The 232,512-nt window shown below is 37.3% G+C and overlaps 1 protein-coding gene across 3 annotated transcripts; it reads left to right on the top strand.

Annotated features, from left to right (window-relative positions):
- Positions 1 to 44,540: 44,540 nt before the first annotated feature.
- On the top strand, positions 44,541 to 220,934 carry fbl (pantothenate kinase 3 fbl). 3 transcript variants are annotated; one of them, XM_090371941.1, is made up of 9 exons: positions 44,541 to 44,611; positions 83,793 to 83,896; positions 106,683 to 106,861; positions 152,377 to 152,550; positions 157,182 to 157,426; positions 167,603 to 167,779; positions 178,417 to 178,540; positions 200,764 to 200,889; positions 220,506 to 220,934. In XM_090371941.1, the coding sequence occupies exons 2-9, from the start codon at positions 83,845 to 83,847 to the stop codon at positions 220,557 to 220,559; spliced, it is 1,131 nt and encodes a 376-aa protein (XP_090228067.1). In that variant the 5' UTR covers positions 44,541 to 44,611; positions 83,793 to 83,844; the 3' UTR covers positions 220,560 to 220,934. The 3 variants fall into 3 exon arrangements, with proteins under 3 accessions (XP_090228067.1, XP_090228066.1, XP_090228068.1); XM_090371940.1 differs by lacking the exon at positions 44,541 to 44,611 and adding an exon at positions 45,043 to 45,208; XM_090371942.1 differs by lacking the exon at positions 44,541 to 44,611 and adding an exon at positions 45,223 to 45,297.
- The last annotated feature ends 11,578 nt before the right edge of the window (positions 220,935 to 232,512 follow it).

Genomic DNA, 232,512 nt, shown 5'->3' with positions numbered 1-232,512 from the left:
AGGCGTCAGCAATCTTTGCACCCACCTTAAACATCTGCAGATGGCCATGTAAAATGCTGTGGGCAGACCCATAACTAATTCCCACTGCATTTGCGATTGAATGAATTGTCACCCATCTATCAATCAGCACCAGCTGCTCAACCTTTGCAACCGTCTCACTGTCTGTGGAGGTTGATGACCTTCCTTTTCTTGGCTCGTCAAAGACACTTGCACTGGAACTCCCGTTTCCACTTTTTTACAGTGTCATAGGATGGACAATTCTGACCCCACACGGCTTTAATTTCTTCGTCAATTTCCTGAGCTTTCTTTTCCTGCAAATACAGGAAATTTATCACTGCTTGATACTCCACTTTATCAACCGTAGCGTCCTTCCTCAGATTCCAGACTCCACCTCTGGTATACGATCACCTACGAAAATGAAATTTCACATGTTAGTTATTGAATGTGTAGACAACTTATATTAAAAACGACATCTTCTTACTGATGTTTTATCTAGGTCAGGGTACGAACTTTTTTATACACCCTCATACAATATTTTCGTGGATTCAGCCTCAATACTTTTTGATTAGCCCTCGTATTTTATACGTTACAGAATATTTCATAACATTACAGTTTTATTCTTGTTTTATTGTCGCCTTGCATTGATTTTCTACGTGATGACTTCGTAAAATTCTGTTTGTTTAGGTTTCCCACTAAGCAATCTGTATATTGAGTCTGTAAATTCTGAGGTATTCTATGATTAGTTTTGCTATATTGAAGGATGAAAAATTGATCAACCCTTGTCCAAAACCAACTAACTCTGTCAAATTGGGGAAAAGCTCATAAAAATTATTTCTATGGAATACATTTTATTCGAATCCAAGCCACACGATATGGAAGAATAGCGATCATAACCGCTGTACTACATGAGGGGACATAAACTCTTATGAAAGCATTATGTTGGGTTTTGCTTTAAATATTGGTATGAAGAAAGCAAAATGATAGTAATATGTTTACTATCAGAGGAAGAAAATAGAAAATTTTTTCTACTAATGTGAATATCAAGCGTATTCCAATTATTATTTGGTCACTTAAATTAAATAAAAAATTTAATTAAAGTTATTCTATTGTATCTACAGTTGTGAAGTGTATCCTATTGGATTAGCCATTCCATTGCAAAAACGTCTCGGGAAAGTAAACATGCTGCCTATCGGAGACCGGAGGAATTCTTAAAGACCTCTTCAATGGCGGTGTAGTTAACCGATCTTAAATTTAGAAAATACAGTTTCCTGGGTTTTATTTTGGATTTTTCAATCCAGATTTTTACGAATGCGTGCTTCTACAAACATAATGCACAAAATACCGTATTAATTATATTACTACTGGGACGACCACAGCAGGTGATCCATCGAAAATTCCCAAGCAAAAAAAAAAAAAAACTATTCTTGATAATACTGATGATACCAATGGAAAGCTGAAGAGAAGTATTAGTGGTACTAATCTGTCACAGAGCATAGTAGAGAAAAAAATTCTGACATTGAAACACAAAATTTTTATATAAAAAAATAATACATAATTAAAAACTGTTAGAAAATGTGTGAACAGCATTATGGATTTACTGTCTTTGGCGTGTTTTATGTTCTTCGTAAATTACGAAGAACATATTCAGCAATAGTACAAATGCAGTTTTCCATATTGCTGAGTGTCTCTTGGCATTACAAAAAAAGTATTTAAGTAAAAGGTAATGTTCCAAAACAAACGCATTCTTCTTGAGGAAAAAAAAGAAAGATCTATTTTACATTGACTAATAAATATCGTACAGCTCCATATGTACCATTTCTGTCACACAAAAACTGTACCTGTCGAAATATTATCTTACCCCATATCCGATTGTGTTGACTTAGCATAGTTACCTCGATTATGCACCGTTGATCAGTGGGTTGAGCAATAAATTAATAAAGATGATGCATTGAATTATCTAAATTTGTGACAAAAAATAGCAGCAATTCCGTTACACTCGATGCCGACATTTCCCTTCCTTCTATCTAACACCAAAACAGTTTAAAATTAGCTGAGAAGTCATTTTCAAAATATTATTATTATTATTATTATTATCTATATGGTGCAAGGAAGCCTGAGGCTTATGCTGCACCATCCAAAAAAGAAAAAAATTTCTGATTTACCTAGAGAGAGAGAGAGAGAGAGAGAGAGAAGTAGAAGGGAATCACCAAGAAAAAGAAGAATGATGATATCCAACTCAGGACCCTGAGTGTGCCAAGCCCATACTCACCAGATAAGTAAAAGGTCTCATTCTGGCTTAGGTATTTACAGCAGATTTAAAATGCCTAGTTATGATGTTAATGCTCACAGAATAAACGTTGCCTTAACCACGAGTTGCTCGGTATTGCACGGTTTTCAAAAAAATGGCATCAACAAAAGGTTAATCCGCCATCTATTTAAAAGTTTTAAATCTGTTAAATAAATAAAAAGCTTAAATAAAATAAGTAATAAATAATAATTAACCGTTAAGGTTTGCCATCGTTAAGAGTTAAATAAATAACAAATTAACCTTTCGGTGATGACTTTGTTCAGAAGTAGTAAAATACTATGGAAACTCCAATTTAAGCCACAACGTTTAAGTACGTTGTCATAAAATCCACTGCCTTGTAACCTTGATGTTACAAGGCAGTGACAATTCCTTTTTTCCATCCTTATAAGAATACAAAGTGGGGGAGGGGCATAATATACATTACAACATTGCCAACAAAATCCATTCAATGTCAAATAATTTTCGTTTATTCTCTAGACGGCCGAGTTCAGAAGATTTACATAATTCATTATGACTACAGACATATTGATGATTTTCAGATTTTCAGCACCACAGTCACGATAGGTCATCCATTTCTTTTTTATTCTTTTTGTGATAACGAAATGAAATGAAATGTATACTAGCCTTTCACAAACTCTTTAGTGATATAAGGACTCCCTTTTAGCTTGAAAAACTTTTTGGCGAATCCCCTTAAGCTTGAAAAACTTTTCGCGAATCCCTTTTTAGCTCGAAAATGTTTTCGTGAACCATGATTAACAGTTATGTCTACGTTATAAAAATTTTTCAGTTTTTAAATACTGATAACAAATTTCCGATATTTCGCAGACATCCTGAAGCATCTCTTCGGACCCCCAAGGGTCCGAAGAGATATGCAGACCACAGCTTGAGAAAAGCTGTTGTCCACTGCTACTTGGACTTACAAATGTAGGCGTTTTTGTGAAACCAAAAATCAACTCTATATTACCTTTGAAAACATTATTAAAGTGTTTCTGAAGTTTTATATACATGTCACATATTTTTAACCTCTGAATAAACAAAACATAACTGAGTTCCTTCCTATCGATGCCCGCTCTAGGCTTGTCTATTATGTATGACGGAAATGAAGGAAACGGTAACTTTGTCTTTTCTCCCTGAAGCTCCATACCATGATGCATAAACCATAGTTGCCTGTCACACTCTTGTTGTTTCGCCGTTGGCCTGTGCAAACAGCTAATACATTCTTCTAGAGGAAGTTTGCTTTTATTTGGATAGGATATTCGGAGACGAAATATAGGTGAAGGATAATGCCCAGAGACAAAGTGAGTACATTACATGCAATACGTAAACGCATCAAAGTAAATATATGTCAGTCTTCTCCATTAAACTGTCACTTTTCTAGAAAACGTCGATAAAATGACGCTGACTAGAGAATATCATCGGAATCAACGAAACACAAACTAAAGTAGATAAACATGTCATAGTGGTACATGGGAGATGAAATTTCATTACATTCACTTCCCCTTCCACCCACACTGAATGTTTCTTCAGTATCGTGTTACTTTATATAGCATATTACTATTATTTAAAAATATTAAAATATCGTAGATTCCATGTTTGGTCCAAGGGGATTTACGTTCCAAAAGCTAACAAAAATACAGTGATTTGTTTTTAAACAATAATATAGTCTAAAAATTTAGATATTTAGCCAGAAAAAAATAAATATGCTTCATATTTTGCCCCTTATTATACATGTCAGAGTTAGAAATTGAAAAGGTAGAATAATATGAACAAATGTGAACAATGAATGACGCGAGGTAGCTTAGGTACTTCAATAAGATCTAGATAAATTATTCAGATGGTCCTCAATTCAGGTCATGAGGTTTCAGTATGGGTTCGCAACATATTTATTGTGATTTCCAAATGAACTAATTTGTTTTACGCGATACCTGCTTCGAGTTACTCTCTCCTGGTTAGCACAGGTAGTAGAATCGCCGTCCCCCCCCCCACTAGAGGAAAACAGTTGAGTCGCGTCTCGTCGATGACATGCGGAAATTTTATGGGCCTTTTTTCACAACGTGTCAAAGTAATAGAATTTTTTTTTCTCCTGGGAATTTGGATTTTTCATCAAGTAAACAGAAAATCGACCACAGAACACAATTTGCAGACAATATATACGGCGCAATATGGTCTTACTTTCTTATGCTCCTAAAAACCGTACAACAAGCTTCGAGTTAGTTTGTGTGTGTGTGTGTGTAACTTTATTTATAGCCTTTCCAAACTCTCTCTACTTGGGATCCAGGATGATCCAACTTGCACTTGCGGGGAGCTGGAGAGCTGGCAGCACCTCATGTGTGACTGTCGGCTCTATGAAACCTACGTGGTGTTTTATTCACCAGGATCCACTACTTACCACAGGGACAAGAACATCACCTCCTAGACACGAAGGAGGAGTATCAAGCCTTCTCGGATTACGCGCAGACACTGTTCGCGAGGAGGAGAAACCAAATCGCCGCAGCTCACAACCCACTACCACTATAACCAGAGAACATCTGTTCTTCAGCTCGCTTGGACTGGGACACCAGAAATGACCCACACCCAAGAATTTGAAAACTCAGGAAACAAACTTTACCAAAGTAGACTAACATGGTCGGGACCCATGTCCCATGAATGGCAAATGGAGATGACTGCCAAACTTGGACATCCTACCAGCTGGGTCTCTGTGAACAAGACACATTCATGAAAACTGGAAGACTTAGGAAATAAACCACACTAAGGTAAAGGACTAACATGGACGGAACCCCAGTCCCACGGATGACTACTCGGACATGACACCAGATTGGACACCACCAGCAGGGTCTATGTATAGTTTTCCTGCAGACGACTGTTGGCGATCGCACTGGGCTCCCTTGCCTGGTGCCTTCTCCCTGCGCCGATGGGGGCCGGCCCCTACTTTCTCCTGGTGAGGCATAGGCGTGCCTCACTGACTTCTGGGGTTGCCTACACTATCATCCCCATATTTCTACCTTAACCCTCCCAGCCTGCAGTCTCCCACCCACTCTATCTTTACGCCAGCGAATGCCCCACACACAAAAACTTAATTATGTCCAAATTACCTTTCGCCCATATTTTCGGCCTTTATTATGCAAGCGGTATCCCCCTCACATAACGATCATCAAAACCGACAATGATGGATAAATGTATCGCATATATATGGATCTGTCTGTACTTACGTGCATATAAAAGAGCGCGCGCGTTTTTTTTTTTTTTTTTTAAGGTCTTAGCCACTGAAATCTCTGGAAATTAGGTGGCAGGGCCTGCCAGAGTAAAACTAAAACTAGTGGGTTCCTGGTCTTCCTCCACGGGACGAAAGTGGGGCAACGTTGGGCCTCAGCATGGGTACAACGGCTAAATGGCCAGAAGAATAACGGTATATAACACTACGTGTAGTGTTATGTACACTTTTAAATTTCTGGCCTTCCCAGCGAACTGGTACACCCACAATGAAAGCAACGCGGAGGTGGGGAAACTCCCTGGTGCCGTTTGACACTAAACACACTTTGCACCTTATTTATAGCTTCAGGTGAAGTAAGTTAGTCAAATAAGGAAAGGTAACATAACTAATAAATATTCAAATATTATCAGAAACTTCAAGTTTATATGAAGGGGTGATATATATGAATGACAAAAATGCCTAGCATACTAAACACATTTCTCTGTCCATAAGGAAAATATGACTCTACAACTAATTTTTTTGTACTTTGATTTTTTTTCAGATATAGAAAAATATATATTTATTCAAAAGTGTAAATAAAAAACGTAGTTTTGAAATGAAATAAAACTACATAATACCACCACAAGCCTATTGAAACCTTCCAAAAATTTTTACTAAAGAGTTACTTATGTAATCATTTTCTATGGTCATTTTTTATAGAAATAATTTTTTGTGTGAATTCCGTAATTTTCAGTGTATTCCATTTAGGAAAATTCTCCGATGAAACACTTCCCAAATGTTCGAGGATGTTTCTCTGCCCTCACAATGGTGACTTCTCTTCCCATGTGTTTCTTTAAACGATTAACAGGAATTAACATTATTTCCAATGAGAGTGGTCACTCTGTGCCACCATTGCTTTTCTCTTCGTTATTGTACTTGCCTACTCCCCACTCTCTGTCTAAGGATTGTATTAGTTTAAATGAAGTTAAAACAATCAACTGGTGTTTGTGATTAAAAAATTTAAATGGGGGCACACATATGTAGTTAAGAACATCAATATTTGAATAATAAAATTATAATCATAGGGCATTTATAGCATTTTCGATGAAAGTAGAAGGTGATGTCTATAGCGCACTACAAAGGCATCTAGTAATTCAAGTCGTAAATGGTTACACCATTTCCAGAGCAACGAAATGGAAGGAATGTGGAAACATTTCTTTCCGTGACGTTAGGTAATATATGGGGTACAGCGAGAGTTGAAACTTCCTAAAAGTAATGTAGAGATGGGAAGCAGAAACCGTAAAAACAGAACGATCATTAAGCAGTGTTCAACAGAGCTTTGTGGTGAGTGAGGGCGTTAATCATTGTGGTGAGTGTTTAATCTGTTTATTGTTTTTATCATTTTACCTGTCTCCTTTTGTTACAGTTATCATAAGTTTATTTATTCGTGCTAATAACTAGGATTACATTACTCCATAAATATTCGTGAATGAACTATTTGGAATAAAAATAGTTGCCAGGTTAAATAAAAAAAAAATCATTGGGGCCATATATTACCCCACGTTACGGGATACGTTCTAGTTGACGTTTGGTTATTCTTTCAGTTTATTCATGCTACCCATTTCTGCTACCTATTTTGCCTTTTTGGATGGGCCATCCCTGACGATCTATCCATTTAAGGCAAATCCCTCTATATTCGTATCTCTACATTCATATATTTCCATGCTTTCGCAATTTGACCTTTAGATATTTTCATTATTTTTTGAAACCTTTTAATGTTTTTTTAATGTTTAATATAGTTGTAAATTTTTATTTTCTGTACTCACAAAACTCTAACAATATTAAGTGTTCAGCAGAACAGCTATTATTTATTTAATTATTTTTTTTAAATTTTATTTATTTATTTTGTGGCTGGAGCAGCAAAAGCCTGTGACTTCCTTACACTGTCAAATCTTTCATTTACTGAATAAACAAATACTATTTCAGAGAAATTCGTTTTTGATTTGGGACGTGGGGTCAATACGACCCACTCTGCAATTTTGATAACCAATAACTAAGTCATAATGATTCAGTCACTTCGCAGTACGTTTCCTAGTTTATCAAAGCCTCAGAATTCCTCTGTCCCGGGTTTAGGGGAAGGGAGCACCGAATGCATGGTGTGCTTATGGAGCCGGTTGCTGATAGCTAGTCTAGGGCAGTTCCTGCTTTTGCTTATTATACAAATTGCGCTGACTAAATTATCCATTATTCACCTTTATCTAAGCACGCTCAGTGGCTTAGTCTGTCTCAGGAGAGGATGGCAAGATTGTTTCGCCGTAAACTCAAGTTTTTCGTCCAGCAAAGCAGGAAAACCGGCCAGAGAACACACGCAATTTACAGACAAAGTACACACGAGTAGATGAAGTAATTCTATGATAGGTCTTTTTTTTTTTCACACACTCTCCCGATTGTGAGCAGTTTCACCAAAATGACATCTATTGAGAGAATATATGATGTCCGATAGGTTGGATGGATTCATCCAATTCTACCTAACGGAAGCGCCACTGGATGTAATCAATCTAATGTGGATTGATTCAGAAACAATATTACAAAATGTAAACAAACAACGCCTATAACGGATTCCATATTTCTTTTAGTTATCCGACTTGCGGTGCAGTAGAAACTCCAATTAATCCTGACTCCGATAATCGAGAGTCTACGGTACTGTACATTATATTGCGTACTTTATTGACCTTCAAAAATTTCTTAAACTAGTAGTGTTGGCTAACTATCACAAATTCAACACCATTCCGATCCAATGTTAATGGGATCATTTTGACAAGGGCACTAGTCAATCAACAATTTCAGATATTAAAAAATGAGGAATCAGTTTTTCAAAACGGCTCCACATTTTTAGTCGAATACCTTATTAATACCTTAACATACCTCGAATACCTTAACAAATGCCTTTAATTCAAAATTAAGAATGACTTATTTTTTCGAGTTCTCAAAAAACAAACGTTTGAGATTGTAGTTTCCTATGGCAAACTTTCTAACATATTGAGACGTTGTTTACAGAAAAAACAATTTGCAGTACTTAAGGGGTAAAGATATGACACGGTTACATAATAAAAGCCTTCCAAGTGCAGATCTAGATCTACTCATATAGCATTAATAAGTATGAATTTTCGAGTCAAAAATAGAAGTCGAATTATAGTCCGGAATATAAGTAAATTGATTATCCGACAACTGACTGTTTAAGCAAGCAAGTTCGAAGCGCAGTTTTAAAAAGCGATTTGCTCTCTCCTGCTTTACATCAGGAAAAACTGGCCACTTTCAAGAAATTCTTAATCTCCCTTACAATTGTGTTGCTAGGTAACGTGTATTTGATCGTCAGAACGCGTAAATTGAGAAATAATCATGCACTCAATAACAACGAAGAGATTAAACAGCGTGGCAACCGCGCAACTGGAGAAAAAATATGACCTCATCTCTCATTTTCCAGTCCAATTACCCGATTCTGCAGTTCCCTGTCATGGAATCAATTACCAAACCAAGAAACCATCAATGGCTTGCGGACTGTTCTGGAAATAACAACAAAAACGTTGAGCAGTAGAGCAGCCCATAATAAAATTGCTCGGTGTCGTCAATCAGCTGCCCTTTAATAAAAATTCTTGCTTTGATTAACCTGCCCAACAGAGACACCTTTTTCCAAAAATATACTCATTTAATTAAGTATTGTCCTATTTAATTACGTTTACGTTTAAATAAAAGTTAGTACTTTGAGGATGAACCTAATGAAGTTATGTATTCTGTCAAATATTTTTTCGACATGAATAGCTAAGCAAACATACTCTGAGGAAGCTGAAAATAAGGGTACCGTAATTCGTTTAAGTTTGCATAGAAATAATACCACGTGGGAGTTAAAATTAAAATTTATATTGATTTTTAGCTTCTGTAAATGTGCTAGATCCATAATCCATTTTTAGAAGATGGAACTTGGCATTCAAGTGAAAACAACTGAGTTATATTAAACGCAAGAAAATCATTTTAGAGAAGTGGCAAACGTAAAACTCCAGTAACGTCTGAAATGGAACGCAATACATTACGTTTCAGACGTCTTTGATTTTTTTCTTTTAATCTTAATAGAAATTTTCCATTTTCTGTGATTAACAGAAATGAAAAGTAACTAACTCTTCACGAATTCATTAATTAATAATTACTTAATAGATGAAAAGTAATTGTTATCACTTCACTGCATGTATTTTACGTCGGGGGCAATACCAGACTTTTTCTTGATTAATTAATTAATAAATTAAGCTCGAATTTATTTTAATTTATCTGGAATTTTTAACCAGCTTTTATACAGTATAATATAACGCGAATAATTACCATCTAGAAAAAACAATTCGCGTATTTGTTCCAATTTACTTAGGCTGTGGGAGTAGAGAGTTAAGCCTGGAATTTTTAAATGGATCGGCTTTGCTATAGCACATTTATAGCAATTTTTATGTAGTGGGATATTGGGAGTGGGGACAGGTCTATGGAAACGCAATTAGGCCTAAAACCTTGTATTTGTACGAGCGTGTGCATACTATATGATGAAGAGAATTCGGAAATCACTGTAAGAATATTGCACACCGTACCAGAAGTCCCGCGTATCAGCTCAAACATACCAATATAAATCTCGTGAGTCTACCTATGCAGTTATCAGTACGTTAGAAATCAGTTTGGATCGTGGATCGGAACCTACTGACTTTCAACGTGGGAAGATGGTTAGATTACACATCACTAACATTTCTGTGAGCACAAACGCGACTTGTCTAACCTCCCAAAATCCACCGTGGCAGATGTTATTCAAAGGTGGAAGGAAGCAGGTAACATAGGTCTGTATGGCCTCATGGATCGATGAACCATAAAGAGAGTAGTTCGTGCCTGACGCACGCATGAACTAGTCTAAAATCAATCCTTGAGAGTATTAGTGCTTCGGACATTTATCACTTATTTGGAGAACTCTAGATGACAATCCCGTCATAGACTGGGAAATTTCTAAAGGTCTATTCAATCGGGCTGTAGTTAGCCGATTTTATACGAAATTAGTAATTTAAAATAACAAATAATTAAAGTAACAATATGCAAATCTGCCTGTGAACACGCACTTGTACAGACATACATATGCGAAATATGGCGCTAATTCTGCATAAAAATCATCGCCACCACCAAAAACAACAACAATCACAAGGAACAGTTCCAAGAGACCAGAGGAACGGCGGTCAGTACGTCAACAATCCGTAAAAAGCTGCCGTTGTCTTGGAATATGAGCAGCTGTACAAATCCCAAAATTACTGTCACCAATAAGAAACAGCGTTTAGAGTTAAATGAGAAAGTATAAATTACGAGCCTCCCACGAGAGTTCCCAACGGCTCGAGTGATCTTAAATGACCACATCAAACCAGCCGTCTGCCCACCGCATCTCCTTCGCTGTAGTGGACCTAGCAGTATGGTGGTTTCTTCACTATTTGGAGTGTCGCTTCCACCGTTCATCGACTATATAACAGTGGCAGAAGATGCTATGGAGTAAGGAATACTATGGAGTAAGGAATATTCCGATGGACTTATTTGGATGTTTCGTTCCGATGGACTTATTTGGGTGCGAGGACTACCCGGCGAATGCTTCCTGTTAGAATGTACCGTCTTGAAGTTTGGTGGAGGCAGTACGATGGTACAGGACTGTTCAAGCTGGTTCGAATTTGGTGCATTGGTGGTACCTGAAACAATGAAGTTCGTGATTTATTTGGAAGTTTCGATAATAATACACTACCTACACTGTGGCAGTACTTCAAAAAGGAACATGTTGGTATTAGCACGAAAACATTCCATACTCAGTGTGAGTCATATAGGATTGGTTTATGAAGACTGACATCGAAAAGAAAGAACACAAGATTGAACTGGAGTCAGTTTTACTGTGGCACAACTCAATGATCCTTCGGCCGGTAGAAGGGCTCCAAAGCGTCGCCATGCACATGTGTGGGTTATAAAATATATAAAAGCAATGACAGCCAATTTTAGAATGACATCGCTTCATTCCTTTGGCTTACTAATACATGATATTTATGCATTCAAAGTATCAGTTATACATATAAGATTAATTCAAATCAGTAATATGCAAAATAAAATAAATAAGTAATACTTGTAAATACAAAAAGGTGTTTACTTTTTATTTTTTCAGTATTAGTGTGGCAGTGCACTGGCACTTCACAGCAGCTGCCATTAAATTTTATATTAACTCGGTATTTATGAGCTGGAATAAAAAAAAAAAGAAGCTAAGGTGGAGTGGCCAGATTTTAAATGAAAACCGGACACGCCTACTGAACCGGCAACGAGACGTGAGATTGCATAGTGTGCATGCGAATCTCGAACACGTGATTTTCACGTAGGTTATTTTAGATACGTATAGTTTATAACATAGACATTGAGCTGTATGTATGTATATATTACTAGACAGCTGTGAATGCACAAGGGAAGTCTATGTTTAAAAGGAAACTGAACACCCTCTGGAGTTTAATTTCATGTAGTAAGGCTGGCGAAAGTCGGTGTTTTGGATTTAATTAATGATGTTTTCAATTCAGCAGTTTTTGTCAATAAAACCATCAGTCATTCTAACCTGTTTGTAATTCTTTTGGCTCCATAAATCTTATATGATAGTACCCATTCTAATATTAAGACTTTTAAAGTACTTACTATCTTATTTCACCTTGAAGAGCTGTACTAATATTAGTAAATAACTTTGGGAATAGTTATGTGTATTAACTATTAATGATGACCTTAAGAATAAACTGTTTTACCATTAAAATTCCTGTTTATTTCAATAATATTATTAAGAGGCGAAATTATAAATTTTGCGCCTCCCTCTCCCGCGATTTCCAAACGGTTACCACTGATCTTTAATGACCACACCAAATTACCCGTTGGACGTGGAGGTATGATAGTTTCGCCACTGAGGAAAATTCATGGTGATTAATAATGCATTATATTTAGATAAATGAGTTGTCTTTGAGAAAATGTGATTTAAAAAAGATATAAATCACGGCTAAAATAATAAAGAAATTTTATTTTCAGTTTAAAAACAACAAAAATTGAATAGTAGTAGAAAATTGAAATGTGATAATAGAATGTTAAAAAACAACGAGTGGCCTATTTAACTTACATAAAATAACTTACATTAAAATTGTTAGCTAACTGTTATTCTTGTCGAATGGGGAAAAATATAGGTATATTTAAAATAAAGTAACTGTCAGCGCTGAACAAAAATGAACCAAATATTCTACAAAATGTCAGAACTAAGCAGACGTAAAAGGAAAATGCGCCGTTTATCCATTTTCGATTCCAGAGTTTGACTATTAACTGCACAATTTTGTAAATTTAACTAAATTATCATCATTCTTCTCTTTCTTGCTTTCTTCTACTTCTGACCCCCCCCCCCTCTCTCTCTCTCTCTCTCTCTCTCTCTCTCTCTTTCAGGGTAACGCAGGATTTTTTTTTTTTTTTTTTTTGGCTGGTGCAGCATAAGCCTCAGGCTTCCTTGCACCATATAGCTAATAATAACAATAATAAGCTAACGTAATGAAACTGCTACATATTGTGGAATCTGACAAAAGTTAATAAACAAAACAATGCCTTGATATATTTTGCTTGGTTGAATTATCAAACTATTCTTCATTAAGTTTGATTGATATTTAAATTTTATGAAGAATCTGCATAATTCAATTTGGATGGGTGTTCACCTCTCTGTTAATAATGATATCTGCCTGCCAATTGAAAAGTTCATCATTGAATTTCATTAATTACTAGTAGGAGAACAAATTCTGAAGGGTTCCCTCCCCCTCAATGGATATTGTGATAGGTAGTGTGGTTACTATCGAAGTTTACTGCCTGCTCAAGTTACCAGGCGTCTGAGTTTACCTCTGCTTGTATTTTGCTTCTTGCATTAATACTGAATTATTTTTAAACTACTAGACGCAGAGTATCCTATACTGTCAAAATTTGGACACTTCGAACTTCTGAATATTTGAATTCAATTGTCAGAGAACGAATACCACAGCCTGGTGTCAAAAGCGCGATGAGAGATATTAGAAAGCTGTCGCAGTAAGAAATTTATAAGCTGCACTCAAGACCAGTGCTGCTACGTAAAGCTGAATGTTTAATTTCTGCTCTGATTTTCCTTCATTAATTATATCGTTGACAGTAATTTTCAATCATAAAAATAAATAAATAAATCCTAATGAGGTTCTATGAAGAACCTAATTACAGCGTAATATTTAAACTCGTTATTGACTGACTGTAAATAAAACTCCTTATTTTAGTAGCGGAATTTAATAACTGACGGCTACGGAAACTCCGAACTGATTTACCCTTCACGGATTCTAACTAGGAAGCAGAACACTGCGTTCATTTAATTTTGTGGGGATTCAGCTGGAACCGATAAACAACGAACGAGTTTAGTGGTTGCAGTGAATTGTATAACAACATCGGTCTGTTTCTTCACTTGCTGCAGTATATTAAGAAATCTCTTTTTCTCTCTCTCACACATTTTGTGTTAGACGGCTTCTTAGTTGCGGTTAAATTAGCGCCTCTTCCCTTTCATGACCAGAGGTTACATAGGCTGTGACGTAAATGGAATGAAGAGAACTCAGAAAGAGTCGGAAAAGTGGAAACCAACAAAACAAAAAAAAAAAAAAAAAAAAAAAGAAAGAAAGAAAGAAATGCCGACAAAACTTTTACTTCAGATATAAATATTTATGTTAGCTACCTTTCAATAACGGTGGTGCTCAAACCTAAGGCACAAAAATTTTCATTTTTAAATGAAAATAAAAATACAAGTTTAAAGAAAATATTCATCATTTATGAAATAAAAACAATCATTCTTGGGAAGAGGCGCTTAAATGAAGTCGCGAATAACCTGTAATAACAGGGAATTAAAATAAACGGACAAAATGGAGAGAAATAATTCCTCATTGATGTGTGGAGGTACAATCTTCAGACGGATTTTCGAAGCAGTTACCAGTAGGAAAAGGCGCCTACGTACCCAGGTGGGCAGGAGCAGCAGTGCGTAGCACACGCTTCTTGATTAGACCGGGATTCGAGCCCGTGACTACCAAATACAGAGGATGCGGAAAAGTCAGGGAATGACCACCGCATATCCCCGGAGCAATATGGCCTTAGCTAATGCTCCTAAAAACCAAATAACAACAACTAGTAGGAAATGGGGCCCCTCGTGGGTAGCATGGTTATGATCACTCTTCTTCCGCACCATATGGAAAAGGCCTGAGTTCGAATCAACGACACAAAAAACTTGTTTCCCACGTTGTTCACCCAGCGCCCCGAGGAGGCAGGGCAGGGCTTAGTCTCTCTGTAGGGAAAACGATTAAGCAACATTTTAAGCGTCAACAAAATAAATAGCTCAAATATCATGATCCTCATTTTTCATGTACTGCATATTTTTTTAGTGGACTAGTTTCTGCTATAAAATACAGCATTTTTACGATTATTTTTACTAATGGCTAATTATTATTTTTATTAATTATTACTAATTATTTTTACTACTGGAGTAGTTTCATGTTTCTAGAGTAGTTTCATGGACGTATACTTATGGTTAGAGAGAGAGAGTGTGTGCTGCTCAGTTAGTTCAACCTAGCTGACCAAACGACTCGACTCAGAACTCGCCTGCTTTTGATTGTTTCTTTGTATAACAGTCTAATAAATGTATTCTCTGTCACTTCACTTAGTTTGATCATACCCCAGGGGCTCACATCTGGTGATACTATGGGCTTGGCACACCCAGAGTCCTGAGCTCGATATCATCATTCTTCTCTTTATTGGTGATTTCCTTCTATTTCTCTCTCTCTCTCTCTCTCTCTCTCTCTCTCTCTCTCTCTCTCTCTCTCTCTCTCTCTCGCTCTATCTCAGGGTAACTCAAATTTTTTTTTGGGCATAAGGCTCAGGCTTCCTTGCACCATTAATAATAATAATAATAATAAGGGGGTTGTCCCAGTGGTTAACCCTATCTGGGTCAAACTATCTCTCTAATCCCGGAAGGCAGTTTTTTTACCATCGTGGTGGGTGAACAACGGCAAAAGACTCGAGCCCCGCTCGCTCCTTCCGGCTCTGGTAAAGATACCTCTGAATTTCGAAAGGGTGTGTCGGGTGCTTCCCTATCGGAAACGGCATGTCTTGTCTTTAATTGTCCTAAATAATAAATAATCTTTAATTGTCCTACCATACTAAATACAGAGAGCTCACGGCTCTCTGTATTTAGTTTAGTATTAAAGCTCTCTGTATTTTAATTATCCTCTCTGTGCATGGTGCCGTGAAGGGTATTGTATGGTCGTGGTACCTGCGTGTACCGGTGAACTGTACAATAAAGATCTTATTTATATTAAAGATTATTTACAGATCTGTGGTGAGATTTACACACTATGGTGAGTGGCAGCAATCCCGCACCGATCTAGGTGCGGGATTGCTGCCACTCACCACATTTCTGCAGTCTTAGCTCGCTTAAGTGCAAATAAATTTTCTGTTTATACATGTACTGTTTATCTTGTAAACATTTCTGTTTATACATTTCTGTTTATCTTGTAAACTCATCTTGTCACTGTTACAAGATACATAGTTAGGAATTTAAGATGAATGGTGAAAGTTGAAAGGTGAGTCTGGCAGCTAAAATATACCAGACTCACATGTCCATTTACGTATGCGCACCCGCAGGTCCGTTTTCGTATGCGCATGCGCAGGTCCATTTTCGCATGCGCACGCGCAGGTCCGTTTTCGTATGCGCACGCGCAGGTCCGTTTTCGTATGCGCATGCGCAGGTCCATTTTCGTATGCGCACGCGCAGGTCCGTTTCCGTATGCGCACGCGCAGGTCCGTTTTCGTATGCGCATGCGCAGGTCTATTTTCGTATGCGCACGCGCAGGTCCGTTTTCGTATGCGCATGCGCAGGTCCATTTTGGTATGCGCACGCGCAGGTTCGTTTTCGTATGCGCATGCGCAGATCCATTTTCGTATGCGCATGCGCATGCGCATTTCCCTTTTCGCATGCGCACGCGCAGGTCCGTTTTCGTATGCGCATGCGCAGGTCCGTTTTCGTATAAACGGATACATTTCATATGCGCACTTACTAAATGTGCATATTCGTAATGTCCATTTTCGTAATGTCCATTTACGTATATACATTTTCGCATGCGTCTGCGCATGTCCGTTTTCGTATGCGCATGCGCAGGTCCGTTTTCGTATGCGCACGCGCAGGTCCGTTTTCGTATGCGCATGCGCAGATCCATTTTCGTATGCGCATGCGCATGTCCGTTTTCATATGCGCACGCGCATGTCCGTTTTCGTATGCGCACGCGCAGGTCCGTTTTCGTATGCGCATGCGCAAGTCTATTTTCGTATGCGCACGCGCAGGTCCGTTTTCGTATGCGCATGCGCAGATCCATTTTGGTATGCTCCTGCGCAGGTCCGTTTTCGTATGCGCATGCGCAAGTCTATTTTCGTATGCGCATGCGCATGTCCGTTTTCGTATGCGCATGCGCAGGTCCGTTTTCATATAAACGGATACATTTCGTATGCGCAAAGCACTTACTAAATGTGCATGTCCATTTTCGTAATGTCCATTTACGTATATACATTTTCGCATGCGCCTGTGCATGTCCGTTTTCGTATGCTCCTGCGCATGTCCGTTTTCGTATGCGCACGCGCACGCGCAGGTCCATTTTCGTATGCGCATGCGCAGGTCCGTTTTCGTATGCGCATGCGCAGATCCATTTTCGTATGCGCATGCGCATGTCCGTTTTCGTATGCGCACGCGCAGGTCCGTTTTCGTATGCGCATGCGCAGATCCATTTTCCTATGCGCATGCGCAGGTCCATTTTGGTATGCGCACGCGCAGGTCCGTTTTCGTATAAACGGATACATTTCGTATGCGCAAAGCACTTACTAAATGTGCATGTCCATTTACGTATATACATTTTCGTATGCTCCTGCGCATGTCCGTTTTCGTATGCGCATGCGCAGGTTCATTTTCGTATGCGCATGCGCAGGTCCGTTTTCGTATGCGCACGCGCAGGTCCTTTTTCGTATGCGCATGCGCAGATCCATTTTCGTATGCGCACGCGCAGGTCCGTTTTCGTATGCGCATGCGCAGATCCATTTTCGTATGCGCACGCGCAGGTCCGTTTTCGTATGCGCATGCGCAGGTCCATTTTCGTATGCGCACGCGCAGATCCGTTTTCGTATGCGCATGCGCAGGTCCGTTTTCGTATAAACGGAGACCGCCGTAGTCATGTGCCTAGTGGTCATGTGCGCGGGTGCATATGTACAGAAAACGTGCCTTGAGTGACCGCGGTTCAAGCCCGTGAGTGCTGAATACGGTGCTGTTTCTTGTATATCTATCCTATAAACAGGAAATCTATCCTATCCTATAAACAGAAAATTTATTTATTTTTATTTTATTTCGTATGCACTTACTAAATGCGCATGTCCATTTTCGTAATGTCCATTTGCTCACACGCAGGTACATTTTCGCATGCGCCAGCGCATGTCCGTTTCCGTATGCGCATGTATTCGTATCCGTATTCGTATGCGCATGTTGATTTTGTAGTTCGCATGTCCGTTTTCGTATGCGCACTCGCATGTCCGTTTATGCGCACTCGCATGTCCGAACGACGGACGTATGCGCAATGCACTTACGAAATGCGCATGTCCGTTTTCGTATGCGCACGCGCATGTCCGTTTATACGAAAACGGACGTATGCGCAATGCACTTACGAAATGCGCATGTCCATTTTCGTATGCATGTCCTGCGCATGCGCAGCATCATTTTGGTATGCGCATGCGGAGATCCGTTTATGTGTGCGCATGTCCATTTTCGTATGCGCCTGTGCATGTCCATTTACGTATGCGCACGGGTGGGTCCATTTTCGTATGCGCATGTTGATTTTGTAGTTCGTTTTTGTATGCACATTTTGGTTGCGTGATCACAGAATGGTAAACTTCATATAGATTAAAAAAAAAGATAAAAAACTGACTCGAGTAAATAATACGAAGGTTGGATAGCAGTATGTACTGTAACTTAAGAACAAGTTTGAGCTTCTGCAGACTGTTCAGTACCAAGATGGTACTGGGTACCAAGATCGCGGCACATTTTGAAGAAAAAAAGTAGATCGCATCACAAATTAAGTTGGCCACCCCTGAATATAATTTTAAAATATCACAATTAAAAAATATAAAAAACAAAATTAAATTGAAGTTCAAGCACGAAATGATATGAAATCATTAATGTAACAAGTGCAATAAATGTAATGTAATACTATTGTTTTATTTATTACATGGGATTCATTATATCTACAATCACATATATAAAATCACAATCTAATTCGATGCAAAAATACAAAACGAAATTAAAACTAAAGTACAAAGTGGTATAAATCAAATCAACAGCATTTTTTAGTGGGAACAATGTGCTTGAATATTTTTCATTATTGCTTCTTGGTTTCATGTTTTGGGACAACAAGCTACCCGAAGACCTGGTTCCAATTTCTAAACTTGGTTTTAATAATAGTCATTGCAGAGAAAATCGCCTCACGTTGATCCAAATGGAAGGATTGCATCGCTCGCTCTGCTTACCAAATCACCCGCACCCCACTTTGGAGACCACTGGTCTAAATAATAATATCAGCCGCGTCTTTTCAGCATTTCTATCAACGAGCCTACCGCCATGTTAATGTTTAATTACCCGCATTACCTAAACAATATTTGTGTGCAATAATTGCTTTGAATAATATATAAATGTGTGTGATTATTGGTTCCTATTATTACTTATTCATGTTCCTATTTTTATAAGTTGATTGCAATTGTTAAACAATATTGTTCATTAATGAATTAAATATTATTCGTATTTAAAATTATTTAATTAATTCTTAGTTACTGTAAAATTTGAAAAAAAAATAAAAATTAAAAAAATTTCTATTACAAAAACTCCTCAATTAAGTTTTGCACAGGACCCTCAAGTAATTCTTGAATTACTTGAATTATTCCACAAATTTTGGGCCGGCCCTGGGTGGTGCAGTAGATCTGATACAAAATTCAGGTACTCCCTAGATGACGTTTGACTTTCCACCGGTATTAATGGAGTCAGTCCATGCTAACAAAACAAACCCCATACCACGATACCAACTCCAGATGCTTGAGTTGACTTAACAAGGCAAGAAGAGCCCCGGTCCTGGCGGTACGCAAGAGTGCACTTGCCACAGGCGCCGCCTAAAATAGGCGCTGATAGATGTGCTACTGCATATATATGTGTGTTAAGATACGATATGAATAAGGCGCCGTTACAAGGTTTTGCCTCAGGCACCACAAACCCTAGCGCCAACCCTGCAGGGTCCATCACGTCGTTAGATTTTCTTCAACTGGAAATATGTTGTACAAGAAGGATAGATAGAGCAGATATCAACTTTTATGGGCACTAAAGGTGACACTGTCGTTAACAGTAGGTGATCTGAGGATTTAACAGGTATAAAGCGATGTTGGGAAAAATTCGCGAGTTAGGATTGAATTTTAAAGTGTCTGAAATTCTACCGACACGATAGGTGGAAGTACACGTTGAGAGCCTCATCAATCAATTCGGCCCTGGAGAGAATGATCAAGGCTCGTGGAGTAGAATTTTTCTCAGCCTGGTCTGTGCTTGTTAACAAAAGAGGCTGCTTTTACAGGGATTAAACGCACTTAAATAGAAGGGGTGCAAAAATATTTGCTGATGCTTTGGAGGCAATGATAGGTGGGTCGAAAAATTGCTGGCTTGTGGAGGAGGGAATACACAGACTAATAGATTAACTAGAGCCGAAGGCAAATGTGAAGGTGATTCTTGCACTGCTTCTATTGGAAAATGCCTTGAAGTCCTTGTCCCAATAACTGTTGGGGGGTCATCATGAAAAAAGTAAATACACGGGCTATGTTAGTGTAACTAAGAGTAAGAACAGGTGCATGTATATTTGCATGTAAACCAATGCTAGCAGCATTGTAAATAAATTTGATCAATTTTAAGTATTGATTAAATCAGCAAATGCGGACATTGTAGGGACAGCGGAGACGCTCAGACATAAGTGATAATGAATTTGAATATGGGGGAGTACAATGTGTACAGGAAAGACAGACAGGACAGGAGCGGTGGAGCGGTTATGCTCTAAGTTAAAAAGCACATAAGGTTAGGTAAGGCAGTGTATCCAGTCGACATGGGTGACCAATGCAATGTTGAGTCAGTTTGGTATGATATAAGCACTGGGAGAGTAGAAGTGTGTTTATGGGCGTAATGATTCTGATGAGTATACCAAACAGCTAGACAGAGAAATAGAGTGGGCCAGTAAATCAGAATGTCTTATAATGGGGGATTTTTACTTTCCAGACTTTGACTTAAATTTATGGGTTGGTCATTCAGACACTAGCAATTTCTTGTAGATTTCTTGGATGATTTGTTTCTCACAGAAGCACGTTAGAAAGGCAGGGCCGGCCACAAGCATGTTCAACCGATTCTGTCGAACAGGTCCCCGCGCTCAAATGGTCTAAATAATAACCAACGAGCCTATCGTCTTAATGTCTAGTTACCCACATTATCGTCACTCCAAGAGTGCTTGCGTGAGTTGAAAATTGCTAGAAGTAGAGCGTACACTTCATTCTCAATGTGTACGTTTCGTTTGATATCGAACACAGGATGTTATTTAAAAAATGTAATTTTTATGTTATACTCACTTTCATTAATATCTGTGTTGTTTTTAACTTCTGGCGGTCAGGAAATAAAAAACAGGGGCCCGCAAGTAATTCCTGAACAGGAATTACTTGCGGGTAATTCCTGTTTTTTAGTTATTGTTATTGACCCCATAGAAAGGCAACAAGAGGAAGCAAAAGTCTTGATCCGGTTATCAACTGTAATTCTACATGCATTAAGAGGCTGTAGCGATCACCGTATATTAATGTGGTATTTAATTAAAGACATAACTACTGTCAAATGTAAAGTGAAATCCTTTTGATTTCGTAAGGGTGACTACAGTGGTCTCACACAGTTTTTAAATTTTGTGCAGTGGGACCAACTGATGATGTGTTACCAACAGCAAATTCTGAATGGGGGAAGCATTAAGGGAAATAATCATAGAAGAATCATAGAATAATCATACTAGGCTTTTCATACCAACGAAGAAATGCTGTTCAAGGCCTAAATGGGTCATATAGGAACTATTTAGACGTGTGGCAGAGAAGAAAAGTGCATGGGATGCATATAAATTAGGCTGAAGGCTAATACTGAAGCCTATGGTAGAAGTATGTCAATAAATACAGAAAATAAATATAATAACGCAGCAGTTCATGGTTAGAATGCAGATGGCGCCACCTTACGAGGCTAAGGAAGTTGTCTGCGAATCTGTATAACACCCGTGAAGCAACTAACGTCGCAAGTAAACTGCATTATTCTCGAATTAACAAACCGCTGGACGTCTCCAGACAACATGATTTAGTATTGCAAATTATTGATAACGCCGTTAAAATGGATTATGCTGTGAAATGAGAAATTAACTACAATACGATCTAAGCCAAAAGGCCGAGAAGTGATATATTATTATTATTATTATTATTATTAGCTATATGGTGCATGGAAGCCTGAGGTACATGCTGCACCAGCCAAAAAAGAAATTTGAGTACCCTGAGAGAGAGAGAGAGAGAGAGAGAGAGAGAGAGAGAGAGAGAGAGAGAGTCATCAAAAAAGAGAAGAATTATAATATCCAGCTTAGGATCCTGAGTGTGCCAAGCCCATGTTCACGCCCCTGGGGTAGTACTGACTGGTTGTACATAGGTAGAAGAAAAAAATAAATAAAAATAGCTGGTTGCAAATTTTGCTGATCCCTTTACGTGAAAAATATAAAGTAAGCGTCCAGGATACGGAAAGAGCAATAGTTTTGCAATACAGCTTTGTTTATTTAATTTTTTCAAAGTAATTTCCTCTACATTCAATACACCTCTCCATCCTCCGAAACCAATCTTTAAACCAGTTCTGCCAAGTTTCACCAGGGAGTAAAGCACACTCGTTGTCCCAAGCCCGTAGAAGGTCCTCATCACTGGAAAACCGCCTCCCTTTTAGCTTCATTTTCACATGCGGGAACAGTGCAAAGTCGCAGGGAGCAAGGTCTGGACTGTAGGGAGGGTGCTCGAGAAGTTTCAGTCCCAGTTCTGCCAAGTTTCACTAGGGAGTAAAGCACACTCGTTGTCCCAAGCCCGTAGAAGGTCCTCATCACTGGAAAACCGCCTCCCTTTTAGCTTCATTTTCACATGCGGGAACAGTGCAAAGTCGCAGGGAGCAAGGTCTGGACTGAAGGGAGGGTGCTCGAGAAGTTTCAGTCCTGTCGTGGTCAAATATTCGGTGCAGGCTTTGGCGCGGTGAGCTGCAGCATTTTCGTGATGGAGGTACCAGGTGTCCATTCTTGACTTTGGCCGCAGGTTCTTCATAGATCCAATGACTTTAGGCAGGCATTGTTCAGTATACCACTTAGCTGTGACTGTCTTCTGCGTGTCCAAAACGACACGTTCCACAATTCCACTCGATTTGAAAAATACAGCTATCATTTTCTTCTTTACAGATCGGGATTTTCTGACAATTACGGGTGTGTCGTCATCATCAAAGACCCAAACTTTGTTTTGAGCCTTGGTCGGCAGATCGTAATAGTACAGCCAAGTCTCGTCACCTGTCACGATGTTGTTCACATACCGAGATTGTCCCTTATCAAACTTTTTTAACATCTCCCGGCACCAAGTCACATGTCGTGTCATCTGCTCTTCAGTCAGTTGATGCAGCACCCAGAGAGAGAACAAAGTTTCTTCACGCGCAAATGATCTTGCAGAATCGAACGAATTGCTGGTGCATTTAGGCCCAAAGTATCCTCTATCTGTTGGTAGGTTACTCGCCTGTTTTCGTCAAGCATTTTCCTCACAGCAGTAACGTTTTCCTCCGTAACTGACGTTCGTGGCCTTCCCGGCCTCTCAGAATCCTCCAGAGTGAAATTTCCCCTTTGGAATTCTCTATACCACCTGAATATCGTTGTACGATGTGGACAATCATCATCTAGTGCAAGAGTCATTTCTTCTAAGCACTGGTCTGTGGTTAAACCACGCACGAAATTATACCGCAAAACTGTCCTTATCTCATTTCGTGACCACGATGCCATCGCAAGCACTTTACACTCTCACTACTAATGAATAACTGAGCCTATCGACTTGGCGCGGCGGCTACTATGCACGTATGAACATGTTTCAACATGCAGCAACAAGCAGCTTCCTGTGATTCATTGTTGCGTCATATTGCAAAACTTTCCTAGTACCCTTTGTACAAAAACATTGAATGATTTTCGTTGTTTTATTTCACATTCCAGGGATGGTTTAACCTTTTTTCTTTCTTTAACAAGTGAATTGTTCTAGATAATGTTAGAACATGGTTCTTTCCTGATTGTGCCAATGATATTATGTAAAAATAAAAATTACTTTTATAGTACAATACAGTAGATTGTCGAAATAATGGCACATTCGCAATAACGGCACATTGAGATCGTATGTATACATACAGCACAGATTAGCATTAGCATTAGTAGAGGTATATGATGCAAGAAAGCAAGCTTAAGCAGCATCAGCCAAAATGAAAAAAAAAACAACCTTCCCATTTCACTGATCCATTCATTCCAAATGTGTGTCTAGTTCTGCCTTGAATTGGTTTAAACTATCAACTTCCATAACAACAGATGGAAGTTTCTTCCAGCAATCAACTACCCGCTGGCTAAAGGCAAACTTCCGTACATCTGTTGTACAAGTGTCTTTCCTCAGTTTGAAGCTATGCCCCTCAGGTTCGTAATCTGAGAAAGAGGAAGAATCCCATCAGCACTGATCCTGCTCAACCCATTCAAAGGCCTTATACACCTTAGTCAAATCACCTCGCAGGCGCCTAGTCTCTAGAAGCTGCAATTTGCAGAACTTAAGCCTTTCTTCATAAGAGCACCCCTTTTGTTCCCTTCACCAGTCTTGTTGCCCTTCTCTGTACTCGTTCTAGAAACCCTACATCCTTCCTAAAATGAGGCTTCCAGACCTGTACGCAGTACTCAAGGTGTGACCTGACCATTACCTTATAGAGGGGAGGGCTAATCACCTACTTATTCCTGCTCGCAAAATTCCTGTATATCATTGACAAGACCCCATCATTCTGCTCAGAAAACTTAATATCTGAATGCACAATTACCCCCGAGTCTCTTACATTCTCCACTACCCTGAATGTAACACCACATAGTTGGTACATTTCTCTGGGGTTACTGCTATCTATATGCAGTACTTTGCATTTGTCAATGTTAAACTTCAGTTAAACTATCTACCCAACTTTTCCAGATCCTGTTGCAGCAGCATACTGTCATTATTGTTATTAACAACCCTGCGAACCTTTGTATCATCTGCAAACTTTGACATTAAGCTTGATATACCTTCATTAATGTCATTGTTAAATATACAAAACAATAATCGACCCAACACCGAACCCTGAGGGACACCACTAATAACATCAGTCCACGTAAAGCAGCACCCATTGATTACCACTCTCTGTCATCTCCCACTCAACCATCTTTTTATCCATTGTAGCAATTTGCCCTTAATGCCATACTGCTCTAATTTGTACAATAGTCTTTCATGTGCAACAGTATCAAAAGCTTTCCTGAAATCCAAGTTTATGATATCAAAATTATTTTTTGCATCAAGTTCCTTTGTAACCACATCATAGTATCTAATCAAATTGGTCAGACAAGACTTTCCCTTAACAAACCCATGCTGTATCTGAATTATTACTGCTGTTGTCTTGTCTAGATGATCCTGCACTGCTTCTTTAATCAGTGACTCCATTATTTTCCTGGAACAGAAGTCCTGGAACAGGTCTATAATTACTTATGACACCCTTTGATCCCCCTTTGTGAATTTGAGATACATTTCCAGTTCGTAGGACTTCCCCCGAGTCCAAGGATGCTCTCATAATTATGGCTAAGGGTTTGCTTACATCCTTTGCCACTTCCTTTAATATAACTGGATAGATCCCATCGACCCGAGGTGCCTTCCTTATGTTTAACTTCAATAATTTCTTTGCTCTCCACTTTGCTCTCAGTTATTACAAAATCATTTATCTCCCTGTTAGAGTTTGATAACCATTTGGCCCTCTCCTCCTTGAATAACTCCTCATGTGTGTATGTAGATGCAAAATACTCATTTAGTTTGGCAGCTATCTGAGAATGATTATCTACAGTCAAACCACTGATATCAAGGGGACCAATCTGATTCATCCCCTTCCTTTTAGAGTTTATATAAGTAAAGAAGTCTTTGCTGTTTTTTTTTTGCATCCTTTGTCAAAGATTTTTCATAATCTTCCTTCGCTTGCCTAACTTCCTTTGTGAATTGATTACAGACTAGCTTGTAACTACCATAGGCTTCTATGACAATTTATGTGCATCCCATGCATTTTTCTTCTATGCCCCCCGGTCTCATTCGTTCACCTGACATCCGTTCGGGCCTAAACCTAGAGCAGTATTTTTTGTTCCTAGAGCAGGAACAAAAAGCCTAGTAGCTTCCAAAATTACTTCCTTGAATGCTTCCCATTTAGAATTTGCTGTTTATAACATCATCCATTGGTCCCACTGTATAGAACCTAAAAAAATCTCTGAGACCACTGTTGTCGCCTTTACGAAACCAAAACCCCTTCCCTTTACCACTGATGGTACGATGGGTTTCCGAAAAGTAAGGTAACACATTTTTTCTCTCGACGATGTTTAATAATACGAAGTTGGAAATTACGCACCTAGAAATAAGTGAACATGCAGTACTTCTCTACAAAGTCTCCACTTTTATTGATGCACTTGTCCCAACGATGACCAGTTTATCAATACCAGTACTGAAGAAGTCCGTGCCCACACGCAGTATTCAACATCGCACAGCCTGATGAACTTCCTCATCCGGGGTGAAATGCTTTCCTGAAAGGTGTTTCTCAGCGGGCCAAACAATGGAAGTCTGAAGGCGCTAAGCTAAGTCTGGACTGTAGGGAGATGTGACCGAGTTTCCCAACGATTACGACGCAACGACTCACGAGTGGGGTGGGCAGTGTGTGGAATTGCGTTGTCGTGCAACAAAATCACGCCGCTTTGAACAATCAAAGCTGTGCATTGATTGTTTCTCCCTTCGGCAAGAAATCCACCAACAGAACGCCCTGGCGATCCCAGAACACTGTAGCCATGACTTTTCGGACACTGCCGGGACATTTTGCAATTTTTTGCGCACAGAAGATTGTGGTTGTTTCCAGGTCATCGAGTCTTGTTTGTTCTGGGGGTAAAGTGATGAACCCATGTTTCGTCTGCTGTGCCTATGCGAGCGAGAAAATCCTCTCCTTCGTCGCTGTATCGCAACAGATTCTCCAGACGCAGTATTCAACATCCCCATGCGTTTTGCTTTGTCCTCCTCTGACAATTGTCGGGGCACCCAGCGGCAGCACACCCTTCGAAAGCCAAGGACATCGTGAACAATTTCGTGAAAAGTCGACTTACTCATCGACTATTTGTGCATTTTCACTCGTCTGTTTTCAAAACGATGCCCTTAATGCGCGAAATGTTGTCTTTTGTCTTGCTCGATGAAGGCCTGCCCGCCCGATGTCGATCTTCGATGTCAACACGGCCCGCTTTAAATTCATTGCATCAAAAACACATCACCTTTTCGCCCTATACAGCAACCAGTTCACGGTAAATGTCACTTAATGAAGACCCTTTTGCTTGCAAAAAGCGAATAACTTCGCGAACACCTGTTTTGCAGCACACTCGCATGGTAGCCGCCATTTTGCAACTGGAATCTGCTGTGTTGTTGTTATTTGGTTTTTAGGAGCATTAGCAACTAAGGCCATATTGCTCCGGGAATATGTGGTGGTCATTTCCTGACCTTTCCACATCCTCCGTATTTGGTGGTGACGGGCTCGAACCCCGGTCTAATCAAGAAGCGTGTGCACACGCAGCAGTGCGTATGCTACGCACTGCTGCTCCTTCCCACCTGGCTACGGAATCTGCTGTGAGGCGTATTTGTATAGCTTCGCCATTTTCAAAGGAATTCTGTACTGGTATACAGCTGTTTTACATTTATTTTAAATTAAAATAAATTTAAAATAAATTTATTTTTAAAGTTGATAAACCTCATACAGAGAAGATCAATATTAAAAATTAGTGACAAACTTGACTATTACATTAGGGTCACCCGGAATGTTAATTCATAATACCCATGTGTAGTGTGTGTCTGTAAATTGCATGTGTTCTCTGCTCGATTTGCCTTCTTTACTGGACGACAGCCCCCAGTTTCTGGGGAAAAATCTTGCTATCTCTGCCCGAGACCCACTAACTGACCCACGGAGTGGAAAAAGCCTATAACAGTTCCTCGCGTCATTGACAGGATTCGAACCCGGGCCTTTTCCACCCGGTGTGGGAAGGACGGTAACGATACCGCAGACTAAATTTGATAAAGAAAATAGAACGGGGCTTAAGCAGAAGTGTGTTAATGGCAGAATATAACATTGGATCGTAAACATGTTTATGTTTTTTTTTTATGTGCAGTTAATAAAATTGCATTCTTAATCTCTCTATTTCTTATTTCGCCTCATTATTTCTGCAGCAAATCACATTTTGCAAAATACATTAAAAATAAAACTTTTTTAAGACCCTAAATTACGTCCAGACAAAAACCTCCAAATTGCATATCAAATGCAGTTTATTCTGAGGAAGAAGTCAAAAATAACTACCGTTTAACGGAGTTGATGAATTTATGCAGTGGCAATATTAATCACTTGATTTCTTGGTTGGCGAAAAATCACATTTTGCAAAATACAGCTTTTGGTGAAGTTTGCACACTTGAAATGCGGCTAACAAAAAGTAAATGTAAAACTGATATGTTTAGATGGGGTTGTAAGAAACCTTGCCGTAAAACAAAGAGTATTAGACATAAATCATTTTTTGATTATAGTACATTAGCGTTATCTCAAAATTTATTATTTCTATACTTCTGGTCTTAAGATTGGTCTCAAGATCGCATTGCTCTGATTTAAATATCAATAAAAAAAACACTGTTATTGGAAAACGCAAAAATCTGAGGGAGATCTGCATGATATCAATAATTGATTAAGATAGTTAACTAGGGGGATTTCAGAATATGGAATACCTATCGAAGTTGAAATTGATGAATCAGCATTTTTCAAAAGAAAATATATAATAACCCCAGGGACTCACATCTGGTGAGTATGGGCTTGGGATACCCAGGGTCCTGAGCTAGATATCATCATCGTTCTTCTCTTTCTTGGTGATTCCCTTCTACTTCTCTCTCTCTCTCTCTCTCTCTCTCTCTCTCTCTCTCTCTCTCTCTCTCTCTCTCTCTCTCTCTCAATAATTCAGATTTTTTTTTTTTTCGGCTGGTGCAGCATAAGCTTCAGGCTTCCTTGCACCGTATAGCTAATAATAAAACAATACAGGACGACTAATAGGAACACAATAGGTTTTTGGTGCATTCGAAAGAATTACCAAACGATGTTTTTTTAGTTCCGGTAGAAAATAGAGATAAAACAACTATTATCAATTATAGGAAAGAGAATATTGTCAGGTACACGAATCATCAGTGATGGATGGCCCGCATATAAAAATCTCTACCGAGACATTAATTATACCCATGATGAGGTTATTCATCGCTTTAATTTTGTTTCTCCAGATGATTCAATTACGAAGAAGAAAAATAATCCAATGGCGTTTCTTCGCGGTTTCAAAAAAAAGGTGGGGCTAATTCATTAGAATTTTTTCCACATTTTTTGATTTGATTCAACAATTTAAAGCTATGAACCAACGCTCATATCGTTTGACAGCGAGTGTAACTACGTATTGAAATTGTTGTGGTTCCCCTCAGGGGATCCCTGAATAATATAAAACCGATTCTTCGCTTTATAAAAAAAACAAACTATTAAATAAGATATCCCTACTATGTTTACGATGTATATCAATAAAACATTTCAATTATGAAATATTTATATTGTTAAATAAATATTTCTTAATTTCAATGTTACATTTCCAAAATAGATAAAAAAAATGCTAAACATATTTCAAATTTTTACATTTAAACTCATTCCGCTAAAAAAACCGCTGTCCGCTATTACATATTTAAATCCGCCAAAATTCCGCTAAATCTAGCGGGAAAACCGCTAAATTGGCAACACTGCCACTCTGACCGAAACTACTTTTACATCAGAAGTAGCAAGTGTTCCCCCCTCGATAACCACAATTCGTGTTTATGATTTGGAAAGGGGGCGCGACAATCCTTGGACATGGTGACAGTCCCTGAAGGTTGCACTACACGCTCAAACCAATACAATAATTGAAACTTGAGATTAACACTTTCGTGCCAGTTAGGGTGCACGTACCCTGAAGCAGTTAAGTGACCCTAATCGATTATTTTTGTTATGTCGAGAGATAGAGAGAAAACCGGAACTATTTGGTGTCCTGCTTTGTCTTTGTCGGGACAATGGTAAATTCATTCAAAACCGACGCTTGGTCACCCCATTGTGGTCGAACCATGATTGTGACAGCATACTGGTTCTATTTGTCGCTCGTTGGGAGACTTCTGGGTTTGAATTCTCTCGAAGACATGAAAATCGTTAAAAGCTTCCTCGGTCAGGGGCTGTAGTTAGCCGTTCTCGTGTGAAGCGGAGCAGGTTTTCATTCGGCAAAGCGTGCAAATCAACCCGTAAACGAACACACACACATGCATTTACAGACATAATACACATCAATGCCTATGGCTCAAGCAGAAGCGGCCCCAGGTCTATCAGTGCCCTGTGCGAGATTGTTTGGTGCGCCTTCTCCGACTTGAAATTTAAAGTAAATCAGTGAATTTTCGGGGAATTTTGAGCCCCCTAAATTTTGGCGTCCTATTTGGGGAAACCGCTGCCTTAAGCCGGCCCTGGGCCGCTCAAGTAACCGATGCGACAAAAATTTCCAAAACAAGACCAGTGATTCACCAAACGGAGAATACAGAGTACTGTAATTATAAGTTTAACATTCTCATAAAAAAATTAAAAAGAAAGATTCATATGCAAGACAAAATTTTGAATCTTACTCGGCGGTATGCCACTTATTGGGTTATCTTCTAAATGATAAAGTTTATCATATCTCTTTTAAAAATAAAAATAGCCTCGTACGATCTTGTTCATGCGATTACCGTAAAAAAGCGCGATATCACCCTTATCAGCACGAATTTCCGGAGACTTGAAACTTTCCTTCAGTTTTTTTTTAGATTCGATTACGCAACAGATGACTGTTCTGCACTATAAAAGACTTCTCCCTGGAAATAACTTTACTCGCTAAATATATTTTCATGTGTAAATTTGTGATTTTTGTGCTCCAGGCTTTAATTATGTTGTATAATTGGTCATATTTTTATTTATTATTTTTTTATTATATAATTTGCTTATAATTAATCTTTACAATTCCTTTATTATCTCTGCCGTTTGTTAACCCCAGGCATGGTGCCGTGAAGGGTATTGTATGGTCGTGGTACCAGCGTGTATCAGTGAACTGTACAATAAAGATCTTATTTATTTATTTATTTATAATGCTGTTTTGTTTTGTTTTTACTTATTCTTCTCATCTTTGTTTATTTTGTTATGTTATTCTTCTTATGTAAACCCCCTGCTTGTAGCTGTGAAGAGTGTTGTGTACAGCAATATGCCTTCTGCGTACAATAAAGAGTTCCTCTTCCGCTTCTTCTGTTTTTAGGTGGTAGATGACTTTCATCAACCGGTGAAATACCACCACTTTGCTTATTGGAGGCTTGAAGTGGTGAAACCCATGTTTAGTCTCTAGAGCAAAGTTTCCGGCATCCCCCACCCCCCATACTTCTCCTTTAACCCATGCACGGTACTAAGTACTATAGGTTTTGATACCTTTCGTGTTTGGGGTTTTCATAAAAAAAAAAAAAAAATATCAGGAAGCATGTACGCTACCACCACCCCATTTTCAGGATTTTGGGTATATATATATATATATATATATATATATATATATATATATATATATATATATATATATATATAAGCTTGATGTGCACAGTTTACTCTCTGCTTTTCGTAACGTTCATAGAGTATACCTTCTGCTAATTTTGCGACCAAAGCACTGTATGACACCCCAGTTCACATGATCTTTTTTGTTTTCAGTTATGTACAAATATTTTTTTTGTAAGCGATTTTCATGCTATACAGGCTAAAAATTCTAGTTTTCCTACTTTTCTGCTTGAGTCAGCTAACTGTATTTTCAGTACAAGAGACCTTTAGTCTATTATCTGACGGAATTGGAACCCAGCGCCCTCCAAGTAAGAGACACATGACGACTCTATCGTCGTGTCATGGACGCATATAAATAATACTTTAGAAACTAATTTCAATGGATTCCATTTCCAGATACTGTATCTAGGATTTGCCACTTTTTAGGAATAACATGCCAAGTTCACTTTAGTGCTTGATCTCTGATACTAGTGGCATACGTATGCATCCCATATTTGCAGAAATGTGGTTTGCACAAGACGAGTAGGAATTTTTAAAATGAGTTTAGGGAACTTCACTCTGAAATTAAATTATATCTTGGTTATCCATTTTTGCGGTTACTTTCATAGCAATCTCTTTTTGGGAAGATTAAATGTATCCTTTATTCGGCATAGTTTCTTGTGTTCCTTTTGTCACGAGGCAAGTTTTGATGAACGGTAGTTGCAAATAATTGCAAATCATATGTATAAATCTAATCACCAACAATAAAATCGAAAATAAAAAAGTGATGGTGCGCTCTTCCTATTTTATTAGCCCATCCCCTTACTAGTTCCCAACCCAACAGCGCATTTCTGGGATGAGGTATAAAATGTTTATCAGGAGTATAGATCTGCATCCCTCCATTCATCCATGCCCATAAAATGAAAGGCTTTAATCCAGTCTGCATGGATACCCTACACACCAGGGGTGGCCGACAAGTCGATTGCGGATTTAATTTCGGTCGATCACGACGAATTTTAAATATACAGTCATCCCTCGATTTGTGCACCTTGTGCAATGAAATTTTTGAGATGGCAGATCGCGGCACATTTTGAAGGAAAAAAGTAGATCGCATCACAAATTAATTTGGCCACTCTTGCCCTATACTGATGGACTATTCAACCAACCATGGCGATTGAAAAGTGTCCATCATTCAATCGTCCCCGGCATCGATTCCATAGAACATCATTGTTATCTTGTGGAGTCGATGTCAATGTAAACGAACGGAGGTATATGGAGAAAATTTAAGCTGGCGTACATAATAAATTGACCACCAAGTGTATAATATTGCTTATGACACATTCCATTGTATTATTAAAATAATTTAAGAGTAAAGCATGTTACGTTCTCCCCCGACTTCATTTCAAAGAGCAGATCTTGGAAGGGTGTAGCAACTGAAGCATCTGTCTCAGGCCTGGAAAGGATACAAGAATTAAAATTATTTAATTATGTTTTTGATATATTGGGTGGGGCTGCATTTCTAGATAACGGTCAAGGGTGGTGCACTTAAGAACAGTTGTTTGGAGTGCAGAAATGCCTCATCCTTGCTTTGCTTATGAGATACTTTGAAGCAGATAGTCGTCTTTCTGAGAAAAAAATAATAATAATAAAATTATATAAACTTTTATATTTATATAAAACAATGAAATAATTCTAAAAACAATGAGGTCATTGTTCTAAAGAATTCTATAAAATAAATAAAACTTTAATGAATAAAAAACAGACAGAATAGCAAGTTTTCTTTTAAGTCCTGCGTAAACTATAAGTAATAGAGAACATTTGTAACAGATACAGCAATTATAGTGATCACATTAAATCGTTTTTAAATAATTATATAATATCACATTTGCTATTGTTTTATTTATTAGTTTTTCAATTATTTATATAATATCAATTATTCAATTTTAAAATATAATATAATTTCAGTTTTACGTATAATTTCTTAAATTTGTTAATAATAGTAGTATAAACTCTGTTAATAAACTGTAAAAAAAATAACTCAACAGCACGATATTGTGTACGTAGCAGCTTAAAAGAGTCAAACAGATTATGCAACGTGTTAAGCCAGCACCTGTGACATTGAAACCAATGTCACAAAGAAGCAGAACAGGTGTTCCAATTTTGTTGTCTGACACGTGCTGTCTGTTATTCTCCAATCTTTGCAATGCGTTTAGTCCGATTTGGTGCTAGGAAAAGCTTAAGACGTTTATAAAATGGGTGCGTAAAAATCTCATGATGAGATCAATCGCATAAAAGTTTTAAAGTGTACCACGGTTTCCTCTATATGATTTGACTTTCAAAAAACTGGTAAGTACATTTTAGAGTGTTGAGTATAATAATAATAATTATTATTATATATCAGTTGATCAAAGTGTTCCGTATTACAAGTACAAACCCCACGTAGTACTAGAGACCTTTATACGCAAACTATACTGGGACCGCGCTATAAGAACGGACAAGAAGATCCCGTACAACAGACCAAACATAACCCTCATGGACAAGAAGGAAATGGCTACCTACCTGATCAACATAACGGCCCGGTACCAGCAAAATCCAGAAACATGCGAAGAAAAGATCAGAAAGCATTCAGACCCAAGATAGGAAGTCAAAGTTATGTGACATACGGAACAAGTAATGACCGTCCCGATCACCGTGTCAACAACCCGCATGGTGCCAAACTCCCTCCATAAGAACCTAGCAGCAATAGGCTTCCAAGAGAACCCTTACGTGGAACTGAAGAAAGCGGCGATTCTGAACACCTGTAGGACAGTAAGAGAATTCCTTGACCAAAAGTAATAACAATATCAATAGTAACCAGACACAACCAACCACCCCATGAACTTGGTCCGAGTATCCGTCACAGAGCATGAAAAAAAAAACCCATAAAAGGAGAAAAGTTCTTTTTATATGTATGATAATAATAGTGGACATTGAATTATACAAATTTTTTATATAATAACGCGGTAACGTGGTTCCCCACAAAACTTCATAAAAGTGCCACTGTGAAGTAGCAAAATCTGCCAAGGCCAGATGAGGATGTGAGTATTTTGAGTATCTTGAATATAGTGTTGCGTTGTTTATTGTTTGTGTTGTTCATCCGTTCACCAGTTGTTTATTGTTTGTGTTGTTCACTAGAAAGGGCATTCCGACATCAGTCCATGGAACGAGGAGCCAGGCCAGGTCAATAGAGAGGCGTCTGCCAAGGAAGGAAGAAGAAGACCCAAGAAATAAAATAAGAATAGAGAGAAGAGGGATAAAAAAAAAAAGTGTTAAGAAATGGTGGGGCACGCGGACGTGTGCCATCTGACGAAAATCGATATGAACAGTGGATTTCAGACAGAATGCAGTTTCAAAGAAGAGTCAAGCAGCTTCAGTTCTTGCTTGGAATATCGGACGGTGACTTTCATAACACGAGACAGGTTGCATCTAGAGGCTAGAGCACATTCTTTAGAATGGCAGCCTAACTTCCCCCCCCCCTAACGGGTGTAAACTTGCCCGACTGTTTCTCATATATCATTCTACTAGAAACAAGAAAGCAGAGTTCAGACATTTCAGAATCGCTTCTTTTGGAAATATTAGCAGATGCAGTATGTCCTCATTTCCAGAGACACACAAGCAGATGAATTAGCTGTGATGTAAGCGAAACAATTATTCATTTAGCCATTGCCTTATCGAGAGTGGATTTGACCGAAGTTCTTTCGCTGTGTAAGAGTTGGTCACTGTTTAAGAGTAAAGATCTTTTGTCACTACAACTTGTAGAAAGTTGGTTGACAGACTGTGGAAACTTATGCGGATTAGAAAGAGCGATAGTCCCAAATTAATTTTGTTATGGAATACACAATTCTGCCTAGTTCTGCCAGCATGGACGTTTTTCCAAAAAATACACAGTTGCATTATATTGTGAGACTACCACATCCTGTCAATCTAGGACCTGGAGAGTGGACTGTGGGCCTTCAGAAGCTATTTTGCCATTGGAATTCAACAACATTGACGAAGAGTTTAATAAGATTATTGTCGAGGAATTTTTTGATGCCCAGCATGAAGATTTTGAATGTACCGTGAAAACGCGCCTGAATTCGCCTGCAACGCAAGAAGCATTAATAGAGCATCTTTCGAATGCAATTCCAGATGCACTGAGGTCGCACATTATTTTAGGTGCATAGCTGAGGGGTGCGAATAAGTATTTTGTTATTTTTGTAAAAGGTGAATATTCTATTTATATTCCACCAGACCTGCATTCTCTCTTGGAACATTCTCATTCAGGAGACGGTTTGCTTCCTATCGACGAGGAAGATTATCTCCTTGATAGAAATACATGCAATGAAAAGAGAAAGATTGAGATTTCTGACAACGGATGGCAAACTGCAGCTACACGTCTATCATTACATCCGATGCCACCTGGAAAAACTGAATTTGGTAAAAAAATGTATATATTCGTAAACAGCTGAAAGCAGAGTATCACGAAAAAAAATTAGTCAGTACTCCACGTGGATATTACCGAACTGTGAAATAATTGCTTAGCATTCTCGAAAAAGCCACCTGATGTTTATTTGCACAGGGTGCAGATGGAAAAGTTAAGATCGGTGTATCCGACGATGTGCGTCTGTATTTTTCCAAAAGCCTATCCCGGTCTCGGGCAGCTCCTAGGCTTTGAAGAAGATAGAATCGGACCCGAGCTTAAAGGAACTGTTAAAGGCAAATATCCGATTGATATTATAAAAGGTGTCTACGGATTGTACATATATTCTAACATCATTTCTCCTCACGTAGTCGGCGACATTTATTCGCCTTTGCTTAGACTTATTCCTGCCACATATGATAATTCTGATAACTATCACGAAAATATACACCTCGATCGATTATTGTCCCCTTGCAGTCTGCGCGTGTAGCACAGTGGTATCGTCACCGTCCTCCTCACACCGGGTGGAAAAGGCCTCGGTTCGAATCCCGTCGATGACGCGAGGAACGGTAATGGGCTTTTTTCACTCCGTGGCTGAGTTAGTTGGTCTCAGGCGTAGATAGCAAGGTTTTTCTCCACAGTAACTGGGGTTTTTTCGTCCAGGAAAACAGGCAAATCTTCAGACACAAATACGGGTTAATGTATTTAATTACGGGCAACCCTAAAATAATAATAATAATAATAATAATAATTATTATTATCCCCTTGCAGTCTGCGCGGTAGCCCAGTGGTATCGTTACCGTCCTCCCCACACCGAGTGGAAAAGGCCCGGGTTCGAATCCCGTCGATGACGCGAGGAATTTCAATGGACTTTTTCACTTCATGGCTGAGTTAGTTGGTCTCAGGCGTAGATAGCAAGGTTTTTCCCCCAGAAAGTGGGGGTTTTCATCCAGCAAAAAAGACAAATCGACCATAACCTCTCTCAAGCTTCTTGATTCCATTCAGAAGAGGGCGGTTAGGTTAATTAATGATACATCTCTAACAGAGACTCTCCACTCGCTTTCTCATAGATGTACTGTTTCTGCTGCATGCCTCTTCTACAGATACTTCTATGGGCACTGTTCTTCTGAATTGGCTTCTATAATTCCTGCTCTCTCTTTCAAAACAGTCCGAACACGTGCCGCCACCAGCCAACATCCATTTACTGTCCAACTTCAAACCCACAGAACCAACTTTTCATCTTCCTCATTTATTCATTCAACTGCCGTTTTCTGGAACAACCTTCCTTCATAGGTATTTCCTGAAAATTACAATCTACAGAAGTTCAAGTCCAATGTCAACAAATATCTTCTTTCGTCTTCTCAACCTCCAACCCAAGCACGGTACTAAGTACTATAGGTTCTAATACCTCTCGTGTTTGGGATTCACATAAAAAAAAAAAATAAATAAATAAAATAAAACACACGCAATTAACAAACATAAGATACAGCACGGCAGATGAATTTCATTATTCGGGTGGCCTAAAAATAATAGTTTTTTTTAGTTATTAGCCCCTTGAAGTAGATATAAGAACCGACACCGGGGAGAGGTTGACATTTCATTCCGGGGAAACAGTGTTGAAGTTTCACTTCAGTCGAAAAGATGGCACTGTCTCCTTACAGTGAATACTACAGCCAGCAAGCTGGTTTGGAATTTAAACTGTATTTCGGGGTCCTGCCTTTCAGAGGAGATACGAACTGGGCGGACTATTAGATCGATATTTAAATTCGTTACACCTTTTGTAAACCTGGTAGCAAAGATGGTCGGAAGAGAAGTTTTAAAAGCCGGGGCAGGGATGCTTGGGGATGTTATTAGTGGTCAAGACATTCGCGAATCCGGCAAGATGCGGTTTAAAGAAGCCAAAAGTAATTTGATGCATAAGACTAAAGATTTCATCGATCGATAGACAGGGAGCGGTATAAAATGGAGATCTCATCAGAGAAGAAAGGCCATTGTTACCAAGAGGCGCAGCATGAGAGATATCTTTGGTGATGACTGAGTGTCTTTCTTCCGAACTGCATTTATTTTGTGTCCCCCCAGTCAGCTTGTCGCACGAAAAGAGCACGTATGCCAGCTGTCAAACTCGATCGAGCTTGGACACAGGACCGCTCGATTTTTACGTTGCTGGCAGCGAGCATTACTTGGATCTCTCAAGAACGTTTCTTTATTTGAAAGTGAAAATTTTAAACGAAGACAGAACAGAGCTCAAGGAAAACGTTGGCTGCATTTACTTTTCAGTCAGGTTGGTCTGTATTTACAAGATACATTAGTAAGTCAATCACTAACTTGTATCCCTATCGCAGTTATTTGGAGACCCTATTGAATTATGGAAGTGACGCAAAAAAGACACATTTAACCATACAGAGGTATTACCATGACAGCGATCCTTCCGCTTTAACATTCAAAAACATGACCGCTAAAATGGGGCTTCTGCAGCGAATGAAAGCTGTTGCTGGATCGAAAGTAGTCGAATTATGGGTAGACTGCATCTAGATCTCTTTCATCAAGATAAGTATTTGCTGAATCAAGTTAATATGAAATTGAGATTAATTCGTGCTAAAAGCGAATTTTCTTTAATTTCGGCAGTGCCCTCGCAAAAGTTAAAAATAATTTTTGAAGACGTGATTCCCTTTTGTAAGAAAGATCAAGGTGTCCCCCCACCATTCAGTTAGCACATATATATGTGCTTCTGAAAGCTAATGCGAAGTACCCGATCACAAGCGTCGAATTAAAAACATTTACAGTTAATAAGACTGCGAAATATAACATGCGATAACCTAATTATAGGTCAAATTCATTATGAACAGCAAAGAAATAAGACAGTTACTTAGTCGCGACCCTATAACATCAGGTATACCAGTACTGGCCTCTGATGAGCTACCATCTCGGATAGTTGCTTCCTATATGCAGCGATCTGTAATATTTCCCCACACTGGGTGATCATGATTGTCGCCAGTAGTCGAAGAGGTGTATATTTTTGTTTGTATGGGACCAGCCCGACACTTCCATTTAGGTGTGAGACCACAAAGGGAAGTGGTCTCATTGTGGTTGCTGCTCGCAGTGACAGGATATATTCGAAGGGCAAGACAAATTGTCAACAGTTAAATTGACAAACTGTCAAGATGAATTCAGTGCAAAAGCACCTTATGTTATGTTTTGGTGTTGGTTTTTACGTACTTATTATTTATTTATTTTCTTTTTTTGTCTCAAATATGCTGAGAATATTTTGATTTTTAACTAAAGTTAACTATAATTAACTTAACAGTCTTAACTTAACTATACTGTTTTCTCAGAAGTAATGAGCTTTTGTACAGTGATTTTACCACTAGCTGGTTATTTATTCATTTTTTTATCATTATTTTTTAAAATTATTTATTATTATTATTTGTTTATTTTATTTTGTTTTTTGTTATTATTATTTTTTAAATTATTTTTATTTTATTTTTATTTTATTTTATTATTATTATTTATTATTATTTTTTTTTGCTGGTACCAGGTATAGCCAACCTGGGAGCGGGATTGCTGGCACCCACCGGTATTGCACTACATCCGGCGGGTGCGGGATTTTAGTGCGCTGAGTTGAGCACTGACAGTGAATAATGGACCCGGACCTGGCTCCTCGAGCCTGGGACGGGCATTAGGCGGCAGCTGCCCAGGTGTCGGCTGCTCGCTAGTTCGAAGAGGCCTGACACACTTTTTTCAAGCCGTTTCACAGAGGTTTTGTGCTGTCGCTGTTGTTCAAGGTGGAGATGGGCATTTGCCTAAGTGTCACCCTGACTCAAGAACATAAAAAAAAAAAAAAAAAAACAGCCTAAACATCATTGCTGCCAGGTACACCATTTCGTGGCAACGGTCTTCCCCTCATATATATATATATATATATATACAGGGTGTTTCAGTTAAACGTTTCAGAACTTCTAAGAGGGGTAGGGTACATCCTGACAACTCGAAATCATATAGCAATGTGGGGTCGGAAATGCTTTCCTGAAGCGGTGTTGTACACAGAAGCACCATAAAGAAAAGAGACCGTAAGTGAGAAATCGTTTTAATAATACATGAAAAGAAGCAAAAGGTACATGGATTAAAGTAAGTGTTCGAAGTTTCTTCCACGGGCTACAATGCACGCCTCACATCTCCGACGCATGGACATCCGAACATTCTGGAATACTCCAGGCGAATTTCGAATTTCTTCGGCAGCTACTGCGATTCTTGCACCCAGCTCCTCAGCATTGTCAACAGGGGTGTCATAAACTAGCGATTTCATATGACCCCAGAAATAAAAATCAAGACATGATAGGTCGGGTGACCGAGCAGGCCAACGCACGGGACCACCACGTCCGATCCACTGTTGACCAAATGTGACATCCAGGTAGTTACGAACATCTCCGCTATAATGGGCAGGGGCTCCATCGTGTTGGAACCACATCGATGCAGAAATCTGTTCATCTCTCAAAAGTTGTGGCAATACTTGCTGCAGAAAGATCAAGTAGATAGGTCCGGTTAGACGACACGGTAACAGGTAAGGTCCGATGAGGTGATCTCCCATAATACCGGCCCATACACTGACCGAAAATCGAATCTTTGCTGCACGACGTCGTATTGCATGCGGGTTCTCGACCGCCCAGATATGGTCGTTATGCGTGTTGAAAATTCCTTCCCTTGTGAAGGATGCCTCATCGGAAAACAACACTTCAGCAGGAAAAAGGGGATTTGTAGCACATTTTCCAAGGTACCACTGTGCGAAAGCAATACGAGGTTGAAGAAACTTCGAACACTTACTTTAATCCATGTACCTTTTGCTTCTTTTCATGTATTATTAAAACGATTTCTCACTTACGGTCTCTTTTCTTTTTATGGTGCTTCTGTGTACAACACCGCTTCAGGAAAGCATTTCCGACCCCACATTGCTATATGATTTCGAGTTGTCAGGATGTACCCTACCCCTCTTAGAAGTTCTGAAACGTTTAACTGAAACACCCTGTATATATAGTGTTGACCTGTAAAGTGTAAATACAATGTAATAAATTGAGAATGCTGCAAAGTAAAAGCATATTTCCTGAAATTAAATAAAATTAAGATTAACATAAAAATAATAAAATATCACTTAATGCTGTAGGTCCTAAGATTTTAACTACGTCTTTAAGAGGTCGGCAGCCAAAACCGAAGGAACCACAGCAATAAGCAAGGTCTCTGTATGATGTGTACATACGAAACGTATACATCATAGCCGACCCGACAAAGACCAAAAAGGAAGGAATAAAAAGAATATAATTCAAAAATAAATAAATAAAAGTCAAATGGAGAATTAAACTAAAATAATACCGATTAAATAATACTGATTTTTAGCATAATTCTGTATTTTACGTTTATTTATTTATTTTTGAATTGCATTCTTCTTTTTATTCCTTCGTCTCTGCCGGGTCGGCTATGATGTATACGTTTCGTACGTGTACATCATAACAGAAACAGAGACTTTGCTTATTGCTGTGGTTACTTCGGTTTTGGCTGCCAACCCCTTGAAGACGTAGTTAAAATCTACAGCATTAAGTACTATTTTATTACATTTTATTATTTTTATGTTAATCTGAATTTTATTTAATTTCAGGTAATCTGCTTTTACTTTGCAGGCATTCTCAATTTATTCCATTGTATTTACACTTGACTGGTCAACACCCCTACCATATACATATTATACCGTATACACTGTTCATATACATTTATGGGTATTTCTGCTATAACTAGTAGTGCCCCGGATCCATAATCCAGTTTAATAAATTAATAATTTTTCGTTCTTTTTTAGAAGTTCAGTTTTGTCACTGAACGAATATGTCACTGAATATAAGGCAAGTATGCGTCGTATATCCTTTCGAATTCGATTAACGTGCAAGCATGCTCTCTGCTTTTCGTAACATTCATAGAAGAGTATATCATCTGATAATTTTACGACTGCAGCACTGTGGGAAAGCATGCCTATTGACTCACTTCTTCACACATTTGTTGCATTAGCATTAGCATTAGTAGAGGCATTTGATGCAAGAAAGCAAGCTTATGCAGCATCAGCCAAAAAAAAAAAAAAAAACCCCACTTCCACTGTGGGTATGTTGATCTCTACTTTAAAGTAGAGATCAACATACCCAAGTTTGTTGATCCCTACTTTAAAGTTGAGATCAACAAACCTGCCTCCCCTACCCCATCTCGATGTTTTTAAATACGCTGATGGACAAAATTAAGAGAATAAAATGTTTTCATGAATATTGTGAATAGTGTGGCCGAAGGTGATTATTTTATGTAATAGGCATCCTGGTAGGCATATTACATAAAATAATCACCTATTACATAAAATAAAGAGTATTCAATAGAAATCGATCTGGTTAAGCAAATTATTCATGCCGAAAAAAAAAAAAAAAAAACAGGTTGCAACCACATCACTTCATTCCAAAAAACCAAATTATGATATTAGGGTCCCCTATAAATGATTACATCTACCCATATTTATTTTGTCTGTAAATTGCGTGCTGTGTCCTCTGGTAGATTTGCCTGTTTGCTGGACGAAAAAAAACCCAGTTTATGGGGGGGGGGGGATCTTGCTATCTACGCATGAGACCGACTACTTCAGCCACGGAGTAAAAAAAGGCCATTAAAGTTCCTCGCGTCATCGACGGGATTCGAACCCGGGCCTTTTCCACCTGGTGTGGGGAGGACGGTGACGATACTACTGTGCTACACGCGCAGACCATCACTTCATTCCAGTGTTTTTGGCTTGCTCAGTGGGATTGCCATATCTCCAGTACTCAGGATGGTAAATCACCGTCGTTTCGATGATTCTTTGAAATCGCCGGCAGTCGCAGGTGGAGGTGGCACGTTGGCTTAATGTGTTACGCAGTGTCGTCTTGGCACTATGGAAGCAGTGTCTGCGAATAGCACAGTGGTATCGTGATCGTCCTTCCCACACTAGGTGGAAAAGGCCCGAGTTCGAATCCCGTTGATGATGCGAGGAATTTTAATGGGCTTTTTTCACTCTGTGGCTGAGTTAGTCGGTCTCAGGCGTAGATAGCAAGATTCCCTGATCCCAGAAACTGAAGTTTTTTCGTCCAGCAAGACATACAAATCGGCCATAGAACACGCGCAATTTACAGACACAAAATATGTGTTTATGTAATGAATTATGAGTGACCCTAATATAATAATTTGATTTTAAATTTTATGGAAGTAATTTCAGAAGACAATAATCATTAAAGAAGAGCTGGTCAAGGTCACCCGAGAGCTATTTCAATCAGAACAGACTGCTATCTGCTTCTAACATCAAGACGGAACCCTATGGTGTCCTGTCATCAACTCTCTCCTAAGGGTTGATGCGGCCACAGGTGAAACACTTCCAACCTTCTGTGTTAAGAAGGCTCATTTCAAGAGGACTTTATGCAATGAAGCAAGTGGTCTGCATCCCAATAGCCTCAAACCACAGTAGAGCTCGTTGAAACTGGTGCCATGAACATGTGACTTGGAGCCCTGACAAATGGGGTACAGTTCTGTTTGCCGATTAGTCCCGTTTTATCCTAAAACAGATTCTAGACGTTATTTCACCTGGAGACAACGAGAAATTCGGACCGTCCCTCTAACATCAGAGACACTCACGGTGGAGGCGGTGTTCTCGTGTAGGGCGGAATAATGATCAATTGCCGCACCCTTTTTCATGTAATTGATAGGCACCTGAACTGCGCAGAGGCACCAGAACAAATACTCGAACCATATGTGCGACTTTTAGTGGTGCTGTTGGCCCAGGTTTTCATGCACGACAATACCACTGCACAGAGAGCTAAGTTGTGGAGGAATACCGTGAAACTGAAGGTTTCCAACGACTGCCGTGGCCGGCACGGTCATCAGACTTAATTTCGATGAAACATGTGTGGGACGCCTCGGGTGTCCAGTTGCACGCTGTCGTTAAAGTCCTCGATCACTTGGTAAGCTAAGGTCTGATGGAAGAATGGGATTTGTTGCCCCCAGAATCCTATAGACACTCATATATCGAGCATCGTTCACCGCTCTCAGGCCTGTTTAGACGTTGGAGGGGATCATACTCTGTGCTGATGTCATGTGACAATATTTTCGACCATCTTGTATTGATTTCTGTAATGTTATCTTTTTGGGAATTCTTATACAACTCCTTTAAATGTCCCTTATACCTGTACGAAGTTTCTTGCTGTCTCCTCATTTCATCGTTATTCTGTGGTATAACACCATACCAAAACCAAATTTTGTCCTGTTTCATAGCAAGCTGCATGAGCTACACCATGTTTTCTGTTAATATTTTCGAGCAATGTACAGACTGTACACTGCTCGAAATACACTGTGTACATACAATATACTGACTCCTGCCGACATCAGTGTTATCATGTATGTATTTAGGGGAATCGAGATGGGGGAAAGGCAAATCAGCCTTCTGGTGCCTGGACAATATGATGGGGGAAGAGTTCTGTAATTGGAATCGGGCTCCTGTGGGAAAAGCGGGTAAGTCCGTTGAGTGTTTGCCGGCGGTACTTGCTCGATCTCGGTGTCTTGTCTGTATTTGTATGTAATGTATTTTTCAGTTTGTGTGCGCAGTTGCTGTACGAAAAAAGGTTGTAAACCTTTTGTGCTTACTCGAGACGACTAACTTCGGTGCGGTATGAAGAAATCACATGAATTTCTATTTGCACAACGGAATTCTAACCCAGATTTTCCCACATGATGTGGAAGAAGTAGTGTAAACACTTTGTTAGCCATGAAGACTTTTTAACTGTTATAAATCCCAATATGTTTTTACAGTTAAAAATTATTACAAATAAAATTTCGTGTCAGCTTATATATTATGTTTGTCAATTTTCCCTCATAATGGAGAGGTCGCTATGAAACCATCTTTTTGTGTTAGGGGTGCAAGTTTAATAATGAAGTGCATTAGGATTTGTTTTGAATTCATTTTATGATGTGATTAATATTTGTAATGGCGATATTTTGTTGTTTAAATACGTTTGTGTATTCGGATGTAATTTTATTTCAATTTGTTATATTTTAATAATTAGGTTATATTGGGCTTTCTGTCATAGCGTGTTTCTCACACGACAGCCGGTGAGTTTGCTGATAAAATTCTGTAAACAAGTGCATGCCGCTTTAGTGAAAATATATATGAGATGTGTACATCCATACTACATACACGTGTATGTTTTTGGTATTCAGTAGTTTATGTGGAAGGGCGATTATTTTTGTGCTGTGATGATTAGTAGTATAATAAAGTCACATTTGTTATGTATAGTCCAACATGCCTTAAAATTGGTGTGCATGTGTTAGTGAGAGTATAATGGCAATGAAAAAGTTTGTTATTTTAATATTAAAACGGAACGCCATTTTCAAAAATTAAATACTTAGGAGGAATAAAAGAATCCCTTCATGTCCATTGGTTAAGGTTTTACCCCCCCCCCCTTTTTTTTTTTTTAACTGGCGATACCTTGTACTAAGGCCAACAGATGAAAAGTAACAGTGAGATACTTTCGGCAGGTACAAAGCCCCTTTTTATTGAAATTACATCATATCTTTATGTTGGTCCTGTGTTTACATTTTTCGGCTTTTTTTTTTTTTTTGTTTTTGTTTTCAGTGTAAGGTTGAATGCTATAAAAGTAGGCATGGTGGGTGTTTTTAGGTCTTCATTTTTCAAAAAAATTCCGCCCCCCCCATTTTCTAAGAAACGTTCTCTTTTGTAGTGTGCTCTCTTTCAGTTCTCTTTTTGTACAGTCTGCACATTAAGGCTGGGCTTTGTCAGTTGACTGTTCTAAGTTGTATTTTCATCTAGTCCATTGCCCACTGAATGTCCTACTCAGTTTCCTCATAATAATGAGGATTTTTCTTGCAGTACAAATAAACTTTGCTTCAATAAATAAACTGCACCTTCATTCAAGAAAAAACATTTTGTCCTGATTGATGAGTATAAAAATGTAGTAGGGTTACCATGTAAGAAACTTTATGTTCACTGAAGTTCCTATCATTATTAATTTACCCAGACTTAGATGGTGTTAAGCTGTCAAATTCTGAAGATTGTTTTCAGATTCCAATTTGAATGTTCTTAAACAGGATGCTTTCACTATGCCCATGTGATTGTGATGTGATTCTGGATAAGAATATTTTGAATCAAGCATGCTTTCTTTTGAGAAAGTATTTTTGTACCATGCTTGTATTGTTTTGCATAATGGAACAGGCTTGGGGAACAAGACCGCATTATGGTGACTGAGGTTCGGTTCCTGAAGGAGCATTCTAATGAGATGTTCATTCTCCAATCAGTATTCTAGATGACGTAGGGATGTGATCTAGGATACTGATTGGAGAATGACTTGTAATGGAGCATAGTCTGATGGAAAATCACCTTAAAGTTGTGTGAAGAGATGTATGTAATGTTATTAGAAAAAACATTAATCTTGTCAGGTGTGTAGTCTTTGAGGCGGGGGTTGGGGAGGAACGAAATGAATTTTTTACCACTGAAAAATTAGACTTCATAAAGAAGCACATGTCCTCCCATTTTCGTATTGACAAACTGAAATATTTTTAATTAAAGTAATGAGCAAATGGCGCAGGGTAATTTTTCTATATTAGCCAGGTCTCAGCAGTAGCAATAATAAGGTTATAATCCAACAAGGTTGGTTGGTTGATATATGGCCACGGTTAGTAATGCAACAAAAATAATTGAAGTACTTTCAGGATTGTATTCCTCAAGCTTCTAATATCTGGTGGGGGGGGGGTGATTGACTAAATTCACTTGCCCCATACCCCAGTGGATCTTCAAAAAAATATTTTGCCCAATTTTTTCCATAGCAGTTTGCAAATTGAACATTTACCATGCTACATTTTTTCTGAAGTAGTCATAGATACTTTAATTTGCAGTATACCTTTGGGGATATAAATGGTGGATACTGATGGATATACCTTCGGGGATATAAATGCTGGATACAACATAACTCTCGAATAAGTGCCTGATCAACAGCCAAATGTTAAAATTATTGTTTTTGCATGTTGTATGCACTACACATAAAATTAACTGGTAAATAAAGAATAGTATATACAAGTAACCATGTTTTTATGGCATGCTGCCTCATGTCAAAGTATAGTAGTGTATATCTTAGTATTATTATACCATAGTAGTATATAATTTTGTATTATTTTAACATAATATTGTATATCTTAGTCTTATTATGCCATAGTATCGAAACCTTAGCTTTCCACATAGTGAGAAGTGCTCCTTCAAAAATAAGATAGTTCTACCAAAGATTTAAAGTAAGGTGGCCCAACTTCTTCAGTGTTATGGGCCACACGTGATAATTTTATCTTGTAACACTGTGTGAGGCTAATGGTATGTAAAGGTTCTAACTTTATGAAGCCTAAAGCTTTGTCACTCATTCTAGATAACACAGGTCAGCATGCATTTTTCATGGATAAAAGAAGTGTGTAGATAGATCTCTGGCTGCTGACTCAGAATCTGTTTCTGGTTTTTCTTTAGCAGGTCTAATTTTTGTGATGAGACCAATTACATGAACATGATGAGACTGATCGTGCTACTTGCAAAGCTATTCTGCCAACCTAAATGAATTTATTTATTATTTATTTATTATTATTGTTTGTATATTCATATTTATGTAATTGTTTGAATGTATCTACACCTATTATTTCATAACTAATTATTTGATTATAAATTGTTTCAGGTAAGTTTCAGTGAATTATGGAAATGCAGTCATTGTAATGCTTTGAAAGTGTTTAAAAATCATCCCAATAAATTCTGCTGTGTGCACAGCTCTTTCTACAATCACAATGAATATCCTGAAAATTTACCACTTAACACATTCACTGCTTCCTGAATGCAAATATGTCACTTCGAATTTTAATCCACTTCGGAGGGTAAATCATCCTACCTTTAGAACTTTTTCTTCCAATATGGCAGAATAAAAACCAGATATGTTTGCCAAGCGACTTTCGCCAGAGGCTGATTAATTCAGTCATAGTGAGAAGAAAGCCCAAAAATGTTTCTGCCCTTTCCAGTCCACACTGACTCAGTCCCATGGTTTTCAATCTGTGATTAAAACCATCATTTGGAAAAGCCAGCAGCAAAGGTGTAAAACTTTGACTCCTCTCTAGGTCAGTGTTTTCAAACTTTTTTTTCTGATATGGACGAACTTTTAAATTTGAGGTGTAAACCAGACTACTCTTATATTTGAGGTACAGGCCATGGACCACAAAAAATATTAATTTATGAGTGCAAACATGTCAATAACTATTTTTTAAATACATTGATTTATACAGTAAGTCCCTGACTTATGTAAGCCCGAGTTATGTAATATCAGACTGACTTAAATTTTTTTTCAATATATTTTTTTTTTTTTTAGAATTGTAAAATTAAAACAGTAAAAAAAAATAAGCAATCAATAACGACGAACACGGCACACGCAAAATTGCACAAGTCAGATATGGAGTAACAAGTTTACGAAGCTTAAAAAATAGGAATGAAGAGAAGATTCTGAAAATTTGTTTTTTATATGACTGAAGATTTTAGTGAAGGGGATACACATTTCACCATAATAATGTAAAACCCACAGAATTCCAGCTATCGGTATTATTGCAAATGCAATAAGATCAAATTCACTACCTGTTTATAACAGATTGCACTAACAGAAAAGCCCAACAAACTGGTTTGTTATTTGGTTTTTAGGAACATTAGCAACTAAGGCCATATTGCTCCGGGATATGCGGTGGTCATTCCCTGACCTTTCTGCATCCTCCATATTTGGTGGTGACGGGCTCGAACCCCAGTTTAATCAAGAAGCGTGTGCTATGCACTCCTGCTCCTTCCCACCTGGCTACGGAGGTACCCAACAAACTGGAAACTGCAAATTCTTTTTATTGTTTTATGGTAGTGACCTCCATAAATGTGTTTTAGTAAAATACGAGCTTGTATGAGATGATAATAGTGTGTTTTTGTCTTAACCCTGTGAAGTTCTTTACAGAAAATTTCATTTTGACTGTTATCATGGTGCCGACTAAGAGTGACAGCGGTATTACAGGTTCTGGACCATTTATCCGGCAAGCTTGGGACCGGAGGTGAACCAGATTTCTGGATTTTCCGGTTTTCTGGACCAAGGCTTAATATATATTTAAAACATAAAATAAACAGTGAAAAGTAAAGAAACAAACTGTATTTAACAGATACAAATTAATACACTTCTAAAGCAGGGTCTGTTTAATCAATATTAATCCACTAATCTTCATCTGAAGACAATTCTACATCTGGGATGACAGGTACAGAAGAGAAGCAGCACAGGTATTGCAGATTGAAGGTTGAGGCTCAGACTAAACTTCACTTGAAAGTTTCTGGTTGATCTTTGGAAATATGTCCCGCAGAGTCTATTGTTTCATATACTTTGGTTTTTCTTTAATGAAAACCTCTTGTATTTTATACATCCACATTATATGCTGCTCACTGATAAAGCTCTTTTGCTCCGTTCACCGAATCAGTTCCTCAGTCAGGTCGATGCACCTATCTATGGACACTTTCTCTTCTTCTTTCAGTGCACTATCATCACTCTCATCTGATTTTTCTTATCAGCATTCATTACCATATCTACAATTTCACTATCAGTGAGTTGGAGCACAACTGGAGCATCACCATCAATGTTTATTCACTTTTGTATAGCCCCTTCGTCAATGGCTACTTCACATGACAAACCTTTTGCATATTCCAGTAAGTTCTTCACTATTTCTTCCTCACTAGACATACGAAAACCACAGAAGTCAGGTTCATCATCATCATCACTGCCAAGAAATAAGTTAGATGGCCATAGTTTATGCCAGCCGTTTAACAAAGTATTCTTGGGTACATTGTCCCAGGCTTTGCTGCACTCGAAAGTGCATTTTTAATAACATTAAATGCTTTCTGAAATTCTTTTATTCCTGTACCTTTACTGCAAGTGTCTAGCATTTTCTGTAGAAATACATCCCTGTACCTGCACTTGAATGCACAAAGAATGACTTGGTTTAAAGGCTGAATTAGCAAAGTACAATTGGGATGCAAGTAAACAGCGCATACATTGTCCTTGACTAGAACTTCAGCAGGAGGGTGTGCAGAGCAGTTATCAAGCATTAAATAATTTTGCAGTCATCAGGTAGTCCCACAGATTTACAGTGAGCCCTGGCATCAGGCACAAAGTTCTTTAGATACCAATCGGTGAAAATCTGTGTTGTAATCCAAGCTTGCTTATTTGTCTTATAAATCACAGGAAACACCCTGACTCCCTTAATTTCCCTAGGATTCTGACTTTTCCCAACAGTGAGTAATTTGCACTTGTGGGTGCCGGCTGCATTGGAACATGCAAGAATCATAAGTAGTTCCCTGGAATCTTTATACCCAGTTGGTGCTGACTCATCTGGCGTTACATACGATTTTCTTGGTACGTAATGCCAGAAAAGAAGTTTCATTTGCATTGTAACCTGTTCAGCTGACAGGCCCTCATCAGAAACCAACTTGGAAAATTCATCTAAATGCGCCTCTGCAGCATTGTGGTGTGCAGAAGCCTTTTCTCCACAAACTTTCAGCTTGCGAATGCCGTGCCTTTGTTTAAATCTGTTGAACCACCCAGATGAATATTCACATGGAGTTGTCAAATTTAATTCCTCGTGAAAACGTTTAGCTTGGGCCATTATAATGGAACGATCAGGTGGAAACTTCACTCCAATGCTGCCTGATCTATTCAAACAACATTCTGTCCACGTCTACACTCTTCGACTGGTGTAAAGTTTTTTGCTTGTCTATTAATTTAGGCACATCACTGTCACCATAGAATTTAAGTATCTGTTCCTTCTGTTTCTTTGATATCATAGATAGTAGATGTATCAAAACCATACTCCTCACTCAAATGCTGCACTGAAGCATCTTTATCAAGTCTCATAACTAACTACTTTCTTCGATATACTGAGCGCAAAATGTTTCCTTTTAGACATGGAAAATTAAATGAAAATTATAATAAATTTGGACAAATAATCACATAAACAGCAGCTGTCATACTGAAACTGATGTGTGATTGATTGCTATGATTCACGCTTGCTATATTCTGTACCTGCATTTTTGCAAAGAAAAGCCCACCAGATTCGAAACTAGCAAGTTTCAAAAATAGCCGGTTTTCTGGAAGTCAGATAAATGGTCCGGTACCTGTAGTAAATCTACCAAGAAAAGGAAAGCGATCGATTTGGATCAGAAAATTAAAATAATAAGGATGTATGAAAATGGTCAAACATTAACCAGTAATTGTGAGGAATTTAGATTTGTCAGTATCAACAGTGAACACAATAATAAAGGACAAAGACAATAAGAGAAGCGGTGACAGGATTGGCACCAATGAAGTCAACTATAATAATCAAGGCTTCTTTTTTTTTTGTCCTCGCCTTTTCCCATTATTATATGGGGTCAGCGTTTTTATTGTTTTGGCATGCAATTTTTATGGCCGGATGCCCTTCCTGATGCCAACCCTCACCCTTTATTCGGGCTGAGGATATGCGATGGTCATTCCCTGACCTTCCGCATCCTCCGTATTTGGTGGTCACAGGCTCGAACCCCGGTCTAATCAAGAAGCGTGTGCTATGCACTACTGCTCCTGCCCACATGGCTACGGAGGCGCCAACTATAATAACCAAGGCTATGAAATACACATCAGTTTTTACAGTACAATGACATGCGTTCTTTCTTCCTTTTAAGTTTTTTCCTCTTATGTGCCACTCCGGTTACTTCAGCACTGTCCCCAGATAAAGGTTTTAATTGAACTAATTAAAAATATAACTAATTAATTGAAAAATATTTAACTATTTTTCTTCATTCTTCTGAGAATATTGTGGTTTTTTTTTTAATTTTGGCAGATCATACAGTTTGGGATATACATTGAAATCTCGTTAATACAAACTCGTTTTATACAAAGTACTCGTTTATATGAAGCAGCACATACCATTCCCCTGCAAAAGGATAGGCTTTTCTATGTAATATATTATTTTATTACAAAATTCGGTTAATGTGTATTACAAAGTTCTTTTTCACCCCGTGAGAAATAAATATTGTCATTTTGTATGTTTAATACAAATCTTGGCAGAGCTGTCCAATTATTGCCTCTGGCCACCTGGCTCCCTACTTCCCAAAGGATGGCACTGACTTGTTAGAAATTAGTTTTGTGTAAACAAAAGCAGTTTAGAGTGCACTCGGAAAAACATCTTTCTGAAGGATGAGTTGTGTTAAATTAACAGAAGAATAAAAAAAGTTTTTCTAAGTTGTTTACACTCACTCCCTCTCTCTCCATGGGAATAAGGTCAGTTGCAATTGTTACCCCAGTTCAAAGAGTCTTTTGCTACCCTATACAGCAATCTATTTTTTGTGCCATTTTATCTGAGCTGATGTCTTTTTTGGAACTTGTGCCTTTAAATTAATTTAAAATTTGTTTATATTAAATCTTATCTAGCAGTGTTATGGCGACAAAACGTAAATGGATGGAATTAAGCCATTAATTCCATCCATTTAAAACAAAAATTTTACAAGAGGCTGATAGAATGGAAAGAAGCAAAATGGACATTACAAAGGAAAACAACATCCCTTTACTTACTTTATCTACAATATTGTAAAACCGAAAAAGGCTTGATGAAAAACAGGAAACAAATTCGTGGTACAAAACACGAGGTGCTTGAAACAAAACTTTTCAAGTGGTACCAACAAATGCATGCATCTAATTTGCCAATAATTAGGTCCGATTTTGCAAGAAAAGGCAAATTATCTAGCTCAGCAACATGGAATTAGCGACATCAAATGCAGCAGTGGATGGCTGCAAAGATTTAAAGACAGGAATAATTTGGGGCAAGTCTGGATTATTGGACAAAGAAAAGGCTTAAGACTGGTTGTGTTCTGTATGGTCCATTCTTGAAAAATATGAGGCAAAGGATACTTTTAATCTTGACAAGACAGGTTAATTTTATAATTTGCTGTTTGAGGAGAGCCTTGTCATAGTAGAAAATTAAGTAAACAAAGACTCACTGTTTTGTTATGCTGCAATTCAGATGGCATTACAAAACTACACCCACTTGTGATTGGTAAGTTTTCCAAGCCAAGATGTTTTAAAGAAGTTACCAACTTTCCTGTTATGTGGCCAATAGAAGTGCTTGGCTTACAGTCAAAAATTTTCAGTCTTGGTTATCAAAAGTGGACAGAAGAATGGCTTCAGAAAAAAAGAAACATTTTGACGATTCTAGATCGCTGTACAGCATATTCTGCCAAGACACTTAAGCTGAAAAATATATACAGCTGTTGTTTTTACCTCACAATACCACCAGTTTTATGCATCCACTGAATCAAGGCATTATTTATAAACTCAAGAGCATATGGAGCCTGCCTGATAAGGTACTTGATCTGCAACATAGAAGGAGGGAACAATTTGCAGCCAAATTGGAATGTCTTGGATGCTATCTGTAATCTTGTTATTGCTTGGGACAGTATTGCATCAAGTGTTATAATCAACTGCTTTAGAAAGAGTGGCTTTGGAGAGAATATCATCGAAAAACATGGCCCAGCAGACGAATGTGATAGCAACATTGAGGAATGGAGGAATTTGAAGGAGCACATGGATTTTGTTTGGCGAATTTGAAGAGTTTGCGAAGGTGGATGATGAAGTTGCTACCACTGCAACGCCAACAGCAGAAGAGCTGCTGAGCACCAAGCAAAACGATGATGTTTTTGTTATCAGTGACAGCGAAAGTGAAGAAGTGCACACACACACTGCCATCTAAAAAAGATGCCCAAAATGCATTGAACATAATAGAGAATGTGTTGGCCTGCAGTAACGTTGATAAAGTAACAACTATTGCATTTGATAATGTCTGTACTGTAGTTAAAAATGCATATAGGATAGAAACTGTGCAAACAACATTGGATTGTTTCTTTAGATTAATATACTAAAAAGTGAATGGTTTTGTCTCCTTGTATATTAAGATTGTAATTATTTTTACTGTGATACTAAAATATTGTATATATCAAAATATAACCCCAGGGGTTCACATCTGGTGAGTATGGGCTTGACACACCCAAGCTCCTGAGCTGGATATCATCATTCTTCTTTTTCTTGGTGATTCCCATCTACTTTGTCTCTCTCTCTCTCTCAGGGTAAATCGGGAATTTTTTTTTTTTTTGGCTGGGGCAGCATAAACCTCAGGCTTCCTTGCACCATATAGTTAATAATAATAAATAAACTGTACAATATTTTCATTTCTGTTAATTGCTTTTTTCTTAGTTTATCTTACAAATAAAATAAAATCTTTAAAAAATATGTTATTCCTATTACTGTATTGTTAGACAAGGCTTTTGTTTTTAATTTATTTTTGATATTATTGTTATTTTTTTATTATTCTTAGGTATACAGTATGTACCAAAAGAAAAAAAAAAAAAAACGGTAAAATTTTGACACTTTTGGGGAACCCGTTTCTACAAACCTTGTTATTACAAACTTGAAAATTAAAAACTTGAAAATTGAAGTCACTTGAACTTTGTATTAACGAGATTCGCCTGTAGTAACAATATTTTATTAGTCATTCCCAAGTTACGTAAAATCTTACTTACACAAAGAGTCCTGGAACTTACTGTTAGTAAGTTCCAGGTACAGTAAGTCCCCATCGGGGACTTACTGTACTTAATATATGTAGGATATATTAGGTTGTTATAGGCATATCTGTATCTCCCATCACTGAGATTCCTAAAAAAAAAGCTAGCTGTGTGTTTTTTTTACGTCCTGTGGACCATGGGTTGGGAAACAATGCTCTAGATGGCCAGAATAAGGCGTTGGTACGTATGGATTATATGAATGGTTGAGCAAGAAGAAAAAGTTGATGCCATTTGCCATATACCCATGAATACGTAGAGAGCTAAAAGACCACAACGGTGATTGTTACTCTTATAATGTGAATGCAACTGGATTCTCAGCAAAGAATAAGCACAAGCTTGTTTATCCAAGCCTGGATTTAGTGATGTTGTCCTCATGGTGATGGTATGCCAATTCCAATATCTTCACAGCATGGACTAGATTTTTTAGAAGATGAATGGGAATGCATTGAAGGTGCAATTGGCAGATACCTGATAACTTTAGCCAATCCTGAGTGAAAAGACATTGTAGTTGGAGCTGTTGTCACAAGGTAAGTTGAATGACCTCATTAGAGGTCTAGCCCTTTCCAGAAATAAAGCTGAAATTCTTGCCATGATACTAAAGCAGAAACACTTATTTGAAAAGAACATCAAAGTGTCTCACTTTTGAAAAAAAGAAACCAAGTTTTGGTGACATTCTTTGCAGTAAATAGTATACTCTCAACTGTCATATGATATTATTCGAATTTGTAGAGAATTTTCATGAGTACATATTATTATTATTATTATAAGCTATATGGTGCAAGGAAGCCTGAGGCTTATGATACACCAGCCAAAAAAAAAAAAAAAAATTCCCCAGTTACCCTAAAAGAGAGAGAGAGAGAAGTAAAAGGGAATCACCAAGAAAAAGAAGAATGATGACATCCAGCTCAGGACCCTGGGTGTACCAAACCCATACTCACAAGATGTGAGCCCCTGGGGTTTAATTATATTTGAATGGTGCATCTTCATTGACTCTGCACAATGAAATTTGAAAGCTGTTCTCTTGCATAACAGGATCCCCATAGGGGATGTATTAAAGGAGATGTATTATAACATGAAGGCGCTGGAATATATTATAACATGAAGGCATACCATCACCACGAGAACAGCATCAGTGGAATATTTGTGGACACCTCAAAATAATGGGCATGCAAAAATGGTTCACAAAATATTGTTTCCTAGATGAGTAGTGTGTAGTATGTTCCATTAGTGAATCCAATGAAGATTTTCCTTTCACCTCTCCACATTAAACTTAATGTAATGAAGGGTTTGTGAAAACAATGGGTAGAGTGAAGTCGAGAGAATGTAATTACTTAGTGAGAAATTTCCAAAAATCAGTACAACAAAAGCGAAGGAGGGTGTATTTATGGGGGCCTCAAACCAGAGAGCTTCGATGGGATGAAATCTTTGAAAAATGCAGCAGTATGTTAGAACTAAGGCATGGCAGGCTTTCACATGGCTTTGCAGAAACATTTTGGGTAACCACAGGTCTCCTGCATACAAAGATGGATACTGTATGTTGCCCGAAATTTCATTTGTTGCATTCGCATTTAGACTTCTTTCCTGGAAACTTTGGCACAGTAGGTGACGAGCAGGTGGAACAATTCCATCAAGACATTAAGTCAATGAAAAATTGCTAACATGGTTTCTAGAATGAACATAAGGGCACAAAAGGTGATATAGTTGTACACGTTGGCACTAATGATATTAAGAGTAGGAGACCGCCGGAATTACTTAACAAGTACAGGTCACTGTTGAAAAAAAGCCGTGAATTAGGGTTGAATTTGAAAGTGTCTGCAATTCTGCCCAGACACGATAGGAGGGAGTATATGATGAGGGCCCTGTCGATCAATTCGGCCCTGGAAAGATTGTGCAAGGCTCAAGGGGTAGAATTTTTTTCAGCCTGGTCTGTACTTGTTAACAGGAGAGACTGCTTCTACAGGGATGGGATACACTTAAATAGAAAGGGTGCAAGAATGTTTGCTGATGCTATCGAGCCAGTGTTAGGTGGGTCGGAAAACTGCTAGATTGGGGGGATACAAGGACTAATAGATTAACAGTAGCCACTGGCAGAGGTGAAAGTGATTCTTGCACTGCTTCTATTGGAATGAGCCGCAGCCTGGAAAATAAGAAGCAGGATATTTCAGAGATTGCTGCTGGGAATCATTGGGGTACAAGTAAACACATGGGTTGTGTTAGGGTAGAGAAGAAAAAGAACAGGTGCATGTATACTTGCGTGTACACCAATGCTAGGAGTTTAGTAAATAAATTTGATGAATTTGAGGTATTGCTCAAAACATCAAAGGCAGATATTGTGGGGATTTCAGAGACGTGTAACACAGATATAAGGAATGCAGAACTGGAATTTGGGGAGTACAATGTCTACAGAAAGGATAGACAGGATAGGAAGGGAGGAGGAGTTATGCTATTAGTTAAGAAATACATAAAATCCAAGGAAGTGAAGCCAGTCGATATTGCTGGACAGTGCAGTGTCGAGTCAGTTTGGTGTGACATAACCATTGGGAGATCAAAATTGAGAGTAGGAGTGTGCTATAGGCCTAATGACTCTGATGAATATAATAAGAAACTGTACAGGGAAATAGAGTGGGCCAGTAAATCAGAGAGTCTTATAATGGGGGATTTTAATTTCCCAGATATTGACTGGAATTTGGGGGCTGGTCACTCACACACTAGCAAGGCTTTTGTGGATTTATTGGATGATTGTTTTCTACATCAGCATGTTCGTGAGGCAATTAGATGGAGTAATACTCCTGATTTGATTATCAGTAGTGATTCTTCATGCATTAGGAATCTGCAGATAAAGGAACCACTAGGTGGCAGTGATCACAGTGTGCTGAAGTGGGATTTACTCAAAGAGGTAACTACCATTAGGGGTAATGGGAAGGGTTATTGCTTTCATAAAGGCGACTACGATGGACTGAGACAGTATTTAAATTCTATACAGTGGGACCAACTGATGTTACCAACAGCAAATTCAAAATGGGAAGCATTCAAAGAACTTATCTTGGAAGCTACTAGGCTTTACATACCAACTATGAAATATTGTTCAAGGTTTACGCCTAAGTGGATGTCAGATGAACTAATGAGACATATGGCAGAGAAGAAAAATGCATGGGATACATATAAATTAACACGTGACACAGAAGCCTATGATAGATACAAGTTGATCTGTAACCAAGTTACAAAGGAGGTTAGGCAGGCGAAGGCAGATTACGAGAAATCTTTGGCAAGGGATGCAAAGAAAAACAGCAAAGAGTTCTTTACTTATGTAAACTCTAGAAGGAAGGGGATGAATCAGATTGGTCCACTTGATATCGATGGGTCAACTGTTGATGATCCTGCTCAGGTAGCTAACAAACTAAATGAATATTTTGCATCGACATTCACACATGAGGAGTTATTCAGAGAGGGGAATGCCAGAGGTGTATTCAACTCTGGCAGTAAGCTAGAGAATCTTGTAATAACTGAGAGTAAAGTGGAGGAGAAATTGTTGAAGATAAATACAAGAAAGGCACCTGGGGTGGATGGGATCTATCCAGTTATATTAAAGGAGGCAGCACAGCAAAGGAAGTAAGCAAACCCTTAGCCATAATTATGAGAGCTTCCTTGGACTCAGGGGAAGTACCCATGGACTGGAGATGTGCAAATGTGACCCCAATTCACAAAGGAGGATCAAAGGGCAACACAAGTAATTATTGACCTGTTAGTTTAACTTCTGTTCCCGGAAAATTAATGGAGGCACTGGTTAAAGAAGCACTGCAGGATCATCTAGACAAGACTTCAGTTATAGCTCAGACACAGCATGGTTTTGTTAAGGGGAAGTCTTGCCTGACCAATTTGATTGGATACTATGACGCAGTCACAAAAGAACTGGATGCAGGGAATAACTTTGATATTATATACTTGGATCTTAGAAAGGCTTTTGATACTGTTGCACATGGAAGACTGCTGCACAAATTGGAGCAGTGTGGCATTGGAGGCAAATTGCTGCTATGGATAAAGGGGTGGTTGAGAGGGAGAAGACAGACAGTGGTAATCAATGGACACTGCTCATCGTGGACTAATGTAATTAGTGGAGTCCCTCAGGGTTCAGTATTGGGTCCATTATTGTTTTCTGTATTTATAAATGATATTGATGATGGTATATCAAGCTTAATGTCCAAGTTTGCAGACGATACGAAGGTTGGCAGGGTTGTCAAGGACACTACTAACACTATGCTACTGCAACAGGATCTGGAAAGGTTGAGCAGATGGGCTGAGAGGTGGAAAATGAAGTTTAACATTGACAAATGTAAAGTACTACATATGGGAAACAGCAACCCCAGAGCAACGTATGAACTCTGTGGTACTACACTGACAATGGTAGAGAGTGAAAGGGACTTGGGGTGGTTGTGCAGGCAGATATGAAGTTTTTTGAGTAGTGCAGTTGGGCTGCAAGAGTAGCTCATGGTGTATTGTCGATGATATATAGGAATTTTTCTAGCAGGGATAAGGAGGTGATTATTCCCTTGTATAAGGCAATAGTCAAGCCACACCTAGAGTACTGTATACAGGTCTGAAGGCCTGATTTCAAGAAGGATGTAGAGATGCTGGAACGAGTACAGAGAAGGGCAACAAGATTAGTGAATGGAACAAAGGGGTGCCCTTAAGAAGAAAGGCTTAAGTTTTGCAAATTACAGTGTCTGGAGACTAGGCACCAGCGAGGTGATCTGATAGAGGTGTATAAAGCCTTGAATGGTTTGAGCATGCTCAATGCTGATGGGATTTTTCCTCTTGCTCAGAATAATCACTTGAGAGGGCATAAATTCAAATTGAGGAAAGACAGATGTAGGATAGACGTGAGGAAATTTGCCTTTAGCCAGCAGGTGGTTGGTTGGTGGAACAGACTTCCATCCCTTGTGGTGGAGGTTGATAGCCTAAATAAGTTTAAGGCTCAGCTGGACATGTATTTCGAACGAACAGAGGGGTGAAGTGGATATTTTTTATTTATTTATTATTTATTTATTTTTTTGGCCGATGCTGCATAAGCTTGCTTTCTTGCATCAAATGCCTCTACTAATGCTCTAATGCTAATATATTGACAGACTACTTTTGGACGTTGTGCCATGCCATTCCAGACATTGTCCAAAGGAAATCATGAGCACAACAATTTTTAAATTATACATATATTTTTTATAATTGTGTGCAATATTATTTTAATTTCATGTTTAAAGTGTATTGGGTTTAAACTGTAAAAGTGATAAAAATGTAATTGTATTCAGTCTTCTGCATTTTGTAATGAAATTAACTTGTACTGATATTGTCAGTAGCCTTATTTTGAAAACTAAAGAATATATACGTATAATCACTAAGGAATATATGTGCAAAACTAGTTCAGAAAAGTGTTTACATTTTTGATAAAAAAGTTTCATTTTGTTTGTTGGCTAGTGTAATAGGGCTGTAACAAGGTAGCTGTTTTATACAATGAGGAATTATATCCATGCACATAACCTGCATAAAATACTTTTATTAAAGAATTGGGTATCATCTGGTTTTTATGAGTGTCTGTAGGCCACACAAAAAAAAAAAAAAAAATATATATATATATATATATATACACACACACACACACACACACACACACACAATGCACCGGCCTGTAGCTGGCCCCTCCTGACTTTGAAATGATTTGTGTAAGTCAAAAAACATTATTAATCTCTTCTTTAATCCGGGGACGGCACTGTTTCTCTGGCATGGTGCCAACTTTATAATTATCTGGCAGTTGCAAACTTATCTCCTGTGAGAAAGTTTGCAGTTGCTCTTTAGCACTCATGTTTAATTGAATGCATCTCACCAAACAGCATATCTGATTTTGCCACTTTCAACACTGGATTGGATGTAGCTGTTGCCAATCAAACTATATATCTATTATTGTTAGTAGGACTCTTCTGTATAGTAAACCAAACGATATGCATAAATTAGATTTCATTATTTGAAAAAAAATTAATCTCACCTATAAAAGGTATCAAAATACTTTTTTTACAGATGAGATGATATAATCTCTGTTATTTAACAAGTTACCCACTACATTGTTAAAGAAAAATATTTGATAGGTGGGATTTTGATATTTTAGTGCCTAACCTATATTTTTAATCACTCATGATGAAAATGGATATGATGAAAACCTCAGCCTCCATGCATTCAGGAATTATGCAATCATTCACCAAACTTTTTGGTCAAACTCTGAATGCTGAAGAGTTCAAATGTTATTTAATTTGATTGATAATAGCTGTCACTTAGTGCTGAAAGCACTAAACATACACCGTGGAAGGAGTTTTATTGATATTAAGAGCATCTATTTAAAGATAGTGCTAAATGGCTATAGCAGATACAGGGGGGAGGTTAACTTTCCAGAGATTGAGTGGAACTCATGGATTGGCAACACATTCAATAACAGAACATGACTGGATTTGATAGATGGCCATTTTCTGTACCAATGTATTAATGAGGCTACAAGAGAAAGGAGTGGATGGCAGTGTATTGATGTGGGATTTATTCAAAGAAATAACTAATGTCAAGAGTAAAGGGAAGGGATTTTATTTTTATAAATGCGATTATAATATAATGGCCTTAGATATTTTTTAAACTCTTTTCAGTGTGGCCAACTCATGTTTAAAAAAATGTAAATGCCAAATAGGTGGTGTTTAGAGAGGTAATCATTGTGGCTACTAAGCATTTTATACCAATTAAGAGATAGTCAAGATTTAGACTAAAGTGGATGTCAGATGAGACTGATGAGTTAGTAGGTGATGAGACTGATGAGAAGAAAATATGGGATGATTATGAATTGTCACAGGACACAAAAGTTCTAATAAGAACAAACTAGTCTGTAATCAAGTTATTGAGAGGATTAGATATTCTAAGACAGATTTGGAAAAGTTCTCTGGTTAATAGTGCAAAGAAAACTAGCAAATAATTCCTTGCTTTATACATTACAAGGAAAGTGGTGAATCATATTGGTCCATTGGATGTGAATGACATTATTCTTTCTGATCCTATATACATTGCTGATAAACTGAATAAATATTTTGCATCTACATTAGCATTAGTTGAGGCATACGATGCAAGAAACCAAGCCTATGCAGCCAGCTAAAAAAAAAAACCCTCCCATTTCACCCATCCATTAACTCTAAATGCCTATCTAGCTCAGCCTTAAGCAATAAACTATACCCACATTCACACATAAGGCATTTAGCAGAAATCTATCTAATACTGATTGGGAGTTACATGATTGTATATTAAACAGAAAGGAAGATTGAAGAGAAATTGCTGTAGCCAAAAGTGAATGAAACACCTAGGGCTCATGCAATCAACTGAATTATATTAAAAGACACTAATGACATTAAGAGTAGGAGACCGGCGGAATTACTTGACAAGTACAGGTCACTGATGAAAAAAAGCCGTGAATTAGGGTTGAAATTGAAAGTGTCTGCAATTCTGCCCAGACACGATAGGAGGGAGTATATGATGAGAGCCCTGTCAATCAATTCGGCCCCGGAAAGATTGTGCAGGGCTCAAGGGGTAGAATTTTTTTCAGCCTGGTCTGTACTTGTTAACAGGAGAGATTGCTTCTACAGGGATGGGATACACTTAAATAGAAAGGGTGCAAGAATGTTTGCTGATGCTATCGAGGCAATGTTAGGTGGGTCGGAAAACTGCTAGATTGGGGGGATACAAGGACTAATAGATTAACAGTAGCCACTGGCAGAGGTGAAAGTGATTCTTGCACTGCTTCTATTGGAATGAGCCGCAGCCTGGAAAATAAGATGCAGGATATTTCAGAGACTGCTGGGAATCATTGGGGTACAAGTAAACACATGGGTTGTGTTAGGGTAGCTAAGAAAAAGAACAGGTGCATGTATACTTGTGTGTACACCAATGCTAGGAGTTTAGTAAATAAATTTGATGAATTTGAGGTATTGCTCAAAACATCAAAGGCAGATATTGTGGGGATTTCAGAGACGTGGTGTCACACAGATATAAGAAATGCAGAACTGGAATTTGGGGAGTACAATGTCTACAGAAAGGATAGACAGGATAGGAAGGGAGGAGGGGTTATGCTATTAGTTAAAAAACACATAAAATCCAAGGAAGTGAAGCCAGTGGACATCGCTGGACAGTGCAGTGTCGAGTCAGTTTGGTGTGACATAAGCATTGGGAGATCAAAATTGAGAGTAGGAGTGTGCTATAGGCCTAATGACTCTGATGAGTATAATAAGAAACTGTTCGGAGAAATAGAGTGGGCCAGTAAATCAGAGAGTCTTATAATGGGGGATTTTAATTTCCCAGATATTGACTGGAATTTGGGGGCTGGTCACTCACACAGTAGCAAGGCTTTTGTGGATTTATTGGATGATTGTTTTCTACATCAGCATGTTCGGGAGGCAACTAGAGGGAGTAATACTCTTGATTTGATTATCAGTAGTGATTCTTCATGCATTAAGAATTTGCAGATAAATGAACCACTTGGTGGCAGTGATCACAGTGTGCTGAAGTGGGAGTTACTCAAAGAGGTAACTACCATTAGGGGTAAAGGGAAGGGGTATTGCTTTCGTAAAGGCGACTACAATGGACTGAGACAGTATTTAAATTCTATACAGTGGGATCAACTGATGATATTGCCAACAGCAAATTCAAAATGGGAAGCATTCAAAGAACTTATCGTGGAAGCTACTAGGCTTTACATACCAACTAAGAAATATTGTTCAAGGTTTAGGCCTAAATGGTTGTCAGATGAACTAATGAGGCATATGGCAGAGAAGAAAAATGCATGGGATACATACAAATTAACACGTGACACGGACGCCTATGATAGATACAAGTTGATCTGTAACCAAGTTACAAAGCAGGTTAGGCAGGCGAAGGCAGATTACGAGAGATCCTTGGCAAGGGATGCGAAGAAAAACAGCAAAGAGTTCTTTACTTATGTAAACTCTAGAAGGAAGGGGATGAATCAGATTGGTCCACTTGAGATCGATGGGTCAACTGTTGATGACCCTGCTCGGGTAGCTAACAAACTAAATGAATATTTTGCATCGACATTCACACATGAGGAGTTATTCAGCGAGGGGAATGCCAGAGGTGTATTCAACTCTAGCAGTAAGCTAGAGAATCTTGTAATAACTGAGAGCAAAGTGGAGGAGAAATTGTTGAAGATAAACACAAGAAAGGCACCTGGGGTGGATGGGATCTATCCAGTTATATTAAAGGAGGCAGCAAAGGAGGTAAGCAAACCCTTAGCCATAATTATGAGAGCTTCCTTGGACTCAGGGGAGGTACCCATTGACTGGAGATGTGCAAATGTGACCCCAATTCACAAAGGGGGATCAAAGGCTGACACAAGTAATTATAGACCTGTGAGTTTAACTTCTGTTCCCGGAAAATTAATGGAGGCACTGGTGAAAGAAGCACTGCAGGATCATCTAGACAAGACTTCAGTTATAGCTAGGACACAGCATGGTTTTGTTAAGGGGAAGTCTTGCCTGACCAATTTGATTGGATACTATGATGCAGTCACAAAAGAACTGGATGCAGGGAATAACTTTGATATTATATACTTGGATCTTAGAAAGGCTTTTGATACTGTTGCACATGGAAGACTGCTGCACAAATTGGAGCAGTGTGGCATTGGAGGCAAGTTGCTGCTATGGATAAAGGGGTGGTTGAGGGGGAGAAGACAGAGAGTGGTAATCAATGGACACTGCTCATCGTGGACTAATGTTATTAGTGGAGTCCCTCAGGGTTCAGTATTGGGGCCTTTATTGTTTTCTGTATTTATAAATGATATTGATGATGGTATATCAGGCTTAATGTCCAAGTTTGCAGACGATACGAAGGTTGGCAGGGTTGTCAAGGACACTACTGACACTATGCTGCTGCAACAGGATTTGGAAAGGTTGAGCAGATGGGCTTCGAGGTGGCAAATGAAGTTTAACATTGACAAATGTAAAGTACTACATATGGGAAACAGCAACCCCAGAGCAACGTATCAACTCTGTGGTACTACACTGACAGTGGTAGAGAATGAAAGGGACCTGGGGGTGGTGGTGCAGGCAGATATGAAGTTCTCTGAGCAGTGCAGACGAGCTGCAAGAGTAGCTCGTGGTGTATTGTCAATGATATATAGGAATTTTTCTAGCAGGGATAAGGAGGTGATTATTCCCTTGTATAAGGCAATGGTCAGGCCACACCTAGAGTACTGTATACAGGCCTGGAGGCCTCATTTCAGGAAGGATGTAGAGCTGCTGGAACGAGTACAGAGAAGGGCAACTAGATTGGTGAATGGGACAAAGGGGTTCTCTTACGAAGAAAGGCTTAAGTTTTGCAAATTACAGTGTCTGGAAACTAGGCACCAGCGGGGTGATCTGATAGAGGTGTACAAAGCCTTGAATGGTTTGAGCATGCTCAATGCTGATGGGATTCTTCCTCTAGCTCAGAAAAATCACCTGAGAGGGCATAAATTCAAATTGAGGAAAGACAGATGTAGGATAGATGTGCGGAAATTTGCCTTTAGCCAGCGGGTGGTTGGTGGATGGAACAGACTTCCATCCCTTGTCGTGGAAGTTGATAGCCTAAATAAGTTTAAGGCTCAGCTGGACAGGTATTTCGAACGAACAGAGGGGTGAAGTGGAAGTGGTTATTTTGATTTATTTATGTTACTTTTTTTTTTTTTTTTTTTTTTTTGGCTGATGCTGCATAAGCTTGCTTTCTTGCATCAAATGCCTCTACTAATGCTAATGCTAATGCTAAAAGAAGCTGCAAAAGAGGTAGCTCTCATCATTAGAACTAAACGTTCAGTTCTAATGATAAGAGCATTCTTAGATTGAGGAGGAAGGCCATACAGATTGGAGCTGTGCTAATTGTATCTCCTATCCACAAGAGTGGTTCAAAGGTGAGGTGGATAACTTCACAGACCTGTGAATTTGACCTCTGTGCCAGGAAAAATAGCCAATAGCATTAGCCTGATGCAAGAAAGCAAGCTTATACAGCATCATCCAAAAAAAACAAAAAAACCCCCTTCCCATTTCTCTCCATTCGCCCCAAATGTTTATTTAGTTCTGCCTTGAATTTATTTAAGCTGTCAACTTCTACACCAGATGGAAGTTTGTTCCAGCAATCAACCACCCACTGACTAAAGGGAAATTTCTACACATCTATTCTACAACTGTCTATCCTCAATTTTAATTTATGTCCCCTCAGGCAATTAATCTGGGTAAGAGGAAGAATCCCATCAGCATCGAGCTTGCTCAAACTATTCAAGGCCTTTACGTCTCAGTCAGATCACCTCGTAGGTGCCCTATCTCCACACACTGTAATAGTTACAGAAGTAATCAAAGGTCATCTTAATAGGAATAAATGGAGATCATGACTGACCCATCTGATTAGCTACTACGAGGCCATTATAAAGGAACTGATTGCACAAAATAAATTTTACATCGTATGCAATAAATTCTTGTTATAATTCTCCTGCTTTTAATGCTCTTTTCTCTTTGTCCCATTGTTATTCCTGTATTGCAGTTAAATGCTAATGCCATTTTTTAATGAATGGGCCGCAGCAAGGGAATGAGACTACACCCTATTTTGGAGGCAACTGTTTTGAGACTAGATAAGCTCTGGAAGCATAACCACACACGTCCATGCAGCAACAATGAACACCAATCTAGTGGTTGAATGGTCAACATTGTGTGCACAACTGTATCCTTTAAAATTTTGTCTCTAATGTCTCCATTTTGTTAGTATTTGCTGACGACGAGGCCCGTTTAGCCTCGAAAACTACAAACCATTTGTAATTAAATGTGTATTAAAATTTTTTCACTGGACGTGTATTTATTTAGGCATTAGCATTGTTATTTCAAACACTCTCCTGCTTATATCCCTTTTTTGAAGGTTCCAAAGAAAGAATAAACCTGTGTGTAGCCCTCCTTCCACATGATTTTTGTTAAAGGGTTTATAGAGACTAAATTCCAAGATTTCTTAGGTATTAGTATTAGCAGAAGCCACATGGTGCAAGGAAGCCTATGGCCAAAAAAATAGTAATAATAAAATAAAATAAAAAAATAATAATAGAAAATATAATAAAATAACAAAAAATAAAATAATAATAAGAAGAAAATTTTAAAAATAATAAATAATAAGAGAAAAGGAAATGGACAACCTATGCATTTCCCACCTCCCATAGGTAATTATCCAGCTGACCTTTGAATTTCCCCGAACTGTCAGCCTCTACCACCCATGTAGGTAACTTATTCCAGTAATTTATAACCCGTTAGCTAAAATAAAACTTCCTGCAATCCAGTCTAAACATCTCCCCCCATAATTTGAAATTATGGCCTCTTGTGTCCTAGAATCATTTATAACCGTGAAAATTTCGTCTTCATTCATTTTGATCATTAACTACTCTACCAATCTTTACATCATCCGCAAATTTAGACATCATGCCCTCTATCCCTTCATCAATGTCATTTATGAAATCAAAAAACCAACAGTGGTCCTAATACTGATCCTTGGGGAACCCCACTTCTTGCATCAACCCATTCTGAGGAATAATCATTTATCACAACTCTCTGCCTCCTGCCCTGAAGCCATCCAGCTATCCATCTAAGGAATTTCTCTGTGATTCCAACCTGTTTCAGCTTATAAAGTAACCACTCATGTGGGACTGAGTCAAATGCTTTGCTGAAATCCAAATAAACAGTGTCAAAATTATTATTAAGTTCAGCTCTTGAGTGACCCTGTCAAAATAGCTAACTAGATTAGTTAAACAAAACCATGCTGAGTATCCTTCAGAATTCCGTTTCTCTCTAAATGATTATCATTAGCAGAGGCATATGATGCAAGAAAACAAGCTTATGCAGCATCAGCCAAAAAAAAAAAAAAAAAACCCCTCCATTCGTTCCAAATGCCTGTCCAGCTCAGCCTTAAATTTATTTAGGCTATCAACTTCCACAATAAAAGATGGAAGTCTGTTCCACCAATCAACTATCTGCTGGGTAATGGCAAATTTCTGCACATCTATTCTACAACTGTCTTTTCCCAATCTGAATCTGTGCCCCCCTCGGGTTCTTAATTTGAGAAAGTTATACACCTCAATCAGATCATCTCGCAGGTGCCTACTCTCCAGGAGCTGCAATTTGCAGAACTTAAGTCTTTCTGAATCTGAATTGATCCTGAATGAATGAACCTGAATTACATCCTTGATTATTGTCTCCATGATTTTCCCTACTTCTGAAGCTAGACTAACCGGTCGGTAATTTCCACTTCACTCTTAGGACTGCCCTTTTAGTGCATTGAACCATTAGCCTCAGTGGTTCGATGTACTCACTTGCCACCTCCCTTAAGGTTATAGGCTATACGCCATCAACCCCAAGATTTTATCCTTTTAGTGTATATCAATGTCACTAATAAATAGTAAAAACAGTAAGGAGGGCCCAACATTGATCTCTGTGGTACCTCACTCATCACGTTAGTCTATGAAGAGCAGCGGCCATAGCCACTCTATCTCCTACTACTTAACCATCCCTTTATCCATAGTAGCAACTTGCCCCTAATGTGCAGTTTATCAAGCTGGACTTGATAAACTAAAACACATATGATAAACTTGATAAACTGTGCTAAAACGTACAGTAATCTAGCAAGCTTACTATGAAAAATCTGAAACTGAACCAGACACAATTTTATGTACTTCATATAAATAATGCAATTAAGAGATTATTTAATGCCACTATTACCTATGATTATAACTCTTTTAATAACTTTAAAAACATGCAAAATTGTGATTCCCTAATGTGTAATAGCTTAAACAAAAACTTTAGATATGGGAACAATAAACTAAATATCTTATTTATTCATACAGGTACCAAAGTAATATTTAATCAAAATTAACAAACTTGCCTTCAGAATCACTGTGCATTTCAACCTTTATATCAATTTCAGGCAGTTCTTCTTCATCTTGTATAATATTGATATGGAGATCCTTTATTTCTTCCATGAACTACTGTCTTATAAACCTACATCCTCAATATGAGTGTCACATTATGTCACTGATAAGGTTTAGTTTGTTTAGTTCATAGAAATTGTTGCCAGTGCAGGTGAGATAAATATTTCCTTAATTCTAATTTAACTTGGATCTTTAAAGGTAGATGGGCTATCCTCTATAACTCATTGTCTAGCCATTTATCATTGCATTTGCAGGCTCTCCTTGCTTTTTTAATTTTTTTTTTATTCAATATTGTTCATTCATATTCCTCACTGATACAAAAATCAGTGAGGAATATGTTCAGTATAGCATCATTAAATTTTGTTAATTTCAGCATTATTATTATGTTAATACTATATACAGTTGGTTCTGCCATAATGCGGTATGTACGTTCCTAAAAATCTCCGTGTTATGGTATTTCGCGCATCAAAAACAACAGGGCTTATGGGGAAAATTGAGATAGGAGCAGAACACTAAAGAAAATGTCTGCTAAGTAAAACACTAAAAAAAGTTAGAAACCCAATAAAATTGCTAACACTGGTTTAAACATCTTAAATTATAAATATTACAGCGAATATAGCACTTTACCTTGACAGGATAAGAAGATTGTATTGAGTGATATTTCTGTTCACTGACATTTTTTTTTTTTTTTTTTTTGGGATTGTAAAATTTAAAACAGTTAAAAAGATAAGCAATCAGTAATGATGAACAAGGCACACAAATTGCACAAGTGAGATACAGAGTAACAAGTTTATGAAGCTTAAAAAATAGCATTGAGGAGAACATTCTGAAAATTTATTTGTTTTTTATATGATTGAAGATTTTGTGGAAGGGGAAACATTTCACCATAACAATGTAAAAGCCTACACAATTCCAGCTATCGGTATTATCGCAAATGCACTAAGATTGAATTACTACCCGTTTATAATTAGATTGCACTAACTGAAAAGCCCAATAAACCGGGAACTGCAAATTATTTTTATTATTTTATGGTAGTGACCTCCAGAATTGTGCACCTCTGCTTATGATCTCACGAAAACTCTATTCGAACAGAAAAATGTGAGCTCCTGAAAACATAATCTCCCAAAAACATGAGCCGGCCTACAATATCTTGTTATCTTGTGAATATAGCGAATGACAACACTGTGTCTCCGACCAATACAATTACAGTAAATGGGAAATATAGCTGTCATACATTGAACGTTTGACATTTTTTAAGCTTTGTAAACTTTACAAAGCTTAAAATATGTACTATACTGCTGCGTAGGTCACTATGTTCAGCTTGGTACCAGGTTTTGCTTTCACCTAGTATTACTCGCAGACAAAATCATGCATGAGCCAATGTGAAAATCGTGTTATACTCACATTGTTCCCTAATATATCAGTCACGTTGGAGCAAATTCGCATTGCGAAACTGCACGTTATAGCAGAATTGATTGGATCATGTTTATAATACACAAAATATGTTTAGTATTAGTAGTGGAAAATGATGCAAGAAAGAAAGCATATACAGTCTCAACAGGAAAAAAAAAACCCTTCCACATCACTTGTCCATTCCCCCCAGCAGTTTTTGTAGTTCTGTGAATTTTTATTATTATTATTAGCCATATGGTGCAAGGAAGCCCGAGGCTTATGCTGCACCAGCCAAAAAAAAAAAAAATTCACGTGCTACCCTGAGAGAGAGCGAGAGCGAAGTAGAAGGGAATCACCAAGAAAACAAAACAGAGGAGAATGATGATATCCATCTCAGGACCCTGGGTTTGCCAAGCCCATACTCACCAGATGTGAGCCCCTGGGGTTTATTCAAACTATCCACTTCACAACAACAAATAGAAGTTTAACCCAGTAATCAACTACCCAATGGCTGGAGCCAAACTTCCACACATCTATTCTACAACCACTTGAATTTATGCCCCATCATGGGCATAGTCTGTTCAAGAGGAAGAATGCCATCAGTATTGAGTTTGCTCAATCCATTCAAAACCTGAAAGAACTGAAACAGATTTCCTTTCAGGTGTCTAGTTTCCAGATGCTGCAGTTTGAAGCCATTCTTCATAAGATCACCCATTTGTTCCCTCAGCCAGTCTCATTGCCCTTCTCTGCAACTATTTGGCAGCCCTACATACTTCCTGAAATGCAACCTCCAGTTAGGAGAATTCCTGTATATCATTGATAAAACTCCATGAACTGTGCTGGCAGTCTGTTTGCACTGTCAGAGACCTTCATATCTGACTACAATTACTCTTGAGTCTATTTCATTTTCAACTGCCTTGAGTATGGTACTACATGGTTGGTATGTTAATCTGGGATCACTACTACCCATATGCAGTAGTAAGTACCTTGCATTTTTCAATGTTCAACTTCAACTGCCAAATCTCAGCTCATCTGCTTAATTTTGCTACTTGAGGTTGTCACAGACATTCTCTCAGATATGCCAGACAAGCTGTACTTGCTACCTGGGAGTCTAAAACGCTGATAGAACTGATATTTGGGTGACATCAAGTCAAGTGGACCCAATTTTGGCAAAGTCCTGACAGTCTGTGACAACCAAATCCTCTGCTTGCACCTTCACGATGGTGGGACTGTTAGTAATCCTGGGTATAACCTCCATGCCCAAGCACACTGTGGGTGACCACCCAGGTGTGAACCTACGTAAGCAGGGGTCGAGGTGACACCCACACCACATGGAGGAATGCCACCCCTCTGTGTTACCAGGCAATACTAGGTGGTAGATGACTCTCATCAATTGGTGCAATACCACCACTTTGCTTATTGGAGGCTTGAATTAGTGAAACCCACGTTTAGTCTCCAGAGCTAAGTTTTGGTCAACCCTTCCCCATCTCTTCCATCATGTAGTATGACTGATGACTTTTGAGGTTATGACGAACATCACGGCGAGATCCAATTTTCCTTACATTTCGAGGGTACAGCTCTAAAACGGTGTTTGCAGGCCAGCCGCTAGTTAGTACACCGGACTGAACCTATTGGTAACTCTTTAGGAGGCTTCCGGATCAACTAGTGTATAATCTTGCTAACTCTACACTGCCAGATAGTGACTGGAGAGAGTCTGAGTAGCGTGTATGCGGGGGCATTGTAGAGGCCACGTTATGTCAAGGATCTGGATATATTCTTACCATGTGTACGCCATATATCCAAAAATGTCATTACTTCATACAGCATGCCCCCCCCCCTAATTTTTATTACTATTGAATACACCATGAATTATCAAACTAATAGAGTAAGCTTATCTGCGAAAAGATATAAACCTCCCAAACACTTCCTAGTTCATTTCACAAATAAACGTGGTCTCAATTCTAATCTCGACGACGTCCCTTTCCACTTGCAGTCTGCAAAACCCCATGTACTTAGGCACCTCTGTAGCCATGTGGGAAGGAGCAGCAGTGCATAGCACATGCTTCTTGATTAGTCCCGGGTTCGAGCCCGTCACCACCAAATATGGAGGATGCGGAAAGGTCAGGGAATGACCACCGCATATCCCGGAGCAATATGGCCTTAGTTGCTAATGCTCCTAAAAACCAAATAACAAACAAACAAACTCATGTACCTTTTCTGACAGAATCTGTTATCGGTTGATTCAACTGCTGCTTATCTCAGTTGCCCAAATTATTCGCTGTATGGTTTCTTTTGCCTCAAAAAAGGTGGTACTTGTGCATACGGCGCCTCCGTAGCCAGGTGGGAAGGAGCAGCAGTGCGTAGCACATGCTTCTTGATTAGACCGGGGTTCGAGCCCGTCACCACCAAATACGGAGTATGCGGAAAGGTCAAGGAATGACCACCGCATATCCCGGAGCAATATGGCCTTAGTTGCTAATGCTCCTAAAAACCAAATAACAAACAAACAAACTTGTGCATATGTCTGTTCCGGTATTTGGTAATTTGGAATCCCCTCTTTTCAATCTTCTCTGGCTTGAAATCTCTCTACCTCATTGTGTCAAATTCATCTGTTGTCTCTACCGTTCTCCCAACTCGACTAAAAACTTAGAGCTCTTTGACTCCCTCTCTTTGCAATTCTAGGATTTCTAGTTTTATTATTAAGTGGATTTCTCTTTCACAGGATGGGACAACTTGACAATGATGATATAAAGGTTAGTGAATTAAGACACTGGGATAAGAACAATTTATTCACTCTTTTTAAAACATACACAAAAAGTTAACGGCCACGTTGTAACTGACAGACTGGGGTAAAGTAAAATACTATCAATACAAAAATGCAGGGGGGAAGGGAGTTGACATTACTAGAACCCTCCGTAAGAGAATTATGGATTTCAAAAAAAAACTAAGCAGATGTAGGAAGGATGATTTATAACAGAAGTGAGCTAGTATTTTCTAAGAAGTGTCACTCTTCAACTGACTTCAAACTATCACACTTCCCTTTTATTTTATAAAATTACAGAGAGCAGATATTTTAAAATTATTTTAATAACATCTGATTCTCTGTTTCATTTTAAGAAGTGATAATTTAAAAATGCATATATTCTCTTTATTTGTAGGATCATCATCATCAGCCATTTTCAATCCACTGCAGGATGAAGGCCTCTCCAGCAACTTTCCAGTTCGTTCTGTTTTGAGCACTGGCCATCCATTTACTACCTACAAACTCACGAATTTCATCTATCCATCTCCGCCTTTGTCTTCCAGGTTTTCTTCTAGCTCCTCTTGGGTATCATTCTGTTATTTTCTTAGTCCATCTGTCATCATGTCTTCGAGCTATGTGTCCTGCCCAAGACCATTTTAGTTCTTTAGTTTTGATAAGAATGTTCTTTACTTGAGTTTGCTGCCTAATCCATGTGTTTCTCTTCTTATCTAACAGTCTGATCTCCAATATAATTCGTTCCATTCTTCGCTGTGTAGTTCTAAGCTTCTCTTCCATTCTTTTGGTGAGTGCCCAAGTTTCACTTCCATAAGTCATGGTGGGGAGTATACATTGGTTCATTATTTTACGTTTCAGACAAACTGGGATATTGCTCTTCAGTATGTGACTATATTTCCTGAATGCTATCCATCCAAGATTTATTCTTCTCTTGACTTCCAGCCATTTATTATTATTACAGCTAATAACTTGTCCCAGATAAGTATATGACTCCATCTTTTCAATTACTGCTCCATCAGTCATTATTGAAGGAGCAGTAATTGAAAAGATTCTGTGGCATACTTGTTCATCATTACTTTTGTTTTAGCCATATTCATCTTTAGTCCAAAATCCTTACTAGCTGTGCATAACTGATTAAGATTTTCTTCTAATTCTTTGGGATCGTGGCTTATGACCACAATGTCATCTGCAAATCGTAAATGGTTTAGGTACTCTCCGTTCACATTGACTCCTTTCTGTGACCAGTCTAATCTTCTGAAAGCTTCCTCAAGGGCAGCAGTAAACAGCTTCGGAGATATTGTCTCCTTGTCGAACTCCTTTCTCCATTTTAATAAATTTGCTACTGTCTTTGTCTAGTCTAATAAAGGAGGTAGCACCCTCATATATTTCCTTCAAAATCATAATATATGGGGTATCTATGCCTTGTCTTTCCAGTGCCCGAAACATTGCCTTATGCTGTATGGAGTCAAATGCCTTTTCATAATCCACAAATGCCGGGCATAATGGTGTTTTATATTCATTTGCTTTCTCCATTCGCTGTGATATTACGTGAAGGTGATCCATAGTTGAGAATCCTGTCCTAAAGCCAGCTTGCTCTTTCGGTTGATTCTCATCAAGTATTCTTTCTAATCTGTTAGTAATGACCCTTGTGAACAACTTGTAGATGTGGGATAACAAGCTAATTGGTCTATAATTTCCAATTTATCTCCTTTCTTATGCAGCAAAACTATGATTGCATTATTCCACTGCTTAGGCGGCAGACCTTTTCTAATGCACTTTGTGAATAGCCTTGCCAGTTTTTGTGTTATGTCTCTTCCTCCCAATTTTAACAACTCTACAGTAACTTCATCTTCCCCCGGGGCTTTCTGATTCTTCATTTTCTTCAATGCATGTTCTACCTCATCAGGAAGAATATCGGGTATGTCATATGTGTTGCTACTTTGCAATCCATCTTCCCCACTGCTGGCATCATTCCCCTGCTCCTTGTATAATTCTCTATAGTAGTCTTCTGCTATTTGAATTCCTTATGCCTTCTCTGCTGTTTATAAGTACACCATCGCTATTCTTCAGTTTCAGTATCATTTGTCTTTCTGTATTACTGCTCATGGCTGCTTATTTAAGTCCTTTGTTTTCCCTTAATGCTTGTTCTGCTTTTCTTGTGTTTTCTTTTGTAGGATATCTGTGTGTAATTACAAGATATGGAGAAAGTATGCTTGTTGGTAAGACAATCCCACACAAATCAAGACACCTGACAACCTTGTATTTTGTAACTGTAAATCTTAGTTGCCATTTTTAAGACCATATTTATAACCAGTCAAAACAATTTAGAAATGACACAACCAGGTTTTCAGTAGTTAACTTCCACCCAATCTTCAGATCATCAGCAAACTTTGGCAGCTTACCCTGTACTCCCTAATCAATGTCATGAAGATTAGAAATTTAGGGGGGTGTAGTTCTTTCTATTTTTTTCTTTTTAAAAAATTTCTTTATAAAAATTGTTCTAGTTCTTATTGAGAATATTGTGTGTGTACCAGCAACTAAGGTTATTCTGTACTACTTAATAAAGAAAGATAAGAGAGAGCTTCCTTGGACTCAGGGGAGGTCCCATGGACTGGAGGTGTGCAAAGATATCCCCAATTCACAAAGGAGGTTCAAAAGGTAACATAAATAACTATAGACCTGTTTAACTTGTGTTCCGGGGAAAATAATGGAGTCACTGGTTAAAGAAGCATTGCAGGATCATCTAGACAAGATTGCAGTAATAGTTAAGACAGCATAGGTTTGTTAAAGGGAGGTCTTGTCTGACCAATTTGATTGGATACTCTGATGTGGTCACAAAGGAACTGAATGCAAAAAAATAATTTTGATATCAAATACTTGGATTTCAAGTAAGCTTTTGATACTGTTGCACGTGGAACATTGCTGTACAAATTGGAGCCGTATGGCATTAAGGGCAAGTTGCTAAAATGGATAAAGGGATGGTTGAGTGGGAGATGATAGAGTGTGGTAATCAATGGACACTGCTCTTTGTGGACTAATGTTATTAGTGGAGTTCCCCATTCAGTGCTGGGCCCCTTGTTATTCTGTGTATTCATCAATGATATTAATGAAAGTATATCAGGCTTAATGTCCAAGTTTGCAGGTGATACAAAAGTTAACAGAGTTGTTAACGACAGTAAAGACATTATGCTACTCCAACTGGATCTAGATAAGTTGGGCAAATGGGCTGAGAAGTGGCAGCTGAAGTTTAACATTGATGAATGAAAAGTACTGCATACGGGTAGCAGTAACCCAAGAGAAATGTACCAACTGTGTGGTACTACACTCAGGGAAGTGGAGAGTGAAAAAGACCCTGGGGTAATTGTGCAGTCAAATATGAACTTCGTTGATTTGTGCAGACAGGCTGCTAGAGCAGATCATGGAATCTTATCAATGATATATAGGAATTTTGCTAGCAGGAACAAGGAAGTGATTATCCCATTGTACAAGGCAATGGTCGGGCAACACCTTGAGTACTGTGTGGAGGCCTGTGTGAGTAAAATGAGGCCTCCAGACCTGTACACAGGTCTGGAGGCCTCATTTTAGGAAGGATATAGAGTTGCTAGAATGAGGACAAAGAAGGGGTGCTCTTACCAGGATAGGCTTAAGTTCTGCAAATTGCAGCACCTATAGACTAGGCATGTGCAAGGTGATCTGTTTGAGGTGTATAAGACCATGAACAGGTTGCACAAGCTCAGTGCTGATGGGAATGCTTCCTTTTGCTCAGATTCAGAACCTGAGGTGGCATAGATTCAAATTGAGGAAAGACAGTTATAGAACAGATGTGCAGAAATTTGCCTTTAGTCAGCGGGTAGTTAAATTTTAGGCTGAGCTGGACAGTCATTTGGAGTGAATAGATGGGGGATGTGGGAGATTTTTTTTTTTTTTTTTTGGTGGATGCTGCATAAACTTGCTTTCTTGCATCGTATGCCTCAGCTAAAGCTAATAATTTATTTAAAAAGCTCTCTCTCCATTCAATAGGATTTTGAGTATAAATGCAGGATGTGAGAAAACGTTCTTTTGTGCTAGCCAGTCTTGCATCAAAGTGGAACACCCTTGTTATGCTCACTGTCTTTTCAAGGTGCAAAAAAACTCCAGGGGCTCACATCTGGTGAGTATGGGCTTGGCAAACCCAGGGTCCTGAGCTGGATATCATCATTCTCTTTCTTGGTGATTCCCTTCTACTTCTTGCTCGCTCGCTCTCTCTCTCTCAAGGTAACTCGGAAATTTTTTTTGGCTGGTGCAGCATAAGCCTCAGGCTTCCTTGCACTTTATGGCTAGTAGTAATAATAATAATAACTAACCAGTGTTAATAATGATATGAGGGTTGACAATTAAGTAACTTTCTGTGCAATAATGTTCACCAGTAATAAGTAAAAGGTCAGTACACTCAAATTAGACCATTGTAATGCTTGCCCATATCACAACATACCACAAATTGGACAATCCTTGGACTGGGAAATTACGAACTATCCTCCTTGCATCCCGAACTTGGTTCCCCGTGATTTTCACTTTTCTCAGATTAAGGCCTGTATTCCTTATCTTTACAAAAAAATTGTAGTTTGAACATGAAGGTGGACAGATTGTAATGTCGTTTGTTCAGTCAAAACAGTAGTAGAAATAAAATATGTTAAAATGCAGTAAAACAGAAATTAATTTTGCAATAAAAGTAAGACTAATACACAGTTCTGAAATAGCCTACATTTGAGCCCTATAGTCCATATAATGAGAGTACCACAAACAAAAATGATTAATTGTCAAGTAAAAAATGTATTGGTTGAATAATTAGTTGTCTGAAATCCAGTTAATGACTTCACTATAATTAACATTATTTATTATTATATAATGTTAATTCACATAATAAAAGTTAGTAATGGTTGCTAAAATAATTCTCTAGAGTTTCTTTTTCAACATTTAATAGGACCGGATCACTAAGTCAATGTTGTCCCACCAATGCTAGGAAAGAATTAACTTTAACTCCTACACCCTACAGGGGTGTCAGGAAAATGCTCCCTGTCCTTTCCCCCCCATCCTATTGTTATGTCACTGGCGCCGCCATCCTTTTTTAGTTTAAATTTATGTTGCTTGATGTGTGTATGTGTGTCCCACTTAAGAAAAAGTAAATATGCCGTGAGATTTAGCTTACCTGACCATTCTTAAATGTCTTTCACTTCTGTAGTGTTCTATAGTGGCATAGCACCAGTATTTATGCAGGACAGTATGCATGCTTAATTTGGAGCACAGAGCAGTGGCAGAATATGCTATATCTATAAGGTGTGAACAAGCAAATACAAAACAAGGATGTGCTTAATCATTTAGGAAGACTTTTGGATGCTATCCAGATCATTGCACAAGCATTTGTGATCTGTTATGTACATTTATCCACATTTTCTTGTGCTAGATGATATGCCATAGAATTGGTATCAATGCTGATGTTCAGATGAACATCATGATCTACTATTGAAAGATGAGGAATCCAGAAGGTGGATGTATATTTCTCCGAGCAGAATAGCAATGGAGGGTGAACCTAGCATGTTTCAAAGTGCTTGTATAGCAGTAATGTCGGTAGCACCATTTTTGAGATGATAAGCTTAGAGTTAAAAGAAATTGGTACAACTTGGAGGCCTTTAAATCTTACTATAAATGGTTCATTATGTAGAGGAATGGAGATACTGTTATAAAAACTGTATTTCAGTTTTTCAGACTATGGCTGAACCTTATTCATATCATGCCTGTTTTTGATACATTATATAATGATGTGTCTGCGCACATTTTGCCTTAATTGCACACTGTATCACTGTCTGTAGACTCCAGATGGCATCTATTGCAAAGGTATTTTCTAACTTCAATACAGTGGTCAGTTCACCTTTTGATTGTAGGCAGGTTGGTGCAGTCCAAAGGTATTCAGTAGGGTTAAGGTTAGGCCTTTGGGCTGCCCAATGAAGCTTTTGTATGTTTGACTTCAGACCAAGATTGTTCAGTATGGTGCAGTGCATTGTCATGCTGAAACAGAAAAGCCCCCCCCCCCATGCTGTTCCCATCACAGTCTAGGAAGAGCAGGATTGTCTAAAATGTCAATGAATACTGGCCCAAACCACGAGAACCAACCCCAGAATAGTGACTGCATTTCTTTCAGATTTCATAGTTAGGACAATACACTCTGGTTTATAACATACTTTAGGCATCTGCCAAATCCAAACATAACCATCAGATTGGACTACACTGTATCGTGATTCATAACTCTATAACAAAGCTTTTCAATGTTCTAGGAACAAATTACTTGCCTTGTGCACCAGGCAAGTTGATGCTGTGCATTGTGTGCTACAACTTTTTGTACAATATGCTGTTCAGCTTATGTATCATCTTCCTACTAATAGTTTCAGTGGCCTCCCCGAACTTTTCATTGAGTTATTATTATTATTATTAATAATAGCCATATGGTGCAAGGAAGCCTGAGGCTTATGCTGCACCAGCCAAAAAAAAAAAAAAAAAATTCCCTATTACCCTGAGCGTGAGTTGATGGAGGCCACGGATAGGATTGATGGGATTCTGCATGCCTATTTTGAAAGCATCCTCTAGTCTTTTGCCATCAATTCCTGCAGTCTACCAGAATTTCCTGGCTAAGCAGCACCATGATGTTTCCACTCAGTGGTTGTGTTAGTCACTGTCGACTTAAGGTGTTGCGGTTTTGAACCGACTGATTTGCTATTCCATCGATAATTGCTAAACTTAATGCCGTGACCTATTGTGTTTCTTTGATCTGCTTACTTCTGGTGTTAATGTTATTGCTTTTATACATGTACCCGACATGTGAATGGTAGGTATGATCCATTTTATCCACATCTCAGAGGTGTTCAGATACATTTGACAAATATAGTGTGCACATACACACACAGATGCATACATATGTATTTGTTGTATATGCATAAATATTTGTATAGTTGTAAGCTATTTACAATAATACAATACTAATTTTTATACACAATGGCAGACTGGTTACAGGGTGATTTCCTGATGGGCCATTTTTCAATTTCCAAAATGGGGCTGGTTTAGTTTTTATATCTACTGAGTGAGCTGTTAGCCCCCAAGTTCTAGTCAATATCTGAAAGTTAAAATTCCCCATGATAAGATATTCTGATTTGCTGGCTCATTTCATTTGTCTATGTAGTTCTTTATATTTATCACAATCAATGGTATATAACCTAATCCTATTCTTATTTATTTCTTTTCTCAGCACTTATATCACACTAGACCAGTGGTCTTCAAACTTTAGATACCTGAAGAACCCTTCCCAATGTGAAAAATCAGTGCGGAACCCATTAATAAATATGTTTCATGTAATACATTTTATTTGAACAAAATGTTACAATTAAAGTTGCAATGATACATTTCATACAATGTAAACAGGAACTATTTATAAATGCATTTATAAATGCATTAACCCATTTATTATTTAGTAACTAAATAATACTAAATTTATTGAATACATACTAAATTTTAGTATAACATCACTAACAAATAATATAAAAAATTATACTTCATTTTATTGACTTGGATATGCTTGTATTTTTCCACAAAGAAAATCAAATTTTGCTATTATTGATGACAGTTGCAAGCTCATTTCCTTTTCTGCATCCATTTCATTCCTCTATTTTGTTCTTGTCGCTGTATACATGGAAAAAGCCTTTTTGCATAAATAAGTTGACAAAAGACATAAGAATCTTTATTGCATGATCAGACATTTCAGGATATTCACTGTAAATTTGCAACCAAAAGTACTTAATTTTGGTACTTGATGGGGTTTTTAATACAGTTGTATGATTCTGTTTGCAAAATATAAGAGGCTTGCACAAAAGAATATCCTCTTGGACAGTTAAATTAAAAATATAGGGTAGGTACCAGAACAATTAAAATAGCCAAACTAGCAATGTCTGAAAATTCATCTAATTGCATTGTGAAACCATGGAGAGAAGATTTTAATTGAGATATTAATTCATCCTCACAAAAAAGTGCCATATCTCTGATGTGCCTAACAACCGTGGTATCAGAGAGAGAGAGAGGTACACTATCAAGTTCTTTGGCATATTTCTCACCAACTTTACAGGTAATTAGATCTTTGGTGCAAGATTTTATTAATTTTTCACCAAGTGTATATGCCTTCCCTTCTTTAGCAATATGATAACTAACAAGGTAGTTATCATATAAGCCTTGGATGATTTTTCATTATCGCTATACATAAATTTTGGAAAATATTTTTTCTTGCTTTTGAGCTCTTCATATTTATGCATAAAATATTCTATGTTTTTTCCTATCAAATGTGGGTGTTTACTTTCCATATGTCTTCTTAATTTCGCAGGATTTAGCCTACTATTGCTTACAACTTTTTCACATTCGACACATTCCATTCAGCTCGTCTTCATTTCTGGTCCAAGTAAATCCAAAACTTAAGTAGCTTTTATCATATTTGATTTTTTTAGAACCACCTTCATATAATTTCTGTTTTTTAATAGATGTTTCTGAAATGGCTGTTTCACATGTTGAGTTTCCGGAAGTAGATGGTGAAACGATTGCAGATGCTGCTGAAGAATTTTCATGTTTTTCTTCTGTTTGTTCAGTTTTTTGTTTGTTTTCTGGTTTTTAACCGAATGTCCATAGTGAAGGGAAAATCTAATAATTTAAAATTCTTTAATTAGTTTTTCAGCTATCGTCGATCACAGAATCTATTCCATTGCATAAATGGAATTAAAATGAATGAAGACCTTACCTTGTCACAGACCTCTCTCTTTTAAACGAAACAAAAGAATGAATATTTTACAAATTCACTGTAATCATAAGAGTAAACTGTCATGTTGAGCTGACCAGCAACAACTGCTTTTAAAAAAGGTAAATATGTAGAGAGATGTGAGAGAGCGAGACTAAATCGACCTTCAAAGTCAATTACGGTTGGAAATACCTACCTGTTTCGAAAAGGGCGCAAATTCAAAATTGATATTTTTAAAATTATTTGATGCAACCAAAATGATCAGTTTTTATTAGTGAATTCAAACTGTGTTCCACGTAACCCCAGGATGATTCTCATGGAACCCCTGGGTTCAGCGGAACACAATTTGAATACCATTGCACTAGACTGACCCAATTACACTGGCAACCTAAGTCTACTCACAAACTCTAAAACAGTACTGGCTGTATTGTTTCAGAGTCTGTGATTCTTAACTAAAAATAATTGTGCTCCCCTTTCTGTATAATGTAGAGAAAGGAGATGTTTGGCCTTTCTGTAAACATTATACTCTCCATATTCAAATTGTGCATCCCCATTATCCCAATGATACCATGTTTCTGATATTCCTGCAATGTCAGCATTTGATAACTTAACCAGCAGTTAGTTCCATCAAATTTATTTATTATACTACTAGCATGAGAAGTGCCCCCTTCATGCCCCCCCTACTCCTGTGTCACATACAGTGACCCAGGAGGAGGGGCAATAAAGGAGGGTTCTTATCAGGCTCTTATCATGAACTCTCTTCTATGAAAACATAGTGCAAGAATCAATTCCATCAATTTTTATATCTGTTTTTACAGTTCTCAGTAAACTATGAGTCTGTCTCCCTAAAACTAGCAGTTTTACGAAAGACCTGGACTTCACTCATCATGGCCTTGGTCGTCCTTGCACCATAAAAACCCAAATCAAAAAAATATGAAAGATTCTTGATTCATTTTCTTGATAGTATCGGCAAATATTTTTGCTTCCCTTTGGTTCAAGTGAATGCCTTCACTATACAAAACAGTCTGTTCTGTTAATAAGCATAAGGCCATGAGCTTCGCACATTCTCTCCAGGGCCAAATTGATTGCGAAGGCTCTTATCATGAACTCTCTTCTATAATGCATTGGCAAAGTTCAAGACACTTTCAAATTCAACCCTAGTTTGGGCCTGATGTAACTGAATAGTCAAGTATGGAGTGCATTAATAAATAAAGCCTGAAATCACCTATGCTAGCATGTAGAACAGTGTCATCATTTTTGCCCTTAAAAGATAATTATTCTACGATATCATAACCATTTGACCGTGGTAGACATACCCTGCTCCCATCCCCCCCACCATTCTTATTACAAAAAATGTTTCTCATATCCTTGACAGCAGAATCACTAAGAATAACTACCTCCTATGGGAGCGGTACCTTCTGCTTTTGGTGATCTTGCCATGCCTGCAGATGAATGGTGGCAGGTTTTAGCATAGAGTCGAGAAGTAGCTTTGCGAAGTTGATTATTAGAGTTTTAGGTGGTTTATTAATGTGCAAAATATTATCACTTCTTCAGTGCAGTCAAGTGATTTACACTATAAAAAAAAAAAAAAGAAGAAAAAAGAAAAATTACACATACAGGGTGTCATTTTATGCAGGCTGTAATCTTATTTATTATTTTTATTATTAGGTATTTAACTCTATAGCCATTTTTTTAAAATTCACACAGCTATAGTGCTAACTCTGAAACCATTCAGAACTGAACACATGTTTCAGTGAAAAAAAATAAAGAAAAATTACACATACAGGGTGTCATTTTATGCAGGCTGTAATCTTATTTATTATTTTTCTATAGCCATTTTTTAAAATTCAGGCAGCTATAGTGCTAACTCTGAAACCATTCAGAACTGAACACATGTTTATATAAACTTTTTCATTTGTTTAGGTCTTGAATCCATCCTGAAAGTGTGATCCACATGTTTTGAAACCCTATATAATATGTAGTTATCTCATTATTAACAGAATGTTTCTCATTGTTTTCTTTTTCATCTCATTACAGTTATTCCAGATGATTGACTTTTTTCTATATTCGTGCAAACCAGATAACTAAAATGGCCTATGCCCAAAAAGTAATGGACTGTGTAAATGGCTACTCAGCTCCACGTAAGTAATTTTTCCCTATTAATAATTTTATTCTGCAGGTATATTTGCAGATTTTTAAATTTACAGCCAAGTTTCCTGTTTTATATTTTTAATTGATCAAAACTTTTTTTAACATCTTATTCAACCAAATCTTTAGTCTCTTTCATAATTTATTTCTGTGCATCTTGTATTATGGGAATAACTACAGTTAACTAATGAGATATGATTGAGTTTTACATTATTTTATCTACTTTATATATATAACCTTTATTTTTTAAATATAATACCAACTGGATAAATTGGAGAATTTAGAATATAAGTATTAGTGGGTGAACACTATACCCAAAAATAGGTCAGAGGGCTGAGTTTTTTAGGTAACCTAAGATTTTCTTTTTCTTTTCCTCATATTCTTCTACATAACTTCATATATATATATATATATATATATATATATATATATATATATATATATATATATATATATATATTTTTTTTTTTTTTTTTAATTTATTTTTTTTTTTTTTGCTTTAAAATTTATATGGACATTTAGATTTTAGGTGGTTTATTAATGTATATAAATTTATTCATTTATTTAGTTTGCATGGAAATAATTTATTTTGGGATTTATTTTTATTTAATTTATATAAATTATTTTTTTTTATTTAATTTTAAGCAATGCTAATTTTAGAATTAATTTCTTTAAAATTAAGTTTTTCATTAATAACTGACTGACATATTAGTGTTCATAAAATTACTTATTACACTGGTCAATACATAAAATTTACAAAAATGAAAATACCCAATCTTGACTAATTTCATGACTAAATTTGTTTATTGTCCTTGTTTTCAAATTACAGTTGCGGTCTCATATTAGCGAGTTACTCTACGTGTGGACATGTGTTTTTGTAATGGGCGGCTCCTAGAACGTTAGTTCAACTCCGCCTCGTATCTCTGTGAAGATCAGTATCTCTACAAATGGGCCAGATATGTGTGTGACGTCGGTTTGTGTGTATTATGTGTGTGTTCTGTTGTTCTGTTCTGGCCACTTGGCTATCCAGAAGCATCAGTCACCTGGACAGATGATTCTGGGTACTCGTCCACACCACGGGAAGGTGGGCCAGTCTCAGCTAATCACGTACTGTCTCAATACGAGACTCTGATCCACCTGATGTTGCCAAAAGGTGGGCCAGATTCCTCTAGGGGCCCACTCCAGAGGAGAGAAAAAAAAAAAAAATAATATATATATATATATATTTATTTAGATTTTTCCGTGGTGCAAAAGAAAAAAAAAGAAATAATAATAAAATAATAATATCACTGTAGAACGCAAAAAAAAAAAAAAAAAAAAAGTGACAGCAACCCTGAAAACGCAAAAAAAAAAAAAAAAAAAAAAACCAACCATGTGACTGATTGTAGAACGCGAAGAGAAAGGGAAAAAAAATAAATAAAATAATTAAAGAAATAAAATAAATTAATTAAATAAAAAATAATAATAATAATTAAAAAAACAAAAAAAAAAAACAGCCATGGACTGATTGTAGAATGCGAGAAAAAAAAAAAAAAAAACATATATATACATATATATTTATAAAAAAAGGGGGGGGGGAGGAAGAGAAAGAGAGAGAGAGAGAGATGTTTTCCTTCCTGAACACAGGCCGCAGAAACAAGCTCCACAGCCCATGCAGCAGGATGGGGGGAGGGGAGAAATACATGGTCGGTTTCAGTCCACTGCTGGGTCATCGATGTTTGCCACTGGTGGTCTGTTAATCCTTCTTCTGCGCCTAAAGACTTCAGCTGAGTAGGTTTGCAGTGCAGGGAGGTTGTTAGGGTTCTGTAGGAAGAGCTCTAGATGCTCGCCAGAGATCTGTGTACAGCTGACAAGGTTGTGTCTCAGATCAGCATACGCAATGCACTCGAATAGTACATGCCACCAGTTCTCTTTGGCTCCACAATGGCAGAGATCTGTTGGGTGGAGACCCAGATGGTGTAATTTTTCATTCATGGATCCGTGTCCGGTAATTAGGTATGATGTTTCTAGTGAAGGGGTGAACCAAGACTGTACAGATTTAGTAGCAGTGTAGGTTACATCAGGTAGGAATCTTTTTGTGACAATGCCCTTTGTTGAATTATGCCATCGAGTTTGCCAAATGATGAAGAGCTCGTTGTAGCAACGTGTCATCTCAGCCTTGGGGTCAGCATCCAGATTAACCTCAGTGTCAAGGATCCTTGTTGGGATATTTTTCTTAATTCGGAAGCACAACCCTCGGAAGGTGACATGTAGATCGAGCGGAAGTGCTCCCGCAATGACCTGAATGGCAGGAGTGGAGACCGTTCTACACACTCGGCAGATTGCCATTAACATTGACCTCTGGATGGTTCCAAGCTTGTCTCGCATCTTTACAAGAGTTACCCGATGGAACCAGGCTCTAGCTGCATAGGTCACAATTGGTAAAAATACTGCGTTGTAATACAACCGCAGGGACCTTTTGGAGAGTCCCCAATCATTCTTAGAGATGCGTATGATGGTTCCTGAGAATCTCTTAACTTTGTTTCTTAAATTAACAAGATGTGGAAGAAAGCTGAGTTTGTGGTCAATAATCACTCCAAGTACTTTGGTTTCGGTGACGATTGGCAGTTGAGCATTACATATCTTTACCTGCGGTGGGTGCCTGAGATCCAGTCTATTCTTGAATAGCATCATTTTGGTTTTTGTTGGGTTGATATGCAACTTATTAAGTGCGGCCCAAGTTGAGAGATCATCGAGGACCTGGTTTGCATTTTCTTCAATGGCCTTCCGTGAATGCCCTGACACCACAACTGTGAGATCATCGGCAAAGGCCACAATTTTTGTATTCCTGAAGGTGCGGGAGAGCCAGTCTTGGAGGACTATGTTCCAAATGAGGGGTCCCAGGACTGACCCTTGGGGACAACCTCGATTTACTGATCTTGTGACTTGCTGGAATTTTGACTTGAGAATAACTGCTCGGTCGGAAAAATAGTTTTGGAAGAGGCTGTATAATTGCTGGGGGCAAGCGGCAGTTCGAAGGCGTGCCAAGGCACTATCCCACCAGACGGTATCGAAGGCTCCCTCGAAGTCTATGAAGATGGCCAATTCGAATTTTTCTTCAGAACTTTCAATATGTAAAACCAAATCGAACAGAGCTTCTTCACACGACCTTCCACGGGTGAAGCCATACTGGCATGGCTAGACCAAATCGTGCATTTGTAGCATGGAGACAACCCTGAGAGCCATGAGTCGCTCAAGGACCTTACCAAGGTTAGCCAGCAGGGCAATAGGCCGGAAGCTGCGGGGGTCTGTTGGTGGTTTGTGAGGCTTCTTGATGAGGCGAATGAGGGCAAACTTCCATTCTTTTGGGAAGCATCCTTCTTCCAAGCATTTATTGAAGAGAAGGAGTAGATGGTGCGGCCGCAGTGTGTGAAAGCGGATGATGAAGATGTATTCTATTAGGTCAAGGCCTGGACACTTTTTGGCATTAATGTTTTTAAGGACTGCTCCCAGTTCTTCTAGTGTGAATGGGTTGGCTTGCTCTTTTGCTATGTAATTGCTGTTGGCAGCTCTAATTGCTGAGTGTTCTGGATGTTCCTCAGAGATGTCATCAGGTGGATACAGTTTGTCTAGAATAAGGGTGGCAGAATCTTGCCAACACTTAGTTTCCTGAGCGTCTACTGAAACAGTGTTGAATATTTCTGGGGAGAAGGTTTTCTCTCTCAAAATCTTATATGCCAGGCCCCATGGATTTGTACGGTTGGTTTCTTTTACGAAATTTGCCCAAGTTTCTCTCTTTCTGGCTGCAATTGCCTTGGTATACTCATTCTTTTTGGCGATATAATCCCTATAAAGGCGTTCGACATCAGGAGCTGGCCAATCACGGTGTCGCTGGTAGTTCCTGCGCGCAGAGTGGACTGCCTTACGAAGGATGGTAAGTTCCCAGGTCCACCATGGGCAGATTGCTGGGCGGAACACCTTCTTCGAGGACCTGTATGAGGCTCTGAGTATGGAGTGCTGGATAAAGGTGGTCAAGTCCTGTGCATTTAGCGAGTCCATCTGTGATGGGTCTGGATTACTCTACATTATCAACTATGGCTATTGGCAAAACATATGCCAACACTGCAGTTTCAGTACCACCACGCTCTTATCACAAGGTCAGCAACTGTCACCTCGCTCTGCATCACATGATAAGTTGCTTCAAATGCATCTTCAACTATGTTGCAGTAATCCTCAAATATGGCTGGGCACTGGGTAATTTGTTCTCAGTTAATGGTTGTTCTCTGTGAGATTCTTACTTTTTGTGTAGTATTTGTGTCTTGTAAGATTAATATGCCCTGTAATTGTGTGAATGGTCCAGATAACTTCTGTTACATATGTGGAGAAGTCATGTTAGCTTCAAGGAAGTGTCTCTTAACTTGAGCCATAAAAAAGGCCTACTTCTTGTACTTTTGGTGTAAAGTAGGCAACTAGGACAAGAACTGCGCTCTACACATATGCTGCACTACCTGTTCATCAAAATTCAACATATGGGTGAATTGAAAGGGACATTTTATTCCTTTTGCAGTGCATCTGATATGGAGGGAGCCAACAAATCATGTCACAGACTGTTACTTCTATATGGTGCCTTTTATTATAAAAGGGATGACAATGAAGAAAAAGTTGACAGTGATATACTCAAATATATCATCTGCAATTTGTCCTGTGCTTCACTTATTCCTGAACCACCCGACCATTTTTCTGTACGCTGATGAACATTAACTTGATATACACAAAGAAGTACGGCAGTCGTCTACGTCAAGGGTTCGACCATTTTGTCCAAACCTTTATCATTCTGAACCACATAAGATCACAGAACTTGAGCTTAAATCAGGGATCTTGAACTGCCGAAGAATAAGGCAGAGCCTTTGGCCTCAAGGCTACAACAGTGGAATTTTCTAGATCAGTGGTGTCCAACCTTTTCCCTTACAGGGGCCATATTCAAAGTTAGATTTGTTTCACAGGCCTCACTGAGTGATTTGAAAAAAATTTGTTTTATATTTTCCATATCTTTATCTTGTTACATATAAAATCAAGTTTCTGTTTTCGTGTTACCATTTTTTTATTTTCAGGCTATATATAAAAAATGCAAAATTCCCAACACTTATGTGCAACAAATCTATGTCAGTGGTTTATTTTTTAGATTTTATTAAATTTATAAAAATATGACTGACTTTTGTTTTTTTAAAAAAATACCTTTTGTTTTTAAAAAAAAAATTAGCTTACTTATGTTTTTTAAAAAATTACCTTACTTTTGCTTTTGAATGCTCACTTTAGAAAATTTACAACCTGAAAAAAGGTTCACTGCTTTTCAATATTAAGGTTAATAAATAAATATAATGATACACCTAAAATTAAAAATGTTTGAAAATTTTAAGTATAATACACAATTACATTTAGTGAATAAAACATTTAATGTGAAAATTTTTTTGATAATTAACAAAATTTTAAATTCTATTTAAGTTCACTTTATGGGCAGGCCGTATAAAAATAATTTATGGGCCATATCCGGGCTGTAGGTTGGACACCACTGTTCTAGATCATTCTGATATAGTGACAACATTTCGTACTCAAAATAAAGACTATGATAAATTCTATCAAACAGAAGGTGAACTCACTGTTTGTAAGGATGTTGATGGTCTAATGGCAGCAATGAACATGAGGTATGTTGTTTCCAAAGAATAGTGACTATTTATAGACACTTCTAGGGTTAGCCTTAAGGCTGGGTTATTACACAGTGGAAATATGCTGCCTTCAATACCTCTTGTGTATGCTGTTCACAAAAAAGGAACATATGCAAACATACAGAACATCCTCTTAGGTGCACTATCAGAAGTATGAGTGGTAGATATGTGGTGATTTAAAGGTAATCTCCATTTTATTAGGACTACAAAAGGGTTACAATAAGTATTGTTGCTTTCTCTGCGAGTGGGATAGTCGTGCCAATGATATGCACTATGAGAAGAGGAGTTAGCCTCAACAAAAATCATTAACACCTGGAAAGAAGAACGTAGCATTTGAACCTCTGGTAGATCCAAATAAAGTTTTGCTTCCACCACTCCACACCAAACTGGGACTCATGAAAAATTTCATGAAGGCTTTGGAAATAAACTGTACTGCATTCACATACGTGCAAGTGAAATTTCCAAGACTTAGTACAGAGAAGATTAAGCTGCCTTCAATACCTCTTGTGTATGCTGTTCACAAAAAAGGAACATATGCAAACATACAGAACATCCTCTTAGGTGCACTATCAGAAGTATGAGTGGTAGATATGTGGTGATTTAAAGGTAATCTCCATTTTATTAGGACTACAAAAGGGTTACAATAAGTATTGTTGCTTTCTCTGCGAGTGGGATAGTCGTGCCAATGATATGCACTATGAGAAGAGGAGTTAGCCTCAACAAAAATCATTAACACCTGGAAAGAAGAACGTAGCATTTGAACCTCTGGTAGATCCAAATAAAGTTTTGCTTCCACCACTCCACACCAAACTGGGACTCATGAAAAATTTCATGAAGGCTTTGGAAATAAACTGTACTGCATTCACATACGTGCAAGTGAAATTTCCAAGACTTAGTACAGAGAAGATTAAGGCAGGCATTTTGATTGGTACACAAATAAGGCAACATTTTTAAAGAAAAACAGCTCGAATGTATCCTTAGTGATGATAGTGAGAAATCAGCATGGAAAGCCTTTCGAAATGTTTTGACTGGTTTTCTAGGAAATGTTAAAGCCGGTAACTGCAGGTGAAAGAATGCATTACTTACAAAAAAATTGGGGTGCAACGTGTCATTGAAGATGCATTTCTTGCACACACACTCCTGGATTTCTTCCCACTAAACTGTGGTGCCCTCAGCAACGAACATGGTGAGCACAATCAAAACATCGCAGAAATGGAACAAAGATACAAAAACAAATGGAGTGTCGCCTTGTTAGCCGATTATTGCTGGATGGTGGAAAGGGATGCTCCCAAAGCTGAATACAAGTGAAAGGCGAAAAGGTCCCGTGTTTGATACAGGTATATTCGTAGCTATATCTTACTGCTGTATAAATGAAAAATACCTTGTATAAATATAAAAAACTATTTTTTTTGAAAACAAGAGCCAATCTGCCATTTTAAGCACTATTTTCGTGTTTAGTACCCCAAAATATATAAAGTAAACTTACTTTCATGCCCGTAACAAGATATAACCCAAAATTTGTTGTTCAGTATTATCAGTGCTATTCTATTTCATTTCATTGCATTTGTGTTTAACTGTTTGATTTCAATATTTCTAAATGATATAAATCTGGGAGAGCAAAATGCATGCACCCACACTTCGGCATATGGGTATTTGATGTTAACACTTGAATTACTAAATCAATTCAAGTAACATGTGTAATGTATTTCTGTGTTACTGTGTTAATGTATTTCTGTGTTACTGTATTCATTCAAATAGCTACTCACCTGTAGCTTAGTTTTGTATCACACCACATAAAAAATAAAAAATCGCATTTTTCTATTTATTTGTATTGTTGGACAATAGTGAGTAACCCAAAAACCTCTTAAACATGCCACTGTAATGAAATAATTTATCCCATCTCTTCCGTCATGTAGTATGAGTGACATTTCTTGAGGTTATGACAGGCATCATGATGAGATCCAGTATTCCAATTACAGTTCTAAAAGTGGTTGCTAGATAGTTCACCAAACCAAATTTGTTGGTAACTCTGTAGGTGGTATCTAGATCTTGGTAAAACTCTAGGTGGTATTTGGATCAGCTAGTATATCATCTTTTTACCTTTACTCTGCCAGTTAGTGGCTGGAGGGAGTCTGAGCAGTGTGCATGCAATAAGCATTGTTGGTCAATAGTAAGTAACCTAAAGGTTGAGATGGTTGGTATACTCAAGGAGTTGTGTATGCCATGTCCAAAAATTTCATTGTCATGCAACATGCTCTGCCTCTCTACTGTTATTTTTTTTTACTGAATGCATTACCAGTATTCAAACTAATAAACTTATCTGCAAATAGATCTATACATATCAAAAACATCTTTCCTTTCATAAATATATGTTGTGCCAGTTCCAAACGCAATGATATCCATTTCCAACTACGGTCTTCCAAGCCCCACCTACTTTTTATGACAGAATTCCAATATCGAATGCTTAAACCTCTTATCAACCTCAACCACATCTCAGTTCCCCCAAATGATTGCTTTACGGCAGTGGTGAGCTGTAGTGGGCTCTTGAGAGCCCATTGTTATTTTTTTGAAAATTTGCAAGCCCATTGTTTAAATCAGCGTTTCTCAAAGTCTGTTCTGCGGAACACTAGTGTTCCATGAGATGTGAACAAGTGTTCCGCGAAAAATCATAATTAATAGTTAAAAAAAATAAAATAAATAAAATTTGCATATTTGTAGCATACACCACTTTGTATCATTATAATATTTAACATAATTTGTTTTTGGTTATTAATATACTGGCATAGACTAATAATCAAATAAACCACGGTACACTTTATTTTGGTGGGCTTTGCATAGAGAAGTATGCATAGTGGTAATGACCTACTAAAAAGTAGCAATGTGGCAATCTGGTATGCTGTTCATATGCGATTTAGCCTGGAGTACACTGGTTGAAGAGAGGAGGAAGTGAACCGATATCATAACTAAATTCACTTCCTTGTATAAATTTTTTTTGATAATTATTATTATTTCGAAATATTATTATTAAAATATGTGACCGTGGATTTGTGGTTGAAAAAAGGAACTTTAAAACGAGAAACAAAGTACTTCTAGTAGTGCAACTGAGGTCGATGAAAACGAACACAATATAGTCACATTTCAAAGTGAGGATGAACAATCACAGCCTTTTGTTCCCCAAAAATCTGAAGTGAAAAAACAGGAACCAGCTAATAAAAGACCAAAATGAAAGTATAATGACAGTTATTTGAATTTCAGCTTTACATGTGTTGGAAATAAAGATGCTCCTGATGCACAGTGCATCATATGTAATAAAATATTAGCAAACAGTTCTTTGACTCCCACTAAACTTGCGTTTCTTAAGTGTTCCGTGAATATGTTGTGAGATGAAAAGTTTTCCATGACTAAAAAAGTTTGGGAAATGCTGGTTTAAGTGATCATTTATTGATCATTTATATAAGTGATCATTTATACAAATGAAATCCTGAATTCAATTATTGAGTATCCAGAGCCGGAACTATGGTGGGGCAAGTGGGGCTCCACCCCCAGTATTTTAATGCCACACTCGACCAGTTGTGTTTTAAAATTGTTTCATTTTTGATTTAATTACAGTTGGACCTCTGTTTAACAAACTTCTATACAGCGAATTTTTTAAAATTCCCCTTGGTAATTATATTTAAAATAGTTTTCGTAGAATGAAGAAAATTTTCATATAACGAATGGATTACGAGAAACTTCCCTTTGTATGCATTGTTCCCATCTCTGGCCTTTAGGCAATTTAGGCAGTTAGAAAGCACAAATTAAAGGTTAAAGGGATTACCATTTCGTAATGTTAGTAATGCCCGTAAAGCCTATGCAGCCACCTATCACACCTACTAAGGTGTCACACTAGTCAATATGCTTTCCATAGCCAGTCAGAAGATTAAGGCGTATTCCTAACACGGATAATTGCCTCTGGTCAATCTGTGTTGTGGTTCACCTTTAATCTGAAAAGCAGTCATCTGTTTTTCGGAGAAGTGAGTGATCCACACCTTTCAGTAAATTTCTCCTGTCTAAGTTTACATGTTTACAGTAGCTAAATATTTGAGTATTCCAACTGTTTGGACAGTATTCAAAGAACTAGTGATAGTAGTGATGTTGAAGGGGAAGAATCATGGCAACTAAGATATTAAATAAACTTTGCGAAGATGAAATGTTGACAGATTTTGAAACTGTGCCGACACCTTCACTGTGAAGAAAATGTTCCAATATATAATGGCATACAAGCAATAATAAAAAAAAAAAAAAAAAACTGTATGCATTATATCACCAATCTCCAAAAAACCAGTGCCATTTAAGGATGATTGCTAAAGAACTTGATGTGGAAACTATAAAGATCGGTCGTCCGTTCAGGCCACGATGGGCAGCTTGTAGCTTGTGGAAGGAAATTGCAGTTTGGAGGAATTATCCCTCTTTGTGCCAACATTTTGAATCAGAAGTTAAATATTAAGAATGATTAAGCAGACTTTTAAATCTGAAATTTCTTAACGATTTAGCACTAATGATTGACATCCTGCAGGAGCTCATTTACTTTTAAGGAAGCTTTACAAAGTTGCAGCATCATTGTAGTAAAAGCATATAAATTATGAAGCTAAAATTGAGAGCATGTTGAAATGGAAAGAATTTGAAGAAATCAAAAGTAAGAACACATTTAAAAAATCACCTTGTGACAACTTATTAAACTGCATTGTTTTATCCTTAAAAGATGGTTATTAATGCAACAGAGTAATTTTAAATTAAATAAAGAAAATCATGATATCATTGACGATGAGGAATTGAAAGAAATTTTATACATCTGCTACCTGGAATCGTGGAATATGGAAGAACTTTCATCTCCATGGCAAGAGGCACGAGAGCCATGGCATGAAAAATGAATAAGAAATTTTAAGTTTTCTAATGAAATATGGAATAAAAATTAATGATTTTAGAGATTTTGTCAAAGATAATTTATCTTTAAAATTGAGTGAAATTCCCTTTCCAGAAATATCCTTGTAATCATTGCAATTAGCAGTCCTGAAGCTGAGCAAGCTATCAGCATAATGAAGAATATTATAACAATAAAAAGAATATCTTTGACAATTAAACATGTTGCAAATATGATGACCAGACATCTAAATAGTAGTAGTAGTAGAGGCATGTCATGTGATGCAAGAAAGCAAGCTTATGTAGCATCAGCCAAAAAAGAGAAAAAAAAAAAAAATTTGCACATCCATTTCCTCTAAGAGTTTGTCCAGTTCCTCCTTGAATTTATTTAAGCTATCAACTTCGACAATGACAGATGGAAGTTTGTTCCAGCTTGTTTGTTAGTTATTTGGTTTTTAGGAGCATTAGCAACTAAGGCCATATTGCTCCGGGATATGCGGTGGTCATTCCCTGACCTTTCCGCATCCTCCGTATTTGGTGGTGACGGGCTCGAACCCCGGTCTAATCAAGAAGCGTGTGCTACGCACTGCTGCTCCTTCCCACCTGGCTACAGAGGCGCCATTTGTTCCAGCAATCAACTACCTGGTGGGCAAAGGCAAATTTCTGCACATCTATTCAACAACTGTCTTTCCTCAATTTAAATTTATGCCCCCTCATAATCTAAGCAAGAGGAAGAATCCCATCAGAATCGAGCCTGCTCAAGCTATTCATAGCCTTTACACCTCAAACAGATCACCTCGCAGGTTCCTAGTCTCCAAACGCTGTAATTTGCAGAACTTAAGCCTTTCTTGGTAAGAGGACCCTTTCGTTCCCTTCCAATCTTGTAGCCCTTCTCTGTACTTGCTCAAGCAACTCTACATTCTTCTCATCCTTCCTAAAAGGAGGCCTCCAGACCTGTATGCAGTACTCAAGGCATGGCCTGACCATTGCCTTATACAAAGGGATAATCATCTCCTTTTCATTACTAGCAAAATTCCTGTATATCATTGACAACACCCTATGACCAACACTGGCAGGCTGTCTGCACTGCTCAGAAAACTTCATATCTGACTGCATAATTACTCCCAGGTCTTTTTCATTTTCTACCACCATAAGTTTAGTTACCACACTGTTGGAAAGTTTTTCTGGGTTACTACTACGGATATGCAGTACTTTGCATTTGTCAACGTTAAACTTCAGTTGCCACTTCTCATCCCATCTGCTCAACTTTTCTAGATCCTGTTGCAGTAGCACACTATCATTACTGTCATTAACAACCCTGCCAGCCTTTGTATCATCTGCAAACTTAAACATTAACCCTGATATACCCTCATCATTATAATTGATAAATACTGAAAACAACAATGGGCCTAACACCAAACCCTGAGGGACTCCACTAATTACATTAATCCAAGAAGAGCAGTGTCCATTGATAACCACTCTGTCTTCTCCCACTCAACCATCGTTTTATCCATTGTAGCAACTTGCCCTTAATACCATACTGCTGCAATTTGTACAGTAGTCTTCTATGTGCAACAGTATCAAAAGCTTTCCTGAGATCCAAGTATATGATATCAAAATTATTTTTTCATTCAGTTCCTTTGTAACCACATCATAGTATCCAGTCAAATTTGTCAGACAAAACTTTCCCTTAACAAACACATGCTGTGTCTGAATTATTACTGCAGTCTTGTCTAGATGATTCTGGAATGCTTCTTTAACCAGAGACTATTATTTTACCCAGAACAGAAGTTAAACTAACAGGTCTGTAATTACTTGTCACCCTTTGATCTTCCTTGATGAATTCTCCGTAGCCAGGTGGGCAGGAGCAACAGTGGGTAGCACACGCTTCTTGATTAGACCGGGGTTCGAGCCCGTGACCACCAAATACGGAGGATGTGGAAAGGTCAGGGAATGACCACCACATATCCCCGGAGCAATATGGCCTTAGTTGCTAATGATCCTAAAAACCAAACAACAACAACCTTGATGAATTGGAGATACATTTGCACATCTCCAGTCCTTGGGGACTTCCCCAAGGAGGCTCTCATAATTATGGCTAAGGGTTTGCTTACTTCCTTTGTCACCTCCTTTAATATTATTGGATAGAACCCATCCAACCCAGGTTCAGGTGCCTCCGTAGCCAGGTGGGCAGAAGCAGCAGTGTGTAGCACATGCTTCTTGATTGAGATGGGGTTCGAGCCCGTGACCACCAAATTCGGAGGATGCGGAAAGGTCAGGGAATGACAACTGCATATCCCCAGAGCAATATGGTCTTAGTTGCTAATGCTCTTAAAAAAACCAAATAACAAATAACAATAACCAACCCAGGTGCCTTTCTTATATTTAACTTCAACAATTTCTCCTCCACTTTGCTCTCAGTTGTACACCATGGCGGGATACAAACTTCCTTACATTCTGAGGGTACAGCTCTAAAACTCTGTTCGTAGGCCATCCGCTAGTTAGTACACCCAACTGAACCTATTGGTAATTCTCTAGGAGGCTTCCATATCAGCTAATGCATAATCTTGCTGCCTCTACTCTGCCAGATAGTGACTGGAGGGAGTCCGTGTAGTGTGTATGCAGGGGCATTGTCGAGGCCATGTTATGTCAATTGTCTGGATATTTTCTTACCAGGCGTATGCCATATCCAAAAATTTTATTATTTCATACAGATTGCCCCCCTCATTTTCCTTATTGAATACACCATAAATTGTTGAAATAACAGAGCAAACTTATCTGCAAAAAGATCTAAACCTTCCAAACACTTCCTAGTTCATTTCACAAATATATGTGGTCTCAGTTATAATCTCAGTGATGTCCATTTCCACTAACACTCTGCCAAACCCCTTGTACTTTTTCTGACAGAATTTCAGTTATCGGTTGATTCAACCACTGCTCATCTCAATTGCCCAAATTATTTGCTGTATGATTCCTTTCACCTGAAAGGAATGTGGTACTTTGCATATGTCTGTTCCAATATTCCCTGCCAGAGACTTGGTAATTTGGAATCTCCTCTTTTCAATCTTCTCTGACTTAAAATCTCTCTCTACCTCATTGTGTTAACTGCTCTCCCAATTCCACCAATCACTTGGAACTCGTTGACTTTCTCCAGTCCAACTTTTCTAACAGTAAGGTAATTTTCCTTGGTGATTTTAATGTTCACAACTCCAGCTGGCTTCTGTTTTCTAGTCACACAGAAAACCTCAGCATCTCAACCAGCTGGTTGAGATGCTGAGGCTTTTGCAATTACTAATGACCTTGCACAGATTGTTCATTTACCTACCAGAATACCGGACAATCTTAGCTCCCAAAAATTGTAAAGCAGTTATGAATCAGTCCAAACTAGATTTTGACAATGTACGAGTAGAAAACTTGCTTCTTGCCCTAATGGTAGCCAAGCATTCTGGTCCCTTGCCAAAGCTATTGGACCCAACTTTTGCCCATCTCTGCTCCCACCTCTTTCAAAACCAGTTCCCTGAAAAAAGCTGACACAAAAATTCCGCACAGAAAAACCTCATTGTCGTAAATGTTCACAAGAAAAATTTCTCACACAGATAAATGCTCACGTAGAAAAATGCTCACACTGAAGAATGCTCACATTATTTTGAGTTAACAAAAACAAATTATTTCATATTTCAAAACACAACAAAATGTTGAATTTATGTATTTTATTTCTACTTCTATACGATGTATTTTGATATAACTTTTTATATAAAATTTTTGATTTTAATATGAAATATAATATTTGGATGTAAATATTTGTAAGGGAAATTACAGGAAATAAAATGCTCTGATTTTATTGCAACTAAAGCCTTTTATTTTATTTATAAAAATAAATTATTTTTTCTGTCTTACAAAGTGAACAGTCAACACTTTTTGGTTTTTTATCAACAAACAACTAATTCAGGCATATTTCATTTATTTATTAATTTGTAAAGAATTTGAATAGAATTTTTCTTACTGTAACTTAGCCAATCTCTGCAAGTATTTCAATTTGTCTTCTACCTACTTATATTCCTGCACAAAAGTGGCAACCTAGTAATGCAGTGCATCATATCTTCTCTTTTTCACCTCTAGACGGACCTGCCTGTGCATTAGTCAGTGTTAATCTGTGGCAAGCCAGGTCCCTCTTCAGTCCATCAAACAAAAACCACACACTGGGATGACTGCAGTGGAATAGGGAATTAAGTGCATTGTGAAATCCTTCACAGCAGTTTATAGTTTTAGGCGACCGTTCAAGAGCTGCATCATGATGATTCCATATTCTTATTGGAAACTGGGGATCTCTACCTGCTGCACTCTCAGTTGCCATTCAGTTATGAAGACAAAAGATGGCAACATAGTATAACAACCAACTGAACATTGTCCTGATTCCTGTCGTCAAGGCGGCACCTCCATAGCCAGGTGGGCAGGAGCAGCAGTGCATAGCACGTGCTTCTTGATTAGACCGTGGTTCGAGTTCGTGATCACCAAATACGGAGGATGCAGAAAGGTCTGGGAATGACCACCTCATATTCCCGGAGCAATGTGGCCTTATTTGCTAATGCCCCTAAAAACCAAATAACAAACAAACAAACCTGTCGTCAAAAAGCAGAAGCCAGCGTTGCCAGAAACAAAAAGAGGCAATACATGAGAGTGGTTAATTCTTCTCCTTGCATTGTGATGGGGAATGTGTTGTCAGAGTTGAGTAACGTACTGGCCCATATGCCCAAACAATCCTATCATCTATTGCAAGAAATCTCAATCACAGAAAAGATGGTCATTTGCCTAATCCAACAACAATAAATTTTGACATTCCTGAGAAGTACCATCAACTGATACTTAATATATTCAGGTGTAGATGATCCAGACAGAATTCTGGTTTTAGATGATAAAGAACTCTTGGTTGAATTGAACAGAAGATACAATCTATGGAGATGGCACCTTTGATAAAGTTCCAAACGTGTTTTACCAACTGTATACGTGGCATGCCAAGGTGGGTAACTCATATCCGCCATGTATTTACATTTTGTTACAAAAAAATAACTTGGATACATTATATTAGAATGTTTGAAATCATGAAGCTGTTGGTTCCAAATCTGGTGCCTCAAAAGGTGTTAGTGGATTTTGAGAAGGCTTGTATGAATGCAGTGAGGATTGCCTTTCCACATGCTGAGGTAAAAGGCTCCTATTTCCATCTGTATCAGAGTCTCATCAGGAAACTCAGCAATGTTGGCTTGAAGACTAAATTTGAAACTGATATAAATATAAAACTCAAGCTGAAGTTTCTTGTTGCATTAACCTTTGTCCCAGTCCATGATGTGAGAAGAGTCTTTAATGAACTTGTTGCCACATTTCCAGACGAAGATAGCTCTAATGAGGTGTTCATGTATTTCTTTTCCACATACATTGAGGATGCAACAGGTAGAGATCCCCAGTTTCCAATAAGAATATGGTATCATCATGATGCAGCTCTTGAATGGTCACCTACAAACTGCTGTGAGGAATTTCACAATGCACTTAATTCCCTATTCCACTGCAGTCATCCCAGCGTGTGGTTTTTGTTTGATGGACTGAAGAGGAACCTGGCTTGCCACAGATTAACACTGACTAATGCACAGGCAGGTCCGTCTAGAGGTGAAAGAGAGAAGATATGATGCACTGCATTACTTGGTTGCCACTTTTGTGCAGGAATATAAGCAGGTAGAAGACAAATTGAAATACTTGCAGAGATTGGCTAAGTTACAGTAATAAAAATTCTATTCAAATCCTTGACAAATTAATAAATAAATGAAATATGACTGAATTAATTGTTTGTTAATAAAAAACCAAAAAGTGTCGACTGTTCACTTTGTAAGACAGAGAAAAAATAATTTATTTTTATAAATAAAATAAGACTTTAGTTGCAGTAAAACCAGAGCATTTTATTTCTTGTAATTTCCCTTACAAACATTTACATCCAAATATTATATTGATTATATTAAAATCAAAAGTTTTATATCAAAAGTTATATTAAAATACATAGTATAGCAGTAGATATGAAATAGTTTGTTTTTTGTAAACTCAAAATAATGTGAGCATTCTTCTGTGTGAGCATTTATTGACAGTGGGGTTTTTTTTTCTATGCACAATTTGTGTGGGCTTTTTTCATGCACGCATTTAACTGGTCACCATCAAAGCCAGCTGGTTCTATTGTCACTTCAGCCAAGGATAAAGCTGACCTGCTAGCATCCCACATTTCTTCCAACTCGTGTATTAATGATCTTGGTAAAACACCTCCTAGCATGATCCATTCGGTGCTTCCTGTGGTCTTCCATCAAAAGGATGTCAGAAGGATTTTGACAAATCTTGATGCTAAGAAAGCTCCTGATGCTATTTTTCCACTTGTTCTCAAAATCTGCACTTCTGAACTTACTTCTGTTCTTTGCTGCCTTTTTTTCGCTTTCTTATTCCAAAGGTGTTTTTCCTTCTGCTTGGAAATTTGCTCATATCCAGCCAGTTCCTCCCATCCAATTATCATCCCATTGCAATTACTTCTACTCTTTCTAAAGTAATGGAGAAATCAATTAACTGCCAATTCTTAAACTATCTAGAAAACTTCCATCTGATCAACAATTGCCGGTATGGATTCTGTCAGTGTCGATCTACTGGTGGCTTATGTTACCCATTTATGGACAAATTCAATGGAAAAGTTCAGTGAAACACAAGCAGTTGTTGCTCTTGACATCTCAAAGGCTTTTGATCCCACATCTGGGGGCAGTGCCCAAAAACCTCTCTCAGGCTTCTAGATTGCATTCAGAAGAGGCCAGTTAGGTTAATTAATGACTCATGTCTAACAGAGTCTCTCCACTCTCTGTCTCATAGAAATATTGTTTCTGCTGCATGCCTTTTCTACAGATACTTCCATTGGCACTGTTCTTCTGAATTGGCTTCTATAATTCCCCCCCCTCTCTCTTTCAAAACAGTCTGAACACGTGCCGCTACCAGCCAACATCCATTTACTGTTCAACTTCAAACTCACAGAACCAACTTTTCATCTTCCTCGTTTACTCATTCAACTGCCATTTTCTGGAACAACCTTCCTTCATACTTATTTCCTGAAATTTACAGTGTACAGAAGTTCAAGTCTAATGTCAACAATATCTTCTTTTGTCTTCTCTATCTCCAACCCACGGTATTGAGTACTATAGGTTCTAATACCTCTTGTGTCTGGGGTTTTCATAAAAAAAAAAAAAAAGTTATTACAAAATTATTAAGCTCCCTGTTAAATTAAATTAAGCTCCCTGTTAGAGTTTAAGAAGCTTCTGTCTCCACTTCCCTACAGAATTCCTCATGTGTGAATATAGATCTGGAATACTCATTCAGTTTGTCAGCTATCTGAGCAGGTCATCAACAGTCGAACCATCAATATCAAGTGGACCAATCTGATTCATCCCCTTCATTCTAGAGTGTACATAAGTGAAGAAGTCCTTGCTATTTTTCTTAGCATCCTTTGCCAAAGATTTCTCATAATCTGCCTTCGCTTGCCTAACCTCCTTTGTTAATTGATTACAGACTAGCTTGTATCTACTGTAGGCTTCTGTGTTGCCTGATATTTTATATGTATCCCATGAATTTTTCTTCTCTGTCACGAATCTCATTAGTTCATCTGACGTCCATTTAGACCTAAACCTTGAACAGTATTTCTTAGTTGGCACAAAAAAACATAGTAGCTTCCAAGGTTACTTCCTTGAATGCTTCCTATTTGCTGTTGGTAACATCATCAGTTGATCCCACTGTATAGAATTTAAAAACTGTCTGAAACCACTGTAGTCACCTTTACTAAAGCAAAAACCCTTCCCTTTACCCCTAATTGTAGTAATATCTTGAAATCCTATATCAGTACACTGTGATTGGTGCCCCCTATTGGTTCCTTTATCTGTAAATTCTTAATGCATGAATTCTCGAACATGCTGCTGCAGAAAACAATTATCCAATAAATCCACAAAAAGTCTTGCTAGTGTACGAGTGACAAACTCACAAGTTGCAGTCAATATCTGAGAAGTTAAAATTCCCCATTATTAGACATTCTGATTTACTGGCCCACTCTGTTTCTCTGTATATTGTTCGCTGTACTCCAATAACACACTCCTACTCCATTGTTGCTTTCCCAGTGTTTACGTCACACCAAATTGATTTAACATTGTACTGTCCATCTATGTCAAATGGATGCACTTCCTTAGATTTTGTGTTTCTTAACTAACAGCATAACCCCTCCTTCCTTTAAATGGAAAACCATTGTTTCAATTTGATCCAGATTGTTATGTCAAATCTTTCCTCAGTAATCATCGCTCAGCTGTTGATCAAAGCAGAAGTTCAACAACAAATATTAATAAAGAAGTAAATTCTATATGGCAATTTTTAGAATAAATTTTTCTTTAATATTTATCTAATAATTTTTTTCATGTAATCAATCTGTGATTTTTGTGTACCTTTTCTAGAATAGTTTGTTTTTATATTGTAGAATGTTCTGTAATAGTTTTTGTGTTATTTGTGATATGGGAAATATTTAATTTTATTTTTTATTCACAATATTAAAATTTTATCATGAAAAAAATTGTATCAATTACCGTATTTCCCCGTGTATAAGACACACCTTTTTTCGAAAAATTTGGGGTCTAAAAACTGGGTGCGTCTTATACAGTGGTTGTAGATTTTTTACTTGCATTTCCCGCTTTTTCGCGCTTGTTGTCTTTGTGCTCATTGTTTCACACTTGTTACCAGTATATTAGGTTACGTTTTGCCACGTTCTGCCCAGAAATGGCTCAGAAAAGATTTTCATACAGTGCTGAATTCAAGTTATGAGGAGTTGTATGAATTTTATGATGAATAAAACTTGAGTTCAATAACTTTATGTAATACATTTTTTTTCAAATTTCAGGCCCCAAAATTAAGGTGCATCTTATACATGGGGAAATACGGTATATTTCCATAGTTAAAAAAAAATAATAAGAATCAAGAAGTGGCACGTGTGCTTGCCACACGTGGTAGATGGTTTTATGTGAAACATCCTTTGTGTTTCTTTTAGGTATTTTGATTTGTATATATTGATTACAAAATAAAAGAGCTTTTATATTGTAAATATTTTATTGATCATTCACAAATTTCCATAATTTCTGGAAGACAAGATACAATGTATTTATGATAACTAAAGTAAGAGACTTATACTTGCGACTGCAATGTATCTAAATGTTTCTGGAAAACACCGTTGATTGAGGTACCCAGTCTTGTATTTGAAATGATATATGCAGCTGTTGGGGGAACCTAACAATGGAATGTACTGAAAATGCGAGTCGAAAAAAAAAATTGTTAAGAAATATTTGTATTGTTGCAGTCATATGACAAATACTTGTAATTTTGCAATCATACTTACTGCAGTAAGTATGATTGCAACATCATACTATTCAAAAATTCTAAAAAGTTAGAACTCGAGATATTGTACTGGTCACAAAAAATGCGTCACGTGCTCTAATCACACTACTGGTGAGTGCTCGACACAGACTAGGGGTGTGAGCATGGAAGCGCCTCTGGCGGACACCACAGATGATGTCGCTTCCATGACTGATCAGATTTACTCGGTAGATACTCCAAGGATGTTTCACATCAAAAAGTCAGCAAAACTGTGAACCCATTGTTAAAATATTTACAGCTCATCACTGCTCTATGGTTCCCTTCACTTCAAAGGTAGTACCTGTACATATATCCATTCTAATATTCCTTGTTAGAAACTTCCTCTTTTGAGTCTTCTCTGGCTTAAAATCTCGCTACTCCATTCGGTCAAATTCATATGTTGCTTCTATTAATCTTAACTTTACTAATCACTTGGAATTCTTTGAAACTCGGCTTTTTTAGTTCAACTATCCTAATAGTGAGATAATTTTCCTTGGTGATTTTAATATTCACAATCCCAGCTGGATTCAGTTTTCTAGTTACACAGAACCAGCTGATCAAGTCATAGAGGCATTTGGAATTTACTAATGACCTTACTCAGCTAGTTCATTTACTTATCAGAATATTAGACAATCCTAACCTCACAACTTTTGCTCACCAACAGCCCTTCAAAATATATAGTCAATGTTAGTAGTCCTCTAGGCACCTCATCATGACTTTGTGATGGTCTCTTCTTTAACGAGCCTCATTCTTGTTGCCATTCTTAGCCTTGTGCCATCTGGCATTACAAGAATGCATATTGGATGATCTGCAGGATTTCTGTTCTTTTTTCCTTGGTTGGGTTACTGTTTTAAATCTTCTGAACCCAATATTTGCTCAGATTCATGAGAGTGAAATTATTTTTGTAGGAATGAAATCCTTTATTCTGCACTCCACCTTAAAATTTCATCCTTTATCTAAACCTTGGTTTTCCAATAAATGTGCTTAAAACTGTTCAAGATAAGAATGTAGCATAGGGCAATTGGCTTGTATCCTTACCTCCAGCTTCATTTTCTGCCTACACTAAAGCTCACAACAATTGTAAAACTGTTAATAATAATCCAAAGTTGATTTTGACTAGGCTAAAAGTAGAAAACTTGCTTCTTGTCCAAATGGTAATTGAGAATTCTGATCTCGTGCCAAAGCTACTGGTAACTCAACTTGTAACTGCAACTTCTGTCCATCCATACTCCTACCCTTTTTTAAAACCTAATAGGTCTGTTGCATCCTCAGCTAAAGATAAAGCCAAGTTACTAGAATCCTATGTTTTTTCTAACTCTTATATAGACCATTTGGGTAAATCACCTCCTACTATACTCAGTACATTCCACTCGATGCCTCCTTTAGTCTTACGGAAGAAACTTTTGAAGAAATCTAAACAGTCGTTATGCCAAGGAAGTTCCAGTTTTCTCTCTGATTGTTTATTGCAGGCCATAATAGATGGCTCAATCTGATAACTGTTCCACTAATGCTGGTGTTCATTTAAGATTCAGTTCTCTCTCCCACACTTTTCCTCTTCTATGTTAATTTTAATGAATCTTCTTTCACTGACTAAATCCTAATTATATTTTTACTGATGATAGAAAACTACATGCCACCTTCCAGTTTGAGAAAACTTTCCCTTCACAAACAGCTTAAACTTCTGATATATTCACCAGCAATATCTTAAATGCCAACTTCTGGGTAATTCTACAATGGAGCAAAGTTGACTTGGTTAATTTCAGTTCTGAAACTCACTTCTGTCTTATTTCTTGCAAAAAAGAGTCTACTACTACTACTGTGCTCATCTTGAATGACACTTTGATTTTTAAACAAGATCCCCTATTTCTATTAAGGATTACCTTGACTTTCTCTCTTTCTCTCTCTGCATATGCACATCACAAATATTGCTTCCTCTGTATTGAAAATGACTGGTTTTCTTTTTTGTAAACAGCTACTCATGCTGTACAAATCTCATATCCACCCTGCCACGGAATATTTTTCCCACGTCTAGGGTGTGGTGCTGCCCCCAAAACCTGCCTCAAGCTTCTAGACCATTCAACAGTGAGTAGTTATGTTAATCAATATCCTGTATCTTACAAAGTCTCTCCCCTATCTGTCCCACGGATGTTCAGTTTTTGCTACATGCCTTTTCTATAGATACTTCCAGTGGTACTGTTCTTTTGAATTGGCATCTATAATTTCTCCACTCTCTTCCAAACCTGAACACGAGCCTCAACCAATCAGTATTCATTGATTGTCCAGTTCCAAACTTACAGAACCAAGTTTTCTCCTTCCTCATTTATCCCTTCTACTTCTGTTTTCTGGAATGGCCCAACCTTTCGCATGTATTTGCATAACTGAAATTTCTCTTGAAATTATGATCTATAAAAATTCAAGTCTGATGTCAACGGGTATCTTCTGTCTTCTCATCCTTCAACCCATGCACAGTACTAAGTAATGTAGATTCTAATACCTTTTTTGTGTGGGGTTTTCATAAAAAAAAAAAAATAAATAAAATCCAGTTTACATTAAATGAATCAAATTTTTGTAGTTTTTTTGCCTTGTTACAGATAGTATTTAAGAATAATTAAAGCATATTTAACAAAATTGGTGTCTTGAATTGAGGAACTTAGCTAAGACTTTAATTAACTAAACTTAACTGGAAGTTCCTCTGATTAACGAAGCTTGATAAATCATGTTTGTGTAGCTATGCCGTGGTTTGGGATGGATGTTGGAGGAACACTGGCCAAATTGGTGTACTTTGAGCCAACAGATATTACACCAGATGAAGAAGATGGTGAAGTAGAGACACTAAAGAAAATCCGCCACTATCTTAAAAGTAATGCAGCTTATGGCCAGACAGGCAGGAGGGATGTTCACTTGCAAGTGAGATGTTTTTCTTTTACTTCTCTGAGCCAGGATTTTAAATTGATATATTTAATATTTTATTAATATTATTAAACTATAACAAGGAAAAAACATCAAGTTTAACATTGTTCTTTGTCATAATTTAATTATGATTTTCAGTTCTGCAAATTACAGTTTTGCATCACCAGTTAATAAAAATAAAACTTTCAAGTCTACTTATTAAAGTTGTATAAATAATTGTGCTTGAAGTTGCTAAATTCCTAATGAGCTATTCAAGTCTTTTCATGCCTCAAGCATGCAAATTGGCCATGATCACACAGTTGTACAGATTTTTAATAAATGCAGTGTTATACACAAAAGGTGTTAGAATCCATAATGTGAATCATCTGGAAAGACAGATGACAATTTCTTGAACTTCTACAGCTTCTAATTTTCAGGAAATACATATGGGGGGGGGGGTATTCCAAAGAACAGAAGTATAAGGAATAGGTGGAAATGAGGTACAAAATTAATTATGCAAGGTTGTGTTAAGGCTGAAAAGTATAATTTATCAAATAGATTTGATTAGATTAATTACTATGGAATTTTATAATTATAGGTAATGATTATATGGCAATGGAAATGGATTCATGAGCCTTTATATATCTGTAAAGAGTGCTTAGCAAGGAAAAGAAGAAAAGTTAGTTCAGTAAGGTGTACAATTAAACAATGAATGGACTTCAAATGGAAGAAAGAGGTGGAATTGCAAACTCTAATTGAGAAGAGTATTAGCATTAGTAGAGGCATATAATGCAAAAAAGCAAGCTTAAGCAGCATCAGCCAAAAAAAAAAAAAAAAAAAAAACTCTTCCCATCCATTCACTCCAAATGTTTGTCTAGTTCTGGGTAAAGGCAAATTTCCACACATCTATTATACAATTGTTTTTCCTCAATTTGAATTTATGTCCCCTCAGGCGAGTAATCTGGGCAAGAGGAAGAATCCCATCAGCATTGAGCTTACTCAAACCATTCAAGGTCTTATTTGCCTCAATCAGATCACCTCATCTGATCTTCTGTAGGTGCCTAGTCTACAAACACTACAATTTGCAGAACTTAAGCCTTTCTCCATTTGTTCCACTCACCAATCTCGTTGTCCCTCTCTGCTCTCTGTACTCATTCCATCTCTGTATCCTTCCTAAAATGAGGCCTCCAGACCTGTATACAGTACTCAAGGTGTGACCTGACCATTGCCTCATACAAGGGGATAATCACTTCCTTACCGCTCCTAGAAAAATTCCTATATATCATTGACAGGACACTATGAGCTACTCTTCCAGCCTGCCTACACTGCTCAGAAAACTTCATATCACTGTCACCCAGTTCTCCACTACCCTGAGTGTAGTATCACACAGTTCATACATTACTTTGGAGTTGCTGCTACCCATATGCAGTACTTTACATTTGTCAATGTTAAACTTCAGTTGTCACCTCTCAGCCCATATGCTCAACTTTTCTAGATCCTGTTGCAGTTGGCACACTGTGGCCTCAGATGCTGATGCGCCTAATAAATCCCCAAACAAATAACGAACAATCCTGTTGCAGTAGAGTACTGCCATTTCTGTCATTAACAACCCTGGCAACCTTTGTATCGTATGCAAACTTGGACATTAATGATATACATTCATCAATATCATTCATAAATGCAGAAAACAACAATGGGCCAATCCAACGCCGAACCTTGGGGGACTCCATTAATCACATTAGTCCATGAATAGCAGTGTTTGTGCATAGCACACGCTTCTTGATTAGACTGGGGTTCGAGCCCGTGATCACCAAATACGGAGGATGCGGAAAGGTCAGGGAATGACCACCGCATATTCCTGGAGCAATATGGCCTTAGTTGCTAATGCTCCTAAAAACCAAACAACAGAATAGCAGTGTTCATTGATTATCTCACTGTCTTCTCCCACTCAACCATCCCTTTAGTCATAGCAGCAATTTGCCTTTAATGCCATAGTGCTCCAATTTGTACAGTAGTCTTCCGCCGACCGGGCTAGCCAGGTAGGTAAAGTGCCTGCCTGCCAACTCAAAGGTCGTAGGTTCGATTCCTGCCTCAGGCTTGGATCACAGTAAAATGCAAAAACTTTGGGAGGTCCAATATGGCCATAGAAGCTGATGTGTCAACAACTAACAAAAAAAAGAAAAGAAAAAAAAAGTAATCTTCCATGTCCAACAGTATCAAAAGCTTTCCTAAAATACAAGGATATTATATCAAAATTATATTTTGCATCCCGTTCCTTTGTCACCACAGCATATTATCCAGTCAAAGTTGTCAGACAAGACTTCCCTTAACAAACCCATGCTGTGTCTGAATTGTAACTCCAGTCTTGTCTATATGATCCTGCAGTGGTTCTTTAACCAGTAACTCCATAATTTTCCCAGAACAGAAGTTAAACTAACAGGTCTGTAATTACTTGTGTCACCTTTGTTCACCTTTTGTGAATTGGAGACACATTTGCACATCTCCATTCCATGGGGACCTCCCCTAAGTCCAAGGAAGCTCTCATAATTATGGCTAAGGGTTTGCGTACTTTCTTTGCTGCCTGTAATATAACTGGATAGATCTTATCCACCCTAGGTGACTTTCTTGACTTTCAACAATTTCTCCTCCACTTTGCTCTCAGTTATTACAAAATCATTTAGTTCCCTGCTTTTTGATAAACGTCTGGCATTCCCCTCCCTGAATAACTCCTCATGTGTGAATGTAGACGCAAAATACTCATTCAGTTTATTAGCTACCAGAGCAGGATCATCATAGTCGAACCATCGATATAAAGTTGACCAATCTGATTCATTCTCTTCTTTCTAGAGTTCAGAACTCTTATAAGTAAAGAACTCTTTGCTTTTTTTTTTTTTTCATCCTTTGTGAAAGATTTCTCGTAATCTGCCTTCGCATGCCTAACCCCTTTTGTGACTTGTTTACAGACTAGCTTATATCTACAATAGGCTTCTGCATTACCTGATAATTTATATGCATTCCATGTGGGTTCCTCCGTAGCCAGGTGGGAAGGAGGAGCAGCAGTGCGTAGCACACGCTTCTTGATTAGACCGGGGTTCGAGCCCGTGACCACCAAATACGGAGGATGCGGAAAGGTCAGGGAATGACCACTGCATATCTCGGAGCAATATGGCCTTAGTTGCTAATGCTCCTAAAAACCAAATAACTAACTAACTAGCATTCCATGTGTTTTTCCTCTCTGCCGCAATTCTCATTAGTTCATATGACATTCATTTAGGCCTAAACCTTAAACAGTATTCCTTAGTTGGTACGATAAGCTTATTAGCTTCCAAGATTAATTTTTTGAATGCTTTCAATTTAGAATTTGCTGTTGGTAACATCATCAGCTGGTCCCACTGTATAGAATTTAAAAACTGTCTCAGACCACCATAGTCACTTTTATGAAACCAAAAACCCTTCCATTTACCCCTCATGGTAGTTAAATCCTTGAGTAAATCCCATATAAGCACACTGTGATCACTGCCACCCAATGATTCTTAATGCTTGAAGAATCACTGCTGATAATCAGATTAAGAGAGTATTACTCCCACTGGTTGCTTGTCGAACATGTTGCTGTAGAAATCAGTCATCTAATAAATCCACAAAAGCCTCTAGTGTGTGAGTGACCAATGCCACAGTTCCACTCAGTATACATGAAGTTAAAATCCTGCATTATAAGACAATCTGATTTACTGTTTTACTCTATTTCACTATGCAGTTGTTCGTTGTACTCATCAGTCATTAGGTCTATAACACTCCTACTCTCAATTTTGCTTTCCCAGTGCTTATGTCACACCAAACTGACTTAACATTGCACTGTCCCTGCCATGTCAACTGAATGCACTTCCTTAGATTTTATGTGTTTCTTAACTAACAGCATAACCCTGCTCCCTTTCCTATCCTTTCTGTACACATTGTACTCCCAAGTTCCAGTTCTGTATTCCTTATATATATATGTGACACCATGTCTGATATCCCAACAGTATCGGCCATTGATGTTTTGACCAGCACCTCAAATTTAAATTTATTTACAAAACTCCTAGCATTGGTGTACATGCAAATATAGATGGACCTGTTCTTATTCTTAGTTACCCTAACACAGCCTATGTATTTACTTGTTCAGTGATGACTCCCAACAGGCCTAGAAATTCCCAGCACCTTGTTTTCCAGGCTGCTGCTCATTCTATTCGAAGCAGTACAAGAATCATTTTCAGTTCTGTCTGCAGCTAACATTAATCTATTAGACTGTGTATCTAATAGCTAGTAGTTTTCCAACCAACCTAACACTGCCTTGATAGAATCAGCAAATATTCTTGCACTCTTTCTGTTTAAGTGTATCCCATCCCTGTAGCAGCAGTCTCTCCTGTTAACAACAGGCCACGCTGAGAAAAATTCTACACCATGATTCTTGAACGATTTCTCCAGGGCCGAATTGATTCACAAGGCTTTCATCATATACTCCTTTCTATCGTGTTTGGGCAGAATTGCAGCCACTTTCAAATTCAACCCTAAATTGCGACTTTTTTCCAACATTGACCTGTACTTTTTAAGTTAATTTTAATTCTGCAGTTCTCTTACTCTTAATGTCGTTAGTGCCAATGTGTAAAACAATATCACATTTTGTGCCCTTAAAGGCGATATCTGCTCTACAACATCATCAACTTTTGCCCCTGGCAGACATACCCCGGTCCCGTTCCACCTGCCTTTTTTGCACAATACATTCCCCTGACAATAGGGTCACCGACAACAACTAGTTTCTGTGGAGATAGTGCATTCTGCCTTGGGGATTGCCACTGTTTTGTTCCTGATGATCAAGTTCAAGCTCTGGCATTGATGTGGGCAGCTGAGAGTTTGATTAGTCCCCAATTTAAATCCTTTGAGAGTATCTACCCTGTTCTTCAAGCTCTTGTAAAGGCCGATAACAACACTGAGTTGCCACCTAACTTCCTCACACTCCTTACATTGAGCACACACAGAGATATATCCCCCCCTTTGCAATATCATGTCCCATTCCTGATAGCTCCACAAACATCAAACAAGCAGTAAATTTCAAAAGGCTGTGATTCAGAGGATGACGACCCCTTCAGTTCTCCCCCAAGCTTCAGCATTCCCACTACCTTGAGCCTTTTGCCCTGCTTCTCTGGTCTGAGGCATGATTTCGATGCAATTTTAATACAATCAAATATATTACACTAAATTTATATCCCAATGCAGTAATAACACTATATATATATATATATATATATATATATATATATATATATATATATATATATATATATACAGAGTGTCTCAAAATATTGGTACAAACGTTTATGGGAGGTAGATAACATCTAAAGGAATGTGAATCGCATAGGAACCCATAACCAGAAATGTCACCGTAAGTCGGTACACGGTGCTGTTCATCAGTTCGCGAGAGGGAAAATTTCTGGTTTACTCATTCAAGCAGTAGTTGCCGCACGAAGAGCATGGATCGATATACGAACTGTGAGCTGGCAGACATGCACCTAGAGTATGGATTAGCAGAGGGCCCACACGGTGTGCGCCCCCATGTGGCACAACTTCGCTTCGCAATAAATGTATGGGCAGGTATGGTTGGTGACTGCTTAGTCGGTCCATACCTGTTACCATCCTGCATGAACTCCGCTAAATATCGGATCTTTCTTGAACAAGTTCTACCAGGGTTACTTGACGATGTTCCAGCAAATGTGGGATGCAACATTTGGTTTCAACATGACGGCGCGCCTGCCCATTTTGAAAGGTGTGTTCGTGACCATTTGAACAGGCGTTTTGGGCGTCGATGAATTGGCCGTGGTGACCCGTCGTCTGATCCCCATGCTCACCTGATTTATCAAGCCTTGATTTCTTTCTGTGGGGGGTCCTCAAATCTATCGTGTATGAATCACCTGTGGAGACGGAAATGGATCTCGTGGCAAGACTCGTCAGCACTGCTGCTACTGTCAAAGAAACTCTAGGTGTGTTCGACCATGTCTGCCAATCCATGCTGCATCGGTGTCACGCATGCATCGCATCTCATGGTGGAACCTTAATGCATCTGTCATAACATCATGAAATGCATCCATCTTGTACTCCATTGTTAATCCCCTCGACGTGGGCACCTGTACGTGGTGAGGGGACCTCCCAGTGATGCTGCTGGACTTCCAGACTAGTATCACTGGGATCCAACGCCCACAGCCCAGGTTCCAGGCTTACATCAATGGAATCCGGCGTGTTTGCTGTGCACTGCGACCCGTGGAAATTCGGAAAGGGGGATCCTGGTGGTTGAGGGGCCCAGCTTCAATACACCACTTTGGCCCCTGCTTCGACAAGACGGGAGGTCCTGGAAGGCCCGGCTAGGAACATTCGGCTAGTAGGCTCGCCTGCGAGGGTCAACCGTGTCAATGCCACGCCCCTACCCTCACGGTCCGAGGGACAGGATTCAGGCTGGCGGCGGTGCGGGTATGGTGTATGGGTAGCCCTGGCGTTCCACTCCCGAGCACATTTATTGCATGCCGGGTAGTGGGCGTCCCTTTGGGCTCCGTGGTGGGTGGGGAGCCCGGGCACTGAACCACTTCAAAACTTCATGAATCCTGATAAACATATTCCTTCAGGGGCCCCAACCCGGTCCCTATCTGAAAATAATGACAGAGAGGCAGATAGCATTATTGCTACAAAGAGGCAGCGAACCGAATTACCATCAGGGCCAGTCCCAAGGTTCTTAATCATGCATTCTACCAATGAAACACCGATTGGTAAAATGTCGCCCTTTTTTATTCAAAAAGGTTAGATAGGTTAGCAGGTTCACCCAAATCGGTTAAGAGGCTTCATTCTGGAGACCTTTTAATTGAAACAAAAAATGACAGGCAATCGGAACATCTACTCCGAGTAACATCAATCGGAGGAGTACCCGTAACAGTGACACCACACAGAACACTCAATTCATCGAGAGGTGTGTCATTTTGGAGTGGGACCTTCTCGACGTAACCGAGGAGGAAATCTGCTCCGAATTAAAACCACAGGGAGTCATTGCCGTCAAGAGAATCACTGCGCGAAGGGATGGAAAAATTGTTAAAATTGTTAACTCTCCTAAACCTCCTGACGAGATTAAAGCTGGATACATCAACTGTTCGGTGCGTCCATATGTTCCGAACCCTTTACGGTGTTTTAAATGCCAGAAGTATGGACATTCTCAAATGGCCTGCCATGGAGTCCTTGCATGCGTTCATGCGGTGCAAAGGACCACGAAACAACAGCATGTTCAGCCGCAAAACCCACCTGTATTAACTGTGAGGGAGAACACCCGGCCTACTCACGAGCATGCCAGAGGTGGAAAGAAGAAAAAGAGATTCAACGGCTGAAGGCAGAGCTAAACATATCATATCAGGAGGCAAGGAAATCGGTGAAACCCCTGAATATCAACAGACCTACCTATGCCCAGAAGGTAGCAGGGAGATGTTCCATCGGAACTCAGACGGACATGACCATTCCTCCAAAGGAGTCTTTCACTCCCATCGCGCATTATCTCTTAAGTTCTCAAAAACCTGCACAGAAGGACCAATCAGCTGCCACTCCTATATCGGTACCTCGTAATGCTCCACAAGTAACAAAGGTAATTATGAAAGAAAAGAATAAGAAAGGGGAAGTCCCCCCTAGTACCCAAGAAAAGATGGATGTCGAGCAGAAGGAGGTACCCGAAGATTCAGTCTTGGAACTCTTTGCGGAGGAAGAAATGGACACGGGACAGCGTCCATTCTTCCCCAAAAAAGATAAATCCAAGACTGATAAAAGTAAGCCCTCAGCACCTCGGAAGCCGCCTGATGGACCCACCAAGCCAAAATAATGGCTAAATTCCTACAATGGAATTGTCGTGGATTCTGGCGAAATATTGATGACATCAAGGCCCTCCTGCAAAAGCACGAGCCAGTTTGCTTTTGCTTGCAGGAGACATATCTAAAGGCAAATGATGATCCCACCATGCACAACATCACATTTTTTCGAAAGGATAGAATTGCGGATGGCCCTGTACATGGGGGAGTGTCTATCCTTGTGGGTAACCAACCCCAGTGCAGCCCTTGCTAATTACAACTAGCATAGAAACTGTTGCAATTCACCTTATGGTGGGATTTTTATTAACCGTCTGCTCTATCTATTTGCCACCTGGGACTGACATCTCCCAGAAAGACCTTGATGATCTTCTAACGCAGTTGCCTCCCCCTTTCTTACTTCTTGGGGATTTTAATGGAGATAACACCCTGTGGGGTAGTGCTAACATCAATGGAAGGGGACGAGTCATAGAGCATATGCTAAATGACAATGACCTTTCCCTTCTAAATACTGGAACAAATACCTTCTCCCACATGCTTACACGTACTTTTTCTGCCATTGATCTCTCTATCTGCTCCCCTACTCTAATCCCTTCATTCACTTGGGAAGTGGAGGAGAATCCATACGGAAGTGATCACTTCCCTGTGATAACTTCGTTACACAGTGGGAGACCATGTCTTCCCTTCAGGTTACCACGGTGGAAGATTGATCAGGCTGACTGGACTGCCTTCCAACATCAGGCAAATTTTGATCTTAGCACAGTCAGTCAAGAGCCTATCAATGATGCAGTTAAGTACATCACAAAAAATATTGTCCAAGCAGCTGCGAATGCTGTTCCAAAAACATCTGCCCGGTTTCCACCATTTCCCAAACCTTGGTGGAATTCACAATGCACAGCAGCAAAAAAGGCTCAAAACAAAGCGTGGGGGGGGTATTCCGCCGATATCCTACCACAACCAACCTTATAGCCTTTAAACGTGCACGAGCCAAAGCACGATATATCCGCCGTCAGAGTCAAAAGGAATCGTGGATCCGTCTTACATCATCTATTAACCAGTCTACCAACTCTAAGGTAGTCTGGGATAAAATCCGGAAAATGAAGGGAAAATATACATCCCACCCTTCTTCAATCCTAGATTATAATGGATGCGCTATTGCAGATCCAACTGCAATAGCCAATTCTCTTGGGGAAACATTCTCTAACATCTCTGCAACAGCTTCGTATTCCCCAGAGTTCCTGGTCCTGAAATATAAAATCGAAAAACAGGCACTTAACTTTAAATCTAAGAGCATTTATCCCTACAACGGGGATTTCACTATTCAGGAACTGAAAAGAGCCCTCGCTCTTTCCAAAGCAAGTGCCGTTGGACCAGATGGCATCCATTATGAAATGATTAAACATCTTTCACCAAAATCTATGGATTGTCTGCTCCTTCTGTATAACACAATCTTTACTGAAGGGCAGTTTCCGAACTCCTGGCGAAAGGCAATCGTTCTTGCCTTTCCTAAGCCAGGAAAGGATCCAAAAGTCACCACCAACTATCGTCCTATTGCTCTGACTAGCTGTCAGTGCAAAATCCTGGAGAGAATGGTTAACTCTCGTTTAATATGGTACTTAGAATCAAATGACCTTCTCTCCAACATCCAGTGCGGCTTCCGAAGGAACTGGTCCACTTTGGACCATCTTATTAGACTGGAAACATCCATCCGGGATGCTTTCCTAAAACGCGAACACTTGGTGTCGGTGTTCTTTGACATGGAGAAAGCATATGACACAACTTGGAGATTTGGCATCTTAAAAGATCTGCATAGCCTTGGCCTTAGGGGGCAACACCCCATTTTTATTAAAAACTTTTTAGCCAATCGATCTTTCCAAATTCGTGTGGGATCCTCACTCTCTCGTTCCTTCAGCCAAGAGGAGGGAGTACCACAAGGATCAGTATTAAGTGTCACGTTTTTTGCCATCAAAGTAAATTCCATCACAGAACAACTTCCCCCAACTGTAAACAGTGCCCTCTAAGTTAATGACTTTAGCATATTTTGTCAGTCATGCAACATGAGGGTTATTGAAAGACAACTGCAGAAAGCTATTGATTGCCTCAGCTCCTGGGCTCTTGCTAATGGCTTCAGGTTCTCGCCGGAGAAGACGAGAAGACGAGAAGACCGTTTGTGTACACTTTTGTCGTAAGCGTAATCTTCATCCTGAACCTGAATTAAAGCTCGGACAAAATGCAATTCCAATAGCAGCGACACATGGGACTCATATTCGATAAAAGGCTGACCTTTCTGCATCACATCCGTCAACTCCGCACAAAGTGCACAAGAGGGCTGAATATTCTGCACTCTCTTTCCTCAACATCTTGGGGTGCGGATCGATGCACCCTACTACGCATCTATCGTGCACTTGCACGATCCAGACTAGATTACGGGTCCCTGGTATACAATTCGGCCAGAGACAGTGTACTTCGATGGCTGGATCCTGTCCATCATCAGGCTCTCCGTATCGCTATTGGAGCATTTCGAACATCTCCTGTCCAGAGCTTATACGTCGAAGCAAATGAACCACCGTTATCACTTCGACGTAAGCAGTTGTCTCTAAAGTACGCCTTAAAACTGAAATCCCTGCCAGACCATCCTACGTGGCCATTCGTTTTTGAGCCACGATGGGAAAATTTGTACAACACCCGTCAGACTGCCAGTCGCCCTTTTGGTATTCGTCTCCAAGAGCTACTCAAAGAACTTAATATTAAGGTAGACAAGGTTGCCCAAACACCAAAGCAACCCCTTCCACCCTGGCATGCTCATGTTCCAACATGTGACTTGTCCCTTAGAAATTGGGGAAAGTCGGATTTATTCAGCACACCGAGCTGAACATTCTGACTTTGCGCCAGTTTACACAGACGGTTCGAAGTCGGAATCATATGTGGGATCTGCTGCAGTCTTTACAGACAGCTCTACATCGGAGCAGATTCCCTCGGAATGCAGTATATTTACTGCAGAGCTGCACGCTATTGAGTTAGCCTTGGATCACATTAATGAATGCCAATGCAAACGGTTCATTTTATATTCCGACTCTCTCAGCATGTTATAGGCTTTAATATCTGTGAGATATAATCCTCATCCAGTTCTGTCTAATATTCAGCAGAAGATTCACTTCCTCCATGGACGTGAATATGATATCCGCTTCTGCTGGATTCCCAGCCACATTGGGATTAGGGGAAATGATTTGGCTGACGCCGCAGCCAAATCAGCAATTCCCAATAATAATCGCTGCCTGTCAGTCCCCTATACAGACTACAGGGAAATAATACACCAAAACATACACTCCCAATGGCAGGACTCGTGGAATAGACAGACTGGGAATAAACTATATCGTATAAAGCCTGTAATTGAACCGTGGCAGTCTAGTCTGCGCAGGAATCGTAAGGAGGAAGTTGTTCTTGCCAGGACTCGCATAGGACACAGTCATTTAACTCATTCATTTTTGCTGAGGGCTGATGACCCTCCTATGTGTGAGTCCTGTGGCACAATTTTAACGATCAGACACCTTTTAATTGACTGTCCAGATTTTAGCAGCATCCGTTTTACCGCTTTTAATCATCTGACTGAGCCTTATACACTCAGTCAGATTTTATCCGACAATGACAACGTGTCTGCTATTTTTAGCTTTTTGAAAGCAATAAAGGTTTTTAATCGTATTTAAAATTTATATGTTATTGTTATTTATTTGTTTTTTGTTTTTAGATCTGGACATGGTGGCCTAATTAATTAGGTCACTGAGATGTTAAATTTTTAGAAATTACCTGGTCTTGGCGCATTATAGCCTTAGTTGCTAATGCGCCAATAAAATCCAAACCAAACCAAACCATCCATTGTTAATATTATGTTAAATAAATGTTTGCCACTAATTACTGTCTTGTGTCATTTCTGCTTCTTGTGCCTCTGCTACTACTACTTTCCCATGATGTTTCCAGTTATAAGTTCCTATGCGATTCACATTCCTTTAGATGTTACCTACCTCACCTAAACATTTGTTCCAATATTTTTGATACACCTCAAATATACGTCTCAAAAATACACGGCATAACTTCAGATATGAGTTCCTCATATGTAGACAATAAAAATATTTTATATCAACATGGTTCCGGAAATGCTTTGTTTCCGAGTTTTGATGGTCTGTCTATGACACTTAACTGTTCACATCACCTTTTAGTAATTGTTCAAAATGCCCACCTTCTGCCTGAATACCACTGGCAGAATATTACTAGCGCAGGGTAATCTGCTTGTGACAAGGTCTGTACCCATTGCAGATGGCAAGGATACAGTTGGTGTTCTCGCAACGCTCCCCAAATAGTCGAACGTTGAACAGCCAGTTGCATTGCTATTCTGTGTGTGCTGATTCCAGGCGTGGCATGCACAACATCCAAAATCTCCACCTCTACTTCAGGAGTCGTAGATCTTGGTTGTCCTCTGTTGGCAGCACGAGGTGTAAAGGTCCCATGATCACAAAGGCAGCGATGGATACCTTCAAACGTTTTCCTGTTTGTACACCTTCGTTCTGGGAATCTTTTGTGTTACAAATGACGAGCTTCCAGAGGATTGCAGTCTGCCAAACCGTACATAAAGTGCATATCCGCTTGCTCCTGATATGAGTACATGGTTGGAATGGAAAACTACCGGATTCTGTCAGTACCTTGTGATGAAGAAAATCACCTGCGGGAGATAAGACATTCCTGTTAATAACTCGGGAACCAAGCATTTCCAGAACTATGTTGATATAAAATATTTTTATTGTCTACATATGAGGAACTCATTCCTGAAGTGCCGACCGGGCTAGCCAGGTAGGTAAAGTACCTGCCTGGCAACCTAAAGGTCGCGGGTTCGATTCCCGCCTTGGGCTGAAAATCACGATGGTGCCGAGCCAACCAGTTGGTTGGATATCCCGGCCACGATACACGAAGGAAGCAAGAAAAAATTGGTTCCTTCGTGTATTGATCACATCATACGAAATAAATAAAATTCCTGAAGTTATGCCGTGTATTTTTGAGACACCCTGTATATATATATTTATATATTTTTATATATATGTATATATATATATAATATAGAGTTTTATCTCCTACCAAGTTTATGTTACATGTATTAAGTTATAGTGTTATGTTTGTAAAATCTAAGTGTTTATAATAGATAATAAATTTAACTATCTATTACCACCTATGTGGTTTGAACTATGCGAGCTATTTGCAATATTATATCTATGCTAAATCACTGATTTTAAAAGCTCTATGATTATTACTGTCATATGTTATGGACTATGTGCTCATTGAAATATCTATAGAAGAGGCATGCAGCAGAAACTAAATGTCTAATAGTGCCAAAAGGAAGCATGCCTATTCAGCATCAACCAAAAAATAATAATAAAATAAAAAACTCACATTATATCTCTATGTCCTTAAATTTATTCAAACTATCCATTTGCAGCACCAGATGGAAGTTTGTTCCATCAATTCAGTTAGAAAATTTTCTTTCGGCCAGTTTTAAGCAAATTTTTTCACATATGTTCTGTAGTCATTCTTTTTCAATATAAATTTTTTCCCTTTTGTGTATAGTCTGAGCAAGAGTAAGGATGACATCAACATTTGGATTTTTCGATCTATTTAAAGCCTTAAACAGTTCAATAAAGTCTCACAGGTGCTTAGTTTCCAGAAGCTACAATTTGTATAACTGAAGTCTTTTTGGTACAAGTACTGTTTTGTGCCCCTAACTAATCCTGTTGCTCTCAACTGAACTCTTTCCATTAGTTCCACAACATTTCTAAAATTAAGCTTCCATACCAGTATGCAGTACTTCAGATGCTGCCTAATTATTTCCTTATATAATGGGATATATCACTTCCTTGTCCCTGCTTGTGGATTTCTTGCATACCACTAACAGAATTACATGAGCTGTCCTCGTAGCCCCTTCAGACTGTTCAGAGAACTTTGTTAGATTATAAAATTGCCCCCCAAATCTTTTTTTTTTTTTTTTTTATTTCTCCACTACCGTGAGTATGGTACCACCCTATCAGTGTGTTATTTGTGATTACTGGTACCCATATATAGTACTTTGCATTTATCAATGTTAAACCTCAGTTGCTCCTTTTCATCTGGTCTGTCTAATTTTTAATTATGTTCACATATATACATGATAAATGCCTGTTGTCTTCACCATGTCCACCCAACTCGACTTCCAGTGGATCAATTTTCATGAAATTTTATATTGAATTCTTCTAGGAAAATTTGTCAAGCCATCCCAAACTTCATTAAAATTGGACAAACAAAAATGTGACAATCATTATTTCTTTTTTCCATACAATCTGTATGGTAAAAATAAACACATAATTTGAATGTGGTTTTAATGCAGTATTTATTAGCTTTAGACAGCCCATGTGCACTTAGAAATGTGCATTGTATTTTATGTAGTCTTGTGAATATGGTGTCACTTGTGAAGAAATACAGAGAGAGGAGAGACCTAAAAAGTATGTGGGAGAAGAGTGATAAATGCTATGCAGTTATAATTAATCTGAATGGCCAAGTTTAGAGGACATAAAACTATAGAATTTTATTAAGTGTTCTATAAAGTTGTAATTGTAGTAGTTAATTGATATGAAGATAACTGTATTTGTTTTTCACTTCTGTTAGTCACAGAAAAATTTTAAAAATTTCAGTGAATTTATGAAAAAAAAATCAAACACACCAGAAATGCAATGCACCACATACATTATCTAACTTTTTCTAGGTCTTGTTTCAGTAGCATAACCTCCTTCATATCAGGTAATTACTAATTAAATTTCAGTGCTGGGCAATTCCACTAATAAGATTAGTCCAAGAAGAGCAGTGCCCATTAATAACCATTCTCTGTCTTCCACTAGCAGTAATTTGTCCCCAATGTCACTAATAAACTAAATGCCAATGGCAATTAGTTTACTCAATCCATTCAAAGCTTTAAACACTTCACTCAGGTCTTCTCATAGGTAGCTAGTTTCCAGATGCCATGATTAAAACAACTTCCCTTATTTGAATAGAGTCTAGTAGTTCGTAGAGGTTGAGGGGGGCCACTTCACGTGTGGGAACATTATTTAATAGAAAAGATTAAGGAAAAGTAAGATTTTAATAAGCTTTATTTTTATAGATGATAATTATGGTGGGAAAGCTTTAAGATATGTATAGAGTTAGTAGTTGTTTAGAGGAATAGTAATTCTGAGAATGGAAGATAAAACCTAGTTGTTTTTTAATTCAAACAAGCAATATTTGTGACATGCTTATGCCCTAGGACATTAAAATTGGGAGTATATAAGTTAAGGTTTTTAAAAGGATAATATAAGTTAAGTAACTTTTTTTACTCCCAAGGGAGAACCGCCTGGAAATCTGCATTTAGATGGTGGACATTTGAGAAGTTGTAGCTGTTTGTGTGGAGCATGGAAAGTGAATTATAGTGTGCAGCAAACAATGGACAGAATTTCCAGTCAGTGGGAGAACGTTAATATAGAGAAGGAAATGAGTGGGAGAAAGAACAAAGCCTTAGGGAACTTGCATTATTTGAGAAGAAGCAGCTCATGTAAAAGACAGAGAACCATTTACAGTCACATGCAGTGAGCTATTGAAAGAAATTCCACTTGCCCAATTGAAAAAGCTGAAAGCGAATCTCAAGATGGAAGCTTTTTTAGATAGCCTTTATGCCAAACACAAGCAAAACCCTTAGAAATGTGAAGAGCAACTGCTTGGACCCTAAACTTTTCCATCAAATTTGTCCAAAGACTTGGAACATAAGCCAGGATTCTCAACTGTGGATCACCTTCACTTAAGTAATGGAGAAAGCAAATGAATATAAAACACCATTATGCCTGAAATTTGTGGATTATGAAAAGGCATTTGACTCCATACAGCATAAGCAATGTTTCGAGCACTGGAAAGACAAAGCATAGATACTCCATATATTATGATTTTGAAGAAAATATATCAGAACACTACCTCCTTTATTAGATTAGACAAAGACAGTAGCAAATTTAAAATTGAGAAAGGAGTTCGACAAGGAGACAATATCTCTGAAGTTGTTACTGCTGCCCTTCAGGAAGCTTTCAGAGGATTAGACTTGTTGCAGAAAGGAGTCAATGTGAATGGAGAGTAACTAAACCATTTACGATTTGCAGATGACATTGTGATCATAAGCCATGATCTCAAAGAATTAGAGGAAAATCTTAATCAGTTATGCGGAGTTCGTAAATATTTCGGACTAAAGATGAATATGGCTAAAATAAAAGTAAAGATGAACAAGTATGCCACAGAAAGGGATATAATTATTGAAGGAGCAGTAATTGAAAAGGCGAATTATATATACTTATCTGGGATAAGCCATTAGCTGTAATAATGATAAATGGCTGGAAGTCAAGCGAAGATTAGATTTTGGATGGATAGCATTCAGGAAATACAGTCACATACTGAGGAGCAATATCTCAATTTGTTTGAAACGTAAAATAATGAACCAATGTATACTCACCACCATGACTTATGGAAGTGAAACTTGGGCACTTACCAAAAGAATGGAAGAGAAGCTGAGATCTACACAGTGAAGAATGGAATGAATTATATTAGGAATCAGACTAAGATAAGAAGAGAAACACATGGATTCAGCAGCAAACTCAAGTAAAGGACTTTCTTATGAGGAGTAGGAACATATTTTACAGCAAATATATATACAGGGTGTCTCAAAAATACACAGCATAACTTCAGGAATGAGTTCCTCATATGCAGACAATAAAAATATTTTATATCAACATAGTTCTGGAAATGCTTGGTTCCCGAATTTTGAAGGTCTGTTTATGACACTTAACTGTTCACATCACTTTATAGTAATTGTTCAAAATGTCCACCTTCTGCCTGAATACAGGCCTCACATCGACGTCTCATGGGCTCGCGAAGACGATTACAAATTTCTGGAATGTTTTGTATTGGCTCACAACCTGCCACAATTCAGTTGCAGAGAGTTTCCACGTCAGCTACCAGAGTCAAATACACCAATGACTTTAAATGGCCCCACAAGAAGAAATCTAGTGGGTTTAAATCAGGTGAGCGTGGAGGCCAGACGTTGGTCCACCTCTACCTATCCACCGACCAGGAAACCTTACATTCAATTACATTCAGGTAATTGCGGGCTAAGTGGCTGAAATGTGCGGGAATGGCATCGTGCATGAAGTGTGCTTGTTGACGAATGATCAGTGGCATGTTGTCCAAGAAATCAGGCATGTTGTTTTCCAGAAAGTTCCTGTATGCCTGCCCTGTGAGTTTGTTTGGAAGTACACGGGGCCCCTGATTTGAGTGCATGGTCGAAATGGGAAACCACCAGATTCTGTCAGTACCTTGTGATGAAGGAAATCGCCTGCGGGAGATCAGACGTTCCGGTTAATAACTCGGGAACCAAGCATTTCCGGAACTATGTTGATATAAAATATTTTTATTGTCTATATATGAGGAACTCATTCCTGAAGTCATGCCTTGTATTTTTGAGATACCCTGTATATATATATATATACAGTAGACTCTCGATTTTCCAGTTAATCCAAAAATACAGAAGTCCCCGACGTACATAAGAGATACGTTCCAGGACTTCTTACTTCGTTGAGTTTTACATAACTCGGGAATGACTAATAACATATTGCTACTATATTATTATTGACAAATCTGAATTCAGCTCGATACTTGTTGATGTTTGACCATTTTGATACATCCTTATTAGTTTCATTTTCTGATCCAAATCGATCACTTTCCTTTTCTTGGTAGATTTACTAGTACCGCTGTCACTTATTCTCTTAGTCGGCACCATGATAACGGTGAAATTTTCTGTAAAGAACTTCACAGGGTTAAGGCGAAAACTCACTATTATCACCCTGTGCGAGCTCACATTTTACTGTAGGTCACTACCATAAATCAATAGAAACAATTTGTACTTTCCGTGTTATTGGGCTCTTCTGTTCGTGCATCTAATTATAAACGGGTAGTAAACTAGATCTTATTGCATTTGTGAAAATACCGATAGCTGGAATTCTGTGGGTTACGTTATTATTGTGAAATGTGTGTCCCCTTCACTGAAATCTTCAGTCATATTAAAAAAAAAAAAAAAAAAAACATAAATAAATTGTAAGAATCTTCTCTTTTTTCCTATTTTTTTGCTTGTTACTCCATATCTCACTTGTGCAATTTGTGCATGCTGCGATCGTCGTTATTGATTGCTTATTTTATTATTTATTTATTTTTATTTTTTTTTTGTTGTTTTAAATTTTACAATCCAAAAAAAAATTTGTAAATCCGTAGTTGCGTAAGTCGCAACTTGAGGTCAATCCGTCCTTCCTCAAATTGAGGAAGGACGGATGTCGGATAGATGTGCGGAAATTTGCCTTTGGCCAGCGGGTGGTTGGTTGGTGGAACCGACTTCCATCACTTGTTGTTGAAGTTGATAGCTTAAACAAATTTAAAGCTCAACTGGACAGGTATTTCGAACGAACTGATGCTGAATAAGCTTGCTTTCTTGCATCATATGCCTCTACTAATGCTAATGCTAAAAGTCGGGGACTTACCGTATCAAAAAATGTTCGGTAACCTATGTAAAAAATATGGCGGTAGATAAACAGCGAAAAAACTTACCATGCACTACTCATGTTTTCAATACGATGCTTTCCTTTATTTTTTGGTCACCAACATTATAATGATTATTTAAAGATTTAACAGATGCACCGTTTTCAAACTTTTGAATAATTCAAACTTTTGAATAATTCAAACTTTTGAATAATTCAAACTTTTGTTTAACTGAAAGTGTAATTCTTTTGCATTTACCTATAATTTTTGCGATTTCTAAACAAAAAAAAATATTTAGTATAAAAAAATTTCGACATCCCTGACATAAATAACAAAACAAAATTTGCCTTTTTGCAGTGCAACGGAACACACCAATCGACGCAACGTACTAAAACAAACTAAACATTTGGTCTCTCTTTTTTTTTTTTTTTTTTTGACTGACAACTTATAATACAGCTTCTTGTTGCTTATTTACGACTTGCAAAACATCTTTTTATACCTATTCTAGTTATTATTTGAATTTTATGATTTTTGGTTGATTTCTTTTTTAATTTGGAGTCTTGAAGTGTCCCAGTTAATCCGATCCCGGTAAATCGAGAGTCTGCTGTATATATAAAAATTTTCTTATAAATCAACAGGGATTACCTTTATTTTAGATATAGGAAGCTTCTTTTCCAACTCTCCTAGTCCAACTCACTAATAATTCTTGAGGATGGCGATATTTATTTTGTAAAGTAGGTGGGACATCTTCCCCCACTGTCAGAACCGTAGTGTTCAGACCGTGCGGTCTCAACAATGAGCGCTCATGGCTGCTGTCTACAAACACCATACCTCTGGCAGCATGGAAACCATTGTTCCATGCAAAGTTTCGAATTAATTGTGAGTTGCTCCGTTCCTGTGAACACGACGCCCGAAAAGTTCTAGTCCGACTTAAGGAATGTAGAGAATAATCCCCCCCCCCCCATATCCAATTTTATTAGAACCCTAAATCAAACTCTAAAGTCCGGTTATAGGACCGAAAGAAATAATCGGTCTATATTTATTAAACAGTTTAGACCTCAAAATCTAATTTTATGCCAATCCAAGTAATGGTTTCCATGCTGCCAGAAGTATGGTGTTTGTAGACAGCAGCCATGAGCGCTCATTGTTGAGACCACACGGTCTGAACACTACGGTTCTGACAGTGGGGAAGATGTCCCACCTATTTTACAAAATAAATATCGCCATCCTCAAGAATTATTAGTGAGTTGGACTAGGAGAGTTGGAAAAGAAGCTTCCTATATCTAAAATAAAGGTGTAATCCCTGTTGATTTATAATATAATAGAATAGGAATTATTGAGCATTTAGCTCTCAATTATCAAATTTATAAAAATTTTCATAAAAAATATGGTTCAGAAGTCTTTTCTTTTTTTTTCCCCCAAAGATATTAAATGTTAATCATAAATTAAAAAACCATGTAATGAAATGGCAGAACGTTTTTTTATTCAAAATTATGGCATATAAAAATGTAACTGCATAAAATGGTCTTTAAACATTAAAAACATACACCAACACCACAAGTATGAGTAACCAAAGCCAGTGTCTGTTACTTGAGTTGGGTTCCATGTCAGCTGTCACATTGTTTGGAGAATGACATTTGTTAAACTGATATTATGCAAGGTATCACAGCTCTGTTTACTTTTGCCAAATAACTGATAGGATTTTAATTTATGATCAGATTCATAAAAATTCTGTAGCTGCTGTTCACAGATATGGCAAAAAATTTCAAGCTCAACATGTACCAAATTATAAAATATTTTTTTGCTGTGGAGAGATACAGAAACAGGTAATGCTGACTCTTTCATCTGTAAAAGCCGGTACGAGAGATTTTGATCAACTGCAAACATTGAAGAGCTAATACCTTGTGCATTCCAATTATTTCCTACCACAAGTACCAGGTGGTTGTACAAAAAAGTTTCGAATTAATTGTGTTAAGTCTCATAAATTGCAAGCGTATGGAGGACATTACATGAACAGCAATTATACCCATTTAACAATATGCCTGTACAAGAATTTTTGCCACAAGATATGAATAAATGCAGAAACTTGTTACGACTCTGAATGTGTAGAGGGGGGGGGAGAATGTTACATGTTACACTTATGAGTGGAGGGAGCATAGGTGTTCCTAATATTTTTCACCATCAGTGTAATTATGGCATACAAGGTTCTCATTGTTTCTGGCTCCTCTTCTTCTTAGTGTTCATCTAGTGGTGAAGTAGGACAACAATCTCATATATCCACAATATTAAAGGGGAAATTCACCCCTAAAACATTGCGATTTGGATTGGCCTTGTGAATTTCATCGAAGATATTTGATAGTTTAATCTTTGATGCTGCAAAAACCTTCTTTGAGTATCTTGTTCCTAAATCTGATACTCTCTGGTGTGAATGGGAATTTAGCATCATTTCATTTCAAAACAAACATATTTATTACAAATAGATCAGCAAACAATCATACATCACACTTACACCATATTTGGTTTAAAAGAGTTAAAACATGATATCTGTAAGTATAAGACAGCAAAGCAATTCATAATAATGGTCACCGCTTGTGCCTTCATTATAAAAATCCCATCTTGATAGCTGTCGTTATTACTTTGACTTAGTGCATAGAAATGCATTATTGAAAACATTAATTCATTAACAATATTTATCAAGTCACAAGGTACTAAGAAACAAAGAATATGGTAGCAAGAAACATAAAATATTAGGAAGAAACCATTTTATCATTATCGTTCCTTATGGGTAAGAATTAACATGAATAGTTTCTATTCAGTTATCATCATTCCAAACAAACTCCTTTCACACTTGAAAAGGATTTTAAACTTACCCTGTTCTTCTCTTTTGGCTGTGTCGAACTCTTCATGGCACCTTGGATTTCCAAAGGGCTCCTTCAGCAGCACAAGCACAAAACCATTATGAAATACATTTTTGTTCACTTTGGTCCAACTGCTCCCAACCACTCCCCTTTTTAAAGCAAGAAGTTTCTCCAAAGTTTAGACAAACTTGGCATCTAATTGGACTCTGAAGTACTCATGTCCCATGCACTCGAACAACATATGATGGAAAAAAGAGAGAAATGATGATCACATTATCCCCTCATCTCTCAACATGTGTCTGGGCGCCCATCTGGCGACTAACCCAAAAGTATGAGCCCTTTGAGTCAAGACATCAAAGGCAGATATTGTTGGGATATTAGAGACATGGTGTCACACAGACATAAGCAATGCAGAACTGGAATTTGGGGAATACAATGTGTACAGAAAAGATAGACAGGACAGGAAGGGAGGAGGGGTTATGCTTTTAGTTAAGAAACACATAAAATCTAACGAAGTGCATCCAATTGATGTGGGTGGACAATTCAATGTTGAGTCAGTTTGGTGTGACATAAGCACAGGGAAAGGAAAAATGAGAGTAGGTGTATGTTATAGGCCTAATGAATCTGATGAGTATAATGAGCAATTGTGCAGAGAAATAGAGTGGGCCAGTAAATTAGAGTGTCTTATAATGGGGGATTTTAATTTCCCGGACATTGACTGGAATTTGTGGGTTGGTCACTCACACACTAGCAAGGCTTTTGGGGATTTATTGGATGATTGTTTTCTACAGCAGCATGTTGGGAGGCAACTAGAGGGAGTAATACTCTTGATCTGATTATCAGTAGTGATTCTTCATGGATCAAGAATCTGCAGATAAAGGAACCACTAGGCGGCAGTGATCACAGTGTGCTGAAGTGGGACTTACTCAAAGAGATAACTATCATTAAGGGCAAAGCGAAAGGTGACTACGGTGGTCTGAGACAGTTTTAAATTCTATACAGTGGAACCAACTGATGATGTTACCAACAGCAAATTCAAAATGGGAAGCATTCAAAGAATTAATCTTGGAAGCTACTAGGCTTTTCATACCAACAAAGAAATATTGTTCAAGATTTAGGCCTAAACGGATGTCAGAAGAACTAATTAGACATGTGACAGAGAAGAAAAATGTATGGGATACATATAAATTAACATGTGACACAGAAGCCTATGATAGATATAAGCTGGTCTGTAACCAAGTTACGAAGGAGGTTAGGCAGGTGAAGGCAGATTACGAGAAATCTTTGGCAAAGGATGCGAAGAAAAACAGCAGAGTTCTTTATTTATGTAAATTCTAGAAGGAAGGGAATGAATCATATTGGTCCACTTGATATCGATGGTTCAACTGTTGATGGTCATGCTCAGGTAGGTAACAAACTAAATAAATATTTTGCATCGACATTCACACATGAGGAGTTATTCAGGGAGGGGAATGCCAGAGGTGTATTCAACTCTGGCAGAAAGCTAGATAATCTTGTAATAACCGAGAGTAAAGTGGAGGAGAAATTGTTGAAGATAAACATAAGAAAGGCACCTGGCTTGGATGGAATCTATTCAGTTATATTAAAGGAGGCAGCAAATGAAATAAGCAAACCCTTAGCCATAATTATGAGAGCTTCCCTGGACTCAGGGGAGGTACCCATGGACTGGAGATGGGCAAATGTGACCCCAATCCACAAAGGAGGATCAAAGGAAGACACGGGTAATTACAGGAAATTAAAGAAGCATTGCAGGATCATCTAGACAAGACTTCAGTTATAGCTCGGATGCAGCATGGGTTTGTTAATAGGAAGCCTTGTCTAATTTTATTGGATACTATGATGTAGTCACAAAGAAACTGGATACAAAGAATAACTTTGATATCATATATTTGGATCTTAGAAAAGCCTTTGATACTGTTGCACATGGAAGATTGCTGCATAAATTGGAGCAGTGTGGCATTGGAGCCAAATTGCTGCTATGTATAAAGGGATGGTTGAGTGGGAGAAGACAGAGTGGTAATCAATGGACACTGCTTTTCGTGGACTAATGTTATTAGTGAAGTCCCTCAGGGTTCAGTGTTGGGTCCATTGTTGTTTTGTGTATTTATAAATGATATTGATGATGGTATATCAGGAATGTCCAAATTTGCAGATGATACGAAGGTTGGCAGGGTTGTTAATGACACTAATGACAGTACACTGCTGCAACAGGATCTAGAAAAGTTGAGCAGATGGGCTGAGAGGTGGCAAATGAAGTTTAACATTGACAAATGTAAAGTACTACATATGGGAAGCAGTAATCCCAGAGTAATGTATCAGCTCTGTGGTACCACACTGACAGTGGTAGAGAATGAAAAGGACCTGGAGGTAATTGTGCAGGCAGGTAAGAAGTTTTCTGAGCAGTGCAGGCGGTCTGCAAGAGTAGCTCATGGTATCTTGTCAATCATGTACAGGAATTTTTCTAGCAGGGATAAGGAGGTGATTATCCCCTTGTATAAGGCAAAGATCAGGCCACACCTTGAGTACTGTATACAGGTCTGCAGGCCTCATTTTAAGAAGGATGTAGAGCTGATGGAACGAGTACAGAGAAGGGAACAAGATTAGTGAATGGAACAAAGGATTGCTCTTATGAAGAAAGGCTTAAGTTTTGCAAATTACAGTGTCTGGAGACTAGGCACCTTCGAGGTGATCTGATTGAGGTGTATAAAGCTTTGAATGGTTTGAGCATGCTCAGTGCGGATCAGTATAATCGCCTGAGAGGGCATAAATTCAAATTGAGGAAAGTCGGTTGTAGGATAGATGTATGGAAGTTTGCCTTTAGCCAGCGGGTGGTTGATTGCTGGAACAAACTTCCATCTGTCATTGTAGAAGTTGATAGCTTAAATAGATTCAAGGCAGAACTTGACAAACATTTGGAGCGAGTGGATGGGTAAAATAAGGGTGGGTTTTTTTTTTTTTTTTGGCTGATGCTATATAAGCTTGCTTTCTTGCATCATGTGCCTTTGCTAATGCTAATTAGTTATATTTTGCAGTTTGCAATAATATATCTATGTAAATCTAAGCAGACACCATTACAGAATTTTTTAGTGCAAACCCCCAGTCGTTCGTGAACCATCGGTTGGGAACCGCTGTAATTGAGATTTGTGATCTTGTCTAGAAATTTGAGCATTGTCTAAGATAAGCATAGGAGCAGAAGAATCCTTTTGTGATATATAAGACAGGAATGAGTTTTAGAAGGATTGCTAAGTTCTCTTTGCTTCACTGGAGAATTACCTGCAGATCATAATTTAAGGAATTGCTACTGGATATTCAAGAAGTTGAGACTGTTTGTGCAGGGAAAAATGTTTCAAACTGGAAGGTGGAGTGCAGTGTGCTATCTTCAGCAGAACTATGGATAGGATTTCCAGTCAATGGAAGAAGGTCATTAATATACAAGAGGAAAAGAGTGAGAGAAAGAACTGAACCTTGGGGAACACCAGAATTAGTGGAGACATCAGAAGACATAGAGCCATCTACCCTGACCCACAGTAATGATCATAGAGAAAACTAAATACTCAATTATAAAAAACAGTTGGAAAATCATAAGCTGGAAACTTATTTAGAAGAGCTCTATGCCAAATATGACCAAATGCCTTTGAAATGTCAAGTGTAACTGCTTGAGTTTCATCAAAATTTTCCATTGAATTTGTCTAGATGAATAATATGTCAGTATATCACCAGTGAATCGACACTGACGGAATCCATATTGGCAGTCATTGATCAGGTGGAAGGTTTCTAGATAGTTAGGAGTTTGAAGTTAATGGAATTCTCCATTACGTTAGAGAAAGAGTAGAAAAAAGGGCAGTGGGACAATAATTGGATGGGAGGAATTTGTCATGTTTTTTAGGAACTGACTGAATATCAGAAAATTTCCAAGCAGAAGGAAAAACACCAGTGGAATAAGAAATTGTAAAAAGGCAACACAGAACAGGAGTCAGCTCAGGAACACAGGTTGTGAAAACAGTGGTGCTTTCTTGGAATCAAAAGACTATTCAAAATCCTTCTGACATCCTTTTGACAAAAGACCACAAGAGGCATTTGAATGAAGTGTACTGGGAATGGTAGGAGGTGGTTTACCAAGATCATTAATACACGACTTGGAAGAAAAATAGGATGCTAGCGGGTCAGCTTTATCTTTAGCTGATGTAGCAATAGAACCATCAGGTTTTAACAGAGGTTGAGAGTAAAGATGGCAAAAGTTGCAACCCCAATAGCTTTGGCTAGAGACCAGAATGCTTGACAACCATTTAAACAAGAAGAAAGTTTTCTATTCTCACTCTTCAAAATCTAGTTTGGACTGATTAATAACTGTTTTAAATTGCTTCAATTTAAAACAGTTATTAATTTTTGGTGTAGGCAGAAAACGAACTCGGAGATTTGGATACAAGCCAGTTGCGATGTGCAACATTCTGATCATGAACAGCTTTAGAACATTTATTAGTAAACCAAGGTTTAGATAAAGGATAAGATTTTAAGTTGAAGTGTGGAATAAAGAATTTCATCCTTACAACAATAATTTCACTGAAACAATCTGAGCAAACATCGACATCAGAAGATTTAAAACAGTAATCCAACTGTTTTAATTAAAGGAGGCAGCAAAGGAAGTAAGCAAACCCCTAGCCATAATTATGAGAGCTTCTTTGGACTCAGGGGAGGTACCCATGGACTGGAGATGTGCAAATGTAACCCCAATTCACAAAGGAGGATCAAAGGCTGACACAAGTAATTATAGACCTGTTAGTTTAACTTCGGTTCCAGGAAAATTAATGGAGGCACTGGTTAAAGAAGCACTGCAGGATCATCTGGACAAGAATTCAGTTATAGCTCAGACACAGCATGGGTTTGTTAAGGGCAGGTCTTGTCTGACCAATTTGATTGGATACTATGATGTAGTCACAAAAGAACTGGATGCAGGGAATAACTTTGATATTATATATTTGGATCTTAGAAAGGCTTTTGATACTGTTGCACATGGAAGACTGCTGCACAAATTGGAGAAGTGTGGCATTCGAGGCAAATTGCTGCTATGGATAAAGGGATGGTTGAGTGGCAGAAGACAGAGAGTGGTAATCAATGGACACTGCTCAACGTGGACTAATGTTATTAGTGGAGTTCCTCAGGGTTCAGTGTTGGGTCCATTGTTGTTTTCTGTATTTATAAATGATATTGATGATGGTGTATCAGGCTTAATGTCCAAGTTTGCAGACGATACAAAGGTTGGCAGGGTTGTTAAGGACACTACTGATACTATGCTGCTGCAACAGGATCTGGAAAGGTTGAGCAGATGGGCTGAGAGGTGGCAAATGAAGTTTAACATTGACAAATGTAAAGTACTACATATGGGAAACAGTAACCCCAGATCAACGTATCAACTCTGTGGTACTACGCTGACAGTGGTAGAGAATGAAAAGGACCTGGGGGTAATTGTGCAGGCAGATATGAAGTTCTCTGAGCAGTGCAGACGAGCTGCAAGAGTAGCTTATGGTGTCTTGTCAATGATATACAGGAATTTTTCTAGCAGGGACAGGGATGTGATTATTCCCTTGTATAAGGCATTGGTCAGGCCACACCTTGAGTACTGTATACAGGTCTGGAGGCCTCATTTCAAGAAGGATGTAGAGCTGCTGGAACGAGTACAGAGAAGGGCAACAAGATTAGTGAATGGAACAAAGGGTTGCTCTTACGAAGAAAGGCTTAAGTTTTGCAAATTACAGAGCCTGGAGACTAGGCATCGCCGAGGTGATCTGATAGAGGTGTACAAGGCTTTGAATGGCTTGAGCATGCTCAATGCCGATGGAATTCTTCCTCTTGCTCAGAATAATCACCTGAGAGGGCATAAATTCAAATTGAGGAAGGACGGATGTCGGATAGATGTGCGGAAATTCGCCTTTAGCCAGCGGGCAGTTGGTTTGTGGAATAGACTTCCATCGCTTGTTGTTGAAGTTGATAGCCTAAACAAATTTAAGGCTCAGCTGGACAGGTATTTCGAACGAATTGAGGGGTGAAATGGGAGTAGTGGTTGTTTTTTTTTTTTTTTTTTTTTTTTTCTTTTTTTTTGGCTGATACTGAATAAGCTTGCTTTCTTGCATCATATGCCTCTACTAATGCTAATGCTAAGGAAAAGAAGAATAGAATTGCTGCAGATCATCCCATTTTACTTTCTTGTAATGCCAAATAACATGAGGTTGAAAATGGTCACAAGAGAAAGGCTCCATGGGAGAAGACACCATCACCAAATTGTGAGCTGGGTGCCTAGAAGACCACTCACCTTGAACATATAGTTGGATGAGCTGTTTGTGAGAAAAAGATTGAGTGTTGGCTGTGTGGTTAAGGTTGTCTGGTATTCTTGTAGGTAAATGAACAATCTGTGCAAGATCATTAGTAATTATAAAAGCCTCAGCATTTTGAGTCCATGTGATTAGAAAACTTGAGTCAGCTGGAGTTGTGAACATTAAAATCACCAAGGAAAATTAGATTGGAGAAAGTCAGGTTTCAGAGAGAGGAAGTGAAAGTTCCAAGTGATTAGTGGAGTTGGGAGAATAACAGAGGCAACATATGAATTTGATAGAATGGACTAGAGAGATTTTAAGCCAGAGAAATCAAAAAGAGGAGATTTTAAATCTCTTACAGAGAATAACTGAATAGACATATACCCAGGTGCCACCTTTGAGGTGAAAGGAATCGTACAGTTAATAATTCAGAAAACTGAGATGAGTTGTGGTTAAATCAGTGGATAATTTGGATTCTGTCAGAAAAGTAAATGCGGCTTGGCAAACTGTAAGTGGAAATTGACATCATTGAGATTAGCACTGAGACTATATATATTTGTGAAATGAACAAGGAAGTGTTTGGGAGGATTAGATCTTTTTGCAGATAAGTTTGTTCTATTCATTTTACTATTTCTGAAGTATTCAGTAGTAAGAAAAGGTGGAGAGGATATATTGTACTTCACAATTTGCAGAGGCGCCTCCGTAGCCAGGTGGGAAGGAGCAGCAGTGCGTAGCACACGCTTGATGAGACTGGGGTTCGAGCCAGTCACCACCAAATATGGAGGATGCGGAAAGGTCAGGGAATGACCACAGCATATCCTGGAGCAATATGGCCTTAGTTGCTAATGCTCTTAAAAACCAAATAACAAACAAACAAACAATTTGCAGATAAAGCAACCACTAGGTGACAGTGATCATAGTGTACTTATGTGGGCAGTAGTAGTAGTGGCATGTGATGCAAGAAAGCACCTGTATGAGCTTATGCAGCATCAGCCAAAAAATAAAATAATAAAATAATAAAAAAAATAAAATAAAAAAATCACACCATTCCCTCCAAATGCCTGTCCAGTTCCTCCTTAAATTTATTTAACCTGTCAACTTCTACAACGACAGATGGAAGTTTGTTCCAGCAATTAACCACCCGCTGGCTAAAGGCAAATTTCCGCACATCTATACTACATCTGTCTTTTCTTAATTTGAATTTATGCCCCCTTAGGTTCGTAATCTGAACAAGTGGAAGGATCGCATCAGAATTCAGCATGCTCAACCCATTCAAGGCCTTATATACCTCAATCAGATCACAGCGCAGGTGCCTAGTCTCCAGCCACTGCAATTTGCAGAACTTAAGCCTCTCTTGGTAAGAGGATCCCTTCATTACCCTCACCAATCTTGTTGCCCTTCTCTGTACACGCTCAAGTAAATCTACATCCTTCCAAAAATGAGGCCTCCAGACCTGTACGCAGTACTCAAGGTGTGGCCTCACCATTGCTTTATACAGAGGGACAATCACCTCCTTCTCCCTGCTAGCAAAATTCCTATATACCATTGACAAAACCCCATGACCTGCTCTGGCAGCCTGTCTGCATTGCTCAGAAAACTTCATATCTCACTGCACAATTACTCCCAGGTCTTTTTCATTTTCTACCATCTTAAGTGTAGTACCACACATTTGGTACATTTCTCTGGAGTTACTTCTACCCATATGCAGTACTTTGCATTTGTCAAGGTTAAACTTCAGTTGCCACTTCTTAGCCCATCTGGCCAAATTATCTAGATCCTGTTGCAGTAGCACACTGCCATTACTGTCATTAACAACCCTGCCAACCTTTGTATCATCTGCAAATTTCGACATTAAGCCTGATATACCTTCATCAATATCATTGATAAATTTACAAAACAACAGTGGACCTAACACCGAACCCTGTGGGACTCCACTAATAACATTAGTCCACGAAGAGCAGCACCCATTGATTACCACCCTCTGTCTTCTCCCACTTAACCATCCTTTTATCCATTGTAGCAACTTACCCTTAATACCATTCTGCTCCAATTTGTAATAGTCTTCCATGTGCAACAGTGTCAAAAGCTTTCCTGAAATCCAAATATATGATATCAAAATTATTTTTTGCATCCAGTTCTTTTGTAACCACATCATAATATCCTATCAAATTTGTCAGACAAGACTTTCCCTTAACAAACCCATGCTGTGTTTGAATTATTGCTGCAGTCTTGTCTAGATGATCCTGCAATGCATCTTTAACCAGTGACTCCATTATTTTACCCGGAACAGAAGTTAAATAACTGGTCTGTAATTACTCGTGTCACCCTTCGATCCCCTCTTTGTGAATTGGGGATACATTTGCACATCTCCAGTCCGCGGGGACCTCCCCTGAATCCAAGGATGCTCTCATAATTATGGCTAAGGATTTGCTTAGTTGCTTTGCTGCCTCCTTTAATATAACTGGATAGATCCCATCCACCCCATGTTCTTTTCTTATGTTTAACTTCAACAATTTCTCCTCCACTTTGCTTTCAGTTATTACAAAATCATTAAGTATCCTGCTACAATTCGATAACCTTCTGCCATTTTCAAACCTTAATAATTCCTCATGTGTGAATGTAGATGCAAAATACTCATTCAGTTTGTTTGCTATCTGAGCAGGATCATCAACAGTCGAACCATCGATGTCAAGTGGACCAATCAGATCCATCCCCTTCCTTTCAGAGTTTATATAAGTAAAGAAATCCTTGCTGTTTTTCTTAGCATCTTTTTCCAAGGATTTCTCGTAATCTGCCTTCACCTGCCTAACCTCCTTTGTGACCTGATTACTGGAAACGGGGAACATGCTTTGTAAAAAAGATAGGTGGAACAGGACCAGGGTATGTCTGCCAGGGGCAAAGGTTGATGACGTTGTAGAGCGAATATCATCTTTTAAGGGCACAAAAGGTGATATAGTTGTACACGTTGGCACTAATAATATTAAGAGTAGGAGACCGGCAGAATTACTTAACAAGTACAGGTCACTGTTGAACAAAAGCCGAGAATTAGGGTTGAATTTGAAAGTGTCTGCAATTCTGCCCAGACACGATAGGAGGGAGTATATGATGAGAGCCTTGTCGATCAATTCGGCCCTGGAAAGATTGTGCAAGGCTCAAGGGGTAGAATTTTTTTCAGCCTGGACTGTACTTGTTAACAGGAGAGATTGCTTCTACAGGGATGGGATACACTTAAATAGAAAGGGTGCAAGAATATTTGCTGATGCTATCGAGGCAGTGTTAGGTGGGTCGGAAAACTGCTAGCTTGGGGGGAGACAAAGACCAATAGATTGACAGTAGCCACTGGCAGAGGTGAAAGAGATTCTTGCACTGCTTCTATTAGAATGAGCAGAAGCCTGAAAAACAAGATGCATGGTATTTCAGAGACTGCTGGGAGCCATTGCGGTACAAGTAAACACATGGGTTGTGTTAGGGTAGCTAAGAATAGAAACAGGTGCAGGTATACTTGCGTGTTCACCAATGCTAGGGGTTTAGTAAATAAATTTGATGAATTTGAGGTATTGCTCAAAACATCGAAGGCAGATATTGTTGGGAAATCAGAGACGTGGTGTCACACAGATATAAGGGATGCAGAACTGCAATTTGGGGAGCACAACGTCTACAGAAAGGATAGACAGGATAGGAAGGGGGGAGGGGTTATGCTATTAGTTAAGAAACACATAAAAACCAAGGAAGTGAAGCAAGTCGACATCGCTGGACAGTGCAGTGTCGAGTCAGTTTGGTGTGACATAAACATTGGGAGATCAAAATTGAGAGTAGGAGTGTGCTATAGGCCTAATGACTCTGATGAGTATAATAAGGAACTGTACAGGGAAATAGAGTGGGCCAGTAAATCAGAGTGTCTTATAATGGGAGATGTTAATTTCCCAGATATTGACTGGAATTTGGGGGCTGGTTACTCACACACTAGCAGGGCTTTTGTGGATTTATTGGATGATTGTTTTCTACATCAGCATGTTCGGGAGGCAACTAGAGGGAGTAATACTCTTGATTTGATTATCAGCAGTGATTCTTCATGCATTAAGAATCTGCAGATAAATGAACCACTAGGTGGCAGTGATCACAGTGTGCTGAAATGGGATTTACTCAAAGAGGTAACTACCATTAGGGGTAAAGGGAAGGGTTATTGCTTCCGTAAAGGCGACTACGATGGACTGAGACAGTATTTAAATTCTATACAGTGGGACCAACTGATGATGTTACCAACAGCAAATTCAAAATGGGAAGCATTCAAAGAACTTATCTTGGAAGCTACTAGGCTTTACATACCAACTAAGAAATATTGTTCAAGGTTTAGGCCAAAATGGATGTCAGATGAACTAATGAGGCATATGGCAGAGAAGAAAAATGCATGGGATACATACAAATTAACACATGACACAGAAGCCTATGATAGATACAAGTTGATATGCAACCAAGTTACCAAGGAGGTTAGGCAGGCGAAGGCAGATTATGAGAAATCTTTGGCAAGGGATGCAAAGAAAAACAGCAAAGAGTTCTTTACTTATGTAAACTCTAGAAGGAAGGGGATGAATCAGATTGGTCCACTTGATATTGATGGGTCAAGTGTTGATGATCCTGCTCAGGTAGCTAACAAACTAAATGAATATTTTGCATCGACATTCACACATGAGGAGTTATTCAGCGAGGGGAATGCCAGAGGTGTATTCAACTCTAGCAGTAAGCTACAGAATCTTGAAATAACTGGGAGTAAAGTGGAGGAGAAACTGTTGAAGATAAACACAAGAAAGGCACCCGGGGTTGATGGGATCTATCCAGTTATATTAAAGGAGGCAGCAAAGGAAGTAAGCAAACCCTTAGCCATAATTATGAGAGCTTCCTTGGACTCAGGGGAGGTACCCATAGACTGTAAATGTGCAAATGTGACCCCAATTCACAAAGGAGGATCAAAGGCTGACACAAGTAATTATAGACCCGTGAGCTTAACTTCTGTTCCAGGAAAATTAATGGAGGCACTGGTTAAAGAAGCACTGCAGGATCATTTAGACAAGACTTCAGTTATAGCTCAGACACAGCATGGTTTTGTTAAGGGGAAGTCTTGCCTGACCAACTTGATTGGATACTATGATGCAGTCACAAAAGAACTGGATGCAGGGAATAACTTTGATATTATATACTTGGATCTTAGAAAGGCTTTTGATACTGTTGCACATGGAAGACTGCTACACAAATTGGAGCAGTGTGACATTGGAGGCAAATTGCTGCTATGGATTAAGGGGTGGTTGAGGGGGAGAAGACAGAGAGTGGTAATCAATGGACACTGCTCATCGTGGACTGATGTTATTAGTGGAGTCCCTCAGGGCTGGGTCCATTATTGTTTTCTGTATTTATAAATGATATTGATGATGGTATATCAGGCTTAATGTCCAAGTTTGCAGACGATACAAAGGTTGGCAGGGTTGTCAAGGACACTACTGACACTATGCTACTGCAACAGGATCTGGAAAGGTTGAGCAGATGGGCTGAGAGGTGGCAAATGAAGTTTAACATTGACAAATGTAAAGTACTACACATGGGAAACAGCAACCCCAGAGCAACGTATCAACTCTGTGGTACTACACTGACAGTGGTAGAGAATGAAAGGGACTTGGGGGTGGTTGTGCAGGCAGATATGAAGTTCTCTGAGCAGTGCAGACGGGCTGCAAGAGTAGCTCATGGAGTATTGTCAATGATATACAGGAATTTTTCCAGCAGGGATAAGGAGGTGATTATTCCATTGTATAAGGCGATGGTCAGGCCACACCTAGAGTACTGTATACAGGTCTGGAGGCCTCATTTCAAGAAGGATGTAGAGCTGCTGGAACGAGTACAGAGAAGGGCAACAAGATTAGTGAATGGAACAAAGGGGTGCTCTTACGAAGAAAGGCTTAAGTTTTGCAAATTACAGTGTCTGGAGACTAGGCACCAGCGAGGTGATCTGATAGAGGTGTATAAAGCCTTGAATGGTTTAAGCATGCTCAATGCTGATGGGATTCTTCCTCTAGCTCAGAAAAATTACCTGATAGGGCATAAATTCAAATTGAGGGAAGACAGATGTAGGATAGACGTGCGGAAATTTGCCTTTAGCCAGCGGGTGGTTGGTTGGTGGAACAGACTTCCATCCCTTGTGGTGGAGGTTGATAGCCTAAATAAGTTTAAGGCTCAGCTGGACAGGTATTTTGAACGAACAGAGGGGTGAAGTGGAAGTGGTTTTTTTTTTTTTTTTTTTTTTTTTGGCTGATGCTGCATAAGCTTGCTTTCTTGCATCAAATGCCTCTACTAATGCTAAAAATGCTAAAATACAGACTAGCTTATATCTGCCATAGGCTTCTGAGTCGCTTGATAATTTATATGCATCCCATGCATTTTTCTTCTCTGTTACGAGTCTCATTAGTTCATTTGATAACCATTTAGGCCTAAACCTTGAACAATATTTCTTAATAGGTATGAAACTTTTAGTAGCATCCACGATTAATTCCTTGAATGCTTCCCACTTAGAATTTATTGTTGGTAACATCGTCAGTTGATCCCACTGTACAGAATTTAAAAACTGTCAGAGACCACTGTGATATGTTGTACACACAGTGTCTGTACAACATATCACACTGCACAGACACTGCCCACACACTTTCAAGTAAGGCGCCTCCGTAGCCAGTTGGGAAGGAGCAGCAGTGCGTAGCACACGCTTCTTGATTAGACTGGGGTTCGAGCCCGTCGCTACCAAATACGGAATATGCGGAAAGGTCAGGGAATGACCACCACATATTCCCCGAGCAATATGGCCTTAGTTGCTAATGCTCCTAAAAACCCAATAACAATAACACTTTCAAGTCTCTGGCTTGACAGTGTACTGTCCTCGATACAGCAAAACACACGCGGAGTTGGGAGAAATCACAGGTGCCGTTTGACACAAACATACCTTATACCTTGTACTCATGTGGGATTTACTTAAAGATGTAACTACCATCAAGGGTAAAGGGAAGGGTTTTTGCTTTCGTAAAGGTGACTACTATGGTCTCAGTGGTCTAAATTCTATACAGTTGGATCAATTGATGTTAACAACAGCGAATTCTAAATCGGAAGCCTTCAAGGAATTAATCTTGGAAGCTCATACCAACTAAGAAATCTGTTCAAGATTTAGATGTAAATGGATGTCGAACTAACGAGGCTCGTGGCAGAGAAGAAAAATGCATGGGAACCATATAAATTATCAGGTAACACAGAAGCCTGTGGTAGATATAAGCTAGTCTGTGATAAAGGCAAGAGAAGGATGATTACGAGAAATCTGTGTGCAAACGATGCAAACAAAAACAGACTTCTTTACTTATGTAAACTCTAGAAGGAAGGGGATGAATCAGATTGGTCCACTAGATATTGATGGTTTGACTGTTGATGATCCTGCTTAGATAGCTGACAAACTGAATGAGTATTTTGCATCTACATTCACATATGAGGAATTCACACGCAGAGATGACTACATGATTTTGGGTACGAGGTTACTACAATGTTGGTCAAGATTTTTGCAGCTCCAGCGAACGCTAAGTTTTCATTTATATTTAGTCATTTTATTGACTTAATTGTTATACTAAATTATTTTCTAAGTAGCTTTATAGTTCTAGCCAAGTTCAGTGTTTTATTTTGAATTTAGAGCGATTTTGGAAGTTATTTAGTGTCCGTAGATTTTACGTTTGTAACTTGCCGCCATTATTATACGATACAGAATACCGTAAGCGAAATACGTAGCAGTGTGTTAGAAATCTGTTAGATTAGTATAGCATTATCAATAAATTTATTAATCTTATTAAATTATACCTAACGGAATCATACCCAGACTAGAGCAGCAAAACAGCATTCACAGAATAGCCAGAGTGCTGTGGGTCACGGGAGAGCCGAAGGGGGCAATTCTCCCACGCATCAGTCTAAAACAATGCACGAAATACGAACTGTTTGCAGACCTGTCTAGAACAGGACATGATCTAGCCAAGGAGGATGTCTTTGTGTGTGCAGAGACCGTGAAGAAATTAGACACCAACTCAGCATTCTGATGGGCATCTATGAGAGTTTGAGGTGTAGGGTAAATGCCCTCGAAGAAATTAATATGAGGGGCCCATCAGGCTCTCATCTGCCCAACTCAACACCAGAGCTCACTTCTGTGCATCAAGCAACACAGGGCAATCTCCAAGGCAGAATGCTAGTTATTGTCAGGAAGATGGGGAATATAGTATGCAAAAAGGATAGGTGGAACAGGACCACAGGACCGGGTTATGTCTGCCAGGAGCAAATGTTGATGATATTGTAGAGCAGATATCTCTTAAGTGCATAAAAGGTGATATTGTTGTATAAGTTGGCACTAATGACCTTAAGAGTAAGAGATCTGCAGATTTACTTAACAAGTACAGGTCAATGTGGAAAAAAAAGTCGAGTTGGGGTTAAATTTGAAAGTGTCTGCAATTCTGCCCAGACACGATAGGAGGGAGTATATGATGAGAGCCTTGTCAATCAATTTGGCCCTGGAGAGATTGTGCAAGGCTCACAGGGTAGAATTTTTTTCAGCATGATCTATGCTTGCTAACAGGAGAGACTGCTTCTACAAGGATGGCATACACTTGAATAGAAAGGGTGCAAGAATATTTGCTGATGCTATGGACGCAGCGATAGGTGGGTTGGAGTTTGTGAATCCCCCACTGCTAGCTTGGGGGATTCACAAACTAAAAGATTAAGAGTAGCCGCAGGCAGAGGCGAAAGTGGTTCTTGCACTGCTTCTATTGTAATGAGCAGCAGCCTACAGACCAAGTTGCTGGGGAATTTCAAGTGCTGCTGGGAGCTCTTGAAATTCCCCAAGTAAAGATATGGGCTGTGTTAGTGTAATTAGGAGTAAGATGAGGTGCATGTATACTTTCATGTACACAAATGTTAGAAGTATAGTAAATAAAATTATGAATTTGAAGTGCCGATCAAGACATCAAAGGCAGATATTGTTGGGATATCAGAGACACGTTGCGATATCAGGTGTCACGCAGATATAAGCAGTGCAGAATTGGAATTTGGGGAATACAAAAAGGACAGACAAGGTAGGAAGGGAGGAGGCTTATGCTGTTAGTTAAGAAACACTTAAATCTAAGGAAGTGTATCCAGTTGACACGGGTGGACAGTACAATGTTGAGTCTGTTTGGTGTGACATAAACACTGGGAATGGGAAAATGAGAGTAGAAGTAAGTTAGAGGCCTAATGATGCTGATGAGTGCAAAGAACAATTTTGCAGAGAAATAGAATGAGCCAGTAAATCAGAGGAGGATTTTAACTTTCCAGATATTGACTGGGTTGGTCATTCGCATGCTAGCAAGACCTTTGTGGATTGTTTTCTATAGCAACATGTTCGAGGGACAAATAATACCCTTGATCCTACAGCAACAAGTTCGAGGCCCAGATGGAATAATACCCTTGATCTGATTATCAGCAATGATGATGCATGCATTAGGAATTTGAAGATAAAGGAACCACTAGGTGTAGTGATCACACTATACTGATGTGGGATTTACTTAAAGATGTAACTACAATCGAGGGTAAGGGAAGGATTTTTGTTTCGTAAAGGTGACTACAGAGGTCTCAGACAGTTTTTAAATTCTATACAGTGGGATCAACTGATGATATTACCAACGGTGAATTCTAAATGGGAAGTCTTCAGGGAATGGGAATTATCTTGGAGGCTACTAGGCTTTTCATACCACCAAAGAAATACTGTTCAAGGTTCAGGCCTAAATGGATGTCGGATGAATTAATGAGGCTCGTGGCAGAGAAGAAAAATGTATGGGATGCAAGTAAATTATCAGGCAACACAGAAGCCTCTGGCAGATAAAAGCTTGTCTGTAATCAAGTCACAAAGAAGGTTAGGCAGGCGAAGGCAGGTTACTTGAAATCTTTGGCCAAGGATGCAAAGAAAAACAGCAAAGAGTTCTTTACTTATGTAAATTCTAGAAGGAAGGGGATGACACAAATTGGTCCACTTAACATAGCTGGTTTGACTATTGATGATCCTGCTCAAGTAGCTGATAAACTGAATGAATATTTTTCATCTACATTCACATATGAGGAGTTATTCAAGGAGGGTATGCCAGAAGTTTATCAAACTCTAACAGGGAGCCAAGTGATTTTGTGATAGCTGAGAGCAAAGTGGAGGAGAAATAGTTGAAGTTAAATGTAAAAAGGGCACCTGGGGCAGATGGAATCTATCCAGTTATAATGAAGGAGGCAGCAAGGGAAGTAAGCAAACTGTTAGCCATAATTATGAGAGCATCCTTAGAGTCGGGGGGACGTCCCATTATTTCCCCTTCTGTTCTGGGGAAATAATGTAGTCACTGGTTAAAGAGATAATACAGGATCACCTAGACAAGACAGCAGCAATGGTTCAGACACAGCATGGGTTTATTAAGTGGAAGTCTTGTCTGACCAATTTGATTGGATACTACGATGTGGTCACAAAGGAACTTAAAATGCTAAAATTAATTTTGATATCATATACTTGGATTTCAGGAAAGCCTTTGATACTGTTGCACATGGAAGACTGCTGTACAAATTGTAGTGGTATAGCATTAAGGGCAAGTTACTGCAATGGATAAAGGGATGGTTGAGTGGGAGATGGCAGAGAGTGGTAATAAATGGACACTGCTCTGGATTGTGGACTAATGTTATTAGCGGAGTCCCCATGGGTTCGGTGCTAGGCCCATTGTTGTTTTGTGTATTTATCAATGAAGTTATATCAGGCTTAATGTCCAAGTTTGTAGATGATACAAAGGTTGACAGGGATGTTAATGACAGTAAAAAAAGTTAGGCAGATGGGCTGAGAAGTGGTAACTGAAGTTTATCATTGACAAATGCAAAGTACAGTCAGTTCTGCTATAATGCAGTACATGTGTTCCTAAAAATCTCTGTGTTATGGCAGAACTGATACAGAGATGCGCAATAAAAACAACAGGGCTTATGGGAAAAATAGAATAGGGGCAGAGCAATCAAAAAATGTTCAGTCTGGTAAGTAAACTTGCACCTTCATGATGGTGGGACTGTTAGTAATCCTGGGCATAAACTCCATGCACAAGCACATGGTGGGTGACCACCCAGGTGTGAACCAATGTAAGCAGGGTTCGAGGTGTGGCGCCCACACCACATGGAGGAATGCCGCCCCTCTGTGTTACCAGGCAGTACTAGGTGGTAGATGACTCTCATCCACCGGTGTAATACCACCACTTTGCTTATTGGAGGCTTGAAGTAGTGGAACCCATGTTTAGTCTCCAGAGCTAAGTTCTGGTCAACCCTTCCCCATCTCTTCCATCATGCAGTATGATTGATGATGACTTTTGAGGTTATGGTGAACATCGTTGTGAGATCCAATCTTCCTTACATTTCGAGGGTACAGCTCTAAAATTCACAGGCCAGCCACTAGTTAGTACACCGGACCGAACCTATTGGTAACTCTCTAGGCAGCTTCCAGATCAGCTAATGTATAATCTTGCTATCTCTACTCTGACAGATAGTGACAGAGGGAGTCTGAGTAGTGTGTATGTGGGGGGGGGGCATTGTCGAGGCTACGTTATGTCAAGGATCTGGGTATATTCTCACCATGTGTATGCCATATCCAAAAATTTCATTACTTCATACAGCATGTCCCACCCTCATTTTCTTACTAGTGATTTGTCAAACTAATAGAGTAAGCTTAACTACGAAAAGATCTAAACCTCTCAAACACTTTTTAATTCATTTCACAAATATACGTGGTCTCAATTCTAATCTCAGTGATGTCCATTTCCACTTGCAATCTGCCAAACCCCATGTACTTTTTCTGACAGAATCTCAGTTATCGATTGATTCAACTACTGCTCATCTCAGTTGCCCAAATTATTCGCTGTATGATTCCTTTCACCTCAAAGGTGGTACTTGTGCATATGTCCGTTCCGATATTCCCTGTCAGAGACTTGGTAATTTTGGAATCTCTTCTTTTCGATCTTCTATGGCTTAAAATCTCTTTATCTCATTGTGTCAAATTCATCTGTTGTCTCTACCGTTCTCCCAACTTGACTAAAAACTTAGAGCTCTTTGACTCCCTCTCTTTGCAACTTGTCTTTCTCCAGACCAACTTTCCTGACAGTGAGGTAATTTTCATTGTAGATTTTAATGTTTACAACTCCAGCTGGCTCCCGTTTTCTAGTCCCACCAACCCAGCTGGTCGAGATGCTGAGGCTTTTGCAATTACTAATGACCTTGCTCAGATTATTCATTTACCTACAAGAATACCAGACAATCCTAACCAAACAACCAACACGCTTGATCTTTTTCACACAAACAACCCTTCTAAGTACACGGTCAAAGTGAGAGGTCCTTTAGGCACCTCAGATCACAATTTGGTGACTGTCTCTTCTCCAATGCAGCCTTTATCTCATGGCTATTCCCAACCTCGTATTGTTTGGTATTACAAGAATGCAAAATGGGATGACCTGCGACATTTCATTTCCTTAGTCAGATTACTGTTTCAAAACTTCTGATGTTAACGTTTGCTCAGATCATGTCAGTGAAATTATTCTTGCAAGAATGGAATCCTTTATCCCACACTCCACTTTAAAATCTCGTCCTTTATCAAGAGAAGAACATTGCATATCGTAATTGTTCAAGAGAAGAACATTGCATATTGTAATTGGCTTGTTTCTAATTCTTCAGTTTCATTTTCTGCCTACACCAAAGCTCGCAACAATTGTAAAGCAGTTATTAATCAGTCCAAACTAGAGTTTGAACAGGCTAAGAGTAGAAAACCTGCTTCTTGCCTTAATGGTAGCCGAGCATTCTGGTCTCTTGCCAAAACTATTGGCCGCAACTTTTGCCCATCTCTGCTCCCACCTCTGTCCAAACCAGATGGTTCTATTGTCACTTCAGCCAAGGATAAAGCTGACCTGTTAGCATCCCATTTTTCTTCCAACTCATGTATTAATGAACTTGGTAAGACACCTCCCACCATTCCCAACATGCTCCATTCAATGCCTCCTGTGGCCCTCCCTCAAAAGGATGTCAGAAGGATTTTGACGAATCTTGATGCTAAGAAAGCTTCACGTCCCGATGGTATTTCTCCACTTGTTTTCAAAACCTGTGCTCCTGAACTTACTCCTGTTCTTTGCTGCCTTTTTTCACTTTCTTATTCCAAAGGTGTTTTTCCTTCTGCTTGGAAATTTGCTCATATCCAGCCAGTTCCTAAAAAGGGTGACAAATCCCTCCCATCCAATTATCGTCCCATTGCAATTACTTCTACTCTTTCTAAAGTAATGGAGAAATCAATCAACCACCAACTCTTAAACTACCTAGAAACCTTCCATCGGATCAACAATCACAAATATGGATTACATCAGTGTCGATCCACTGGTGATATTCTGGCTTATGTTACCCATTTATGGACTAATTCAATGGAAAAGTTTGGTGAAACACAAGCAGTTGCTCTTGACATCTCAAAGGCTTTCGATCGCGTTTGGCATAAAGGTCTTCTAAACAAGCTTCCTTCTTATGGTTTGCCAACTGTTTTTTGTAATTAGTTATCCAGTTTTCTCTCTGATCGCTCACTGAGGGTAATGGTAGATGGCTCTCTGTCTTCTAACTTCTCCACTAATGCTGGTATCCCCCAAAGTTCAGTTCTTTCCCCACTGTTTTCCTCTTGTATATTAATGACCTTCTTCCACTGACTGGAAATCCTATCCATAGTTTTACCAATGATAGCAACGATGATGCCCATCTACGGGTAATTCTCCAGTGGGGCAAAGACAGCTTAGTTGATTTAAATCCTGCCACAACTCAGTCTTGTCTTATATCTTGCAAAAATGATTCTTCTGCTCCTATGCTTATCTTTGGTGACACTCCGATTTCTAGGCAAAATGATATATCTCTTTTGGGGATTACCCTGACTTCTAATCTCTCTTGGCACAAGCGCATTACAAATATTGCTTCCTCTGCATCTAAAAAACTTGGTTTTCTCTTTTGCTCTCAACGTTACTTTTCTTCCAAACAGCTGCTCACTCTGTATAAATCGCAAATCCGCCTAGCCATGGAATATTGTTCCCACATCTGGGGTGGTGCCCCCAAAACTTCTCTCAGGCTTCTTGATTCCATTCAGAAGAGGGCAGTTAGGCTAATTAATGATTCGTCTCTAACAGAGTCTCTCCACTCGCCGTCTCATAGACGTACTGATTCTACTGCATGCCTCTTCTACAGATATTTCCATGGGCACTGTTCTTCTGAATTGGCTTCTATAATTCCCGCTATCTCTTTCTAAACAGTCTGAACACATGCCGCTACCAGCCAACATCCATTTACTGTCCAACTTCAAACTCACAGAACCCACTTTTCATCTTCCTTGTGTATTCATTGAACTGCCGTTTTCTGGAACAACCTTCCTTCATACGTATTTCCTGAAAATTACAGTCTACAGAAGTTCAAGTCCAATGTCAACAAATATCTTCTTTCGTCTTCTCAACCTCCAACCCAAGCACGGTACTAAGTACTATAGGTTATAATACCTCTCGTGTTTGGAGTTTACATAAAAAAACTCTAAAAAAAATTAGAAACCAAATAAAATTGTTAACACAGATTTAAACATCTTAAATTTCTAATAAATAAATAAATGCTATATTAAATATAGCTTAAAAAATAGGAATGAAAAGAACTTTTGAAAATTTACTTATTTTTTTATATGATTGAAGATTTCATGGAAAGTGAAACACATTTCACCATAATGTAAAAACCCACAGAATTCCAGCTATTGTTATCATCATAAGTGCAGTAAATTGCGTTCAATACCTGTTTATTGATTATAATTAGATTGCACTAACAGAAAAGCCTAATAAACTGGGAACTGCAAATTGTTTTTGTTTTATGGTAGTGACCTCCAGAAATGTGCTTCTCTGATCACACTACCATGCCTCATGAAATTTCTGTTCAAACAGAAAAATGTAAGCTCCTGAAAACATGAGTCGTCCTAAAATATTGTGTGTTATCTTGTGAATACAGCGAATAACAACAGTGTGTCTCCAACAATTGCAGCTACAGTAAATGGTAAATATAGCTCTAACAAATTTGAGGTTTGCCATTTTTTAAGCTTTTTAAACTTGTATGTATTGGTGCCAAGTCCGGCTTGGTGCCGGGTTTTGCATACACCTGGTGTTACTTGCAGATGAAATTGCGCATGAACCAATGCAAAAATTGCGTTATACTCACATTGTTCCCTAATATATCAGTTGTTGGACCAGATTCGTCTAGCGAAAATATGCATTATAGCAGAAATGACTGTACTGCATATGAGTAGCAGTATCCCAAGAGAAACATACCAACTGTGTGGTACTACACTCAGGGAAGTGGAGGATGAAAAAGACCTGGGGGTAATTGTGCAGTCAGATATGAAGTTCTCTGAGCAGTGCAGATTGGCTGCCAGAGCAGGTCATGGAGTCTTGTCAATGATATATATGAATTTTGCTAGCAAAGACAAGAAGGGGATTATTATCTCTATGTATATGGCAGCATTCAGGTCTGGACGGTTCATTTTAGATAGGATGTAGAGTTGCTAGAACGGGTACAAAGAAGAGCAACAAAATTGGCGAGACGAACAAAAGGGTGCTCTTACCAAGAAAGGCTTAATTTCTGCAAGTTGCAGCATCTTGAGACTAGGCACCTGCAAGATGGTCTGATTTAGGTGCCTTGAATGGCTTGAGCAGGCTCAGTGCTGATGGGATTCTTCTGTTTGCTCAGATTATGAACCCGAGGGGCATAGATGCAAATTGAGGAAAGACAGTTGTAGATTAGATGTCTGGGGGTTTGCCTTTAGCCAGCAGGTAGTTGATTGCTGGAACAGACTTCCATCTGTTGATGGAAGACTTCCATTGCTGGAACAGACTTCCATGGGAAGGTTTTTCTTTTCTGGCTGATGCTGTATAAGCTTGCTTTCTTGCATCATATGCCTCAACTAATGCTAATGCCAACTTGGATTCCCTCCCATCACTATCTGGCAGAGTAGATATAGCGAGATTATACACTAGCTGATTCAGATGCCTCCTAGAGAGTTACCAATAGGTTCAGTCTGGTAGACTGTCCGGTGGCTGGCCTGCGAATACCATTTTAGAGCTGTACCCTCAAAATGTAAGTAAGATTGGACATTGCCATGATAGCCTCAAAAGAAATCAATTATATTGCATGATGGAAGAGATGGGAGGGTTGCCGGAGCTTTGTTGTTTAGACTAAACATGAGGTTCACCACTTCAGACCTCCAATAAGCAAAGTAGTAGTAGCATTGCACCAGTTGATGAGAGTTATCTGGTATTGCCTGGTAACACACAGGGGGTGGCATTCCTCTATGTAGTGTGGACTCCATGCCTCAAACCCTGCTTACATTGTATCACACCTGGGTAGTCACCTACAGTATACTAGGTGCTTGCCAGTTTTCAACTTGCACACAGAGGGTTATACCCAGGTTTACTAACAATTCTGTTGTGAAGTTGCAAGCAGAGGATTTGATTTTCACAGAAAGACTATAGTTTGCCAAAATTCAGTCCACTTTGTTCAATTGTCACTGAATATCAGCATCATCATTGGTTTAGACTCCCAGGTAGCAAGTCCAGCCTGTAGTACCTGAGAAAATGTCCATGACAGTCTCAAGGTCCATCATTAGAAATATAGTAATCTGTAAAATAACACTAGAAGTAACAAAATTGTTCTTTAGAAGCAGTAACAATGAAAAGATTAAGAACAGAATAAAACACAGTAGTGATAAAAAAAAACAAAAAAAACCTCACATCTGAGCCACAAATATGCAAAGTAAGAATCTGTCATTTGAGGTGATTTTGTAATGGATTGAATAAGGCTTGATAGGAAAAACTTAAGAAGAAAAAGTAGGAGAGAGGGGGGGAGGGGGAAGAGAAAGAGAGAGCGACTTGAATAATTTAAAGAGGAGAATGCATAGAAATTGGCCTAAAATCTGCATTTGTACTTAGAGAAATTTGTAACTGGAATAACACAGTACTGTTTTTTAAGTTGTCAGAAAATAACCTTGATCTAATAACGATACATATAAAAGAGATTAATTCAAAAAAATAAAACTTGTGGTTTTTTTACTGCAAAATAGAGAATATCATCAGGGGCTGACTTTAAAGAATTAATAACTGATTATAATAACAAGTGTGATGGAGTTTTGCATAACAACTTCAGATTTTGATAACTTTTCATAACAACTTTAGATTTTGAATTGAATTATCCTTCATCATATAGCACAAGAGATAACGGTACAGTGAAGAACTGTCCACTGTGCTTCAAACCCACGCGAATGCTAAATATGGTTAATGATTGTATTGTTTATCTAAATGATTAATTGTAAACTCTTCTAATCTTTTTTTTTTTTTCTTGTTAGGAAAGAACTTCATTACTTTGAATATTTCAATATTATATTAACTGTGCTTTCTTGTATTCATCTATAGTTGCTCATATTTGCTTGACTCATTTTTGTTATAAAATGATATTGTTTTAACCATCATTAATTTTTCTCTGCAATCTGTCTGATATCCATTTTAAAATTTCAGTAATTAATGTGTCTGATTTTGAATTCATACTCTTCACTATTGTGGGATTCAGTGAGGAGTTACTTTAATAACTAAAAATTTTCATTAACAAGATGGTTACATTAACAGTTACTTTATTTTATTACATATTTTTTATTAATGAGATAATAAATTAAACCTAAGTATTTATGCACTAATTTAAGAAAATTTAGTGCTAGAATGCAAAATAATTAACTAAAAAATCATTCTTTCCAGATGAATAATGTGAAAATCGATAGCCGTATAGGAACTCTTCACTTTATTAGATTTCCCACAAGCGAAATGGGAGTGTTTCTGGAATTGGCCAAGTCAAAGGGAATGGCAACTCTGGCTAGTACAGTTTGTGCAACAGGTGGAGGCGCTTACAAATTTCAGAATGATTTTAGGCGTGTAAGTTAAATTTGAACTGTATTATCATTGAACTTACCAAAATTCAAACATTCTGTAATTGATTATTATAAAATTAATTGAAATATTTCAAGTACACTGTATATTCTTCCCGTGGATTATTAATTCTGAAATAGCACTAATTTCATTTGAAATATGATAAAAGTTTACCATTGTTAATTAATACAGAATATCCATTGGTTGTGGCAGTGCTTCATAACTCCTTATTGCTCACAGAATGTTTTTGCATTAAAGCAGTTTCAGAAAGAGTCATTATTGATTTAAATAAATCTACAATGACTCTTTTATTCCCTTTTTAATGAAACTTATGGGCTCTCCTTAGATTTAACACTGATTATTAGCAGTCTTGGATTTTCAATAAACATGGCAGTAATTACTTGATGACAAAACCAGCATTTTGAATGATTTGTCAGTATGTTACTGCAATGTTGCATATAGATATGAAACAAATATTTTAAAGAGCTAATATTTTGAATGATATACAGGCTGGCCTCGATTAACGTGATTAATTCGTACCACGAGTGCATTGCGCTAAACGGAAACGCGTTAATAATCAATAGAAAAAATTATAATTGGTCCTTGATCTTCTGGAATGTCCGTAAAGAATTTTAAAAATACCTTTTAAATAACTTTTTAACTGTATACAATGTAAAAGATAATGAAAATAATTATGGAATTAAATGTTTATTGCATAAAACAGCAGTTCCCAAACTGTGCGCTGTGGAATATTTAAAATTTTCGAGGGAAACACGACGATACTCGATATCTGTCGGATACCGCGCAAACTACTACGAGGTAGTTCACAGTTTCAACATTTCTTATTAAGTTGTTTGGACCTAACTACTAAACGGTACTGTTAGGTATTTCTTTTGGTCTGGGTGTGCCGTAAAAAAATTACTGAGACACTAAGTGTGAACCAAGAAAGTTTGGGAAACTGACATAAAATACACAATGAAGAAATGAGTGTAGACTTTCTCTTTTCATCAATCAATTTCCGATAGCTGACAAGAATCTTCTCTGGGCCCTGGTGAAATAAATATCTCAGAGAACCTCAAACCTTTTGTTTGAGGTTCTCTGTGATACAAAAGATTTCATCTAGTTCTTTTACCGTTATCTCCGTCGCAGTAACATTTTTATCCGGCTCATTTAAAAATTTGAATTTTTAAATGCAAGTCTGCATTGACTTTATTAGCGGGAGACAAACAAGTCTTTCTTCTGCTGACTGGGCTAGCCGGGTGGGTAAAGTGCTGGCCTGGCAACTGAAAGGTCACGGGTTTGAATCCCGCCTCAGGCTTGGATCAGAGTAAATGCAAAAACTTTGGGAGGAACATTATGGCCACAGAAGCCGATGCGCTAACAACTAACAAAAAAAAAAAAAAACCAAGTCTTCTTCCGATGGTTGATGGAACACACCGAGGCGGGCAGCAGGCAAACGTTTGTTTATTGCCTGTCCGACACGCGGTAAGCTTAATGCGCAATTAAAATCTTTTTCAACTATCACATAAAAAAAAAGAGACCATGTTAACTGGAAATTTGCATCGTGTAAAGTGAAAGGTGGTATAATTTTTTCAAATAGCATAACTGAAAAACGCGTTAATCGAACTCAGGTTATGCAATAGAGCAACACTATACAGGGTGTCTCAAAAATATTGGTACAAACGTTTAAGGGAGGTAGGTAACATCTAAAGGAATGTGAATCGCATAGGAACCCATAACCGGAAACGTCACCGTAAGTCGGCACACGGCACTGTTCATCAGTTCGCGAGAGGGAAAATTTCTGATTTACTCATTCAAGCAGTAGTCGCCGCACGAAGAGTATGCATCGATATACGCACTGTGAGCTGGCAGACATGCACCTAGAGTATGGATTAGCAGAGGGCACACATGGTGTGCGCCCCCATGCGGCACAACATCGTTTCGCAATAAATGTGTGGGCAGGTATGTTCGGTGACTGCTTAGTCGGCCATTACCTGTTACCATCCCGCATGAACTCCGCTAAATATCGGATCTTTCTTGAACAAGTTCTACCAGGGTTACTTGATGTTCCAGCAAATGTGAGATGCAACATTTGGTTTCAACATGACGGGGTGCCTGCCCATTATGGAAGGTGTGTTCGTGACCATTTGAACAGGCGTTTAGGGCGTTGATGGATTGGCCGTGGTGGACCCATTGCCTAGCCCCCACGCTCACCTGATTTATCGAGCCTTGATTTCTTTCTGTGGGGAGTCCTCAAATCTATCATGTATGAATCGCCTGTGGAGACGGAAATGGATCTCGTGGCGAGATTCGTCTACGCTGCTGCTACTGTCAAAAAAACTCCAGGTGTGTTCGACTGTATCCGCCAATCCATGCTGTGTCGGTGTCACGCATGCATCGCGTCTCATGGTGGAACCTTTGAGCATTTATTGTAAACATCATGAAATGCATCCATCTCGTACTCCATTGTTAATATTTTGTCAAATAAATGTTTGCCACTAATTACTGTGTTGTGTCATTTCTGCTTCTTGTGCCTCTGCTACTACTTTCCCGTGCCATTTCCGGTTATGGGTTCCTATGCGATTCACATTCCTTTAGATGTTACCTACCTCTCCTAAATGTTTGTACCAATATTTTTGAGACACCCTGTATATGTGAGATTTATTATATTTCTTTTCTTTTTCAATAAATTAATAATAATTATTTACGCTTTATTTTATTTTTTAATTGAAATATTTTGGGGCGGCAAATTTGATTTTGCTTATTGGCGACACATAGGGTCGCACCGACCAATATTTTTGAGACACCCTGTATAGCTTTTAATTTTTAAAAATATTTTTGTTGCCTTACCTTTACAATTCGTTATTGAAATGCTGAAGTGCATGAAGGAAGCATTACACATAATTGAAAACACTGATAATTATGTAAATACTAGAATAGGCGCCTATCAAAATATGATTATCACTGTCATCAGTTTTTAATTTTTTTACTTTTTTTTTTAATCTTTTATTTTACCACCACAACCCCTTAATATGTTGAAATGCATTCTAGAACATTATATATATAATTACAAACATGGATAATTTTATAAATATGAACTTTTTCCCCTGTGTATAGAGGCAGTACCAAACAACTCATTGTGATGGTGAGGAATGCTCTTTATGATGGATCTATACCATTTGAGTGGCCATGTGGTTGAGTGGTTAAGCATGAGAGTAGAGAAGTGCACTCCCTGTGAGTGACTATGGTTCAAGCTCACATGACTGCTAAATATATATTGAATGGAATATATGAATTAATGATGAATTGAAATTCCAAAGAAAAATGATAGTATTCTGATAAGTGACTGACATGTTTTTTCTTGAATTTAGTCTTCTTTTAGTTAAGTTGAACATTACTTTTGATGTGTATACCTCTGAGTATTAGAATTTTATACGTTATTCTGTAGTTCATTTAACATAATCTCTGCTATCTATATTTAAGAGAGTGCATTCAATGTGCCATAATTTTCGGAATTGTGAGAAATAATATTCTAATATTCTGAAATTCTCAATTCGGAAATTTATAAATAACAGTTGAAAAGTAAAAGTCTAGAATTCATAGCTAAAAGTGAACACATGCTTTTGAGCTGAACTGTAAATCAGAACCAAACTGAAAATTTTATCTACAGTTTATTCCATGTACATAAACTAACCAAAACATAACTAAAAATGTGAACTAAGCTTTAAACATAAACAAAGCATTGCTGCTAATAGCCCAGAGTTCAATCAGTGTGCCAACAGAATCGAGCAGTTAATTTTATGTGCCTTTACTTTTACATTGCTTGTATACTGACCACTTATATTCATTATGGCACAGCATTTGTAGTACCTTTTTGATGCTCATACACATGTTAAGAAAGAGTAAAGCTTTAAGAATGCCAGAGGGAATATATGCAGTAATTTTTTATTTTATTTTTTTGTATTCTGCTAAGGGTTAGTGGTAAATTTACTTGCAAACTAGATTATTTCTTTTGTGCATTCTAGGACTGGATACCCTTTTCTTAAGAGGTCACTTCATAGACTAATAATATTTTAAGGCAGAATGCCTGAAACTATGTAAACTCCAAACTATGACATTAGTTAGTGCATTTTCATCTGGAGCAATATGGCCTTAGTTGCTAATGCTCCTAAAAACCAAATAACAACAATAGCATTTTCATCATTACTACATAGTTTAATTTTTTTTTAGACAAACTTAAGTTTGACATTGGCATCATTATTGTAACATCTCATATTGCAAATATTTCATGAGTTGCCCTCTTATACTTCAAATAAGTAGTGCTTCCCTATTAGAGAAGACTGCTGTTACTTATTTTCAGTTGAGTACCACTACTCGAACAGCATTGTTTTGAAGCTATTTGGCTTCTGAATGCACTAACTAATGTCACAGTTTGAATTTTACATAGCTTGAAGCTTTCTGCCATAAAATATTAGTCTAAGAAGCACACCTTTTCGCATCTCTCATATTGTGTAAATTATTAGTAATGATGCAAATGTGCTAACTAATGTCATAGAAGACACTTCATTTACAGTAGTTTTTCATGCTTATACATAGAGAAAATTTAAATGGTTGAAATTTATATATTCATTTTATAGGAGGTTAACTTAGAACTTCATAGATTTGATGAACTTGATTCTCTCATTCGTGGCATTCGATATATTGAAGCATGTAATCGTCATGAATGTTATTATTGGAGTAATCCTGTTAATGAAGAATTGTGCCATAAAGAACCTTTTGATTTCAGCAATCCTTATCCTTTTCTGGTGGTAAATATAGGATCAGGAGTTAGCATTTTGTCTGTCACTTCTCCTGTACATTACAAAAGGGTTACTGGCTCCAGGTAAAGTTTACTTTTACTTTTCAAAATTCATATTTTGATTTATGTACTAATATGTGTATTTTCTGCATAGTAGGAGTGCCCCACAGTAGCCAAGAAGAAATCCTACAGATTGGTTAAAAATATTTTTATATATATTTTAAAGGATTAAAGATATATTTTTAACATAAAGGGTGTTTCTAAACTAAACTGACAAAATTATAGTGGTAGTGCTACATCCAGGACAAATAAAGAACTTCATATACTAGGGGGTATCAAAAGGTTTTGTACCCTTACCTAGAAACAATAGCCCTAGACAGGTGAAACTTCACAGAAACTTTAATCTTTTCTATGTACTCTCCGTGTATAGTACATAGAATACACATCTCCCATCTATGGATCAGTTGTTTTAATGTCTTGATCATAGAAGTCCGTACTTTTTGCCTGAAACCATGATTCTGCTTCATTGATGACTTCCTGAGGTGAATCAAAGCATCATCCATGCACTGCTTTGACATGTCTTTAGTCTTTGGATCATACTGGTACATCCAGCAGTCGTCATTTGTCACCAACCGATTAAAAAAGTTCTCAACATCCGCATTACACGAATCCAACAGTCGGCGAGAACATTGCATTTGATATCGTTTCTGCAAAAGCGTCAGCAATCTTGGAACCCATCGTGTGGGGACCTTAGACGTGCAGATGGTCATGTAAAATGCTGTGGGCAGACCCCTAATTCCCACTGCACTTGCGATGAAATGAATTGTCTCGCTGTCTGTGGATGTTGATGGCCTTCCTTCTCTTGTCTCGTCAAAGACACTTGTACAACTGCACTGGAACTCCCATTTCTACTTTTTTACAGTGTCATAGGATGGACAGTTCTGCCCATACACAGCTTTCATTTCTTTGTCAATTTCCTGAGCTTTCAAGCTTTCTTGCCCTGCAATTGCAGGAACTTGATCACTGCTCGATACTCCACTTTGTCAACCGTAGTGTCTTTCCTCAGATTCTGGGCTCCACCTCTGGTGTACGGGAATGAAATTTCACATGTTAGTTATTGAATATGTAGACAACTTATATTAAAAATGGAATCTTCCTACTGATGTTTTATCTAGGTCAGGGTTTCGAACTTTTTTATACCCCTCGTACCTGTGTCTGATTCTAAATCAGCCACACATGTACATAAAAACTTCAGTCTAAATGACTGTGAAGTTTTTAATGGTAAAAAATAATAAAATAGACATATGTCCATTATGAATAATATTTTATTAGGTATGTGATGCTTAATCTTATTAAGTGTTCACATATATATATGCAAAGCCCTTATTGTCTTCACTGTGTCTGTCTGTATGTAACAGAGGGACTCCTAGTGAATGGATTTTCATGAAATTTTGTATTTGGACTTAATAAAAAATATTTGTCAAGCCACACCAAATTTAATTAAAATTGTGCAGAAAAATCTGGAAATTATTTATTTTTTCCATACAGTTTGGATGGAAAAAATAAATGCATAAATTTTATGTTTTAAATGTAGTTTTTAATGTTTTTTTAATTTAGTTTTAATGCAGTATTGTTAGCTTAGACATACGTTTTGTGTGTTGTCACTTGCAAATGTAGTGTTTCTTGTTAAGAGTTACATACATACAGAGAGAAAGGGGACTTAAAAAAAAATAATAATAAATATTTTATAGTTGTAATTAAACTGAATGGCTAATTTTAGAGAATGCAAACCTATAGATTTTTATTACATGCTCTATAAAGTTATAATCTTAGTAATTAATTGATAAGGAGTAACTATATTTACTTTTCATCTTTTAATTTAAGAAAAAGAAATTGAGCACACCTGAAGTGTAATGCACCGCATATAGGGCTTACAATACCGGGATCCCGGTAATTTTTTTCCGGTATTGAAATACCGGTATTGATACAAAAAATACCAGTTTTTCGGTACTAATTTAAAAAAAAAAAATAATTGTTTATAATTTAATCACATAAAGGAAATAAAATCACTTTTATATGATTATGACATCCTTATCTCTACTAGCAAATGTTCAATAAATCATTGATAGGACACCATGCAACATTGCAACCTGTCCACAATTCTCGGACAACTTCATGTTTGACTGTATCATAACTCCCAAGTCCCGTTCCTCCACTACTGACTTTAGTTCAACTCCACCAAGTGTTTAAGTTATTTTGGGGTTGCTGTTCCCCAAGTGTAAGATCTTGCATTTTGCTGAATTAAAACATAGCTGCCACTTTTCTGGTCATCCTGGAAGTCTATCTAGGTCACTCTGCTTGGCGCCAATCATTAACTACTTTACTGATCTTTACATCATCTGCAAGTTTAGACCCTTCCCTTCATAGATGTCATTTAAGATAATCAAAAACAACAGTGGTCCCAATACTGATCCTTGGGGAACCCCACTTCTTACATTAACCCAATCTGAGGAATAACCATTTATCACAACCCTCTGCCTAGTGCCCTCAAGCCATCGTGCTATCCATCTAAGGATTTTCCCTGTGATTCCAGCCTGCTCCAACTTATAAAGTAGCTGCTCACGTGGGACTGAGTCAAATGCTTTTCTGAAATCCAAATAAACAATGTCGAAATTATTCCCTAAATCCAGCTCATGAGTGACCTGTCAAAATGGCTAACCAGATTTGTTAAACATTATTTTCCCTTTACAAAACCATGCTGTGTATGCTACAGAATTCCATTTCCATCTAAATGATCTTGAATTTCACCCTTGATCATTACCTCCATGATTTTCCCCACTACTGATGTTAGACTGGCTGGTCGGTAATTTCCCGTTACATTCCTAGAACCGCGTTTATGTTCCAATTTACACCAATCCAATGGAATCTCTCCTGAGTCCAGTGATGCTCTCATAACTAGCCTTAATGGGTCAATGCACTCACTTGCTGCCTCCTTTAAGATTATAGGGTATATGCCATCAACGACAGGAGCCTTACTCACATGTAGGCACGAAAGTTCTCATTAAATAATCATTTGAAATTTCAACATCATTAATTACATTTTTTTCAACTTCACTCCCATAATTTCTCATTGACGTGAAGGGTTTTTCTTCTGTAAATATCGATGCAAAGTAACTGTTGAGTTCATCTGCAACATCAGTTGGGGTATCTGATTTGTCCTTCTCTTCTTTGCATTTATATATGTGAAGAATTTCTTATCTGCACTCTTTGCTCTCTTTATTCCTTATCCCCACTCTTTGCTCTCTCCCAGACTCAGTAAAGATACTATGGTGAAAATTATACTTCGCTGAATAAAACGCCTTTCTCCTTCTGAAAATGATGAACATAATTCAACCATGGAAGACAACATGGAACAGAACATCAGTGTTCCGCAAATTCTTTCCAAAATAAGAAATTGCCTGACTCCAATGAGATTTTAAGAGATGAACTTGAGTTGGAAATTAATGAAATATTTTTAACTATTTTTGCTAAAAAAGTTCAAAGCCTAGAAAATATGGACTGAGATCGTTTACGATTATCTCGGTACCAGAGTAGAATCCGAAAGGGCATTTTCTGCCGCTAATCAAATACTGTATGTACCAAAATTAGATCCATTTTAAACGATCATACTATTGATTGCTTATGTTTCTCAAGAGCTCACTTTATTCGGACAGGTAGAGTGGATTCTTAAACATAACTAAACTTTGCAGTAACAATATGTATTTTTTTGTTTTTAGAATTAACTGTATTTTAATGATTTTTTTCAGAATATTTATTATTGCGATAAAAGTTTATTTAAAACATGAATTCAAGTAATTATAGTGCTTGTTTTTTTTTCTTACTTTATTGCACCTAATTGTCATCAAAATTTATTAGAAAAATGTTTGTTTTTGGAATACTGGTATTAATACCGGTATCCCAGTTTCATAAATTAAAAATACCGAAATACCGGTATTAAGATTTTGACTGGTATTGTAAGTCCTAACTGCATATAGTAACTAACTTGTTTATTTATTTATTTTTTTTTTTTTTTTAGTTCTAGGTTAATTATTGCAAAATAGCTCATTTGCCTCAAAAACAATCAACTAGAGTCCATGGGGGGGGGGTGTCTGCCAGTTGCATGAATTTGATGGTTGCACGATTGTTACTTGTATAGGTGCCTACATAATTAGGTAGGCCTATGACAGCTTCTAGCATAGATACTGTTACAGTTACGTTATTTGAAATTAGGTTTAATTATATAATTACAAATTTCAAATAATGTAATTACAGTTACATTATTTGAAATTAGATGTACACAGGTGGTTGCTAATTAGAACACAGTATATGCTGCTGCCATTATGCTGTTTTTTAAATAAACAACTTAGGTGACGTGTGCATTTTCTTACATTCAGGTGCATTCAGTTATTAAGTAACATACCTTTACTTTATTCGAATTGATATTACTTTATTCGAAGTGTTTGAATGTGGCATGTTCATGTAAAGGATAGCTATGAGGTGGGTTTTGGTAGCAGTTTATGGGGTTGGGGAAACAGATGGACATGGGTTAACTTGTCGACATGAAATCTGATAAAAAGGTTCAAATATTCTAAGTAAGGCTTGAAATTTTGAAAATGATTACAGCTCTGTTTGAAAAATTTAAGCAATGCTTCTGCATGGTAAAGTGTGGAGAAGGGGGCTATGAATTGGAATTATACTTAAAACCTCCTCAGGGAAAAACAGTGAATTTTGCTTCTTAAGTTCTTAACATCCAGATCTTATATATATACAGTGAAACTTCCCTTTACCGGACAGCCATGGGGAACGAAAATGTGTCCGTTAGAGAGAAGTGTCCGCTAACAAGAAGTCTGAGGGAGAGAGAAAAAAAAAAAAAAAAAAAAAAAAAGAAAGAAAGAAAAATCGTTAAACGTTTAATGTAAAATTAAATTAAATTAAAATATATACAGATTTTGAACAATATTTTGTAAATAATATACAATTACATACACAAGAGAAAAAGAAAAATCGTTAAACGTTTAATGTAAAATTAAATTAAATTATATACAGATTTTGCACAATACTGTATTTTTGTAAATAATATACATACAATTGTGCTATGCATATTATGACTTTATCTTAAGAAAAATACATACAGTAATCACTTATTTTCTTCTGCACCTTCTTCCGGCTGATAATTTTTTTTCAACATTTGTTTGGAGTGAAGAAACCATCGAAAGTCCTTCAGTATCTTCTTCTTCTTCTTCAGAAAACATTTCTAAACGATTGATTTGTATGAGCGCTTCTTCCATTTTCATCGGTGGTTCGTCGTTAATATGTTCTTTGACAGAATGACCTCCATCCATTTCTTCATCCTCATGAGAACTTCTTGAAAAATATCGATGATAATGTCGTTAATATCTATAGCACCATCTTCTGTAGTGAGGTTCGAGTCTATATCTTTGTAGCCAGGGTCACTTGTAGCTGAAGTATCGTACATTATCAATAGATGTTGAAGTTCTTGTTCTTTTTGGTGCTCCACATTGCTGTTCACAACTTCAATTTTTGCGTTTGAGAAGCCAGACTTTACAAAACAGTTCACGACAGTTTCTTTTCTAATTGCATTTACTGAAGAGGAAATCCATTGAATCGCATCTAGGATGCTGAGTTTATTTGCGAAGTCACTTGCACATGTTACATCGTTCATGTTTGCAATGAGATGTCTTAAAACACGTTTTCTGTAGTGAAGTTTAAAATTTTTTATTATCCCTTGATCCAAGGGCTGACACTCTGGAGATGTGTTTGGTGGCAGAAAAACAATTTGAATGTTGGACAATTCAATGTGCGGGTGAGATGCAGCATTATCCATGAAAAGAATAACTTTTCTGTTTTGACGAATCATGTTTAGGTTAAAGTGACTTATCCATTCGCTCATGATATCTCGTGTCATCCACGCTTTTTTATTAGACTTCCAGTCAACATTCAAAAGTAGGATTCAACTTTATGCCCTTGAAACAACGAGGATTTTGTGGTTTTCCTATAACAAGAGGTTGTTCAAAGTCTCCCAGCATATTTGTACACAATAGTACAGTCAAGCGTTCCTTAGAAATTTTTCTGCACTGGCACTTTTCGTTTTTTAGACTCATTGTTTTTTCAGGAAGAGCTTTAAAAAACAACCCTGTTTCATCACAGTTGTAAATATCCTTAGCTTCAAAATCACGACATGAATCTTCCAATTTGATGATCCACTCTGTTACAATCCCAGTATCAACAGATCTACCTTCACCACTTACGGTTTTCCAAGAAATTTTATGCCGAGTTTTGAACTTGTCTAGCCATCCCACAGAAGCTTTGAACTCATTTACTCCCATTGATTTCGCAACCTCCAAAGCCTTTTCCCTAATAATAGGCCCATTAATGGGAATTTTTTTAGCACATGCGCGACAAAACCACTTGTACGTAGCATTGTCAATTTGAAGTCCAACAGTTTTCAGGAATGATTTTTGAACCTGATCATTTCCGTGTTGCCAAAATTGTTTGAGCAGTTCATTTTTTTTTCCTTTAAGATGTCGCTTACCTGCGTCTTCCCGATTTTGAATTTTGCAGCGAGATTGCGAACACTTTTTTTGCCAATCATACGCATTAATGAGTTCGACTTTATCTTTTAAAGTTAAATGTTTACGAGAAGACATTGTGCACTTCACACGACACTGAACAAAACTGAAACTGAAAAGACGAAAGGCCGACCAAATCCCCCCCCCTGCACACACCGAATTCATCAGAAGTTTTACATGTGCCTTAAAATTCTTGAAAAAGGGTTTAGAACCACGACGTAAACCTTCATAAAATTCAGAGAATCGGAAATAGAAAATAAACACACGATTGAGGCAATACGTGGAAGAAAAGTTCCTAGAAAAGGGCCGTGAGCTCGCCCGCTGTCCGTTATGGGGAGATCAAATTAAGTGCTAATCTAAACGAAACAGTGCAGATTGCCTGTCCGCGTCCGTTACAGAGAATGTCCGCTAGACAGAAGCTGCAAACACGTTAAAACCAATGGAGGTGAGTTGGGGAATTTTAAAATGTCCATTGTAGAGGGATGTCCGTTAACGAGAGCTGTCCGTTAGGAGAAGTTTCACTGTATATATATATATATATATATATATATATATATAAATTATTGTGGGAGTGGAGACGGGGGGGGGGACTATACAGTAGGAATCAATTCCAGAACTTTCCTAGGTGCTAACAGAACATAAACTGAAAATTTGGTGCTGATCTGTATTTTACTTATTGGTAACATCAGAACATCTCTGAACATACCTACATATGCATCTGTTTGACAATAGAGAGCTATTATTACATGCTCAATTTTTCCTATATTCTATTATCTTATGAGATACAACAGGGCTTACCTTTATTTATTTATTTATTTTTTTTTGCTATAGGATGGCTTCTTTCAACTAACTCTCCTAATCCAACGCATTAACAATTAATTTATTGCAACGATATAATATTTGTAAAATTATTAAATGTCTTCCTCACTGTCAAAACAGCAGTAGGCCAACCCCATGCTATCACTATTGGGTGCCCAACTCAACTGAGGGCTCCAACCACAACCCCCCCATCAGTAACGAAAATATCACGTCCAACATCATTAAACTAAATTTAAAGTTTAAAATTAAATATTAGTGTAAAAAAGCTTAACTTTTTAAAGTTTAAAAGAATATTGTAGAGCAATATTCTTTTAAACTTTAAATTTTAAATTTAGTTTTAATGATGTTGGACTTGATGTTTTCCTTTACTGATGGGGGAGCAGTGGTTGGAGCCCTGAGTTGAGTTGGGCACCCAATAGTGATACCATGGGGTTGGCCTGTTGCTGTTCTGACAGTGGGGAAGACGTTTAATAATATTTATAAATATTATATTGTTGTTATAAATTAATTGTTAATGCATTGGACTAGGAGAGTTGGTCGAAAGAAGCCATCCTATAGCAAAAAAAAAAAATAAAATAAAATAAAAGTAAGCCCTGTTGTATCTCATAAGAATCTATATATACTTTCATATATGTAGATTCCTATAGGAGGGGACTGTATGGGGGTCATAATCAGAATTTGCCTTTAAACCTCCCAAGGGACCATCAAAATGTGCATGAAAAATTTACTGTTGATCTGACATTTCCTTTTTGAGTGGTGCCTGAAACCTTTACTTTTCCTATGTATGTATATAGTTCTTTGAGAGGAAAAGGAACAGGGGCCGTGGAATTGCAATTGGGTTTGAGCTTCTCTGGGACCATAGAAACATAAGCTGCAAATTTAGTGTTGATTTGGCTTTTCCTTTTCGAGTAATTAATACCCACTTGTGTGTATGAATTTCTATTGGGGTGGGGGCCTTTTGTATCAGAATTGATCCCAAAACCTTTCCAAGGACTAACTGGACATATAATTAAAATTTTATATTGATTAGCTTTTTCAGTATCAAGTAATGCCGAGCATCCAGAACTACTTCCAGTTATGTGAGTGGACATTGAGAAAGTTCATAGTCTCATAATAATGAAAGTATTTTATTCAATAAAATTATGAATATAATCTTGTTTAGTTATTTGGTCCTTTGTATAAACGATGCATAAATATAGTTTTAAAATTATGAACTATATAAATATAGTTCATAATTTTATTGTTTTATTTGAGAACCTTTTAACATAGTTCTTTTTTTTTTTTTTTAAGGTAATACAAATTTGAATATTGTGCCATCATAAGATACTTGCAGAAGAAGGGTTTAATGGCATCCTATACACTGTATGAAAAATGGGCAATAGAATTTGAAAAAAAAAAAAAAAAAGAGAGAGAGAGAGGCAGCCTTGTAGTGACATACAGTGGGTGATCAAGAGGGCTGTGTATTTCTTGATTTTATTGACTTTATACTTGAGGTAGGGTGAAATGTAAGTTTCATATCTAGAATCAGGCCTAGGTACTTGATCTATGCATAAAGTTTGATCGGCATGTTTGCAATTTTAATAGTTGTTGGTCTTCGTGGAGGACCTTTAAGTAAGATTGATTTTGTCTTTATTCTTGAGATGGTGAGTCTGTCTTTCTGCCCAAATCTGTAGTTTGGTCAGTGCTCTACTTGCATATACTTCTAACTTGGCTCTGGATTCAGCATAGACAACCAAGAAGACAACTGGGTTGTCTGCAAAAACTGAAGATTCAGGACACTCGAGATCCATCTCATGGACTGATCCTTGGGTGCAACCCTTTTTGACTTGTGTGTGCACATGTGTGTGTTAGATTCACAATCCCCCACCTTTTAGTCACTGTTTAGTGTATGTGCCAAAAGGTTGTTTCTTGCACTGCCTCAAAATTATTATACATATAGTTTTATCATTAAAGTTGATAGTGAGGATAGGCAAAGCTTTCGGACTAGTGGAAAAATTTAATAATGAGGCAATCTGTAGCATCACTTAGGCCTGAAATGAGGTCTCGCTCTACAAAGGGTATTTGACAGTGGCACTACCCAGAAGCTGTACAGGATTCCCTTGATTGAAGATGAGCTGTTTCAGTGCATGTGGCAGTTATAGCAAGGAAATCAATGTAGATTAGAGGAGTTGCTAACCTCCATGGTGAATTCCTTACTAACTGCAGGAGTTAGAGCTATGGGGCATAAGTACATGCTTTGACAAAATATATATAAAATGTATAAATCTTTTTGTCATTTTATTCTTTCTTTAATAGTAAGTAAAAATAAAATACAGCAATAATGTATTTTTATTTTAAATTAAGCTCTGTCTAACAGGCCACACTTGAACTAGATAACGCCCCTCTTTTGCTCGGCTATCCCCACTCTCACGAAAACTATAAATATTTCATGTGGTCTAGGTGTATCCCAAAAAGTTCTGTCTTTTTCAAGTTGCCGTAAATATTTATTTTGGCTGAACTTTTTAAAAACTGCATATTTTCATGGGAATAGCATGCATGATAGGGATAGATGGGTAATTTTAATTCCCCCTAATCAAAAATACACTTTTCCCAAAAAATGGTGATTGTGGAACATTTTTGGTAATATTTTTCTAATCAGGTTATCAGAATATGTTAAAATAACACCAAGAAGAAAATTGGTGTTGTATAGTGTTATTTATATATGCTGCTTTCCATTTGTTATATCTTTTTTAATATTTTATAAAGGCCTCATTAAGGTTTTTTTTTTTTTTCCTCTCCCCTCCTTGCTTGTCTGTTTTTCATTCAAATGCAGTTTAGGTGGTGGTACTTTCTTAGGACTATGCTGTTTGCTCACTGGCTGCAACACTTTTGAAGAAGCAATTGCTTTAGCTGAAAGGGGAGATAGTACTAAAGTAGATAAATTAGTGAGAGACATTTATGGTGGAGATTATCCAAAATTTAATCTTCAAGGTGATACTGTAGCTAGCAGGTTAGTATTTATTATGTCAAAATTGATATCTTTTAAGATTAACTGAATTCAGGTAAACATAATAATAAAATTTTGAGGTATTCATGAGTATTGATTTTCACATTTAAAAGTTTCTGAATTATCTAAATCAAAAAAGGATTTTTAATTAAAAAGTTCTTGTTCATGCTGACTTTCATACCAAAAATAATTTTAACTTCATTAAATTTTTTGTGGTATTTTTTTTCTATATATTCCTCAAACGTATATTATTGAACAGTAATTCAGGGTATAAAAACTGAAAATTTTAAAAAATATATATGAATTATATAGAGATTCAAAAGTAGCTTCACGAATTTGCAAAACTATAATTTTCTCTATTTTGAACTTAGTAAAACATACTGAGGACTCAATAAAAACTGTGGTCTCATAGATTTCATTGGCAGTAACCAATTTTTTTGAGATGATTACTACCACAGTCATATGGCATATGTGTTCTTCATGATGGTGTACTAGATTTCCCAATTGTGCTTGTTTAAAGTGGTCTTGTTGCTGGGTTCATATTAAGGGGTTGGAGGAATTCTTAACAGCATCTTCAATTAGGACTGTAATCAGCCAATCTCTTTTGGAGATAGTAGGATACCCTCATGAGCATTGTCCATTTAAGCACTCTTGGAGAACAGGCCATGCACAATTTTGGGAACCTCTATCATAGCTGGAATTTGGGCTGCAGCCTGCCTAGACTCAACCTCTTAAATGTGCCCTGCTCATAAGTTATTCCATGATTTTTCAGCCTGCATAATACAAATTGGCTCATGGATTCACTTATATGGAAGTAATGCACAATAAAAGAGATTGTATCTGCTACTGTATGAACTGGTAGATTATGACCAAGGACTATGACCTTAGACACTGAAGAACCCCATCCCCACCAAAGCAGCATACATTCCAACAAAAGCCAACATTCTGGTTCACCTGCTCTAACATGTCAGATACTAAATGATAGTTGCAACTCTTATTTTGTTCTTTGATTCTTATAAATTTGTTAGTATTGGTACATTGCTAAACCTAATCTTAACAAAGTCTCAGAGATGTGTGGTCAGAGATGGCACTGGTTGTCATGGAATCAAATTATCTTAATTCTGTGGATTGGAACGTTCATACTGAGTAATTAAAAACACTAAAAGGGAAATGGGAGGGATACACTACCTTGTTTGTATATGGACTGATGAACAGCAGTAAAAGAAAGTTTTTTCATGTCAAGATACATAATTCCCACTAATGGCTTTTTCCAGTAATAAAAATGGATCATAAATTTTCACATGACTGAGAGATGGAACACATCAATCTTGGAACTATTGGATATAAGTACCACACAAGCATGTGGTTTTTCACTTTCTCCAGGTTCTAGCATTTTGTTCATTAACTGTTTCATTCAATGAAAAGTGTCCTCATCTTGCTGAATATGAAATGATTGATGAAACCATGATATTTCTTTCTTTTGGATTTATTCAAAGTAACTACTGTCAAGGGAAAAGAGAAGGGATTTTGTTTTTGCAAAGGTGATTGCAGTAGGCATAGGTAACATTTAAATTCTGTTTACTTGGACCATCTAATGTTGACAAATGCAAATGCCAAATGGGAAGTGTTCTGAGAAATAATCATAGAAGCTGCTAAACTTTTTATACCAACTAAGAGATATTGTTACACATTTAGACCAAAATGGATGTGATGCTGCAAGGAACAAATTGCCTAAAATGATTAGAAAGTGTTAAGGGCACAGAGCCCTACTGTAAGTATAAAGTATTCTGTAATCAAGTCACTCAGGTGGTTAGGCATTCTAAGGCAGATCTTGAAAAATCTTTTACTAAGAGCACAAAGAAAGTAGCAAAGAATTCTTTGCTTATGTTAATGCTAGAAGAAAACAGATGAACCACATGATGATCTTGTTCAGTTACTGACAAATTGACTCATTATGGCCTTAGTTGCCAATGCATCATAAAACATCAACTAACCAACCAACTAACTGACAAATTAAAAAAATATTTTACATCTGCATTCACATATGAAGAAACTTGTAGGGATTATGATGCCAGAAGCATAATACTGTTTGGGAGTTAAATGATTTTATGATAACTGAGAGGAAGTTTGGAAAAAAAAAAAAATAGTTGCACTTAAAAGTGAACAGCACACCTTGGGGTGATTGAATCTTTCCAATTATGTTAAAAGAAGGAAGGGGAAAAAAAAAAAAAAAGAAGTATTGAAGCCTTTAGCTATAATAATGAGAGCCATCTTGGATTCAGGAAAAGCCCCTATAGATTGGAGATTTGCAATTGTCTGTCCTGTATAGAAGGATGGTTAAGAGTGTTAAAGTGGGTAATTACAGAGATATAAATTTAACTTCTGTGTCAGGGAAAATAATGGACTCAATAGTTAGAGTAGCAATGAAAGATCATCTTGATAGGAACGGAGCTATAAAATAGCCACGGCATGGATTTGTTAAGGGGAGATCATGCTTGACAAATCTAATTAGTTGCTATGAAGTTGTCACAAAGTAACTGGATGCAGGAATAATTTTGATATGATTTACTGAGATTTCAATAAAGCTTTTGATACTGTTTCATCTGAATGATTGGTGTGTAACAGGGGCTGGAAAATGATTGATCACAAAGCATATTTTGGCCAATCATAGTATATAGTAATAAAAATATAATTTTCTGGAGAACACAATGTCAGAAATCTCATTAATTTCTTGCCTCGCTTAATTTTTAAGTTTAATACTTAAAGGATTGCAGGAAGATATTTCAACATAATAGTTGAAATCAAATAAAATTGGTATGCTTTGTTGCATGGAAGTCACTCTACTCCCACTGAAGACAGAGGCCAAGTGTTCAGCATGAAGCTTTGGACTAATGGTCAACTTGAAGTCAAATGCCGTACACCAGTTGGTGTGTGTTATTTGTTTAATGGTTATAATAATTCTACAACCAACATACTTCATTTAGTACAGGGATACATTTGTTAAAAAATTATAATAAATTGATCGTGAGAATTTCTTTATTTTTAAATTGGCGCAGTGGCAGTGTGGAAGAGTTACTACTCTGAATAAAGGGATGTTTAAATGGTAGAAAACAAAGAGTAGTTATAAAGGGCCACTGTCCATCATGAACTAATGTTATATGAGTGGGTTACCATGTGGTTCATTGTTGGATTTGGTACCCCTTACTGATTTTAATATTTAAGCAGATATTTCAAGTTTAATGTCTGAGTTTAGAGATGATATATGGTGATTAGTGACATTAATTAGAATATGCTACTTCAAGAAGATTTAGATAAACCAGGACAAATGGGCTGAAAAATGACAATTGAGGTTTAACGTTGTTAAATGCAAGGTACTACATTTGGGTATCAGAATCCCAGAATAATATACCACTTTGGTAATACTAGGGCTTAACAAGCAGGATCCCATGATGAAATCAAAAACTCATTAACCAGAGAAAATGTCAAAAATCCCAGGGTAATTTTTTTTTTTTTTTTTATGCATAAGGTTAAATTACAATTTAATTTTTGTTTAAATTATTAATAATTTAATCAATCAAATTGAAAATAAATAAATTGAGAATAAATGAATTTATTTAATAAATTATACAGGATAGAGAATTTTAGAGGATAAGTGAGGAGTAGTATTAGATCAAATGAATACAGCTCAAACAAATACAGCTACTTAACTTAAAAATAAAATAAGAACAAATCTTTACAAGAAAAGCATGTGCAGTTTAGCTGTTACAATGCTCAATTGAACTCTATACTTCTTTATACCTGCCCTTTTTTAGGCAGCAGGTTTATGTTCTCACATACAAAACAAAAGACAAATTGTGTGAATGCAGCTAGACAAGTTTAAAGGTTAGACAATCACCCTTTGCCCTTTTAAGCACAGTAACTATACATTGTAACATGTTTTTATAATTACAAAATATTAAGTTTAACCCATCGTATGAGTGAAGTGTAATAAAATGGAGTGAATCCAAAGCATGGAAATATTTTGTATGCTGAAAAGGGAAAACGAATGGTATATAACTGCAACATGCAAAAAAGTGCAATGCCATAATACAATGTAAAGGATTTTCTATGAATGGACTTCCTCATAATTTAAAAAGTGCTCTTAAGGAATGGATAATGAATTAATAAATACAAAAAGACTTGTTTCCAATGCAAAATGAAGATTTTGCATTGGAAACAAGGTATGTGCAACCAAAAATAACATGCTTTATTAAAAAATAATGTATAAAAAAAATTGTTGCAAAATTAGCCTCTGTCCATAGATTTTCTATTAATGTGATTATGAACACTTGCATCATCGTCAGTTACAACAGCAATAATGTTCTTTTTCATATAAATAGATTAAATTCTGTCAATTTATTTTCTAAAATATTTATAGTTTTCTCTGCTGGAAAGCAACCCATAAGGAAATCACTGCCTGAAAAAGATTTGATTTTGTCCAGAAACCCATATGATGTGAATATGGTACACAAGCAATAGGCAATTGTGAAATAAATTGTAATTGACAAAATAGCTAAGGTGAAAAAAAAAAAAGGTAACCTGCAGCCATTATCAATCCACTGCAGGATGGAAGCCTTCTAAACAATTCATGTTGACGAAAATGTACCATAATTTGCCACGCTGGTCCAGTGAGGGTTGGCAGATCAACCGTATTTAGTAGTTAGTAGCTTGAAGCCCGGTCTACTCAAAGAGTGCGGAGCCAGGTGGGCGGGAGCAGCACACGCTTCTTGATTAGACCGGGGTTCGAGCCCGTAACCACCAAATACAGAGGTTGAGGAAAGGTCAGGGAATGACCACCACATATCCCCGAAGCAATATGGCCTTAGTTGCTAATGCTCCTAAAAACCAAATAACAAACAAACAAACAAACTCAAAGAGTGTGCTACTGCACTCCCGCCCCTGACCACTCGGCTACGGAGGCATGTGCAACCAAAACTAACATGCTTTATTAAAAGAAGAATGTATAGAAAAAATTGTTGCGAAATTAACCTCTGTCCATGGATTTTATGTTATTGTGATTACGAACAGTGAGTTCATATGAAAATCACTGCCTGAAAAAGATTTGCTTTTGCCCAGAAACCCATATGACGTGAATATGGTACACAAACAATATGCAATTGCAAAATAAATTGTAATTGATGAAATAGCTAAGAAAATTCAAGGGTTTAGTGTCAAACATTAACTAGAAAATAATTTTGTAGTTAATGTTTTTGTAATTAACCAAGAAAAAGTCATTTGACATTTTCTTGGTTTACTGGAAATGTACTTACAGCCCAAGATAGCTTGTAATGTACTAGAGAGAGATACAGCTCTGTGACATAATATGCATTATTATTTGTATAAAGTAAAACTAAAGTTATCTCAAAAAAAAAAATGCAGTTTTGTAGTTAACGTTGTTTGACACTGAATCCTCGAATTTCAGATGGTGAAAGATTTTCTATTTCATTAGATGAATATACATCTCCAAGAAATTGTCACTACTTAAATATTAGGACACATTTGAATACCAAATTCCGAAATTTGGGTATGGGGCAAATATTTGGGTTGCTTCCAGCAGAGAAAACTATAAATATTTTAGAAAATAAATTGACAGAATTTAATCTATTTATATGAAAAAGAACATTATTGCTGTTGTAACTGACGATGATGCAAGTGTTATATTAAAATTTGGTAGCATAAGTGGCATGCCGACCGGGCTAGCCGAGTGGGTAAAGTACCTACCCGGCAACCCAAAGGTCGCGGGTTCGATTCCCGCCTCGGGCTTGGATCAAAGTACTGCAAAAACCTTGGGAGGTGCAATATGGCCACAGAAGCCGATGCGCCAACAACTACCAAATCAAAAAAAAAAAAAAAAATAAATAAATAAAATAAGTGGCATTCATCACCAGCTGTGTTATGCACACAGGTTTCATTTTGGCTGTATGTATGTGATTTAACAAGTTCTTAATATGATGTTGAAGATGAAATTAATGTCGTATTACCAGGAAATGAAATTAATAAAGAAGAAAGTACAAATGAAGTAAAAGAAGACAGTGAATTTGCAACTGTTACAGAAATAAGCAACAATGATTTATATGATGTTAATAAAAATATTGAATTTGCTGATCAGATTGAAAACAATGTTAGTGTAGCTAATGTAATTTTCAAAGTACGAAAAATTGTCAAATTATTTTGCAAATTGCCATTAAAAAAATGAAATTTTACAAAAATATGTGAAACTTGAGCATAATAAGGAGCTGCAACTTATACATGATTCAAAAATGAGGTGGAATAGCTTACTTGATACATTAGAGAGATTTATAACTCTGAGAATATGCATTTTAAAAGCAGTGGTTGATATTAAACAGTTTCTAGATATTTACGAACATGAGTTTGATGTTTTTATCACCATGATATCATTATTGTGACCAGTTACAATAGGAATTGAAAGGCTTGCTAGAAGAGATGCTACATTGCTTTCACCTGAAGGTGTACTAACATTTATGTTGGAAAGTTTGGGTATACTATAGAAAAACTATAGAAGAATAACAAAATAAAAATTTAGTTGGTTTGTTTAAATATTTAAATAATGTTTCAAGCTACGAAACTAATTTTGACTCCAGTTTGTTACTACCTTCAAAATTATCACTGCAAGCCATTGCTAAAAAATTGTTTTCAAGACTTTTTGTTGGTGATTTACAAATGGGAGAAGTTGACAAAGCTTTATCAGATGTTTATCAATTCCGGAATAACTCACCTATGCCCATGAAAGCTTGTTCTTCATTTACTTATAATACTTCATGAGAAATTGAATGCTGCTATAGAAAATGCAATTTGTATAGACAGTGTAGAGGATCGTTCAGCATGTGATGTTAAAAATATCATCAAAGAAATTATGATATTTCTTTGATGAAATGATGATACAAGTTGCCTCAAAAGAAAGTCTTTGAGGCAACTTGTAAGTATACAGAAAATTTAAACCTATTTGCTTCAATGTCAACAGTCCCATTGAATTCAGGTGCTTCAATTGAATTCAGCAGGATTGATTTGAAGAGGGGGGAGCCTTTCAGCGGCAGCCCTATTTGTTATTAAAATTCAGACTACCTTAAGTGAAAATAGTATTGATCACTTGTGCTTTTTAAGGAACTACTTTAAATTGATGAAAGAATAAATATTATGTTTGCAATATTTGAAATTGTTCATGTAGTATGTTATTTTTTTATGTTATGTATTATTTGCTATATATTTTTGGTATAAAAAAGTGTTATTACCATTGTCTCCATGTTTTTACCTAATTTTACTTTCAAATAGAACCCAGAGAATTTCCTGGGATCCTGAAATTTGTATTAATTCCATCCTTTCTGGGAACGATAAAATACCAGGAAATAATAAATCTTAGGAAGTATCAAACTGAAGGTAATGACCAGGAAAAAGACTAAGGAGTAATTGTACATGCCAACATGAAGTTTTCTTAACAGTGCAGATGGGTTGCTAGAACAGCTTATGGACTTCTTTCAATGATATACAGCAACTTTTTCAGCAGAGAGGAGCTGATTATCCCATTGTATAAAGAAGTGACTAGGTCACATTGGGAATACTGTGCACAGCTTTTGGAAAAATTATTTTAGGAAGGACAAACATAGATCTATTGGAAAGGGTACAGAGAAGAGGAGCAAGATTAGTTGAGGACACAAAAGGGTACAGGTAGTTCCCGCTTTACGAGTTCCTGTGTTTACGAATTATTTTTTTCACATATCAAGTATCAAAAAATCAAAAATATGAACGCTAATCACAATAAATAAATGTTAAACATTCATAAATATGGCATTTCAAACCACTCGCGTAGCTATATAATACAGTATTACTGTGCGTGTGTTTGTTTGTTCGTTCAGGCAGAAATAAGGAGGGAGGTCCAACTCTTAAAGAATTTTGGAAAGAATTCCATATTTTAGATGTAATCAAAATAACAAAAAGAGCATGAGACAAAATTACAGAGAAGAACATGAAATGTGTTTGAAATAAACTCTGTCATCAGTTTATTGATAACTGAAGGATTTCAAGGACCAGCAGAGATTGTACAAGATGAAACAAGTGGTCGTAAATGTTGCTAACCAATTGCAGCTTGAGGTTTCTACAACCGACGTCACTGATCTGCTTCAAACATACAATGGAGAGCTCACAAATGAAGACCTCATTGAAATGGCAAAATGTGGAGAAGTTGAGAAAGAAGAAGGTTTAGCAGCTGAAACTCCTATTCATTCTTTCACTCTCAAGGGCTTGAAGCTTTTCAACACAGAAAAAACACAGAAAAACTGAGATTTTCGAGTCACAAAATTCAAAGTTCCAGTGTGCTACAAAAGTTGCTACAGATTTAAAAAATGCATATGCATGCTATTGTAAAATTTATAAAGAAAAGAGAAGACTGTCTTGGAAACAAACAACTCTTGAAGATTTCCAAAGAAGATAATTGCTTTCAACAAACCAAATGAACGCCGAGCTAACAAGTGATGGGAGGCCTCCGTAGCCAGGTGGGCAGGAGCAGCAGTGCGTAACACACGCTTCTTGATTAGACCGGGGTTCGAGCCTGTGACCACCAAATATGGAGGATGCGAAAAGGTCAGGGAATGACCGCCGTATATCCCTGGAGCAGTATGGCCTTAGTTGCTAATGCTCCTAAAAACCAAATAATAACAATAATAACCAACAAGTGATGAACCATCAGCGAGTGTGCATTTAGTTGATGACGATGAAAGATAAATGTTCTTTAACATTTAAATGACAAATAAATTCTTTATTATTATAATATGCCTGATTTTAAAGGCTATGTTTTCATTTTTTGATATAAATATATCATTGTTTAAGCATAAACTATTGTTTTGTTGACATTACTTTTTTATTTAACACTATGGTCATATTTCATTGTTTGGAACGTAACCCCCGTTTTTAATGTCACATCTATGTGAAATAAATTCCCACTTTACGAGCATGCGCTAGGAATGAATTAACTCCTAAATTTAGGAACTACCTGTATTCTTACCAGGAAAGATTGAAGTTGTGTAAATTACAACATCTGGAATTTAACTTTCTGTTTGGTGACCAAATTGAAGTGTTTAAGGCTGGGTTGAGTAAACTACATGGTGATGGTATTTTTACTCCCTTTTGGATGGCATGTATAGGGGGACATGAACTTAAATTGGAAAAAAGATGGTTGCAAAATGAAGGTGCAGAAATTTGCATTCAGTTGGAGAGTAATTGATTGTTGGAATAAAGTTCCACCTAGTGTTATAGAAGTGGGTAGATTGAATAAATTGAAAGATGGATTGGATAAATTATTAGAAGGAATGGGCAAGTGAAGTGGTTAAAAAGTTTATTAGTTTTTATTTTTTGGCTGATGCTGTATAAGAATGCTTCCATACATTATTTTACTGCTTATATTGAATAAACCAAAATTATAAATAAGAATAAAATTATATTGTAAAATGTAAACCTAATCTGATTTTTAAAAAATGCACCAACAGAACAGAGACCCATTTGTGTGGAAGCAAAGTAGTCAAAGACAATTTGAAAACTAAACCTTGTATTTCACCTTTTGGGAATACATCATGGTGAATGGAGTGTCATAAGCGTGACCCAAAATGTGCCAAATATTTTTCAGGATTTTCTTCTTCAATGGACAGTAATCTGAGCCAGCTATTTATATTGAAAAATAAACAACTCATTGTAAAACATCATGTGGGATAGGTATAAGAGGTGGATAGTTTTGGAAGCGAAATGAAAAAGAATAATCATGAACTTCCTGTAGCTTGCAGATTTTCATAATGGCTTTGGGAAATAAAAATTAGAATTTAGTAAAGAAAAATGTAACAAGGCAAAGATTAAAAGTTTTTTACTTGAAATCAATTTCATGAACATGGAATGTTCCAAGTGAAAAACTTTAATATTTTCTGTGTTATTTGTTTCTTTACTAAATTGTAATTTTATTTTAGGGAAATCTGAGACTGGAAAATTTCCTGATTCTTCTCCATTGTATTTCAGGGTAGTATAACACTTCATTCACTGGGATGCATTTCCAAAAGGTGGAATACAAAGTTTGGTTTTAAAATTATCTTTTATTTTAAAGTTTAAGCCGTACAAATGGTTTGGTTTTACGGGTGTATTTTTTTAAAATTGGGATGGATTTATCTTTTTCAATATAATTTTGTTCTTATTTATTTTGGTTATTTATTTATTTACTTATATTGAAAATTAGTTTTTCCCATTTAATATGAATATTCATTGGATTACTTGAATATTGGATTAATGAATATGAATATTCATTTGAGACTGAAATATGCCAGGAACCTTGCAGTTTTTTGTTTTTTTTTTATAATTTTAAAAGACAATTTCCACAGAGCAGCAATCTGAAATACCACTTTTTTTTTTTTTTTTTTTTTTTTAAATAACTGTACTGAATACTCCCCTTATGCAGTCTTTACATTATCAGGGTTCATTCATACTGGGAGTTCTTGTTACTAATTCATAAGAGCAAATATAATAAAATTTCACAAAGTAATACAGTATGTAATGTTACTAACTAATCTGGATTGGTCTTACCTCAGTAAAATTTATTTTTTAATGCACAGTTTTGGAAACATGATGTCTAGAGAAAGAAGAAATGTAGCTGCCAAGGAAGACCTTGCCAGAGCTACACTAGTAACTATTACAAACAACATTGGTTCTATTGCTCGATTATGTGCAGTGAATGAGGTCAGTATACATATTTTTGATTAAAACATTTTAGAAATGTTGGATATATATTGATAACTACAGGAACTCCCTGACTTACATAAGGGTTGCGTTCCATGGAATGCTATGTAAGTCGGAATTTCCCCCATGCTTGTGCAGCACTCACAACTGTGCTTGCTGAATTGATTGAATCAAAAAAGAAATGTTCGATGAACATGTAAATAGAATTATTTATTGTATTTATTCAATTTTTTATCTCATGCTCAGGAAAAATTACAAAACTGTGCAATTTAAAAAAAGTTCAAAATTATAAATTTACAAAAAAAAGAGCAGACAGGCATAATATCAGTAAGTTTTACCTCTCGAGCATCGTTACCAGAATCAACGTCTTCAGCTGATAAGTACACCGCTGCAGAGGTTGACAGCTGTGGAAATTTAGAAGGGGTCAGCCGTTCAACTTTATGAAAGAACATATTAATGGATGACTGGACGGTGGCTTTTTTATTTGTAGATGCCTTTTTAGCAAGCAAGCATATCATTCATATCTCTGTTAACTTTTAAGAATCATTCACTGTCAGGATCCATCTTCTCAAACCTCGCCATTGTCGATGCAATTTCACGAAACACCATTGCCATCTCTCTCTGGTGATGAAACACCTCGGCTCCTCTTGGTTCATCTTGAGCTTCATCAGCATTTTCTTCTTTCACTATCACTGCCTGCAAGTCAATAAGTTCTTCGTTAGATAATTCCTTCTCTTTTTCCTCTATTAACTTCTCCATGTCTTTGGCATCAACCTCCAACTGAAGTAACTCTGCAACCTTTACAGTCTTATCTGTAACCTCTTCATATGATTTCTCATGGCATACATCACAGCATAGCATGGCATATGTATTTTTCGAAGCCTTTCACGTGCCGTGGGCATATTTTCTTCCATCCGCCATTAAACAACTATTAGTAATTTCCACCCAGGCCTTATTAATGTTTAAGATGCCGTGGTAAATATTGTAAGATTTCCAAAAGTATCTTAATGTAAAATTTTTCTCATCGTCTACTGCAGACAATGTCCGAGCAAATGTTGTGCATAAATAGTATGCTTTTAAATGCGAAATAACACCTTGATCCATAGTTTGGATGGGTGAAGTCATGTTTGGCGGTAGTAATATGACTCTCACGTTCAAATTGAAATAGTCTAGATGTGTAGGATGTCCAGAAGCATTATCTAATAGAAGCAGAATTTTGAAAGGAACGTCGTTGTCTTTACAATATTTTTCAACCTTGGGAATGAAGCAGCATTTAAACCGATCCTCAGAGAGAGAGATACTGTTATCCATGCTCTCTGGTTCGATCGGAAATGCACGGGTAGGGTGGCTTTATTGATGCCCTTAAATGCACGAGGATTTCCAGAATGGTACACAAGCAGTGGTATTAATCTGTAATCTCCCACTGCATTAGCCCCAAGAGTGTGGCCCTATCTTTTGACGCCTTGAAACCTGGCATTGTATTTTTCTCTTTGGCAATGTATGTTCGACGCGGCATTTTTTTCCAATACAGAGCAGTCTCGTCGACATTAAAAATTTGCTGCGTTGAATAGCCAGCCGCCTTCATCCATAATTTTTTCAGCACATCACAAAATTTCTCTGCAGCTTCAGAATCGGCACTGGCAACTTCACCGCATACTTTAATGTTTTGGAAACCAGCACGATGCTTTAGTCTATTAAACCACCCGTTACTTGCCACAAACTTGGGTTGGGTTGGGATTCGCCGTACTTATCCTTAATATCTTCATAAATACTTGTTGCTTTTGCTTGAATGGTCATTAGACTCAGGTGCACTCACTTCTGAATTTGATTTTCCATCCATATTATTAACAGCTGTTCTATCTTCGATATAGCACCTGAATGCTGTTTTGTGATCACTATTAATCTAAAGTGCGTTGATCCTTTGACATTTTCTTTTATACGTGCACTGTCCTTTAAAATAGTATTCACTGTTGAAGCAACGAGACCCTTGCAATAGATGACAAACTTTGTCCTGCTTTGTACTTCTTTATCATTTTCATCTTCATTTCTAAATCAATTTTGTTTCGTTTCATGGCACTACAACCAATTGCACTTTTCATTGGTCGCTTTCCCTTCATCATTTTAATACGTAAATAGGAATGAAGAGAAATTTCTGAAAATTTGTTTTTTATATGATTGAAGATTTCAGTGAAGGGGAACACATTTCACCATAATACAGTAACGTGAAAACCCACAGAATCCAGTTATCGGGATTATCGCATATGCAATAAGATCGAGTTTACTACCTGTTCATAATTAGATGCACTAACGGAAAAGCCCAATAAACCGGAAAGTGCAAATGTTTTTATTGTTTTATGGTCGTGACCTCCAGAAACATGCTTTAGAAAAATATCACAAAGGTGTTCAAATTTGATTCTTATAATGAGAACATATAATAACGATGAAAGTAGTGCAATTTCCATTATAAAAATGACCTTTTAGAGAAATAAATAGCTTAGTAAAATAGCAAAATTTTCAACTTCCAAGGAAGTGGAACGAATTACAAAAAAAAAAAAAAAAAAAAAAATGTGTTATTGGGTTCACGTTACGATATTTTCACGATACCTCCATTTATTCCTATGGGACGCAAAATACGTTTCCACGATTTTTTTAAGTTTGTATAGGCCGGCAAAGACTTACATAAAGTCGAATTGCAAATCGAGCATTACGTAAGTCGGGGAGTTCCTGTATTGCCTTTCTGAATTTTAAATTCAGATAAGCATAAATTGAATCTAGTTTTATTTTGTTTTTACCATAAAACACTAACCAACCAACCAAAAAAACTCAATGGAACTATAACAAAAATTCACTACTGTGCATGTCACCTTTAAATTTTACATCTCAATCCACTTCCTCAGAAATTTTTTGAAGAATCAGGGGTAATTCATATACTACAGGCATGCACATAATCCATTTTGTTTGCAGCACTAAAAACCAAAATATATGATTACTGATGATACAGAATGTATGATTTCCCAACACAAATGCAGGGCATCTGTGTCGGGAAAGAGAGAGAGAGAAAGTAACAATGAATGTGCTTCGGAGAAAAACTTTTACAATGGAGAATTAAAAAAATAACTATTGAGATTTCTGAAAAATTTCACAATTTCTTGCATGTAATAACAGATTGCTGAATTTCATTTTTGCTGTTATAATATTCATGCAGCTCAATCCATATGAGTTGCACTTTAAAACAAAAGCTGTGTTGTTTAGTATGTATAATTATACTTACCTATTAGAGAGAAAGAGATATTGTTGTGCTGCTTAATTTATTATTTATTAATTTCTTTTTTTTAATAAATATATCAATTTTTTCTTATTTAATAAATATTTATTAATTAATTTAATAAATATAGCAACTCAATTTATATACACATAAATTAAGTTGCTATATTTGCAGAAGCGATTAACCACAAACTACCTTAGGAGATAATTTTATTGCATATCTCCACATTTGAATTGGAAAATTTTAATGCCCTATAAATTGTTGTATGTTGATGATACTTTCCTTACATGGAACTGTGGTGAAGAAAAGCGCAACTCTTTTCATGAACAGTCTGGACATACTTATTAAATTAGCAGGAGAGAAACATTAACAAATCCATTCCTTTTTCTGTATTTGAATGTCTGTTTTAAGAACAGTATACTTAATATCTCAGTCTATAGAAACCCTACTGATATGCTGTCAGTTTTAAACTTTCATTGTAATCACCTCAGGTCAGTCACAATAGGGATAATAAAAAGCATGACTCTGAGAGAGCTCAGTTTGCTGACGAGGCTAGTGGGAGCCAGACACATTTAAAGCCACTAAGTGAACTTTTTTTTTTTATTTATTGATTTGATATATAACTTGATTTGTAACTTGTTATTTATATATAACTTGATTTGTAACTTATTATTGATATATAACTTGATTTATAACTTATTATTGATATATAACTTTTGATTTAAATTTGAGTGATTTGCTGATTAAACTGGTGCATTTATTTTTTACTCGGCTTTGTAATTGCATAGAAAACCACAGTTGATTTCTGCAGGCATTGAATTGATAATAGCATTCAAATCTGCCTCCATTGTTTTTGTATCAATACAGCAGATATTGGTAGTTTCTACATAACTTGTAGCATAGTAATCAGTATCAGCAGAGGATTATAAATAATAAATTATAACACAACTTACATGATTTAATAATTTAACTTGTCACATAGATTGTAACGTGGGGGCCAACCGGGCTAGCCGAGTGGGTAAAGTACCTGCCCGGCAACCCAAAGGTTGCGGGTTCGATTCCCGCCTCGGGCTTGGATCAAAGTACTGCAAAAAAACCTTGGGAGGCGCAATATGGCCACAGAAGCCGATGCGCCAACAACTATCAAAAAAAAAAAAAAAAAAAAAAAGTAACGTAGGACAGTAATATTCGTAGAGCTTTTAGAATCAGTGATTTGGCATAGATAGCTAGCAGAGAGTTCGAACCACATGGGTGACAATAGATAGTTAAATTTATTTATATTATAAATACTTAAGATTTCACAAATGTAATTTTTTAACTAAATACATATAACAACTTAGATTTTACAAATGTAACATTATAAATTAATACGTGTAACTTGAGAGGAGATACGAAATTCATATAATGTAACGCGGAGATAATACTCGATACTGAAATATATATAGTATTATAACTGTTTTGGGATATAAGGTTAGGGTTATATTTTTGTATTGAAATTTTATTTGAAATTGAATCAAATCATGACTCAGACCAGAGCAGCAAAGAAAAAGGCTCAAGCATATGGGAGTGCTGTGGCTCAGGAGAGAACTGAGAGGGGGGAGGGGAAACAGTTGTCCTCTGAATCACAGCCTTTTAAAATGTACTGCTTGTTTGATGTTTGTGGAGCAGTCAGGAACAGGACATTATATTGCCAAGAGAATGTCTTTGTTTATGTGCCATGTAAGGAGTGTGAGGAAATCAGGCGACAACTCAGCATTGTTATAGGCCTATATGAGAGCTTGAAGGACATGGTAGATGCTCTTGAAGGATTTAAATTGAGGGGCCCATCAAGCTCTCAGCTGCCCAAATCAATGCCAGAGCTTGCACTTCAACATCACACAACACAGTGGCAACCCCCCCCCCCCCAAGGCAGAATGTGCTGGTCTCGCAGGAACTAGTTTTTGTCTGTAACTCTATTGTCAGGGAAACAGGGAATATATTGTGCAAAAAGGATAGGTGGAACAGGACCAGGGTATGTCTACCAAGGACAAAGGTTAATGACGTTGTATAGCAGATATCATCTTTTAAGGGCACAAAAGGTGACATTGTTGTACATGTTGGCACTAATGATAATAAGAGTAGTAGGACAGCAGAATTACTTAACAAGTATAGGTCAATGTTTAAAAAAATCCATGAGTTAGGGTTGAATTTGAAAGTGTCTGAAATTCTGACCAGATGCGATAGGAGGGAGTATATGATGAGAGTCTTGTTGATCAATTCGGCCCTGAAGAGATAGTGCAAGGCTCAGGGGGAGAACTGAGGGGGGGGGATTTTAGAATTTTTCTCCGCTGGGTCTGTGCTTTCTTAACAGGAGAGACTGCTTCTACAAGAATGAGATTCACTTAAATAGAAAGGGTGCAAAAATATTTGCTGATATTATTGAGGCAGTGTTAGGTGGATCGGAAAACTGCTAGCTTGGGGGAATACACGGACTAATAGATTAACAGTAGCTGCTGGCAGAGGTGAAAATGACTCTTCTAGTGCTAATAGTTCCATACCTTCATTAGAGAGGTAAGTAGCAATTGGAAGTACATCTGAATTTTTTCTTATTTAATAAATATTTGTATGTTTCTTTTGGAAGATCTGTATGTTTGTTGGTTATCAGCATCAGCCAAAAAAAAAACACGTACCTCTCATTTCACCTATTCATTCCCTCCAATAGTTTGTATAATTTTTCCTTGAATTTATTTAAACTATCAACTTCCACAACAACAGATGAGGTGTTTGTTCCAGCAATCAACCACCAGCTGGCTAAAGGCACAAATTCATTTCTTTGTGCCCACTCATATGTGGTCTGGGCAAGACGAAGAATCCTATCAGCATTGAGTTTGTTCAATACAATCAAAACCTTAAATACCTCAATCCACCTTATGCATAACTAGTCTCCAGACACTGCAATTTGCAGAACTGAAGCTTTTCTTGGTAAGAGAATCTCCCCTTTGTTCCCCTCACCAATCTCACTGCCCTTCTCTGTATTTGATTCAGCAGCTCTGCATCCTTCCAAAATGAGTCCTCCAGACCTGTATGCAGGACTCAAGATGTGGTCTGACCATTGCCTTATACAATAGGATAATCACCTCCTTATCCCTGCTAGCAAAATTTCTGTATATCATTGACAAAACCTCATGAACTGGCCTGGAAGCCTGTTTGCATTGCTCAAAGAGCCTCATATCTGACTGCACAATTACCTCAGGTCTTTTTCATTTTCCATTACCCTGGGTGTAGTACCACACAGTTGGCATGTTACTCTGGGTTATTGCTACCCATATGCAGTACTTTGCATTTGTCAATGTTAAACTTCAGTTGCCATTTCTCAGCCCATATGCCTAACTTTTCTAGATCCTGTTACAGTAGTGTACTGTTATTAACCACCTGTCAACCTTTGTATCAATTTGCAAACTTGGACGTTAAGCCTGATATGTCTTCTTCAATATAATTGTTAAATTTAGAAAACAACAATGGACCCAACACCGAACCCTGGGGAGACTCCACTAATAACATTAGTCCATGAAGGGCAATGTCCATTGATTACCACGGCACCTCTGTAGCCAAGTGGGAAGGAGCAGCAGTGTGTAGCACACGCTTCTTGATTAGACCGGGGTTCGAGCCCGTCACCACCAAATACGGAGGATGCGGAAAGGTCAGGGAATGCCTCCTCATATCCCGGAGCAGTATGGCCTTAGTTGCTAATGCTCCTAAAAACCAAATAAACAAACAAACAATCATTGATTACCACTCTCTATTTTCTCCCACTCACCCATCCCTTTATCTATAGCAGCAACTTTCCCTTAATGCTGCTATAGATAAATTTGTACAGCAGTCTTTTATGTGCAACAGTATCAGAATCTTTCCTGAAATCCAAGTTTATGATATCAATATTTATTTTCATCCAATTCCTTTTGAAATCTTTTAAGGGAAAACCTTGTCTGGCTCAAATTGGTCAGACAACGTTTCTCCTTAACAAACCTATGCTGTGCTTGAAGTATAATTGCAGTCTAGATAATCCTGCATTACTTCTTTTACCAGTGATTCCATTATTTTCCCTTGAACATAAGTTAAACTAACAAGTCTGTAATTACTTGTGACATCCTTTGATCCTCCTTTGGGAATTGGGGATACATTTGCACATTTCCAGTCCGCAGGGAACCTTTCTTGAATCTAAGGAAGCTCATAATTATAGCTAAGGTTTTATTAAGCAAACTCTTAATTATTATGAGAGCATCCATAATCCGTTGCTTAATATAATTGGATAAATCCCATCCACTCGAGGTGCCTTTCTTACATTTCATTTCAACAATTTATTGCCAGGAATGATGTTTCTCATATATGAATACAAAGAAGCAGAAAGTAAGTTCAGTACACCATTTGCAAGATTAAATTGGTTGTATAATTCAGTCCAATTGAAATGGTGATTGAGTTGAGCAAGTATTTTGCAGCTATCATTATTGTTGAAACAACATTATGCCAAATGGAAATAGTGAAGTTGAGTTGAATTGTAAAATAAACGGATAAGTGACATGATGAAAAGCTCCTAACCAAAAAAGTATAGAGGATGAAAGAGTGAAGCCTCAGGAGTGGATGATACACATCTAGTTATACCGAAAAATATGGCAAGCAAATGCACCCAGCTGTTAGTAATGTTAATGTGACCTGGGAATCATGAGGGTGTGGAACCTTTAACACCTAAAGAGCTTAAACCTTGGACTGAAGAAGGCGCCAATATCTCTCAGATCCATAAAGAAGCCTAAGGATTATTCCTTTGAAGACACAATACTGGACCATCTCCACAAGAATCATTTACTCTCTGGCTGAAAGCAACTTTTTGCACATCTATCCTGCGGCCATCTTTTTTATAATTTGTCTCCTTGTGTGTTGTCTGAGAAAGAGTAAGGATGCCGGCATTTAGTTTTCTCAATCCATTTAAAGAATTAAATGATTTAATGAAGTCTCCTCATAGGTGCCTAGTTTCCAAGCACTTCAGTTTGCATAACTGAAGTCTTTTATGGTAAGAGTAACTATTTGTACTGTTGGCTAATCTGGTTGTCCTTCTCTGCACCCATTCCAAGAGCTCTGCATTATTCATAAAATATGGCTTCCAGACTTGTTTGCAGTGCTTAAGATGTGGTCTAACCATTTTCTTATACAATATGGGATAATCACTTCCTTGTACTTTTTGGCAGAATTCCTGCATATCATTGACAGAACGCCCCTGTGAACTGTCCTAGCAGCCAGTCTGCACTGATGAAAGTTTTTCATGTCAGACAGTACACATACAGTCTAACATGAAGTACAGTACTGTGCATAGTACAGTTACTCCAATTACTTTCATGTACAGTTACCTCTAAGTCTCTTTCATTCTCCACCATCTCAAGAGTATTACCACCTCATTAGTATGTTTTTCTGGGATTACTGCTGCCCATACCTTGCACTTATTAATGTTAAAACTCAATTGCCACTTCTCAGCCCATCTTCTTCCAAATTTTTGGAAAATGTTGGTAATTTTTTTTCCAAAATATCTGCCTAAGCCCATATGCCTAATTTTTATAGGTCTTGTTGCAATATGCCTTGATTCCTTTCACTAATCACTCTGACAACCTTTGTATCATCTGCAAACTTAAACAGTAAGCTTAATTTGCCTTCATCAGATCTTAAATGAAATTTACTTTCAGGAACCATGTTGTGGAACATTAGAATAAATTGCCTATAGTAGCTGAGGCATATATTTTAGAAAAATTCAAGGAAGAATTGGATGAGCACTTTTTGACAATGGAATAATACAATTCCTCCTCCCCCCAAGTAAATGCAACATGAGATTGCTTCCTTACATCATTATGCCATTTTTAATACTAATACCAAACACTTTTTTTTTTTTAATGGAAAAAAAAAAAAAAAAAAAAGCAGATTCTATAATTACAGACTTAGCAGCTTCTGTAATTACAACTCTGAACACTTTACATTTGGCATTTAGATTTTTTAACATCAGTTGGTCCCACTGGAAAGAGTTAAAATTCCTGAGCCCATTATAATCACCTTTATGAATACAAAATCCATTCCTTTTTCCTATATCAATGGTTACTTCTCTGAATAAATATAGCATACTGCATATTTCAATAAAAGCAATGCAAGAATCAGTTCCACCTCTCATTATGGATGCCATTAGGCTATTAGTGTATTAGAAAAGCACTTATCCAAAAAAACTGCTGAAGCTGAGAGAGTAATGCCCCAGGTGCAGCTGATGTACATCCATTTATACTGAAAAAGGTTGCAAGTGAGTGCATGCACCCACTAGTAATGTTAATGAGATAATCATTAGATTCAGGAATCATTCCCTTGGACTGGAGAAGTACTAATGTTTCTTCAATCCATAAAGGATTCAAAGAATCAATGGGCAGTTACCGACCAGTAATTTTGTCTTCTATGGTTGGTAAGATTACTACATCTATGGTTAAAGATATGATATAGAACCATCCTCACCCCCCAAAAAAATTAGATAGTTCTGGGTTTTTCAGTCTACACACATCATTGGCTGTTACATACCCTATCTTGAAGATATTTAGAATTTATTTCATATTTAAGGAAAGATTCCAAACTTTTTCAGCATTTTCATGTTAAAGAATCCATTATTATTAAAAATATTAAGAAGCAAAATATATGTATGCAGCATTCATACAAGTAAAGAACAGCCTGTCCCCAACATACATAGTATGTTCCAGGACTTCTTGCGTAAGTCGATTTTTACGTAGCTTGGGAATGACTAATAAAATATTGCTACTATTTCCGTGATATGCCAAAATTACAAAAACAACATAATATCCTCAGAAGAATGAAGAAAAATAGTTGTTAGCATTACCATTAGTAGAGGCATATGAGGCAAGAAAGCAAGCTTATGCAGCATCAGCCAAAAAAAAAAAAAACGCTCCCATTTCGCCCCCTCAGTTTGTTCCAAATACCTGTCCAGCTCAGCCTCAAATTTGTTTAGACTATCAACTTGGTTGGTGGAAGTCTGTTCCACTGCTGGCAAAAGGCAGACTTCCACACATCTATCCTACATCTGTCTTTCCTCAATTTGAATTTATGCCCTCTCGGGTAATTTTTCTGAGCAAGAGGACGAATCCCATCAGCATTGAGCATGCTCAAACCATTCAAGGCTTTATACACCTCAATCAGATCACCTCACAGGTGCTTAATCTCCATACACTGTAATTTGCAAAACTTAAGCCTTTCTTCATAAGAGCAACCCATTTGTTCCATTCACTGATCTTATTGCCTTTCTCTGTACTCATTCCAGCAGCTCTACATCCTTCTTAAAATGAGGCCTCCAGACCTGTATACAGTACTCTGTGGTGTAGCCTGACTATTGCCTTATACAAGGGGATAATCACTTCCTTATCCCTGCTAGAATAATTCCTGTATATCATTGACAAGACACCATGAGCTATTCTTGCAGACCGTCTGCACTGCTCAGAAAACTTCTTATCTGCCTACACAATTACCCCCAGGTCCTTTTCATTCTCTACCACTGTCAGTGTGGTACCACAGAGTTTATATGTTACTCTGGGATTACTGCTTCCCATATGTAGTACTTTACTTTTGTCAATGTTAAATTTCATTTGCCACCTCTCAGCCCATCTGCTCAACTTTTCTAGATCCTGTTGCAGCAGTGTACTGTCATTAGTGTCATTAACAACCCTGCCAACCTTCGTATCGTCTGCAAACCTGGACATTAAGCCTGATATACGATCATCAATATTGTTTATAAATACACAAAACAACAATGGACGCAATACTGAACCCTGAGGGACTCCACTAATAACATTAGTCCATGAAGAGCAGTGTCCATTGATTACCACTCTCTGTCTTCTCCCACTCAACCATCCCTTTATCCATAACAGTAATTTGCCTCCAATGCCACACTGCTCTAATTTGTTCAGCAGTCTTCCATATGCAACAGTATCAAAAGCCTTTGTAAGATACATATTTGGTATTAAAGTTGTTCGCTGCATCCACTTCCTTTGTGACCACATCATAGTATCCAATCAAATTGGTCAGACAAGACTGCCCCTTAACAAACCCATGCTGAGTTTGAGCTGTAACTGAAGTCTTGTCTAGATGATTTACAGTGCTTCCTTAACCAGTGCTTCCATTAATTTCGCTGAAACAGAAGTTAAACCAACAGGTCTATAATTACTTGTCGCTCTTTGATCTTCCTTTGTGAATTGGGGTCACATTTGCACATCTCCAGTCCATGGGTACCTCCCCCTCAGTCCAAAGAAGCGCTCATAATTATGGCTAAGGGTTTACTTACTTCCTTTGCTGCTCCTTTAATATAACTGGATAGATCCCATCCACCCCGGGTGCCTTTTTTATGTTTATCTTTAAACATAAACAATTTTATGTTTATTTTCAATTTCTCCTCTACTTTCCTCTCAGTTATTACAAAATCATCTAGCTCACTGCCAGAGTTTAATTCCCCTCTGGCATTCCCCTCCCTGAATAACTCCTCGGGTGTGAATGTAGATGCAAAATACTCATTTAGTTTGTTAGCTACCTGAGCAGGATCATCAACAGTTGAACCATCAATATCCAATGCACCAATCTGATTCATCTCTTTCCTTCTAGAGTTTACATAGGTAAAGAACTCTTTGCTGTTTTTCTTCGCATCCTTTGTCAAAGATTTCTCGTAATCTGCCTTTACCTGCCTAATCTCCTTTGTGACTTGGTTTCAGACCAGCTTATATCTATCATAGGCTTCCATGTCACCCATTAATTTATATGTATACCATGCATTTTTCTTCTCTGCCATGTGTCTCAGTTCATCTGACATCCATTTAGGCCTAAACCTTGAACAATATTTCTTAGTTGGTATCTAAAGCCTAGTAGCTTCCAAGATAAATTCTTTGAATATTTCCCATTTTGAATTTGCCTTTGGTAACATCATCAGTTGGTCCCACCGTATTGAATTTAAATACTGTCTCAGACCGCCGTAGTCGCCTTTACGAAAGCAAAAACCCTTCCCTTTACCCCTGATGGTAGTTACCTCTTTGAGTAAATCCTGCTTCAGTACAGTGCGATTACTGCCACCTAGTGGTTCCTTTATCTGCAGATTCTTAATGCATGAAGAATCACTACTGATAATCAGATCAAGAGTATTATTTCCTCTAGTTGCCTCCTGAACATGCTGATGTAGAAAACAATCATCCAATAAATCCACAAAAGCCTTGCTAGTGTATGAGTGACCAACCTACAAATTCCAGTCAATATCTGGGAAATTAAAATCCCCCATTATAAGACTCGTTGATTTATTGACCCACTCTATTTCCCTGTACAGTTTCTTATTATACTCATCAGAGTCATTAGGCCTATAACACACTCCTACTCTCAATTTTGATCTCCCAGTGCTTATGTCACACCAAACTGACTTGACACTGCACTGCTCAGCGTTGTTGACTGGCTTCACTTCCTTGGATTTCATGTGTTTCTTAACTAATAGCATAACCCCTTCTCCCTTCCTATCCTGTCTATCCTTCCTGTACACACTGTACTTCCCAAGTTCCAGTTTTGCATTCCTTATATCTGTGTGACACCACGTCTCTGATATCCCAACAATATATGCCCTTGGTGTTTTGAGCAATACCTCAAATTCATCAAATTTATTTACCAAACTCCTAGCATTGGTGTATACGCAAGTATACGTGCACCTGTTCGTATTATTAGCTACCCTAACACAACCCATGTGTTTACTTGTACGTCACTGACTCGTAGCAGTCTCTGAAATACCCTGCATTTTGTTTTCCAGGCTGCTGCTCATTCCAGTAGAAGCAGTGCAAGAATCACTTTCACCTCTGCCAGTGGCTTACTGTTAATACAAAGGGTACTAGGAAAGTTTTGCAATATGACGCAACAATGAATCACAGGAAGCTGCTTGTTGCTGCATGTTGAGACATGTTCATATGTGCATAGTAGCCGCCGCGCCAAGTCGAAGCGCGCCTCCGTAGCCAGGTGGGAAGGAGCAGCAGTGCGTAGCACACGCTTCTTGATTAGACCGGGGTTCGATCCCGTCACCACCAAATACGGAGGATGCGGAAAGGTCAGGGAATGACCACCGCATATTCCCGGAGCAATATGGCCTTACTTGCTAATGCTCCTAAAAAAAACCAAATAACAAATAATAGCCAAGTCGATGGGCTCAGTTATTCATTAGTAGTGAGAGTGTAAAGTGCTTGCGATGGCATCGTGGTCACGAAATGAGATAAGGACAGTTTTGCGGTATAATTCCGTGCGTGGTTTAACCATAGACCAGTGCTTAGAAGAAATGACTCTTGCACTAGATGATGATTGTCCACATCGTACAACGATATTCAGGTGGTATAGAGAATTCCAAAGGGGAAATTTCACTCTGGAGGATTCTGAGAGGCCGGGAAGGCCACGAACGTCAGTTACGGAGGAAAACGTTACTGCTGTGAGGAAAATGCTTGACGAAAACAGGCGAGTGACCTACCAACAGATAGAGGATACTTTGGGCCTAAATGCACCAGCAATTCGTTCGATTCTGCAAGATCATTTGCACGTGAAGAAACTTTGTTCTCTCTGGGTGCCGCATCAACTGACTGAAGAGCAGATGACACGACGTGTGACTTGGTGCCGGGAGATGTTAAAAAAGTTTGACAAGGGACAATCTCGGTATGTGAAAAACATCGTGACAGGTGACGAGACTTGGCTGTACTATTACGATCTGCCGACCAAGGCTCAAAACAAAGTTTCGGTCTTTGATGATGACGACACACCCGTAATTGTCAGAAAATCCCGATCTGTAAAGAAGAAAATGATAGCTGTATTTTTCAAATCGAGTGGAATTGTGGAACGTGTCGTTTTGGACACGCAGAAGACAGTCACAGCTAAGTGGTATACTGAACAATGCCTGCCTAAAGTCATTGGATCTATGAAGAACCTGCGGCCAAAGTCAAGAATGGACACCTGGTACCTCCATCACGATAATGCTGCAGCTCACCGCGCCAAAGCCTGCACTGAATATTTGACCACGACAGGACTGAAACTTCTCGAGCACCCTCCCTTCAGTCCAGACCTTGCTCCCTGCGACTTTGCACTGTTCCCACATGTGAAAATGAAGCTAAAAGGGAGGCGGTTTTCCAGTGATGAGGACCTTCTACGGGCTTGGGACAACGAGTGTGCTTTACTCCCTAGTGAAACTTGGCAGAACTGGTTTAAAGATTGGTTTCGGAGGATGGAGAGGTGTATTGAATGTAGAGGAAATTACTTTGAAAAAATTAAATAAACAAAGCTGTATTGAAAAACTTTCCTAGTACCCTTTGTATATTGGTCCTTGTATCCCCCCCAAGCTAGCAGTTTTCCGACCCACCTAACACTGTCTCGATAGCATCAGCAAAATTCTTGCACCCTTTCTATTTAAGTGTATCCCATCCCTGTAGAAGCAGTCATGTACCATAACAGTTAAAAACTTTAACTAGGGACAGCGGTGAAGTATCATCTAGATCAGGGGTTATTAACTTGGTGCTAGTGAACACCATTATGCTCTTTAAAAAATAAATTTTGCTCATGACCTATCCTAAAATGGGTGCTCGCGAGCACCTTCACTGAAGCTAAAAAATTTATATATAAATCTTTGTATTTAAAAAAGGTGCTTTCTATTTTTCAACTTTCTAAGATATTCTACAAAAATCCATACCATTCTTCATTAGAAAATCCTTTCTTTTGTTAGTGATTCAAGGAAAATTACATATTTCGCAACGTTTTAATCTGAAAAACAGTCAAGGTTTGACACTGATGATATTCTTAAAATTTTTTCTTATTAATTATTGTTAATTTGACATTTATTTAGTAAGAAAAATGTTTGCAAAATACTTTGAGAGTACAATCATTGTTGCCATAGTGTCGCTACAGACCAAGGATACTGCCTCGTGCAATTCTAATTTTCTGGTTTGAACAGGTTTCTGCTGGGTTTTGTTCAGTTGCGCTGCTGCAATAGGTACCATATATGTATAGTGCTGACTTTTAAAGGTGATGAAAGTGTTATAGTAAGAAATCTTTTGATTTTGTGTGCAAATGCTTAAATGTATTTTCTTTTAACAGATTTAACTAAAGTTACTTTTCAAAATGGATAAGTTTTTAAAAAGAAACCAAAACGAACGTGGTGAGGAAAAAAATGATGCATTAGTACTACCTTCGCAGTCATCTAATTTAGACCTACACGTTTCAAATGCGAATAAACAAAAAAATTAAAAAGTATGCATTTCAGTCCTCTTGGGAATATGATTATTTTGTAATAGATAATAGTAGTGGAACTGGTGTAATTTGCTCATTATGTCAGGCAGGTTTGGATAGCAGTTAGAAGTCGAATTGAGAAAAACATTAGAAACATGCCATAGGAATTTTCATGAAGCTTTTCCCAAATCTAGTGATATTAGAAAAGCTGAACTTCAAGAAGAAAAAAAAGAAACTTGAAAGACAGAAAAATATTTTAAATTTGGGTCAAGCTAATAGTAGTAAAGTGTTAGCGAATGAAGTTCCATTTATTTTATCAAATATGATTGCAAAGAATTCATTGCCTTACACTAATGGTGAAATAATAAAATATTGTGTAGTGTCATCATTAAAAGTGTTTGTTAGTATCTTACCAGAAAAACAGAATGTTACCTTGATTAGCTCTGCCAAAAATATTTCTTTGAGTAATCATACAGTTTCAAATTGAGTTTATAAAATGGCAGATGTAATATTCGGGCGCCTCCGTAGCCAGGTGGGAAGGAGCAGCAGTGCATAGCACATGCTTCTTGATTAGACCGGGGTTCGAGCCCGTCACCACCAAATACGGAGGATGCGGAAAGGTCAGGGAATGACCACCGCATATCGCAGAGCAATATGGCCTTAGTTGCTAATGCTCCTAAAAACCAAATAACAAACAAACATGTAATATTCAATGAATTATTAGGGAGAATCGAAAGTTGTGTATTTTTTTCACTAGCACTTGATGAGTTGACTGATGTTTCGGGCCTATCACAACTCGTGCTTTGTTCATTTGATTCAACATGATGGCAGCTGTGAAGAAGATTTTTTTGGTGATTGTGCTGCTTACTGGTCATACAACTAGAAAAGATATATATGACGCACTAATGAAATTCCTTACAGTGCACAAAATTGATATGAGTAAACTTTTATCAATTGTTACCAATGGTGTGTCTTCCATTATAGGTAAAAACAAAGACCTTATTGCTTATCTTAATACAGATGAAAGGGTACTTAATTTTGTGCATTATCACTGTTTGATTAATATTGAGGCCTTGTGTTCACGAATGAAAGGTCGAAAAGAAATTAAGATGTCATGAAGTCATTGTTAAAGTCATCAACCATTTTATTGCTAAATCCCTAAATAAGCGACTTATAAAAATATTTTTGGAAGATCTTCAAGCACTGCATTCTGATCTTATTACCTATACAGAGGTTCATTGGCTCAGTCATGGAAAGGCGCTCTCCAGAATTTGGGAGGTGTTTGAAGAACTGAAAGCTTTTCTAATAGAAAGCAATAAAGAAAACCCTTTTAAAATGAAATTTTTACTGAAGATTTCAAGATTACACTTTCATTCATGGTTGACATCTTCAGCCATTTAAATTAGTTAAATTTGAGGCTACAGGGAAAAGAAAAATTTGTGGCAGTTTTATACGAGGAGATTATTGTATTTGAGAAAAAACTTCAAATGTTTCAGAATAAAGTTTTAAAAGGAAATTTGCTTCATTTTCCTACTCTTCAAAATGTCTGAAGGAAACTGCTGGGGAGTGCCCATTGTTTATAATGAATGTAATCAAGACCTTAGTGACCAATTCCAAGAAAGATTTGAATCCTTGAAAGGGCACCTCCCAAAATTTTAATTAATGATAAATTAGAGAAATTTTGAAATCAGTAACTTTGAACAAATTTTCAATCAAAATGAAGTAGCAGCTACTGAGTTAGAACTTGTTGATATGCAGTCGTGTTTAGCTCTGAAATGTCTTTTACAACACAAAACTATTTTAAAATTCTGGGGTTCTTTCTACTGCAAAAAATTTCCTTTATTATAAAGAGAAGCATTCAAAGTACTTTCTATGTTCGGATCAACGTACACATGTGAAAGTGCTTTTTCATTAATGAACAATGTCAAAAACAAAAAAAAAGGACAAGATTGTTGACCTCACATTTGGAAGAAAATTTGCAGTTATCTCTTCATAATAGAGAAATAAATTAAATTCAAAAATTTGGCATCATCTCTTCAAAGTCAAGATTCACACTGATAACGTAATAAATATTAACACCCAAAAATTTTAATTGAGAAATATAATTCTTGTATGCGTAATGCGGCTAAAAAATTAATTAAAATATAAATTTTTAATCTTTAAGCAGAAAATTTTATATTTTAATATATGGTGCTCACACATATTGTAAGCTGCAAAATCTTGCTCGCTTAAAGCAAAAGGTTAAGAAACCCTGATCTAGATATTTAGGATGACCAGGAGCGTTATCAAGGAGCATTAATATCTTAAAAGGATAATTCTGTCAGATAAATCTGACATTTGTAAGCAACATTTTTCAACTTCAGTTTCTAACACATTTAGAAACCATTCTTCGAACATGGTTCTTATCACCCAGACCTTTGAGTTACCCCTCACTAAGAGCATTACCCTGTCTTTGGAAGCTTTAAACTCAGACAACTTTTCTTCAATTGAAATGTAAGTCCTACTAGGTGTTTTTTTCCAAGGAAGGCTGGTCTCGTCCACATTAAATATTAGTTGTGGTTGTTATTGCTGTTTGGTTTTTTTTTTGGGAGCATTAGCAACTAAGGCCATATTGCTCCGGGAAATGCGGTGGTCATTCCCTGACCTTTCCGCATCCTCCGTATTTGGTGATGATGGGCTCAAACCCCAGTCTAATCAAGAAGCGTATGCTATGCACTGCTGCTCCTTCCCACCTAGCTACGGAGACGCATTTTTTGTGGAAAATAACCACCACTTCTCATAATCTCATCAGATTTATTATTATTATTAGCATATGGTGTAAGGAAGCCTAAGGCTTATGCTGCACCAGCTAAAAAAAAAAAAAAAAAATTCTGAATTACCCTGAGAGAGAGAGAGAGAGAGAGGGAGAGAGAGAGAACAAGAATCAGAAGGGAATCACCAAGAAAGAGAAGAATGATGGTATTCAGATCAGGACCCTGGGTGTGCCAAGCCTATACCCACCAGCTGTGAGCCCCTGGGGGTTAATTTTTGTACTTGAATTTTTCTGCAGCCATCTGTGCTTGCTGCTTCACCACTTATGGCAATGTTCTGATATCTGCATCTCTTACAGAACCTATCAGACCATACATGACTTGCAACAAAGGTGGGTTCAGTATCGTCACTCTTCTTCTTAAAATCCTCAAAAATGGCACAAACCTTTGTTTTCATGAGGCAGAGGCTTAAGGGGTTGTGTTTTTGGATCTGGTCTTCCATCCACGCAATAAGTAACTTTTCCATCTCGCTTAATTATAGTTGACTTTATTGGTGCCAATCCCTTCACAATTTCATATATATTCTGTCTTTGTCCTTTATTATTGTGTTCATTGTTGATACTGACAAATCTAATTTTTTTTTTTTTTTATGAAAACCCAAACAGGAAAGGTATTAGAACCTATAGTACTTAGTACTGTGCATTGGTTACAGATTGAGAAGACGAAAGAAGATATTTTTTGACATTAGACTTGAACTTCTTAGGTCAGGAAATACATATGAAGGAAGGTTGTTCCAGAAAATGGCAGTTCAATGAATAAACGAGGAAGATGAAAAGTTGGTTCTTTGAGTTTGAAGTTCGACAGTAAGTAGACGTTGGCTGGTGGCGGCACGTGTTCGAACTGTTTTGAAAGAGAGAGTGGGAATTATAGAAGCCAATACAGAAGAAAAGTGCCCATGGAAGTATCTGTAGAAAAGGCATGCAGCAGAAACAGTATGTATATGAGACAGAGAGTGGAGAGACACTGTTAGAGATGAGTCATTAATTAACCTAACTGCCCTATTCTAAATGGAATCTGGAATCCTGAGAGAGGTTTTCGGGGCACTGTCCCAGACACGGGAACAATATTCCATGGTAGGGGTGGATTTGCGATTTGTACAGAGTGAACAGCTGTTTGGAAGAAAAGTAATGCCGAGAGCGAAAGAGAAAACCAAGTTTTTTGGATGCAGAGGACGCAATATTTGTAAAGTGCTTGTGCCAAGAGAAATTAGAAGTCAGGGTAATCCCCAAAAGAGATATATCATCTTGCCTAGATATCAAAGTGTCACCAAAGATAAGCATAGAAACAGAAGAATCCTTTTTGTGAGATATAAGACAGGACCAAGTTTTAGAAGGATTGTAGTCAACTAAGTTGTCTTTGCCCCACTGGAGATCGGCATTTAAGGAGTTGGTAGCAGATATTCAAGAAGTTGAAGCTGATTGAGTAGGGCAAGATTTGTCAAACTGCAAAGTGGAATGCAATGTGCTATCATCAGCAAAACTATGGATAGGATTTCCGGTCAATGGAAGAAGGTCATTAATATACAAGAGGAAAAGAGTGGGGGAAAGAACTGAACCTTGGGGGACACCAGCATTAGTGGAGAAGTTAGAAGACAGAGCCATCTACCATTAGGGCACCTCCATAGCCAGGTGGGAAGGAGCAGCTGTGCGTAGCACACGTTTCTTGATTAGACTGGGGTTCGAGCCCATGACCACCAAATATGGAGGGTGCGGAAAGGTCAGGGAATGATCATCGCATATCCCTGGAGTAATATGGCCTTATATGCTAATGCTCCTAAAAACCAAATAACTAACTAACTAACCATCTACCATCACCCACAGTGAGCGATCAGAGAGATAACTGGATAGCCAATTAAAAAAAAAAAAACAGTTAGCAAACATGATCGAAAGCCTTTGAGATGTCAAGAGCAGCTGCTTCTGTTTCACTCAATGTTTCCATTGAATTTGTCCATAAATGGGTAACAAAGCCAGAATATCACCAGTGTATGGACAGTGACGGAATCCATACTGGCGATCGTAGATCAGACGGAGGGTTTCTAGATAGTTTAAGAGTTGGCGGTTAATTGATTTCTCCATTACTTTAGAAAGGGTAGAAGTAATTGCAATGGGATGATAATTGGATGGGAGGGATTTGTCACTCTATTTAGGAACTGGCTGGATATGAGCAAATTTCCAAGTTGAAGGAAAAACAGCTTTGGAATAAGAAAGTGAAAAAAGGTGGCAAAGAACAGGAGTAAGTTTGGGAGTGCAGGTTTTGAGAACAAGTGGACCTGGAGCATTCTTAGCATCAAGATTCGTCAAAATGACATCTTTTTGACGGAACAACACAGGAGGCATTGAATAGATCATGCTGGAAATGGTGGGAGGTGTTTTACCAGGATCATTAATACACGAGTTGGAAGAAAAATTGGATGCTAGTAGGTCAGCTTTATCCTTAGCTGAAGTGACAATAGAACCATCTGGTTTTGACAGAGGTGGGACAGAGCAGAGATGGGCAAAAGTTGTGGCCAGTAGCTTTGGCAAGAGACCAGAATGCTTGGCTACCATTAGGGCAAGAAGCAAGTTTTCTACTCTTAGCCTGTTCAAAATCTAGTTTGGACTGATTAATAACTGCTTTACAATTGTTGCAAGCTCAGGTGTAGGAAAAAATGAACCTGAAGAATTGGAAACAAGCCAATTGCACATTTATTGGAAAACCAAGGTTTAAAGGACGAGATTTTAAGGTGGAATAAAGGATTCCATTCCTACAAGAATAATTTCAGTGACACGATCTGAGCAAACATTGACATCAGAAGTTTTGAAACAGTAAACCGACCAAGGAAAAGAAATGTCGCAGGTCATCCCATTTTGAATTCTTGTAATGCCAAAAAACACGAGGTTGGGAATAACCATGAGATAAAGCCTTCATCGGAGAAAAGACGATCACCAAGTTGTGATCTGAGGTGCCTAAAGGACCACTCGCTTCAGCCATGTACTTAGAAGAGTCGTTTGTGAGAAAAAAATCAAGCATGTTGTCTGTATGGTTAGGATTGTCCAGTATTCTGGTAGATAATAGAACAATCTGTGCGAGGTCATTAGTAATTGCAAAAGCCTCAGCATCTCGACCAGCTGGGTCTGTGTGACTAAAGAACAGAAGCCAGCTGGATTTGTGAACAGTAAAATCGCCAAGGAAAATTACCTCACTGTTAGGAAAGTTGGGCTAGAGAAAGAGCGAGGAAGTTAAAGAGCCCCAAGTGATTAGTGGAGTTGGGAAAATGGTAGAGACAACAGGTGAATTTGACAGAATGAGGTAGAGAGATTTTAAGCCAGAGAAGATCGAAAAGAGGAGATTCCAAATTACCAAGTTTCTGACAGGGAATATCGGAACAGACATATGCACAAGTATCACCTTTGAGGCAAAAGGAATCATATAGCAAATAATTTGGGCAACTGAGACGAGCAGTGGTTGAATCAATTGATAACTAAGATTCTGTCAGAAAAAAAAATATATGGGGTTTAGCAGACTGTAAGTGGAAACGGACATTGTTGAGATTAGAACTGTGACCACGTATATTTGTGAAATGAACTAGAAAGTGTTTGGGAGGTTTAGATCTTTTAGTAGATAAGTTTTCTCTATTACTTTGAAAATTCATGGTTTATTCAATAGTAAAAAAAAGTGAGGGGGGACATGTATGAAGTAAGGAAATTTTTGGATTTGGCACGTACACAGTAAGAATATGCCCAGATTTTTACCAGTAATCGAGTAAAAATGTGGCTGAAAATTTTTTGTATCCTAATATTCTAAATAGAAAAACTTTTGCCTGCATTTGTGTAAGTTTCACAGTAATATTGGAAATTTTTAGTTAAAACTGCTCTTTTTTTTTTTTATAGGGAATCAAAAGGGTGGTTTTTGTTGGTAATTTTCTACGTGTAAATCCTATTTCAATGAAACTTCTTGCTTATGCAATGGAATTTTGGTCTCATGGAACACTGAAAGCCCTTTTCCTGGAACATGAAGTAAGTATGGAAATCTTCTGAGATATTTTCTGATTTTAGTGTACTGATGTGTTTATGTATCAGTAAATAAAGTAATACTGGAGGTGCTCCACTGTGCAAACCTGCATCATAAATGGAGGTTAGAAAAATTCCAATATTTTTTTTTCAATAAATGGAGGTCAAAAATTCCAATATTTTTTCAATGCTCTGCACAACTAAGACTTTCCAGAAAGTGAACTTAAGAGTGTAGTTAGTTGTTTTATAGATTATTTCATGGATTTTTACTGTTTTTACTATAAATATTTTATAGATCATTTTATATGCAGGCATAATATTGCTATAATAAAAAACCATTAGTCTTAATTTCAGCTACTTCTAACTATATCTAAGCAGAAGAAAGGCAAAAATAAATACTAACAAAAAGTTTTACAAAATTGTAATACAGTTATGTCTATGTAATTGATTAAAAAAAAAAAAAAAAAAAAAGTTTTCTCAAATAGTAGAACAATTTTAATGTGCAGGCTTGCTGGCAGAGCTGGCCTCAGCTAAAGGAGACTCCCTGGGGGGTCTGTTCTTGGAAAAGCATATTTCAAACAAGTTCTTAACAATTATGTATAGGATTTCAATGCAGGTGCTGAAATAGTTCCATAAAAAACACCTCACTGTGTCATATTTTTCTGTTGGGGAAAGCTATGTTCCATCCAGTGACAAGCATGGGTTTTCGTTCTCTGTAGAAAAATCATCACTAGTCATGAGTCAATCTAAAATTACTAATATCTTTTCAAATTGAATAACACCACCAAGATTTCAAATTCATTGTTCAATAAAAACTCGGGCACTACCACATTACAGCTGTTTAGGGGATTCCTGGATTTACATCACATTGAATAGCCTGTGCCAGCAACTTTTTTTGTCAAAAGTGAATAATGCGTCATATCTAAATGAATAGCCAAGCAGTTTATGAAAGAAAAGCTTTTGATTGAAAATGTAACAATATCAGTATTAAATCCCAAGTGCTACTCTGAGGAACTGCTCTAAATTGGAGCAGTTCCTCAGAAACTGCTCAATATTGTTAATGTAGTGTGGAATTAGGGCCAAGTTACTGCTGTGTATAATATGATGGTTGAGTGGCAGAAGACAGAGGGTGGTTATTAATGGGCACTGCTCTTCTAGGACTGATGTTAATGGAATCCTTCAGAGTTCATTCTAGGATGCTTTACCGGTTTTAATATACATTAACAATATTGATTAAGGTATATCAAGCTTACTGTGTAAGTTTGCAGTGATACAAAAATTGGAAGGGTGGATAATGACCAGAATCAGGGCATACTTCTGCATCGAGACCTAGAAAAATTGGAACATGAGCTAAGAAGTGGGAATTGAGGTTTAACATAGGTATATGTAAGGTACAGCATATGGGTAGCATAATTCCAGAAAAACATACCAATTAGATGGGTATCAAAATGTTGGAGAACAAAAAAGACCTAGGGATAATAGTAGTCTAACACAAAGTTCTCTGAGCAGTGCAGATAGACTGCTACGACAGCTCATGTGGTTCTGTTAGTGATGTACAGGAATTTCATCAGCAAGGACAAGCAAGTGATTGCCCCTGTTGTAAAGTTTGGTTGGTTGGTTTGGTGTTTAATGGTGCATTGGCAACTAACGCCATAATGCACCAAGTCAAAATTAAAGCTGATACAAAAATTTTGGTAGCCTATAAACTGGCTACCACATCAAGAAGGTAAACATGATATACTACTATATAAAGGTAAATAAGAAATATAAAAATATAAACTTAAAGCTTTGTATATAAATTGATTGAGTGTAAAAAGTTAAAAATGGCAGACATGTTGCCTCTGTCACTTAAAATCTGACTGAGTGTAGATAGTTCAGCCAGATAATTAAAATCCTTAAAAAATAAATGTCATGGTTCTATAAAAACAGGATAAACACATGACGAACCGTTAAAATAGTGTTACATATCTCACACATAGGTGGGTCATTTGCCCTCAGAAAAAAGGAAAAGGTTAGATGATTATGACCTATGCAGAGCTGAGCAAGAACAACTTCCTCTCTTCGGACCCTGCATAGACTGGACTGCCATTACATGATTACAGGCTTAATGTGATATAATTTATTTGTGGCTTGTCTGTTCCAGGAATCTTGCCATTGTGAATATAATTTAGAGCATATTATTTGCCTGTAGTCTGTATAGGGGACTGACAGGCAATGATTATTCAGGGAAATGGCTGACTTGGCAGAAGTATCAGCTAATTCATTTCCCCGGATCCCAATGTGGCTTGAGATCCAGCAGAAGTGAATATCAAATTCTGATTCAACGAGAGAAAAAAGAATCTGCTGGATCCAGGACAGGACTGGGTGAGGGTTACACCTCATCGATAATAGAGCCTATAACATGCTTTATGAGTCACTATATATCATATACCTTTGGTAATCGCTATTTTTAATGTGATCAGGGGCTGTTTCTATCGCATGCAGCTCTATAGTATAAATGCTAGTTTCTTGTGGGATCTTATTGAATAAAGTTTTGTGAGGAAACAACAGCAGATCCCAGTTGTATAAGGCAGTGCATAAAGGTCTGTAAGCCTCATTTTAAGAAGGATGTGGATGGTTGCAGAGAAAAGCAACCAGATTAGTCAAAGAATATGAAAGGGGGGGTACCCTTACCGTAAAAGATTTTGGTCCTGCAAATCGAAAGAGCCTGGAACCTAAGCAAATTTGAGGAGACTTTGTTGAAGTGTTTAAAACTTTTAAATGGATTGAAAAAACTAAATTAGGAACGATGTCGATCTGCTGGAATGGGTTCAGAGAAAGGCAACAAAAGGGGTCTCTTTCCAAGCAAGGCTTCAGTTCTGCAACTTGCAGCATCTGGAGACCTGTGAGATGATCTGATTGAGGTTTTTAAGTCTTTGAATGGATTGAGTAAGCTCAATGCTGATGGCAACTCTTGCTGAGACTACACATGTGAGGGGTATAAATTTAAATTTGGAAAGGATGAATGATTGTTAGAACAAACTTCCATCTGTTGTGGAAATGGATAGTTTGAATAAATACAAGGAAGAACTGTACAAATTCATGGATGGGTGAGGTGACTTTTTTTAAATTTTAATTTTATTTAATTAATTTATTATTATTATTTTTTTTGCTGATGCTCTACAAGTTTGCTTTCTTACATCATTTTCCACTAGTAATACTAATATCTGTAGAGATAGGGAAGTCATAATCCCACTGCATAAGGTATAAGGTGGGGATGGGGAAACCCCTGGTGCTGTCAGACAACTAATACACTGTATAAGGTGTAAGACAGCATTTGGAATACTGTGTCCAAGTTTGGAACCCTCATCTAAAAAAAGACATTGAGCTACTTGAAAGGATCAAAGCAAGACAACTCGCATGGTGAGGTTGGCAAAAGGGCAGTTGTACATGGAAAGTCATTGTACGTTGACTTAAGACAATTATGTGGGCTACATAACTTGGCAATCTAGCGCCTTAGAGGGAACCTGATTGAGATCTATAAGGCTCTAAGAGGGGTTAGTAAAATAAATGAAGACAGAATTTTCACTTTTATAAAGAATTCGGAACTAGGGGCCATAAATTCTTATTACAAGGGAAAGAAGTTTAAACTACATTTTCTTTTAGCCAGCAAGTTGTTGATTGCCGGAACAAGTTGCCTCTGTAGGTAGTTGAGGCTGACAGTTTGAAGAAATTCAGAAGTCAACTGGATAGTTACCTATTCACTGAGGAGGAAAGCACATAATTTGCATTTTCTTATTGCTGATGCCATTTCTTTCTATAACAACACACATACATGGATTAAATTTGCAAAAATAGAAGTGTAAAAATTTGCTTTCAGTCAGAGAGTAATTGATTCTTAGAACAAATTTCCGAATGCTTTGTAAAAGTGTGTAGTTGGAATAAATTTAAGGAAAGATTAGAGAAATTTTGAGTGAGGATTGGCTGATGCTGTATTAAGCTTTTTTCATTGCATAATTTGCCCCTCATGCTCTTATTTTTATTTTTTCAGAGCTTGTGTCATACCAAACTGGCTTAACATTTCACTGGCCACCCATGTCACCTGCATGCACTGCCTTAGATTCTGTGCACTTCTTAACCAACTGCATTACTTCTTTCCTCTGCCCTCCTATTCTGTCTATCTCATGTTTAAGACCTTGCATTATATTATATGACATTGATTTGAATATAGAGAAGTTATTATAACTGGAAATTTATATCCAGTAAGTGAAGAGGATTTCAGCCTTGTCAGTTTTTAAAAAATTAATATGAACCGTTCAGGATATAATTGGATTGTCGATATTTTCTTCAGGATTTGAAGTATGTTGGAGATATCAGACCATATCTTTGTTCATTGTAGCAAACATAGATTGAAATGTCATCACTTAGTACCAATGTTGTTACTAAGTGATGTTATTGTTAGCAGTCTTATGGTCATACTGCAGAATGTTGTTTCGGTAAGCAAATAGCCTGTTCACATTGTGTGCTCAGAGGTCATTCCAATAATGAATGTACAGTAAATAACAAAAAAAGTAGTTTGTGTTAATTATCATAGGAACAAGTTTTCTTCAACTCACTCAGTAAGAAGTAGGAATTGTCTTGTTTATGCAATTAATTGTGCTAAGTTGAAAACAGAGAACAGTTTACTGTTCTCTGTTTATAACCCAGCCAACTAATAGCACAACATTAACAATTACAGAGTAGCAAACAGTTTGCTACCCTGTAATGGGTTTTAATGTGATCATAATGGTCTCTTAATGGTGTATTAGTTAATCTTCATTCTTACTGGTTTATTCTATAAATTATTGTTTTTAGAAATAAACAAGGAGTTACCTTTTATTCAGTTAGTAGAATTTCTTCTTTACCAATTCTCCTTATGTGAATAAATTACGAAATGATACGTTAAAACAAGATTACATAATTTAAAACTCATAATGTGTTCCTCACTATTGACACACGGGCAGTCCAACACCCCAACCTGACCCCCGAAATATCAAAACACCCATGCAACCTTTAGTGAAGGAAGACATTTTGTCACAAATGCGAATTTGAAATACGAATGAAATACTATTAAAATGAGATAAAAGTATGATAAAACAATGAATTTAAAATCCACTAAAAATTCCTCCCTTAAGCGGACTAAAACTTTTCAACAAGTGTCATGTTCACAGAGTGGAATGAAACTAACGAAATGTGTATGTGTTCGGAATCTTATAAATAGGAGATTAGTCTTTGGTATGCATGCATTCGAATGACAACGAATCAGATAAGAGAAATGGATGTCGAATGTTAACAGGGTTTTTTTTTTTTTTTTTTTTGTAATTTCATTTCTAAAGTTTCGGCAATCAATAACTTAGTATAATTATGTTGAATATTTAAAATTTTGGCTTCATTAAATAGGAATGTTGGTTTTCATTTATCGCATGGAATGCTAGTTCTGGTGCATTTGCATGGAATGATGCTTCATGTTGCTTAACCCTCGAGTTTAAAATACATTTGGTAGATCCAATGTAAGAAGAATCACAATCCTTACATGAAATGTGGTAGACGAGGTCATGTGTTTGTTCGGAAGTCAATAGTACTGTGTGATTTTTTAGTGTTGCATATAATTTACTGCCAGCTTTTGCTACTATTTTCATTTCTGTACCTCTAAAAAGGTTGTTAATTTGCCTATACCAGTGTTCAACATATGGCATTGAAATAAAATATTTATTATTAATCCTGTTATTATGTTTGTTATTGATTATTTTGTCTTTAGCTTCTACGTTAATGCTATTAATAGAGGTAATCATATCCTCTATTTAGGAACCTATTTGTCAGTTTCTCTATTTCTATTTGTAGGGCAAGTTGTGTGGAAGAGTATTTGAATGCTTTTAAGAACTGAAAATTTAAGTTTTTACCAAAAATCACATATTATGGAAGATATCTCGATGACATCCCCATTATAATGGATTATGACACTACAAACAAAGTTTTGCAAACTTTTAATAATATGCACATTAGGTTAAAATTTACACTGGAGAAAGAACAAGAAGAAACAAAGTCCATAAATTTTTTAAACTTTACACTTAAGAGGGAGGGCGAAAATATTAATTTCAGTATTTATTGTAAGCCCACGAATATGGGGATGTTCCTACACTATAGTAGCTACCACCCATACTCATATAAAAGGTCGATCGTATTAAACCAGTTCTTAAATGCATTCAAATACTGTTCCACACAACTTTCCCTACACATAGAAATAGAAGAAATAACGAATAGGATCCTAAATGGAGGATACCTGATTACTTCTATCAATAGCATTAAATTAGAAGCTAAAGACAAAATAATCAATAACAAACATAATAACAGGATTAATAAAAAATATTTTATTTCAATGCCATATGTTGAACACTGGTATAGATAAATTAACAACCTTTTTAGAGGTACAGAAATGAAAATAGTAGCAAAACCGGGCCGTACTATCGATTTCCAAACAAACACATGACTACCACATGTGTTTCCTTACATGAAATGTCTACCAGATGTATTTTAAACTCGAGGGTTAAGCAACATGAAGCATCATTCTGTGCATCATGTGAAAATGCATCGGAACTAGCATTCCATGCGATAGATGAAAACCACACATTCCTGTTTAATGAAGCCAAAATTTTAAATATTCAACATAATTATAATAAGTTATTGATTGCTGAAACTTTAGAAATGAAATTACAAAAAAACTCTATTAACATTCGACGTCCATTTCTCTTATCTGATTCATGGTCATTCAAACGCATGCGTACCAAAGGCTAATCACCTATTTATAAGATTCTGAACACACACACACACACACACACACGCACACACACGCACACACACACACACATTTCGTTAGTTTCATTCCACTCTGTGAACATGACACTTGTCAAAAAGTTTTAGTCCGCTTAAGGGAGGAATTTTTAATGGATTTTAAATTCATTGTTTTATCATACTTTTATCTCATTTTAATAGTATTTCATTCGTATTTCAAATTTGCATTTGTGACAAAATGTTTTCCTTCACAAAAGGTTGCATGGGGATTTTGATATTTCTGGGGTTGTGTTGGGGTTCACCACTGTGACCCTGGAGTGCTGGACTAACCCCCGTGTGTCAATAGTGAGGAACACATTGAGTTTAAATAATTTAAATTATGTAATCTTGTTTTAACGTATCATTTCGTAATTTATTTGCATAAGGAGAATTGGTAAAGAAGAAATCCTACTGACTGAATAAAAGGTAACTCCTTGTTTATTTACGTAGTATAAATTGTGAACTGATATTAATAACACAGTTCGATCTTTGCATAGAAATGGGTGTAGTATTCTATTGTGAACTTATGGACAGTTGAAGTTTACATATCCAATTTGTAGTTAGATTGAAGATTTCTGTTTGAGAGTCAGCAGATGTGATAATGTAGTGTGAACTTTGAGCATTGCATCTTTAAACATTTGATATAAGCATATCCAAATTATAGCTGAATTTGATGACTTCAATTCAAGGCTCAGTGGATTGCTATCAGTTAACAATGCTTACCATCTTACAGTATCTTAGTTCTTCAAATAGGCTTCAGCAGTTGGAAAAATAATGACTCATAATAACTGCAATAAATACACAAACTTATATATATGACAAAGACTAATAAAATAAAACATAGGATAAAACTGTATATTTAAAATAAAAATAGAATAACTTTGGAATTAAAAGCAATAATCCTCTTACCAAGTCAACTCAATTGACTTGGTAAGAGGATCTCTTCATTCCCCCTCACCAATCTTGTTGTCCTTCTCTGTACATACTCAAGCAAATCTACATCCTTCCTAAAATGAGGCCTCCAGACCTGTACGCAGTACTCAAGGCGTGGCCTGACCATTGCCTTATACAGAGGAACAATCACCTCCTTTTCCCTGCTAGCAAAATTCCTATATATCATTGACAAAACCCCATGACCTGCCCTGGCAGCCTGTCTGCATTGCTCAGAAAACTTCATATCTGACTGCACAATTACTCCCAGGTCTTTTTCATTTTCTACCACCTTAAGGGTAGTACCACACAGTTGGTACGTTTCTCTGGGGTTACTTCTACCTATATGCACATTAGGTAGAAGTAACCCCAGTAACTGCTCTCCTAGTCATTAACAACCCTGCCAACCTTTGTATAAACTGCGAACTTCGACACTAAACCTGATATACCTTCATCAGTATTATCGATAAATATACAAAACAACAGTGGACCCAACACCGAACCCTGTGGGACTCCACTAATAACATTAGTCCACGAAGAGCAGCACCCATTGATTACCACCCTCTGTCTTCTCCCACTTAACCATCCTTTTATCCATTGTAGCAACTTACCCTTAATACCATTCTGCTCCAGTTTGTACAATAGTCTTCCATGCGCAACAGTGTCAAAAGCTTTTCTGAAATCCAAATATATGATATCAAAATTATTTTTTGCATCCAGTTCCTTTGTAACCACATCATAATATCCTATCAAATTTGTCAGACAAGACTTTCCCTTAACAAACCCATACTGTGTCTGAATTATTGCTTCAGTCTTGTCTAGATGATCCTGCAATGCATCTTTAACCAGTGACTCCATTATTTTACCCGGAACAGAAGTTAAACTAACTGGTCTGTAATTACTCGTGGCACCCCCTTCGATCCCCCCCCCTTGTGAATTGGGGATACATTTGCACATCTCCAGTCTGTGGGGACCTCCCCTGAGTCCAAGGATGCTCTCCTTGAACTATTTTCAAACAGAAACGGCAGTTTGAACTAATTCTGTGAACTATTTTCAAACAGCACCAGCAGTACAGCATAAACAAACATAAGTCTGTTCCATTGAACTGCCACATCATAAGGAATATGGAATTATCCAAAATATTAAGGTAGTCTTTAGTGTTTATGATTTCCTGCACAGCCATCAAAGGTTATATCATGAGAAACAACCCCATCTGCTCTGAATTTCATTGTTAACACGATGCACTCTGAAAATAGATGTTCTCCATGCATCCTTCACACCTATCCATCTGATTGGTGTGAAGGATGTGCTAGGGTGGTGGTGAGAGTCATCACCCCACAGAACTAATTTCCACTGCTCTGTGGATCAATTATGGTGTTTATTGCACCATGAAAGGTGAGACCAGTTGACCAGTTGTAGTTGGGATGTTTGGCTTATGTTCCACTGCTCTCCAATGAAAACCAAAGCTATGAATCTTCACATGTAGTGTGTTTATACAAAGCTCAACCCTTGTGAATACCCTAAACTCCTGACTGATGTTTTGCAGGGATGTGTGATGAGATTGTCGTATTATTCTTATTGCCAAGTACCCTCTGGTCACATGGAGTAAACTTCTATGGTGTTCCTCTGCTTTTCTGCATGTTAGTGGTACCATCTCACGGCCATTTCATGCTAATATCACTGAGTTGACTTTTGATGGTGTAAGAGGTCAGCAGTGCGATCTCTGACAGTAACAGCCCAATTGAAATCAGTTGTCTCAGCTCTGCATGGCATGACAAGAACAATCAGTTGGTTGAAGGAGAGGTATTACATGGTTATTTATCTTATGGACATGTAATACAGTAAGTGATACTAAGCTACCACATGTAAATATTAAGCTACTTTATTAAAAATGTTACAAAGTTAACCAAAAATCATCTCAGTAGAAACACTTAAACAGTTTTGAGTTGTTTCTAGAAGTAACTGTTCCTTATCATCAGACCTATTAGAATGGCTCCTTTTCACACCAGAGCTACTGGAATTGATCGGTTCCATGAGTTTTAATTCCACATCAGTCTAGGAGCCATCCTAACAGGCCTGATGACAAGGAACATTGACTTATTGAAATGATGCCAAACTGTTTAAGTGTTTTTGTTGGTGTTTTTAGTTAGCTTTGTAAAATTTTCAATAGACAGTTTAATCTTTACATGTGGTAGCTTACTCTGTGAGAACAACTAAATTGTTGACTCGTACACCACCTTCTCTTTGTGCTTATCTGTCACTTGTTTATTCAGAAAGATCCAGTGGACTACAGGCACATCTGGATACTTTTTTGGTGCGTACACGCACACACTTTAATTTGGATTATATATATATAATCCAAATTAAATCCAACTGAATCAAAGAATAAATAGCAAAAGTAAATAAAAAATAATAAAAATAGTAAAGCAGAATCAGTGGCAGCAAAAATGCACAAACCACAACATGGACAAACCATAAAATAAAATGTATGCCAGTAGTGTGGCAAACCAGTAGAGTGAAAATGAACATAACAGATAAAGATGAACAAAACACAAGAAAACGAAGGGGGGGGAGGGAGGAGAAATAAAGAAGAGGATACTGTTGAAGTAATGCTCCTAAATAATTTAGAAAATGAACGCCAAAATGTTGGCAGCCGTTTACAAATTGTGTGAAATATCACTAATGTGGAAACGTAATCTACCAACAATACATGACCAATAAACAAAAATAAAATACACTGACCATTATGCCCCATCTCGTTTGGAGGACCACGAGGCCTATATATATATATATATATATATATATATATATTCAAGTACAGTACATGCTGGTGTTAATTAATCAAGAGAACTTTGTAGTCTTAGCAAAGCTATCTGGAATTTTCTTAATTCTCATTTAAAATATTAATAATCTTTTAGTTTTGTTGTAGTAGATATCTGTGAGTAAATAGTAATAATTTAGTCAGTGTGAGAAAGCTAAACAGTTGTCCTGAAGAAATTCAATAAATTTCTGGCATGCAATAACAAGATTGTGAAGTTTAGTCTTTGCCACATACTACATTCGTACAGTTCAATGTATACAAGCTGGACATTGATAAATTAAAATAAGTGTTATGCTGTTTATTATGTATAATTGTACATACTTGTGTGTGTGTGTGTGTGTGTGTGTGTGTGTGTGTGTGTGTGTGTGTGTGTGTGTGTGTGTGTGTGTGTGTGTGTGTGTGTGTGTGTGTGAGAGAGAGAGAGAGAGAGAGAGACGAGAGAGAGAGAGAGAGAGAGAGAGAGAGAGAGAGAGAGAGAGAGAGAGAGAGAGCGAGCGAGCGAGCTTGAGATATTATTTGCTATCTAATACTTATAATCCATGCAAAATAAAAAGTAACATTTCTCTTTTTTGCATTATTGCTTTCAGTAAGCTTCATAACTAAGCAGGAACCACCCTTGGTAATTACACTAAATGAGCCAGTGACCAGCTTGGCATCACTTTATAACAACTAAGAGTGGGAGACAGACAGTGCACAATATCTGAATGGAGCTGAAATAATGACATTTGTAAAATTTTACCTGAGCTGTGTGGATCCCCCCCCCCTGCATAAATAAATAAGTCACTATTTATATAAAAGATTAACCATGGAAGCTGCTTAAAAAAAAAAATCAGTTTCATGACATTACAGCTCTCGAGTTCAAACTTGAAAGCTATATGATAAAATTTTTGGTAAATCCAAATATGCTAAATGCTATGAGAAGTAGCTGAGTTCGCACTAAGTGCTCATTGTACCCAGTCACTTACATTGTTATTGCTCACCTGTTTATCAGTTTGATCCCAAATTTGTTCCCCCCCCTTCCCATTGTTCCAACACTAAATTTTGGTGGACAAGAAAGTTTCATTTTTAGTGAATTAAAAGCGAGTTGAGCAATTTTAAGTAATAAAAAAAATTCGTAAATGTAGAAAATTTAAATATTTGTTTATTCTCTTGGGTCATTGGTCAAAAAAAACCCAAAAAAAAACCCAGTAAAGTCATTGAAAATTGCAACTGACTTTTTTGCATGGAAAACAGCTCAGTTGAAATGTCAGGCTCGTATTACCATTTAAATTTTTTTTTTTTTTGTAACAAGGAGACATCCTAAATAGAGGGACAAAAGTTAAAAAGCTAGGTTTCTTTGTATTATCAGTAAAATTTTGATGCTCTTAATTGTGAACACTTTGTCATTGTTCTTAAGTGCATTGGGCTGCAAAAATTGGCTCTGAAACAAATATACTATAACATGTATGAAAGGAGAAACAGTACAGTGGTAGGAATGCAGGACAATCAACATAAAGCAGCTCCAGTCAAAATTAAAACATCACCTACTGTTTGGAAATTTTTAACAAGGGCTGTATAGAGGAACATAGTTAAAAGCCAGGTATCCTCCTGTGCCACTGGTTTATGAGTGGGCTATAAAAATTGCTTGTAAAATTTTTAACAATGCCTTGCATAGAAAAACAAATATTAAAAGCTAGCTATCCTCTTATGCTGTTGGTAAAAATTTGATACATTTGTTTGCCCTTGCCAAGCTGGGCTGCAAAATATTGCCATGAAATGCAGCCATAATGTGTGCAAGGAGAACCAGCTCTGACAGTAGGAATTTGCAAAGTAAGCCCCAGGAGCATACCACCAGGGGGCGCCTCCGTAGCCAGGTGGGAAGGAGCAGCAGTGCGTAGCACACGCTTCTTGATTAGACCGGGGTTCGAGCCCGTCACCACCAAATACCGAGGATGCGGAAAGGTCAGGGAATGACCACCGCATATCCCGGAGCAATATGGCCTTAGTTGCTAATGCTCCTAAAAACCAAATAACAAACAACAACAAACAAACATACCACCAGGGCCATTGAGGGAAACATGGCCATACCAGAGATGGCCTAGGAGAATGAGTTTTGACAGCAGATAAAATTCAGTTTCATTTCGTCATTTACAAGTCTTCTGCAAATAAGAAATGTTTGTTTACTGAATACCAACCAATAAACATACATGAAAAAATAGCAAATTTTCATTATAGCTCCATTTAATTTCATTGTAATGATGTTTGCCTTTAGTTAGCTTTGGCAGTCTTTGAATTTCATTACAGATGTATTTCAAATAATGCATACTAAATGCATATAAAACCCCATATTGTTTGTCAGGGAATGGTAATGATTTCAAAACACATTGTATTTTGAATAATCCAGTATCAAATTAATGAAGATATACTGTAATTGTAGACACAGTGTATAATAGATGGCAACACCAAAATAGCTCTGAAAATTAGAGATCACGCCTGTTACACATTGCTGTCTAGTTTGGACTTTTTGAAATTTGCATCCAGAAATTGATAAAATTGAATCAAACCATGCATAAATATACAGGATAGATGTAGATGATAGTAATTCATCAAAAAGCAAAATAGTAACAATGAGATTTTTTGTGAATTTTTTTTTTTATTCTGATTTTTTTGATTTCTGATAATACTTTCACTCTAATATTGGGAAATCAAGTGAAAAAAAATAAAATTTATATTTAAAATATTTTGTACAGTGTTCATTTTTACAAATTTTCAAAAGTTCTACAAAGCCTGATATATATATATATATATATATATATATAATGTGTGAAAGGAGAACAAGCTCTGACAGTAGAAATTTGCTAAGTAAGCCCCAGCAGCACACCACCACCAGCTCAATGGCCCTGGGGCCATTGAGGGAAACGTGGCCATACCAGTGATGGCCTAGGAGAATGAGTTTTGACAGCAGATAAAATTCAGTTTCATTTGGTCATTTACAAATCTTCTGCAAATAAGAAATGTTTGTTTACTGAATAAATGCATATATATGTATGTGTGTGTGTATATATATATATATATATATATATATATATATATATATATACACACACACACATATACAGTAGAACTTCTATTTAACAAATTTCTCTATATTACGAATTGTTTCTTAAAACATTGCACCTTGAAACAAAATTACATGTAAAATTAATCCCATATAGCGAAGTGTTAGTCTCTCTATAAGGAATTTTTAAAAAAATTAGTAAAAGCATTTTTGAAGATTTTTAAGCATTTACTGCTAAACAGCCACTTAAATATACTGCCCCCTCCTTCCGAAATTGTGTATTAGCATATGGAATTAAATTATCATCGTTTTAGTGAACACTTGTGGCCATTGACGCCCGTAGGAGGGTTTTTGTTTCATTTTTGTTATAGTTATTAAACCAAATGGGTTTTCTTAAAAGTGGTTGTAAACTTTACAATAAATAGGGTAGATTTGTAAATTTATGTTGGCTCAGGGGAAAATGAAATTCGCTGCAGTAAACCTTTAGCATGCTGCGGCGGCAATACATAGAATGCTACCATAGTCAGTTTTTAGTAACGCCTACCGAGTGACATTCGCTTCTCACCTCAACGGTACCACGTGACCTTCCTGTCAATCATTATACGATATGTCCATTCTCATCTAACTGGACTTCCAGTAGATGGTTTTCATGTTTTTTTGTTTTTTTTTTAAATTTTGTTCGTGATCAGTCACATAGGCTATATGCTCTTGTATTTTTTTTTTTTTTTTTTTTCTGAAAAGTAACATGCAGCATACATTAATCATAAATTTTGTTTCGTGTATATATGAATGAAAGCAGAATAAAAGAAATTCACAGTCGTATATTTCTTCAAAGTGATTGATAGGAAAGGTCACGTGATACTGTTGAATTGGCAAGCGAACATCATTGAGTAGGCGGTACTAACAATTCACTATACGGCCAGTGCAGCGAAGTTTGCGGTGTATGTATCGGCAAGAGCTGCAGTAGAATAATTTTTACAATTGCAGAAACAATGTCGAAGAGAAAGTGTTTAAGTATTAATGATAAAGCAAAGATTGTTATGATATTGACCAGTTTTAAGAAAAAAGATGTTGCGGAGAAATATGGCATACCTGCAAGTAGTTTATCTACGATTTTAAAAAATCGAGAATCAATTTTAAATACAATTGAAGGAGGAGCAGACAAGAAGCGAATTAAGTTGTGTATATACGAAGATGTTGATAAAGCTGTTCTAAAATGGGTGCAAATGATACGTGAAAAGAATATACCAATATCGGGCCTAATAATTAAGCAACAAGCTCTGAAATTTGCACAGTCCCTTGGACATACAGAATTTAATGAGAGCACTGGGTGGCTAGATAAATTTAAGAAGCGCCACAGAATTGTGGAAAAGGTTATTTGTGGAGAAAGTATTAAGCGAAGAAGATTGCAACAGTTGGAGGAACAATACCTTGAAGAAGATTTTGGAAGAATATGAGCGTAAGGATGTTTTTAATGCTGACGAAATGGATTTATTCTTTAATGTTTACTGAATAGAACACTTGCTTTAAAGGATGATAATTGTTTTGGCGGAAAACAAAGCAAAGAAAGAATCACTATGCTAGTTGGAGCAAATATGACAGGAAGTGAAAAATTAAGACTTTTAGTCATCGGAATATCAAAAAACCCAAGATGTTTTAGAGGTATAAAATCTTTGGAAGTTGACTACACCTTTAATAAAAAAGCATGGATGACAAGTAATATTTTTGAAGAATGGATTAACTAGACAAGCGTATAACAAAAGAAAAAAGGAAAATCGTGTTGGTAACTGACAACTGTCCGGCACATCCTGCCAGTATTTCTGCCAAACTTAAAAGTGCAAAGTTGTTGTTTTTACCACCAAATGTAACGTCAAAACTCCAGCCAGTGGACCAAGGCATTATTAAACATTTTAAATTTCATTATCGAAAGAGCATAATAATGAAGATTGTCAATGCGTTATCAGAAAATAGAAACTTGGAGGTTACAGTTAACCTTAGAGATTGCATCTCTGAACTGGCAAAAGTTTGGACAAACGATGTCACTGAATACACTATTCAAAATTGTTTTTCGAAAGCAGGATTTTCATTGAATACAGAAGTCGAACAACAACTGGACAAACAAGATGAACTGCCCCTTTCACAACTGAAAAACTTTTGGACATTATTAGAATCGTCCGGAAACATTGAAAATGAAATAACACTGGATAGTTATGTTTATGTAGATCAAGATCTGACTATGGCTGAACATCCAAATGAAGATGAAATACTGCTGAACAGTGTTAGACGCGACCATGATCACAAAGAAATTAATGATGACACTGAAGATGCATCAGAACAACCTGTAGAAAAGCTAACTCGCGAAGAAATGATTAACGCTTTTAAAACAGTTCGTGTGGATGTACAGTTTTTGGAAATTTTCCTGATAATGTTTTTAATGCTCTGAACAAATGTGAGGTTTTCTTTGAGAATCAAACAATTTTTTAATTGTACTGTACAAACGAAAATTACAGATTTTTTTTAATTTGTGATACTTACTGGCGAAAATTGTGTAAACATAATTTAAATAAGTATGTTTTTGAAATAAAATACATTAAAAATAAATGTAGATTCATTTTCTAATTAGTTAACAATTTCTAATAAGAAAGATTCTCAGTATAACGAAATTTCCCTACAACGAATTTTTTCGCTGGATTTATCGAATTCGTTATAGGGAAGTTCGACTGTATATATATGCTATCTGTGTCTACATCATAATACAAATACTCCATCTTATGGGTCAGTGTGGTTGCACTCTGAATTAGTATGATATAGTTGCCATTAACTGTTTCTTCTTTAACATGTTTTTTTACTGATTCTTATTTTATGCCTTGTAATCTGTTAGAGTAACTCAAGGAAAGCAGGGTGCTATTATAATTGTATGTATCTGATTAAATTTGTTTGCTATCTAAACACTATTAGAAATGGATAGTGTTTTATTTTACCAGCGTACAGCAATGGATAGCTTTGCCAATCATGTATTATACTGAATGGTGCTACCCTGACAATGTGCCATTCATTGTATTCCGTTTATACAGGAACTCCCCGACTTACGTAAGGGTTGCGTTCTGCGGAACGCTACATAAGTCAGATTTTACGTACGTTGGGGAATTTCCCCCATGTTTGTGCAGCACTCGCCACTTTGCTCGCTAAATTGATTGAATCAAAAAAGAAATGTTTGACGAACATGTAAATAGAATTATTTATTGTATTTATTCAATTTTTTTATCTCGTGCAGCAAAAGCATGCAATTTAAAAAAATTTCAAATTTATAAAATTACAAAAAAAGAGAGGAGACTGGCATTTTACGTCTCGAGCATCGTTGCCAGAATCGATGTCTTCGGCTGATAAGTACACCACTGCGGAGGTTGAGGGCTGTGGAAATTTAGAAGGGGTCAGCCGTTCAACCTTATGAAAGAACATATTAATGGATAACTGTACGGTGGCTTTTTTCTTTTCATCGTAGATTTCTTTGTAGGAAGCAAGCAAGCAAGCATATCATTCACCCCTCTGTTAACTTTTAAGAATCATTCGCTGTCAGGATCCATATCCTCAAACCTCACCATTGCCGATGCAATTTCATGAAATGCCATTGGCATCTCTCTGGTGATGAAGCGTCTTGGCTCCTCATTTGGTTCATCTAAGCTTCGTCAGCATTTTCTTCTTTTACTATCGCTGCCTGCAAGTCAATAAGTTCTTCATTAGATAATTCCTTCTCTTCTTCCTCTATTAACTCCTCCACATCTTTGGCATCAGCCTCCAACTGAAGTAGCTCTGCAACATTTACAATCTTATCTGTAACCTCTTCATATGATTCGTCTTTTTCAAATCCTTCAAAGTCTTTTACATGCCATGGGCATATTTTCTTCCATGCACCATTTAAACAAATTTTAGTAATTTCTGCTCAGGCCTTATTAATGTTTAAGATGGCACAGTAAATATTGTAAGATTTCCAAAAGTCTCTTAACATAAAATTTTTCTCATCGTCTATTGCAGACAATGCCTGAGCAAATGTTGTGCATAAATAGTATGCTTTTAAATTAGAAATAACACCCTGATCCATAGGTTGGATGAGTTAAGTCGTGTTTGGCGGTAGAAATATGACTCTCATGTTCGAATTGAAATCATCTAGATGCGTATAATGTCCAGGAGCAAAATCTTGAAAGGAACGTCGTTGCCCCTACAATACTTTTCAACCTCAGAAATGAAGCAGCATTTAAACCAATCCTCAAAGAGAGAGAGAGAGAGAGAGAGAGAGAGAGAGAGAGAGAGAGAGAGAGATATTGTTATTCGTGCTCTCTGGTTCGATCGGAAATGCATGGGTAGGGTGGCTTTATTGATGCCCTTAAGTGCACGAGGATTTCCAGAATGGTACACAAGCAGTGGTTTTAATCTGTAATTTCCCGCTGCATGAGCCCCAAGCAAGAGCATGGCCCTATCTTTTGACGCCTTGAAACCTGTCATTGTCGTTTCCTCTTTGGCAATGTATGTTCGATCCGGAATTTTTTTCCAATACAGAGCAGTCTCGTTGTTAAAAATTTGTTGCATTGAATAGCCGCCTTCATCAATAATTTTTTCCAACACATCACAAAATTTCTCTGCAGCTGCAGAAGAATCAGCACTGGCAACTTCAGCTCATACTTTAACGTTGTGGAAATGCGCGCGGTGCTTGAACCTATTAAACCACCCATTGTTTGCCACGAACTTGGGTTGGGATTTGCCGTACTTATCCTTAATATCTTCATAAATACTTGTTGCTTTTGCTTGAATGGTCATTAGACTCAGGTGCACTCGCTTCTGAATTTGATTTTCCATCCATATTATTAACAGCTGTTCCATCTTCGATATAGCACCAGATGCTGATTTGTGATCACTGTTGATCTTAAGTGCGTTGATCCTTTGACATGCTTATTTTATACGCACACTGTTCTTTAAAATAGTATTCGCTGTTGAAGCAGTGAGACCTAATTCCCTTGCAATAGATGACAAACTTTGTCCTGCTTCGTACTTAATCATTTTCATCTTCATTTCTAAATCAGTTTTGTTTCGTTTCCTGGCACTGCCAGCACTTGCACTTGGCCCCTTTCCCTTCACCGTTGTAATAAGTAAATAGGAATGATGAGAAGTTTCTGAAAATTTGTTTTTTATATGATTGAAGATTTCGGTGAAGGGGAACAAATTTCACCATAATAGCATAACGTAAAAGCCCACAGAATTCCAGTTATTGCGATTATCGCAAATGCAATAAGATCGAGTTTACTACCGTTTATAATTAGATGCACTAACAGAAAAGCCCAAGAAACTGGAAAGTGCAAATTTTTATTTTATGGTCATGACTTCCAGAAACGTGCTTTAGAAAATGATCACAAAGGCATTCAAAATTGATTCTTATAACAGGAACATATAATAACAATGAAAGGATAGTGCAATTTCCATTATAAATACGACCTTTTAGAGAGATAAATAGCTTAGTAATATAGCGATATTTTCAACTTCCAAGGACTTGGAACGAATTACAAAAAAAAAAAAAAAAATATGTTATTGGGTACACACTACGATATTTTCACGATACCTCCATTTATTCCTATGGGATGCAAAATACATTTCCACGATTTTTTTAAGTTTGCAGTGGCCAGCAAAAACTTACATAAATCGAGTATTATGTAAGTCGGGGAGTTCCTGTAATTGGTAGTATAATTTGTTTATATTTATATATAGACAAATATATATATATATATAAATAAATATTAATAATTTTTTGCTTAAGGCAGTTGCACCTGATTTGACTCAAGGTATATTTATTCATACCTAGTCATTCAGTTTTTTAGCTAAAAAGTTTATATCTATATTGATATACTTTACTCTGTAGTAACTGTTTCATAGTTTCCTTTATTAAAATTAATATGTAAAACATAATGTCCCTATATTTAGTAATTTTATATATATTTTCAGGGCTACTTTGGTGCTGTTGGATGCTTGCTGGAACTTATGAAAACTGCTAGCTAGATGGTTGACAAACTGAAACTTGATGCAACTCATTTAAGTATATACTGCAGTACTGTGGGTTTTGGAGAAAGCTGATTTTTAAAGTTACATTTTCACATGTGAGGAGTTATATGATTGTTCTACATGTGATGTAACCTATATCTACTGTTATGCATTGCTACATGAGGATTTTTAATCCTAGTGGAATTACTGTTGGTGCAGAAGCTATATTTTTGCCAAATGTGATTGGTGTAAAGTGCATTTCTTTGTGCTTCGTAGTTTTTTTCAAGTAGTAACATCTGTGACTAAAAGTAAAAACTTCTAGATACAATCTTTATATTCATTGAGATCTATCATTCCATACTGTCAATGGGTCGCACTGGCAAAGGGTACTATATATATTGGTCCATGCTGTGATGGACCAATATAATGGGTTAAATGATTACAGAATGTGAAAGATTATGAAAATAAGGGCATAAATAAAAATTTTCATCTTCTGATAATTAGTTTTTTTCTTGCATGTGCTTTTACAATGTTTTTTATTCATTAGTCATATGTAGTCATCATCTGTGTGGTTAGTTTAAGGATTGGTTTTGTGCAAAAAAATAGTACTAATAATAATAATATATAAGTTATGAAAAACTCTGAAGTCAATAATATGTGATGTAATGCTTTATAGCACTGACCAACACATCAAAATTAAACTTCATTTCTTATGTTAAGAGTGAAAAACCATAATTATATAGAGTGTTTACAAAAACAGGTTTTTAAAAATATGGTAAATAAAAATGTAGATAAGAAATAGTAACTTTTGAATGACTGTATGTCACTATCAACTGAACTACTCCTTTAGTGCAGAGATCTGCCAAAAAAAAACAAGAGAGAGAGAGAGAAAAGTGAATATATCCTCATGCTGCAGGCATAAGGATATATTTATCATACTAAAAATTACATGAGCTCCCTACCATCCACCCTGCTGGGCCATCGTTTCCAACTACACAGAATGACAGGTTTAAAAATGGAGTGAGAGTAATCCCTTCATTTCTATTAGTGTAGTAGAGTGCACATCAAAAAAGAATTCGAGAAATTATACATGATTTATTTTTTACACTTGTTAGCATTTTTATATAAAAATATAAAAGACAAGAAATAGTTGAAAATGGACTTCAGTGCATTTCTGTATTCTGACATTATATTGGATAATAAGAATAATTATCCTTAGTGATCATGTTATCCAAAAAAAAAAATTATTTCCCAACTGTACCCCGTATGCAGCAAGAGAAATCGAACCTGAAACTAAAACACTATGGAAAATAGCACAGGAATGGGGCATACACACTGAAGTTTGTGCAGAAATATAGAACTGTAAAGCATTTTTTACAACTATACTTCTCCAATTAAAAAATAATGATGCAGACTGAAAGTGAATGCCATACTGGAAGAATGCTGATATTTACACTGACTAACAGATAAGCAGTGGTGGTAATCCCCTGAACCATCAACAGCTCACATATTTGGAGATAAAAAAAAAAGTCATGATTCCACCAGGAATTTGTCTTTCAAAACTTTTAGATAACAAACTGGATTTGAATATGAGTCAGCATTACTCACTATTGATTGCCTAATGCACTTTTCAATTTCTTAACTGAAAAGTGCTCATATCTTTTCTGACCACTTTTAAACTTTTCTTTAAATAGACTTGTCAAAGGTTGCCACTGTTTTCCACTAGTCTAGTTACACATTTAACCAAAGATAGCCAATGTGTACACTGATGCTTCAAAATATTTTTTACTTCAGTGGCATGTATCAATTGAAATTGCTTAAATCTATATTTCCTTTCAGTACTTCTCTTTAGACAGTAAATTTCCACCAAGTATTCATCCACTTTTGCAAAAAGACATGCAGCTCTTTTCAGCACTGTTACCACTAATTACTGAATTTCCTCTTTTACTACGCTTGCTACTCCAGTTTTTAGGTTTACCATGACAGTCACATTAAGTACCAAATCAATTTTTTCAAGGAGTCCCACATGCCACAGGGTTGTTCAGAAAATAATGTCCAATGCTATACCCTATAAAGTCACCTTCCAGTGCTAGTACTAAGTACAGCTGTGTTTGATTTTGCAATTTTTTTTATTACAAAAGGCCACCACAATGGGATACAACTTGGAATCACTTTGATTACTGCTATCAGTAGCAATTGAAAGTGACTGATTTTCCAGAGCCATCACTACCTCTTTTCCTATCTGTGCAATTTCACTAACAATGCCTGTTGTTTTTGTTTTTAATATTTAATATGTGTCTACTTATTAGCATTAGCATACGATGCAAGAAAGCAAGCTTATGCAGCATCAGCCAAAAAAAAACCCCTCCAAATGCCTGTCCAGCTCAGCCTTAAATTTATTTAGGCTATCAGCTTCCACAACAAAAGATTGAAGTCTGTTCCACCAATCAACTACCTGCTGGCTAAAAGCAAATTTCCACACATCTATTCTACAACTATCTTTCCTCAATTTGAAACTGTGCTCCCCTCAGGTTCTTATTCTGAGCAAGAGAAAGAATCCCATCAGCATTCAGCTTGCTCAACCCATTCAAGGCCTTATACACCTCAATCAGATCACCTCACAGGTGCCTACTCTCCAGGCACTGCAATTTGCAGAACTTAAGCCTTTCTTGGTAAGAGCACCCCTTTGTTCCCCTCACCAATCTTGTTGCCCTTCTTTGTACTCGTTCTAGCAACTCTACATCCTTCTGAAAATGAGACCTCCAGACTTGTACACAGTACTCTAGGTGTGGCCTGACCATTGCCTTGTATAACGGGATAATCACCCCCCCCCCGTCCCTGCTAGTAAAATTCCTATATATCATTGGCAAGACTCCATGAGCTCCCCTGGCAGCCTGTCTGCACTGCTCAGCAAACTTCATATTTGACTGCACAGTTACCCCCAGGTCTTTTTCACTTTCCACTTCCCTGAGTGTAGTACCACAGAGTTGGTATGTTTCTCTTCGAAGGTTATTGTTATCCATATGCAGTACTTTGCATTTGTCAATGTTAAACTTCAGTTGCCACTTCTCAGCCCATTTTCCAAACTTATCGAGATCCAGTTGGAGTAGCATACTACTCCAAGTGTCTTTACTGTCGTTAACAACCCTGCCAACATTTGTATCATCTGCAAACTTGGACATTAAACCTGATATACCTTCATCAATATCATTGATAAATACTGAAAACAACAATGGGCCCAACACCAAACCCTGGGGAACTCCAACAATAGCATTTGTCCACAAAGAGCAGTGTCCATTGATTACCACTCTGTCATCTCCACTCAACCATCCCTTTATCCATTGTAGCAACTTATCCTTATACACCTCAATGATTAGTGCCATACATCTCCAATTTGTACAGCAGTCTTCCATATGCAACAGTATAAAAGCTTTCCTGAAATCCAAGTATATAATATCAAAATTATTTTTGGCATTTAGTTGCTTTGTGACCACATCATAGTATCCAATCAAATTGGTCAGACAAGACCTGTTGTCTAGATGATCCTGCAATGTTTCTTTAACCAGCAATTCCATTATTTTCTCCGGAACACAAGTTAAACTAACAGGTCTGTAGTTACTTGTGTGACCTTTTGAACTCCCTTTGTGAATTGGTGATACATTTGCACACCTCCAGTCCATGGGGACCTCCCCTGAGTCCAAGGAAGCTCTCATAATTATGGCTAAGGGTTTGCTTACTTCCTTTGCTGCCTCCTTTAATATAACTGGATAGATCCCATTCACCCCAGGTGCCTTTCTTATGTTTAACTTCAACAATTTCTCCTCCACTTTGCTCTCAGTTATTACAAAATCACTTAGCTTCCTGTTAGAGCTTGATAAACTTCTGGCACTTCCCCTCATTGAATAACTCCTCATGTGTGAATGTAGATGCAAAATACTCATTCAGTTTATCAGCTACCTGAGCATGATCATCAATAGTCAACCGATCTATGTTAAGTGGTCCAATCTGATTCATCCCTTTCCTTCTAAAGTTTACATAAGTAAAGAACTCTTTGCTGTTTTTCTTTGCATCCTTTGCCAAAGATTTCTTGTAAAGATTTCTTTGCCTGCTTTGTGATTTGATTACAGACTAGTTTACACCTGACATAGGCTTCTGTGTCACCCAATACTTTATATGCATCCAATACATTCTTCTTCTCTGCCACAAGTCTCATTAATTCATCTGACATCCATTTAGGCCTAAACCTTAAACAGTATTTCTTAGTTGGAATTAAAAGCTTAGTAGCCTCCAAAATTAAGTCCCTGAAGGCTTCCCATTTAGAATTCAACATTGGTAACATCATCAGTTGATCCCACTGTACAGAATTTAAAAATTGTCTGAGACCTCTGTAGTCACCTTTACGAAAGCAAAATTCCTTCCTTTTAGCCTTGATGGTAGTTACATCTTTAAGTAATTCCCACATCAGTACATTGTGATCACTGTCACCCAGTGGTTCCTTTATCTGCAAATTCTTAATGCATGAATAATCACTGCTGATAATCAGATCGAGAATATCGCTCCCTCTGGTTGCCTCTCGAACATGTTTTCCACAACTGTATTTTTTTTTTGCTATTTTACTATTGGGAAATGTTGTCTGAACAATGCACCTGCATGATTGGCACAACTCAGAGGAACTCATCTTTTATCATATTCTATATGATAAAAGATGCAAATAAACATTTGGTACTAATGACATCACTGTCACCATGATATGCAACCTCTATTTTTTTTTTTCATTTCTTTTGATGAACTTTATGATGTTATTATGCTTATTTGCAAAGTGCATACAGTGCAAGGAAGCCACAGGCTATTGCTATGCCAGCCAAAAAAAGAAAAAGGAAAAAAAAAAAAAGTAGATAAGAAAATACAAATTATGTGCTTCCCCCTTATACAGGTAACTATACGGTTGACATTTGAATTTCTTCAAATTGTCTGCCTCAACAGGGGCTCATATCTGGTGAGTATGGGCTTGGGACACCCAGGATCCTGAGCTGGATATCATCATTCTTCTCTTTCTTGGTGTTTCCCTTCTACTTCTGACTCTTGTTCTCTCTGGGTAATGCAGAATTTTTTTTTTTTTTTTTTTTTTTTTAATGGTGCAGCATAAGACTGAGGCTTCCTTGACCCATATAATAATAAACTACCTGTGCAGGCAATTTTTTCCAGTATTCAACAATTCGCTGGCTAAAAGAAAACTTCTATAATCTAGTGTAATGCTCTTTTCCTAAATTTGAATTTATGCCCACCACCCCAATTCTGGAATTCTTTATAACAGTTAAAATTCTGCCTTCATTCATTTTACTAACCCCTCTCAGAGCCTTATAAACTTCACTGAGATCCCTCTATGATGTCTGGTTGTGTTGCCAGTCCTGTAGCCTACATATTCAGTCTGTCCTTGTACAGTCACTCTTTTGCTTATCTCACCATGCCAGAAACCCTTCTTAAAAATTTGATGTCTTTTTTTTTTTTTTTTCCCCTAAATGAGATCTCCATACTTGGACACAGTATTCCAAGTGGTTTTACAATTGCCTTATACCATGGGATTATAGTTACCTATGGGATATTGTTTGATAAATCATCGATAGGCTTTTCAGGCATGTACTTAAAGAACTTCATATCTGCCTATATCAAACTCCCACATCCCTTTCTCTCTCTCAGTTGTTTATAATTCAACCCCACCAAGTGTATTAAGTTATTTTGGGTTATTCTATTCCCGAGGTGTAGAGCTGTGCATTTTGCTGCATTAAATCATAGCTGGCACTTTTCTGATCATTCTTGAAGCCTTTTCAAGTCATCCTGAAAGAGTGCTGCTTGGCACTGATCATTAATGACTCTCCCAATTTTTACATCATCTGCAAATTTTGACATCATGCCTTCTGTCCCTTTTATTCATTTATGAAAATCAGAAACAACAGTGGTGAAACAATCCTTTGGGGAACTCCCAATTCTGAAGAATATCCATTTATCACAACCCTCTTCCTTCTGTCCTGCAGATATCCTGTGATCCATCTTAGAATCTTTCCAGTAATCCTAGCATACAACAACTGCTCATGAGGGGCTAAATCAAATGCCTTACTAAAACCAAATAAACTGTCAAAATTGTTCCCTACATCCAGCAGTATTCATGGAAGTAATCATAGAAGCTACTAGGCTTTTCATATTAAAAAATATTGTTCAAATGTTAGACCTAAATGGATGTCACAAGAACTAATGAGACTTGTGGCAGAGAAGAAAAATGCTTGGGATGCATATAAATTACGCTGGTCCGGAAAAAAAAAAACTTTTTTTTTTTCGCTCCGTTTTAAAATTCAGGGTGATTCTGATGTTGCTGAATTCAAATATGGCAACCATATTGATGTAACACTCACCAATTTTAAGGGAGAAGGGATTAAGTTCAAATACTATTTCTATTTTAAAAGATTTAATATATTTTAATATATTTAGTACATACAGTACTAAATATTGAACAATGGGTCTATTAACCTTATTCTATTTACAAAAATGTTCATCTGACAAAACAATTTGCAGTATCAAGAGTTGAAAAGTCTGGATCTGTACTCGTTCTGGATCTTCTAGAGTTTCCTTTTCCGATCCTGAATCAGAGTCGAGTCCATAAGTTTCAGGTGGCTTTGGCAGTTTATCATCATGAAGAACTGGCCTTAAAGCAGAAAGTATATTGGAATACTCTACTTTATGCTTGCATTTCCCAGAAAAACCAGATATATTGGTCATGCAAAAGTAACAATTATTTACGTGGTCTCGCCATATCATCAGAACAGCAAAAGGCATTGATTTATGACTACCTCTTAATGTCCTTAAACATAAGTTATAGGAAATCTCTGGAGTCCATACTTTATCTTGATCTCTGACCTTGCACATCCAAAATAGAGTTCATGGGCTTTTCTCACAAGTAGTGACAGTTGATTCAGCTGCGATTTTAATACCACTTTTCCGCAAATGTAGAAAAAGCTATTAGGTTTATTTTGGCAAGAACGTATTTCATGCATGGTTGAGGTACGTGCACGTGAGAACGTAATTAAGAAATTGTAAATTTTTATTTCTAATTTAAACACAGTTCACAATTTACACTAATGTGCACAATGCTTGTTTACAAACACTAATTCATTTGTTCATGACTTGTTCTATGAAACACATGCACTTTTTGAAATAAGAAAATGCTTGCTTGGTGTGGAACCCACCCATATATCTACCGGTAGAGAAGTTTCTAGAAGGCTCACAATGTTTCTAGAGAACTCCATCGAAAGTTCTAGAACCATCCAGAAACATCCTGACGTTTATTTCACAAGTAACAATAGAAAAAAAAAATAGATTGAATAGATGATTAAACTAATTACGGGTCTTGGTTTTCGATCATTCACCTAAGATTTTTTAAGAACATATTTTAAGAATTTTTCTTCAGAATCTGTCAATTATTTCAGAGAAAAAAATTGATGCCAACATGTTATCGGGTGATACAGAAGACTATGGTAAATATATAAACTAACCTGCAATGAAGTCACAAAGGAGGTAAGCTAAGGCAGATTACAAGGTCTCTTCCAAAGAATGAAAAGCAAAGACTTCATTATTTCTCTAGAACTAAACAGCATAAGGAAAGGGTTGAATTACATCAACCCACTTTTTATCAATTATTTAACTTTTGATGATCCTGCTGATAAACTGAATAGGTATTTTGCATCAACATTCACAAATAAGCAATTCTTTAGGGAAGAGGATGCCAGAAGTTTATCAAACTCTAACAGGGTCCTAAATGATTTTGTGATAACTGAGAGGAGAGTGGAAGATAAATTGTTGAAGCTAAACATAAGAAAGGTACCTGGGATGGATGGGATCTATCCAATTATACAGGCAGTTCTCGTTTTATGAGTTCGCAGGTTTACGAGTTTTTTTTTTTTTTTTTCAAGTATCAAGAAAACCAAAAATATTAATTGCAAAAAATGAACATTAAACATTCATAAATACTGCATTTCACACCATGCTCATAGCTATACAATACAGTGTATCCTGCTTTACGATATTAATCTGTTACCATCATATTGCAAAAATATTGTAATGTTGAACCCAATAACACGTTTTTTGGTAATTCATTCATAACTTCGGAAGTTCAAATTTTCGCTATATAACTCACTAAAAGGTCGTTTTTATAGTGTAAATTGTATTAGTTACCAATTCAAACCATTAAATGCATTACACTTTCATTGTTATCATATGTTACAAGAACAAATTTTGAACGGCTTTGTGATATTTTTCTAAAGCACATTTCTGGAGGTCACGGCCATAAAACAAAAACAATTTGCACTTTTCAGTTTATTGTGCTTTTCTGTTACTGCAAGTAATTATAGATGGGTAGTAAACAAAATGTTATTGCATTTGTGAAAATACCGATAGCTGGAATTGTGCGGGTTTTTAAGTTATTATGGTGAAATGTGTTTCCCCTTTACTGAAGTCTTCAATCGTATAAAAAACAAATTTTCCGAATCTTCTCTTCATTCCTTTTTTTTTTTTTTTTTTTTAAGCTTCGTAAACTTGTTACTCTGCGGCAATTGTGTTAGTTGCAATCTGTGCGTTCCGTTAAAAAATGCTTATGCATGCTATTGAAATTTATAAAGAAAAGAGAAGATTATCTTGGAAACAAATGCCTATTGAAGCATTTCTGAAGACAATGACTCCTTTTGCAACAAACCAACGAGTGCTGAACCAATAATGAGTGATCAACGAGTGTGTGCATTTAGTCGATGATGATGAAGAATAAACATTCAACATTTGTAAGTCAGAAATAATTTATTATTATAATTTGCTTGATTTTACAGGCTACGTTTTCATTTCTTTGGATAAATCAATCGTTTAAACAAACTAATTAGCTAACTAATTTCACTATTAATAATGTAACCCCTATTTTTAACATTATGTCTATGGGAAATAAATTCCCACTTTACGAGTTTGCGCTTTACGAGCACGTGCTAGGAGCGAATTAACTCATAAAGTCGAGAACTACCTGTATTAAGAGAGGCAGCAAAGAGGTAAATAAATCCTTAGCTGAAATTATGAGAGAATCTTTGGATTCAAGGGAGGTCCCTATGGACTAGCAATGTGTGAGTGTATCCCCAATTCACAAAGGTGGGGTGCAAAGGTGACATGAAAAATTACAGACCTGTCTTGCTTAACTTCTGTTCCAGGGAATAATAATGGAGTCACTGGTTAAAGAAATAATGCAGGACCATCTAGACAGGAATGCAGTTATACTGAAATCAAGGCATGGATTTGTTAAGCAGTAATCTTGTGTGACAATCTGGTTGGATACTCTCATGCAATAACAAAGGACCAGATACAAAAAATAAGTTTGATATCATATACTTGAATTTCAGGAAAGCTTTTGATAATATTGTACATAAAAGACTGCTGTGAATAAGGGGATGGTTAAGAGGGAGAAGACAGTGTGGTTATTAATGGACACTGCTCTTTGTGAAGTTCCTTCAATGCTGAGCCCATTGTTTTCTATATTTATCAGTGATACTGAAGAAGGTATATCAGGCTTAATGTCTAATTTGCAGATGATACAAATGTTGGCAGAACTGTTGACAGTAATTGAGATAAGCTACTGCAAGAGGATCTAGAAAAGTTTGGCAGATGGGCTGAGAAATGGCAGTTGAAGTTTAGCATTGTCAAATGCAAGGTACTGCATCTAGGTATCAGTAATCCCAGATTAATGTTCTGTGTTGTATTACAATTAGGTAATGAAAGAGATGTGTGGGTAATTGTGCTCTTAGATATGTATTTCTCTGAATAGTGTAGACAAACTGCCAGGACAGCTTATGGGGTTTTGACAATGGTATGCAAAAATTTTGCTAGCAGAGCAGGATAAGGATTATGCCTTTGTACAAGACAGTGGTTAGGCTGCATCTTGAGTACTGCATACTAGTTTGAAGCATCATTTTAGGAAGGATGTAGATCTGCTGCAGTGGGCAGAGATTGGTAAGGGGAACAAACGAGTGGTCTTACCAAGAAAGGCATCAGTTCTGCAAATTGCAGCATCTGGAGACTAAGCACCTGCGAGCTACTCTTGCATTCATTGATTGAGCAAAGTCAGTGCTAATCTAATTGTCTGCTCTTGTTTTATTATTCTCGAATGGCATATTCTTTTTCTCATTTTGCCAGAAATCCTATGTCCAGAAATACAAGAGAAAACCAAATGCTTTATGCCAGTGACACACAAGGGCCAATTGATAACTATTTTGTATTTTCGCAAGTGTATTAAAAAAAAAAATAATATTTCAATGTTATATTATAGCTATATTTACTTATATTGTCACTTTGACATAATCTCAAAGTTATTAAATGATAGACAAGCCATGTTCTAGCAGAAGAAACACAAAATAATCCACTAAACCTAGGAAAGAAATTCAGCTTATAGCTGTGTGCAGTATCACCCACAATATTCCCAACTACCTGAAAGGTGTGCCAGATGATCCCTAAAGCAGCAACCAAAAACATGAAATGGAATGCATGATGGCTTGCCTTACACTTCTGTGTCTCTTCAGAAGAAGAAAATGGCTTCCTATATTTCATTACTGATAACAAAATGTGTGTCACCACAAATGAACTGGCCTGAATACAGTGCAAACATACCAACTTTCCAACAAACAAATCTTATGCTGGAAAAATTATGATTTTTGTGAGACAATGACAATTATTGAATTGTGGATTTCACAAACAAATCAATGGCAGTGTAGATTGTGTAAATGAAACTGAGAATTACAGGAAGCCATTGTATGGAAGAGACATGGACTGTTCTTTTGTGAAGTTCATCTCTGTGATAATGCTAGACCTCATGCAGCACATTAGATGCAAGAGTTTCAGGAAGCTCTGTCCAGTAATACTGGACAGAGTTTCCTGAAATGTTCACTATATGGCCCTGACTTTGATTTTCATCTGATTTTCACTTGTTTCCACATTTAAATCTACCTATTATGGCAGTGATTTTAGATTTTGATATTAGCAAGCGAATATATGAACAAAGTCAGGATTTCTTTAACACAATTGTGATCAATTTGAGTAATATTTGCAAAAATATCCTATTCAGGTGGTAGTTTCATACATATTTGGAAAGAACTGTTAATTTTTTTATTTTTAAGAAATTAAAAATAAATATTTTTCAGGCCACTTTTTAGGGCCTTCTTCCTATAGCTAAAATAAAGGAAAATAATTAAAAGATATAAAAGTATTTTTGTTTGTTTTTTTTTTTAAATAATTTACCTCTATATCTAAGTGGTTATGACAGAAATTAAAATATTAAGCCATCCATTAAGAACTGCACTTCATGTTAATGGTTATATGCTGTCTGACAGCTTATTGTTGTGATCATTTATTGTGGTGTTCCTGAAAAATTGATTTTAAATTTCTGTTTGCAATAGACCTTTTCCATCTGTCAGTGATTTTATAGGATGATTTTTTGAGAAGTCACTTCTTAATATTTATTTTCCATCTATAACCACTTCATTTAATTATGCATTTAGAACCAAGAATATCTGGAGAAATTATAAAAAAGTTTTTACTATATTTTATTTAATTGTTTATATGTTTGTGACTAGAAGCTATTGTTGTAATTATCATTATGAAGAAAAATAAAAACAAGTTCTTATATGGTTATCCATCCTTGGTGGCTTGAGAAAGACTTTGCCTTCTGTAAGAGAAAAAGGGTTGGCAGCCAGTAATTAGAGGTCCACTCTTTACATGGAGAGACTGTCAGGTTGGCTGGGTTGGTCATTCTGGATGCTATTCTCTAGAATCATCTAAGGGCAAGTGCCAAGGATGAATGGCAGTTTACTCCTGTTCTCATTTATTTTGGAATCTAGACTTCACTGTATGGCACAGAATTCTTTAGTCTCTTACCATGTCAGTCAGTACGGAAGACCTG

This window comes from Mastigoproctus giganteus, chromosome 4 (assembly GCF_048544385.1).
Source record: "Mastigoproctus giganteus isolate SK-2022 chromosome 4, ASM4854438v1, whole genome shotgun sequence".
Classification (NCBI taxonomy): domain Eukaryota; kingdom Metazoa; phylum Arthropoda; class Arachnida; order Uropygi; family Thelyphonidae; genus Mastigoproctus; species Mastigoproctus giganteus.
Note: the sequence above shows the minus strand (reverse complement) of the source record. Positions and strands in the feature narration are given on the sequence as shown.

What these genes read in the sequence shown, in the direction of transcription:
- fbl (XM_090371941.1), top strand. Translation starts at nt 83,845, where the DNA reads ATGGCCTATGCCCAAAAAGTAATGGACTGTGTAAATGGCTACTCAGCT. An exon ending in TTCAGAATGATTTTAGGCGT is followed by an intron (nt 152,551 to 157,181) that starts GTAAGTTAAATT and finishes TTCATTTTATAG; the next exon opens with GAGGTTAACTTAGAACTTCA. An exon ending in CCCTTTTCCTGGAACATGAA is followed by an intron (nt 200,890 to 220,505) that starts GTAAGTATGGAA and finishes ATATATTTTCAG; the next exon opens with GGCTACTTTGGTGCTGTTGG.